Source organism: Equus caballus, chromosome 2 (genome assembly GCF_041296265.1).
Source record: "Equus caballus isolate H_3958 breed thoroughbred chromosome 2, TB-T2T, whole genome shotgun sequence".
Classification (NCBI taxonomy): Eukaryota; Metazoa; Chordata; class Mammalia; order Perissodactyla; family Equidae; genus Equus; species Equus caballus.
This window is the reverse complement of record NC_091685.1, coordinates 27444588-27719262: the sequence shown is the minus strand read 5'-3', so window position 1 is coordinate 27719262 and position 274675 is coordinate 27444588. Positions and strand designations below refer to the sequence as shown.

The following is a 274675-nucleotide window of genomic DNA, read 5'->3' as shown; positions in this document are numbered from 1 at the left end:
AATGAGGACCATGCTGCCTCAAACCCCAGAGCCCCACCAGGCATTGCGCCTCTTTCGTGGTTGTAGGAAGGGACAGATGCAACGACTCATCCTTCAGCGTAGAAGTGATGTCTCTATGTGCCCCACATCACTGGAGCCCTAGAAATTTCACTGAGGCAGAAGGCCCTTGAATTTTTGTCAGATTTGTTTCCCACCCCCTGACATGCAAATGTCTTGCCAATAAGTCTGGGGTAGTTGCTACTTCTTCCTCTCTAGCTCCGGTCCGCATAATGTCATCAATGGACCAGTGTGATATCTTGTGGAAGAGAAAGGTGATTGCGGTGGCCTAAATGTTTGTGTCCCCTCAAACATCATATGTTGAAATCCTACCCCTCAATATGATGGTATTAGGAGTTGGGGTCTTTGGGATGTAATTAGGTCATGAGGGTGGAGCCCTCATGAATGGGATTATAGCCCTTATAAAAGCTACCCGCGAGAGCTCTCTCTCTCTCTTTCCACCACGTGAGGATACAATGAGAAGTCTGGCAGCCTGCACCCCAGAAGAGGGATCTCACCAGAACGTGATCGTGCTGGCACTCTGATTTTGGACTTCTAGCCTTCAGAGCTGTGAGAAATAAACTTCTGCTGTTTATAAGCCACCCAGTCTATGGTGCTTTGTTATAGCCACGCAAATGGACTAAGATGAGTTCCCTGTGAACTGAATTTTGACGTAGAGTTGGAGAGTTAATATATTCCTGAGGTGGGAGAGTGACGGTATATTACTGACCTTTCCAGCTGTATGTGTTAATCAGGGTTCTTCAGAGAAACAGAACATATATATAGGGAGAGAAAGTAAGAAAGAGAGACACAGAGAGAGACAGAGGGAGACAGAGAAACAGAGAGAGACTCTAAGGAATTGGCTAACGTGATTACGGAGGCCGAGAAGTCCCAGGATCTGCCATCTGCAAATTGGAGACCCAGAAAAGCTAGCGGTGTAGTTCTGGTCTGAGTTCAAAGGCCTGAGAACCAGGAGATCCAACGGTGTAAATTCTAGCCCAAGGGCAAAAGATCTATGTCCCACCTCAAGTATTCCGGCAGAGAGAGCAAATTCTCCTTTCTTCCTCCTGTTTGTTTTATCTGGAACCTCAGTGGCTTAGACGATGCCCACCCGCATTGAGCAGGGCAATCTGCCTTACTCAGTCCACGCAGTAAACGCTCATCTCATCTGAGAATGTTCCTGCACAAAATTGGGGTTCTCTGCCCGATGCACATAAAGCAAGCCAATTCATTACAGCATCAGCCTTTGGGAAAAGAAATCAGCTTTATTCTGCGAGATCGATGTGCAGGAGAACAGGCAACATGTGCCCTCAGATCTGTCTCTCTGATTCAGGATTTGGGGCGAAATTTAAGAAGTTAGGGAGAACAGGCTGGCACATGGAAACGCTGGCAGGACAGGTTTGTGTTGGTGGGTTTCAAGCATTTATGATAAGGTTTTAAACATTGATGATAGGATCCTAAATATTTATGATGAGGTAGGGAAGGAATTTTAACATCGGATCTTCCTGAATGAGGGACCCCTCACTTCTGATAAGAGTCTGACTTTCAAGCTCTGGATGTATCCTGGTCCTTGGGTTCTGTGGGGAGGAGGATCTTTGGTTCTGAGGTCGTTTCAGGCCACAATTTCTTCCTTTGAGCATGCCCTGGCTACGTGACTTTGCACACATTCTGAAAGGCAATTCTTAACCACTCTGTTGACATGAGATGGGGTCGGTTGAACTGGTCCTGGAGGGCCCATGGTTACAGGAACAACTTTACAGACACACCTAGAAATAATGTTGAGTCAAATATCTGGGCATCCCATGGTCCAGTCCAGTTGACACACAAAATTAGCCATCACACTAGCTGAAAACAAACTGTTACTGGTGATCCTTACTGACAGGTATCAAGAGAAAAGCATTTGCCAGCTCAACAGCCACATACCAGGTACCAGGGCATGTGTTAATTTGCATCCCTGAGCTCATCCTTTTCTTTTTTTAATTTTATTTTAATTTTTTAATTTTTTTAATTGCGGTAACATTAGATTATAACAACATATAGCTTTCAGATGTACATCGTAATATATTTCAAATTCTGTGTAAATTATATCATGTTCACCACCCAAAAACTAACTATAGTCCATCCCTTCTGAGCTCATCCTTTTCTTTCTCCACTTTGTCCAGTGACATTAGGAGCAACCAGCCAATCTTGTTATATTTCTTTTTTTTTTTTTTGAGGAAGATTAGCCCTGAGCGAACTGCTGCCAATCTTCCTCTTTTCGATGAGGAAGACTGGCCCTGAGCTAACATCCGTGCCCATCCTCCTCTCCTTTATATGAGGGGCGCCTACCACAGCACGGTGTGCCAAGTGGTGCCATGTCTGCACCTGGGATACGAACCAGCGAACCCGGGCTGCTGAAGTGGAACGTAAGCACTTGACTGCTGCACCACCGGGCCGGTCCATCATTATATTTCTTAGTTTGACAAAAATGTTCAAAGTATCATATACACAGTAACCCAGATCTTTGCTTCTTATAAGTAGTTGTTTAAGAGTATCTAGTGCTGGGGCTGGCCCCGTGGCTGAGTGGTTAAGTTCACGCGCTCTGCTTTGGCAGCCCAGGGTTTCACCAGTTCGGATCCTGGGCCCGGACATGGCACTGCTCATCAGGCCCTGCTGAGGTGGCATGCCACATGCCACAGCAAAAGGACCCACAACTCAAAATATACAACTACGTACCTGGGGGTTTTGGGGAGAAAAAGGAGAAAAAAAAATCTTTAAAAGAAAGAGTATCTAGTGCTGATATTTTGCATATCTCTATTGCCAGATCACCCCATGGACTATCAGTGCTCTCTTTACTACTAGAAACAGAGTCATGAGCGGCATCAAATCTAATCAGAGAGCCAATTCCAGAAACCCCAGAATCAATACAGAAAACTCATCCTTAAATTTCTGTTCTAGAATCACTCTCAGAACCAAAATCTGCATTAGTCAGTGTCCTCCAGAGAAACAGAACCAATAGGATGTATACACACACACACACACACACACGCACACACACACAGAAACAGATTTATTATAAGGAATTGGCTCATGCAATTACGGAGGCTTACAAGTCCCAATATCTGCAGTTGGAAAGCTGGAGACCCAGGATGGTATAGTCTCAGTCCCAGTCTGAAGGCAGGAAAAACCAATGTTCCAGCTCAAGGCAGTTAGGCAGGAGAAAATTTCCTCTCATTTGTGGGACGGTCAGCCTTTTTGTTCTATTCAGGACTTCAAGGATTAGATGGGGTCCATTCACATTAAGGAGGCCAATCTGCTTTCCTAGTCTACCCAGGCAAATGTCAATCTCATCCAGAAAGACCCTCCTAGACACACCTGGAATAATGTTTGATCAAATGTTTGGGCACATCATGGCCCAATCAAGTTGACACATAGGGGCCAGCCTGGTGGCGCAGTGGTTGAGTGCAAGTGTTCTGCTTCAGCAGCCCGGGGTTCGCCAGTTCGATCCCAGGTGCGGACACGGCACTGCTTGGCAAGCCATGCTGTGGCAGGCGTCCCATATATAAAGTAGAGGAAGATGGGCATGGATGTTGGCTCAGGGCTGGTGTTCCTCAGCAAAATGAGGGAGATTGGCAGCAGTTGGCTCAGGGCTAGTCTTCCCCAAAGAAAAAAAAAAGTTGACACATAAAATTAACCATCACAGCCCCCCTTACTAAGCTGTAATTGCCTGTTGTAGCCTGTAGTTGTGTACTTTTTTAGTGACTTTTCCAAACTATTTGCAAAGACTGTATTCCTTGTCACGTGTGGTCACTAAAGTCTCAATTCCATTATCTCAGCAATCAGCCAGTGATCTGACAAAGATTTCCGTAAACTCTGAAATTTAGCAGCCTTTTTCTTTGTTAAGCAGTCCCACGGTTGCTGTACATATTTGATCAGATTTCAGCATTCCAAAAAAGTTTATTCTGACCATTTTTGCCAGCTTAGTGGTTGTTTCAATGAAGGGAGCAATTCCTCTAGCTCCCTACTCCACCATTTTTGAACATTGGTGTGATTTTTAAAAATGGAAATTTTTATCTGGTACCCCAGACCTCATGAATCAGAATATTGAGGAAAGATCCAGAAATCTGCATTTGAACACAGCTCCTCTTTGAGCTGTGACTCAGCTTTAACAAGAGTTTACTTTGCAAATTTCCAATTCTTGGGAAAGATTCAGGCCTAGCTTGGGTCAGACAATCCCATCTAGTCTAAAGGGCCAGGAGCAGGAGAGTAGGGTTATAGTACAGTCACAGCTCTGAAGGCTCACTCCTGTACATATGGAATAGTTTCCATAGGTGGGATTGTGAGCCAGGCAGACATCTCAAGAATTGTCTACCATGGCCATTAACTCAAAGATCCTAATAAAATCTATTTTGATTGTTTCTTATCAACCCTTATCACTATGCTCTCATGTCTGATAGAGACAAAAGTGTCTTGTTACCACAGATCACAGGGTTACTTTGACCAGTGTCTCTTCTTCTATCTTCCCAAATGGACTGAGGCCAGAAGATTCTGGCATTGCCATCAGTTTTCTAAAGTTGTTGGACATTTTCCTCTAGTTGGTGCCTCTAAGTTTCTCATCCCATTCTCTATATCTATAGCCCAAGAAACCTAAAGCTAGTTAACTCTTGAGAGAAAGATGCAAGGAACTGAAAATCACATGGTCTGCGAAAGAGGCAGGACTCCTCAGGAGTATATAATTCATTTATTTACTCATTAATTTATTAAATGCCTACTATGTGCCAAGGCCAACCCTCATGGTCTAGTGGTTAAGATCCAGTGCTCTCACTGCTGTGACCTGGGTTCTCTTCCCCATTAGGGAACCACACCACTCATCTGTCAGTTGTCACATTATGGCGGCTGCATGTTGCTGAAAGCCTGAAAGCTACGCCACTGGTATGTCAAATACTGGCAGGGTCCCATGGTGGACAGGTTTCAGCAGAGCTTCCAGACTAAAACAGACTAGGAGGAAGGACCTGGCCACTCACTTCAGAAAAAATTGACGATGAAAACCCTATGAGTAGCAGCGAAGCCTTGTCTGCTATAGCACAGGAAGATGAGAGGATGGCACAAAAACACCAGGCAGGGTTCCATTCTGCTGGACACAGAGCCGCTAGGAACTGCAATTGACTCGGTGGCACTATCAACAACACACTATGTGCCGCATAATACAATAGAAAACCAAACAAAATCTTGCCTTCATGGAGCTTCCATAATGTGAAGGAGGCAAAAAATAAACAAGTAGATATGTTAGGTGGAAGAAATAAAGCAGGGGAAGGGGACACAAAGGGGCTGGAGGTGAGCTATTCTATATAGAGTGATCTGACAAGGTTGTCACCTTACAGAGTGAGCTGACACAGGATAGGCCTAAAGAATATACTAACGTGAGCTATGAAGACACTGAGCATGTCAAGCTGAAGTCTAACAGCAAAGGCAAAGACCCCGAGATGCGAGTGGCTTACACGGTCAAAGAACTGCAGAAGTAGCCAGGATAGCGGGAGCAGGGTGAGCGAGCGGAGCGAGAGCTGGTGAGAGCGCACAACCGGTAGCAAAATTTCCATCTCTGCATATTACATTCCATCTGGTTGTATGCTAATTGGCTGACTTTGGCCTAGTCTTATGAAGAAAAACAAACACCTCAAGTTAATGAGTGAAAAGCCAAATACGGTTAAAAGACCCTGGGTAATGAGATGAGAAACCCTGGTTCTAATCCCCATTCTGCCACTGCCTTACACTTTGAACTTGAGCAAGGGCATGTTTGAGCAAGAATGAGCAAGAGTAGAAGGAAGCAAAGATGAAAGGGAAGGCACAGGACCATCATAGGGCTTTGAATGCCAGGTTAAGGAATCTTGACCCTGATCAGAGGTTTCAAACTCAGGTTCCTACAGAGGCCAGGTAGGCAATGTAAATAAGTCAAGTGCTCTGTGTATTATTGTTATGGGAACTGAGAACTTGAGAAGAAAACCCAGCTACTTATTCCCATCAATGGCCCCAGGAATGCAGACCCAGTGTTAACACATCTTCCTCTTTTCTAAGAGAATTCACAAACTCGGGATTTTATGTGAAATCTCCTCTTTTTCCTCTTTTTTTTTTTTTTTTTTTTTGCTGAGGAAGATTCACCCTGAACTAACATCTATTGCCAATCTTCGTCCTTTTTTGCTTGAGGAAGATTAGCCCTGAGCTAACACCTGTGCCAACCTTCCTCCATTTTGTATGTGAGTCGCCGCCATAGCATGGCTGATGAGTCATGTAGGTCCATGCCTGGGATCTGAACTCACAAAGCCAGGCTGCTGAAGCAGAGTGTATCAAACTTAACCACTATGCCATGGAGTCGGCCTGGTAATTTTTAAATCTTAACAACTTATTCCATTTTTTCAAACCTTGAGGACTGAGCAATATCTACTAGCAAATCAAATATGACCTACTGCATATCCAAACATAACCTGGACAATGAGAGCCATGAAGAGTTTTCTGTCCATTGTGACTTGGTCAGACTATTTTCAGATGTCTTTGCTTATCTGATCTACGTGTATATATTTGCTTCCATCTTCCTCACCTGTTCAACTCTGGCAGCTTGATTTTGGACATTATTCAGCTCTGTACCCTGCCCAAAGCACAGCACCAGGCCCATCACAGGCATCGCTATGGACTGAATTGTGCCCCCGCCCCCATTCCTATGTTGAAGCCCTAACCTCCAGTGGGATGGTATTTGGAGATGAGGCCTCTGGGAGGCAACTAGGTTTAGATGAGGTCATGAGAGTGGGGCCCTTGTGATGGAATTAGTGCCCTTATATAAAGAGACTCCAGAGAGCTGGCTTCTAGCACAGGAAGAAGGCAGCCGTCTCCAAGCTAGGAAGAGAGCTCTCACAGCACGCGACCATGCTGGCACCCTGATCCTGGACTTCCAGCCTCCAGAACTGTGAAAAAATCAATTTCTGCTGTTTAAGTTACCCAGTCTACGGTATTTTGTCATGGCCCCCCAAGCTAACTAAGATAGGCATCAATCATACTCACAGAAATAACCTTTTAGAAGTTTTCACAATTAGGAACAAGAGTCTTCAATCTGTTTGTTCATAGCCTTTGACTCATGAATTTGCTTCTAGAAATTTAACCTAAGGAACTAATCAGGGATATAATGCAGTATTTTTTATGTAAGAGTTTTAGCTCATCTTAATGTGTAATAGTAAAAGAAAACCCTAAATTTCCAGCAATAGGAATTAATGAACAAATTATATCACACATGAACATTCTGCAACCTTTAATATTATGAATATGTCAATTATTTCTCAATAAAACCAGAAAAAATTATGTTTAAGGAATATTTAATATGAAAATTATCATGACATGTAAGTGGAAAAAATAGGCTATACAATCCTATATTTTCATATACCATAAACATAAGCATGTTAAAAACCGAATAAATATATAATAGTAATATATAACATATAATAAATAAATGTATGCAAAAAATAACCCACACGTTAACATTGGTTCTCTCTTGGTAGTGGGATTAGGAGGTTTTTTCCCCCTACTCCCTTTTTTTTCTCTTTTCTGCTTTTTCTCCCCAAATCTCCCCCGTACATAGTTGTATTTTTAGTTGTGGGTCCTTGTAGTTGTGGCACGTCGGACACCACCTCAGCGTGGCCTGACGAGCGAGTGCACGCAAACTGGCGAAACCCTGGGCTGCCGCAGCTGGGCCGGCCAACTTAACCACTTGGCCACCGGCCGGCCCCCTAAAAGGATATTTTTTTGTTACAAACGTAATGCATCTTGGCTTTTAAACAATTACTAAAGAAGTGTAGAAAGAGTCATAGTTTTTCTATTCCCCCTCCACCTCAGAGGTAACCGGATGCTAACAGTTTGTTGCAAACTGCACGTTTTCCCAGACTTTCGTTGCCTCTGTGTAATCACGTACACACCTATGAGATCATTCTATATGTATCATTGTGCAACTTGTTTTTTTGTTTTGACCTAGTATTAAATCCTGCACATCTTTTCGTTTCACGTAGAGCACGCAGAGCTCCCTCCTTCTGTTTCTTTACTGCGTGATGTTTCATGGTGTGGACGAATCTGTTTATTATTTTAACCAGTCTCCTTTCACGGGCATTTTGGTCGCTTCCAGTTGTCTGGTTTTACAACAACAGAACAACGAACAGGAATACTACCAGCTTAGGGCAGAAAGGCTGAAAAACATTTTAAAAACACAAAAGGGGAAACTATAACTTCAGGTTCTTTTTTACCTTTATACTTTTCTGTATTTTCCAAATTTCCTGCAATAATATATCTCACTTATAATTTGCAAAGGAAAAACAGAAACTAAAACCGAACATTTTAAAAAGAAGAAAAGCAAAGACGAAAAAGGGAAACGGAAACCAGACGGTGTCTTCTTGGCCCTCTCCCGCGAAGGCGGGGCCGGGAGGAGGGAGGGGCGGGCCTCCAGGGTCCGCACCAATCAGAGCCCGGCTGGTAGGCAGAGCCAGGGGAATTTGGAGACACTCCCTGCCCGGGAAACAGCCTCCGCATTTAGCTTCCCTAACCGGCCTGGAAACCGGTCTGGGCCTATCCTGCGCGCATCTGGGGGCTGCTATTGGCTGTCAGGTAGCCCCGCCCATCTCCCTGCTCATTGGCCGCGGCTTACGTATGAGGAGCCTGTTGCTGAGCAAAAAGAAGTGAGCGCTGCGGCTTTCGCTCGGGGAGACTTTTGGACTGCAAGTGTGCTGGGCGCCCTTGGGTCGAAAAAGCAACAATACTAACCACCGTTTATTCAGTTCCTGCTAAACGCCGGGCTCCGGCCTCCAAACTTTTAAATATTAATGGTTATAACCACCTTTCTTCTTCTGCCAGTCACTGAGCTAGACACTTTAAAATAAGAACAACAGTAACCATATAAATGGTAATTACAGCTTATTGAGCACTTAATCTGCATCAAGCCTTATTGAGGGATTTGCATGCATTAGCTCTCGTCGTCACAACAGCTCTGTGGTCAAATTTATCGCCGAATTTTACACAGCAGGAAACTGAGGTTCAGAGAGGTGAAGTGACTTGCCCAGGCTCACACAGCTAAAAAAAGGGTTAGAACTGGGACCTTAAACTCCGATAGTCTGATTCCAAGTCCAGCTTTTTGGGGGACTGGGGAAGAGAAAGGAAGTCTTTGGGCGGGTAGGAAGAGGCGGGACAGCGTGGTGGCAAGGGCCCGGGGCGTTGCTCCAGGGCCAGGTCTCAGGGTGGTTTTCTGAGAATGGGATGTATGGGGCCTCTAGGAGCGGAGGAGAGAGGGAAAGAGGGAGAGGAGAACACCAGAGCAAAGAGAGTTGTTCTTTCTGGAAGTGTAACGCTCCTTGGGCAACCTTTTAACGTGCAAGTGACCCTAGACTGGGGGCCTGGATCCGAAGTCCTAGTCTCCACTCTGTGGCCAACTTTCTGGGGGGCCTTGGGCAAACGCCTTTCTCTCTCTGACCTCAGGCTTCCTGCCTGTAAGATGAGGGAGTAAGCCAGAACAACGGGACGTGCATCCAGGCTGGGAGGTTTTTTGGGAGTCTGGTCCCTCAGGGGAATCCTCAGCAACCACAGGATCTTTACTCAGCTGTTGCCTGGCCTCTTTTGTGGACCTTCAGGCGGGAACATGGAACCTGACACTCCCATAAACTGAAAACGGTTTGGGGTCGCCTTCAATCCACCTTTTTTCCCGGTCCGTCCTGAGCTGTGGCAGGGTCCTGCCTGCAGGGGGCGCTGAGGCCTCGCTTAGCCGACAAAACCAAACTGGAATTCTTAGCGAATCATCTAAAAGCACCCAGCTCGTCCGTTTTCGTATTTTATTTATTAAGAGAAGTGAGCTGTATGAAACCTGAAGATTTTTGTCCTCAGAACACAATCGATGAGACCGAATTATATGCCTTGCCCACTCCAGTCCTCTCCACAGTGTCTCTGGTGGGTTAGAGCTAATTTCTATTTGGCTTCTAAGAGCTGGAAAAAAAAAATTCACTTTGGGTCACATACCTAAAAACTAGCAACCTAGTTGCCTGACTCCTGGGCAGTGCTCTGAGCAGACAGTTGGCTCTGTTTCCGAGAGTCTGTGGTTGTCTTGCCCCCTAACGCACAACTCCAGGGGACGATTTCAATTTTGATTGTGTGACTTGACAGCACGGGAGCCTGAGGACCTCCCTCAGCATCTAGCACAATGCCTGCTTAATGAGTAGTAATTAAAAGAATGCATGTGTGAATGACCACGGAGAGTGAGTCGGCTTTGGCTTAATCAAACCAGTGGGAGTTGGGCTGCTTTCCTGAAAGCTCCCCCAAGGCAGGAATTGTATTCTGAGATGGGAGGGGGCAGTGTGGAGAGAACAATGAGAGCTCAGAAAATTACATCTGAGGTGATAAAATCACAGCCCCAAGTATAGTTGGGGTACTAAGCTATTACAGTAAAGGCATCCTAGAATTTGAGATTAGAAAGTGAATTCAGGAAGAACAAATACAGAACAGATAAGAATCCCATTAGGGTTAAAATCTGTGAAAGGGTCTGAAGCTGAGGAAACCACAACAACGTTTCAAATCCAATCTAGAGGTATCTTCAGGACTGGAATGTCATTGAGGAGTGAGAAAAGCATTGGCCAATCAGTGGCTTCAGCCTAGCTGATGCAAGAGTTGAGAGAGTATGGCAACAGGAGGTGGAGATCTTCGCTGAACCAAAAATACAAGGCGTGGGGGAGGTGGGGAGGGGAGAAATAAGCCCAGCCAGTGTCACGGGGCCATCTGGAAGCTTCACCGAAGCTGGATTTCCAGAACCCAGCATAGTGCTTGGTACACACTAGATGGTCAATAAATGTTTACAGAGTGAAAGAGAGAGGGAGGGAGCTGGAGTCCTGACCAGCAGCTTTGCTCTCAGGGGAGCCAGTTCAATGATTCATCTTTTCACTGGTTCCTTTTACTCAGATTCCAGCTGCCCTGGCCACCTTTAGATGGTAACTTGTCTTTTTAATGGAGGCTCCCTTATAAAGAGGGATGTGCTGACCCATCAATTATGGGCCACTTGACAATTATATTTCTCACTCCCAATTAATATATTGGAATTCTGTACACATCAGTGTCTTGTGCCAGCCTGCTTCTTACATATTCAGGTCCTTCTCTCCTCAGTGGTGCACTGGAGTTTCTGCTTTGGAGTGATGCCTGCCTGGGTTTGAATCCTTACTCAGTATATTACTAGGTTGTCTGACCTTGGCCAACACACCTCTTAAACCTCAGTTTCCTCATCTGTCAAATGGGGCACAATGCCTACCTGGAGACGTTGTGGTGAGAGTTACATGAGTAACAGAAGTGTCCTAGACTATTGTTGGCGTTCAGTAAACAGTAATAACTATGTCTCTTTCGAGCTTTTCCTTCCTTGGAGATTAAGGTCACAAAAGTTCATTCAATTTACAATATGTCTTGCTTTTCCTTTTCACAAAATACTAACTTTGTAAGTGAGGCCTTGAGAATGATTTAATTGCTTCCTTGAAGATTCTAAAGGGTTATTCTATGGAGGAGAGTAACATATTAATTTATTCAAAAATATTTCCTGAGGACTCACTATGTGCCAGAGGGGAATACAGAGACAATTAGACACAGTTCCTGCCTTCAAGGAGCTCTGACACAGCCTGGTGCAGTCAAAAGGAGATATTAGATGACCTCGACAGGAAGTTTTACCTTTCTAAGCTCAAGTTTCCTCACTTTGCAAAAGTGGTAGAAAACATGTTTCATTGTTAGTTGGAGGGAAGGCCTAAGTCATGCAGACGTGATAACAAGGCTGCATCAAATTTGAAGACCAGCGGTATAAAAACGTAGAAACAATGTGATAAGGAGTTGAGTGGGAGAGATTATTTTCAGCTGAGCTGAAGAAGCGACACTTTCCATAGGAAGTGGCATTTTGAAGTCATTGAATGCTGGGTAGGATTTCAGTGGGCAGAGATTTGCAGAGACAATTACTGGAAGAAAGGGTTAGAGGCCAAACAAGGAACATGGATGTGGCAGGTGATAAGACTGGAACAGATAGTTGAGGCAGATCTTGGCAGATATTGAATGTCAACCGAGGGGTTTCCACTTTATTCTGTAGCTGATAAAATACCAGTAAAGTTTTTTGATCTAAACATTGACATTACAGAGTAGATTTTTAAAATGAAATCTGAATCTGACATAGGGTGATTTAGAGGGGAATTCAATTCAAAGGAGGATTCAGTCACCAAGGGCATATTATTGGCAGGACATGGTGCTAGGTGGCATATGGCAGAAGACAAAGATGTCAAGATATGGACCCTGCCCTCGAAGGGCTTATAATCAAAAGAGTCAGATAAGACATGTACACAGAAAATTGCAATACAAGGTAGAGTGCGAGAAGTGTTATAATAGAGCCCCTGCCCACTGCCTTGGGTGCTCAGCAGAGGGTGAGATTAACTTCCTTCACCCAAAAGGCTGGAGGCCGGAGAGCAAGTCTGAGGGCCGTCTTTGGAATTGGAAGCCTAAACTCAGAAAGTCTCAGAGGGAACCTCGGAGGTCATCCAGTTCACCCCTGTTCCTACCAGTATTCTCTATCCAGAGTAAACAGTGACTTTAAAATGGAAACAAAGAGTACAGCTCTGAAGAAAAACTGTTGAGGAAGAGGCTGTGGGAAGAGGACAGGAGAAGACGAAGTCAGCTTTAAGGTGCTGGCTGAGGCTACTTACTCCCAAATGGAGAGCTGAAGGCCAGGAAATGGATGAGATCAGGGATGAGTATGTCTGGAGACAGGAGGGATAAAAACAGAAACTAGGGGAACACCCACCTTCCAGGAGGTGAGAGGAGAAAGAGGAGTCAGAGAAGGAGTGGCCAGACAGAGAGCTGAGAAAAGACCCAGTGGAACATCTTGTCATAAAGTTTCTGTCTAGAAGCGGGTGGGGGGTGGCAGGGAGGGCTCAAGGGAGCAGAAGTGGGTAAACCGCAGCAACAGGGATTGAGGTTAGACATGAGGTTGCCAAGGACATTTCAATGAATGAGGCCTTTCCTGAGACTCCACAAATAAGGTGGATTCCCTGTGTCTGGTACATTTGAAAGTGGAGCCCTCCCGGAGGCCAGAGGAACGGGCTCTGCCTTCAGATCTCCAAAGATTTGGCGTTCAGCTCTATAATTAGCACCACCTCTCCTAACCCTAGCCAGTCCCTCCAGGACCTGAAAAGCTGAGGAACACACTTGCGAGGGATTTCCACACCCGGCTCTCCGGCCCATCCTGGTGAAGTCCCGTTTCATCACACAGCTCTAATGACTCTCCGGGCTGTCACTCTCGTCGGGTATTGCCAACAATCTGACTAAACCCTTTTGCAAAAGTTTGCAACATTCGCCCGAGGCTGACTACAGCTCCCAGAGTTCCCGGGCGCTTCCTGGTGCCGATTGGCCCAGCTGTCGGCTCCAGAGGGAGGTGTGGCCCCCGCCTCCCCGGGAAACAGGCATCTGATTGGCTGCGGCGCGGGGCTTTTGTGTCCCCGCCCTCGCCCAGGGACCGCAGCCGGCTGAGCGGCGCTGCTGGTGTCAGAGCCCGGCGAGCGCTGGCAGTTCCGCGGCGGGGATGCTGAGGAGCGCTGGGTCTGCAAGCAGCCCCGGCCACTGCGGACTCCAGGGGCACTCCGGGCCGTGAGAACCCCTGCGCCGCGACCAGTCCCGGGCTCCCGAGGGCATTCACCGCTCCAGAAGCCGGAGGAAAGGAGAGTCCAGCGCAGCAGCGGTCGTGCCCGGATTCGAGGCTTTCGGAGCGTTCTGGAACCCCGAGAGACGCCCGGGCTCTAGAACCTCCCCAGCGGCCCCAGTCCCGGCTTCCTGCGTGCATCCGTCCAAACCCGCCAGGGGTGCACTGGCCTTCGGCGAGCCGCGGTGGGACCTGGAGCACACCATGATCGTTGCGGACTCCGAGTGCCGCACGGAGCTGAAAGGCTACCTGCCGTTCGCCCGGGGCGGCGGCGGCGGCGGCCCCGGGGCCGAGGAGGTAAGCGACGGCCGAGCGACGCCACTCTTCCCTTGAGCCTCGTCCGAGCTTCTGGCTGTCCCCGCTGAGTCCGTGAGCCCCCCCGCCCCCGCCTCCGCCCCCCGGACTCGGGAAGGGGGAGTGGAACGCGTAAGCCAGGAATGGGGTTGCATCAACTGGCGGCCTCGGCCCTCTCCGGCCCCTACCCCTGGGGCTGTGGAGCCCTCCAACCCTCCCTCGGACTCCTGGCCAATGAGAGCGGAGCCTTCGGAGGTTATCTTGGGTTTGGGCTCTTGTCGAGAGTGTCTTCAAGTCCAGGCAAATCCCAGCCGCAGCGGCCCGACCACTCCTCCTCCCCGCCCCCTTCCGCAGAGTCCCTTCCTCTAGGCGGGGGCTGGCGGGCCGAGGGACTGTTTCTCGGTAGGATACGTGCCTGCTCCAATCCCGCAGGGCCGGGAATGGGGCACCTGAGAGTGATCAGCGAAGGTCGACCTCGTCCCCCGCCCTCACCTGCACCCCTGCTTTGGAGGTGGGGGCGCGGGCGCTCCGGGGCTTTGGCATGCTGTCGGGTCCACGGCGAGGGGAGGCGGCGGCAAAGCTGGCGAAAGAGGGGGAAACCCTGGCCGCGGCTCCCGAAGCCGGGCGCCGATTAAGCTGCGCCCTACTAAGTGATCTGAGGTCCCAGAAGTTTGTTTCGCAGGGACTCCCTTTGCAGTGCGGCTAGGAATAAGGCTAGGCCTGATCCGACACCCCCCCCCCCGCCATCGCCCCCCATCACCACCACCATCAGTAATGGACATCTTTTTTTTTTCCCCCGAAGATTTTATTTTTCCTTTTTCTCCCAAAGCCCCCAGGTACATAGCTGTGTATTTTTTTAGTTGTGGCATGTGTGATGCCGCCTCAGCATGGCTTGATGAGTGGTGCCGTGTCAGTGCCCAGGATTCCAACCAGCGAAACCCTGGGCCACCGAAGGAGAGCCTGAGAACTTAACCACTCCGCGATGGGGGCCGCCCCGGTAATAGACATCTTATCATTAAGCACTTAACTAGAGGCCAGGCTCCGGGTTTTACCTTTTCTCTGAGTCCTCAGGACTAAACTAGCAAACTGTGAGCTACACTATAGCCCCATTTTACAGGATGCGAAAATCGAGGCCCAGGAACAGCTATGAAGAGGCTTCCTTCACTAACCCCACAGAGTAGCTCATTCTTTGGCCTGTGTCTCTAGGATTTCCCAGTGTCCTTGGCACCACAGGGAGTTTCGCTTGTTTCTTTAGTTTCCAGACCTGGAGCATGGTGCAAGTGGTGCCAAGTGTATTACTGGGGCTGGGAGCCAAAGTGCTAGTCCTAAACTGTGACCCTGGGAAAATTTGCTGCCCTTCTCTGAAATGCATGGTTTCTGGCGGTCCTACCTCCAGCCGTGGATGGTTTGTGTCCTGCGTTTCCTTTTTCTGTTGAGGAAGCCTGGCCCTGAGCTAGCATCGTGCCCATCTTCCTCTACTTTATACGTGGGACGCCTATCACAGCATGGCTTGCCAAGCGGCGCGTAGGTCCGCACCCGGGATCCAAACCAGCAAACCGGAGGCCGCTGAAGCAGAACATGCGAACTTAACCGCTGCGCCACCGGGCGGCCCCTGTCCTGTGTTATCTGTCAGCTTGTTTATCCTTCCCCACCGCAGTTTAGGAGCCCCACGTGGAGGAACAAAACCTGCTCCTGCCGCTTCTCAACTGGGTGACTTTGACCAAGTCACTTTACTCTCTGTTTCCTGTCTTTGTTAAAAAATGGAAATGGTCTTTATTGAGAGCACCTGGGCACTGGAGCCGCAGAGCAGAGCTCCTGGTTCCCGTCCCAGCCCTCCCACTCACTTGCCATGTGACCTTGGCCAAGTGATTACTTCTCTGATCCGCAACTTCCTCCCATGGAGATTTGATAGTATCTACGAGGGATGGTTGGGAGAATTGACTGAGAAGACAAGCAAAGGCCAAGCGAAGAGCCTGGAACATTGTAACTGCATCAGACATGCTGGCTCTTGTTAGCATGCGGCCATAGTGCACATTTCCCTTCCCCCAGAGTGTCTCACAGGGGTTGCCAGAGCCCATGCCTTCTGCCTGAGGTGAGAGTTGGTCCATCGCTCTGGGGGCCAGTGCCTGGGAAGCAGTCTGGGGAGAAGGGGGTGCCCCAGGTGGTCTGGGCAGACCCTGAGGGAGCGGCTTTTCGATGGAAGCCACCTGTCAGCAGAGGGAAAAGCTGGTGATGTCTGGACTCGCCCTAAATATTCTTCTCTCTCAAGAAAAGAGGACCTTGGGAAGATGTCTGCTTTAAGTGGAATCCTTAGGAGACCACAGGGTGCTGAACTTACAGAGCCTGAAGCCCAAGGCCCAAGGGAAGACCCAAAGGTTCAGCCCCCTCAACTCCCCTCACTTACCACATGCCCTTTCAAGGGGTCAAGGCCTTCAGATGCGTCACTCTGGTACTGGTAGTATGTTTTCAGAGCCCTGTTAGCTCTAGAATCACTTCCTCAAATATCACTTCCTTGAGGAAGCCTTTCCTCCCCTGCCAGATAAGGCCCCTCTGCATACCTTCTTCCACTCCCCCTTCTCCGTTGTAGGAGCTTTTATCCCACTTATGGTGTAACAGTTGTGTAATCAGCCGTTTCTTGCCTATCTCCCTTGCTAGACTAGGAACACTCTGTAGGTCACATCCCCAGCACTGTTCTTAGCACCTAATAATGGCTCCTAACCATTTGCCCCTTGTGGCTTAGCTGACCCTTGTGAACTGTGCAGGCTTTGAAGTCAGATCTGAGCTGTGCCGTCTGGAACAGGACTCAGAAAGAGCCTCGCTGAGCTGTCTCTGAAGAAAGGGTAATCAGACCTATTTCCCCCCGGGTTGTTGTGAGAGATCAGCCAGATCAGATGTGTAAAGCGCTTAGCCTAGTGCCCAGCCCATGGTGGGCATAGGAGTTTATGGCACCACTCACACCCTCTTCCCCACCAGGCTGGAGGTCAGAGTCTGCTTGGGCTGTGTCTCCCTCTCAGGTGTGAACCCAGACAAGTATCTGGGTTCAGACCACAGCTGTCCATGGGGTGGGACAGGGGAGTCTCTGTCCCTTCCTAGCTGGCAGAGTGACTTCACAGGTGTCTGTAGCTAAGTCCTGGGGATGGCAGGCTCTGGATAAGATATCAAGAATAAAGGCTGGGGCTACTCCAAGAGGCAGATGTAGGTGGACAGAACCCTTGGAAGCCAGACTGAGCTGAGTTCAAATCTCAGAGTGGCCACTTGTCAGTGCTTAACTGTTGGAACCTTACTCTTAATCTTTCCTTGTGTGCAAAATAGAGACCCCAGCCCCAGCCTGAAAGTGATGAAGATTAGATGGAACCTGTGTGCAAGTGCCTAACCTAATATAAAAATAAACATTTAGTGAACGCTTAAATTAGAAACCAGACACTGAGCTCTGAGGGAACTATCCTCTTTTTACAACTTGCCTGAAGCCCTCCTTGTTGAGTGGCTACCCAGAGGGCTGTGTGTCGTCAGTGTTCCTGCTGCTCTGGGTGATCCCCTCAGCTGGAACTATACCAACAGCCACCATTGATCTCTCCCCTCTGCCCCATACTAGCTGTGTTACCTTGGTTACGTTACCTGCCCCCTCTGGTTTCCCTTCCTTCATCTGTAAACTGGGGGTGGGGATCTTGCCTTTATCAGGTGTGCTGAACCTACACTGTTCAATATTGTAGACCTTAGCCACATAAATTTAGGTAAATTAAATTTTTTAAGTTAAAAATTCAGTTTTTTAGGGGCCAGCCCCATGGCCAAGTGGTTAAGTTTGCGCACTCCGCCTCGGCAGCCCAGGGTTTCGCCGGTTTGGATCCTGGGCACAGACATGGCACCACTCATCAGGCCATGCTGAGGTGGCGTCCCACGTGCCACAACTAGAGGGACCTACAACTAAAGTATGCAACTATGTACTGGGGGGATTGGGGAGAAAAAGCAGAAAAAAAAAAAGATTGGCAACAGTTGTTAGCTCAGGTGCCAATCTTTATAAAAAAGGGAAAAAAAATTCAGTTTTTTAGTTGCCCTAGTCACATTTCAAATGCTCAGCCACCGTGGCTAGAAGCTTCTGTCTTTATTGGACAATGCAGGTTTAGAATAGTCCATCATTGCAGAAAGTTCTATTGTACTGTGCTATGCTAGACACCGGGGTAACAACAGGGAACTCGATCCAGTGTGTGCCCTCAAGGTGAGAAATAACACAGTGTGCCAGGTGCCGTGACTGGGGGCAGCGGATCCCCGGGGCTGTGGCAGGGAGAAGGGGCTTCTCTCTCCTGGTGAACCCCAGGTACAAAGCCATGGGGCTGTTGAGACCTTGAGAAGTTTAGAGGATGGGAATAGTTTCTGCGCTTGCAGAAACCTGGTTTGTATCCCAACTCTGCCACCTCCTTCCTGGCTGATGACCACAAGTGACTTGACCTCTTGGAGTCTTGATCACATCTGCAAAATGGGGGCCCTACTAGTAGTAGTTCCTATCTGGTTTTTTTTTGAGGAAGATTAGGCCAGAGCTAACATTCACCACCAACCCTCCTTTTTGCTGAGGAAGACTGGCCCTGAGCTAACATCTGTGCCCATCTTCCTCTATTTTTTATATGTGGGACACCTGCTACAGCGTGGCTTGACAAGAGGTGTGTAGGTCCACACCCTAGATGCAAACCAGCAAATGCTGGACCACCTAGGCAAACGTGCCTGTAGCTCCTACCTTAAAGTGCACATGAAATAAATGCTTAGCCAGCGGTAATCAGTGTTGTTCCCTACCTTTGTTATTATTGACTCGCTACCCCAGGGGATAGGGGAGGGCTGATTTGGAGGTGTCATCTCTTGGCAGTGGGACCCTGCCCTGTCCCCTTCCCGTGAAGTTGTGTGTGTCAAGGTCAGGGAAGCATTGGGGGTATTGGAGCTCTGGATTAGAATCTAGTTCTTCTTGCCTTCGAGGCTTTACACTTTCTGTTCCCTCTGGCTGGAATGCTGGTCCCCTAGATCTTTACAGGCCCTGCTGCCTTCTCATCAGCTCATTTTGATATTTGATATTTAGACATCAGCTCAAAGGGTACCTCCTCAGTGGCTCTCCCTGTCTATTCAGACTAAAATATTGCACACCCCACCACTCCATCAGACACTCTCATTGCTCTATGTTGTTTACTTTATATAATCTATGATTTGAAATCCTATTCATCATTTGTTTGTCTTTCTCCATGAAATCGTAAATCCTGTGAAGGCTGACTCTGTCTTTTTACTCCTGTATTCTGGCTGCCTGCAATGGAGTCATCAAAAACGTCTGTCGAGTGAACAGATTAATTCTGGTTCCGCCTGGAAAGCGTTTAGCACAGTGCCTGATACTTGAGAAAGTGATCAATAAATGGTGCAAAACAATGGCCTTCCCCCCTGGCTCTAAATCATGCCGGGCCCCGCCCAATTAAATTAGAATTGCTGGAGGTGGGACCTCGGCATTGGTATTTCTTTAAAAGCTTCTCAAAGGGATTCTAAAGTACTGCTTGGATTCATAGGCTTTGTTTGAAATAACGATGAGGTTAATGATAGATGACTTTTATTAAGTGCTCACTGTGATGGAGGTACTGAGGTCAGGGCTGCAGGGCACGATCTTATTAAATCCTCCTGACTACCCAGGGGGAAGTGGGTATCCCCATTATTTGCAAGGAAACTGAGGCTTCCATAGCTACCAGATAGGAGGTGGTGGAGTTCTCATTTGAGCCAAAGCAGTTTGGGTCAAGAGCCCTTATCTTTTAACTCGACTCTACTTTATTATTATTGTTACCATCATTATTAGGGCTGAAAATGTTGGTGGATCCAGACCTATCACTTAAAGAACCACAGGTATCAGTTCCTTCCCTTCACAGCTCCTGGGGCAGATATTAGAGGGAGAAGAGATTCCCAAGGCTGTTTCCTATTCCTCCCCTGCCCCCTAGTCCCCGCTCCCCAAACCCAGTCTCCCCCTGCCCGTCCCCACCCCACCCCGCTGCGGTTTTCTGTCTGTCCTCAGGTCCCCTGGGCGGCAGCGGCGGGGAGGCCCAGTTTGTGGAGTCAGCAATCCTTATCTCGCAGACAGAGCTGTTAGGCTCTTTCTCTTTGGTGAGGGAGGAGGGAAGCCGAAGCGGGAGTGATGGGGATGGTCGTGGTTTCTATGCTGGACTTGGACCAGCCTGGCCTGGTAGCTCCCAGGAGTGTGGGCCAAAAGGGGCCGGAGCCGTCAGCCAACTACTCTCGTTGCCAAAGATTAAAGCCTAGAGAGTCTAGATTACTTTCTCCAGGGTCACACAGCAAGTTAGTGGCAGAATTGGTACTCACTGACTTCCAGGTCCCATTGTTCTTTCCTTTGTGGTCTTTCAGAGTCCCCGAGCTCTGCCTCCCTCAGAGGTTTGGCCATCTGAGAAGGAAGGTTCCATCTGTAGTCCCCGGACATGTGGGGGTTGGTACTAGGTCTGGATTTGAATGAGAAGGGGAGAGTTAGGGGGACACTGTCTCTGTCCAGGGAGGGCATGGCTCTGGTTTCAGTGAACTCTTTCCGAGGCCAGTGCTGAGAGCCCCCTCCCAGTTATCAAAACAAATGAGTAAATAAAACATCCTCCCTGAACCCCACCTCGAGGACTAGCAGCAGATTCAGTGAGTACGTGACTGGTGGCTTCCAAAGAGGCTCCAGGACGTGCGCGTCAGAAGAGCTGCTCACGTCAGCATGGCACGCCCGGCCCTGGCTCCCTCCACGCCTCTCTGCTTTCTGTTTTCTTCATTCACAGACTAGTATGAATGACCTGGCCCTGCTCTCCATGAAATGTGATCTGCTAGTAGGGAGCCCTAAGTCAGGCGGAAGACAATGTTTTCAAAAGCAAAAGCACTGGGAATTGTGGGGTCACAGATGAGGGTCAGAAGAGGGTTCCCGGACCTGGAAGAGTATAACAGTTAGGTCTGCAAGAGGAGTGGCCGGTGGGAGGGCGATGGGCCTGAGACACTAATTTATCTGGAAGGCTAAGGGGGTAGAAGCAGGGTTTTAAGCCAGTTGATCAGATTTGCTCTTGAGAAAGTTTACTCTGGCTACAGAACGTTTGCCCCCTTTAGATACCACCAGGGTCATGTACTCACTAAATCTGCTCTTAGTCCTAGAGGTGGGGTTCAGGGAGGATGTTTTATGTACTCATTTGTTTTGTTAATTTAGTAAAGGATAGATAGGAGAGGGTAGGGCTATGGAGGCAGGGAGACCATTGGTGAGGCTGTGGGTAGTGGTCCAGACAAGAGATGGTGGTATGGGGCCGGACCCATGGCTGAGTGGTTCAAGTTCTACATGCTCCACGTCGGCGGCCCAGGTTTGCAGGTTCGGATCCTGGGCGCGGACCTACTCTACTCATCAGCCATGCTGTGGAGACATCCCACACATAAAATAGAGGAAGACTGGTGCTGATGTTAGCTTAGGGCAAATCTTCCTCACACACAAAAAAAGACAGTGGTAGTCTATGAGGTGGTGATGGTGGGAGGGAAGAAGAGATGACAATTTGAGAGAGACTGAAGCCTCATCATAGGAATCTAGGGTACTGGGTGACCTGGCTTGGGGATACAAATGAGGGGGGTTCTTGTATGGGTTCTACAGGCCTGCCAAGAAGGTGGCCTCCTAGAGATGTACAACATGGTGACTATATATTTCCCTTCTCTGGGCCCCTCCCACCCAATATTGGGGCTCCTGGGTCCCTGCCCAGTTCCTGAAGAACTCAGCCTGTAGGGTGAGCCCTCTTTCTTGCTTACCCTTTCTCCGCCCACCAAACAGGCATATATCTCCCACCTGACTCCTCCATGCAGGGTGCACCAGAAAGGTGGTTTTGAAAGCTCAGTATGGCCTCTCACATAGGAGGAGAAAACTGGAGAGAGAAATATCCTCTTAGTCCTCCCCTTTACCTTCAACGAACTGTGATGTGCTTCCTTCTAGGAGCAGAGGGAGAGCCAGGCTCGGCGAGGCCCCCGAGGGCCCAGCGCCTTCATCCCAGTGGAGGAGGTAAGCTTGGAAGGGGTTAGGAATTGGTCCCTGGGAAGAAAGGACATGGGGCATTGGGTGGGTGAGGGTCTTTTCCTATCTCTTGAAATAGCAGCTTTGAAACCACCCCTTCAGATTCCTGACTCATTTAATCTGCAAAGCAGGAGTATTAGCCTCATTTTGCTGGGAAGAAACAGGCTCAAAGAGATGAAGTGTTAGTCACACAGCTAGGTATTGAACAAACTTTTTTTTTCTTTTAAAGATTTTATTTTTCCTTTTTCTCCCCAAAGCTCCCTGGTACATAGTTGTATATTTTAGTTGTGGGTCCTTCTAGCTGTGGCATGTGGGATGCCACCTCAATGTGGCCTGATGAGCAGTGCCATGTCCACGCCCAGGATCCGAACCAGCAAAACTCTGGGCCACTGAAGCAGAGCACGTGAACTTAACCACTCGGCCATGGGGCCGGCCCCTGAACAAACTTTTGATTCCCAGAACAAGGCCTGTTTTTCCTTAAGAAGATAGAACTATCTATGTTTATCTTCTCTTCTTTGTGCATATATATTAAAGTTTTTTTCGACTTCAAAAGTAATATATGTTGATTATTTAAAAAATTTCCAATGTTTCAGAAAGCTCTAATCTCTTGTAATCCCACCTCCTACAGAGATAATCACTGCTAGTTAACTATTTGCTACTGTTTTCCAGACTTTTTTCCATACAGAACCAAGGTCATAGTTTACAACATATTTTTCTTTTTGGTTGTTTTTATGTTTCGTTTTGTTTTTTCACTTAATACAACAGAGACATCTTTCATCTGTTGAATCAGATCACCCATTCATTTATTTAGCAGATACCTTTTGAAGGATTAAGCTGTGTCAGGCACTGTCCTAGGTGCTGAGCATGCAGCAGGGAACAAGACAAAAATCCTTGCCACCATGCAGCTGACATTCTAAAGTGGGGTTGGTAGTGGGGGGGTACCTTCTAAACACATGCAGAGAAAAATTAAAAAACAACAGTTTCCTTCTTTTGCTTTGGCTTTCAATGAACAAAGACAAATGTTTTGTTTCCTTGTCCTCTTTCCTTTCCTAAACGTGTAGGCCAAGTAGTTAATGAGCTGTTAACAAATGTCTAAACCCCCTAGCTCCCTCCACCCTTTGTAAATGCAAAGCAAACAACCACCTGGTTTTTTATGTCTGGAGCCCAGAATTTGAAGCTCAAGTAGCGTTCTTATATTTTATCTCTTATAAATAACCACTCCTCCTTTATAATAAAGGAAAGAAAGAGGCTTTGGGGTTAATCTGGATTTGAATCCTGGTTCTGGCATTTACTAGATCTGTAACCTTGAGCAAAGAATGAAACCTCTCTGGGCCCCAATTTCCTCAGCTGTCAGTGGGGGAAAATAATAGTATTCACCTCACAGGAGAACTGGGAAGATTCAATGAGCTAATGCAAGGAAAGCTCCAAGCTCAGACCTGGTACGGAGAAAGCCCTCAGGAAATGTGAACTATTTTCTACCCCCCTCCCATGGTTGCATGGATTTGCACTGTTAGAAGAGAAGCTTCAGGAAGGCAGCAGAAACTGTACTTTAATATACTATCTATACTATATACTAATATAATCTATTTATTCAGTCACTTAATGAAATATCTTTTCCTCCCCTCTTCTCCTTTTTTTGGACATGGTGGTTGTTTTCGGCTCCTTGCTATTATAATCCCACTGCAATGACTATGTTGGTCTCTGGTGGGGTGGGTAGGAGGGGGACCCGTGCTCTCCTCACCTTTGCTTGGCAGGTCCTTCAGGAGGGAGCTGAGAGCCTGGAGCAGCACCTGCGGCTGGAGGCGCTGATGTCCTCGGGGCGGGCGGACAACCTGGCAGTGGTGATGGGCCTGCACCCCGACTACCTTAGCAGCTTTTGGCGCCTGCACTACCTGCTGCTACACACAGATGGGCCCCTGGCCAGCTCCTGGCGCCACTACATTGCCATAATGGTGAGCCTGTCTGAGCCTGGCTCTTAGAGGGGTGACCACATGGTGGGGGTTCTATCCTCAGATCTCTTTGCTGTGGGCCTGCTGAATTGATCCATAGATGAGGAAGAGAGGCAGCATAGAGCAGGAGAAAGCCCAGGTTTTACCTGATCATCCCTAGAACCTTAGATTTTGAAGAGAGGCCTCTTCAGTGCCTGCTTTACAGGTTGGGAAACTGAGGCATAATGGAGTCGGGTGACCTGCCAAGGTAGGACAACAAATCAGTGTCAGAGCTGGGGTTAGAACCTAAGTTTCCTGCCTCTCAGGCAACAGCGAGTCCTGGGATGTCTCCCTCCATGGGGTGCCCACCCCGAGCAGGGCACAGAAAGAAGACGGTGACCTAGGCTCTGTCTACCACCTCCACAGGCTGCCGCCCGCCACCAGTGTTCCTACCTGGTGGGCTCCCACATGGCCGAGTTTCTGCAGACCGGAGGTGACCCTGAGTGGCTGCTTGGGCTCCACCGTGCTCCTGAGAAGCTGCGCAAGCTCAGTGAGATCAACAAGTTGCTGGCACATCGGCCATGGCTCATCACCAAGGAGCACATCCAGGTGCAGTGGGCAGAGAGGCAGGTCCCCGAGGGAGCACAGGGGTTGGGCTGGGGCCTGGCAGGCAGCCCAGGGGCAGGCACTGAGCAAGTCTGGCCTTCTTTCCTCTCCAGGCCTTGCTGAAGACCGGCGAGCACAGCTGGTCCCTGGCGGAGCTCATCCAGGCTCTGGTCCTGCTCACCCACTGCCACTCGCTGGCCTCCTTCGTGTTTGGCTGTGGCATCCTCCCTGAGGGGGACCCGGAGGGCAGCCCTGCCCCCCAGGCACCTTCACCCCCCAGTGAGCAGAGCAGCCCCCCCAGCAGGGACCCATTGAACAACTCTGGGGTAAGTCGTGGGTTGGGTCTTGGTGGGAGAGGAAGCTGGTGTGGCCTCTGGTCCTTCGGTAGAAGCCACTGCTTCCTTATCTCACAGGGGGAGGCCTTAGAAAAGTTATTTGACTTTGAAGCTCGATTTCCTCATCTGTGAAATGAGGAGAAAGACCTCTACTTCATAGCGGGTTGTGAGGATTAAATGAAATAACTATGTGACTGGCTTCTCGGCATGTAGCCCCATAGGCTTAAAGTCTCCAGGTTTTTGGCACCTTTAAAAATACAAAGTTTGCCTCTTATTCTATAAGGTGGCCTTGCTTATTTTAATATAATAACATAGATACTTTAAAAATCCCTTACCTGTGAGGGAAGTGGATGCTCAGAGAAAACATGTCTATTCTGTAGCTTTTTAAACTTCACTCTGGGGAACACAGACCATGTGAGCTGCCCAGCACAGTGGCTGGCTCAGAGGAGACACTAGGCCTTTATGATCATTTGGCAAGGCCTGGCGTGTGGGAAAGATGTGCGGTTTCCTGGGGCCGAGGGAAGAGTAGATGGTCACTACTGGGTCCCTGCTCCAGGGCTTTGAGGCGGCCCGGGATGTGGAAGCTCTGATGGAACGCATGAGGCAGCTGCAGGAAAGCCTGCTGCGGGACGAGGGAGCATCCCAGGAGGAGATGGAGAGCCGCTTTGAGCTGGAGAAGTCAGAGAGCCTGCTGGTGACCCCCTCAGGTACAGGATCACAGGTGTCCCAGTTCCAGGGACTGTCCTCTTCCCACACCGTCTGTGCTGGGGAGTAGGCACCGCCATGCACTGCACCTCTTGTATTTTGGAGGCAGCCATGTCTCAACCACCCCTTCCAAGAGGTTCTGAGCATGAGCTTTGGGGTCAGACCTGGGTTTGAGTCCTGGCCTTTTAACTTTTCTGGCAGTGTGATCACTGACACGTCACTTCCTATCTCAGGGTCTCAGTCTGCTCCCACATGAAAGATTGGTGTGTAGGGTAAATGGGACAGTGAAACAAAGCTCTTAGCATGGAGCCTGGCTCAGGGTAGGCAGCTCCATAAATTACTACTGCTGTGATTGCTGTTGTTATCACTGGGGGCCTTATCCCCAGGTGCGTGGGCCTGGTCTACCTTCTCCCCCAGGCCTGGCTCCAGCTGAAGTCCTGGTTCCACTCAGTGTCCCAAGGGGCTTTGCCTGCTCTGGCCCTCTGCTCTGCATTCCCTGGCACCCTATTGATGATTAATCAGGAGTGGAGGCCTCTGTGCTCCATGCCTTGGCCTCACTGTGATCTCTCTCTGACATCCTCAGCTGACATTCTGGAGCCCTCTCCACACCCAGACATGCTGTGCTTTGTGGAAGACCCCACTTTTGGGTATGAGGACTTCACCCGGCGAGGGGCTGAGGCACCCCCCACCTTCCGCGCCCAGGTAGGCTCTCCCTGCTAGTCTTGGCATTGCTCCGGGTTTACAAACAAGCAGGGGTGGGCACCTTCTCTCCCTGAAGATTCCAGGAGGGAAATGGGGAACCCTGGATCATGAAGGGTCCTATCTGCGCCCTAAGCTCAGGGGATCCTGATCACAGGGAGAAGGTCATCAACAAGGTGCATCTTCCTCGGCCTCTCAGGCCCAGGCCAAGCAGCGGCTTAGATTTGCAGTAGGGAGGCAGCATTATGGAGAGCCAGGTCGTGCTCCAGAGGAGAGAGTCTCTCTGGCCAGCCTCAGGCCCCAAAGATTCTACTCACTGACCCCTTCTCATGCTTCTCAGGATTATACCTGGGAAGACCATGGCTATTCACTGATCCAGCGGCTCTACCCCGAGGGTGGGCAGCTGCTGGATGAGAAGTTCCAGGCAGCCTACAGCCTCACCTACAACACCATGGCCATGCACACTGGAGTGGACACCTCCATGCTCCGCAGGGCCATCTGGAATTACATCCACTGTGTCTTTGGCATCAGGTGAGCACCTGTCCCCTTATCCAGGGTGTGTGTGCCCTGTAAGTTCTCAGTCTGAGCTCACAGTTGTTTGTTTTTCTCTTTGTTTTTCTTTCCCTTTCTTCCTACCTATACTGTTTTTCAAAGCAAATATATTTCTTTGCTGGTTATAAAAAATAATAGACGTGCTGACTATTTGAACTTTGTAAATGAAACCCTTTAATTCCACTCCCTGAAGATAACTATCGAGATATCTAACTATATAGATATAGATATAGTTATATTTGTATTTCCATTCTACATAGCAGTTCTTCTCTCACAGTAAATAAGGGCAACATAAATGCCTGTCCACAGGGAGCTTTAAATAACGATGTATCCATTCAGTGAAATATTATGCAGCTATTAAAAATTATAATAGTGATCTCTTTATATTGCCTTGGGAAAGTGTTCAAAATGTATTGAGAGACAAGAAAGCTGGTTACCAACTAGGATCTTCTTTTTGTTCCCTTTTTTTTTCTTTTCTAAAAGCGGATGTATTTGGGGCTGGCCTGGTGGTGCAGCAGCTAAGTTCACTTGTTCCACTTCAGCGGCCCGGGGTTCGCCGGTTCGGATCCCGGGTGCAGACATGGCACCGCTTGGCACACCATGCTGTGGAAGGTGTCCCACATATAAAGTAGAGGAAGATGGACATGGATGTTAGCTCAGGGCCAGTCTTCCTTAGCAAAAAGAGGAGGATTGGCAGCAGATGTTAGCTCAGGGCTAATTTTCCTAAGGAAACAAAAAAGCGGATGCATTCATGGAAAATGTGTGGAAGGCTGTACACTAAGATGTTATTTAATAATGGTTGTCTCTGTGTAGACTGGGATGAATTACATTTTCATCTTGTTACCGAAGTATTTTCTGATTTTTTTTGAGTAGGTTTTTCTTTTTCAGTGCTGAGATCATACTCAATATATTCCGCAACTTGCTTTGTTCACCTAACAGTCTCTTGTGAATCACCTTCCTTGTCAGTATGAATAGACCTTTTATGCTTTTTAAGCACTGCATGGTGTCTGTATGGATGAAGCATAATTATTCAACCATTTCACTATTGTTGGATATTTAGGTCGTTTGCAGTTTTTTCACTATTAACGAACACCACGTACACTGAATAGTGTTAGACCCAAGTCCTTGTAGATAAACCCTAGATGTGAAATTTCTTGTCAAGGATATACACAGAACAATTATTTTTTTATTTTAAAAAATCTCACTCTGATAACATTGTGGGAAATTCGAAGAATCAAGGAAAAAAACGATTTCCTAAAATTCTACTACTCCACAACCATGTCCACATCCTGTGACATTTTTCTCTATTGCATTTTTTCTTTCTTACATAGTTGCTTTTGTACAGTTGAAATTATAATGGTTATTTTATATATATATATATATTATTTATTTATTTATTTGAGGAAGATTAGCCTTGAGCTAACATCTGCTGCCAACCCTCCTCTTTTTGCTGAGGAAGACTGGCCCTGAGCTAACGTCTGTGCCCATCTTCCTCTACTTTATATGTGGGACGCCTGCCACAGCATGGCTTGCCAAGTGGTGCCACGTCCACACCCGAGATCCAAACCAGCCAACCCCGAGCCGCCGAAGCGGAACATGTACACTTAACCCCTGCGCCATCGGGCCGGCCCCTATATATATTTGATGTTTGTAAAAAGAGACAGGTTTTTAGTAAGTTTAGAAAACAGATAACAAAAAGTTAAGAAAATAAAAATTATCCGTCATCCCACCTGCTATTATTATTGTTTTTTCTTCCTGTCTTTTTTCCATACACAAATAACTAGAACATAGATAATTTTACAAAAAAAAAAAAGATTTTCTTGCCTACTTATTTCACTTATTTTACTCATTTAATCAAATGTGAACATATTTTAATGAACACATGATTTTTCTTCTTGCTTTTCTCATCTATTTATTCGAAGCATCAAAAAACATCCCCCAATTTTTAAAAAGGTACATGTTCCCTGTAGAAAATGTGTATTTCTGTATATTACTAGCTGTAAATCATATTTCACTCAGCGGGTTGAGCTGCACTTAATTGGCCAGCCTCTTGCTGGTCATTGGCAGGTTTCTAACCCAGAGGAGGCCAAGGATGGATGGGCATCTCGGAGTGTGGCACAAGCTAGTTCTTGCCCAGCTCTCAAGTCCAGCCTCCTCCACTCTCTGTCACGGTCCTTGCTCCTGTATCTTCATCTACCAACTCTGTCCTCCGGTTTTCAACCTCTCTCTCCCATCCACACTGATCTGTGATGACTCACTGGCTCACTGGACTGGGGAATGACAAAGTGGCTTCTAGACTTGTCATCACTGACTTGCTCTTTGACTTTGAACAAGTTAATTGCCTTCTCCAGGCCTTAGTTTGCTCATCCGTAAAATGAGCACCAGCTCCTTTTTGCTCTTTCTCTTTTCCTTCTCCAGGGTAAATATTTGCACTCACCCCCTGCCCCCTCTTCCGTGGTCTTTACTATAAAGTAGTGAAAATGACCTTGGAGCCAAGGAGAGCTGGGTTTGAATCCCATTCCCAGCTGTGTGACCTAGGGCAAGTGACTTCAGTTCTCTGAATCTCACTTTGATCTATAAAATGAGCCCGATGAATACTATACAATACTATACAATAGTTTTGTACACAGTAGTGTACAGTTTTGAGGATTCCATGAGCACGTGTTCACATGGCATGTAGTTGGTACTCAATACATGCTCATTCTCTGTGCATTGCTTGGGATGGTCCCTTGCGAGTCTGGTGGCCTGTGATATATGACGTCAGCTGTTTTTCTAAGAGGAACCAAGCTTCTAGTTGCCTCCTACCTTCTGCCTTTTCTTGCCTCTCTCTGTTCCTCCTTCTGTAGGGTGGGGGTAGGGAGAGGAGCCACTTTTGGGAGCGGAGGTTGAGTGATGCTCTGGGGGCTTTCCATCCAGATACGATGACTATGACTATGGGGAGGTGAACCAGCTCCTGGAGCGGAACCTCAAGGTCTACATCAAGACGGTGGCCTGCTACCCAGAGAAGACCACCCGGAGAATGTACAACCTCTTCTGGAGGCACTTCCGCCACTCAGAGAAGGTACAACCCGTGGGGGAGGAGCAGAGTAGAAGTAGACAAGCCCGGCCTGTGGAGGGTGCAAGGGGTCAGGGCCCAATGAGGTACCCCAGACTGAGTCTGTCCTGCCAGGTGGGACACCTGGGTGTATTGTTCTAGGCTCAAGACCTACTCCACTGTGTGATTTCAGACTCCATTTACTCACCTGTAAAATGGGAATGTGCTTCACAGGGTCCTCAGTGGCAGTGAGGAAGACCTGGGTTCAAATCATAACACTACCGCTTGGTAGCAGTGTGACCTTGGACAACTCACTTTGCCTCTCTGAGCTTTTTATCTTTACAATGGGAATAAACACTGCCTGCATTTCAAGGTTCCTGGGAGGATGAAATGAGAAAATGAATGTAAACCTCTGGTCCCAAATAGGTACTCAGTGGTAGCTCTTGTTTTTAGCTTGGAGGGATAAAGAGATGAGTCATGATAGGGATGAATGTGCTTGAAATTCTTCAGCAGTCATTGCACTGAACCGCTCAGAACCTTGGGAAAGGTCAGGGCATCTCTCTAGTAAAGGGCAGGATGCAGTGAGTGGTCAGGGATAGTGGCAATCGGGGAGGGATGGGGATGGCAAGGAGTGACATCAGTTACCCACAAGCCCTCCTCTGTGCCCCAGGTCCACGTGAACTTGCTGCTCCTGGAGGCCCGCATGCAAGCTGCCCTGCTCTACGCCCTCCGTGCCATCACTCGCTACATGACCTGACTCCCGCCAGGGCCTGGGTCCAGAGCCGCTGACCCTGGGCGCATCCTCCTCCCTGCAAGGACTTCTGTCTGGAAACAGACCCCGATCCCTTTCTGTTCCATGCTCCCCACCCCTCTCTGGGGCTTGGCTTGTGTGTGATGTGCAGCCCCCAAGCCATACCCACTTTTTCTCACTGGGATGGACAGGATCATTGTACTGACTCTGGGATCTCAGCTCTGCCCCTGGGAGCTGGAAGAGGACTAGCAGATCCCCAGGGGGCATGCCCTTCTTCCTGCCCCTGACCACAGAGACAGAGAGCACAGGAAGGAAAAATGGGCTGAGCTTGGACTTGTGTGCCAGCAGGCTTGGGCTTGTGTGACCAGGCACCACAAGCACTGTGGCCTTCCTAGACTGGGAAGTCCCTGGCTGGCCCCCAAGGGAGAGGGGCAAACAGCTCCAGGGACTGACACTCCAATCAGCTTGGCCTTTCCTCCTCCTCCCTCATTCCCAGATTGCATTACCTCCCACCTGCCATTCACCTGTCAATGTGAAAGTCGGGGTCACAGCTGGTCTGTGCGTCCGGCTCCCTAAAAGTCTGTTGTCAGGCAGCCCGAGGCCCTTTGTTCCCTGGTTACCCCAGTCCTAGTTCAGTTCCTTTGACCTCCTTTGCCCTCTCACCCTTTTCTCCTGTGCCTGGTGGTGCGAGGCCCCAGGAGAGAGACCAAGCACATCAAAAAGACAGATTCTCTCTAGAGTTTGGTCTCTGTTGGTCACTTTGCCTTCGGAAGAGGAGCGAGTATTATATTATAAATTCTCTGTATTTTGCTTCTTTATGGGGAATGTTCTTCAGGGCCCCACCCCTGGAGCCACAGTCAATGCCTGAGAGGAAGAGGACAGGGAGAAACGTGCTCTCCCCAGAGCTGTGCCTGCCCTGCCGAGGCTGGCCCAGGCTCTCCTGTCTCCTGTGGCTCTGCCGCAGACGTTTGCCAAAAAGTTGAGCCTCTGTTGGTGGCACGTGGCCCAGGAAGAGAGGCAGGAGAGCCCAGGGTTCTTGTTTGGGCCCTGCCACTAGCCAAGTGACCACGGCTATGTTGCCAAACCTCTTTGATCTCCGTTTCCACAGTCGCAGACTGAGGGCAGGACTACGTTTCTATGACGTCTGAGTCTTCACTCTGGGATTCCCAGGCCATCCTGCCAGCAACAAACTGCGAATTTTGCAGGATCATTGAGGCCTCTGGGGACCCCCACTCCTGCAGCCAGTCTGCCCTTGTGACCTTCCAAGGACCCCTCCCTCCCATCCCACTTTCTCTCGCCTCACCTCAATTTTCGGTGGATTGCTTGGAGGCAGAAGCAGCCAAGGACTGATCCCAGGCACTTTCTGTAGCAAATAAGCTGTGAATTATGACTTCTCTTGCCCTTCCTCTGGCAGAACGTGCCTCCTCTCTGACCAGTTCGGAGGTGACCGGAGAAGGGCAAGGGCTAGGATGCTGCTGCTTCTGACCCTGCTCTGCGGAGCGGCCAGGAAAGGAGCCGAGTCAGTGCACCACATTTCACGCCCGTGCAGGCATGGGGAAGCGCCTGGCCCCTGCAGGCCTCAGCCCTCCCTGCAGCGATGCTGGGTGGGACTGGAGAGGCCCCAGCACTGGGGTTTAGATTCGAGGGGACATGATGACTCTGTAAGTGTCCCCCTGTGGGTGGGGGGGGTATCCAGTGTTCAAGGACAGAAATCTTGGCTTTGCTCCCAGTTCCGTATAATGAGAAATAAAAGTTCACCGAGGTTTGGTTTTGTACTTCTCGTTCGTGGTCTGTTTTTCCATTTCCTAAGGGTCATGGTTCACCACTTAGCAAAAGCAGGGAGCTATAATTGCATCATGGACCTGACCTGCTAGTCCCTCCCCTGCTGGGCACCTGCGCCCGGTGACTGCAGGGTTGGGAGTGGCTGGCACTGAAAGTTTACTTCTGTCCCTTGGGGGTCCAGCCCTGCCAACCCATCTGTGGCTGGCCTGGCATTGTGGAATAATAATACCCATGTTATTTTTCTCACTAAGCCGGGCCCTAGGCTGGGTTCTGGGAGGCCATTTCTCTGAATCTGCAACAATCCTGGGAGAGAGGTGAGACTCAGAGGTAAAGTGACATTGCTGAGGCCACATAGGTGGTCAGCGGGGAAGCCAGGATTCCAAGCAGGGTCTGTCTGACCCTGAGGCCTTGGCTTTTCACCTTACTGTTTTTCGCATTACAGTGCTCCCCCTGTGGCAGAGGGAGGCTGAGAATCTCTGGGTGGATCCCTTGTGTCCCCTGCCCCACGACGTTATGCTTACCTGCTTCTTATCCTTCCCTCTCCAGAACAAGGCATAAGGAATTAGCTGTGACCCCCAAGTTGTGCCAGGGCCATTTAGTAGCTGTGTGACCTTGGTCAAGCTTCTTAGCTTCTCTGGGCACAGGAACTCGAGCAAGCTTATCAGAAAAACCACATCATGACTAAGAGCTAAGATCTCTCTTGCTGGCTTCCCACTTCCTCTAAACATTGCCGTCATTAAGTGAAATCTGTCTCTTCCAGGAAGCCTCCCTTGATTGACTCCATGTCCTCTTTTCCCTTTACCCTCTTCATTTTTGCAGTGTCCTATCCACTTGATCTTCACTAGAGTCCTTTGAGAGAGCGTGAGAGGAAGCAAATCAGACTTGGAGTATAGAACTTGGATTCTGGTTCTGACTTAGTCACTCATTATCCGAGGGCAGTGGCTGTGATTAATTTCACTGTGCCTCAAGTTTCCTCTGCCATAAAAACGGGAGCAAAACATTCTCATTTCTTTCCCAGGTAGCACTGAGTGACCACTGCCAGATGTTTTCAAATTTTATCTATATTTACAACAACCCCGTGAGAAAGGAGTGGTGTTCCCATTTTACAGACGTGGAAAAGGAACTTAAAGTGAGAGTTGAGGGAACACCAACTTAACAGTTGGACAGATGTGGGATCAAATTCCAGCTTTGACGTTTAATGTCTGACCACCAGGAAGTTATTTCAGTTCTCCCTCCTCAACTTCCTTATCCATGAAGTGGAATTAAAACAATAATTCATAATGCAATGGGCCACAGGAGGGTTGTGTGGATTAAATAATGCATGACAACCACCTAGCACCGTTCAGGTACCTGGCACCTAGCACTAGGGAGCCATTCAGTATTGAGATACCTGCCCAAGGCCACGCAACTGAGGTAGGACTTGAATCCTTGTCAGTCTGATTCTAGAGCTCTTGTATCACATTACTTTTCTCTCCAAAGTCCCTTTGCCCTCAGTCTGGTTTTTTTTTCTCTCATCATGTTCAAGTCCATTTGTATGTGGAATTGAAAACTCTTGGCTCGAGACAGAGTCTGGCGAATCTATTTTCTAGACGTCTGCAGCCTGCATTCCAGGACCCGGGCAGGAGTTTACAGAAGGTTGCTGGTGGCTTGATTCTTTTCTTTGGCTTTTGAAGCCATGCTTTGAGGACATGCTTGGTTTGAGTGGGTAGAAACGGGCTGAGTGAGTCCTCTCCAGCAGGTTTCAAACATTCACTCGAGCCCTAGGACAGGTGGAATGGAGAAGTGGTTCATGAACTTTTTGTGCCTAGAGGACCAGTGGTTGGAGGTAGAGGTGAGAAATTTGCATCTTTCGCAGCTTCTCTGGTGTTCTGATGGCAAGATCATTCATTCCACAGGTGTTGTGCACCTCATATGTAACATGCCCTGGACGCAGGGCAGTGAACAAGACAGGCATGGTTCCTGTCCTCTTGGAGTTTATTGTCTAATGGAGGAGACAACATTAGATCGTTACACAACTAATTATTTAAATTATAATTGTGATTGGCACCTCAAAGGAGAAACATGAAGGGCTATAAGAGCATTTATAACCTAGCAGCAAAGCTTATTCTTCCAAGGAATATGTCGGACTTTTGCAGAAGCTAAAACACATCCAAGACAAGCAGTTTCTCACCCACTGAAGCACCTTCTTCGAACCTGAGGAAGCCGTGGAACGGAGTTAGAAAACTGCTAATCTACATTCCTCTATAAAGGATGTTGTGGTGTGCAACCCAGACTGTGGCATGCATTCCTGCCACACACCCCACTCCACTGGGAGGGATCTCAACTGAGTCCCTCTCTGGGAATGGCCCTGGGTGGAAGGGAGTTACCTAGCTCACGGTTATGCCCCCTCCAGGCAGTCTGCCTCCAACAACTGGTTAATGGGAGAGGAGCATACAAAGGCCTGGCCCCTTTGCCTCCATTGGAAACAACTCTGAAGGATTATCTCATATAGCGCTCCCTTTAGGATCACCCGAGGCCAGCACTGCAGCCCAATTTCTTCTGCCCAGTCCTGCTGCTTCTCACTCTCCTATGATATTGATCCCCACTAAACCTCCTGTATTCAAATTTCCATCCCAGAGTCTGCTTGCGAAGGTATGTGACCCAAGACACTCTCTTATCACAGATGGTGAAAATAAAGACCAGAGATGGGAAATGACTTGCTTGAGGTCTCACAAGCCTGAACCTTTAGGTCCTCTTCATAGTCTGTCACCATCCTGTGTCAGTCTTACAATTTCCTGTCTCGACTTTCTCTTCCTGAGGTGGGAGGCAACAGCTGCCATGCTGGAAGGAGCAGAAGAGGTTCTCACTCCCATCCCCTCTCCCGTGGCTGGAGACCTTGGGCAAGTCACTCCACCTCTCTGGGGAGAAGAGTAAGTTCACTGCCTGAGTGCTCTATCTTTTCTCAAGTCTGCTTGTGTGTGATGCCCCTGTCCTGAGAAAAACCATGTCGCAGCTGGTTATAGCAGCAGAAATTCTTTCCCCTCATGTCTGAATCACCTCTGACCTCACTAGTGGTTCCTGTTGCGGGGAGCCTTGAGCTTCTGTCCCAATTCTGGGGATCTAAACTCACATTTCAAGGAGGAACCTCTTTTTTTCTGTCTGTGTCAACATTATCAAGTGCTTACTCTGTCCCAGACACTGTTGGATGCTGGCACTGCAGCAATGAATGAGACAGACAGTCCAGGACTCAGACAGTCCTCCCTCTCAATGTGGGAGTTCCCAGAGGAACACCCTGGACCTGAAGGATGAGAAAGGACTGGCCAAGGATGGGAGGGGAGAAAGGAGTGTGAACAAAGATTTCTGGCAAAGGAGACAGCATGGGAGAAGCTTTGAAGCAGGACAGGGAAGGCAGCCTGGTAGGGCCAGAGGGAGCGGAGAGAACGTGAGGAAGGGTGAGGCCAAGAAGGAAGCCCAGGGGAGGTCTGGCATGGCCTTACAGGGCATGTTGAGAATTTTGGACTTTATACCATGGGCAATGGGAAGTCTTCAAAGGAGATTTTGTTGTTTATTACAAACTATATGCTATGGACTGAATGTTTGTGTCTTCCTCAAATTCATATGTTGAAAGCCTAATCCCCTGTCTTGGTGTTTGGAGGTGGGGCCTTTGGGAGGTGATTAGGTCAGGAGTGTGGATCCCTCATGTTGGGATTAGTGCCCTTATAAGAAGAGACGGGACAGCTTGCTTTCCTCTCTCTCTCTCCCCACCATGTGAGACAACCAGGACGAGGCTCTCATCAGGAACCCAACTGGCTGGTAACGATCTTGGACTTCCCAGCCTCCAGAACTGTGAGAAAGAAATGTCCACTGTTTAAGCCACTCCGTCTAAGGTCTTTTTATTATAGCAGCCCAAACTAAGACACTAGATAATATTTATTACAAGAAGGCGTGGAGAAGGTAGTAAGACTTATTTAGGACTTCCTAGGTACCAGGTACTCCCCTAAATAGTTCACAGGCATGACCTCATTTAATCCTCACAACAGCCCTATATAGTAGAGCCTATCATTATCTCCATTTTACAGATGGGCACAACTGAAACTAGACTCAAAAGTTCCCTCATGTGAAAAGGTTTCTCTGGCTCCCATCCCCACCCCAAGTACACATCTTCCTTCTTTGACCCAAGCTTACCAAGAGCTTCTATTTTTCCATTTTGTTTTCTGTCTACTATTATAATCATTTGTGTGGCTCACTCAATTCCCCATTTAATTGCCAGCCCCGTGCAGGAAGAGGCTTTTGTCTGCAAGCTCACTGCTCTATCTCCAGAGCTGAATAAATAAAATAAAATAGATGTGGAATGTATGTTTGTATCCATGAGGATCCTGGTCTGGTGCTAGGCCCAGGAGGGGGTGTTCCAGAAATAATAGCCTCCCCACGCTTCAGACTCGGCCTCTGCTCTGGGTGTCTCTGTCTGTCTGTCTGGCTGTTACATCGCCAGCTCTCAGACGTTCAGCATCAGTCTAGTGTGGCGGGCAAAGAGCTTGGACTTTGGAACCAGACAGATGAGGCTCAAATCTGAGTGCAAGTTCATCTGGAATGAGGCAGAGTATAAATAAACAGACCGAAGTACCTCTATGACCTTTGATAACTTTCTTTAATTTCCTCGTCTGTAAAATGAGAACGTTACCATCAAAAGTTTATTGTTGTCAGGATCAAATGAGAAAATGTTTATAGAATGCCTGTGTAATTTCATTCCTTCCTTCAGTGAAAGTCAGAGATTGGGCCAATGTCATTTTCTTAAACTCATAGCCTCAGTTTCCTCATCTGTGAAATGGAGCTGTGAGATGCAAGGTAATATAGAGTTCCCACGACCTAGAGTGCCCTTCTCCCAGACCTGTGTGGGTCTAGCTCCTAAACCTTCAGTTCTCACCTTCAATATCATTTCATCAGAGTTCTGATCTGATTCCTAACTCACTCTCTCTCATTTCTTTTTCTCAGCCTCACTCCACTCCCTCTCATTTCTTTTCCCTTTGAACCTTTCATAATCTTTGTTGTTTCTTGCCTGTCTCCCTGTTCACTGTTGCATCCCCAATGTCTACCATAGTGCTAGAGTAAGTGTTCAATAAATGTTTGTTAATTGCATAAATATTTACTGATCACTTATTTATCATCAGGGACTGCTCTACACCACCCTAATCACAACCCTGGGACACAGGCGGAGCAGGGATTTTACCCATCTTACAGCTGTGGAAGCTGAGGTCTAGCAATATTAATATTGCCCAGGGACTTCCCAAACAAATTAGCCAGAGTTCTAGATTCCTTGGCCAATGCTCTTTCCACCCATCACTCTACCGCCTTCCAAGGAAAGGAGCACCGGAGGCCCAAGTACTAGTCCAGGCTCTGTTCCAACTTGTGGCTTGTAAGGTACTTCCCTGAGCCTTAGCCTATCTCTAAAATGGCCAGAATAATCCTTGCCCTGACTAGTAGTTAAAGCGAGAATCAGCTGACATAATGGGCTGGAAGCATTTAATAAAATAAAAGCACTATACGTGTTCATGGAGGATCTTTTTATACTAATATACAGAATCAACATTGACTTCAAAGACAAATCGCTGTGGGCTGGGGAAACCATGGAAATTTCCTAGAAGCCATGGCATTTCAGCTAGGCCTTGAAGATAGGTAAGATTTTGGGGAAACAAAACTCAGTGCCAAAGTCACAGACCAACCAAAGCAAGACCCTCCAGCCTCTGAGTTTTACTTTTCCCCCCAGAGGTTGATATTCTCCTCTAATTTGCATTTCCCTACCCTGATTTGTTTTTCCTTTCAAATCAAACTTATGGAAGTATAATTTGCATCCAATAAAATGCACACGTTTTAAATGCACACAGTTCCATGAGTTTTGACGAAAGTACACACTCGTACAACTACCACCCAAATGAAATTCCCTTGTGGCCCTTTGCGGTGAATCCCCAAACCCCCTTTCTTGTGTCCCTCAGACAACCACCTTCTGCTTTCTGTCACTACAGGTTTGTTGTTCTTAATCACTCATTTTGTTATTAGCAAATCACAAAGTTTTGCATTCAAAAATTGGAACAAAAATATAAATGCAACAAAATGTATTATTTCACTCGGCTTAAGACAATATTTTCATTCTAGGGCATTTGCTAATGGATTTAGCAGTCATTAGATGAACTGACAATAACTAATGGGAGAAAGGGATTAATAATAATCATAGTTTGTCCATTCAGTGAAGACAGTTTAACCGCTGATAAAAACTATACTACAGCTAAAAAAGGTATGTGGATAACCCGATTGCTTCTTGAGAGATGATGGCTTACCTATAAGGCAATATTTGAAATTTAATTTAAATATTTCTTTGAAAAAGGCATTTTAAAAGAATGACGGATCAATAGTCATTATACAATTTTTCTGATTTCTTCCTTTTATTCTGTAATACAGAAATTAAGAATGATTCTGAAATTTCGAAGAGATGTCGACTTAAGGAAGAAATGGTAAAGTTCTATTTTGGGATCTCTTGCTGACTAGGCAGACAATCATTATGTCAAACAGAGAAAAAGTAAATAAGTAAGAGAAGTGTTTAATCTAAACTTAAGATAGTTAATGGTGAAACTTAATACCTGGACCATGTTATTTGGTTAAATTATAGCAACTCTTTTTTTTATTACTTTTTAAAATGTGAAAAATCAACAAATTATATGAGAAGGAAAACAAAATTGGGGGAAGGGGGAAGGCAAAAGGGGTGATTAGGGTCACATGTGAGGGGATGCACTATAATTAGTGTTCAGGTGGTGAACATGATGTAATGTATCCAGAATTTGAAATATGAGGTACAACTGAAAAAAATAAAAATTAAAAAATAAATAAATTTAAAAAGAAAAAGAAAAAGAAAACAAAATTATCTTCTCATTGTTCTAACCATGTCAAACAAGTTTGTAGTCATCTCCTGAAAAACAGCCTTATATATATAACTCTCCTGCATAAATATCTTCGATGGATCCATTTTGACATCTTTTTAGTTTTGCATTCAAGTACAGATTAGTTTTGCCTGTTCTATAATTTCACATAAATGGAATTATACAGTATGTACTGGTTTACATAGTTTCACATAAATGGAATTATACAGTGTATATGGTTTCTTTGGCTTAGCATGATGTTTTTAAGGTTTATTCATGAGTTTCCTATATCAGTAGGTCATTCCTTTTTTATAGCTGGGTGCTATTTCAGTGTATGAATATATCACAAGCCATTCCTCTTTTCACCAGTTAGTGAACATTTGGCTTGTTTCCAGTTTGGAACTATTTAAATTAAGCTGCTATGAATATTCAGTCATAAGTCATTTTGTGGACACATATTTGCTTTCTCTTGGGTAAACAGGGGTAGAATTGCTGGTTTATATGGCAAATATATGTTTAACTTCACAAAAACTACCAATACGTTTTCTAAACTGGTTGTACCATTTTACACACTTACCAACAATGTTCAAGACTATCAGTTGCTCCACAGCCTCTTCAACACTTGGTATAGTCGGTCTTTTTCATTTTAGCCATTTGAATAGGTCATGGCCTCAAAATTTTTAAAGTGAGCCTAATTGAGGTATAATTTGCATACAATAAAATTATAACTGCTGGTCCTCCAGGACCAGTTTCACTGACGCTATTTTATCAAAAGAGTGATTAAGAAATTGTCTTTCAGAAAATTTGCATTGTCACATAGCCAGAGCATGCATGGAAGAAGAAATCTTGACCTGAAATGACCGCAGAACCAAGGATTCTCCCCACAAATGGAACAAAAGGACCAGGACATGACTGGAACTTAAAAAGTCAGACTCTTATCAGAAGCAAGGGGTCCATCATTCAGGAAGATCTGTGTCTAAATCCTTCCCGACCTTATCTTGAAAGTTTAGAAGCTTACCATAAATGCTTGAAAACCACCAAGCAAAACCTCTCCCGCTAGCATTTCTGCATGCTGGCCTGTTCTCCCTAACCTCTTAAATTACACCCCAAATCCTGAATTGAGGAGACAGATCTGAGGGCATATGCCCCCTGTCTCCCTGAAGATTGATCTGACAGAATAAAGCTGTTTTCTTTCCCAAAGGCTCATGCTGTAATTAATTGGCTTATTTATGTGCATTGGGCAAAAGAACCTCATTTTGTGCGTTAGCAAAATTTACCCATTTTAAGTGTACAGTTCATTGAATTTTGACCAATGTCTATAGTCATGTAACCATCACCACATGACCATATGAGATATTTTAATCTCCCCTCAAAATTTCTTTGGGTTCCTTTACTATCTGTCCTATCCCCCAACCCCAACCCATAGCAACCACAGATCTGCTTTGTCACTATAGTTATGACTTTTCTAGTATTTCATATAAATGGAAGTATTCATTGTGTAATCTTTTGTGGCTGGCTTCTTTCAGTTAGCCTAATGCTTTTGAGATTCACCATGTTGTTGTGTATATCAGTAGTTCATTCCTCTTTGTCACCGAGTAGAATACTATTGTATGGATGTATCACAATTTGTTTAGCCATTCAACAGTTGAGGGACATTTGAGTTTGCAATTTTGGCTCTTACACATAAAGCTGCTATTAGTGTGGGCATAGGTTTTCATTTCTCTTGGGTAAAAACATAGGACTGAAATTTTTGGGACACATAGTAAGCATATATTCAATTTTATAAGAAATTTCCAAATCATTTTCCAAAGTGGCTGTACCATTTTGTAGTCCCACCAGCAACATATAAGAGTTCCACTTGCTCTGCATCCTTGTTGACACTTGGTATTGTCAGGCTTTTAAACTTCAGCCATTTTCACAGATGTGTGTGGTATCTCAAGATTTTTAATTTGTATTTCTGTGATGACTAATGATGTTGAGCATCTTTTCTTGTACTTATTGGCCATTTGTATATTTTATATATCTGTTGAAGTGTCTTTTTAAATCTTTGGCTGATTTTCTTTATTGGGTTATTTGTTTCTTTATGATTAAGTAGTAAGAGTTCTTTATATATTCTTGATATTCTAGATTGGTTCTTTGTTAGATGTATGAATTGCAAATGTTTTCTACCAGACTGTGGCTTACCTTTCCATTCTTTAGAAGAGCAGAATTTAATTGTGATAGAGTTCAATATACCAATTTTTTTTTCTTTTATGACTTGGGTTTTTTGTGATCTACCTAAGGAATCTTTGCCAAACCCAAGATCACAGATACGTTCTCTTGTGGGTTTTTTCCCCAGAAATTTTATCTTTAACATTTAGATCTATGATTCATTTCATGTTTATTTTTGTTTATAGTGTGAGGTAATGGTAGAGGTTCATTTTTTTCCTTCAAATATCTAGTTGTTCCAGCACCATCTGTTGAAAAGATTATCCTTTCTCCATTTAATTATTTTATTACGTTTGTTGAAAATCAATTGACTGAACACACGTGAGTCTAGTTCTGATTTCTTTAATCTGTTCCATTGATTTATATGTCTATCCTGGCCCTGATATTTAAATTTTTAATGTATTTTTCACTATTTTATTACATGTATTTCCTGTAAATAAACTCCACTCTTTTGTGGAACCAGACAGGAAAAAATAAAGAGATATTTTCTATTCACTACAGAAAAATCAGAAAATACAGATAAGCATAAATAAGAAAATAAAAATTGCTAATAATTCAACCCTAGAAAGTATTGCTGGGCCAGCCCTGTGGCACAGCGATTACATTCCCACATTCCACTTCAGCAGCCTGGGGTTCACTGGTTCAGATCCTGGGTGCAGACCTATGCACCACTCACCAAGCCGTGCTGTGGCAGGCGTTCCACATATAAATTAGAGGAAGATGGGCACGGATGTTAGCTCAGGGCCAGTCTTCCTCAGCAAAAAGAGGAGGATTGGCAGCAGATGTTAGCTCAGGGCTAATCTTCCTCAAAAAAAAAAAAAAGAAAGTACTGCTTTTTTTTTTGTAGAATTTATCTTCTAGATCTTCCTTCTATGATTAAATATGCTAAAAAATGGCAACATATTAGACTGTCAACTACAGTCTATCTTACAATCTGTTTTCTGCCTCCACAGTATATTGTGGAGTATATTCAATTAAATCAGCGGTTCTCACTCTAGGATGACTTTATGCCACAGGACACTTGGCAAAGTCTGGAGACATTTTTTGGTTGTCACAAATGGGAGGGTGCTACTGGCATCTAGTGGGTAGAGGCCAGGGATGCTGCTAAACATCCTACAGTGCACAGGACAGTACCTTACTGCAAAGAATTATCCAGTCCAAAAAGTTAATAGTCCCGAGGTTGAGAAATCCTGAATTAAATAATGCATATAATGTGTTCAGTAGAACACTTGGCACATATCAACTTCTTGGTAAATGGAAAACAAATAACTTTGGAGAAAAATGTTTCCAGGAGCGGGAATATGGGTTCGATGCATCCAGATCCCCATGGTCCTTTTCCCAAATATCCAGCCGTAAGGCTGTTATGAGGTGAGGGGGCTCGCAATGAAGAACTGGTTTTATCACCACAAATTCCTTCGCAACCAAAGGGTGAGGAGTATGTTCAACACAGGAGACCTGCAGCCTTGGACCTTGGACTCCTCTGTGTGGGGAGGATGGGAAGGCTCACACATTCCCCCTCCCCCACCAGGCAGCGTCTCCTTTGGTTGGAGTTCCAGCTGTTGTCTGGGTTAGTGCAAACAAAGACCTTTGGGCTGTCCCAGATCCAAGATTTACAGCCCAAAGCCTCCTCCCAGTTTACAGGAGTGCTGGGAAGACACATTCCAAGTCAGCAAGAATTAAGTGGGCCCCCAGGGGGTGTGTGTGTCACGTGGTCTGATGACACAGGCAGGATAAACTGGAGACGGGCAAACCACAGTCCAGGGGAAAGTGAAGTCAAAGAGGTGTTTGATTCAGTTCAACAGAGTCAAGCATTTCGCAACAGTCACTGTGCTCCTACTGTGTGCTGGGCGCTGTCTGGCTGTGTCCCTCTCTTATGTGGGAGGCAGTGTGGAACACTGGTTAGGAGCATAGTCTATTTAGAAGACGATATTTGAGTCCAGGTCTGCCAGCACTAGGTATTTGCCCTTTGAAAGGCATGTCACATCTCTGACACACATAGTGTATGCTCAATAAATTACGTATGTGTGTGTTTCAGTCTTCACAAAAAATTGTGAGGTAAGGGCTATTATCATCCCTATTTTACAATAGAAGAAACCAAGGCTCAAAGAGGTGAAAGGGTTTGTTCAATGTCAAATTAAGTGGCAGAGGATCACTGTGACAGACTTTTGGGAAATAGAAGGCGAATAAGATGCAGTCCTTGTCTTCAACAAGCTTAGTCTCATAGGGGAGGTGAAGACAGGTAAAAATCTAATTCCAAGCAAAGAGACAATGAGAGAGGTGCCAATAAAGAGCATTCAAGTGGAGCAGGGCGTTAGGAGGTCAATTCCAGATGGGGGCAATCAGGAAGGCTTCATGGAAGAAATGGCAGTTGAACTGGTGGTCTTTGAAGCTGGGTAGGCTTGAAAGTAGACAGTGAGACTCTTCCTTCAGAGTGAGGTCCTGAGAAGTAGACCACTGGGTTGGGCCATAGGATCTGTGCCTATGGGGGCAGGAACAGACGATTTGGCTGAAAAAGTTAATAAATTGGGGCAAGACTATTTGTTTGGTGGAAATGGGCAGGGGTAACGTTCAAAATAGTTAAACACCGGAAGGGCATAGGCACCAACTGATCAGAATGGATACTGAGTTATAAACAACCTCCATGGTCATGAAGTTGGGGACAAACTGAATACCAGGCTGAACATTCTGGAAAGGATGTCAATACCCACCCAGCCTCCTTTACACCTTTTGGAAACAGCATGCTCCTATTTTGCTTTAGAGATCCACTTATCCTACTCTCATTCTGTATAGTTCTGGTGGGCCTGACCCCACCTTTATATCTCCCGATGTGGGCACGTGATTGAGTCTGGTCTAGCCAATTAGAATACAACAGTGCTGTATACAAAGACGGACATAGAACCCAAGCTGGGCCAGTGAGAATCCTCTCCAGCACATTTGTTGGGACTCTTGGGAAAAAAGCAGCTCTGTGTCACCAGGGAAGCTAAGAGAAAGGAAAGTCAAGTTTAGAGATTAAAGAGAGAGACAGAGAGACAGACAGAGACGAGACAGAGTTAGAGAGAGAGAGACCAATTTCTTTATGATTCTTTTTGAGTCTCTAGATCCAGATGTGCCTGAAGTCTTTACCCATCCTCTTCAATTACAAGAGGTTGGCTTTTTAATCATTTGGAACTAGAAGAGTTCTAATATAATTATGAGGGGTCTCAAATGTCATTCTAGGGAGTTCTGCATAGGCTCTGGAGAGACCTCTCAGTACCTGAGTTCTCTTACCTTAAAATAGGTAATAGTAGTATCTACATTATAGGGTTGATATGGGGATTAAAGGAATTAATATATGTAAGATGCTTTAAAATGGTGCCTGACATGCAGCAAGCGCTACGGTTAGTTGTGATCACATTATTATTATTCCAGAAGGCACTTAAACTTCTCATTGAGAAGTTTAAGAACCACAGCCCTGGATTAGTTTCTATTGCTGTAACAAATTACCGCAAATTTAGTGGCTTAAGACAACAGAACTGTATTCTCTTACAGTTCTGAAGGCCAGAAGTCAGAAGTGAGTCTTAAAAAATGGGGCTAAAATCAAGGTGTTGGCAGAGCTGGTTTCTTCTGGAGTCTCCAGGGGAGAATTCATTCCTTGTCTCCTCCAGCTTCTGGCGGCTGCTCTCGTTCCCTGGCTTGGAATCACATCACCCCAATCTCTGCTTTTGTCATCACATTGCCTACTCCTCTTTTGTCATCAAATCTTCCTCTATCTCCGTCTTATAAGGATGCTGATGATTACATTTATGGCACGCTTGGATAACGTCTCCATCTCAATATCTTTAACTTAATCACATCTACAGAGTCTCTTTTGCCAGATGAGGCAACATTCATAGGTTCCAGAGATTAGGAACTGGACATCTTTGGGGACCAATTTTTGGCCTACCACACCCTTGATTAAAAATATCTTTTTCTCTTCTAATATTAGGAAATGAATCCAGTAATCAGTAGAATAGCAATGATACAACGGGCCTGGGGCACGTGTCTGTGACAGTGGTACTGGTTGCTTTTCACCATTTCTGGCTGAGTGATAAACCCTTAGCTCAGGAGGGGCGATTCTGGTTTGGAAGGGAGGAAGAGGCAGACTTTGGCACAGCATCCTAATAATAATTTATGGAGAGTTTTCTATGTTCCAGGAAATTTACATCTTTTATCTCTAAAAGACAATTTTGCAAAGTGGGAGTTTTATAGAATAAGGAAATTGAACCCTAGCAAGGGTAAGCCACCTGCCCCAGGTCACAAGGACAATGAGCAGCAGAGCCAGGATCTGAACTAAAGTCTGCATAATGTGGACTCCAGAAGCGCAGGCCCTGGTTGCCACATCAAGTTGCCTCTTGAGAAATAGGAGCTTCCCAGCCTCTAAGACATTCCCTCTCTTCCTGACATTGGCCCTGGATGGTTGTTAGACCAGAATAACAATCAGGAGATGTTGTATACAACTTAGGCACCCCAGTTTAGTCATCCATGATGCCTCAGGGACCAGAGTTTACAGACTGTGCTTGGCACCTCCGTCAGGGCTTTGACAAGCAATGTGTTTGTAAGACACAATGTCCTTTCAAGGCTCAATCAAACAGCCCCAGTCTGCCTGCTCTGACCAGCAGAACAGGCCCCCAGGCTGAGTCACTGCCTATGTTGTTTCACAACCTGTTTGTGCATTAAGGTGGCAGAGGCAAGGAAGGTCACTCTGCGTGGCTAGTGTCTTCTTGAGCTCCCAGACAGAAAGGTGGCTCCCAGTGACAGGTGCAAGGAGAGCTTGGCTCACCTCGTACCCGCCCAGTTCTCACCCAGAGGTTTCTTCAATTTCTTCTAGGCTCTTTCTTTGACCTTAGGTACAATCCTGAACCAAGTGAAGTTTCAACAAGCCTCAGTTCCTCATCTGTAAAATGGGAAATGTATACCTATTTAAATGATTGTGCACTTTACATGCACTATATAATTTAATATTTACAGCAAACCAGTGAGGTAGAGCTATTATTTCATATTACAAATGCAGATACTGAGCATCAGAGATGTTATATCACACAGCTAGTTAGGGCAGGGTCAAGAATCGACCCCGAGTCTGTATGACTTAAGGGTTTGGGTTCAGAAAGGAATAGCAAGAGAAAAGTCTGGCCACTGTTCAGCGCTTGCCATTCTATTCTGAGTCATTTGGGAAAGTCTCTTCTGCTCCTTGGGTCTTGGTTTCGTCATCTGTTCTGTGGGGTAGAGGAGAAGGAGCTGGACTAATAAATCAAAAAGCTCACTTTTAAGTCTATGATCCTCTGATTTCATGTGAGAAGGTCTTTCCCTTAGTCATGGTTTCTATTCCCTGCACAGCCCGTGCTTGCCTCTTCTGGGGGAAGAACGGACAACAGTGATGAAGAATTCGTCCAACTTGGAGATTTGTCAAAAAGTCTCAGCTCTTATTTACAATTTTTTCATGACTTCCATTGAGCCGTGTCCACATCCATAAAATGGGGATGACCATAATAGCTGCAACCCAGTCACAGCACATAGCACTGCGCTAGGTGTGTCATAGACATTTCCTTTTATCTTCATAATGGCCATAGGAGCGGATGTCACTGCTTGAGGTCATCCAGCTTATAGGATGTGGAGTTGGCATCTCAGCCTGGGTGAGGTGTGTCTGCTTCTTTGTCCTTTGCCGCACTGCCTGTCCTCTCTCCTCTTATCTCTCATTCCTGATGGTGGGAGAATGGACTGAAACCAATGAAAAGCACTTGGTGAACTGTAGATTGCTGTGCACATGTGAGCTATCAGGAGTTACTACTAGCACTCTTTTTCCCACTGGAGTGGGAGCCAGGACCTGAGTCTTCAACCATTTTTGCACCCACAAATAACGCCAAGGTGGGACTTTCCATGGGTTCTTGGTACATAATTGCCAACTGATCTAATTCTATTCACTAAAGAAAAGCAAGTAGGATCAGTCAACAATACCTTGGCCAAGCAGGAAGGACAACAACGTCGGGAATTAGCTCCCTGTTTGACTTGGTCATTACTGAGGACCCTGTGCCCGCTTTCACCTTCGTTTATTCTTGGTTTTTCTCTGCCATTATGATTTTTGTCATTGCCACATTCTCACTCTTTCTCCAAGGAAAAGAAAAGCAAGCAGAAAAGCCAAACACAACTCCTTGTCAGTTCACCTATCCTGACCTCCATTTTCACTTCTTTCCCACCTGCTGGAGTCTCACAGAGGCCATACACCTGTCCTGTCACCCCTGACAGCTTCATCCTCCAGCAGGGTTTCTCCTAGATTTCTGTAGTTCTTGCGGGTGCTCCAATCTATTCACTCTTCTCTGCTTCCTAACGGGGTTAATTCTCTCTCTGACTCTGTTTTTTGATTTATCAATATTTATCGTGTATCAAATCCTGTGCTTAGAATTGCAGTGACTTTCCAATTTTTCAAAACGGAGAAAGCAATTTTTCCTAAATATTAGAATTTTTTGTAAAACACTAGAATTTCTTCCAATGAGCATATAATGTTCTTGTAACCAGAAAAAACTTATAAAGTATTTTGCATTATTTTAATCAATTTTATCAACATACATTTACATACAATTAAAATGCACCCATTTAAATGTACAGCTTGATGAGTTTTGACAAATAGATACACCTGAGTAACTATTGCCACAATCGAGATTTAGAATATTTCTGTTTTCCCAAAAGTTCCCCTGTATCTCTTTGCAATCAATCCTTCTCATTCCTCACTCCAGCCAAGCAGAAATTTGATTTCTTTCAAGTGAGATTAGTTTTGTCTGTTCTAGAATATCATATAAACGGAATCATGCATTATGTATTCTTTTGTGTCTGGCTTCTTTCACCTAGAATATTTTTAGATTCATCTATCTTGTGGCATATATTAGTAGTTTGTTCTTTTTTATTGATGAGTAGTATTCCATTGTACATATCACAGTTTTTTTGTCCATTTACTTGTTGATGGACATTTGGTTTGTTTAAGTTTTTCTTTTTTTCTCTTTAAGTAACACACACTCATCAAAAATTTAGAAAACAGACACAAGTGGAGGAAAAATAATCTCCAGTCTCATTAACCAAAAAGTTATTGCTAGCATTAAAAAGTTTTAGTTTTTTCCTCTGTGCACAGATGTTTTGGAGACTATATAGTTAGAATCATATTGCACATATGACTTTCTAACTAGCTTTCTTAGTTGATATTATAAGTATTTCTCACACTATTTCTTTTGTAACCTTTTTTTTTTTTTGAGGAAGATTAGCCCTGAGCTAACTGCTGCCAACCCTCCTCTTTTCGCTGAAGAAGACTAGCCCTGAGCTAACATCTATGCCCATCTTCCTCTACTTTATATGTGGGATGCCTACCACAGCATGGCTTGCCAAGCGGTGCCACGTCCGCACCCGGGATCCAAACCGGCAAACCCCAGGCAACCGAAGTAGAACGTGCGCACTTAACCGCTGCACCATTGGGCCAGCCCCTTTGTAACCATTTTTAATGGCACATAATATCTTATTACTAAAATGTAGGCTCTGTCAGGGGAGAGATTTAGGTTGTCTTGCTTATTCTTTTTTTTTTTTTTTTTTTTATTAATGTTATGATAGATTACAACCTTGTGAGATTTCAGTTGTACATTTTTGTTAGTCATGTTGTGGGTACACCACTTCCCCCTCCGTACCCTCCCTCCCACCCCCCCTTTTCCCTGGTAACCACCGATCAGATCTCCTTCTCAATATACTAATTTCCACCTATGAGTGGAGTCATATAGAGTTCGTCTTTCTCTGACTGACTTATTTCGCTTAACATAATGCCCTCGAGGTCCATCCACGTTGTTGTGAATGGGCCAATTTCGTCTTTTTTTATGGCTGAGTAGTATTCCATTGTGTATATATACCACATCTTCTTTATCCAATCATCAGTTTCTGGGCATGTAGGCTGGTTCCACGTCTTGGCTATTGTAAATAATGCTGCGATGAACATAGGGGTGCAACGGACTCTTGAGATATCTGATATCAGGTTCTTAGGATAGATACCCAGTAATGGGATGGCTGGGTCATAGGGTATTTCTATTTTTAACTTTTTGAGAAATCTCCATACTGTTTTCCATAGTGGCTGTACCTGTCTTGCTTATTCTTATATTCCAAGAGCCCAGAACAATGTCTGGCCTACAGCAGGCACACAATAAGTGTTGACTCAATTATATGCCACAGTTTGCCTTGCTTTGTCTATAAGGACACGCCAGTTCTCCTTAAAGTTTTCTTTTCCTTAGTTCTGTTTTTAATGTTTATGTCCTGCCTTCTCAACCAACCTACTTGAAGGCAGCGTCTGAAAACACTCATCACATGCTAAGCACTTTGTATGTGTCATCTATACTCTTCACAGCAGTCCTGTCAAGTAGATAATCTCCCTCATTTACAGATTAAGAAGCAGATTCAGAGAAATTAAGTGACTAGCTCAAGGCCACACACCAGTATGTAGCCAAGTCCAGATGTGAACCATGTTTGTTTGTTTTTAACCCATGTTTAATAGAGTTCAAATCCCAAATAATATTGGGAATAGTCAAAATTTTTATTCATACTCATTATGCGCCAAGTGCATCAGTTAATCCTCATAACAACCTTAGAGGAAAGTACTAGTATTCTCACTGGAGAGATGAGGACGTGAAGTTCACAGGCAAAGTAACTTGCCCAAGCTTACACGGCCAGACAGTGATCGAATTTTAACTCAAACAGCCTGACTCCAGGGCCCATCTTAAACTCTAAGCACTAGTGTGTTATGTTAACCCACACCCTTCTGCTTCTCCATGCGGTCTCCTTGGGCTTCTTTATCTCCTCTGGGCTGTACACAGAGGCTCTCTCAGGAAATGTTTGAATTGATAGTGTAGATGATGGCATATGATCCTCTGAGCCAAGGAAGGGGTTAATGATGATGAAATCTTAGGGGACAAGAAACAAACCCTTTTACTTCCAAAGATACTATATGGCAGACACATGATTCTTGCAGCTCTGAGACTGGAAGAACACCACCTGCATCAGAAGGCTGGGATGAGGATTAAATGAGTGATCCAGATTCGCAGAAAGTGCTTACTCCAGGGCTTGGTACAGTACCCAGTAAGCATGCACTAAAGAGGAGCTGTCAAAGGGCCTCCATCTAGGAAATTCGAGACCCAGTGGGTTAATTATCGTCAGATTGAAAACAACACTGACTTCCCCAGACAGACCCAGGAGGGGAGAAACCCAAACAGACAGTTACAGTTCAGCTAAAACAGAGCTAATCTTTAATCTTTTATGGATATGTGTAATACATTAACTATTATAGCCTGTCCCCTCGAGGCACACCTGGTCAACCAGAGGCTGGGGTTGGGTTAGCGGGGCTAAGTAGAAAGAGGCAAACCAATAGGCCAATTACCCTTCTGCAGCAGACTTTCTCAGGCCCCTGTCTTGAGATTAAGAGGGTGAAGTGGCTGATGCTGCCTGTCTACAAGGGGTGGGGTAGGGAGGTGAACTCTTGAGTCAGCAGCCAATGAAGACTACAAGGCCCAAAATAACCTGGGGTGTTTTACCTGTCTGTCAGTAAACCAAACTCCTTAAGAGCAAGAATCGTCTCATTTATCATTTGTCATCGGGTGTTTGCTGTTGGTGGTCATTATTAACAATGATGCTGTTGTTTTCACAACAGGAAAAAAAATCCAAAGGTGAAGAATTACTAAGGCTAGGTTTCTTGACAAATTATGAAATCATAAGCTTCAATGACCATAGTTTTTCAACTCTAAGATGTACTTTGTGTCCATTTTTATCAAGCTTTGTCTTATAATACACATGTGCATGTACGTGGAGGTGTTTCTCAACTGCCCGAAACTCTTATTAAGTAAATGCTCTGACTTAAAGGAGATAGCGTCTAGGAATCAAGGCAACATCATAGCTCAATCTTCCACTCCAGGCAAGAATCCTTCCTACCATAATCTCTGCTTCAATATTTTCACTGGAAGAGAGTTTTCTTCTCATCCAGGCAGTCCTTTCCATCTCTGTCACCGCGATCAGCAGTCCCTTATATGAAGCTGAAACCTGTCTCCCTGTAATTTCCACGCAGCATTTCTAGTCCTGTCCCCTGGAACTACACAAAATAACTCAAATTTTCCTTAGGAAACAGCGTGACTTAAGACAGTAAGCAAAATCTCTGGAGGCAGACAGATACGGAAATCTCGACTCTACCAATTATTAGCAAGTAACTTAACTTTTGTTCTCTCGTCTATTAAGTGGGTTAAAGTACCCATTGTTGTGAGATTTAAATGAGATACATATGTATAAAGTATCTGGCACCTGATTCTCAACAGATGTAAGATACTGCCCTCCTCTTCCTCTCTCTCCTTGCTGGCTTTGTCATAATTTTATAGACTTGCAGGTACATGTTATGTTCCACCCTTCTCAAGACTTTTCCAAATTAAACATTCCCCACTTCCTAAACCCTTCTCCTAATAATAACTCTGATTCATGCATACCTACAACATACAGCATGCGCCAGGCACTGCCGAAGGCCTAAGTTAAATAACTTGCCTAGGGCCACGTAAGCAGTGGCCGGGATTCAAACCTCGATCTGTCTGGCTCTAAAGCACCACCTTCCAATCTAGATCCTACAGCAGTGCTGTCCAATAGAAATACAATGTGAGGGGGCCAGCCCAGTGACACAGCAGTTAAATTCACACGGTCCGATTCGGCGGCCTGGGGTTCGCCAGTTCAGATCCGGGGTGCAGACATGGCATGGCTCGATGGGCCATGCTGTGGTAGGTGTCCCACATATAAAGTAGAGGAAGATGGGCACAGATGTTGGCTTAGGGCAGGTCTTCCTCAGCAAAAAGAGGAGGATTGGCAGCAGATGTTAGCTCAGGGCTAATCTTCCTCAAAAAAAAAAAAAAAAATGTGAGCCACATACGTAATTTTAAATATTCTAGTAGTGACAATGAAAAAAAGTAACAAGAAACAGGTGAAATTGAACTTAATAATATTTTATTAAACTCTAAATACCCAAATATCATTTCAACATGTAATCAATATAAAAAATTACGGAGATATTTCATATTCTTTTTTTGAAGTATGTCCTCAAAATCCAGCATGTGTCTTACACTTATAGCATATCTCAATTTGACCTAGCCCACATTTCAAGTGGTTAATAACAACATGTAGCTCATGGCTGCCATATTGGGCTGCACATACCTAGAGAAAAGTTTCAGTGTCCTCAGCTTGGAATTTAAGGACTTTAGGGTCCCCGTAGAATCCAGTGATGACTAAATATAGGAGACCAAGAAAATCACTTAATAACCCTTCTGCTAACCTCTGTTCTCTACCAATCATTCTCTCAACGAAAACAATATTTAGCAAGTGTCTGCACTGTCAGGCATCATTCCAAGGGCTGGGGGTACTGTAGTGAATAAAACAAAGTCCCTGCTCTCATGGAGCTTATGATTTTTTGGGGGGGAGGGAGGAGATAAACACATCGGTAAATAGGCAGGGTGTCACCTAGTCAAATGTGCTAGGAAGAAAAATACAGCAGGGGGTGGGGGGTGGGGGTGGGCAGGGCAGCTGGGGGATGGCAGTTTGAAAGAAGCGGTCAGTGAAGACCTCTCTAACAAAGGTTTAAGCAGAGATCAGAAGGAAGCAAGGGAGTGAAGCCTGCAGTGCAACGGAAAAGGAGAGTTCCGGGTAGACTGTACAACAATTACAAGAGACTTAAGATAGGAGCATCCTTGACATGTTCAAGTAAGGGCAATGAGAACAGTGTGGCTGGAGCTGAGTAGATGGGATGGGGGCAGACACAGATGGTGATGGTTGGAATATGGTCAGAGAGGTAAGAGGTGATGAGGGCAGATCACGTAGGCATAATGAGGACTTTGGCTTTTACTCTGAGTAGATGCAAGCCCCGAACTGATGACAACGCTGGAGATAAGTCAGCTGAAATGCAATGGTTATACCTTTTCCACAGGGCTATGCATATAGGAAGCAGCCAATAAACGTCAGCTCATTCCTGGGGAAATACTAGTTCGTAACACTAAGGTTGAGAGCCTAGCGTTGCATATAACGGGGGGAAGATCCATCTTAATTCCCACCAGGTCATTCTAGAAAGCTGAAGAGGGAATTGTGTGTGGGTACGTGTGATTTGCAGTCCATGCTTATGGTCTTCTGTTCTGATGAAAACTGGCCAAGAACTGGTCCTACTTCTTTGAGCCCAATCTAGTGACTGTCTGGGAAGCATCAACGTATGAACTTTTCTCCTCCTTTGCTACCACTAATTGTAATAATTTGGGAAATTCACCGCAGAGAAAGAGTCCAGGAATTCAGAAGGAAATATGGCAAAAAGACAGGTGTGGTGTCAGAAGGAACTGAATTCGAATCTGCTTCTGCCATTTGCTGGCCATTTGGCTTTGGGCAAGTCACTTTACCTCTCTGAGCCTCTTTTTCTTCCTCTGTAAAGTGGAGATGGTAATATCTACCTTTTAGCAGTATCTGGCATATTTACACACATACAGTGTAAAGTTGTTGGTATGTAGCAACTGTCCAATAATTGGTAGCTATTGCAATGCGTTCAACAAAATTTCTGAACACCCACTACACGTAAAGCACATTGTTATGGACCGAATGTTGGTGTCCCCCCCTGCCCCGCCCCGAAATTCATATGCTGAAACCCTGCTCCCCAGTGTGATGCCAGTAGGAGGCAGGGCCTTTGGGAAGTGATTAGGATTAGATGAGGTCACGAGGGAGGTGCCCTCATGAATGGATCAGTGTTCTTATAAGAATCCTGAGAGAGTTTGCTTTGCTCTGCTCTTCACTGTGTGAGGATACAAGAAATCGGCAATCTGCAGCTCAAAAGACGGCTCTCAGCAGAACCCAACCACACCAGCACCCTGATCCCAGACTGCCAGCCTCCAGCACTGTGAAAAAGAAACTTCTGTGGTTTATAAGCCACCCAGTTTATGGTATTTTGTTCTGGCAGCTCGAGCTGACTAAGACACATCTATACATAAAGAAAATACATGATTCTTCCCTTCCAGATGTTTACAGTCTATCCAAGGAGATGAGACATGCATAAAATATATTCAGTAAGACCGAATGTGCTTGCTCAAATGAGAGATTTAAAATATAATAATAATACCTACCGTGTATTGATTGCTTACAATAAGCCAGGCACTATGCTAAGTGTTTCATAAACAGCTCATTTTATTTTTGCAACCTCTGTTTTAGAAAGTACTGTTTTTATCTCTATTTTACAAAAAAGGAAGCTGAGGCTGAGAGAGGGGAAGTGAATTGCCCAAGGTTGCACAGCTGGGTAGTGGCAGAGGACAGAAGTGAGCCCCATTCTAAGCTCCAGGCCTCCCATCCTTATCAGAGAAACCCACCCCTATAACTCCTAGGCCTTGTCCAAGTTTTACCATATTGTTCACTCATTTCCTGTCTTCCTTTTTTTAAAAAAATTTAATCCTACTTCAAAATGCCAGCTAAAATTTGGGTAAATAATATGGTACCTCAAAAGACCGATAATTCACTGGACTTTCCATTCTAAAGTTAGTGTCTGTATAGGAAAAGAGAAGCCCAGCAATTTGACGACCTCCTCCAATCATTACAGCACTAAAAGCTTGTCACTCTGCCCAAAATTGTGAATCACCAGGCTGATCAGGAGACACATCCTAAGCCCCGGGGTATATGCAGCTCTAATAACTGTCAGAGTCCTGTGCAAACTCCAGTCCTTAGCCATCTTCTCTTCCCATGCTATACACTCTTTCAGGGTGATCTTATTTACTCTCATGCTTTCAGCTACCATCTAGGAGGCTCTGACTCTGAAATTTCTACCTCCAGCCTAGCTCTCTCTCCCCTGAACCCTGGCTCGGCACCGTCACTTGGGTGTTTCATAAACACCTCATGCTCAATATATTTAGTACACATGAACTCATCTTTCCTGCTTCCCCCACACTGCTTTGTATTTCCTAGCTCGGAAAAACGCACTACCATGGTCACCTAAGGTAAAAATCTAGACAATCGTGACTCCCTCTCTCTGTCTTTACCTCTGGCTAATCATCAAAGCATTCTCTTTAATATTTTTTAAATCTGTTTTTTCTCCAAAAATTCTCTCTCAGCTGGAGTCATGCCAAAGCTCCTAACTGGTCTTCTTTCTCCAGGCCCTCCTTCCCCAAGCTTTTCTCCACATTGTAACCAGTGCTCTTTGTATTTATTTATTTATTTATTTTGTGAGGAAGATTGGCCCTGAGCTAACATCTGTGCCCATCTTCCTTATTCCCATCTTCTTCTATTGTGTATATGGGACTCCACCACAGCATGGTTTGATGAGCAGCTGGGATCCCGGTCTGCACTGGGATCCAAACCTGCAAACCCCGGGCTGCCAAAGCCAAGTGTGCGAACCTAATCACTATACCACCAGGCCAGCCCTACCAGTGCTTTTTTTTGTGGTGAGGAAGACCAACCCTTAGCTAACATCTGTTGCCAATCTTCCTCTTTTTTTTTTTTTCTCCCCAAAGCCCCAGTACATAGTTGTACATCCTAGTTATAAGTCATTCTAGTTCTTCTATGTGGGACACTGCTACAGCAAGGCCTGATGAGCAGTGTGTGGTCTGCACCCAGGATCCAAACCAGTGAACCCCAGGCTACTGAAGCAGAGCACACAAACGTAACCTCTCAGCCACAGGGCTGGCCCACCAGTGCTCTTTTTAAAGTGCACATCTGTTCTTGGGTCTGGCACGCAAAGTCCTGCAGGATCTGGGTCTTATCCCTTCTCTGTACTCATTTCTTACCCTTCCTAACCTCAGATTCTATATCCTAATTCTACGAAACTCAATGTCCTTTTGTACATGCTGTTCTCATTACCTGGGATTCCCTTTCCTTCCTTCTTTATCTGGCTAACATCTGCTGATCCTTCAAGTTATTTGTGGCATTAATAACTTTTTCCAGGACTCCTCTGATGCCCCCATGATGGATAAGTATCCTGCTCACTTCCCAAGCAGTTGAGCAGTTTATATCTCATTATCCTATTGAATCAAATCACAGGGTACTATCTCCTTAATTTACTCTCTGATTCCCACAACTTGCCTATAAACTCTTCTGAGGGCACAAACAGAATCAAGTCAACAGCTTACAGAATGTCTAGAACACAAAGACTTTCAAGAAATGTTCAATTAAAAAAAAAGAAGAATGGGAGGCAGTGTAGGTTATAGCAGGGGAACTATAACTTGAAAACACAGTATAATTAAGAGGGTGGGTGCTGAAGTCAGCCGCTTAGATTGGTATCCCAGCCTCTCCACTCCCTTGAATATTATTTAACATCTCATTGCCTAAATTTCCCCATCTGTAAAACTACAGTAACAAGTGTACGTGGCTCATAGGGCTGCTGTGGGAATCAAATTTTAAAATTTAATATTTTGTTGATGAAGGATTTTTTGCACTAAATTTGTAAAATATTGCATTAAAATATTACTCATCTCAGTCACTGAGATTTTTTTATGTCGCCATATTTTTCGCTCCAGGAGAGTGCCTCATTCACCTCACTCTTGTTCCCACTTAGTCTGCACCTTATATGCCTGACACAAGAAGAGAGTTTAACAAATATTTGTTGTATTCACTTGTCTCCCTATATTTTTTAATTGGAGTAAAATATACTCAGTAAAGTGGACAAATATTAAGTGTATTACTGAGTTCCGTAACTGTTCAGAATATTATGCTAAGCACTAAAGGGTCTTTCCTTTTAACCCTCAGGGACCCAAAAAAAGAAGTCTTTTCTAACAGTCTCTCCTCTTTTTTTTCTGCAGTTCCCATTCCCAGGCTCTCTTTTCCCCTGCCAGCCCAAGAGATTTCCTAAAAAAAAACATCTCCAGGTCGTCGAACTTGAAAAAAAATAAAATGTTCTCCTGGAGTACGGCCCATGACGTCAAGCGTCTGTCGGCCCCGTTGCTCCCAGAAAGACGCTGCAAACGAAGCCGCCCTCCTGCACACTGCGGCAACGCCTCTTGCGCACGCGCTTCTGGTTGCCAGCGCCAAAGAGGGCGATTTCATGCCCTCTCGGCACCCTTACGTTGCGGGGCGGCGGTGTAGAAGTTTGCGCGACGTCGGCTTCTTGCCGGAAGTGGGAAGAGGAGAAGGCGGTGTGCTTGTGTTTCCCAGGGGGCGTTAATTTTAGGACTGGGAGCTTATTGAAGCTCAAAAGCTCCGAGGTGCTTGGGTGGATATAATTCTCCATTTTGCGAGAAGAGACTAGAGCGCGCGCGGAGGTGTGTTTCTCATGTAAGTGGTGGGCACGTGTCCTCGATCCTGGCTTAGGAAGACCTAAAACATCTTAAAAGAATTTGGCGCTTCCGTCTAGCTCGCTTTAAAAGGCATTTTCAGAGAGGCGGAACGCCTAGCTTTTAGTCTGGTCCAAGCTCTGCCACCGACTTGCTGTGTGTCCTTGGGCCCCTCTCCGAGTCTCGATATCCTCATCGATAAATTTGAAGGGTAGACAAAGTCCCTTAAGTCACCTTTCAGTTCTTCTGAATGTTATTGCATGTCGATTGTGTCACCTGAGCCACAAAGCCGTGGGAGTTAATATCGTTGACCCCATCTTATATGGAAGACAGTGAGAGATTTGATGACTTTCTCAAGATTGCACTTTTTTCAAGAGAACTTTTAGAAGTTTCAGACCTTGAGATTAGCAGGTTATGCTGTAACTCGATGACCAGTTCTCCTTTGTATATTTCGGTATGATCAGTTCCTGAAACTGGCCATATAGCAGTTACACAGAAAGTTTTGAATGGATGAGTAAATCTTTTGATGTTAAGGCCAATGACACAAGCACATCTGATGTCTCTTCACTTTGATGTATTAACAAGTGTAACTCTTCTTCCGGTAGATCCTCTGCTTTACTTGACTGAGGACTCTGAATCCAGTTGTACTGTCTTCAACTTAATCAGACACCATGGAGGCACCTCCAGTCACCATGATGCCTGTCACCGGGGGCACCATTAACATGATGGAGTACCTGCTTCAGGGTAAGTGAACCAAGGGGCTTGGATTACCTGTTTTTCGTCTTTTCTATTCAGCTTCTGTGGAGATGAGAGGCAGTTATACAAAGGCAGCCTGCATAGCTTCTAGCACCCAACAGACAACAACTTAACCATTAAACACGAATACCCCCAACCCCTCCCCCCAGCCCTTGGCAACCACTTTGCCACTTTCTGTTTCTGATTTTGACTATTTTAGATACCTTATGTGAGTGGAATTGTACAGTATTTGTCTTTTTATGACTGGCTTATATCACTTAGCATAATGTCCTCAAGGTTCATCCATATTGTAGCATGTAGCAGGCTCCCCTTTTGAAAGGCTGAATAACATTCCGTTGTATGTGCATACCACATTTTCGTTATCTATTCATCTGTCAGTGGGCAGTGGGTTGATTCTACCTCTTGGTTATTGGGAATAGTGCTACAGTGAACATGGGTGTGCAAATATCTCTTCAAGATCCTGCCTTGGACTCTTTTGGACATATACCCAAAAGTGAGTTACTGGATCATGTGGTAATTCTGTGATATTATTATTAGCTCCAACGTATAGATCAGGAAGAGGTAAAGTAACTTGCCTAGATGAAAAAACTCGAAACCCAGAGAGGACAATGATTTTCAAAAGGTCATATAATGTTTAGTGGAAGAGTTTAGACTTTAATTCAGATTATTCATTCAGGAACTCAGTATGAACAAAATAGGGTTATTAATTTTCACTCCTCAAGCTGCCTGTCCTCGTCTTTCCCATCTCAGAATGAAATGAAATGAAATGAAAGTGCCACTGTCATTCACCAGTTGCTTGAGCCAAGCATTCAGGAGTCAGACTCCATTTTTTACTTTACTCCCAGATCCAGTCCCTCTCTAAGTACCATTCATTTTACTCCCAAAATATATTTTCAACGTCTTTTCTTCACCTGCAGTACCACACCTTGGTTTATCATCCCTTGCCTGAATTACTTTACTAATCTGTTACTCATGACATTGCTTCCATTTTTGATCATCTGTCTCTTCTCACACAACAGCTAGTCATCTTTTTAAAAAATTGTTTTATTATTAAACAATTTAAACTTAAAATAGAGACTAATATAGTGAACACTCCATATCCATCATCTAGACTTACCAATTTCTATCATTTTGCCATATCTGCTTCATCTTTTTTCTTTTGTTGTTTTGAAGAAAATTTCAGACCTCAGAACATTTTATCCCTAAACACTTCAGGATACATCTCTTAAAAAAAGGATATTTTCCTTCATAACCCCAATGCTTCATTATTATCTAAAAAAATGAATAATACTTTGGGTGTGTGTGTGTCTGTGAGGAAGATTGGCCTTGAGCTAACATCTATTGCCAGTCTTTCTCTTTTTGCTTGAGGAAGATTGTCGCTGAGCTAACATCTGTGCCGATCTTCGTCTGTTTCATGTGGGATGCCGCCACAGCTTGAAGAGCGGTGCAAGGTCTGTGCCTATGATCTGAACTTGCAAACCCCCGGCCGACGAAACAGAGCACACGAACTTAACCACTATACCACCAGACCGGCCCCAATAACACTTTTTTTTTTTCTTCTTCTCCCCAAAGTCCCCCAGTACATAGTTGTGTATTCTAGTTGTGGGTCCTTCTAGTTGTGGCATGTGGGACGCTGCCTCAGCATGGCCTGATGAGCAGTGCCATGTCCGCGCCCAGGATCCGAACCGGTGAAACCCTGGGCCCTGAAGCGGAGCGTGCGAACTTAACCAGTTGGCCATGGGGCCGGCCCTTACATTTTTAATATCATCTAATATCTAGTCCATATTCAAAAGTTTCCTCCCAGTTGTTGCAAAAATGTTTTGTAACTAGGATCCAATCAAGTTTCATATGTTACATTTGATAATTGTATCTCTTAAGTCTCTTTTTTTTTTTCCTGAAGTCTGTTTTAAATTGGACCAGTCTCCCCTCGCCTCTGCTTTTTTTCCTCTCCCCATGACCATGTCTTATTGAAGAGTCCATACCAGTTTTTCTGGAATGATCTTTTTAAAAATGTAAATCCAGTCCTGTCTTTCCCCGTTGCTTGGAGAATAAAGTGTGGAGCTAATAGCTGCCCGATGACCTTAGAATAAAATATAACCTTTACCACAGACTATACAAGGCCTGCATGCTTTGGCCCATGTCAAATCCTCCTTGCGTTCCCATCTTCCATTGTGCTCACTACCCTTCAGCCACACTGATAGCCTTTCATTTCCTTGAATTCCCCAGGCCCTTTTCCTGCCTCCGTGCTTTTGCACTTGCTGATCTCTCTGCCTCAGCACTTTTTTCCAGCTTTTCACATAACTCTCTGGTTTTCCTCCTTCAGGTCTCAGCTTAGTTGTCATCCCTCTCAAGAGACCTTCTGTGACTCCTACAACCCCTCCAAGAGGCCTCCTCTTCTCCACCCCCACCAATTGCTTTCTGTCCCATCTCCCTTTTATTGTCTTGTATTTCTGTCTCTTTACTTATTTATTTTTGTTTCCTCTACTAAACTGTAATCTCCATGAGAGCAGGGCCCCCTGCTTTGTAGCAGAGTGCCTGGCACAGCACGCAGTAAATATATGTTGAATGAACCAACACTTACAAAGCTCCTCAAGTGTTTGAGGAATGAATAAACACATGTCTGCCACTGCCCTGAATGCAGGATACAATAGTGAGCTGTTCCTCGCTCCCCTGATCTTCTATCTTGTGATTACTGGGACCTGATCTGTTGCTTTTCCTACAGTGCTACCCCTTACCAAAAATTTAGTCATTTAAGTCCCACTATCAATTTTTGCCATAGTGACAATGATATACTCTTATTTACTTTAACAGATTTATTCAATAAATATTTGAATATGTTCCTAGCAGTGGAGGAAAAAAGATGACCAAAAAAAATCAATACATAATTGATATATTGAAAGATGACTAAAAAATCAAGGTGATAATGCTAAAGAATAATAAAGCAGGAAAGTGGAAAGAGATTGGACGGAGATACGCTATTTTATTTAGGGTGATCAGACAAGACCTCTCTGATAAAGTGACACTTGAGCAAAGATCTGAAGAAGGCGATAGGGTGAGACATGTAGATATCTGAGAGAGGGGACTGAGGGAAGGGGCTCTGAAGAGAAATAACTTGTCAGATAATTGACATTTTCTGGAAATAGCAAGAAGATCACTGTGGCTGAAGAGAGTGATCTAGAGGGATAGTGGAAGGAAATGATGTTGGATGGGTAGCAGAGATCACAATATTTGGAGCCTTGTAGACAGTTTGGGGCCTGAATGACATGGGAAGCCATTGGAGGATTCCAAGCAGAGGAGTGTCATTATCTGCCTTATATTCTGAAAAGACCACTTGGCTGTTGCGTGGAGAAGAGAGGAAGGCAAGGGTAGAAGCAGGGTATTGAAATGAAGGGGACTTGGACTAGTTGGAAGCGATTGAGGGAGTGAGAAGTGGTTGGATTCTGCATATATTTTAAAAATATGGATTGTATGTAGGATGTGAGAGAAAGAAGGGAGTCGAGGATGATTCCATAGTTTTTGGTGTGGGAAACTGGAAGCAGAGAGTTGTCGTTTACTGTGATGGGGAAGACTGCAGGAGGAATAAGATTGTGGCGGAAAAATCAACAGTTTGAAACCGAACACGTTAAGATGAAGATGTCTGTTAGGCATCCAAGTGGAGAAGTTGAGTAGACAGTTGGATGTATGCATCTGTGGTTCATGAGATATAAATGTGGGAGTCCTCAGGGCATAAATGATATTAAAGCCATAGGACTGAATTAGGTCACCTAGAGAGGAAGAGATGGTTGATAGAGAAGAGGACCAGGACTGAGTCCTAGGGTGTTCCACTATTTAGAGAAGATGAGCAAGAACCAGCAAAGAAGACATAAAAGGACTGGTCAGCAAGTTAGGTGAAGAACTGAGAGTTGTGTCCGAGAGGCCAAAGGAAGAATAGATTTCAAAGTGGGCATAATCTATAATAATGTCAAATGCTGCCGGGAGGTTGAATAAGGTGAGAACAAAGATTAGTATATTTCTATGAAATATTAGTATATTTCTATGAAGCAGTTCATTCTCTTTTACTTAAATATATTACATAAAAATGAAATGTTATGGGGCTGGCCTGGAGGTCCAGTGGTGAAGTTTGCGCACTCTGCTGTGGCAGCCTGGGGTTTGCTGGTTTGTATCCCAGGCATGGACCTATGCACCACTTATCAAGCCATGCTGTGGCAGGCGTCCCACATATAAAGTAGAGTAAGATGGGCACAGATGTTAGCTCAGGGCTAATCTTCCTCAGCAAAAAGAGGAGGATTGGCAGTAGATGTTAGCTCAGGGCTAATCTTCCTCAAAAAAAAAACAAAACAATGAAATGTTATATTTCCTTTATAAATGGAAAACTTTTGTTTGCTGGAAATAGAAGATAATTTTTTTTTCCTGAGGAAGATTCGCCCTGAGCTAACATCTGTTGCCAATCTTCCTCTTTTTTGTTGAGGAAGATTCACCCTAAACTAACATCTGTTGCAAATCTTCCTCTTTTTTTTTTCACATTTGAGCCACTGCCACAGCATGGCCACTGACGAGTGGTGTAGGTCTGCGCCTGGAAACCAAACCCGAGCCACCAAAGCGGAGCATGCTGAACTTAACCACTAGGCCACCAGGGCTGGCCCTAGGAGATAATTTTTAAAATAAATGACAATAAAACAGTATTATTATTCTAGATAGATACTGTGGCCTGTTAAAGGCTCTGAGCCCAAAGCCTGCTGGAGATTGGCATTGTTAGAGAAGGCCTAAAGACTTCGTAGTACCAAATAAGGCAATGCAAAACATTGAAAAGGGATTAATTTTCTCATAATGTTATTCAGTACCCTGGCAGGATGACCCCTCTAAAATCTCACACATTAGGCTTTATAAAACACTGCACTAAAATGTTTTGGTTTTTCATTTAAGTTTTTTCTATCTTTTACTAATTCCATTACCCAAAGTGAAAGATGAGACTCAATAGTGCTTTTTCGTTCTTCAGGAAGTGTTTTAGATCACAGCTTGGAAAGCCTTATCCACCGCCTTCGTGGTTTGTGTGACAACATGGAACCTGAGACCTTCCTTGACCATGAGATGGTGTTCCTCCTTAAGGGCCAGCAGGCCAGTCCATTTGTTCTGAGGGCCCGGCGCTCTATGGATAGGGCAGGGGCACCCTGGCATTTGCGCTACCTGGGACAGCCGGAAATGGGAGACAAGAATCGTCATGCCCTGGTGCGAAACTGTGTGGACATTGCAACATCTGAGAACCTCACAGACTTCCTGATGGAAATGGGCTTCCGCATGGACCATGAGTTTGTCGCCAAGGGACACTTGTTCCGGAAGGGCATCATGAAGATTATGGTGTACAAGATCTTCCGCATCCTGGTGCCAGGGAACACAGAGAGCACTGAAGCCTTGTCACTCTCCTATCTTGTGGAACTAAGTGTTGTTGCACCAGCTGGGCAGGACATGGTCTCTGATGACATGAGGAACTTTGCCGAGCAGCTGAAACCTCTGGTTCACCTAGAGAAAATAGACCCCAAAAGGCTTATGTGACTAAGACAGTCTGTCCACCATTGGGGCCTGTCCTCACTTGTTACAAAAAGTAAGATGTTATAAATGCCCCATTTCACCACTGCCAGCCAGGCATTCTTCCCTCAGGAAGGAGGACAGTGAGAATTTGGTTGGTTCCTTGCGCTGTTTTACTCATGTGGCAGGTTCACTTTTGTGACAGCCTTTCTAAATTAAAGGCTCGGGATAACATGGAGAATGTGTCTGATCCCTGTGCATAAAGAGGGGAAACTGGAATAAATTGGTTTTTAGAAAGAAAAATCTCTTAATTGTTTAGCCGTTTGCGTATAAGGTTTGTGAAATAGAGACTGGGAGCTTGTATTGTGTGGTAATAAAGGCTATGAAGAGAAATGTCTGTAACTAATTCTGTATTACCTGCTAATTTGGGGTGAATTCACTACCAGTTGGAGCAAAAAAATGAGTTTTTAGTTTTAATTTTGATAAAGATGATAGTTTTTATCTTACATAAAAGTAGCACATTTGTTATTGAAAAATTTTTAAATACAAAAATAAAAAAACTCTGTAATCCTATTATTCAAAGAGATGTACTATTTCTATTTTGTTTTTGTTTTGTTTTTTTTAAACTTTGTTCATAACCTTTTTCTCTTGTATCTGTGTGCTATTCTTCTTTTAAGATTTTATTTATTTTTTTATTTTTATTTTTTTCCTTCTCCCCAAAGCCCCCTAGTACATAGTTGTATGTTTTAGTTGTGAGTCCTTCTAGTTGTGGCATGGGGGACGCCGTCTCAGCATGGCTTGATGAGTGGTGCTAGGTCAGCAACCAGGATCTGAACCGGCGAAACCCTGGGCCATGGAAGTGGAGCGCTTGAACTTAACCACTGGGCCACAGGGCCAGCCCCTACTATTTCTATTTTGGTATATATCCTTCTAGTTGTTAGTTTTGTAAATTTATATATTAATGAGCTATATTTATTTTATAAAAATATTCTGTATATACTGGTTTGTAAACTCCTTTTTTGTTATCATTAACATCTTTCCAAGACATTAGCCTACAGTGTCCTTCAGTAAAAAAACGAAAACAAACGAAAAAACCCATTTATTGAGTTCTTATTATGTGTCAGGGCTATCCTAAGTGCTTTAGGCATGTCAATTAATTTAATCTTCACAACAGACCCCTTTCATAAATAGGGAAACTGAGGTCCAGAGAGATTAATTAGCTTTCTCTAGGCTTTTCAGCTACTAATCAGCAGACCTGTTATTTAAATATTGGTAATTATAATTGCTATTTGTATCCCATCATATGGATTTTCCATAACTTAATTGATACCCCTGCTTTGAGATTTTTAATTTGATCCCAACTTTTTGCTTTTATAGACGATCTGTAATGCTAGTGCTTTTAATTAAATCTTTGTTGACATCTATGATTATTCTTTAGGATAAATTCTAGGGAACTGCTGAGTCAAAGAGTGTGCACTGTTTTAAGACTTCCGCCATGCATTGCCAAATGCCTTCCAGAAATGTCCCAGTTTTCACTCCCACCAGCTGTACATGAGATTTCCAACATTGTTGCCAAAACTAGGTATGATGAAAACATTTTTTTTCCCATTTGATGATAAATGGTGACGTTTTAATTTTCATTTACAAAATATTCATTGCGGGGGCCGGCCCCTGGCTGAGTGGGTAAGTTTGTGTGCTCTCCTTCGGCGGCCCAGGGGATCCTGGTTCAGATCCTGGGCGCAGACATGGCACCACTTATCAAGCCATGCTGAGGCAATGTCCCACATGCCACAACTAGAAGGATCTACAACTATGTGCTGGGGGGATTTGGGGAGAAAAAGCAGGAAAAAAAAGATTGGCAACAGTTGTTAGCTCAGGTGCCAATCTCAAAAAAAATATATTCGTCAGTGTGGTTTAAGTTTTTTATATATTGACATTTTTATGTGAATTTCTTCATTGATCCGCTTTTATATAATTTTTCCCATTTATTGTTTGACTTTTAATGGATTTTTTAAAAATAGCAGTTGTTAGTGGGATAAACATTGATCATTTTAATAGTTGTAGAGTTTTGTGAGGGGGGGGGTTTGGTGAGGAAGATTGGCCTTCAGCTAACATCTGTTGCCAATTTTCCTCTTTTCTCTTGAGGAAGATTGTCCCTGAGCTAACATCTGTGCCAGTCTTCCTCTATTTTGTACATGGGATGCCACCACCCTGTGGCTTGGTGAGCTGCATGTAGGTCCGTGCCCAGGATCTGAACCCGTGAACCATGGGCCAAGGAAGCAGAGCATGTGAACTTAACCACTACACCACCCGGCCGACCCCCTCATTTCTTTTGTTTTTTTTTTTTTTTAAAGATTTTATTTGTTTCCTTTTTCTCCCCAAAGCCCACCAGTACATAGTTGTATATTCTTCGTTGTGGGTCCTTCTAGTTGTGGTATGTGGGACGCTGCCTCAGCGTGGTTTGGTGAGTAGTGCCATGTCCGCGCCCAGGATTCCAACCAACGAAACACTGGGCCGCCTGCAGCGGAGTGCGAGAACATAACCACTTGGCCGCGGGGCTGGCCCCTTGAGCCTTTTTCTAATGTGCTTTTTTGTATAAGAAGTTGTATAGATGTCTTAATATATGAAACTAAGGCCTCTATATCCTTCACCTATTTTTCTATTTGATTTCTTGTCTTGTTGATTTGTAGGAATTCTTCATATATTCTAGACATTAATCCTTTGTTTGTTTTAAACACTGCAAATACCTTCTCCCAGTATCCACTTATATCCTTTGCCTATTTTTTCTACTTGATTTCCTGTTGTATTAGTTTTTAAGAATTATGTGTATATTCTAGACATGATTCATTGTTTGTTTTAAAAATTTCAAATACCTTCTCCTGGTATGTCACCTTCCTCTTAACTTTGTCTGTGATGTCATTAATTAAGCAGGTGTCTTAAATTTTGACCTTATGATTTGGAGTCTTGATTAGGAACTCTTTACCCCTAGGTGACATAGATTTTCCTAAATTTTCTAATATTGGTCTTATAGTTTTAACTTTCACATTTAGGTCTTTAATCCATCTGGAGTCCACCTTTAACAGTCTCCAGTAAAAATTCAGCTTTTTTCTCCATATGGTGAATTTGTTTTTCTATCACCATCTGAAAAACGATCTTTCCAGTGCTTTGTGATGCCACCTTTATCACAAGGTTCCCATGTACATCCTTTATCTCTGAGCTCTCCATTCTATCTCACTGGTTTTTTTCCTTGTTTCAGTGGCAGCAACACAGTATCTTTATTACTGTGTCTTGTGGTAGAGCCAGTTCTACCAGCAGGGCAGGTATCCCCACTTTTATTTCCCCCTCAAAACAGACTTAGCTTTCATAGACCTTTAGTCTTTCATATTCACTTTGGAGTAAGTTTTAGTTTCTCAACATTACTAATGGAATTTTTATTGGAATTTCATTGAATAGGTATAGATTAATTTGGGGGAGACCTGATATCTTTGCATGGAACACTCCCTCCCCAGAATTCAGTGTGGCAGCCTTCCTTCACTCTTGGAGGTCTCTGCTAAAATGTCAGAGAGGCCTTCCCTGACCATCCCAAATGAAGTAACACACTCACTATCCATCATTCTCTTTACCTTATTTAATCTTTTTTGTGGATTTATTACTATCTGACTTTAGGTTATTTATTCACTGCCTCTCTACCAGAATGTAAGATTCATGAGGACAGCTGCTTTGTTTTGTTCTCTGTCGTATCCCCAGCACCCAAAACAATACCTGGCCTATGGTAGTCACTCTGAATATTTGTTAAAAAAGTGAATACAATCTTTACACTACTGGGGTTATCCCAATTATGACCTTTATTCAGGTTTTCTTATGTCCCTGAAAAGAGTTTAAATTTTTTCTTGATAAACTTCTTAGGCATTGCTTTTAGGCCAAATTCTATAGGCCAGGAGTCCGCAAATTACACCCATGCACATCAGCCTGCTGTCTGTTCTACTGGAACAGCCACATTCATTCATCGAAATATTGTCTATGGCTGCTTTTGTACTACAGTGACGAAGTTCAGTGGCTTCAACAGAGGCTACGTGGCCTGCAAAGCTGAAACTATTTACTGTCAGGCCCTTTACAGAAAAAGTTTGCTGATTCTTGCTATAGATTATATTTCAGTTGCTATTGTAGATGGTGTTATATTTTTTACTACATTTTTAAGGTGATTATAGAAGAACACTACTGATTTTTGTAAGATGGCTTCTATTCCTACAAACTTGATTAATAAGTCTTTTATAGTTCTGATGGTTTGCCTGCTGATTATGTTGTGTTTTTCATACAGACTGTGAAATCATTGGCAAGCGTGCCAAGCAGAAAGAGTACATACCTCTTCCACCTTTTTCTTGTCTAGAATTGGACAGACTCTCCAGTACTCTAGGAACACTAGTCCAGTGGTAATAATGAGCATCCACAACTTAGTCCTGATCTTAATGCTATTGTATCAAGTTTCTCTATTAAGTGTAAAAAAAAAATCGTGATTTTTACCCTTTGCTCCATTAATGTGATGAATTATATTGATACATTTTCTGTTATCGGGCCATCCTTGTACTCCTGGGATAACTCCTAGGCATCATGATATTATCTTTTAAATACACTGTTGGATTTGAGTACCTATTGTTTCTTTATTTTTTGAGGAAGATTAACCCTGAGCTAACATCCGCTGCCAATCCTCCTCTTTTTGCTAAGGAAGATTGGCCCTGAGTTAACATCCGTGCCCATCTTCCTCTACTTTATATGTGGGACGCCTGCCACAGCATGGCTTGATAAGCGGTGTGTAGGTCCACACCCGGGATCCGGGCTGGTGAATCCCAGGCCACTCAAGCAGAGCAAGAAAACTAAACCACTGGGCCACCTGCCAGCCCTGAGTACCTATTATTTTGCTTAGGATATTTGCACTGTGGACTACCTTAATTGCCCCATCCAGAGATCTATGCAATGTGAGTACTCCCTATTTTTCCAACCTGTGTGCTGGAACTACAATCTAAACACTGTGCTGGGCTCTCGGTTACAGCAATAGCTAAGATACAATCCCTGTCTTTAATATCTCCCATTATAATGGCAGAAACAGACATTTATATGGTCTGTATAGTCATAAAAGTTATGTGAACAACAGGCTCCTTCCCAAAACGAATGAATCTTTAGCCCTGATCAAGCAGGTCTGCTTCCTTTTCCTTGGATATACCTCAGTGCTTTTGCTTACGTGTTATCTTCTTATACCCTTTCATCTTTGCCTTTTCCACTTATCTCCGCCTCTGTGACTCCTACACAACCAAAAAGCAAGATCACACAATAGACAGCATGTAAGAGAAAGCATAGTGGTTAAGGGCTCAGGCTCGAGAGATAAATATAGATTCTGATTCTAGCCATGCCATTTACTAGCTATGTGACCTTGAACATATTACATCACCTCCCAGAGAATCCACTTCCTCATCTGTCAAACTGAGAAAAATAATACCTTTATTACATAGAGGATAGGAAGAACTAACCGGTGTGAAGGCTTTCAACATGACCTGACACGTCACCAGGATTTTCCCTTTCTGTCCTTCTGCCATCATTCTTGGACCACAAGAAGTTCATGAAGTCTCTTTCCTCTGACCTCTGACATTTGATTGCAGCTAAGTAGCATCACTCATTCCACATTCCATCATGTTCCCTATACAATAATTCTTTGTCTGTTTATCTTGGCTTCTACTGCTACCTTTTTTTTTTTGAGGAAGATTAGCTCTGAGCTAACAGCTGCCAATCCTCCTCTTTTCGCTGAGGAAGACTGGCCCTGAGCTAACATCCATGCCCATCTTCCTCTACTTCATATGTGGGACGCCTACCACAGCATGGCGTGCCCAGCAGGGCCATGTCTGCACCCAGGATCCGAAATGGCGAACCCTGGGCCACCGAAGCGGAACGTGCGCACTTAACTGCTGCGCCACCCAGCTGGCCCCTCTAGTGCTACCATTTAATAGCTTTTTATGTCTTGGGCAAGTTATTTAAACTCTCAGAATGTCTATTTTCTCATCTGTAAAACAAGCATAATTATAATACCTACTTCATAGACTTGTCCTATGAATTAAATGATGAATATGCATAAACACCTAGCAGAAGTCTGGCACATGAGTGCTTAATACTTGTTAGCTGTCTTCAACTTTAGTGTTATTAACAAGACTGTTTCTTTTTTTAAATTTTATTATTATTATTATTTGTGTGAGTATGTGTGAGGAAGATTGGCCTTGAGCTACCATCTATTGCCAATCTTTCTCTCTTTTTTTTAAATTTGTCCCCAAAGCCCCAGTAGATAGTTGTAGATCCTACTTGTAAGTCATTCTAGTTCTTCTATGTGGGATGCCACCACAGCAGGGCTTGACGAGTGGTGTGTAGGTCTGTGCCCAGGATCTGAACTTGCAAACCCTGGGATGCCGAAGTGGAGCATGTGAACTTAACCACTATACCACCAGGCCGGCCCCTGAGACTGTATGCTTCTTAAAGGGAGGAATTGTGTTTTGTTGTATAGCGTGATGGTTAAGAGCACAGACTCTGGAATCTTGAGTTCAAATGTGAACTCTGCCACAAGTATGTTGTTCAACCTGGGTAAACCTCCCTAGGCCTTAGTTTTCTTATCCACACAATGGGGATGATAATAGAACCTAGTTCATTGAGGTTGTTGTAGGGATTAAATGAGATAATCCTCTCATTTAGCACAGTGCCTGGCATAAATATTGATTTATTGATCAATTATTATGTGCCAGGTAATGTGCTGTTTTATTTAGCATTATTCTATTTTATCTTATTTCATTTCTGTGAACTCTATAACCCCTGTGCCTAGCTTAGTACTACTCATATAATAACCTTTCAAATATTTATTGAATGAATGAGTGAATTAGTGAATGCTGAGTTGTAGACCACAAGAATCTTGCCTGTGTAAGCTGGTTTGTCCTAGGTTAACACTCCTCATTCCTCTGCAATGAGTTAGCGTGTAAGCCATGAGGTTCAGCATCTGTCAAAAGCAGTAGGAGTTTATGGAAAGGGGGACTTTGAGATCCTGGCTTTTTTACTCTAGAGAAATCACTCATCCTTTAGTGCTCTAATTTATTTCTCAGAACTGGTAAAATGAATTTTAAAAAGTTGCTGTAGGTGAAAGTGTTAAAATTTACAACATGTATTGTCATGGAGAAAGGAACACATTTTTGGAGAAAATAAAAACCAGTGCAACTGTTCTTGAGGGCATGTAGCCTAAGGAAATAATTAAGGATATGTACAAGAAGGATGTAGGAGAAGGCTGGTTATCTTAGTGATGTATATAAAAGCAAGAAATGGAAGTAATCTAGAGGTCTCCTAAAAGGAAATGGAATAATTAAATGATTCTTCATCCGTGCAATGACATATCTTGCAGCCATTCAAAAAATTTTGTAGAAATGAATTTAATGACGTGGAAAAATATTCCAGATAGTTATTAACTTTGTGACCTTAGGCAAATTACTTAACTTCTCTGCCTCAGTCTCCTTATCATTAAATGGGAATATGAATATTGCCTTCGTGATGGAATTATAATGAGGATTAAATGAGTTACATGTAAGACTAGTTGGAATCATACCTGTCTCATAGTAAACATTTATAGATATAAGCAGTAATTATTATTATGTGAAAAAAAGTTTAAAAGCATGTATGCTATGATATTTTTTATAAGACATGTACATAGAGAAAATGATATGAAAGTAAATAATTCAAAATGTTAACAGTTATGGTTTGGTGTTGGAAATGTGCTGTACTTTTTATTGTTTTTACTTATCTTTCTTTTTATGATGAGTGTGTATTTCTTGTGTCACTTAAAAACAACAATTAAAAACAAAACATAACAGAAGAAGATCATTGCGTTAGTAAGAGAGTAAGGGTGTCAGGCATTTCCACCTGTCTGCTTCTTAGCTGGTGTGGCTAGTTCGAGGGTGTGAAGGAGGGGTCAGTCTTCCCCATTCACTTTATTTATTTTTTTTTTTTAGCATTTTTTAGCAAAAAGAAATTTTTTTTTCTTATTTTATTGAGGTCACTTTAAAAGGTGATCTCTCTTCTCAAAAGAGAGAGGAGCCCACACCCAGGATGCCCTTAGGCAGTGGCAGGATCTGAGCAGCTGGGGCCCAACGACAGAGAAGCGACACTGAACCCTAGAGGTGGACAGGATGTGAGTCATCACACTGGCGTTCTGTCAAATTGACTCTGATTGTTTCTATGTTTTTCCTTGGAGGTGTCCTTGAAGTGATGAGATTAATTAAAATATATATATATATCAGAAGATAAACATCTAAATAAGTGACTCCCTTCAAAATACTCATTTTGAGAAATCACACACTTATTTACAAATTTTCCCCATTGTTCAAATAATTTTCTGGATTTTTTGGGTGGAAGGGGACGTCAAACTGATTGACTTCAAAATTGGTTTAGATAAAAAGAGCTCCAGGACCAGCCCCAGGGGCCTAGTGGTTAAGTTTGGAGCGCTCTGCTTTGGCCGCCTGGTTCAGTTCCTGGTGCCGACCGACACCACTCGTCTGTCAGTGGCCATGCTGTGGTGGCGGTTCATATACAAAAAGAGAGGAAGGTTGGCAGTGGATGTTAGCTCAGGGTGAATCTTCCTCAGCAAAAAAAAATATAAATAAAAAGAGCTCCAAACTTATTAAAAGAAGGAAAAATGGGCCCCTTTTTCTTTCAAGGATTTCATAGTACTTAAAAGGCAAAGTTTGTGGTGAATGAGAACAGCCAAATTGAGGTCAGATTGCCTTTGTAACTTGCAATTAAAAAAATTGGTTTATGTAAAATATTTTTCTAGTTCCTAATATATTAAAATTGTGATACCAAGTGCTTTTTTTAGATGTAGTGAAATGGATTCTAATGTTTTTAGTGGCATTATAAATTAGTGAAAACCTACTGGAAAACAATTTGAAAGTGAATATCAAGAACCACCAAATTGGGGCCGGCCTGGTGGCTCAGTGGTTAAGTTCTCACGTTCTGCTTCTCAGTGGCCCAGGGTTCACTGGTTCGGATCTCAGGTGCGGACATGGCAACGACTGGCAAAAGCCATGCTGTGGTAGGCGTCCCACATATAAAGTAGAGGAAGATGGGCATGGATGTGAGCTCAGGGCCAGTCTTCCTCAGTGAAAAGAGGAGGATTGGCAGTAGTTAGCTCAGGGCTAATCTTCCTCAAAAAAAAAAGAAAAGAAAAAAACCCCCACCAAATCCTCATACCCTTTGATCCAATATTCCCATTTCTGGTAATCCATGCTGAGGAAATAAGCAAAAGTATGGAAAAAGCTACATATATTTCATAATAATAAAAATGTTGAAACAATCTAAATGTTCAGCAAAAGAGAAGCAGTTAAGTAAATTCTGGCACATCCATCTAATGAAATATTATGCAGCCATTAAAATTACTATTATGAGGACTCTACAGCAAAACGAAAATATGCTGATGATATAATGTTAAATTAAGTTAGCATGTTACAAATTATTTGTACATTATTACTACTATTTTTAAAACTGTATATTAAAAAAAGATAAGCAAAAAGACACCAAAACAACAGTGGTTGTATTAAAGAGGTAGGCTTATGGGTAATTTTCTTTTTTCTTTTCATTTAAACAGATTTTGTTTTTATCTTTAAAAATTAATTTATTTTAAAAGGATAAAATCTATGTGGAGCCATAAAAGAAAATCAGTCCTGGGCCTGGTGGCCTAGTGGTTAAATTTGGTGTGCTCCACTTTGGCGACCTGGGTTCGGTTCCCAGGTGTGGACTGACACCACTCATCTGTCAGTGGCCATGCTATGGTGGCAACCCCCATACAAAAAGAAGAAGATTGTCAACAGATGTTAGCTCAGGCAAATCTTCCTCGGGGGGGAAAAAAAGCCCATCTCATTTTCCCCTGTACCTTATTTATCACCAACTTCTGATTATTTCAAAAATTGAATTTATCTTTATAGAAGATGAAGATTTGCTACCTATGAGGATGTTCAAAAGAATGTATCACAGACCCTGTAGACATTTCTGAATTGGGTATCCCAAAAATGTTTTGGAAAGTGGAAACATCCCTGGACTAAATGCATTGTTTCCAAGGTGATGACAACTTGAAGTAAACAATATTTATTTGTATGTATAAGATGTGTCCTGTTTTTAAAGAATCAGTCATAATATTGTTGTGGGCCCCAGACTGGCCTTAAATTGGGCCCACTCCTGAAATTCAGTCCTTATTAGGTGTGCCTGATGAGGTACAGGTACAGTACAGGTAATAATCACTGTTATATTTATTAAGCACTTACTATCCTCTGGGCACTGTGCTAAAAAAACTTTGCAAAAACTATTACATTTTCAACTCTTACAACAATCTTTTGAGACTGATATTATCATCCTCATTTTACTGGTAAGGAAACTGAGGCTCTTGGAGAAATGTGGCCAATGTCACAGCTGTGAGAGGCAGAACTGGTTTTTAACGTAGGCTGACTTGAGACAGGTCCTCTCAAGACTCAACTGCTGTGCTGTACTGCTCTTGCTATTTGCATAAGTTTATGTGCAGGGCTTATATTGATGAGGAAGAAGAGAGAAGCTTTCATGGGAAGACAGCCTCACGTCCTACTGCCCAGCCTTGAGGACCAGTCTGTGGCTGAGTCTTGTAGAGAGAGGTGCTGCAGGTTAAAGCTGTTTTCCTGTTTGATTCCAAGTTTCAAGCAGAGTTACTCTGGGGCCCGGGTGACAAAATGTGGTAAGGTAGAAGAGAAGGTAGGGAGAAGGACCTGACCACCCATTTCCGAAAAAATTGGCCATGAAAACCCTGTGAGTAGCAGTGGAGCGTTGTCTGATAAAGTGCTGGAAGATGAGAGGATGGCACAAAAAACACCAGGCAGGGTTCAGCTCTAGGAGTTGGAATTGACTCAATGGCAGTAACAACAAAATAGGAGAAGGGTCTCTTCCACCCTTTTTTGAGGTATGCTCCACTTTGCTACAACATGGCTTTTGAGGAATTGCTCTGTTACTTTGAGGTGAACGTAAGCTGGCAAGAACATCAGTGTTGGTGAGTTCCACTCAGGCCAGGAATCCCAAGAGGCTCGTTGGGCAGTGACATTCGCAGCCAAAGTGGGAACAGATGAGTGTGATGGATACTCTTCGTCTATATCTGGAGTCTTATGAAATACCTCCAAGAACCCTATCAGTTAACCAGATAAGACTTGGCAGGTAGGAGCAAAGGAATAATTTATTCCCTTAGTCCTGAGGAAACTCAAGTGCTGAGAATTTACAGTCCTGCTTTGTACAGAAAAAGGGTTTGGGCACCATTTGCAGACCCTTATGGACATGGGTTACCTGAAATGTAAATACTGGAGAAACTCTAATAAATAGCACTTGAAGAAACGGGAAGAAATAATAATCCAATAAAGAGACCGTAGAAGTAACATTAAGCGGGGAAAGTGTTTCTAAAACAGCATTGGCCAAATCTGATGATCATCAGAGTCTCCCCAACGAACCCAGTTAGAATCTTTGGCGTGTGGACCCAGGGGTCTGTATTTTTCCCTTTTTAATCTCTCTAGGTGAATGTGAAGATCTTTGATTTAGGAATCATCGTTTCAGGCAACTCTGTTCACCAGAACTGCAAATCATTTCGAGGCATTCAGAAATTAGATCTTATGGTTGGAAGCAAAACTGGACCCCTCTTTAGTACTTTCTAGGAACTGGCAATCTAATTAGAGAAGTCGAGGACAGATCTCAGAAGGACTTCGGGGTTGGAAGTGGGTCTTGAAAGACAAGTACAATTTCAAAACAAAGAAAGAGATGAATTAAGGACACGGATGAATGAAAGCAGAAGGCAGCTGAGAGGACAGAGAATCATTCAACTTTAGTTTGCAGAAATAAACTAAGATTTGACACAACTAGTCCTCTTTTAGGAACTTATTCCAGGAAAACTATTAAGGCTGATACCCTTTGCTGTATCATTCATAATCACAAATAAATGAAACAAAGAAAAGAATCAACGTATCCTATGGTAACGATAGAAAACAATTTATAAGGTGAAATACCATGCAACTATGTAGAGTGCTGTTGCAGAAAAAAATAATGCATGGAAACCGTTCATGATATGTAAAATAAGAAAAAAAGGATGTAAAACAATATATCTGGTATGATCCCAATTTTAAAATCTTTATGTTTGTGTGTATGTGCGTATGTGTATACTGGAAAGAGATACAAAATGTTACTGGATGGTAGGATTATACATAATATGTTTTCCTTTTTGCTTATCTGTATTTATGAGTTTTCTGCACTGATTGTGATCCCCTTTTTTTGAACATGGTATTATGGAAATTTTCAAACACACCCAAAAGTAGAAAGGAGCATATAATAAACCCCCATATACCCATCACTCAGCTTCAACAATTACCGGTACTTTGCCAATGTTGTTTCATCTCTCTACCCTTTCATACTTTTTTTTTTCTCGAGTATTTTAAAACAAATCTCAGGGGCCGGCCCGGTGGCACAGCGGTTAAGTTCGCACGTTCCGCTTCTCGGCGGCCCGGGGGTCGCTTGTTCGGATCCCGGGTGCGGACATGGAACCGCTTGGCACGCCATACTGTGGTAGGCGTCCCACATATAAAGTAGAGGAAGATGGGCATGGATGTTAGCTCAGGGCCAGGCTTCCTCAGCAAAAAGAGGAGGACTGGCAGTTAGCTCAGGGCTAATCTTCCTCAAAAAATAAATAAATAAATAAAGCAGATCTCAGATATCATGTCATTGCATGCTTAAATACTTTGGTATACATCTCTAACTTATAAAGATTTAAACAAAAATATGCCATTATTATATCTAACAGAATTAACAACAGTTTCTTGATATCACATGATATGCAATTATTGTTCACATTTTCCTAATTGTCTCAAAAATGTCTTTTTATGGTTGGTGTGTTTGAGTCAGGATCCAAAAAAGGTCTACATGTTACATCTGGTTGTTATGTCTTTTAGTTGTTTATTCTATAACATTTCCCTCCTCCCTTTTTTTTCATGCCATGGTATCAAGTAACACAAGAATCCAGATCATCTGCTTTACAATATGCAGCCCAGTCATCTCCAGTTGGTGCTCCCCGGCAGGGAGGTCTCCCTGCCTACTCTGATCATCCCTCCATGTGGCAGAGGGGCTAGTTAATTCCTACCCCACAGGACCTTCCACAAGGACCTTCAGATTCAACTGAAAAGAGCTAACTTAAGAGAAGGAGCCCTGAAAGGTGACTACCACTCCCTCGACAGTTACATAAACCAGTCCCAGTTCCTTTGGACTCTGTTTCCTGTCTGAGGTCTCTGATGATTGACGCCAAGAAGCCCATCCCCTTTCGGAGACCCTGACCTACCCTAGTCTCAGGATGATCCTCGGGGCAGGAGGACACTGGTGTGGCCAGGGGCTGGCAATGGTGGCTTTAGCCCCAAAGCTATGGTGTCACTATCTCTTTTTTGCTTGCCCTATTTCCCAATTCAAGGAGAACAGGAACTTCATCACAAACCTGGTCAAGACAACCTGAAGGAAGGTAACAATCAGGGCCAGGCTCACCTGGGTCTATAGTCTTAACTTTAAAAAGAGGATACAAAAGCAGCTGAGTTCTTTTTTTTTTTTTTTTTTTTGAAGATTTTATTTTTCCTTTTTCTCCCCAAAGCCCCCTGGTACATAGTTGTATATTTTAGTTGTGGGTCTTTCTAGTTGTGGCATGTGGGATGCTGCCTCAGTGTGGCTTGATAAGCAGTGCCATGTCTGCACCCAGGATCCGAACCGGTGAAACTCTGGGCCGCCGAAGCAGAGAGCGCAAACTTAACCACTCAGCCACGGGGCCAGTCCCAACAGCCAAGTTCTTGAATGCAACAGCCTTCAGTCTGTCTCTCTCTGGAGTCATACTGCTCCAATCTGGATAGGTGGCCATGTATGGAACACAGTTGTCATCCTAGAATGTTCCTTCCAGCCTCTGGGGAATTCCTTTTGCTTCTCTCCTGTTTTGGCTCTCCTGTTTCCTGAATCCCATATCTTTATTTCTCTCTTTTAAAAAAAATTTAGATTTAATTGACATATAACATTATATTAATTTGAGGTGTACAACATCATGATTTGATATATGTAAACAGTGCAAAATGATCACCACAATAATTCTAGTTAATATCCCTCACCACACAAAGTTATACATTTTTTTTCCTTGTGATGAGAACTTTTAAGATCGACCACATAACTTTTTATCTTTGTTGCCCTCTAGTTTTGGTGGACCATATCTGCCAGTAGTGTCTTATGAAAAGATGCATTAGAGCTAAAATTTTTAACACCTTGTATACTTGCATTTCTGATTATGTCTTATCCACATAATTTTTGTTTGTTTGTTTTTTGGGGGTTTTTTGTGAGGAAGATTGTCACTGAGCTAACATCTGTGCCAATCTTCCTCTATTTTATGTGGCATGCCACCACAGTGTGGCTTGATGAGTGGTGCTAGGTCCACACCCAGGATCCGAACCTGAAAACCCCAAGCTGCCGAAGTGGAGCGTGCAAACTTAACCACTATGCCACCAGGTGGCCCCTCCACATGTTTTAATGATGGTGTTGATGGTTTAACAGGGTATAGATCCTAGGTTGAAAAATCATCTTTCAGAATTTCAAAGGCATTCCTCTCTTCTTTTCTATTTGTAATGTTGCTGTTGAGAATTCTGAAGCCATTTGGATCCCTGATATGGGACCAGTTTCTTTTCTCCTTAGAAGCTTATGGAATCTTGTCTTTGTCTTCAGTGTTCTGACATTTCACACTGCTAAGTCTTGATGTGGGTCCATGCTCATTCATTGTGCTGGGCACACAATGGACCTTTTCAATGTGGAAACTCATGGAAAATGTTCTTGAATTATTTTATGATTTACTCAACTCTTTTTTATATATTGTCTCTTTATGGAACTTCTATTCAGCTGTTGCACTTCTTTGACTGGCCCTTTAATTCTCTTATCTTTTTTTCTCCTATTTTTCATATCTGTGTCTTTTTGCTGTACTTTCTAGGAGTATAGCAACATCCCTCAACTTTATCTTCCAGTCTTTCTATTGGCTATGACTTCTGCTTTCATGTTTTTTCTTTTTTTTTTTTGGTTTGCTGTGGAAGATTCATCCTGAGCTAACATCTGTTGCCAATCTTCCTCTTTTTGTATGTGAGCTACCTCCACAGCACGGCCACCAACAGGCAAGTGGTGTAGGTCCATGTCCAGGAACTGAAACCAGGCCACTGAAGTGGAACACGCTGAACTTAACCACCAGGCCACCAGGGCTGGCCCTGCTTTCATGTTTTTTCCTTTCAGGGAACTTTTGTCCCTTCTGAATATTCTCAATTATTGTTCCATACATTCAGGTATCTTTTCTTATCTTTGAGGATATGCATGATAGTTTTTAAAGTTTTCTTCTTTCTGCATTGTCTCAATTTCGTCCAAGTGTCTTTCTTCAGTTTGTTTTGATCTCTTTCTTTCCTGTGAGAGGAGAGCCTCGTGTCTGGTAATCTTTGCCTTTCTGCTCATGAATAAAAGTGGGGAACTAAGAGCTGTTTGGAAGCTCTGTGCATGAAGATGAGAGCCATTGACCATGAGATCATTTGCCCCTGAGCCAACGACCATGAGGAACCCTCAGCTGGGAGACCTCAATACGGTTATCTATAGATCTTTCATATTGGGCTTCATTTTCCTCAAAGAAAAAGACTCATCTGCCCAGGGGGTAAAGCTTGGCTCCTGGTATTCTGGGAACAGTGTGGGAAATGTCTGCTGATTCCCCTTTATTCAGTATAATGCCTGTAACTGTGCTCAGTGACCCTTATTCCAGAGATTGTCTGTTTTACTCTGTCAAGAGAATAAACCTCCATACTTCTGCTGAGGTGGAGGAGGGGCAGTCACCTAGAGGGTAGAGTGAGAGAAGGGAACTATGCCTTCAACCAGTTCTTCTTGTTTCAGCTGCTCTTCACCCTACTTCCAGGGATACCAGGAGTATGTTCATTCCTGAACATATCAGGGTGCTTCTCAGCTTTCTCCAGTTTCTGGTCCAGGATTCAGCATTCTTTGGTCTGCCAGGTCTGTAACTGCTCATTCATCTGCTTCCCCTCCTGCAAAATTCTGTTGTATCTACTGCCCCTCCCCCTTTCCTTATGCTTTAAATCAATCCTTTTACTGGAGATTGGGAGGGGAGGGAGTGGATAGGAAAATTAGATGAATGAGAAATTACAGTCATTGTCTTTATCCAGAACTCTTTAGTTGTTTTTTATGGGATCACACTACATTCTACTACTTACAGACAGGCAAATTACTTGGATTTCTCTGTGCCTCAACTTTCTCATCAGCAAAATGGGAGAAACAATGGTACCAACTTTATACTATTGTGAAGATTAAGCAAAGTATCATATTTAATTGTTTTTTGTTTTCAAAGATTGGCACCTGGGCTAACAACTGTTGCCAATTTTTTTTTTCTGCTTTATCTCCCCAAACCCACCCTGTACACAGTTGTATATCTTAGTTGCACATCCTTCTAGTTGTGGGATGTGGGACACCGCCTCAACGTGGCCTGATGAACCCTGGGCCGCTGCAGCAGAGCGCGCGAACTTAACCACTCGGCCATGGAGCCGGCCCCTAATTGTTTTTAAAGAACAGTTTTTTCCCACATTTTTCTATCTCTGAAATCAGAAAGTTTAGCACATGTCCAAGTATGTTGTAAGCATTCAATAAACAACATCACAGGTTTAGTGAAATATGGTAATACATATAACGCACTTTGAAGAGCATCCGAAACAAGATGTGCAATAAATATTGAAGACAGGATTATTCTTATGCATGCTAAACCATACTGAACGTTCTGAAACCTGCTGATTCTAGTTAATACAACCCTGTGTTCATTCTACATGAATAGATCTACCTCACTCTTGTTAAAGTTATATGATATTCTATAGAGTAGACGTACCATTTAGTCATTCCTCCACTGTTGGATATTTATTTTTACATTTCTTTTTTGAAATACCAATAGTGGATGCCGTAATAATACATCCTTATACCCTTGTGCTCATATTTCTGTAAGATAAAGACTGAGAAGTGGAATCACTCTATCACACTCATATGGAAAATGTCTAAAAGAAATTTCCAGATTAAAAGAGGCGTGTGAATGAGTAATCAGGATCCTGATTTAGGCAGACAATATGTAATTATGGAAAGCACACTAGACTTGAAGACAGAAGACCCAAATCCCAGTGGTCGCTCTCTCACTTATCTTGGAAGACACTGTTTGTGCTTTCATTTGTTCAAAAAGATGTACTGAATTCTGCCTACTCTGTGCCAGGCCCAGTGTTAGAGACTAGGAAAGCAAAGATGAATAAGAAGGGTCCTTGCCCTCAAGAAATTGCCACTAGTTGGTGTGGAGACAGACACGTAAACAGATGGCAGTTGCTCACTGTGTGACTTTGGGAAGTTGCTTCACCTCCTGAAGGTCGATTCATTTTTCTGTAAAATGAGAAATAGTCCTTATGCTAAAGGATTGTCGTGAATATGAAATGAAATAATGTCTGAGAAGTGCCCTGCACAGTGCCTGGCACATAGTACGCACTCAATAAATGGAAGCTCTCATTATTGTTTCAGTAACAGGATAATCATAACAAGCAGTTCGCTGTAGCTGCTGTGATAGAAGTTCCACCTCTCTGCACTCGTCTCTATAGTAGCAAAGGAATTGTTGAGATAACAAGACAGCAAATACAAGTGGCACTCAATAAATATTAGGCTCTTTTCTTGTCTTTTTATATTGAGACAAAGGGTGAATAAGCAGATGGAAATGAAAACATCCATATGTTTGAACACAGTAGGAATCTTCCTGGTCCGTGGGTCACAGAGCCAAATCTGGGCACTTCTTCAGCTACACAGATTTCACCCCTGGCCGTATCTGAACATCTGGAATGAGGCTGCATACCTGCCTGCCCACAGCCACAAGTAATCATGGAGACAGGATGTTCATATGGCCCAGGGCTGATGGCTGCCTCCTGCAGGGGATTTTTTTTCTCCCAGTTTACTCAGCACCCCTTCACTCCATCCTTAATGGGGTCACTTATTTCCTTGACATTGACTCTTGTGAAATAGTTTTCTTTCTTTCCCACATGGATATAAAAACAAGAATTAAAGGAAGTGTACTTTGATACCAAAAATTCTGAGCTTTAGTTACTAATTAAGTTTAAAGATAATTCTAGAGGCAAATGTAAGCAGAATTAAGTGATAAAAAGAATAGTATAGGGCTGGCCCCACGGCATAGTGATTAAGTTGGCATGTTCCACTTTGGTGGCCTGGGGTTCACCTGTTTGGATCCCAGGTGTGGACCTACACACCACTCATCAAGCCATGCTGTGGTGTTATCCCACATACAAAATAGAGGAAGACTGCCACAGATGTTAGCCCAGTGCCAATCTTCCTCACCAAAAACAAAAAGAAAAGAATCGTATAAATATTTGGGATGAGCTCTCTATTTTAGGGATTAACTAGTGTCTAATTACTGGACACATTTCTTTCCCCTCTGTTTATTTACTTCCCTGGAGGGTTTTAAAAGCACTGATATTTATTTCTGCTGTCTGGATGTGTGCCTGGCTCTGCAGATCATACCACATTCCCCTGGGTTTTTACAAGTTGATTCTCCTTGTAGAGACAGTGTGGTGCAGTAGCCTAGAGCCCAAGTTTTGGCATCAAGCAGTCTTGAGTTTGAATTCTAGCTCTTCTGTTTACCAGCTCTGGAATCTCAGGCAAAAATCTCTAAAGCTCCGTTTCCTCATCTGCCCAACATGGACAATATTAGTATCATTAATACTATGATATTAGCATTATAGAATGAACATGGGTTAAAAGAATGGGGTTGAAAGAGATAATACATGTAAATAGCTCAACACAGTCTCACGGTACATGCTCTTAATTTTCAGTCATGATCATGATCATTTTTATTTTCATTAAGGTGCCTCATGCAGTGCTTGGCACATGGCTGATGCTCAAAACCTGGTAGCCATTACCATAAATTACCTACAGTTCCTAACTGCCAGGATTATGGCTTTGTTATTCAATTTTTTAATTTGTTAGCAATTAACATGATCTTTGGCCTAGTCCTTAGGAATTTGTCCCATCGTCTCTGTAACTCTGACTGTGCCTGGCACCATTCCTGGCACATAGTAGGCACTCAGTACATAGTTGTTGAATCATATTCAACTGAACTAAACATCATTCAGACATTAGCACAAAAGCTGTGTCACTAAATAGCTGTCATTCCAAAACTGACAGCCAACCCTGACACAGACATGCTTGCACTGTCTGTAAGCCATGATTTCAACTTCCTGCATTACAGACATCTCGGTTAATATTCCATTCCACTCACATGACCCTTAGAAAGAAAGGACAAATTAATAGAAACATCTAGCTTAGCAGCTAGGAGAATGAGCTTGGGTCCAGGTAGATCCAGGCTTACATCCTGGCTCCACCACTGTCAGTGGGTCAGTTACTTAATCTCTCTGAGAACCTCAGTTCTCCCACCTGTGAAAATGTCACCAGGTTATGGTGAGAATAGTGCCTTCCATACGCTGTTCTCTTTTCCCAGAACAGTCTTCCCCATGTGTCACTGCTGCTTTTTTCAGCTTGACTGTCACTTCTTCCAGAACGCCTTCCCTGCCACCCACGGTGGGTTCACTGTTGTATTCTCCCTATATTACCTGCCAGTTACCTTTGTAATTACTTCTTCAACTACTCACTTCCTTTCTGGATTGTGAACTCCCACAGGATAGGGATGATGTCTGTCTCATTCATTCCTGTGTCCCCAGTGCCTAACAGTCCCATGGCACATATTTGGGGTGGACTATATTTTTTCCCTGAGTGAAATAATGAGATAATAAGGCAAATATACACAGAGCGTAACCTTTAGCAAGCTCTCAATAAATGGGATATATTATTATTAACAACATAGTATTGGTGCTGAGTTTATTCACCTTGAGAAAACCAATATAGTGAGAGGAGCAACAAATTAGAGAGAGGTATTGTGAACCTAGCTCTGTATCTTCATTTGTTATATGTCCTTGGGCAACACCTTATTCTTTTCATTTTTCCACTATTAAAAGGAACACAAGACATTCACCCTGGTGTCCAACTTAGCTTGGATCTTGTAGGGTCTGCCCTTTGCCAGACCACACCTGACAGGCTATCCCTGCGGATGCCCAGAGTTTCCTGATAGAGATCCTATACTCGTACTCCTCTGCTTTCTCAGCTGCTAGTTGTTGAACCCTGACCCTTCTCCATTCTGACCCTGTCTAGCCCCTCAGTTTGTAACACCAATTGGCTACCTCCCAGCTTCCAACCTTGAACTACACTCATCCTCACAATAAAGTCCAAAATCCTTAAAGTGCCAGCTGAAGCCTCATTTTCTTCCCACCTTCCCCTTGCTCACTGTTCTCTAGCCACTGGGCTTTTCTGAAGTTCCTGGAGGCCCTAATCTCCTTGATTCAAGGCCTTTGGACCTGCCAGTCTCCCTGCTTAGAGTATTGTCCCCACTCTCTTTATGAGACTAACCCCTACTCAACCGTCAAGTGTCAGCTTTAACATCTCTTCTTCAGGGAGCATTAATTGGCTCCCTTGGAAGAAATTAGGTTTCCCTATTGCATGTCATCTTCCTTGTAGATTGGATGTGATACATTGTCATAGCTTCACATTTTAAAAGAGAAGAATCTGGACTTAAATGTGAAATTTCTGTTTTTAATGCTGGCAAGTGATTTAAAAATTGTAAAATACTGAGGGCCGAAACAAAACACTGTAGGTTAGTGACCACTTGTGACCTGCCTATTTGCAGCCTGAGCTGTTCAACCTTTGGCTATACTTGGTAACTATTTCTGTGTTAATCATCACTCCATTTATTAACTGTCTACTCCATGCCAGGCACTGTGGTTGGTGCTTTACGTAGATGATTTCATGTACTATCCAAAACCACCTGTGAGGTCAAGTAAGGTTCAGAGAGGTTAAGACACTTGCCCAAGGTCACAAGCCATAAGTGGTCGAGCCAGGTGCTAACGGTCTCTCCACTGGACTACTGTGTGTCAAGGTACAATTTGTCGGTTTAGAATGGGAGAAGGGAGAAGCTTCTGAAGCTCTGCCTAACAACAACTATTAATATTTGTTGTGTGCTCACTATGTGCCAGGCATTGTACTAAGCACTTTACGTGATCTGACTTAGTCCTCACAACATCTATGTAAAGGAGCTACTGGTATCATCCCCATTTTATAGATGAGGAAACTGAGGTATAGAACAGATATCTGATTTACCAAAGTCAAGTCAAGATTCAAACCCAGACGGTCTGATGCCACAGTCCCCACTCTTAGTAACTCCTAACACCCATTTGGGTTTGTGGCAGAGTAGCGGGCTGAAGGGGAAAGGGAAAAATTTACAAGTCACTCTTTCTCCAATCCAGAGCCCTACAGAGGACTCAACTGAGAGAGGAATTCCCCTACGTTAGTTCCATGAACCTGCTATTGAGAGATGTGACCTGCAGGTGGCAGCAACATGAACAGTCTCTCAATTCTGCAATGTTCAAAGCTATAATAAGGAAATTTTATACAGTCAGATTCACTCATTTGCATATTGTTCTCTGATTGGCCCAATTAATTCTTTGCGAATTAACTGGAGTTGGTTCTCAGCCCAGTGAGAACTGCCAGGCTTGTAGAGCCCTTCACAGGTGCGAAAAGAGAGAGCCATCAGGGTTTGAAACTACAGAGAAGTCATCCAGTACAACCATCGACGTGATTTTAAACTATTCGGTGGACCTGTGTTTCAGTAGCCCCCTGACGCTTTTTGAGTTCTTAGCTTTTAAGAAAAAAATTCCTATTTCTTTTTGTTGTTGTTGTTTTTAAGGTAGCATAATGTATACATTTAAGGAAAAATTCAATAGCACAAAAGGATACATAATGTAAAGTTAGTCTCTATCATGCTTACCCCAAGCCCGACTATGTTCCCACCCTAGAGGAAAGCTTGTGTATCCTTCCAGGTATAGACCACGGATATAAAAGTAGATGCATATAACCTCCCTTCCCCCAGGTTTACTGAGGTATAATTGACATGCATATATCCTTTAAAAAAATGATAACCTAAAACTATAAACTTCTAGAAGAAAACTTAGGGAGAAATTTTTGTGATCTTTGGTTAGGCAGAGGTTTCTTAGATATAACATGATTCACAGGAGAAAAAAATAGACAAATTGGACTTAAATAAAAATTTTAAAATTTTCCTTTGTGAAAGATTCTGTTCAGAGAATGAAAGACAAACCACAGACTAAGAGAAAACATTTGCAAATTACATATCTGATAAAGGTCTTGTACCTAGAATATGTAAAGAACTCTCACAACTCAATAATAAAGAAAACAAACAATCCAGTAAAAGAATGGGCATAACATGAGTGTAGATACTTCACTAAAGAAGATAGACAGATGGCAAATCAGCACGTGAGAAGAGTCTGAATATCATCAGTCATGAGGGAGATGCAGATTTCATTGGGATACCGCTACACACATATTGGAATGGCTAAAAACAACTAATTTTAAAAAACTGACAATACCAAATGCTGATAAGCAGGCAGAGCAACTGGATTGGAGCTCTCATTCTTGCTGGTGGAAATGCAAAACAGTGCAGCTATTTTGGGAAAGAGTTTGGTTTTTTTAAACAAATAATGTTGGATTGTACACTTACCACATAACTTGGCAATCCCATTCCTAGGTATTCACCCAAGATAAATAAAACTTTTGTTTACACAAAAATCTGTACATGAATGTTTATAGTAGCTTCATTCACAGTTGAAAAAAGTGGAAACAATCCCAATGTCCTAAAACTGGTGACTGGAGAAACAAACTATGGTATATCGATACAATGGAATATTTCTCAGCAATAAGAAGAAACAAACTACTGATACATGCAACAACATGGATGTATCCCATATGGATATTCTAAGTGAAAGTAGTCAGACTCGAAAAGCTACATATTTTTTTATTCCACTTATATGACTTTCTGGAATAAGCCAAATTATAGGAACAGAAAACAGATCAGTGGATGCCATGGGCTGGATGTGGGGAGAGTGACTGACAACCAAAAAGCACGAGGGACTATTTTGGGCTGATGGAACAGTTCTTACCTAGAATCACGGTGGTGGTTATACAGGTGTATGCATTTGACTCATAGAACTGAACACCAAAAAGAATGAAATTTACTATATGTAAAAAAAAATTGTTTACAAAACAAAACCCAATACTTCCACCTGGCCACCACCACCAAAGCCATTGATTTCAGGTTGGTATAACAAGAGTTGTTGATATAAATAAATTACAGTTTTTCCTTCCAAAAAAAAAAAAAAAAGCAGAATATTTTGCAAACTGCTCTGCTCCATGCTTTTAAAAAAAATAGAAAACCATTTTTCAAGCATATCGAAAAATAGAGAGGTTTATATGATAAACACCTAAGTACCTTTCACCAACTTTGTCAAATCCTAACGTTTTGCCTTATTTTCTTACAATTTTTTTCAAGAAAGAAAATATCAGAGATATTTTTTTTTTGAAAGATTTCATTTTTCCTTTTTCTCCCAAAGCCCCCAGGTACATAGTTGTGAATTTTTAATTTTTTTTTAGGAAGACTAGCCCTGAGCTAACATCTGCTAATCCTCCTCTTTTTTGCTGAGGAAGACTGGCCCTGAGCTAACATCTGTGCCCATCTTTCTCCACTTTATATGTGGGACGCCTACCACAGCATGGCTTATCAAGTGGTGCCATGTCCGCAGCCGGGATCCGAACCGGCAAACCCTAGGCCGCCAAAGCAGAACATGCACACTTAACCGCTGCACCACCGGGCCAGCCCCATAGTTGTGTACTTTTAGTTGTGGGTCCTTCTAGTTGTGGCATGTGGGACACCGCCTCAGCATGGCTTGATGAGTGGTGCCATGTCCTCACCCAGGATTCAAACTGGCGAAACCCTGGGCCGCCGAAGCAGAGCATGGGAACTTAACCACTTGGCCACGGGGCTGGCCCCCAGAGATATGTTTTAAGCCTCAATGCATCCCTCCTTTCACCCATTCCTTTCCTCTCTCCTCAAGATGTAATCACTTGCCTGAATATTTTATTTCCACACATGATTTTATATTTTTACTACACATACATGAATTCTTAAACAGTATGTAGTATTGTTTGGCATGTTTTAAAGTTTTATATACATGGTATCAAGCTATATATTTAACCTTCTGCAACTTGTTTTTTTCCCTCAACATTTTTATTTATTTATTTATTTATTTATTTATTTATTTATTATTTTTTGTTAAGGTTATGATAGTTAACAACCTTGTGAAATTACAGTTGTACATCATTATTAGTCATGTTGTAGGTACACCACTTCACCCCTAGTGCCCTCCCCCAACCCCCCTTTCCCCTGGTAACCACCGATCAGTTCTCTTTGTCCATATGTTAACTACCACCTATGAGTGGAGTCATACAGAGTTCGTCTTTCTCTGTCTGGCTTATTTCACTCAGCATAATACCCTCAAGGTCTATCCACGTTGTTGTGAATGGGACAACTTTGTCCTTTTTTATGGCTGAGTAGTATTCCATTGTATATATATACCATATCTTCTTTATCCAATCATCAGTTGCTGGGCACTTAGATTGGTTCCATGACTTGGCTATTGTGAATAATGCTGCGATGAACATAGGGGTGCATGGGACTTTTGGAATTGCTGATTTCAGGTTCTTAGGATAGATACCCAGTAGTGGGATGGCTGGGTCATAAGGTATTTCTATTCTTAACTTTTTGAGGAATCTCCATACTGTTTTCCATAGTGGCTGCACCAGTTTGGTTCCCACCAGCAGTGTATGAGGGTTCCTTTTTCTCCACAGCCTCTCCAACATTTGTCACTCTTGGTTTTGGATATTTTTGCCATTCTAACAGGCGTAAGGTGGTATCTTAGTGTAGTTTTGATTTGCATTTCCCTGATGATTAGTGATGATGAGCATCTTTTCATGTGTCTATTGGCCATCCGTATATCTTCTTTGGAGAAATGTCTGTTCATGTCCCCTGCCCATTTTGTAATTGGGTTGTTTGATTTTTTATTGTTGAGTTGTGTGAGTTCTTTGTATATTATGGAGATTAACCCTTTGTCGGATAAATAACTTGTAAATATTTTTTCCCAATTAGTGGGCTGTTTTTTTGTTTCAATCCTGTTTTCCCTTGCCTTGAAGAAGCTCTTTAGTCTGATGAAGTCCCATTTGTTTATTCTTTCTATTGTTTCCCTCATGTGAGGGGTTATGGTGTCCGAAAAGATTCTTTTGAAGCTGATGTCAAAGAGTGTACTGCCGATATTTTCTTCTAGAAGACTTATTGTTTCAGGCCTAATCTTTAGGTCTTTGATTCATTTTGAGTTTATTTTAGTAAATGGTGAAAAAGAATGGTTTATTTTCATTCTTTTACATGTGGCTGTCCAGTTTTCCCAACACCATTTGTTGAAGAGACTTTCTTTCCTCCATTGTAGGCCCTCAGCTCCTTTGTCAAAGATTAGCTGTCCATTGATGTATGGTTTTATTTCTGGGCTTTCAATTCTGTTCCATTGATCTGTGCATCTGTTTTTGTACCAGTACCATGCTGTTTTGATTACTGTAGCTTTGTAGTATGCTTTGAAGTCAGGGATTGTGATGCCTCCAGCTTTGTTCTTCTTTCTCAGGATTGCTTTAGCAATTCGGGGTCTTTTGTTGCCCCATATGAATTTTAGGATTCTTTGTTCAATTTCTGTAAAGAATGACATTGGAATTCTGATTGGGATAGCGTTGAATCTGTAGATTGCTTTAGGCAGTATGGACATTTTAACTATGTTTATTCTTCCAACCCATGTGCATGGAATGTCTTTCCATCTCTTTATGTCGTCGTCGATTTCTTTCAAGAAGGTCTTGTAGTTTTCGTTGTATAGTTCTTTCACTTCCTTGGTTAAATTTATCCCAAGGTATTTTATTCTTTTTGTTGCGATCATGAATGGGATTGAGTTTTTGAGATCTTTTTCTGTTAGTTCATTGTTAGCATATAGAAATGCTACTGATTTATGTATGTTGATTTTATACCCTGCAACTTTGCTGTAGTTGTTGATTGTTTCTAATAGTTTTTCTATGGAGTCTTTGGGGTTTTCTATATATAAGATCATGTCGTCTGCAAACAACGAGAGTTTTACTTCTTCGTTGCCTATTTGGATTCCTTTTATTTCTTTTTCCTGCCAAATTGCTCTGGCCAAAACCTCCAGTACTATGTTGAATAAGAGTGATGAAAGTGGGCACCCTTGTCTTGTTCCTGTTCTGAGAGGGATGGGTTTCAGTTTTTGTCCGTTGAGTATGATGTTGGCTGTGGGTTTGTCATATATGGCCTTTATTATGTTGAGGTACTTACCTTCTATACCTATTTTATTGAGGGTTTTTATCATAAATGGATGTTGGATCTTGTCAAATGCTTTCTCTGCATCTATTGAGATGATCATGTGGTTTTTGTTTCTCATTTTGTTAATGTAGTGAATCACGTTGATTGACTTGCAGATGTTGAACCATCTCTGTGTCCCTGGTATAAATCCCACTTGATCATGGTGTATAATCTTTTTGATGTATTGCTGTAATCGGTTTGCCAAAATTTTGTTGAGGATTTTTGCATCTATGTTCATCAGTGATATTGGCCTGTAGTTTTCCTTCTTTGTGTTGTCCTTGTCAGGTTTGGGGATCAGGGTGATGTTGGCTTCATAGAATGTATTAGGGAGTGCTCCATCTTCCTCTATTTTCTGGAATAGTTTGAGAAGGATACGTATTAAATCTTCTTTGAATGTTTGGTAGAATTCTCCAGAGAAGCCGTCTGGTCCTGGACTCTTATTTTTGGGGAAGTTTTTGATTACTGTTTCTATTTCTTTACTTGTGATTGGTCTATTCAGATTCTCTATTTCTTCCTGATTCAGTTTGGGTAGGTTGTATGAGTCTAGGAATTTATCCATTTCTTCTAGGTTGTTCAATTTATTGGCATATAGTTTTTCATAGTATTCTCTTATGATCCTTTGTATTTCTTCAGTATCTGTTGTGATTTCTCCTCTCTCGTTTCTAATTTTATTTATTTGAGACTTCTCTCTTTTTTTTTTCAGTGAGTCTGGCTAAGGGTTTGTCGATTTTGTTAATTTTTTCAAAGAACCAACTCTTTGTTTCATTGATCCTTTCTACTGTCTTTTTTGTTTCAATATCATTTATTTCTGCTCTTATTTTTATTATTTCCCTCCTTCTACTGACTTTGGGCTTTGTTTGTTCTTCTTTTTCTAATTCTATTAGGTGTTGTTTGAGTTTGTTTATGTAAGATTTTTCTTGCTTATTGAGGTGAGCCTGTATTGCAATGAATTCCCCTCTTAGGACTGCCTTTGCTGCGTCCCAAATAATTTGGTACGGTGTGTTTTCATTTTCATTTGTCTCCAGATGATATTTGATTTCTTCTTTAATTTCTTCAATAATCCATTGTTTGTTCAGTAGCATGTTGTTTAGTCTCCACATTTTTGGCCCTTTCCCAGCTTTATTCTTGTAGTTGATTTCTAGTTTCATAGCATTATGATCAGAAAAGATGCTTGATATTATTTCAACTCTCTTGAACTGATTGATGCTTGCTTTGTTTCCCAAGAAATGGTCTATCCTTGAGACTGTTCCATGTGTGCTTGAGAAGAATGTGTAACCTGCTGTTTTTGGATGAAGTGTCCTATATATATCTATTAGGTCCATCTGATCTAATTTTTCATTTAATTCTATAATTAAAGGAATATTATATAATATTATAATAATTTGAGGAATATTAGCCTTGAGCTAACATCCGTGCCCATCTTCCTCTATTTTATATGTGGGATGCCACCACAGCATGGCTTGAAAGCAGTGTGTAGGTCCATGCCCGGGATCCAAACAGGCAAACCCTGGGCCGCCAAAGCAGAGTCCGTGAACTTAACCGCTATGCCACTGGGCTGGCCCCAACATTTTGCTTTATCCATGTTGATCTCCACAGTTTTATTCACTCTATTTTGTAATATTCTATGTTATGAATATATCACAGCTGATTTGCCCATTCTCCAGTAGACAGATATTAAGACTGTCCCCAATTTTTTGTTTGTTTGCAATTTCAAACAGTGCTACAATGAACATTCTTGCACCTGCAGCCTGTGTCCATGTTCATTGTTGAAAACTCGGAAGCTTAAGAAAAATAGAAAGACATAAACTAATATTACCCACCCAAACGGTTATTGTTTATTGAGCATTTAACATATATCAGGTACAGTGCTGGGCACTTTATGTATGTTACTTTATTTACTTCTCACACCAACCTATATATTAGGTACTTTTATGCTTCCCATTGCACAATGAAGAAACTGAATCTTGACTTTAAATAACTTAGCCAATGGCACACAGGAAGTGGCAGAACAGTTCTTTAGTACCAAAGCCCACGCTCTTAACATTATGCTCCAATAATGCCCATAAGCTCCAAATCCAGAAACATTCATGGTTAGAAATAGTCTTTATTGTTAATTGGTCTCTCAGAAGATGAGAGACCTGCCCAGGCCACTTCTCATTAAAACAATTATATCGGGAGAATGATAAATATGCCGAAAAGTATATCTATCCCAATGGATGAATTTTTACAAATTGAAGATAACCAATAGCCAGCACCCAGATCCAGCTCAAAAACAGAACATTACCAGCACCCAGCAAACCTCCTCTCACCTTCTTCCAGACACCACTCTTCCACTCTGAAGGGTAGCTGCAATCCTAGCTTTCAACAGAATATTTTTGCCTGTTTTTAGTTTATATATGTGAAATCATACAGTATATACTCTTTTCCTGGCTTCTTTCACTTAATATTATTTGTGAGAGTCATCCATATGGTTGAGTATAGTGTGTTATAGGGCACAAAGGACATATGGGACAACATACATTTTGCAAAGAATTATGAATGCCCCTGAGTCTTTTGTCAAGATTATTGCCAGCAATTACGTTGAAGACTAGGTGATAGATTGGATCTAATGTACAGCATGGGTGAATCTGAGCATTGCAAGGGATGGCCTGGGACCTCTGCTGCCTTACCTCACAGCCTCTCAGCCTTACCTTAGATTCTAGTTGAAGCTGCAGAAAACAGTTCAATGAGGGCTTCCACTCTCCTCGAGTCTTTCTGCCTTCTGTCCTGGAGCTTTTCCTAAACCAGGATATAAGACACTGGTGGGAGCCTGCTCAGACGTGCAAGAGGAGGTGATGCTCCCTGGGGTAATCCTAACCAATGGTGGATGGAAGCCCATGGGTAAATGCTTCTCCATGGCAGTCCTTAGGTGGACCATGCTGAGACACATTCTAGATAATCCTCAGATGGTTTTGGTAGGATCTGGACCCAGGTGCCTACAGCAGTGATCACCTTGGTAACGCATCCTTGTTTTGGCTTCTCCTCCTTTCCTATTTCACTCTGGACTTTCACTTTAAATCCCTGGGATCATCTTCCAAGTAAATTACCTGCAACTAGTACTTGTCTCGGGTTCTGCTTTCTGGGGGGAATACTAATTAAGACATATGTAAAATATCTAGTACATGATAGATACTCAAGAAAAAGTAGCAGTTTTATTATTACTACCACTGCTATTGTTACCATCAGTATTAGTGACCTGGGGTTTCACAATTGCCATCTCTTTCAGTCCCCTTCCCAATGGAAGATAGCGAAGCTCCACAATTAGAGCATCCATGGCAATCATTTCTGTTTTGGTCCTAAGAGTACTGGGAAACCATTGAAGGATTTTCTTTCTTTTTTAAACCAGTTTTTCAAATATATTATTTTTTAGCTTTAGTAAAGTATGATTAACAAACGATAAATTGCACATATTTAAAGTGTGCAGTTTGATGAGTTTTGATATATTTAAAACTCATCATACACCCTTGAAACCATAACCATAGCCAAGATAACTAACATACCCATCACCCCCAAAAGTTTCCTCCTCCCTTTTACCATCCCTCCCCGCCATGTCTCTGCCTCCTTGGTCCCCAGGTAACCACCAATCTGCTTTCTGTCACTATAGTTTGCATTTCTAGAATTTTATTCAAATGGAGTCATACAGAAAGTACTCTTTTTATGTCTGGCTTCTTTCACTCAGCATAGTTAAGATTCATCATGTTGTTGTGTGTATCAACAGCCCATTCCTTTTATTACTGAAGAGTATTCCATTTCATAAATATTCATTCACCTCTTGAAGGACATTTGTTTCTAGACTTCGGCTATTACCAATAAAGTTGCTATGAACATTCATGTTCAAGTCTTTGTGTAAATGTATGCTTTCATTTGTCTTGGGTAAATACGTATAGTGTAATGGTTGTGACATACAGTAGGTGTATATTTAAGTTTTAAAAAACTATCAAACTGTTTTCCAAAGTGGTTGTATCATTTTACAATCCTACCAGCAGTGAATGAGAATTCTTGTCGCTCTGCTTTCTTGCTAACACTTGATAGTGCCAGCTGTGGTGTGCAGTGTTATCTCATTGTGGTTTTAACTGGCATTTCCCTAACATCTTTCATGTTTTTATTTGCCATCTGTTTATCTCCTTTGGAAAAGTGTCTGTTTAAATCATTTTTTAAACTTGTCTTATTTGTTTGTCTTATTGAGTTGAAAGAGTTCTTTGTATATTCTAGATACTAGTCCTTTGTTGGATATAGGTTTTGCTGCTGTTTCATCCAAGTCTGTGGCTTGCCTTTTCATTTCATAAGGGTCCTAAACAGCAAAAGTTTTAATTTTGATGATGTGCAATTGATCAGTTTTCTTCTTTTATGGATTGTGTTTCTAAAGGTCACATAGATTTTTCTTTTGTGCTTTCCTCTAGAAGTTTTGTAGCTTTAGGTTGTACACTTAGGTCTAATTTAGGTTGTGACACAATGGTTTGGCATTTAGAAAGATCCTCGGCAGCATCAAGGAAGGTGTTTGGAGGCTGATAGCCTGGAGGCCTGAAACTAGCCAGACTGAGAGAGGTGACAGTAGCTTCCTCACAGCTATGGTAGTGGAGAAAGTGGAAAGAACTGAGATATTTGAGAAGCAGAATAACTGGACTTAATCGGCTGAAAGAGGTGTCAAGAACGATTCCTGAGTTTCTTCCTTATGCACAAAATTGAGGGTAACTTGCTTCTAAGTTTTTTGCACTTCAGATTGGCCCTCAATAGTTTTCCTTTTGGGGAGATTATAATTGAAATTTAGCCAGACAGGGACTGGACACAGTTTTCTAAAACAACACACTTACATCAGCTCCCTCCTTAGGCACTGCCTGGAGCCCAGTACTGAACTTTGTTCTCTCAAGTCCAGAGACCTTTGCTCTCGTCGGTACCAGGAAAGACGCCCAAGTTTTTTTCCACGCAGGACGCCGGCAGCGGGTGGCGCATGCCCAGAGAGGCCATGTGGGGCCGACCGCCCGGAGAGCGAAGAGCGAGGGGTTCCCGCCATTTTGTCCAGCCGGCGATACAACTGGCCTTTGCTGGAGACTACAAGTCCCGTGAGCCCCCGCAGCGGCACTTCCTACCCCCTCACTGTCCGGCCCGCTCCCTGTTCCCCCCAGTCCTGGGGGCCGAAGGCTCTGGCGGCCAGCGGGCCAGGTAGGATTTCCGGGGGAAACTACAGTGGAGTCTGAGGAGGCGGCGGCGGCGGCGGCGACCCAGGTGAGTTCAGCTAGCTAGAGAAAGTGAGCGGGAAGTGCGCGAAGTCGGGCTTCGGGCGTCTCATAGGCTCGGACCGCGTTCTTGGCTCCGCGAGGGGGTCTCGGTCCAGCGAGGGTAACGGCCCGGGCCGCGGTCGCGTCGGGCCAGGGCGGGACGGACCGGGCCGCCGCCTCCTCCTCCGCCGCCGCCCTCCCACTCCGGTCCCGCTGGGGCTTCTCCGCCCGCGGCGCGCCCAGAGCAGGCTCGCCCTCTCCGCCCCCGCGACTTGGCGGGGCCCTTTTGTCTGGGCTGCTTTGTGCCCCTTTGTGCCCGTGCGTGGAGTCGCCTCCTCGGAGGAGCCCGCCCGTCCAGTTCCAGACGGGGACCGATCCCTGGGGATCCGGTTACAGTAACTGGATCGGGTCAAAGTCCATTTTTCAAAACCGCGCTCTCTTAGACCTCCGCATCCCGGCTGGGCAGAGCGGAGGCTCTAGGCAGACGGAGTTTCTGTTGAACACCTCGAGGTTATTGTCCAACTCCTAAACGTCAGCCCCGCGGCGTCGGGGCACGGATCTCCTGCAGGCGTTCTTCTCGGTAGGGGGATGAGTCTGTGGAAAAGAAGTGAGACCCCCTCTCGGGAAACTGGGAGGGGACCGAATTTGCTGCGTTGTCTGTGTAGGTCGCAGCTGTGATCGGGGAACCGAAGAACCAATGCGGATGGGCATAATGGTAGTTCACACACCTCTCGGATCTCCGAGGAGAGAAAGTGATTTATAGGGCAGCGAGCAGCCTTTCCATTCATTGCATGCAGAAAAGGACTACAGTACTTCATCCAGCCCCCCGGTTCCTCGTCCCCGAACCCCCCGATCCCTTTCCTATTTCCTCTGCTTAAAACAAAAAGTTGAAAGCAAACCTCCCTTAATAGAAAGATCTACTTTGTAGAGAAACCAGAAACCTAGTGGCTTCTAGAAAGCACTCGAAGTTAAAAGAAATGAAGCCAGTTTGAGGGAAAAGACCTAGTTGCTACTTATTGCAACCGATGAATCGTGTGAATTTGATCACATTCTGTTAGATAGGGGTAACTTCATGTCCCGGTGGACGAGTGCATTGCTAGATTCGGCTTAAGATAAAGCTTTCTGAGGGCCATTGCAGATACTTCTTTTGAAAAAAAGATTCATTAGTGTTTCAAGACAACCAGGGCCCCTTTACCTGAATCAGGAAAGGTTATTGAAGTTATATAGGTTAATAGGGAGGCAAATAAAGGCTTTTGTACTTGATTAGAGATCTCACAATGGAAGTGATTTACTCTGAGAATCCCAGATTGTTGGTGATATTTTATAGGGATGGAGGTCTTCAAAGCAGTTGTTCTTCAGTTTTTAATCCAGCAGCGAGCGGGGATTATTTGTATTTTCCTCGCTGTGTTTTGAAGAAGCATCCACAGAATTGCTGTAGACGTTTTAAAAATAAGGAACAGCAGTTGCTAATTTACTTATTTGTTACTTATTTGTTCAAACATGAGGATGCTATCAGTGTTATTTTTTGAAAATAGCTGATATACATTATGTAATTAATTCTCACTACACTTCTGTGAGGTGATTGTTCTCTCATTTTACAGGTGATAAATGTTAAATTTACACCCTCGGAAATGTTAAATGACTTGCCCAAGGTCACACAGTTAACCTAGATAGGGAATTGTAGGGTAAACCATACTTCAAGTCCAGTCCTCTTTCCACTGCCTTACACCTATTGCAGTTACTTATTATACTACCACAGTTTGTGACTTGCTAAAATTTAAATATTGGGGGAAAATAATGGAAATATTTTCCAATCAGAGCACAAATTGATTTATAGGGAACTGGAGTTTCTAGAACTATAAACACTGTCATACTGAACCACACGTCACACTGAACGTTGGTCTCACCACCTTGTGTTATGGTTTGCCCTGACTGCTTGTGCCTAGGCAGAATGGCAATGGTATGAAGCCCTGGGGTGGAAGGATGGTGAATTACTGTGCTGTGGGGTTTTTTTTTTTTTTTTTTTTGAGGAGGATTAGCCCTGAGCTAACTGCTGCCAATCCTCCTCTTTTTGCTGAGGAATACTGGCCCTGAGCTAACATCCGTGCCCATCTTCCTCTACTTTATATGTGGGACGCCTGCCACAGCATGGGTTGACAAGTGGTGCCGTGTCCACACCGGGGATTCCAACCAGCAAACCCCGGGCCACTGAAGCGGAACGTGTGCATTTAACCGCTGTGCCACCGAGCCAGCCCCCTGTGCTGTGGTTTTGACTAATCATTAGTAAAAGGTTTTTACTAAAAGGTTTTGACTAATCTTTGCTTAAAGTTTTATTAAGAAATATGTTGGAGAACATATATACATACAATAGCTTTGGTTGCTTCAGCTAACATTGAAGAAAGAACTGAAATTCAGATGCTTTCCTAGCCAGAGTCAAGATTCATCAAGAAAATGCTTTCTTTAGTTTTTGCTTTTAATAAAAACTTTTAATCAGTTTCAAACCTGCAGTTTAAGTCTTGGATTTATGTCAGTACATGCCAAGAATATAACATCAGAAATAGAAACCCACTTCACTTCCCTTACTTAAATTCTTCTTAGGTAAAATGCATAACATGCCAATGGAATTGAGTCAATACAATTAGTCTAGCCTTTCTAACTAGTAGAAGCCTGTTAGAAATCTCTTATTATGCCGCCGTAATGGGAAGGAACTTTTTTCTTTTGTGCATTTTGCTGTTGGTCTACTTTATTTTCAAATACATCCATTCGTTCAATCAACACATGTTTATTGAAAGGCTGTTGTGTTCTGAGCACTGTTGTAGACTCTGAGGACAAAACAATGAGAACAAGTCTTTTCCCTCTTGGGGCTTACAGACTGATTGGGGATGCGGGGGAGAGGAGTGGAGGGAGGAGTCGTAGAGTAAGCAAGTACTAAATAAATAAAATCCCCTTATTTCCTGTGCAACCTTGAGCAGTAACCTCTTTGAACTTTAGTTTTCTCACCTTTAACTTGAGGGTAATGATTCCTGTTCTACCTAGCTTGTGGAATTGTTTCCAGAAGCGAGTAGGGTAAGAATTTGGTTGCATTATACCCTTCAAATTCCTGTAGTAAATGATTGTTACTACTATTAGAAAAGGAAAAGGACCACTGGAAGAAGATTGTTTAGAAAGAGACAAAGAGAATGGATGGATTCTCTGGTCTAAGAGAGTCTGATGTTAACTTCTGTGACTTTTTTTTTTTTGAGGAGGAGGATTAGCCCTGAGCTAACATCTGCTGCCAGTCCCCCTCTTTTTGCTGAGGAAGACTGGCCCTGAGCTAACATCTGTGCCCATCTTCCTCTACTTTATATGTGGGACTCCTGCCACAGCATGGCTTGACAAGCTGTGTGTAGATCCACAGCTGGGATCCGATCTGGTGAACGCTGGGCCGCTGCAGTGGAATGTAGGAACTTAACCACTGCGCCACCAGGCCAGCGCCTCTGTGACTGTTAGTCGCATCCTTACATGGGCTACTGTAACCTTTTATGTGGACCGCTTTTATGGCACTTGTCAAATAAGACCATTATTATTTGTTCTACCTTGTCACAGTTGACTGTCTTAATGGCAGGGACTAGGTCCTAGTCTACATCCTTACTGCGCAGCACACGGCTCCAGGTATTTCATTGGAACTTTGTAAATGTTTGTTGAATGAGTGAATGAATAACAAAGTGTTCAGGGACGATTGTAGAGAATACCAGAACACAAATGCAAAGCCAAAATAGTTCTTTTCGTCAGCAGATTTTCTGTTTTGCCCATTGTGTGCTAGGATCTGGGTTGTGTTCTGGCGGCACAAAGATGTGAAGGTGTATAGTCTCTGCCTTGAAAAGCTTACATTACAACACCTAACAGCGTGGTGAGTGTTAAATAGAGGCATGTTATAATATTGGTAAGGGACTGAATGGCTGTTTTGGTAGACAGTGAAGGATGGCATTATAGAGGAAGTGATTTTGGAGCTTGTTCTTGAGGGATAAATAAGAATTCACCAGGGAGACCAGTTACAATTAAGGTTATTCCAGCCAGATGGGGCAGCTTGAGCATAGGAATGGAGATGGGAAAGTATAAGGTGTGTGTCTGGGAAGGCGTGAGTAGTCTGGTATGGCTAGAGGGTATTGCAGTTGGTTTTTAACGTTTTTTGGTTCAGATACCCCCTCTAGAAAATTTGAGAAGAGCAGAAGATTTTCACTCCAGAAAACTGCACATAAGCAAACATATGCATATAGTTTTAGAAAGTTGTGGAATACTTAGGGGGTCTCTGGACCCCTGGGGTTGAGGAATTGAAGAGTACAATGGCTGGTGAAAGGAAAGATTGATGGCTGGGTGCTGAGCATTCAAAATGCTTTGCTAAAGATTACGATTGGGGAAATGCTAAACCATCTCAGGATTTCAGGCAGGTAGTTGATATAATCTAATCTGTGTTGAAACGTAATTGCTTGCTGTCTTCAGGGGAGGTTAGAGGGTCTAGGAGAGAGATTTAGAGCAAGTGCTAAAAGGAGGCAGGATAGAGGGCCTTTTTTTGTTCTGATTTTAAAGGATGGAATAGGTTTGACGTGTTGAAAGGAAGAGGAAAAGAAGCTAGCAGAGAGGCAGATATTGACGATCTGCACGAGAGAAAAGGGAGGTGATGGAGAAGGCTTGGGAGGAGATTAATCTACAGCTCATAGAGAGGGGAGCCCTGAAAAGGAGACATGAAGGAAGGATGGGAGAAGACGTTTTTGGAAGTGATGGAGATGGAAGTTGAAATTGGAGTAGTTACCAACTGCTTATTCTGTACCCACACTTTGATCTAGGTACTTTTAAATGTGTGATTTCACTTTACAAAAATTGTATAGGATGGATGAGCATTCTTATTTGACAGTTGAAGAAATTATAGCTCAGAGAGATTAACTAAATTTCCCAAAGGCACCATGTAAATTAGGGAAGAGATCTGGGACCCAAATATATTTCAACTCCAAAGCTCAGGATCGTAATTTCTGCCTTAGAGGGTCTGTTAATATCTGACGACCTCTTTTATTAAATCTTCCTTTCTGAAGGAATCGGATAAGTTATCTGCATAATGATAAAAGGATGGAGTGGGCCAGCCCACTCGAGAGAGTGTTAAAGTTTGGAATAGCTGTCATGGAACAGGTAAGGGAGCCAACCAGAGATGAGCAAAAGGACTGCTGAACAGCAGTTAGGCCCCGGCTGAGTCAGACACACATTATGCGATAGTCCATCCATTCTATCTCCTACATTCTCAGTTAGATAACATTTTTTGAATACTGTTGACGTGGGCCTTAGAGGGAGACACAGTATATTGTAATGGTAGGAGCTGGTGCCACTGTCTCTGAGCAAGTCACAAAGCTTGTGCTTCAATTTTCTCATCTCTCAAAGGGTGTGGATTAGTTGATCTCTCAAATTCTAGGATTTTATGATTTATAACCAAAAACATTCCAAGGGGTTTTAGGAGAGGAAGTGTGTTTAGTGGCTGTTTGATTTTTAGGGAAGAGATGGTTGAAACTATACAGCTTCCAGATTCAAGCTTGGTTTTCAGTTTAACTTCTCTTTTATGTTGAAAGCACCAGTTGTTTGTTTTGACCATCTGAAAGTTCTGACATATTTGCTTAATGTAGTGCATTTACTGCCTTTGGAGTCTGAAGACCTGGGTTCTAGTTCCAGTTCTGTCACTTACTAGCTGTGACTATCCAAGTCAGCTAACCTTGTTAAACTTTAGTTTCTTCATTTATAAAAAAGAGGTAGTAACCATTTCTTCAGAGGTATCAGATGAGATAATGTATGTGAGAAGTCTTTGTAAACTGTATAATGTTTAATAAATATGAGAAAAGATACTGTTATATCTGGCAAAGGAAAGGAGGGTAGTACTGTGATCAGTGCTGTACGAGGGAGGGAGCACTGGTTTAAAATAGATCCTTCAATTCTGGAGTACTGAGTGGTAAGGGAAGCCTCTCAGGGTGTGAACTGTCAGTGCTTTGAATTTAGAAATTTATTTGTAGTATATGATGTTGCTAGGTGTTCTTTCAGGTATACATTTAAAATCAAATCTAGGGGCCTGCCCGGTGGCACAGTGGTTAAGTTCGCGCGTTGCGCTTTGGCGGCCCAGGGTTTGCCACTTCAGATCCTGGGTGCGGACATGGCACCACTTGGCACGCCATGCTGTGGTAGGCATGCCACATATAAAGTAGAGGAAGATGGACATGGATGTTAGCTCAGGGCCAGCCTTCCTCAGCAAAAAGAGGAGGATTGGCAGCAGATGTTAGCTCACGGCTAATCTTCCTCAAAAAAAAATTAAAAAATAAAAATAAAATCTAATCTTGAATCAAATCTGTGACTTAAAAAAACTTAATTGTTAAAGATTCTCTACATTTATTCTCTCAAATGTGGTGGACTTGTTAGCCAAATTCCTAGGAGTATTTTTTAGATAGATGTTGACTGTATTTTATGTAAGGGTAGATAATTTCTTTTTTTAAAGATCTTATTTTTCCTTTTTCTCTCCAAAGCCCCCCAGTACATAGTTGTGTATTTGTAGTTGTGGGTCCTTGTAGTTGTGGCATGTGGGATGCTGCCTCAGCATGGCCTGGTGAGCAGTGCCATGTCTGCGCCCAGGATTTGAACCGGTGAAATCCTGGGCTGCCGAAGCGGAGCGCGTGAACTTAACCACTCGGCCATGGGGCTGACCCCTGGATAACAATTTTATGATTGTCTCACAGAACTTGAGTGCATTGCTTGGTTTATTTCCCTTATGGGTGGCTGGTTCTGGTGGAACTCAAGATATTTAATCTGTTACAGAGAACTCTCTCACCCTGCCTTGCCCTGCATATGCCATCGAGTTGATAACCAGGGTACTTGATTCTCCCTACCCAGCAGCTTACTCTCCCTTTGCACTTTGGTTGGAAATACAGTGTCAAAAGTTGACAAAAAAGATTAATGATTCATCCTTACCTTGAGTGATCCCAAAGGTCGGAGATTTGTCCGCCTCTCTGCAGGGCACCTTTCCCTCTTGCAGTGTGTATACCTCCTCATTCTTTCTCCCCACCACAGTACCTGTTTGTGAAAATAAACTGGATTAAGAATTCCTGTGTTGTTGGTTTCAGTTGATCGAACCATTACAAATAATGTTGCCACATAGGTTTTTGTATGTGTAACATTTTTCTTTTAAAATGAGATTACTGAATCAGTAGGTATGAACATTTGTATAGTGTTTATTGGTATTACCAAATTGTTTGCCAACATCAGTGTTCTAATTTGCAGCATTACTAACTAAACTGTTACGGTGCTTGTTTATTCACAACCAATCTTACTAATAATGGATTTTAATATTTTAAAATAAATATATTTCTATGCAAATCAAACAAATCAAAACCACAATGAGACACCACCTCATGCCTGTCAGAATGGCTATTAAAAAGAAAGGAAGTAACAGGTGTTGGAGAGGATGTGGAGAAAAGGGAACCCTCGTACATTCCTGGTAGGAATGTAAACTGGTGCAGCCACTATGGAAAACAGCATGGAGATTTCTCAGAAAATTAAAAATAGAACTACTATATCATCCAGCTATTCCACTTTTGGTTTATTTATCCAAAAACCTGAAAACACTAATTTGAAAAGATATGTGCACCCCTATGTTCATTGCAACATTATTCAAGTAGCCAAAACTTGGAAACAGTCTAAATCTAAGTGCTCATCAACGGATGAATGGATAAAGAAGATATGGGGCGTGTGTGTGTGTATGTATACATATATATATATTATACATATATATATATAATGGAATACTACTCAACCATAAAAAAAGAGGAGATCTTGCTGTTTGTGACAATGTGGATGGACCTTGAGAGTATTATGCTAAGTGAAATAAGTCAGATGGAGAAAGCCAAATACCATATGATTTCACTCATATGAGGAATTTAAAACAACACCAACAAACAACAAACACATAGATACAGAAAATAGCTTGGTGGTTACCCAGGCAGGGTGGTGGGGGGGTTGCAAAAGAGGTAAAGGGGAACATTTGTACGGTGATGAACGGCAGCTAGACTTTCGGTGGTGAACGTAATATAGTCTCTACAGAAGTTGAAATATAGTGATGAACACCTGAAACTTATATAATGCTATAAACCAGTGTTACTTCAATAAAAAAATAAAGGATAAAATAAATATATTTCCAGTTTAATAGTTATAAATGGTACATAATTATTGTTTTAACATTTTAATTATTAAGAAAGTCAAACATTTTTTCATATGACTGCAAATTCTGTTCTTGTCTCTTGCTTATTATCTATTTAGCTCTCTGTGATCTTAGATACTTTTGTAAGCCTTTTATTGTGGATATTAATTTATTTTCAAGTTTATTGAAAGATTTTCCCCAGTCCATGGCATTTATTTTTATTTTAATTTTGTTTTGTACAGAAACCTACATATGTCATGCCATAGCTATTCACTGTTTCCTCTGTAATTTCTTGTATTTCTTCCGTCATTAGAAAATTATTTCTCCATAAGAGGAGTACTTTGTTAATTTCTCAACTTCTGTTTCTATAATTTTTTTTTAACTTTTGGAAAAATTAATTGTGATATGTGGGATAAAAATGTTATTCTGAATTAATTTTTTTCAGAATGCTACCCAGTATTCCTAGTGGCCATTGTTTTGTGAAGACATTTTGAGCTTTGGAAGACACTATATTAAAGTGTTCTTATTCATCTTGAGATACTGATATCCACCTAGGTCATTAGAAATTAAAAATCCACGGCTGGCCCGGTGGCACAGCGGTTGAGTTTGCACGTTCCAATTCTTGGCGGCCCAGGGTTCGCCGGTTCGGATCCTGGGTGCAGACATGGCACCGCTTGGCAAAAAGCCATGCTGTGGTAGGCATCCCACATATAAAGTAGAGGAAGATGGGCATGGATGTTAACTCAGGGCCAGTCTTCCTCAGCAAAAAGAGGAGGATTGGCAGTAGTTAGCTCAGGGCTAATCTTCCTCAAAAAAAAAAATTTAAAAATCCTCCCTGTAAGGGATCAAGAATATTAAAAAAAGAAAAGTATTTTTCTCACGCTAGTGTTGATGATGTATTTCATTCTTCTTTACCTCAGCATACTGTTCTTAGAGAAATGTTTGTCCTTTGGGAAAGCTTGGGTGGGTCGGTTGTTTTTTAAACAAGGTAAGAAAGTGGAGCCCTGAAGCGATTCCCCGCCCCCTCCAGTGAGTGACAAGTAGAAAGGGAGAAGATTCCTAAGGGAGAATAACCTCACCTCTTCTTCCCCTCTGTCATGGATAAATCCCTGTTAAAAATACTGCCAGTAGATACCAAGGAGGAACCAAATAGCAGTCCTAAGGTGTGAAGAATACTTTCGAGTTCCCTTTACTTGCACCTGCCCAACTTTGCTTCCTGTTCTCTCCTCTGAATTTACATTTGAGGGGGAGCATTACAGTTTAGGATATGGATGCATGTTTCCTGGATGTGTTAAAAGATGACACAATACCTGTTACCTATTGGTGATGCCAGTAAGACTGGAAATTTTACTCACAGTCTTTTACGTATTCTACATGCTTACATACAATTAGGTAAGAGAGAACTGGCTTCTGGGACAGCATCTTTGTGTAATTGGGAGAGGGGCTTCATCCTTCCGCTGTAGCCACAGACCACTGAGGACCGTTCTGTTAAGTGAATATATCTCTGCATACTGTGGCATGAGATGAATGAGCAGTCTGTTTCTTTGCAACTGCATTAAACATTGCACACTGTTTTTTAATTGTAGTAATATTTACCATTTTAACCTTTTTTAAGTGTACAATTCAGTGACATTAAGTACATTTACAACGTTGTACAACCATCACCACTATCCATTTCCATAACCTTTTTGTCATCTCAAACAGAAACTCTGTACCCACTAAATAACAACTCCCATTGCCCTCCCCTCTCAGCCTCTGGTAACCTCTGTTCTGCTTTCTGTCTGTGAATTTGCCTTTCTAGGTGCCTCCTATAAGTGGAATCAGTCATATAATATTTGTCGTTTTGTGTCTGGCTTATTTCTTTATGTTTTTTAAACTGTCTCCTCTTTGTGCTTACATTTGTTTTATTTTGTAGAAAATCAGAAGCTCCCTTCAAGTGTCTTCACTCTCCGGAGGAAAGGCACCATTTTAATGAGGTAGAAAAGCAAGCATTTGCCTCTCTTCAGGGCACTTATGTTAAGCAATTAATAACAAAAGGTTTAGAGGATTTGGTAAATAAAGTATTTTAGTATGTGCTAGTGTTTTGGAGGGCACAACAGAAAAGAAAATATTAAAGAGCAATTTTTGAGCAACTTCCTTCTTTTAACTAAAAGAGATCAAAAGGGTTAACCTCCCAAACATCAATTATGCCATATTAAATTCCTGTAAAGAATGAACCTAAGTATCATTTCATGAAGAAATCTTTATGCTTGCTATCAGTATGATCTAGGCGTACATGAAACTGTTTTTTTTCAAAGTCTAAGTCAGTCTTTCCACTGATCATTTTTACTTGATTTCTAACATCATGTAAATATTTGTAACCAAATTTCATCTACTAAAAAGAAACTTTTCTTACCTGAAGTCCAACTTTAGTTTCAAGTGTTCCAGGAGAGAAATATGATAATTAATTCTGATCTGCAATTATTGAAAATAGTTTTTAACTGTAAAGGAAATGTACAGTAAGAAATTCAGGTAGCATAGAAATGATAAAAACCTAAAGTCCTTTCTGTCACCGTACTCTCTCTTATTCCCACTCCTGTCCCTTCCAGACTTCCACAGAGTTACCACTGATTAACAATTTTGGTTAGTATCCTTCTATTCCTACCTTTTGTTATGCAACTTGTTTCATTTTTTATTTGACACTAGGTTGAGTATATAGTTTTTCATCAGAACAAAGTAGATATCCTTCATTCTTTTTAATGTCTGCATAGTATTCTGTGTATGAAGGTTTCATATTTAACCATTTTCCTATTGACAGACATTTCAGGTATGCCCAATTTTTGTCATTATAAATAATACTCCCACAATATCTTTGCGAGTAGATCTAGTTTAGAAGTGGAATTGCTGGGTTGAAGGCTTACAGATTTTCCATTTGATTCGTACTGCCAAAATGCCCTCCAAAAAGGTCTACCAAATTACCTTTGGACTCACTTCATGAGAGTGTACTTTTCCGTGCATTAGCATCATGTATTCATCTATTGAATACCACCAATACTGGATATTTTTTTCCCAGCTTTATTGAGATATGCTTAACAAATAAAAATTGTATGTATTTAAGTTGTACAATGTGTGTTTTGATGTGCGTGTACATTGTGAAATGATTACCACAATCAAGCTGATGAACATATCCATCACCTCACAGTTACCATTGTGTGTGTGTGTATGGTGAGATCACTTGAGGTCTACTCTTAGCAAATTTCAAGTATGTAATACGTTGTTATTAACTATAGTCACTGTGCTGTGCATCAGGTCTCTAGAACTTATTCATCTTATAACCTTTGATCAATATCTCTCCTTTTACCCTGCCTCTCCCTCCACACTGGATATTTTAAATCTTCAAATTTCTGGCCGTTCTAATAGGCAAGAAAAGTCAAAACAAAACTTGTTTTACTTTGGCATTTTCCCTATTAGTAATCAGATTGAACATATTTTCTTGTTTATTAGCCATTTCTATTTCTTCAGTGAATTCCCTGTTATCATTCCCATTTATCAGTTCGTGTGTCTTCATCACATAATTATTGTAAAAGGTCAAGTTGACAACAAATATGAATTTCATTTCTTTACATTTTAAATTTTGGAATAGAATTATATTTGGAGATTTTATAAAAAAGACTCTCAGCTGTTCTCAGCTCAAACATAGTTAATGTTTGTTGCCAAAATTTTTTTTAAAAAGATTTCATATGTGATATCACTGCATCCTGCAGCTTTTAAAAGTATGTTTTGGGGCCAGCCTGGTGGTGCAGCGGTCAAGTGTGCATGTTGCTCTTCAGCGGCCTGGGGTTCGCTGGTTCGGATCCCAGGTGCGGACATGGCATCGCTTGGCAAAAGCCATGCTGTGGTAGGCGTCCCACATATAAAGTAGAGGAAGATGGGCATGGATGTTAGCTCAGGGCCAGTCTTCCTCAGCAAAAAGAGGAGGATTGGTAGCAGTTAGCTCAGGGCTAATCTTCCTCAAAAAAAAAAAAAGTATGTTTTGTTTGGGGGTTTTTCTCTCAAAATGTGATGTATATAATGCCAGAAAGAAACAGTGCTCCATTTTTCTCAGTGTAGATTTTGTCGAGCTCTGTGATTGTGAATTGCTGTTGCTAAGTTCTCTAAGTATTTTCACTGAAAGTAATGTCCTTTATAACTCACTAATGATGTTTCTTGAGTCCTTTTGCTTATCACTGAGCCACACCTCTGTTTTAAAGAGCTGATTCATGCCTGTTAGTGGTAACAGGACCACGTTTAACTAGGAGGAGGAGGTCACAATTTTTCTTGAAAGGGGACATTAGTCCTGTTTTTATGTCTTTGCCCTTAAGTAATATGTTAGATTGTTGATTATTTGTGCCTGAAAGTAAACTTTTCTTAAGTGTAACTTTTTCGAACAGACTTTTAAAAGACATTTGTAAAACGCCATCTTTACTGAGAGCATGATTATATATCTTTTTGAATTTTATTTTCTTTGTGATAAGGCAAAAACAAATCAAGTTCTTAATGAACTGATTACTTGTAGCTACCAAATTTCTGTGCAGAGTATTAACAAAAGTAGTTCATAAATAGCAAAAAAAGTTATTTTAGAGAACTGTAGAGGTTTTCTAAGGCTTTCCAATTTCCAGTCAAAAGAGTAGATTCCCTAGTGACAGATAATAAAGATACATGTAGATTACAGTGTTCACTCCTTACATTAAGCTAGTAGCATCTGTCTGAACAATTGGAGGTCACTCTAGAAGAGCAGAAGATATAGTCTTTGTTTCTTAATTTTGTTTGTTTCTGTCATGATGTGTTTTTAAGTTAAGTCCAGGGAGTAAATGGAAGTAATACTTCTTTTTGATGAGGAAGATTGCTCCTGAGCTAACATCTGTTGTCAGTCTTCCTCTTTTTGCTTGAGGAAGATGGTTGCTGAGCTAACATCTGTGCCAATCTTCCTCTACTTTATATGGGATGCTGCCACAGTGTAGCTGGACGAGCAGTGCTAGGTATGTGCCCGGGATCCGAAGCAGAGTGTGCAAACTTAACCACTGTGCCACCGGGCTGGCCACGAAATAATACTTTAATTGTCCCCTCTTTGCCAATGTAATAGGTCTCATTATCTTGATAATGTTTTTAGACAATATGTATTTTGATCAAGCTTAGAATCATGAAAGGGCCAATATCCACTTTGAGTTTTGTTTCGGAGCTAAAATCAAGAAGGAGTTGGGTGAGTTTTAGCATTACCTAGAAGTCCAGCCCAACTTCTCATGTGGTTAAAAAGGAAAGGAGAACCCTTCCCTTTGATACCTGTGTTGCCATTATTGCACATATCATATTGTATTAATGCCTATTCATTAACATGATCCTCTCTTCTCTACAAGTATTGCTTCTTAAGGGTGAAGACCATAAACTTACTCATCTTTGTGTGCCACCTAACATGGTGTTTGACATGTAATTGGCTGTTAATAACTACTTGCTTAGCTGAACGGTTATTAAATATGTGCAGGCACAGCCCGTTTTTTACTATATTATTTTTTAACAAATATTATTTCATGACATTCTCAGAACTCTTTGAGGGTGGATATTATTAATCCCACTTGAAGCCACAAGGATAAGGAGATTGAATTATTCTGCAAGGTTATCTTTTGTGACCAAAATGACTAACCAGGTTTCTGTGAGTGATTGATATTTGAAACTAACTTCTGTTGATTTGTCCGATGAAAGATAATCTGAGTTCTCTTAATCATCTACTGGTAAATTTTTTGTTCTTTAGTTTTTGCCTGAGTAAATATATTCACTTGTTGAGTTTTCTCAGGAGAGAAGGTTACTTTGAAGAACACAGGTCCAGTGTTATAGAAGGAGCATAGAAAGGAATATAAAAGGCAGATGGATAATCTTTTCATTCTTGATGGTTTACATCTTGGTAGATTCATTTACATCTGTATTTCACTCAAAGTGAAACAAAAAATGAAGGCTATTACTAGGATGGTCGAGACAAAAGAACCCTTTTTGCTTTTCATATCAGAAGTTACTAGCCTGTAGTGTATGCTTCTGCATTTCTTTCACTGGATTGATCTAACCACAGTTATTAAAGTTGAGGAACTGATACATCTGAAGGATTTTGCTAAAGCTGGGAAGGGGATAGATACGTTTCACACTTCTCATACACTAATATTAATACCACCAGGACTATGGCTGCCATCAGCAACATTAAATGTGTGTTAGGTAAGCTGTAGACCAGGGCTTTTAGTATTGTACATATAAAATAAAACTGAAGTGATTTTCCTTATTGTTTGCCGTAGATTTTATGGACATTGTCAGAGCTACCAGTTAAATATGAACCAGACTGGCAAATGTTTCATATGCCTCTAAAATTTTATTTTTAAATCTACTTATCTACTTGATATTAAAAAAACAGACAAACAGATGCTTTTGGTTAGGAAGTAGAAACATTATAGTCAGTTGTGCTTTGTCAATCCACTTTTGTTTATGTTGTGTGGCCCAGCACATCCTTTTATTGATGAATGTCTGATGTCTAGTTAAAAGCAATTTTTTTAGGGGCCGGCCCCATGGCCTAGTGGTTAAGTTTGCGCACCCTGCTTCAGTGGCCCAGGGTTTTGCGGGTTTGAATCCTGGGCGTGGACATGGCACCGCTCAGTAGGCCATGCTGAGGCGGCGTCCCACATGCCACAGCTAGGAGGACCCACAACTGAAATATACAACTAGGTACTGGGGGGATTTGGGGAGAAGAAGCAGGGGGGAAAAAAAGCAATTTTTATGCAAAACAAGACTTTCAGCATTTGATAGGTAACTTAGCTGATTTGTTGTTTGGCTGGTTTCATTTGTAATTAGTGCTTTCATGGAATAAGAAAATCACCAATATATTTCCTTTCTGTTTTCTGAATTTACAGAGCCAGAAGGGAATTTTGGAGGGATTTGTTAGAAGAATTTGGAAGTGGTGGTGGTGGAGCATGGAGCAGTATTGGGAATAGGCTGCAGAGCATACAAGAATTAGTGGAAAGAGGGGTGGTGTCTTGACTGCCTTTTCTCCTTTCTTGTCTTGCCTTTTTTTTTTTTTTTCATGAGGAAGATTCGCTCTGAGCTAATGTCTGTGCCAGTCTTCCTCCACTTTGTATGTGGGCTGCTGCCACAGCATGGCTTCGCAAGTGGTGTAGGTCTGCACCCAGGATCCGAACCTGTGAACCCAGGCTGCTGAAGCGGAGTGCACCAGACTTAACAACTATTGCCACGGGGCCAGCCCTTGTCCTGCCACTTTTTATGGTGGCAGCAACTTTCTAGTTTTTGCAAACTGAGACGTACCCTTTCATCTAGCAGGTTGCCACTTTAAAAAAAATATCCTGCAGTCAGCATCCATTTGTTTGTAATTTCCTAAGTGAATTTTTGTGTGGTCTTAAAAACCACTTGACAATTTAGCTGGTGGAGAATCTTCTAAGAACATATTAGACTAGTGGCTCTACTTTTTTTGTTGCTTTAAATAATTCTAATTATCTTATAATTTTAGTTAGAGGAAACCTATATTATCAGTGCTTAGAACATGTGAATCTCTTGAACAAGGGAATTCCTTAGTTCTTTGATTAAACAGAGGGATGAACCTCTTACAAATCTTAAAGCAGTTAAAATTCCTCGATTTAGTATCAGGCAACATAGTATTGTGGTTTAAATGCAAACTCAGAAGTCAGGCTGCCTGGATTAAGAAATCCTGGTTCCACTATTTATTAGGTGATTGACCTTGGATAGGCTACTTAACCTCTCATATACCCTAAATTCATCATAAGATGTGGATAATAATACCTACCTTATGTTTGTTTTGAAGATTAAAGAGCAGGCAAGTCACTTATTCAAGGTCTGAGAGCCACTTCAGTTTGACTTTAAAATGCTTTTTCCAGGTTGTTAGACTGTACTGCTTCTCTTTATTTCCTTTTTTTTCTTTGAACAACAGATTATCGGGAATAAAGTCTTGTAATGGGTACCAAGAGTACATAATTTCTCCTGGCAGGATATATACTTTTTTTTTTTTTTAAAGATTTTATTTTTCGTTTTTTTCCCCAAAGCCCCTGGTACATAGTTGTATATCTATGGTTGTGGGTCCTTCTAGTTGTGGCACGTGGGATGCTGCCTCAACATGGCCTGAGGAGCAGTGCCATGTCCGTGCCCAGGATCCGAACCAGCAAAACCCTGGGCCACGGAAGCAGAGCACGTGAGCTTAACCACTTGGCCATGGGGCCAGCCCCGGATATATACTTTTTGAGAGACTGTTTGGTGTTCCAGTTAAGTCAGTACTGGAAGCAACAAGACACTGGAACAATATTTTCAAAATGCTAAAAGAAAGTACCTGCCAACCTAGAATTGTATACCCAGTAAAACCACCTTTCAAAAATAAGTCTAAAAGAAAGAAAATTTCAAACAAAGAAACAGAGAATATATTCCCACAGAACCTCACCAGAAGAACTTCTAAAGGGTGTATTTCAGGAAGAAGGAAAATGCTTCTTGGAAACAAGATCTGAGATACAAAGAGGAATGATGCTCAAAGAACATACGTAGTGTACATTGGGGAAAATCTTCAAAAGGATCGACTTAATAAGGCAATGTCTTATTTGCGGATGTAAAAATGGAAAGTACTCAAACAAGTATAAATAGGGAAGGGGTTTGAAATAAAAGCATTCCAGGAGTTCTTGTATAATTAAAGAGAGTAAAGGGATTAACTTTAGACTTTAGGTAAAATATTCACGTTAGCTTTCAAGAGTAAAAATAAAAGGATAGAAAGAATAAAAATAAGGTAAATAGAAATCAGTAGAAGAAGGAATGAGAACAAAATATCTAACAAGGCAAAAAAGAAAAAAACTGAAAAGTGGAAGAAATAAAAAATGGAAAATAAGATGGTAGAAATGAATACAAATATCTCTTAATTACAATAAAAATATGTTAGATCAAGTTTTCCCCAAAAACTCTATTTGAAAGACCAAGATGGTCTAAGTAGAGAAGTAATAAGGAAGACCTAAATAGACATGCAGTCTTCATGGATTGGAAGACTCAGTATTATAAAGATGACAGTTCTCTGCAGTTTTGAGTTTCAGATCGAAAGTAATTCTAATCAAAATTCCAACGTTTTTTTCATGGAACTTGACAAGTTGATTCTGAAAGGTATATGAAGCAGCCAAGACACTTCTGAAGACAAGATGGGAAAACTTGTCCTACCTGATAAGACTTACTGTAAAATTGTAATTATTAGACAGTGGTTTTGGCCCCAGGATTGAGAAATAGACCTGTAGAATAGTATAGAGCTCTGGGAAAGAGACCTGTGAATATGGGAAAACTTGGATATGTGACAAAGTTGGCATTATATGTCAGTGGAGAAAGGATAAATTATTCAGTAATGGACTGGAATCATTTGTTAGCCATAAGAAAAAAATGGAGAGGCCAGTCCGGTGGCACAGCAATTAAGTTCACACATTCCGCTTTGGCCTGGAGTTCGCTAGTTCGGATCCCGTGTGCATACCTACACACTGCTTGTCAAGCCATGCTGTGGTAGGCATCCCACATATAAAATAGAGGAAGATGGGCATGGATGTTAGCTCAGGGCCAGTCTTCCTCAGCAAAAAAAGAGGAGGATTGGCAGTGGATGTTAGCTCAGGGCTTTCATCAAAAAAAAAAAAAAAGATCACTATCTAATACACAAAAGTCAATTCCAGTTGCATTAATGACCTAAATGTGAAAGGAAAAACTTTAAAATCTTTAGAAGAAAATATCTGTCTTATCTCAGGTTTTGTAAAGAGTTTTTGAAACAGAAAAAGCTAGACTTCAAAGGAAAAGATTGGAAATTTTGACTAAGTTAAACAATTTTTATTTAATGAATTTTGATTTAATTTTTATTTTTTAGACTATACACACGTTTTAGATCTCTTCTTTTTTTTTAACTTTTTTTGTTTTTTTTGAGGAAGATTAGCCCTGAGCTAACTGCTACCAGTCCGCCTCCTCTTTTTTTTTTTTTTTTTGGCTGAGGAAGACTGGCCCTGAGCCAACATCCTCACCCATCTTCCTCCACTTTACATGTAGGATGCCTGCCACAGCATGGCTTGCCGAGCAGTGCCCTGTTTGCACCCAGGCGAACCCTGGGCCACCGAAGCGGACTGTGTGCACCTGACCACTGCACCACCTGGCCAGCCCTAGATGTACTCTTTTATTAAATTTCTAAGATCTAAATAAAAAACAGTACTGAAACAAGTAACTTGTGTTCCAAGCACTCAGAGTAAGACTAAAAACGTTACCAGTAGAGTTGAAGCCGCCTGTTCTCGTCGATGATTGCATTTCCTTTCCCCTGACCAGATTAAATCACACTCCTAAAATTGATGTTTATCATTCAAGTGTATGTCTTTCTACTTTTTTTACATATGTATGTATCCCTGAACGCTGTATGTTGTTTTGCATGTTTCAAACTTTATATAAATGATCTCATGCTACATGAATTCTACATAATTTACTCAACGTTGTATTGGTGTGTTCATCCATGTTAATGTGGGTGTCTGTAGTTCATTTTTACTGTTGTATAGTATTTAGCCTTTATTTATTCATATCAGGAGTTTTAAATGCAAAGTGTTTCAGAAGTGATAAATACAAGGTCCTCTTCAGATTGGTAAAGGATATCTGTGGCTTCAGGTAGATTTAATAGAAACACATGGAGAGAACACCATCAGTTAAGAGCAAAGGAGTAGGTGAGACTCTGATGTTGGGATCAGAAGTTAAAAAGTCAGGAGTTACTGAAACGGATACCTTGTCTGGCTTAGACGGATGTGGTTAGATAACTTCCTTAGACAATCCCCAAAGGCCCTTGTTTTATGTCAAGTTTCATTTATGATATTAAAAGTAATAGAATCTGCCCTGTTCTCTCAGGGTTCTCTGCAGTATTTGCATCTGCACAAAATAGTGACACGTTTTAAGTTTTTTAACAAATGTCTTTATCATGTCTTGGAACTAACAACACTAATGAAACTGTGAATGTGAAGCTGTTTGTTTCTTTAGTTCAGTTCTTGCTCTCAAGGGGTGAAGAAGTAAGTGTGTATCATTGATTCAGTAAACATTTATCAGATGCACGATAAGCCAAGCACAATGTTCCATTCGTGATCTGCATCATTCTGTTGTATAATCCAAGCCCGTGTGAGGCAGATTGCAGTGGCTCCGGGATAGAGGTAATGTGAGTATAGTGGTCAAATTATTTACTATCTCTCTGCTTCAGATACCTTGTCTGTGAATGAGGATAAGAATAGTACCTGCTTCATGAAATTATTTTTTAAAAGATCAAATGAGTTATATTAAAAACAGTACCTGTTGTGTAGTAAGCACTAAATAAGGGTTAGCCGTTATCACGTTAGTAGCAAGGGCTCCAAATGATGAGATGCGGTAAGGGTCTGGATGAAGGCAGAATGGCTGGGGGGCTGGATAGGAAGGGATAGATTTGAGAAGCATTTCCGACTTTATAGTGTTTGACTTTACTGGGCATACAAGGAGTATGAGAGCTAGAAAGGTTGCCATTTTCTTCTAATTAGAAACATAGAATTTATTTTTGCATTTGCTGGGATGATAAAACTTTTGCTTCAAAAGGGATTCTTTTTAGGTGCCGCTTTATAGCTCTTTGGTGCAGCATTAAGCTAGCCCTGTTCTAGTGGTTAAGATTCTGTGCTCTCACCACTGCTGCCCAGGTTCGTTTCCATGTCAGGGAACCACACCACCCATCTGTTCGTTGTCATACTGGGGTGTCTGCGTGTTGCTGAGATACTGAAAGCTATGCCATCAGGATTTCAAATACCAGCAGGGGACAGGTTTCACTGGAGCTTGCAGACTAAGACAGACTAGGAAGAAGGACCTGGCCACCCACTTCTGAAAAAATTGGCTGTGAAAACCCTATGAATAGCAATGGAGCATAGCGCCAGAAGGTGAGAGGATAACGCAAAAGACTGTGCAGAGTTCAGCTCTGCTGTACACAGGGTGCCAGGAGTCAGAGTCGACTCCGTGGCATTAACCACAAATTATAGATCTTTGGTGCAGCTTCAAGGGATCTGCCTAGTGATTGTATTTATTTGTACAGTAAAGGTATGATGGTTAGTTTAATGTGTCAGATTGGCTCTGCTGTGGTACCCAGTTATTCAGTCAAATACTGAGTGTTGCTGTGAAGGTATTTTGTAAGTGTGGTTAACCTCTACAGTCAGTTGACTTTTAAGTAAAGGAGATTATCTTTAATGATCTGAGTGGGCCTCATCCAATCAATTTAAAGGCTTTAAGAGCAAAACTGAGGTTTCCCTGGGGTAGAAGTCTTCCCTGCCTGAAAACCACAATATTAGTTCCTACCTGAGAGTTTCCAGGCTGGTGGCCTGCCCTACAGGTTTCTGATCTGCCTGTCCGCACAATCACATAAGCCAATTCCTTGAAATAAGTTGTTGTTTTTGGTTTTTTTTTGAGGAAGATTAGCCCTGAGCTAACTACTGCCAATCCTCCTCTTTTTGCTGAGGAAGGCTGGCCCTGAGCTAACATCCGTGCCCATCTTCCTCTACTTTATATGCGGGTCGCCTGCCACATCATGGTGTGCCACGCAGTGCCATGTCCGCACCCGGGATCCGAACCGGCGAACCCCGGGCCGCCAAAGCAGAACGTGCGAACTTAACCGCTGCGCCACCGGGCCGGCCCCAGTCTTTTTATATACATATATCCATGTAGGTATATTTGCATCTATCCTACTGGTTGTTTCTCTGAAGAACTCTGACTATTATAGGAGGTATCCTGGAGGATGTATTAGGTAAGCTTGAGACCAGAAGGATGTATTAAAACTAGCTATATAAAGAGATAAGAGAAAGAGTTTTTAAGGTAGAGGGAACCGTGTGTGCAAAGCTTCAGGTGAGAGGGAGTATGATTTATTCAGGAAATGGAACATAGTTTGGTTTGGGTAAAATATACTAGGCAAAGGAAAGGAACGGGAGGGGCTGAGATCAGGAAAGTGAACAGGCTAGGTCACACAGGATCATGTCAGTCAAGTTAGGGAGTTTGGACTTTATCTTGGCAATGAAAGGTTATAAAGCAGGGCAATGTTGTGATAAGCTTTTTGTTCTAGGACAGTTCCTAAACTCAAGTAATGCTTTTACAAGGAAATGTTTTATTGTTAATCCCTAATATTGACTTAAAATTTTTTCATTGTTAAATTAATATTACAAACGTAAAAGTAGGTATCAACTTGCAGCTTTTGACTATAAAACTAAGAAAGTTTCCAATTTAAATACGATGAGTAAAAGCTATTAAGATTATTACTGTTAACCTAATAGGATGGATAATTTTGTGTTGAAATGAAATTTCTGCCGTGTGTAATTCCTTTTGAGCTTAGCGCTTCTCTACTATGAAGTGATATGAGATGATTTATTTCTTCCACCACTTTGCAATATTCACATTGCCCAGGGACTTTTAGTCCTTTGAGGTCATATGGTTTTCTCTTAGCTCAGATGCATCATGGATACTTACCTAAGTCCATTTCTATTCATTTCTTTTCTTTTCTTTGAATAACCATCATTTTTTTTCTTTAAAGATTGGCACCTGAGCTTACATCTGTTGCTAATCTTCCTTTTTTTCTTCTTCTTCTCCTCAAAGCCCCCCTCTACATAGTTGTGTGTTCTAGTTGTGAGCGCCTCTGGTTGTGCTATGTGGGACACTGCCTCAGCATGGCTTGATGAGCGGTGCCGTGTCTGTGCCCAGGATCTGAACCAGTGAAACCCTCGGCCACCCGAGTGGAGCACACGAACTTAACCACTCAGCCATGGGGCCAGCTCCTCTGTTCATTTCTAGTTGGTCCTGGCAGAGTCGTACAATTTAGTGCTAGTGTTCATTTATTCATTAAGTAATTTTTGAGCACAGGGATACAGTGTTGAACAAAACAGACAAAATCACTACTCTAATGATACTTTTGACATTGGGAAAGAATATAAAATTAGATAAATATATCTATAGATATAGGTAATAAGTTATAAGTGGTGATAAGTTAAAAATAAAAATAGAGTAAAGGGATAGAATGTGATGGAATGGAGTGTGCCGTTTTAGACAGGGTAGTCAGGGAAAGGCTTCTCTGACAGAATCACATTTCAGCTGTCATCTGAAATGAAGGAGCACATCATGCAGTTTTTGGGAAAAGAGCATTGCAGGCTGACTGAATAGCAACTGCAAAGCCCTGGGATAAAAATGGGCTTGTTGAGTTACAGGAACAGCAGTAGGGTCAGTGTGGCAGGCACAGAGTGAGCAAGAGCAAGAGTGGTAGGAAAGAAAGTTAGTATGGAGACAGGGCCAGATCCTGTAGGATCTCATAGCCTGTGGTAAGAAATTTGGAATTAATTTCAGATGTAATAGGGAGACACAATCTGCTTTACTTTTTAGAAGGATCGCTCAGGCCGCTCTGAGGATAACACTCAGGAGCCTGAGTGGAAAAGGGAGGCCAATTAGGAAGTCGATTGTGCGAGTCTAGGCCAGATGTAGTGGTAGGGTGGGGAGAAGTGGTTAGATTATGGATATATTTGGGAGGCAGAGGCAATAAAGTTTGGTAATAATTTAGATGTGGGTGTGAGAGAAAGAAGAGTCAGGGATGACACCAAGGTTTTTGTCCTAAGCAATTGGAAAACTTAAGATGCTATTTTACTGAAGTGATGATGATACAAAATAGCAACTAACATACATTAGCTCTTTTTGTTAAGTTTGCTACACCTATTGCCCTCAATTTTTTTTTTTTTTTTTGCTTTTTAGTGAGGATGATTGGCCTGAGCTAACGTCTGTTGCCAATCTTCCTCTTTTTTTTTCTCCTCAAAGCCCCAGTAAATAGTTGTATATCTTAGTTGTAAATCATTCTAGTTCTTCTATGTGGGATGCTGCCACATCATGGCTTGATGCGCAGTATGTGGGTTTGCTCCCAAGATCCGAACCAGTGAACCCCTGGCCACTGAAGCAGTGTGCATGAACCTAGCCACTCAGCCATGGGGCGGGCACACTATTGCCTTAATTATTAAATAGAGAAGGCTGGGGGAGGAACAGGTTGGAGGAGGGAATCAAGAGTTTGTTTTTTAAAACATAGTATGTTTGAGAAACTTACTAGATTCAAGTAAAGGTATTGTGTAGACTGTGGATATACCAGTCTGAAGTTCAAGGGAGAGATTCAGTCTGGAAATAAAAATTTGAGAGTCATCAGTGTATACATGGTATTTATAGCTATCGAACTGGATGAGATGGCTAGTTAGGGTTCATATTTGCTGCTTCTCTAGGAGGCTTTAGAGACTTAAGGGGCTGATTTTGGATGTCATAATAACTGGGGAGGCTGCGGCATTTAATGGGCTGAGGTGAGGGATACTAAGTGAGGGTTGCTAAATGTCCTGCAGTGTACAGGACGTACTCAATGAAGAATTGTCCCAGCCAAGATGCCTGTGATGTTAGAGGGAGGGAGGGAATGCAGAGTGAAGAGACAAGATTCAAGGGCCATGTCCTGGGGCTTTACCACATTTAGAGGTCAAGAAGAGGATGTTCCTGCAAGAGACTACTTCAATTGAAGTAGGAGGAAAACAAAGACTTAAGAGTCCCATAGACCCCAGTTTAGGGAACATTTAACAGTTACGGGGGCCATGGTACATAGATTAGAGGGAAATAAGTCCAGAGGCAGTAGAATATTTTGGATTCTGTTGTGTCTTTAGGCAACGAAGATGAAGAGACGGATGTGAGATATGTTTTGTACATAACTCATATGATGTGGAAGATGAAATTTATGGTTTGACAACTAGGTGGATGGTGGTAAGCTAGGAAATTGCAGGAAGAGGAAGGAATAAGGATGAAGGGGAGGTGGATAATGAATCGTTCTGTGCGTGTTGAATGGAGGTTTTGGCTATCTAAGTGGAGATGTTTAGTGAGTTGGACATGTGAACTCTGAGCTCATTCATTCAAAAAATATTTGTTACTGAGCACTTGCTATTTTCCAGGCACCAGTCTAGATATTGGAGATATAGCAGTGAGCAAAAATAGGCAAAATGCTTGTCCTGAAAGAGTTTATATTCTAGTAAGAGAAGATGATAAACCCAATTTAAAAAGTAAATTTGTGGGGGCTGGCCCCGTGGCCGAGTGGTTAAGTTCACGCGCTCCGCTGCAGGCGGCCCAGTGTTTCGTCAGTTCGAATCCTGGGCGCAGACATGGCACTGCTCATCAGACCACGCTGAGGCAGCGTCCCACATGCCACAACTAGAAGGACCCACAACGAAGAATACACTTGTACCGGGGGGCTTTGGGGAGAAAAAGGAAAAAAAAAAAAAAAAGTAAATTTGTGTAGCATGGTAGAAGATAAGTGTTGTTTGAAATATAAAGCTGGGAAAAGAGCTAAAGCAGGGGTGGGATGGGGTGGTGCTGGTGATAGCAGTTTAAAGTAGGGTGATGAAAGAAGTCTTCACTGAAAAGACAACATTTGAGCAAAGACTGGAGAAAGTGAGAAATGAATATCTGGAAGATGAGCATTCCAGGCGAGTAAATAGCAAAGGTCCTGAGAATGCCTGGCGGCTTCAAGGAACGGCAAGGAGGCTGACCTGCTGAAGGTTAGGGAAGGCAAGGGAGAGTAGCTGAATGTAATGGGGGTATGTGAGCATGGTCATAGGGCCTTATAAGCTGTTGAAAGTACGTTGGCTTTTTAAAATTATTGTGTAATTATTTTATTGAGGTCATATTGGCTTATAACATTATGTAATTTCAAGTGTACGTTGTTGTATATCAGTTTCTGTATAGGCTGTGTCGTGTTCACCACCAGTAGTCTAGTTTTTATCCGTCACCATTCATATGTGCCCCTTTACCCCTGTCACTTTCCTCCCCACCCCCTTCCCCTGTGGTAACCACTAATCTGTTCTCCTTATCCATGCATTTGTTTATCTTCAACATGAATGAACTCATACGGTGTTTGTCTTTCTCTGTCTGACTTATCTTGCTTAGCATAATACCCTCAGTTCACATCCATGTTGTTGCAGACGGCACTGTTTTGTGAACGTACTTTGGCTTCTACCCTGGGCTTCTGAGAGGGATTTGGACTCAATGTATGCATAGGTTTGGACATCTTCTGCACATAGGTGGTCATGGAAGCCATGGGAGTATTTCTGTCCCGTACAGGCATTCAGTTATGTAGAGCCACAAAGCAGTCTCCTCTTCTGCAAAGACTACAGAGGATTCTTTAAGCAAGATACCCTTCTGTTTGTGATTCTCTAAGGACAGAAGTGTTTTAATTGAAACTTTCCGTCGGCTAACCCAAGATCATTACCCTGATTATCTACTGATAATGTGATTAACATTTGAGGTACTCTTGATTTTGCCTCAATCTGCCAGTAAATCCTGTTATTTTTTTATTTTTTTTATTTTTTATTTTTTTAGATTTTATTTTTTCCTTTTTCTCCCCAAAGCCCCCCAGTACATAGTTGTATATTCTTCGTTGTGGGTCCTTCTAGTTGTGGCATGTGGGACGCCGCCCCAGTGTGGCCCGACGAGCAGTGCCATGTCCTCGCCTAGGATCCGAACCAACGAAACACTGGTCCACCTGCAGTGGAGCGCACGAACCCAACCACTCGGCCACGGGACCAGCCCCTAAATCCTGTTATTTTTATTAACCATTTTCAGGTTTTCAATTCTTCGTTAATGATTATTGCCATTTCACTTACTTGCCAGACATTTATTCAGTGCCACTTGTGTGTGAAACAAAGTGCTGACCTCAGATCTGTTAGCATGAGAGACTGGTTTGGATCTTGGATACAGACATGGCACTGCTCATCATGCCATGCTCAGATCTGTTAGCATGAGAGATGGCATGGAGCTTTGTTTACACAAATGAACACATTGCATTTAGGCTTCTAATGACCATAGCCCATGTTAATTCCTTATTTTCTCTAATTCCTTTTATACTTTTTCTTGGAAGGTTGACTCTCGACTGATTTGACTTGTCAGCTAGTCTGTTTTTTTAGTGGTTGCTCTGGGGATTACAATTCACATTTTACCTTAAAACAAGCCAGTTCAGATTAATACCAACTTAATTTCAGTAGTACATGTACAAAAACTTTTCTCCAGTATGGCTCTATTCCTTCTCCCCTTGTTGGTGCTGTTATTCTCATATAAATATGTATTTATATATTGTAAGCCTATTAACATGGTTTTATAATTATTGCGCTATGCATTGTCTTTTAAATTAGATAGGAGAAGAAATAAAAATTACATTTATACTGTTTTTTTTTTTTTAAAGATTGGCACCTGAGCTAACGTCTATTGCCAATCATTTTTTCTTCTTCTTCTTCTTCTTCTTCTCTCCAAAGCCCCCCAGTATGTAGTTGTATATTCTAGTTATAGGTCCTTCTGGCTGTGCTGTGTGGGATGCTGATATGTGGGAGCGGTGTCATGTCTGTGCCCAGGATCTGAACCAGCAAAACCCCAGGCTGCTGAAGCAGAGCTCACAAAGTTAACCACTTGGCCATGAGGCTGGCTCCTGTCTTTTATATTTTTGTATTTATCTGTGTAGTTACTTTACTGAGCTCTGTATTTCTTCATGTGGATTCTAGTTACCATCTATTTTCCTTTCAAGTCAGCATGAGTCCCCCTTTAGTATTTCTTATGGGACAGGTCTGCTAGTGATGAATGCTCTCCGTTTTCGTTTATTTGGGAATGTCTTAATTTCTTCTTTGTTTCAGAAGGATAGTTTTGCTGGATATTGGATTCTTGGTTGACAGTCTTTTTCTTTCAGCACTTTGAGTATTAAGTGTGGATCTCTTTGTGTTTGTTCTACTTAGATTTTGTTGATTTTTCTTGGATTTTTTTTCATGATGTTTGGGCAATTTTTGGCCATTATTTCATCAATCGCTCGTTATGCATATGTTTTTATACTTGATGCTTTGTTCTCTGAGGCTCTATTCCATTTTCTTCATTCTTTTTTTCTTTCTGTTCCTCAGATTGAATAATCTTAATTAGCCTCTCTTTGAGTTTGCTGGTTCTTTCTTCTGTCAGCTCAGAGCTGCTGTTGAGCCTATCTAGTGAATTTTTCCTTTCAGTTATTGTACTTTTCAACTCCAGAAAATCTAGTTTTCTTTATTTTTTTCCTTTTTATAATTTGTCTCTATTGATATTCTCTATTAGATGAGGTATTGTTCTCAGACTTTACTTTGATTCTTTAGACATGGTTTCCTTTAGTTCTGTGAAATATTTATAATAGTTTATTTAAAGTCTTTGTCTAGTAAGTCCAGCATCTAGACTGCCTCAGGTACAGTTTTTTAACTGCTTTTTTTTCCCTTTAGGTGCATCATACTTTACTGTTTATTTGTGTGTCTCATAATTTCTTTGCAAAACTGAGCATTTAAGATAATGTGGCAGGGGCTGGCCCCATGGCTGAGTGGTTAAGTTTGTGTGCTCTACTTCAGTGGCCTAGGGTCTCACTGGTTTGGATCTTGGGTGCAGACATGGCACCGCTCATCATGCCATGCTCAGGCGGCGTTCCACATAGCACAACTAGAAGAACCTACAACTAGAATATAGAACTATGTACTGGGGGGCTTTGGGGAGGAGAAGAAGAAGAAAAAAAAGATTGGCAACAGACGTTAGCTCAGGTGCCAATCTTTAAAAAAAAGATTTAAAAGAAAAAATTTAATAAAAAAATAATAATAATAACGTGGCAAGTCCACAGATCAAATTCCCCTCCCTCCTGTGGGTTTCTTGTTGCTATTTGTTTAGTGAGTTTCCTGGACTAAAGCCATAGAGCCTGTATTCTTTGTTGTATGTGCCATTGAAGTCTCTGCTTGATTGATTTCGTGGTTAGCTAATAATTAGACAGAGATTTCCTTAAAAGCCTTGAACCAGTAAGTTTTCCAGCCTTTGCTGAGGGTGCTCTGTATACATGTTGGAGTATACCGTCAACGTTCCTGCAGGCAGTTTACAACTTTGCCTTAGCCATCACTTCCTGCTTGCACAGAGCCTCAAGGTCAGTCTTCTCAGGCCTTTCCCTGAACCTGTAAATGCATATTTTTACAGCCTATAAATGCATATGTCCTTGTAGATATCCAGGAATATGTCAGAGCTTTCCAAAGCCCCTTATAGACATCTCATTCATGAACATTTAAATTTTTCTGGTCAGTGTCCTGTTAGCCCCCAACTGATATCACTGCCTTAGGCAGTTGGAGCATTAAACAATTGCCACTGATTGTTTTGAAAAATAACCTAAGGATAGGGTTGTTCACACAGAACAAGCTGAGTCAGGTCAAATAAAGATAACTCTGAGAGTGGAACTTCTTGGTGCTGTCAGATCCAATAGTGACAGATCTTTGGGGATGAGGCTTTTAGGGAGCTCCAGCTTTGTTCTGCCCTCCCTATGGCTGCTAGGCTGCTGTTTTTCATACCTACTGTAGTTGTGAGGCTCCTGGTTTTCAAGGCTACCCCAAAGCTGGGGAGAGGGAAATGAGAATCAGGCAAGTTAAAATGCTGTAAAACTCACTGTTCTTACCAAGATTCAGCCGTTTTCCTTTTTTTCTTTTTTTAACTTATACATATACATAGTGTATATGTATAACATTATTTAATGTACATTATGTGAAGTTTACCATTTTAATATTTTTAAGGGTACAGTTCTGTGGCATTAAGTACATTCACATTATTGTACAACCATTACCACTGTCCATCTCCAGAACTTTTTCATCTTCCCAAACTGAAACACTGTACCCATTAAACAATAACTCCTCATTCACCCCTCCCCCTAGCCTCTGGCAATCACCATTTTATTTTCTGTCTCTGAATTTGACTGCTCTAGATACTTCGTATAAGTGGAATCTTACAACATTTGTTCTTTTGTGTCTTGCTTATTTCACTTAAAATAATGTCTCAAGGGGCTGGCCCTGTGGCCGAGTGGTTAAGTTCATGTGCTCTGCTGCGGCTACCCAGGGTTTCACCAGTTTGGATCCTGGGCATGGACATGGTTCCACTCAACAGGCCATGCTGAGGCGGTGTCCCACATGCCACAACTAAAAGGACCCACAACTAAAAATACACAACTATGTACTGGGGGGCTTTGGGGAGAAAAAGGAAAACTAAAAAATCTTAAATAAAAATAAAATAACGTCTGAAGATTCATCTATGTTGTAGCATATGTCATAATTTAGTTCCTTATTAAGGCTGAATAATACATACTACATTTTGTTTATCCATTCATCTGTCAGTGGATATTTGGTTATTTCCACCTTTTGGCTGTTGTCGGTAATGCTGCTATGAACATGGGCGTACAAATATCTGTTTGAGTTTCACCTTTCAATTCTGTTGGATGTGTATCCAGAAGTAGAATTTCTGGATCAAGTGATAATTATGTTTTTAACTTTCACATTTTTTGAGGAAGTACCATACTGTTTTCACAGCCACTGCACCATTTTATATTCCTATGAGCAGTGCACAAGGGTTCCAATTTCTCCACCTCTTCCCAACACTTATTTTCTCTTTTTAATTTCAATAACGTTGTTATTTTTTCTTTTGTTGCTTGTGCTTTTGGTGTCATATCTAAGAAACCACTGCCTAATCCAAAGTCATAAATTTACACCTATGTTTTCTTCTAAAAATTCTATAGTTTTACCTCTTACATTCAGGTGTTTTATCTATTTTGAGTTAATTTTTGTATTTTCTATTTCGTTAAGTACCACTCTAATCCTTACTATTTCCTTCCTTTTGATTTACTTTTTTTCCCCCACTGTCTTATGGTAAAAGGTTAGGTTGTTGATTGGACATCTTCTCTTTTAATGTAGGCATTTACAGCTATAAATTTCCCTCTAAGCACTGCCTTAGCTGTATCCCATGTTTTGGTATTTTATGTCTTCATTTTCCTTCATCTCATCTGCTTTTTTATATATGTCGAGAGAGCAGCTTCTTCAGGATTCTGGTGGGCGTCTATTCCTGGGGAATACTTGGAAGAGAAAGATTAGTGTAGTGAATTTTATGTCCTGCTGCTGGAACTGGTCTCAAGGGTACAACTGATAATAATTACCTCTCTCCGCTTTCCATTTCAGATTCCTCTTGTCCTCAGCTACCATCTCTGCCAGTCTTGATGGCTTACTTGGGGTGACCCAAACCCTCATTTCTGAGGGATCTTAACCAGTGGTTACCATGCTTTTCTCAGGCCAGAGTGTCCAACTTGTCTATTTACTGTGCTGTCAGAATTGGGGAGAGGGATGTTGATAGGCACCCAAGTGGATCATCTGGGTTCTAAATATGTTGTTACTGTCCCCATTGTGGAACAGCAACCCTACTTTTTTCTGATAATGAGGATCAGTTACTCCTGCCAAGATGATAATTCATCTTCTTGCCTGCTAATCCCTGGATACAAGGACTCCAGAATTCCCAGGTGACAGCCATAGCTTGTAATCTCTTGGGACTCTTTTGTCTCCTGTGGTCTCCTCTTTTGGTAACCAAGATCTTTAACTGTGCAGGACCCAGAGTTGCAGGGACAAGAAGCACAAATTCCCCAGTGAGTCTTTGGGATGATGATAAACAGGGTATGCTGTTTCTGCCCTCTATTTCCCAGATCCGTGTAATCTTCCTGTTGAAGACATAGCAGCATATGAACGTCTTTGATTTGGAGTATATATTGCATCCTGGAGGATGGCACTCTTTTTTTTTTAAAGACTGGCACCTGAACTAACATCTGTTGCCAGTCTTCTTTTTTTCTTCTGGTTGTACTATGTGAGACACCGCCTCAGCATGGCGTTATGAGCGGTGCTAGGTCCGCGCCTAGTATCCAAACTGGCCAAGCCCTGGGCCACCAAAGCAGAGCAAATGAACTTAACCAGTTGGCCATGGGGTCGGCCCCAGGATGGCACTCTCTTGTCATAAAATATTACATTGAGTTGGTGCTTCAGCTGTGCCTTCATCAGGCCATCCTAGTGTTCTTTTAGGTTAGTAGCTTCTAGGAGATTCTATATATGATACCACCAGTAGATCCCATGGTCCTGGGCCCTCTTCTGCACTTACTTTACCACAGAATAGGTCCCCTCTCATGAGATGATGTTTTGTGGGATGATGCTGGTAGATTAAACATCTCCTAAACTTTCATGTAGTGTTCTCTGCAGCCCTGAGGGCAGAAAAGGCAAATCTACACCCAGTATATGTCCTTATTCCTTTCAGAATAAATTTTTCACCTCTTCAGGATGGAAGGGGCCAAATATAGTCAACTTGCCATCAAGTGGCCTGTTGATTTCCTTAAAAGATGGTGTCATATCGGGAGCTTAGTGTTTGTTGCTGGCCGTTTGGATTTTTGGCAACTTCAGGCTGTAGCATCCTTCGTAAGTGGGAGTTCGTGCTGTTGTCTATGCATAGTGTATATCTCTGTCACCATGACCACCTTCTTCCGTGTGCCTGTTTTGTCAGCACTGGGGAGGCCATGACAAAGGATGGCTGACTTAAACTGGTTGAGTCAATGTCTACTTGGTTGTTTAATGCCTCTTTCATGGTAGGTGTTCTCTGATGACTGTTAACATGTGATATAAAGATCATCAAACGTTGTGTCTACTCTGTCTTCTTACATGCCTCTACCCTAAGACCTCCTTGACCCAATTTTCTAGTCTTTCTCTTTTTATGCCCCCTGACCAGCATGTCAGGACATTTTCCTATGAGTCTGCGTATATTCTAACCTCAAACCACTACAGAAAGTAGATAATGAGGTCTATTGCTTAAAGCTCTTCCCACTGGGAGGGTCTTCCTTTACCACTGTCTTTTAGTGCCACACTCTGAGTGAGGCTGTACTGCAGCCACTGTCCATTTTCGACTTGTACCCACATGCAGCCATCTGTGAAAAAGGTGAGGGTTTTTTCTTTGTCAGCTTTCTATAAGGGCCTCTCATATGGCCAAGGGAATATGCTGAGGGAGGGGCGCTTGTGCAACAGTGGCGGATGATATGAGGGTTTGGGCTGTCTGCTCATGCTTGTGACTTCTGATTCTACTTGTGCTTGATCCTGGATATATCACTTTCATCTTATGCTGGATTGTTGCTGGATCCACCCAAACTTATGACTTCGTATGTCTCACAGAACCCAGGTCGTGATGGATGATTCTGGGTGAATGGTCACTTGGTGTCCCATGGTCAGTGCTCCATATCTACTAGAACCCAGTAGCATGCCAAGAGATGTTTTGCAAAAGACATACAACTTTCCATTGCAAATGGCATGGCCTTGCTCCAAAACCACCAGGGTCTATGTACTGATTCACCCACTGGGCTTGCCATGATACCATAGGATCTGCCAGGTTGTTTGCATCACCACCTCGACCTGCAGAGTTTTTTCCTGTTCACGGCTACTCTGGAAACTGGCAGCTTTTTGTGTCACCCAGTGCAGAAGTCAGAGCAGTATTCTCAGGTGTTATGCTTCCCTCTTAGTGGGAGATGCAAGATACAGTTATTTACTTGGATGCTTTTACTTGAATGGCATGCCTTATCAAGCCCCTGACTACTGGACCTATAAAAACATTACTAATCTAATAGGGACCTGAATCTTTGTAGATTTCTCTCTCACCCCCTGGAGTGCATAAGTCCTGTCAGGACCTTCAGTGTGCTATCCACCTTTTGCTCATTTGGCCCAGTTAGCATGATGTTGTTATTGTGCTGGGCAATGTGAAGTCCAGATGATTCATATCTTTTAGGACTGTGTTAGACAAGAGGGTAGCAAAATTGACATAGTCCTGTAAGTGTATGCAGAAATTCATTCCATGTAAATGTTAATTGTTTTTGATCCTATTTTCTTATAGGGATAAAAAAAAGAGAGAGGGCAGGCTTATTCTTCCAGTCATTGGCTGCACACTGTGCTCCTGGGGCTGTGTTAATCTGCCCTAGCAGAGATGCCACATCTGGTGTGGCAGCTGCAGTTGTGTCTGTTGTTAGGTTGAGGTTGTGGTAATCTGCTGCCCTCCTCCAGGATCTGTCTTGTTCCATCAGGGGCTGCAGTGGTGAATCCTGCATCCTCTGGGAGCATAGCACTAATTTCTGCCGTCTCCACTCTCTCGCCCCCAGGGTTCAGTATCGTTTTGTTTTGTATTTATTATCTTGGCAGGTGGGGCAGCTTTAGAGATTGCCTTCCACTTGGCCTTCTGCAGTATGATAACTTATCCCACAGGCCAAGGACTCAAAATGGGGGTTGCACTAATTTCCAAGTATGTCTATTTCAATTATACATTCAGGTACCAGGGAAATGACCACCAGGAGGGTCCACAGACCCAGCAGGCCCATTGTGTGCTGGATCTTGGCCAGGACTCAATTTAATTCTTGATCCTCATAAGTCCATGATGACACTTCCAGACTCCAGGTGTCAATGTCAGTCTGTCCTCAAAACATTATTTCCATTTCCCCAGTTTATAGTTATCTGAGTGAATGGCCATAAGTAGGGCCGACTACATAATTTGCATGCCTAGTACACCTGGATTGAGGTAGGGCGAGGGAAAGTGCCCACCAAAAGCACTATGGCACTGCCAGCCCAGGCAGGGAAAGGATGGCCAGGTGGGGCCAGAGGGTGTGGCCAAGAGCCCCCTCCTGAGAAGACAGGAGGAGATGGATTGCTGGTGAGCTGAGGTTTCAAGTCCCTGACACGTGCTTCGTTTTCCCCATCAGAGTTCACTTACAGAACACAAATTTGTAGATAAAATTACTAATAAGCATTTCAAGACAGCAACTACAGAGCGTTAAACTTCAAGTGCAAGGACCTTCTGAGTGTGGAGACCTATAGCATACGGGTCTTTTAGAGCCATAAGGTTTCTCAGGGAATTGTTTTACTCATTTGGTGTTGCAGGTTCCTTTCTCCTGGGTACCTGGCCTCCATCAGTCAGTAGGTTCAGGAACTGAAACTGGCTCAGGTCCAGAAACTGGGCATGGGATTCTGATTTTTTATTGAGGTGACTGCCTTCAGCATCCTGAGCTTCCATCCTTGATTTCTTTTCATTATAGATAGAGAAGTGCTCTTATTGGCTGCTTGTCTGTTTTGCTTCTAGTGACGTCATGTCCCGTTAACCATCTCCATAAATCTGAGTCAGGTCTTTTTGACTGCCACTCTGACTTTGCTGGTCTTTATGGTAATTGTGTCCATCTGGCTTCTGACAGTTAAGTACCATGGCCTGGTCTCCTTTGTTTCAGGGTCATGTCATCACCATTGCCATCAGTGAGGTTAGTTTTTTAACAACCTCTCCTATGGAGGAGAACAGCTATTAAACTTCTTAATAACTCTGGTACCCCTCTCACCAGCACATTCCTTATGGCAGCCTCCTGGCCATTCCAAGGAACGTAATAATTCTGACCACTTCAGCAAGCCTACTTCCCTGAGCCTTTTAATCCCTTCCTCTACTGTCTGCTACTGCAGTTTGGCATTGCTACTTTACTTGACATGGGCATCACTTTTCAGCTTTTAGGAATCTTCCTATGGTAAGTTCACATTGTATCTTGAGGTTTTTGCCAGGGTATTAGATCCTGTATCTCTGGAGAGTAATCGATAACCTCTCCCTTTTCATATTTTGGTCCTCATATTCAGGCATCCTCAGAATTGAGTCCATTTGTACTCCCCTGGCCCCTGCCAGTGCCTGCTGGCTAAGTCTTGCAGCTCCCTTGGGTTAGAATACCTTTCTGACCTGTCAGGTATGGCACATCTGGGCTGGGTTGTGCTGTGACCTACTACAAGTTAAAGGAAGCATGGAGATGGCGCATCCTGAGGGGGATTGTTGTTGAGCAGAGAGTGGAGGCCTCTGCAGTTTTTTCAAGTGAGAGGAGAGTGGGAGAGTGGGCCACTTTTGTCATCTCAGGGACTCAAGGAGGATTTGGGCATTTGAGATTTTGGAGGACCATCAAATTCAGTTGTCTCCATCTCATGTATTAGCGTCTCATTCTTTCCCAATCACAGACCTGATGTTGCATAGCATCCCTCCTTTGGCTAGCTTTAACCTTTGGAGCTGGCCTACTCTGATGATTAACTCGTGGGCCTGGTCTTCAGCTTTTTCTGTCCTCCTGCTGCCACTGAAAAGAGCGCCTTTGTATGTTACCAAGGAGTCCTGTGGCTTTCATATTTGACTTTCAGTTGACTGTTAATCACTCTAAGCTTTTTGTTATCTTTTTCTAGAGCATCAGTTAAATTTAGCAATAGCCATTCAGTTCCATTGTCATCATAGTTATTGTTTTCCTCTTGCTCTTCAAGTGCCTGATATATCCAGTCAGCTAGAGCATTCCCTTCTAAAGATCCACCATCACTGTTCACCACTGGTGAAAGTTTAAGAACTGGACTAGCACCTTGTGCCCGGGATTATCTGTGTTACACCTACCACCAGTGATGGGGTCCTCATCGCCCTAGTCTGTGAACGATTCAACTCCAAAACCCTTTCATACTCCCAGTTTTCTCAGATCATTCCTGGCGCCAACTGTTAGTAGATTGTGTTCTCTGTAAAGCAAACTCTAAATTGGAATTTAGTATTCAGACTGTTTATAAGGGAATGCCCTTGGGATCAAAACCACGAACGAGATAGGAAGCGAGATTGGGCAGATTTGATCTTTGTCTTGATTGGGGGTCAGGGAGGTTGGCTGTTTATATGTAGTCAAATTATTTTCAGAACATTTCTTAATTTTCATACTTGAGCATTCTAAACTTACAACTCACTGAACCATCCTCTTGCATCTAAAGTAACATCTGCTTTCTTTAGGCAAAGCCAATTCTTTCCTTCTAAGATATTCCTCATGTTCTTTCTCAGGTGTTTTTGTGAGTTTTGTGGGGGTTTTTGTTTTGTTTTTTACATAAAAACTTGGCTTTTTCCTTACCCTCTAGTAAATTCAAGATGGGGATTAGAAAGGGAACTTATTTGGGGAAACTGAGAATGATATTTTAAGTGAAATGATATTTTAAAATGAAAATTACCCTTAAATGTTTTATGATATTTTTATATTATATTTCTATATCTTAACCCCCTTAAAATAAATCCCAGTTGGCAATATTCTCACTTAATAAGTTGTACATTTCTATAATGTTCGAGTTTAAAGTATAATCACTGTTACTGAATTGGGTTTATTTTTTAAAAAACATAAAAGGTGATGGATTTTATGTTTTAAGTATATCGTTTACCTTTTTCTCTTTTTAGAAACTATACCCCACCTCCCTAAACTGGTTCATAGTGGCATGGAAGATCCATTTGGTGAGTATCACCTACGTTTTTCTTAGTAAATGATAATTTGTTTTATCCTCACCTCCGTTAAAGCTTTGAGAGTAAATTAATTTTTTTCATGTTCAGTATGCCACTCTCTAGGTTAGTGGTTCTCAAACTTTTTGTTCTCAGAATCCCTTTATACTCTTAAGTATAATTGAGGGCCCCAAAGAGCTTTGTTTGTATGACTTATATCTATTGATATTTACTGTATTACAAATTAAAACTGAGAAATTTTATAAAATATTCATTTAAAAATAACAATAAACCCGTTATGTTATATAAATAACGTTTTTTTTTTTAAAGATTTTATTTTTTCCTTTTTCTCCCCAAAGCCCCCCAGTACATCGTTGTATATTCTTTGTTGTGGGTCCTTCTACTTGTGGCATGTGGGACGCTGCCTCAGCGTGGTCTGATGAGCAGTGCCACGTCCGCGCCCAGGATTCGAACCAACGAAACACTGGGCCGCCTGTAGCGGAGCGCACAGACTTAACCACTCGGCCACGGGCCCAGCCCCTATAAATAACATTTTTAATGAAAAATAAATCCCTAAATAAAAAAATTTAGAAGAATGGCATTTACGTTTTTTGCAAATCTCTTTAGTATCTGGTTTAATAGAAGACAGCTGGATTTGTATATGTGCCTCTGCACTCAACCTGTTGTTATCACATATCGTGTAATCGCTGGAAAATTGACTGTAACAAGAGTGAAAAGGCAAAAAACATCTTTGTATTATTGTAAAAAATAACCCTAACCTTGCTATTTAGGGATCCCCAGTGGTCCCAGACCGCTCTTTGACTCCTGCTTGCTCCTCTAGAATGTTAATTACTTCAAATAAAACAGAGAATCACTTGGCAAGTTAAAATAAGAAATTTTAAATTCTCTATCTTGAACGCTTAGCAATTTTTGTATACTTCTATTTGATTGGAAATTTAGTTTTTCTAATATTTCCCAAACAGTTGTGTTTTGTGGTGCTTCATTAGTACTTGGCTAATGAAAGGTACCATAGAAGTAAACATCATAGCAGGGACGTACACTGTTTCCAGCGAAGTTTGCCTGTCTCTCATATTTTATCTAACAACGTGGTTAAGGGAATAGAAATCGAGAGACACGGAAGATTAGTGTCTACCTTTTTGACTAAAAAGTTGGTCACTGGGACCACTGGGTGGTGTAGTGGTTAAGTTCGCATGCTCTGCTTTGGCGTCGCGGGGTTTGCTGGTTCAGATCCTGGGCGTGCACCTACACACCTCTCATCAAGCCGTGCTGTGGCAGCATCCCACATACAAAATAGAGGAAGATTGGTACAGATGTTAGCTCAGAAATGACCTTCCTCAAGCAAAAAGAGGAAGAAAAGTTGGTTACAGTGTATTGAACCCTATTTTCCTATTGACTCTAGGTTCAAAATGAAATACAGTCTAGGATAGCCAATTTAAAAAAACAAAACTATATTATAGATTAGGAAGACTAGTTAGGAAGTAACTTACCATTTAAAATATGCCTCAGCAAAAAAAGGAACCAGAAACAGTTTTCCTTGTTTAACCTCAGTGTGCTGGAGGAAGATTTCAATTCAAGCATTTTGTGATTCTTTACCAAATGAGAAGTCTGAATCTTGTTTTATGCCAGCATAACTTGAGGAAGTAGAAATGTCACCAAGGTTATATTCTACTCATGCCCAGTTATCATAGATGACTAAGTTAGGCTCTTGGGGCTACTGGTACAAGTAACCAGAAAGCTCAGATTAATAGCTGTTGTCTCGCTTTGAGAAGACTGCTGTTGAAAACCTTGCAAGATCCGAATTTCTCCTCTGATTTTAGCGACCTTTAGGACCTGGCTTTTTTTCCCTGAACGGTGCTTTACATCCAGTTCATCAGTGAAATCTTTAGTTTGAACACTAGGGGGCAGTCAGTACTTTATTCATAAACTTGTGGTTTCATTACCAAGTTAATTCTTGAGGGGATTATTTATGAACAATTTGGTAAATCGAGTTGGTTTTGGTTGCCTGGTGACAAATCCTAAAGAACATGTTCCTATGACAAACTAGAGTAACATGTGACAACTCCAAAGGTTTTTACTGGGAACCCATTTTTTCTCTCTGACCGACTTCCTTGCCTCACCTAACTGAAGCGTCTTTAAATTTAATTTAATCTGATTAAATTTATCATTAAACTAATTACATTTAACTTAAATGTAAATGTATTTTCAATTTACTAGAGAATACCAAAGGAATAGTTGTTATGGAAGTTATAGTTGGCCAGTAGTCAATTGAAACATAAATTGAAATGAGCTTTTTATCACTAATATGAGAAAAAGTTCAGGTTCTGTGCTAGTGAGAATTTTTTCCTCTTATACTTTAGATCTTGGAATTTTTAACCTGATTAACATTTATATCATAATATGGATTTTAGAGAAAAATGGAAATGATTCATAGTTATATATTTAACCACTAGCCTCCTTTTCTGTCTCCTGCATTCTTTCTTTTAAATGTTTTTCTGATTTTTTCCTTAATTGCTTACAAAACATACATATGATAAGACTTTGGTTTACTGAATTATGGTCCGCTCAGTGTCATTTGACAAAAGAATTCTAAATGTAAGGTGAGTTTGTTTCTAAGAAGATAGAACTCCTATAAGATGGGGTGAGAATTTTATTACAATTAGGTTAGCTAACAGTTATGTAGATATGTTGAAAAAAAATTATTTGTTTCATCCTGAAAATAAAAGTGAGAGATTTTTACCCATCAAATTCTAGTGGGACAGACATAAGGCCTTTAGGACCTTTCCTACATAGACAGATGTTTACACGTTTCATTGTCTAGTATTTAAAAATCATATTTGTTAATACTACCAGTGGTCTTATCAGAAAAGTCTTTAAATATTGAGAAGCTGTCAAGCTCACTCTGGTTGATATCTTTTCCAAAATTCTCATTTTCTCTTGAAAGCCTAACTTATAGCACTAGCAATAAGTACTATCAGTTTTCTTTTCTTTTTTGAGGAAGATTAGCCCTGAGCTAACATCTGTACCCATCTTTTTCTATTTTATATGTGGAATGCCTGCCACAGCATGGCTTGATAAGCAGTGCGTAGGGATCAGAACCGGCGAACCCCTGGCTGCTGAAGCAGAGCGCGGGAACTTAACTGCTACGCCCCACTGGCCCCTCGGTTTTCTTTCTAGTGACAGGCTTACTTCATTCAATTCTGAGAAAATTATCTGTCAGCTATCTAAGCTTGAATAACATAGTTTGTCATTCAGTCTTTCAAGTGAAAATGATATTTCATGAAAAAAATCTGGCTAATTCAGCTTGCAACTCAATCACACAAGTGCCTTTCCTGAAGGTAATCATTGTGTTTAAGTATATGTTTTATGCCTACTTATCATTTCCTCACACAGAATAATAAAAGACAAGTACCAAAGGGTTGAGATTTAGTAAAACTAGTTATTTTTACTGCTTTATCAAGGACATTCTTAAATTAAAACTGGCATTGTTTTTAACTACAGTTATGTAGTGGTGAAGAACATGAGTCCTATTACAGTTCTGTGCCACTGCCTTGATTTATGTTAGGGAACCAGCAGTTTTGCTCACCATTGCTTTTGTACCATCAACACAAGTGTCAACACAGTGAAAAAGACAAATAATTCAGGGCCGGCCCCGTGGCACAGCGGTTAAGGGCCCATGTTCCACTTTGGAGGCCTGGGCTTCGCCAGTTCGGATCCCAGGTGCGGACATGGCACTGCTTGGCAAGCCATGCTGTGGTAGGCATCCCACATATAAAGTAGAGGAAGATGGGCACAGATGTGAGCTCAGGGCCAGTCTTCCTCAGCAGAAAGAGGAGGATTGGCAGCAGATGTTAGCTCAGGGCTAATCTTCCTCACACACACAAAAAAAGACAATTCCTTAGTATTACTAAGTATATAGTTGCACCTCTTGGACTCCTGAAAGGATCTCAGCAATCCCCAGGGACTGCTGGACCATACTTGCTTCAGTTTCCTGAGGTTCACAGTCTCTTCTATGGAAGAGAAGCAACTTTGGGCAGAGTCAGGCCTTAGTCCTGGAAATTGTGTTGGGCAGAGCTCCAGCGTGGACCAGGTCTTAGACAACATCTGGCAGAAATATGGTTAGAAGGAGTAAGGAGCAGATTAAAGAACACTTCTTTGGGGTGAACTGAGTGTTCTGAGTTCATTAAGCAGCTGAGTATTTTGAGAAGAAATTCATCAGCATTTAGTCAAGACAAGCTGAGGGCCAGGCTCACCTGGGCACTGTGTTCTTATCTTTAAAAAGAGGATAAACCGTAGCAGAGACCTTGGTGATGACAGCCTTCAGCATGTTTCTGGAGTCACACTGCTCCAGTCTCGACAGATGTCTATGTGTGGTACACTGCTGTTGTCCTGGGATATTGCTGTTCTCCTGGGGACTCTGCTTCTCTCCATGGTGACTCTTTATTTCCGAAATCCCATGTCTTCCTCTTTCTTGACTGCCAGTAGCTTCTTAATGTTGGGCCTCCTTGGATAGTTCTTTAATTTTTACCTTTTTTCCTTTAGCTCTACTTCCCAGAACATTTCTTCATCTTTATCTTCAATTATAATTTTCTTTTCTACTATTAGGTTTTTAGTTTCTAGGAGGTCTTTTTTATTCTCTGAATGTTTCTTTCAAAATATTCTTTTATTGCTGCAACAAATTTTCTTTGCCCTGCATAGTCTCTGTTCCCCTGAAGTTGTTTTTTTCTGTTTGTCTAGATCTCTTTTATGTTAGAATATTCCTCCGATGTCTAGTAATAGTTAGCTGTCTGCTCGTGATGAGGAGTGGGAAGCTGTAAATGCATAAGCGGGTTGCCTTTGGGTCTTCTTGTAGGCTGAGCTTCCTGTCCCTATTCGTGAGGAGCATCCCCGTGTCAGTCTCAGGGTCTAGGGAGCAGAGTCTTCCCATCATTGTTTAGATGGTGAGGGGTGGAGAGGGCTGGGGGGAGGGGGGCTGCATTCAGCCTTAATTGTGCATATATTCACTTAATTCCCCTCACTTTTTAGTACTATATTCCCACAATCAACTGCCTTTTGTGTCCCCCAGTCCAGAGACCATTTGTTTTATCCTTTCCAGAAAACAGACCTCCAGAATTCTGCTGGGATTGGTGTGGGACAGACATTCAAGGTCATGGAGTGGGGAAAGTGATAAAGTAATCAAACAGCTTTTACCTTGCTTTTCCTTATTTTATTCCTTTCCCTTTCACCCCCCGTTTCAAAGGGACCTGATAGAATACAGCGCAAGTATTAGTAATCTACATTGGTGTATGCTACCAGTTTAAAAAAAGTAGTTGCTACACTTACACAAGTGCTGGGAAGGGAAGGGTGCAGAGAAGATGTGTGCACAGTTTATGCTGCTGCGATGCTGCGTACCCCTGCTTTAAGGGACTGAGACCCTGGCCTATGAAACTTCTTCAGGTTTGTTGGGGTGTAGGAGACAATCTGAATACTAAATTGCCTTCCCAAAATGTTTTAAATCTTCTCACTACTTGATTAAGAGTCTGTATACCCTCCCTTCTACAGAAGTAAACGTAATTTGTTGAAAAATATTTTTTGGCGTGTATTTGATGAAATAGTTGTTTAATGAGATGGATTATTAGTGTGCATCCTGAATTTGAAGCTAGTGGCAAAGGCTTTATTCAGATGCATGGTATTCTGGCAACAAATTTACAAGGTAGTATCTCCTTTAGATTATAATTTGTATCATATAGGAAATATGAGAAGCAGTTTGTTGAAGTAGAAAACTGAAGCTGTATCCTAAACAAAATCAATTATTTTCTTCCTACTCTGTATCTGAATTTGTAAACCATTACTATGTTCTTAAGGGATTTTCCCAAGCTGTTCAGGGACATTTCTTAAGGAGCCATGCTCAAAGCTAATGCACTTCCAAGTTCATGGGAAAAAATTTTGTGATGTTTTCTTATGTTGTTACCACTCAAAGCTCAAAATGTGCTAATAGCATAGCCCTTCCCTCCTTCCTCTTTAAGAATGAAGGACAGAATATGAACTTAATTAGTTTTGAGATCCTTAGTGTGTAGGAGATAAATTCCTCTGGAATTAAACAATGCCAAAAATGCTATTAGTTCTGTTTTTTTCCTGTGATTTTGAGTAGAAATGTAACATGGCTTTATTAGAAATATATATTAAATATCTTCTATCTTGTGTGTGTGTGTGTGTGTGTGTGTATAAGATTGGCCCTGAGTTAACATCTGTTGCCAATCTTCCTCTTTTTGCTTGAAGAAGATTTTTGCTGAGCTAACGTCTGTGCCAGTCTCCCTCTATTTTGCATGTGGGATGCTGCCACAGCACGGCTTGATAAATGGTGTGTAGATCTGTGCCCAGGATCCAAACTTGTGAACCCCAGGCCACCAAAGTGGAGCACACAACCTTAACCACCACACCCCGGGGCCAGCCCCTATCGTCTTATTTCTTGGTAAGACTATAACCTTATGGAGGGCAAGATCTTTTTACTGTTATATCCCACTGCCCAATAGTAAGCACACAATTCACACTCGTATGTGTTTCTTACAGTGGTTTAAAATTTTCCGCATAGGATAGAATTACCAATCTTAAGGAAAAGAGAGTATCCAGAATACTAGTTTCTGTAAACTTTGATAACACGGATGTCATGTAATTATTTTTTTTGTCAATAGAAAAAGGTGAGCCGTAGTAGCAATGTAAGACCGAAATGTAGTAATGCTGCCGTTCTGGATTATCTCCCATGTCCACTCGCCACTTTTCATCACTCCTCACTACTGCTGACTCCCTAGAAAATCACAGCAAGTGTGATAAGTTGACTAAATCTGTGGAAGGATTTCCATCTAAATTTATTTCTGCCTGCTGAGCCCTTATCAGTGTCATGAATCACTTCATCATCAATGAAACTTATAAAATTATAAAAATGAAAATTAAAGGGGAGCAATGGAGGGATAGATGGCTTTCACGTATCATTTTATATCTGCCTGTATAGTTTGCGTTTTCTAAGTATGTACATGTATTACTTTTACTTTTCAAAATGTAAACGGAGATTTTATCTGGGTTGTAGGGTTAAGGACATATTTGTTTTTTCTTTATATTTCTCACTGTTAAAAATAAAATATGTAAAACTAATTTCTTAAAAGAGGCCAAAGAAAATTAAAAACCATTGTTAAAGGAATTAAATAATGGTCATTCTACATGCACAGCTTAACTGTTATACCTAGAATAACCACATTACGTTTCTACATGATATGGCCTTTTAACATATAACACATTTTATTTTTCTTAGGAGCTAGATTCAGCCAACCCTTCCAAACTCCAGCACAGTTTTCTCGTTCCTCATCCATTCATTTGTTCAATAAACACTAAGCGAAGTCAGTAATGCAGCACATCATAACAGTTAAGCTCGCAGGCTCTGGAGTCAGACTAACGAGTTCACATCCCACTTCTGCCATTTCTTGGCTATGTCCTTTTGGGCAAAACAATTACTCTCTGATCTTCACTTTATTTGTAAAATAAGGATATGAATTTTGCCTTTCCCACAAGATTTCTATAAGAACTAAATGAATTAATGCTTGTTATGTGCTTAGCCTGGTGCCAAGCACATAGTAAACATAACAGCTGTAATATCCTAGGCACTAAGGGTATAAACATGAATAAGACATGATCCCTGTTCTTATGGAGCTTTCAGTCTGGATTCCAAGGTGCTCCCTAGGATTCGTTTGTTTTTTTTTTTTAATAAGTCAGGTTAAATGAGATACGATTTGTATACAATGAAACTTATCCTAAGTATATAATTCTGTTTTTTGACAAACATATAAGGTCATGTAACCACCGCTACAATCAAATGAAGAGTGTTTCCTTTACGCTAAAAAGTTCCCTGCTTACCTTTTATAATCAGTCTCCTCCCTCCTCCCCCAGCCTTTGGCAGTTACTCAGATCTGAGTTCTGTCCCTTTTTCCATAATGTTTATAAACAGAATAGTGCGTTAGGTAGCCTTTTGTGTCTGGCTTTTCACTTAGTATAATGCTCTTGAGATTCATTCATGTTGTTGCCTGTATTAGTAGTTCATTCCTTTCATGGCTTTTCCAGATGTCACAGAGTTGGAATTATACAGTATGTAGCCTTTTGAGATTGGCTTCTTGCACTTAGTAATATGCATTTAAGGTTCCTCCTGTCTTTTCATGACTTGATAGCTCCTTTTTAGTGCTGAATAATATTCCATTGTTTGGATGTACTGCAGTTTATTTATTCATTCACCTACTGAAGGGCATCTTGGTTGTTTCCAAGTTATGGCAATTATGAATAAAGCTGCTATATATGTGTATGTGCAGGTTTTTGTGTGGACATAAATTTCCAATTATTTGGGTAAATACTAAGGAGTGCAGTTGTTGGAACGTATGGTAAGACTGTATTTAGTTTTGTAAGAAACTTCCAGATTATCTTCCAAAGTGGGTATACCAATTTGCGTTCCCACCAGCAATGAATGAGAGTTCCTGTTCCTCCATATCCTCACTAGCATTTGGTGTTGTCAGTGTTTTGGATTTTGGCCATTCTAATAGGTATGTGGTGGTATCTCATTGTGGTTTTAATGTGCAGTTCCCTCATGACTAACAATGTTGAGTAACTTTTCATGTGTTTATGTGCCATCCATATCTTTTCTTTGATGAAATGTCTGTTCAAATCTTTTGCTGTTTTTAAAAATTGGCTTAGAGGTTGGCCCGGTGGCACGATGGTTAAGTGCACACATTCCACTTCGGTGGCCTGGGGTCCACCAGTTTGGATCCCAGTGCAGACATGGCACCACTTGACAAGCTGTGCTGTAGTAGGTGTCTCACATATAAAGTAGAGGAAGATGGGCACGGGTGTTAGCTCAGGGCCAGCCTTCCTCAGCAAAAAAAAAAGGAGGATTGGCAGCAGATGTTAGTTCAGGGCTAATCTTCCTCAAAAAGAATAAATAAATAAAATTAAAAAAATAAAAATTGGCTTATTTTCTTATTGAGTTGTGAAAATTCTTTACATAGTCTACATATAAGTTCTTTATGAGATGTGTGTTATGCAAATATTTTCTCCCAGCTTGTGGCATTTTTCATTCACATAGTTTTTAGTTTGATGAAATCCTATTTTTTCTTTTATGGTTAATGCTCTTTGTCTTCTAAGAAATCTACTTAACCCAAGGTCACAAAGATTTTTCTCTGTTTTTTCTTCAGGATTTTTTATAGTTTTAGATTTTCCATTTAGGTCAGTGATTCTTTTTGAGTTAATTTTTGGATATGGTATGAAGTTGAAAATATTCTCTGTTGTCCCCTGAATTACTTTGGCACCTTTGTTGAATTCCTGATGAAATGGGTAATTTTATAGGAAAGTACAATTTAACAAAGTGACTCAAGAAATGAAAATCCCATATAGACTAATAGTCATAGAAGAAATGTTAAAATATGTCTCAGCCTAGTGGGTTTTATGGGTAATTTCATTCATGGTTTGAAGAACTAGATAATTGTGCTGTGTCAACCACAGAGAAAAGAAATAGAGTAGAGAAAAAGATAGAAAGTATATCCATCTGTTTTATAAAATTAGCAAAATCTTGATGACTAAAAGCTGGAAGGATAGTTCAAAAATAAAATTGACATTTGTTGTATCTCACTTAATTAATATAGTTGTAAAAAACCTATATAAAGTACTTGCAGATTAAATCCAACAGATCGTTAGTATATTTTTTCTGATTACAAAAACAATACATATTTCTTCCAGAAAAATTAGAAAATATAAAATGGTATAAAAAAGAAACTTTTAAGTCCACACTTGATCTTTCTACCCATGGTGCTGATAACATTTTGACATATCTACTTCCATGATTTTTTCCAGAGCAGTTGCCTATACATGTAGTTACACATTTTTAACATGCTGATTTAGAACTGCTTTTTTCCCCATTTGATATGTCAAATCTCTGAGTATATTAAAAGAATAAGACCAAGAGGATTTCTTTCAGGATCTAAGGATATTATATTAAGGAATCTATAAATAATAACAGGTTAATACATCAATAAATCAAAAAGTAGGAAAATGATATGCTAGTCTCTGTAGATGACAGATATTTTTGATAAAATTCAACTGTTCAAGCTACAAGCATTTATTATACTAAGAGTAAGATAATTCATTTTTATTTTTAAATAATATCAGGCACCTACATTTCTACTAAATTGATTTAAAAATTGGTAACATTGACTTATTTTGTAAAAGTTAGATACAGTCTTCTTTGGCAACCACTGCCTGTTGACAACTCATAGCATAAATGTTGCGTATATCCTTTTAGTTCATTTTTTTTCTTTTACAACATGCTTGTATGCTCCTTAATTTGATAAAGAATAGCTTTCTGAAACCAACAGACACTGCCACTCTTATCAGTGAAATACAGAAGAAATACAGTGGAATATCAGAAGAAATGTCCACTAGAGCAAGAACAAGACAAGAATGCCCACTGTTACCCTTATTTAACGTTATTTTGGGAGTTTTCGTAGTGCAATAAGACAAACGCTAATTAGAAGTATGGTTCCAATAAAGAACAAGACAATTTTATATCTGTTGGCCAGTATTAGTCTCTCTTCGGAAAAATACTCCCAAGAGAATTAACTGGAAAGAGTTCAATAAAATGACTGAGTAGATGCAAAGTAAATGTTCAAAAATCAATCATTAAAAATGTATATATACAAGTATAATAAATTATCAAAAAGCTAAAGGGATTAAAAGTCATTTACAATAAGAACCAAAATTATAAAATACCTAGGAATGATGATAAAACTAGAAATTTGCTGTGGATGAGTAAGTAGATGTGTCAAGAAATGGGAAAAATTATTAGTGTCATTTATTACTAAATTTACTGTATAGATTTAATACAGTTTTAATAATTCAAATGAGTTTATATTTGCTTTTGATATTTGACAAAATTATTATAAAATATAACTTAGAAAAAAATTAAAGTTAAGTAGTTAACAGACTGCCCTTTTTTGTGGATTTCCGATGCCATTTTGGTCAAGCTAGTTTCATAAGGTCTCAAGTGTGTTTTTGGTCTGTGTATTCTGTTCTCTGGAAACATCTGTCGATTTTTGCACCAGTTCTACACTGTTTGTTATTATAGTCATATTTTAAGATCTAAAATAACATCCCTTCATTATTCTACTTTTTCAAACTTTTCTTGGCTACTTACCTAAAAAAATAACCTTGATAAAGAGCAGTGTGGACAGGACAGTGATTATGGCATATTCCCATTTAAAAGCGTGTATTATTTTTATTTAAAAAAACTTCAAAGTTCTTAAAATTTTTATTTTTTAATATTAAGTGAAAAGTAAGTTTCTTTAATTAAAAAATGTTTTTCCTCAACTTTGTTTCAAAATTCAAGTTAAATATAGTCAATGGAATTTAAAAATTGGTAATGAAACTAGTAGGAACGTTTCCCTTCAGCAGGGAACCATTTGTTTAAAAACAATGTCACTGGTTAACTTCTTGTGCCTGCTCAGGGTTCTCTCATGTTAAAAATGACCTTTCTTGGGGCTGGCCCCGTGGCCGAGTGGTTAAGTTCGTGCGCTCCGCTGCAGGCGGCCCAGTGTTTCGTTGGTTCGAATCCTGGGTGCAGACATGGCACTGCTCATCAAACCACGCTGAGGCAGCATCCCACATGCCACAACTAGAAGGACCCACAATGAAGAATATACAACTATGTACTGGGGGGCTTTGGGGAGAAAAAGGAAAAAAATAAAATCTTAAAAAAAAAAAAATGACCTTTCATGATAGAGCTTTGACTTGACTCAAAGGCAGGATAGTTTTTACAAGAGTGCAATTTGAAACATCACTGGAGTCCAAAATACAGGCAGGCATGTGCACATCCACCCCTCCCCCCTAATGGAGGCTTCCATTAAAGGAAGGTGATAGTAGTATAATGGACCAACCTGTTGAATGATACTGATGGCCTTCAGTTCCTCGCTTAAGATTGGTGGGGTTTTTTTCCTCATTAAAACAGTGTTTATCTGTTGGTAGCCAGAAGGACATCAGATCAGATTGTAGTCTGTAACCACAGCTTTCCTTTTTACCACTGCATAGAAAGATTAAATACTACATTTGACCTGACTGTTAGGACATTTTAAAATTTCATTTTTAAATTTCTTTTGATGATTCTATTTTTATATCTTCCGTTTCTTTGAGTTCCCAAAAGAATTTAAATGCTGTAAACAGGTGGGTCTGGCTGCTTTATTTTGTCCACTGATCCCCCAGGGGTCAGTCTTTTCCCTCTTCAATTTAGTGCTCAATAATCAAAGGGCTTGAATAGCAAGAATGCTTAGGAATTATGTCTTAAACAGTGAAAGAAAAAAGTGGCACCAAAAAAAAAGACATTCTTGCCAGGATGAGGAGCTTGGCTTAATACTGAAAGTGGGTGCTTGTTTAGTTCTGGTTATAATCTCCCAGTGTATCCAGGCCCGATGACTTAACGTTGGTTACAGTGAAGTTCAGTTAGTTTTGCTTCATAATCTATTGTCGTATCTCTACCTACTCTAACTGCAACCAAAGTGTGAAAAGCTGGGTAGATGGAGGATCAGCTGGCTGACTGATGCATTAATTCATTCAATAGATTTGTATTGACATACTGCCCTACCTGCCATGAGGAAAACAAATGAATACGATAAAGTTTCAGCTCTCAAAAAGGAGATTAAGGGTCCAGCCCAGTGGCTCAGCGGGTAAATGCACAGGTTCCACTTTGGCGGCCTCGGGTTTGCTGGTTCGGATCCCGGGTGTGGACATGGCACCGCTTGGCAAGCCATGCTGTGGTAGGCATCCCACATATAAAGTAGAGGAAGATGGGCACGGATGTTAGCTCAGGGCCAGTCTTCCTCAGCAAAAAGAGAAGGATTAGCAGCAGATGTTTGCTCAGGGCTAATCTTCCTCAAAAAAAAAAAAAAAAAAGGAGATTAAGAACTATTAATGCGAGGCAGAATGAATAAGTGTTTTTATATGGTTAAAAATAGTTGTGTTATTGGAATTTCACGCCATGTTATTCAGTATAACTTGTACTTAAGACAATTATTGTAACAAAGCTTGCTTGCATAGCGTCTGTCTTTCCTTTTCTAAATCTGTGGTCTTTGAACAGTTTAATAGTGATTTCTTTAAGGAGAGTTTTTTGTTTTACTGTTTTTGTCTTGTTTCTAACAGGAGAATTTGGTGAATGTGGGGAAATAGGGAAAACTAGCAGCTTCCTATCTACCTGAAAGAGTATAGATTGACAAAACATAGCAATGAAACATACATGTATGTTGCTAATAATAAGGCCCCCAGTAGCATAAATGTGGGTTAAAGATGTGGTAAACCTGTGTTTCAGTCCTTTGGTTTTCTCATGAAACACTGGGGCTGGAATGTTTTTGTTGTAAATTTAGTTTGAGGTGTAGTAGAAATGTTTCTGTCCCAAATAGCCAACTTTTCTTGACTAAAGACCTTTCATTTATTTTCTAAGAAATTCCTTTTAGAATTTATTTTGAGATAAGAAACATCATTCTTGTTGTTGGTAGTCATACTGGAAATATCAGGGATGAGCTAGGAGAAGAAATTTTTGTTTTTTTATTATAACATTGTCATTTGGGGCAATTCACATAACTGCTCTGTGCCTGAATTTTACTTTTATTAAAAGTAAATACTTCCTAGAGTTTTTATAAGGTTGAAAATAAATGTCCTTGTTTAAACATCTAGGAAGTATTGTGTGAATTCAAAGTATATTTGGATCTATAGGGTGGTAGTTAGGAGTGGAGGTTCACATCCAGGTGACTTAGGTATGAGCCCAACCTTTGCCATTTACTAGCTCTGAACTCCTTGAACAAGTTTACCCCTGTGTGCGAGTCAGGTTCCTCATCCGTGAAATGGGGATGATAAATAGTATCCTTCTTAGAGGCTTGTTGTAGGAATTAGACAAGTTAATATATGTAAAATGCTTAGAGTAGTCCCTGGCGTTATAATACATGCTCAATTAATGTTAGCTATTATTATTCATAGAGAATGGGGAGAAGGAATACAAGGGAAATTGAACTGAGTTTATTTTTTCTAAGTTTTAACTTTTTCATCACATTTTTTGTTAGAGATGTTCATATGTAACAGAGTAGATCATTTTGAATTTAGTATTATTTTACTTCTTTATGTTCTGATTTTGCTGATGTAAACTTTCCCCATTTAGTGAAATGATCAGAAACCAGGAAACAGGAATGAAAGGGAGAACAGACAGAGACCAGAAATCAGCTTTGAGTGATTAAAAACTAGTGACGCTACTTTAGTCCTTGTAAGGGTCCCTCTTAAGAACTAGCAAAAAAAGCAGAGCTATTTTTTTAAAGCACTTTTTTATAAATCTAAAAGGAACTATAATTAAAGGATTGTGTTTGCTGTAAGCATCCATGGAAGTGAGTTTATAATAACGTGTAACCCATAACTTGCAAAGTAATTTCAGTTATGTCTGTCTTTTTCTCTCCTTTTTGTCATGAAACTGTTCAGTGATTTATTATATGTTCATTACCTGCAGGCCTGGCACGTTTCCCAACATAAATACACCATGACCTGAGAGGGACACAGAGAAGCTAAACTAGTGAAAAATCCTATTCTCCTTTTGCCTCTCTCCATTTTTGCCAAATATTTATTGAATGGCTACTGTGTGCTGAGCAGTATGTTAATTGCTGAGGATATTCTGTTTTCAAAGAATGTAGGAGAGACAGTAAGTAAATAGATAATTACAATAAAAGTGATATGTACCCCTATAAATGGAAGTATATTTAAGGTGACTTTGGAGCACAGAAGAGGGGTGCCTAACTCAGTCTTAAGTGTAGAAAGGAAGATGTTCAAGGAAGGCTTCCCAAAGGAAGTGACACATAAACTGAATTTTGAAGGAGCAGGAGTTAACCAGAGTAGGGAATGTGGAGAGAGAGAGGGCATTCAGGCAGCTAGAATGGCGAATGTAAGGGTAGACAGACCTGGGAGAATACGTCATAGTTTAGGAGCTCCAAGTGGTTCGATAGGACTAAAGACGAACAGGTATGGGAGAGTGGCAAGAGAAGCGGCTAGATAGAAAGATAGGCATTGCCTCAGGTCTTGAAGGATTTTTTGTAAGCTTTGAGGAACACTATTAAATTTGTGTTGTTATAAAGATCACCGTGGCACCACTGTTGAGAATAGATTAGAAAGAGACAAAGCTGGAGGCAGGTAAGGAGAAATTATTACTGCCTCAAACACATATAGGAGGATATCAAATTTGAAAGCTGGGTTCCACAAACATTCTGTCAGACTGGGAAGATTTATAAACTTGTTTAAAGATACAGAAGATGGGGCCGGCCCAGTGGTGTAGTGGTTAAGTTCGAGTGCTCCATTTCAGCGGCCCAGGTTCACTGGTTTGGATCCTGAGTGCAGACCTCTGCACTGCTTATCAAGCCATGCTGTGGCGGCATCCCACATGTAAACTAGAGGAAGATGGGCACAGTTGTTAGCTCAGGGCCAGTCTTCCTCAGCAAAAAGAGGAAGATTGGTGGTGGGTATTAGCTTAGGGCTAATCTTCCTCAAAAAAAAAAAAGATACAGAAGACTTTTTGCCCCAAGTGAATACATCCCAGAAGAATCATTTCAGCCCTTTATGTTGTTGTTTCTTTTCCCATACATGGAAAACAAAGAATAAAGTGCATTTGAATCACTGACTGGAGCAAGTTTGATAGAAACACCATTTACATAGTCATCCTTTTTTTTTTTTTTTGGCGGGAATTACTGTTGACTCATAATGTAACCAGGTGTTCATTACTCAGAATTTTTATTTAGTAGAAAATGAAGGCTATACGTGCTCTCCCATACATATACTGGCAAAGAATGTTTAAGGAAATTCCTTGTTAGAAATTTCTGAATAACTTTTACAAACATTATAGCTATCATCAGACGTATATTGTATTCGTACTGGATTTGTGGCTGAGTGTGGATAATATTTAGATTTCTTTCTCACTCAAAGTGAAATTGAGGGCCAGATGAGTTAAAGAGTTATGAAAGAGAGAGAAGCAAGTAGGGAAGTGGCAGAAGCTAATAGTCATCTCTCTGAGTCACTAGCAATGAATGCCACTTTACTGGGGAACATTTCACATGTTTCAAAATCCTGTGATGGGCAGCTTCTTGATTTCTGACTGGTTAGTTTTTTTTTTTTTTTTTTTTTAAAGATTTTATTTTTTCCTTTTTCTCCCCAAAGCCCCCCGGTACATAGTTGTATATTCTTTGTTGTGGGTCCTTCTAGTTGTGGCGTGTGGGACGCTGCCTCAGCGTGGTTTGATGAGCAGTGTCATGTCCGCGCCCAGGATTCGAACCAACGAAACACTGGGCCGCCTGCAGCGGAGTGCGCGAACTTAACCGCTCAGCCACGGGGCCAGCCCCCTGACTGGTTAGTTTTTATACATCATTGATACCTTCTAGTTCTTTAATAGAGGCTAGTTGGAACTCTTATGAACATCATGTGGTTTTATTATGTACTTTTTTCTTTAAGAGTAAGACTCCTCAATCACTTTCACTGTAACTACATAAAATCTACCTTCAGCTCATGGAAAAGTACTGTTTGGAGTAGAAGAAATATTAAGTGGGTGGTTAGTAAGATGGAGGTTGTTTATTTTCGATTGATAACAAATGGATATAATTCTCACTAGGTCTTTAAATGGAAATAAAACCATTCTTCTTCCTTAGGCTTTGAATTGTTATTAATAGTCAAAGACTTAACAGTGTTACTAGAAAAAGAAGTAGTTATTCAGTTGCTAAAGAAAGAGTATAAATAGCTCAGTAGTTTGTACTGAATAAAAGGAAGCATTTTTTTTTTTTAACTGTCAAGGTTCCTTCAGAGTATACTGTGTATACCGCCTTTAGTAGTTGGTGTTTAGTTCTTGGTGCCATGGAAAATAGACACCACATGCTGATGAAACATGGAGTTATGTTTCCCCTGTTTGTTATTGCTGGAAGATTCCGAAGGGTGCTTTGAAAGTCCTTTAGGTTCAGCGTGTCCAATGGGACTTTCTGCACTGATGGAAATGTTCTGTGTCTATACTGTCCAGGGTAGTAGCCCTATGTGCCTGTTGAGTACCTGAAATGTGGCTAGCACAGCTGAGAAACTGAATTGCATATAAACATTAAATATTAATATAAATATAAATAACCATCGGTAGCTAGTGACTACAGTATTTGAGAGCGCATCTTTGGATATTTGAGAACTGAGCAGCACATTCGATAACCATTACTTCAGTGACCAGTCACTAAAATATACTGTAACTAATATTTATTTTTAGCACATTTGGAAATGTTACCTTTACTTTGCTTCTGTTAGAACTGAAGGAACTATAGTATTAGGAATGACGGAGAGAGTTAATTGAGGAGTTAAATTTACTTTAGGTCTTTATATGTCATCTTCCCAAGGAGGGAAGTTTACGTAGTTTACATAGTCTGCTCACATAGTGTATAGTTTAGCACTCTCTCTCAGCCCACCCTCTTTCCCTTTCCTGAATAATTTTACTCTATAGCGCTTATCACCGTGTAACATACTAGAAAGAGGCATGAATTTTTTCCCCCATTGTATTCAGTACTGTGTCCCCAACACGTGGAACAATACCTGATGCTTTAGAGGTGCTTAGGAAATATTTGTGGAGTGAATAAATGAGGCTTCTGGTTTCCCAATAATAATAATCCAATTCATTAAACATCTATTTTGCATCACATGGCAAGCCTTGAGTTAGATTAGTTATATAAAGCGCACCATGGCCACTGCTCTTTTCGATAATAAAATGTTTCTTGGAGCCATTATTTGACCAGAACATTGAATTGTTTAAATCCTTGGTTTGTCTGTGCTGCAGAATTTCAGAACTGGGAGGGAACTTGGCAATAATCTGATTCAACTGCCAGTGTCACATAGTGGTTTAAAGTTCCATCAATGTCATTTATATCCTCCTCTCACCTCCCTTTTTCCCTCATCTCCACAACCTATGAATCTTTTTTGCTCAGTTATTTTTTTCCACATCCTCTCATCTCCATTCAGCTAACTCTCACTTTTATCCGGGCCCACCTTTCCCACTGACTCTAATGTACTCTTAAGGAACTCCGCAAATCCTAACCCAACCAGAGAAAAACTCTTTCATCTTTCTTAATTGAAACTTTCCTGTTTACTATAATTTCTTATAACTTTCCTCTTCAGTTCTAGAAGCATCTCTTGACCCCTAGGGCATCCTTGAGAACTTATTGTCTTTAAAACAAAAACTTCAAGTGGAAGCAAAAAAGAATCTCTGTAATGCCAGTTTCCTATCCTGAGGTCTTTCATTCCATGGAGTGGAAAGCTGTCCTGCTGGCATAATTTGTTTCTTTCTCCCATAAACATAGTCCAACATGTTGTAGGCTTGTAAACATATACATTACTTCATGTCTGCCGTGAAGTAATGGCTGCTGTGACGTAAAAGCATATCAGAATCGCCTCAGTTTTTCCTAAAGAACGATGGTGTTTAAATTTAAACATGGGGGGAGGGTGTCATTTATATAAAGAATCTAAGTTGGGGAAAGAGAGTCAAATAGATTAAGCACCTTCGGTCATCAGACTCTTTAGAGATTCTTTTTATTTAATCTTCACAACAACCCTATGAATAATTATCTCCTATTTACGGATGTGGTAACTGAGGCTCGTATAAGTTAAGTAACTTGTTCAGTCACCTAGTCAGTAAATGTGACAGCTGAAATTTTACCTAGTTATATGTGATTCCAAACCCTCTGCTTTCTTCCCTGGTGAGCCGTGCTGCCTTCTGGAAGTGGGGGTAGGCAGGGAACAAGAGTTAGAGTATTTGGTATAGAGTAGGAGGCTGGTGTGTTTGATTTTTACGTCCAGTGAGCCAGCCACAGCAAGAAACCAGGTTTATTTGGGGCAAATGGGATGAGTAACTGGTGATACTAGTGGCCCTGCCTTACCTTTAGCCTTCTCCGTCTCTTTCAGCCTGTTCTTCAGGCTAGTTCACAGGAAGTACAGATGCTTCCTGCTGAGGATCTCGATCCTAACAGTAGTGATTATATGAGGTTTTATGTGAACATTCACCTGACAGATTGGTCTCTCTCTTTTTTTTTTTTTTTTCTTGAGGAAGATTAGCTCTGAGCTAACTACTGCCAATCCTCCTCTTTTTGCTGAGGAAGACTGGCCCCGAGCTAACATCCATGCCCATCTTCCTCTACTTTATACATGGGATGCCTACCACAGCATGGCTTTTGCAAAGTAGTGCCATGTCCGCAACCGTGATCCGAACCAGTGAACCCTGGGCCACCAAAAAGCAGAACGTGCGCACTTCACCCCTGTGCCACGGGGCTGGTCCCCAGATCAGTCTCCTTTGAAAGTTGGTACTACTTGCAAAGCAGTAAATTCTCAAAAACCGTCACGAACATGCCATTTTTTTCTCACAAAAGCAAAAGTTTCATAGCAATTCTCAGGAATTGTTTGGAATGACAAAATAGTCCGTGGTGTCTATGTTTCTGCCAGCCTCCGTCTGTATCACTTTTCGCCTTAATTGCGTTTTGTTACTAGATTCTGTGAGCAAAGCTTAAAATTGAAGAATGCTGTTTCTTCCCTTGTACTCAAGGTTAATAAATACTTGTTGCATGTCCACTGTGTGCGAAGTTGTGCCGAGAGTTGAGGGTTTAAGGATAAATACCTCATGGTCCCTGCCCAGAAGAAGTTTCCAGCCTATTAGAGAAGACTGAAGATGGTTGCAATTTAGGGTGATATGTCCAGCACAATCAGTCATGATCAGCTCTTTACCTCTCCAAGCTTATCTCTTGATGCTTGTACCTTTTTCTTAGCTCTGTCATCCTTTCTATGACTTTCAGATTTTAGATGTCACTTTTTTCAAGAGATTTTCTCTGATATTTTAGGACAAAGCTAGACAACCCCCCCTCACCAATATGTGTTTGTGTGGTACCCAAATGCTCATCGTCCTCTATTGTAGATCCTATTTACTTGAACTATAAGCACCTTAAGGGCAAAAGCTTGTTTTTAGTACCAACACACTGCTGGGCACATGATCAGTGATCAGTAAGTCTTTATTGGAATTCTGCTTGAGTGACTAAGGAAAGGCTGCTAATAGTGGAAGCAACAGTTGAGCCAGTTTTTTTAAGATTTTAAAATTTTTCCTTTTTCTCCCCAAAGCCCCCCAGTACGTAGGTGTGTACTTTTAGTTGTGGGTCCTTCTAGTTGTGGCATGTGGGACACCACCTCATCATGGCCTGATGAACGGTACCATGTCCACGCCCAGGATTTGAACTGGTGAAACCCTGGGCCACTGAAGCGGAGCATGCAGACTTAACCATTCGGCCATGGGGCTGGCCCCTTGAGCCAGTTTTTGAAGGATGAGTAGGAGTTCCCTAGATGTATCTGAGAAAGAAATTCTAGGCCAAGGGAACAGTTTGTACAAATAGGTTAGACAATGAAGAGTTTACAAGTGACTAGCAAGGCTTTCTAATTTCCACATGGAGTTTTGAGGCACAGGTTATTAGTTGTAGGATGTTATCTCCTGTAACTATTCAGAGCCGGCTAGAGTAGATCAGAGATCATGGGGTAAAGAATAGGAAGCCTCTCCCTCCCCCAATTATATAACCGGAGTTGAAAATTAGGCTTTTACTTGAATGTATATTTGTGTGACCTATTAATAATTTCATTTGGTCAACATTTCCTAGAGGAAAGTGACTTTCTTCCTTACCTCTCACTAGGGTTCACCTCCTTGAGATATCTCAGGCCATAAGAAAGTAGTATGCTGAATTAAGCTGAGGGAGGTGTAATTAAAAGAGCCAGGAGCTTACTCTCCTAGGTAATCCAGTTTATATTATACTTTGGCATAAGGCGTAAAAGTACATTTAAATGAAAACATTATACTCTCGTGATTGATCTTGTAAACTGTTTATTGAAAATATAAAGCATGTTCTCATGTTAGTGTATGGTATGATATGCTTGCCAGCAAAAAGTTTTGGAATTGTAAATATCACTAAAGGTTTTGAATGCTCAGCTCTTTGTAGATTACATGCAGTGTTTAGAAACATTTCTTTGATGAAACAAGGCCCTGGTTAGAGGGCTTCAAGTGCTGTCTGAATCTAAGCTGTGGCTTAGATTCCTTTGCCTATTAATTAAACTTTATTTTTATAAGGCCTTGCTTGCTCTTTCCCTAAATAAAATAGGAAGGGATTCACAAATTTTAATCTGTTACTTCCCCCATTCCTTGAGGCAGTAAGCTATGAAGGAAAAGTACTGTACAAAGAGTATCTTTTATTAGGTGACAGTTAAGAGATAGTTGTCTACTTCTTATAAAGTTAAAGTGAGACTTCCCCTTGCGTTTCTAAAATAAAATGCATAGTAAACTAGAATTAACTCAAGGCTCTGACTCTTAAATTTTAAAGGCATAAATGGGCCAGTATCTTCCGCTCTCTCTGCTTGTCAGCTTACCGGTTGGCATAAAGTAAATACTGATTGTTAGAATGAAACTGAAACATGCTGGTCAGGAAACATGTATTGGCTTGGAACATAGGCAACAGAATTAGCATTTCTGAGAGATTTGTTGTTGTAGAGAATGGATTTCCTTGGGAAATGAATACGGTATTGTTACAAAATAAACATTTCCTTGAGCATTTATACAAGAGCCAAAGTGAGTCCTGGAGTTAGAATCAAGAGACTTGGGGTTTAGTCCTGGACCTAAGCAAGGCATTTAACCTCTTTGACCCTCAGTTTCCTTTTTCTGGGAGTAGGAGATTGAGCCAGATGATCCCTGGAATCCTGTCATTCCTTTACCTTTAAGTTTTATTGCCACCTTCACAGTCCCCTAGAATCAGCAGTACGCCAAGCCACGATGGGCCATTTGGCGGATGGTAAACAGCAGCTATCTCAGGAACCATATCTGTTCTACTCTGGAATGGTCCTGTCGTCATAAACTAGATTCTGCGGTACTGTTTCTGGGCCGTGTGTGTGTTTAATGTGCCTCGTTTAAACTTATGCACAGTAATACTTTTGTCTGCGGTCTTCTGTCTCCTTGATGTTTCTGTACACCAACCTGATTGTGTACAGACTTCCTCCTTGGCCTGCTTCTTCCAATTTACTCTCTGGATTCATGATAGAGAAATGTCATCCTCTTCCGTTTCTGACTCACCTCTTTGTAATGACTGAGTTTTTTGCCATGTACTATTGTCCGGCTGCTCCTGACCTGGCCTCTCCTTTCTTGACTCATTTTTTTACTATAACAACTGTCATTAAGTGTTGCTTGTGTTTATTGAGAGCTTTCTATGTGCCAAGGACTGCAAAGGTCTTCATTTACGTTCATGTCATTTAATTCTTACAAGTGCTGTGTACTGGTAAGCATTGTTGTGCCCATTGTACAAATTAGAAAACCAAGGCTCAGAGAGGTGAAGTAACTTGCCTATTAACACCTAATGATAGATCTGCAATTAAAATTTCAGTTGCCTGCAAAGCTCATCCTCTTAAGCAATACTCTCTGTTATCTCCATGATGATCATGGTGATCATGATGATAACTACAATATGTTGCGCACCTACTAGGTGCTAGGCCATGCATTTGCCACCTTTTGCCTCTCCATTTTACAGTAGTGGAAACTGCCATCACACGTGTTCTGCTTTTAGGCTAATAAATATAAATGCCAGGGTTTGAAGGTGTTGGACATTCTTACATTGGCTTATTCTTTCAATGAATTTTCCCTTTTACTCTCTTTCATATTTTAATGGTCAACATCATAGTGTTTTTCTGACTGCTGCCAGTATTAACAGTTAAATGTTGCCTGAGTATTTCTACACTTTTTTTTCTTACTGACACTTTAGCGTTGTCATTTTCTTGTTACCATTACCACTTTTTTTTTCTATATCAAAAACAGATAATGGGGAAAAAGGAGAAGGTGCTCAGGAGAGACAGAGGGAAAGTCCAGATACTAAAAATCTTTCTGTGATCTCAGTTTGGAGAACAAAGATTGACACTGAAAGTTCTGGTGGTTTTTTTGGTAGCTGTCATTTGTTGAAGGACTATTAGGGCTTTGGTACTTACAGACTTGGTGATGTAAGACACAGGATTTGACCTCACTGGCCTTAGTTGTCTTATCTAATAATAGGGTAAATAATATGCATATCCTTCACAATGCATAGTTGGTTGTGGTGATGATTAAATGAAATAACTGGTGTGTAAAACTCCTTACTAGAGTGCTCAGAATTGTTAGTTCCTGCGGTTGGCCCAGTGGCACAGTGGTTAAGTTCATGCTCTCCGCTTTGGCGGCCCAGATTTTGTGGGTTCAGATCCCAGGCATGGACCTACACACCACTCATCAGGCCATGCTGTGGCGCCATCCCATATACAAAATAGAGGAAGATGGGCACAGATGTTAGCTCAGGGCCAATCTTCCTCACCAAAAAAAAAAAAAAAGTTCCCCATTTTACCTTCAGGTGTTAGTGAAATAATCCAGAGTATGTGGCTGGACACTGTGGTAAGTTTGTGTTAAGTGTGGCTTTTTTACATTTAGAAAATATAGTGTTTGCATACACAGGTATGTATGTAAATAAAAGTTGATCAAGCTGTATCCTTAAATTTATGTGTTTGGCTATATGTGAAGTAGTTATGTCTCAATAAAAAAGAAAAATTAGTATACAAGCTGCATGTGGTTAGCTAATATTTCCATGTGTATTATACCCAGCATGTAGGGCTACTCCCTATAATTTTGTATTCCCCAAGATCATATGGTGGTTATTAAGCTTCAACAGAAAGAGAAATATTGTATAATACCTTCCAAATATTTATTTCAAGTTTACTATTTTAGTAAGTAAAAATTTCAGAAAATTTTCTATTTTTAGAAAAAGTATATTCAGTCCTAAAATGTTGTTCCTAATGTTATTAATTCCCAGTACATAGATTTCATTCTGCTTTGCGTGCGCCAGTCACAGGTAGGAAACACAATTTAGAGCAAGCAGTGAAATGCCAGAACAGTCTGATACTTTTGAGGCAAGCCTGTGTCTAAAACATACCTTTGAGTGGACTTCTGCTCCTATTAGCCTGCTCCACAGAGCCCTGATGTTTTTTGTGTGGTTACATTTCTAAGTTCTTTGGTAGACTCTTGAGCAGGCTCCGTTTCTTCTGTGGCTGTGAGTCTGGAAAGTTGAACCAAGCTCCCTGTCAGGAAAAGTGGGTGTGGACTCTTAGGGCTGTGCCTCTCAGCAGCTAGAATGTGGTTGGCAGTCTCCTCCCCTTCCTGCATTTCAGCTCTTCACAGTGTGCACTCTGGAATGACAGGCATTCCTATGTGAAGAGAGCCAGCGTGAAGACATATTTGTAAGAACCACAAGTGCCCAGGCCGGGATACAGGGAAACAGAAAGTCGAGTAGATTGCCTGACCTCATGCCATTTCCTGATGTTTGGCAGTGCCACCGAGAGAGGAGTGCGTGTTCCCTCCTTATGTGGATTTATCTTTTAAGAAAATTTTGTTTGGTCCAGGACAGTTTCTTGTTGTGAGACACATCAGACAATATAATCATGGGGCAAGCTGACGTCTCCAGACCGGTAAATCCAGATGCAGTTGGTGAGTAATAGAAGGCAAAGAAACAAAATCTTGACAGGGGCAAGGCAGATCTACAGGTGAAGGCGAATATTTTACAATAATTTGAACATGGGGATTTTGATGTTTATAACTTTGGGAGGTGTATACCTTTGTGAAGAATGAATGAAAACATCTAAGTTATCTTTCATTCAGTTATATTAATTTACTACTCATAGTTTTGTTTTACTTGATTCCTTTGGAGTTTTTCTTGTATAATAGTGCTAGGAAACTATCTGTTAATTTCTTGCCATTGCCGAAGATAAGTGCGTGCTACGGGAGGTCATATTTAGAATTCAGTGGTGTTTTAATAGTGTTTTGCAGGACTTGGGCAGTTAATATATATATGTCATATAGAACTAGTACTGTTGACTTCTATAAACAGGACCATTTTTAAGATTTGACTTAATTTTTTAGACTCCGTTGTACATTTTCCAGATAAGTCTCAAGCTTCTTCCATTGTACTGTTGTTTCCGTTTCTCTTAAAGCCACAGTTTGGTGTAAATACTTCTGGAGTCCATACGCTACGTTTGAAGTGTTATTGTCTCAGAGATAGCTGAAGACCAAGCTGGTAACTCTAAGTGTAGCTTAGGGTTTCAGAGCTTGTAAGTGAAATGGAAGTCCATTGTCACTGAAGACTCGCTTTCCCCGACCTTGTGGGGTTTTGTATATGATGAAGATGGAAAGGTGGGAAAAATTGTTTTAAGTGGATGTTCATTAAAGGGTTGCTAAATATGAGTAAAGTGAGGGAAAGCCTGTGAATCATTTCTTGACATGATACTATTAAAAATAAAGAAGGTTTGTACCTTCTCTTGGATTTATGAAGCAGCAGGAAACATGTTCAGTCCTAGGCTGCTTTTTTTTCAGAAATGAAAAATTTGGTGACTTTTTTAAAAAAAGTATAAAAGCCTGGGAACATAGGTAACACTCCCAGCTGTCTCTCATGATTTAATATGATTTAGTTTCTAAAGGTATGTTTTCCCCTGAGAACTTCTCAAATGAAATTCTTACCAAGTATTTTTCATGTTTTACTGAAAGTGAGGCACAGGAGTTGCAAAGTGAGTCATTCAGCAGCAGATTTTTAGGTCTGAAGTCAGGACTTTACTCACTTTACCTTGATCACCAGTGCTAGGTCCATATCAATTCAGTAACTCACTGTTTTTTAATGAAATGCTTTCTAAATAGAAAAAGTTATAGAGAAAAATATTAAGGACTCTCTGGGGCCACTACCCAGCTTAAGAAATGAAATTAAAAACAGATATATCCTGGGGCCAGCCCAGTGGCGCAGCAGTTAAGTTTTCACACATTCCGCTTTAGCAGCCCAGTTCACCAGTTCGGAACCCCGGGTACAGACCTATGCACCACTTGGCAAGCCGTGCTGTAGCAGGCGTCCCACGTATCAAATGGAGAAAGAGGGGCACGGATGTTAGCTCAGGGCCAGTCTTAGCAAAAATGAGGAGGATTGGCAGATGTTAGCTCACGGCTAATCTTCCCCCCAAGAAAACCAGATATATCCCACCCCAACCCTCTCTCTATGCCCACATTCCCTTCTGATGATATTCTGCTGCTTTACTCCCAGAGGTAACCACTCCTGAATTTGGTAAATTCTCCTTTGGGCCACTAAATTCTCCTGTGGTTTCTCCTCCAAAGAGTAGTTATTTGTTAACAAGTATAATAAAGATGTAAATCATGCTAGGCATTTCTCTATGAGATCAGAATGAAGGCTACTTGAAAAGCAAGAAATGGATAAGCAGGTACAATTTACTGATCGGTGGTAATATTTATGAAGAACATCTAACATCTGTAGACTATACAAAAAACTTCATCTTAGTAGATAAAGTTTAATGATGTTTTTTATACTTCTAAAAAAGAAGTGAGAATCAAACTCATCAGTTATTCTGCCTACTAGTTACCCTAATAAGAAACCTATGAAAAAAGAAAGAGAAGTCACTTAGGTGCCTAACTAAGATTGTTATGTTCTCTCTGGATTTAATTTTTGGGTTTTAGTTCCTATTACCTAGATAATTCATACGTTACTATCAGCTATTTTAATGGACAAACTCCATTATGTTATTTATAATTCAGGACGTATTCTCTTTGAGCAAATCAGGACCAAGTCATGAAGGCTTAACGTTGACAACTTTGAGGACTAATACCGTTACTTTAAAGGCTTTTACCAGACATAAGTTGTTTTTTTTTTTTTCCTTTTTCTCCCCAAAGCCCCCCAGTACATAGTTGTATGTTCTTCGTTGTGGGTCCTTCTAGTTGTGGCATGTGGGACGCTGCCTCAGCGTGGTTTGATGAGCAGTGCCATGTCCGCGCCCAGGATTCGAACCAACAAAACCCTGGGCCTCCTGCAGCCGAGTGCGCAAACTTAACCACTCGGCCACGGGTCCAGCCCCAGACATAAGTTTCTTAATGACATTTAAAAAGCATTTCAATGAGTAGGTATCTAGAATGTCTTACCAGATTGTTTGGAAGGATAAATGTATGAAGTAAAATAAGACATATCATTTGTTTACAGTTCTAAACCTGTAGTATAGTGGTTAGTTTTGAGCTTTAAAATTAATGGTAGGGGCTGGCCCTGTGGCCGAGTGGTTAAGTTTGCGCGCTCTGCTTCAGCGGCCCAGGGTTTCACCAGTTCAGATCCTGGGCGCGGACCTAGCACCACTCATCAAGCCACGCTCAGGCGGCATCCCACATGCCACAACTAGAAGGACCCACAACTAAAAATATACAACTGTGTATCGGGGGGCTTTGGGGAGAAAAAGGAAAAATAAAATCTTTAAAATTAATGGTACTAGGTTTGGCAAGCCAAGTGGTACAAAATGAATGAGTGAATATATTGAATTGATTTCTTATTCTTTTCAAGGCACTGTGAATATCCTGGCAGACCCTGTATGGATATAATTCTGTCTGTGCCCTTAAGAAGTTTACTTTCTAGTTGAAAATTTAAAATATTAAAAGGAAAAAATCCAAAATATTTATAAATTTGTTTAAAAAAAGACATACAGTTCTCCTTTGGTATTCCCAGGGGATTGATCCCAGGACCTCAGCAGATACCAAAATCTGTGGATGCTCAAGTCCCTGTATAAAATGGTGTAGTGTTTGCACATAACGAAGGGATGTCATCTTAGATACTTTAAATCGTCTCTACATTACTTATAATACCTAATAAAATGTAAATGCTATATAAGTAGTTGTTATACTGTATTGTTTAGAGAATAATGACGAGAAAAAAATGCAGACACAACCACCTTAAGCCTGTCGATCCATAGTTGGTTGAATTGCGGATACAGAGGGCCACTGTATTTCTTTTTTTAAGGTTTTTGACTCCCTTGGCTTGTGATGGAAGTCCACAGCTGTTAACCAAGAAGAGTCTGCTTTCAAATAAATAACCTTTGCGTGAACACATATGCAAATTTATAAGATGTTGTGTCAGTATCTAACTATTGTTTTTACCAGAGGATCTTTCTAACAACTGGTAAACTAATCGAATATTTGAGTGCAGAGTAGGAATTTATGCTGTGGTGTCCGTTCAAGGAAATAAGCAATTATCCTCAGGAGTTAATATTAAAAAAACTTATCCTTAAGTGAAATGTGTCTGTAGGAGAGGCCTGTAGGTTTACTCAGATAAAACTTTCAAATAATACTTTGTAGTTCTTGATCAACATGAAAGCTGTTCCTGTGTTCACTAGAATCCTGTACTATGTGTCATAGTAAAACAACCAGCTAATTAGTGCGTGTCCTTAAATTAGGCATGAGACCAAAGAATTTTAATAAACTCCACCCAGCCATTTAGTGTAGAACTTTCCTTCTCTCTGCTTTTCTGTTCTCCAACTCTAGCTTTTTCTTTTCTTTTTTGCCCCTTCATATACCTTTCATTCACTAATTAGCCTCTTTTTATCCACTTTTCCTTTGCATAGCCATATATTGCTTTAAAAGATACTGTATTGTCGTATTTCCTCTTTCTTACATTCCTTTTCCATCACCATTTGATTCATTTTGCTCTGAAATTTGTAGTTATGGGTTCTCATTCATGCACGTGATAATGGGAGTGGTTTTGGGAAAGGCGATTTAGAAATAAATCATCATTTGGAGGCAAAATCAGTAAGGAGACTACTAGATGAATAAAATTTATTGTAGCTATATGATGGTATTAACACAGGAATAAGTAATAGATGGGTTAATTAAAAATAAATTACTTCATGGGACTTTGAGGAAAAGCACATGGCATTATTTGGTCATCAGAATTATCAGAGACATTTCTCAAACCTGTCTAGGTCTCACAACAAATGCTTTCTTCAGAGAAAGAAGGAAGGCATACTTTCTTGCATGTAATCCAGGAATCAGGAGGAAGTAACCATATAGGGGTCTGTCGTGGGCCTCTTAAAAGATTTTCGGTTGTTATTGAATGCAGAATACTCCCCTTTTCAAAAATTATTGTCCCCTCTCTCTGCTCCAGTGGATTTTCTGAATAGCCTGTTGTCACAACAGTGTATCCTCTCTTTCTACTTGAAGGTATACTTGGAAGAGTTCAAGGTTTTTTCCCCATGAGAGAATATATTATATTCTGGTACCTCACTATAAAAACTTACTCTCAACTTGAAGTTTTTGTCAAAAAAGTGTACACATCAAGTTTCCAAGGGTAAAGCAGCATCACTTGTTGATGTAGTCATGGTCAGAAAACTATATTTTCCCAAAGTTAGAAGCTTCAGACCTCACTTGTATCTGCACATAGAGACAAACCTCTCTCTTCTTAGAAGGAAGTAGACAAGCTTCTCTCTATCTTCTTAAGTGCTTTGCCCAATTCTTTCTATTTCCCAAAGGTCAGAACTATGCAATATTTCCAAGGGAAATTATGGGCCTGCTCTAGACAAAGCCTGCTTTGTTCATTAGTGGCAAGTTTTGCTTTCTGTAATTTTGTTGCGGTTCTAAAACAGTTCTTTAAATCCCGTCATAATCCTCCTTTGGAAGGCAAAAATGAGTAAGTACAATAGTGTAAGTACCATAAATTAATGTTTCTCCATTTATGAAGTTCTGATGCTGTTAGAATCCTTGTATACAAGCAAGATCTGTTTCAAGCTAGATGGGCATAAAGGATGCAGAGAGCCATTAGGTTATAAAGATGATTGGTCACAGGATATGTAAGTCAAGTCGTTATGCTGTACACCTTAAACTTAAAAAAAATTGTCACCTCTTGATAATGGAGTGTGTATCTTGTTATACAAAACGATGGATTTTAATTTTTGGTCAAATAACTGATTATTATAAAAATTTTATGGGTAAAATGGGAGAACTTTATACACTTTAAATCTAAACATTTTTTAAAACCCGATAAGATATAAGAAATAAAATTAGAACTAAGAAAGACCCAATAATTTTGTTGCTTATTACCAAGCCTAGTGAAGGGGTGAGAGCAGTGAAGGCTGTGTTGAAAACTAAGTTTTCTATTGACTCCTATTGTCTGTCTTACGTTGCTTTCCAACATGGATGATTAAGACTTGGTTGTAAATTGGATTCTAAAATAAACTCTGTCTTTGACCTGGGGCTTATTGTTAAACCCTGTTTTATCCCTTATCTCTAGCAAGTAACGTAGGTATAATGTGTATCTACAGCAAATAGTTGATGAGTACTTTTTCTGAAAGATGAAAAATGCTAAGTAATTTTTTAATAATACTATATATTTATTTAAAAATCACTCCAGAAATTCATCTGAAACAACTAAACTTGAACTAAAGAACTTGAATTAAATGTTGACCAGGAAAAAGAAAGAAACTGCTAGAACTCTGCATAATACATGATATAAGAAACAAGCCTATGAAATTTGAGGTGCTACAACTTGAATGAGGAAGTAAGGAGTTCAAAAATCAGGGCATAGTTTCAGGGTACCACTCAAACCAGAAACTCCAAACTGTAATTTGGTTACTTATCTTCCTCTCCCAAACTCCGCTCCCTCCAAAAAACACCAAGACCTCCAGCTCTGTGACGTGCTTTCCTAGTGGCCTGCAGCTGCATGACTCAAAGAAAAAGGTGTTTTCGCTGGAACACACAATTGTAAAACTATAGCCAGCGTCCTACACCCTGTTTTCTGGCAAACAAAGGGAAACAAGGACGGAAACTACCTTGTTTTGGCACTCATGGAAAACAGAATGGGCCCATAAAGTCATTGTAAATTCCGTAACTAGTTTAAACAGAAACAAAGGGATATCCAAATGTGACTCCAAGCCTGTATTTCTTCTGTCAAATTGGAAAAGGAAGGGAGATGGTTATAAAATCAGAATTATTGAGAACAAATGTTTGATGTGCAAATTTGCCTGTGAACAGTTTCAAGCTCACCTCTTTCAGCCCTTTATTTATGAGTATAGAACAAATTTGAGGTGTAATTGTATCATTAAAAATGAAAAAGAGGGATGATTTCTAGATGTCTGAATATACTTTTTGTCGCATAATTTGTCTGTCTGTCTGTTTCTCTTTCTTTCTATTGCAGTTTTCTACGTGATGCAATTGAATTTTCTTCCTATCAGACAATAATTCATAGTAGGAAGCCTGAAGTAGTGTACCAGTTTTAATGGATCCAAGAATGCTACAGAGAGTAGTGGCTTCAATTAGATCTAGTCAGCTGCTGCTGTCAAGGATTTATGCATACTTCGAAATCCTTCATTCTACAACTGAAAAGTTTATACCTGGTGAATATAGATCACCATTAAGTTTGGTCTCTAGCTCCTTCAGCACAAGATTGTACTCATGGCAAACAAGGGTGATATACTTTAAAAAAGTGTAGGAGTAGAAAATGTTTGGGTAATCCAGATCTCCTCACTTCAACTTGTGTTACTACTCCAGATCCAAAGTAACTATCCTTGAGTGGTTTAATTTGCTTAATATTTCAAACTATGGTTTTCACGTGGAGAATAATTCATTTTTATGTTTCAATTCGTTTTATTCAATTCATTTATTTCAATTCAATTTATGCTATTCAATTCATTTAATGTTTAGGACGAATTATTTTCTTTTGTGCATTTATGTATATGCTGGACCTCATTTATTAACTGTCATGATTTGAAAGCTCCCACTTTCCATTATAAACGGTAAATTTGGGTTTTTTCCAACTGTAAAAGCCAGACATGTTCATTGTTAAAAAAAAAAAAAAAGTAGGAGGCCATCCCCCTGGCCGAGTGGTTGGGTTCCCACACTCTGCTTCAGTGGCCCGGGGTTTCACAGGTTCGGATCCTGGGCATGGACCTAGCAGCACTCATTGGACTGTGCCGAGGCAGCGTCCCACATGCCACAACGAGAAGGACCCACAACTAAAATGTACAACTATGTACTTGGGGGGCTTTGGAGAGAAGAAGGAAAAATTTAAAAATCTAAAAAAAAAAATACAGGAAGCTAGAAAGAAGAAACACAAGTTTCCCATAATCCTACCATCAAAATATGTTTACATTTTGATTTAGTTCCTTCTATTTTTCTTAAAATATTTTAGCATAGTTTAGATAATGTGATATGCATAACTTACATATAAATTTTATTCTCTTTTTAACCTAGGATTATTAATTACTCTAGAAACTTAATTCTAATGATTGTACAAGTTTTATATAAATTTTTCAGGGTTTTTTTTCGTATACCTATTGTTGTACATGTAAGACATTCCTGATTATTTACCATGCTAAATAACATATCAGAAGTAACATCTTTGAGGAGCTTACTTCTTTTCAAGCTGAGTTTTCCAGACTTTTGTGTAAATGTTATGCTTTTATTAGAGAAAATGGTCTTATATAACTTATGCAAAGTTGGAATTAAAATTTGAAAAAAATATATGCATGGCCCTGGCCACTATTCTAGTTATACATAATTCCTAGTTAGATAATAAAAGAATATATGCACAAATGAAATTTGATAATGGGAGACCAGTTCCTGTTTCATAGACTCCTTGAAGTTGGATTATGCTGAGAGTAGGTCTTCAGTGGGCCACCTTCCCTTCCTGAAAATACTCTTGGAGTTAAACAGGAAAGGCTTGACTGGCTGCCTCGCCACTATCATTTAATTACTTGAAGATTCCACCCTTCATATGTAGGACATTTGATGGAATCAGGTTTTTCTGATTTCCCTGTGATATCAAATCATCGGTTTGGGGGGAAAAGAGAAGATGATTTACTTTTTTCCCTTTTCATTAGGAATGATTAATCAGCTTCCTCTTTCTTCTTTTTCTGATATCTTCATCCATGAGAACACTCTCTTGATTCAGAATTTCTTTGTTTCAGCAGGCACCTGAGCAAAGAATATATGGGAAGAACTGTATCAACACTTTATTTTAATCAGTTATAGGTGTTGCTCTTGAATAATGGCTAAAAGTTGAGTTTCCAGAGCAATCTCAGTCTAGTCTCCACCAGAAGAGCCCAAGAGTAATGACTTTGGAGTCCGATGTGTCTCTTCCATGTATCTTATCAACAGCATGAAGCATCTGCCTCAGCTTGAAGCCCGATCTAAAGAAATAAGGGGCACAGCAGTCAGAGAAGAAAGATTCCAAATACAGGATATGACTTAACGAGTTAAAGAAAAATTAATAATCTGATGCAAAAATTATTCACAATAATGATCTAAATCATAAAAGTTAATTGCTACATCCAGTTTAAATACAAAGTAATAACTTCTAAGAGAAGTGAACAAAAGATTGATAAAGTATGTGTTGAAATTTGAAGTAATTATAACTGGGTGGAAAATTAGTTTATAATGAGGCTTTAATAAGAAACCTAACTTTGGAATTGGTACTGTTTATAAATTTTGATATTGAAGAGCATTTGAGATAAATACCAAACTGTTAAATTATATAGAGATTAATACCAATCACCTAGGTTGTTGTAAGAATTAAATCATATAATGTGCCAGGTTCATAAATTACATTCTAAAAACCTGTTAGTGAATGAAACCGGATATTGTAAGATTTCAGCTCAATCTTTATTCTGAAGGCAGGGGGAAAAGGATCACAGATTTTGAAGTTGGCGAGACTTGGATTTGAATCCGTTATATCACTTATGCTTCAGGCCAGTAGATAGCACCCAAAGAATGAAACATACAAATAAAAGCAATGAAATCATATTTATAAAGTGCTGAAATTAAATAAACCAACTCACCTGCAAACAAAATACAATACCCAGTGAAAATATCCTTCAAAAATGATGAAATAAAATTATCCTAGTTGGAAGTGCAGGATTGCAGGAAGAAATGAAGAATACTTGAAAAAATAAATATTTCCTACAGAAATAGAAAAAAATATTGACAACAATAGTGTTTTCTTTCATTTATTGTTGTATGTATGTAGAAGAAAATATGACAATAACTCAAAGAGTAGATAGAGTTAAAATGTTGTAAGATTCTTGCATTGTTCAGTGTTCAGAAAGTAGTAAAAGTACTAAAGTAGATTGTAGCAAGATGAGGATGCACGGAACAAATGAGACCAATAAAAAATAAATAGCAAAGTGGTAGACTTCAACCCAACTGTGTCAATAAAAACATTAAATATAAATGGACTAAACACTCTAGTTATAACAATTGTCAAAGTAGATAGAAAAACAAAATTAAGGCTGAAGTGTTACTAGAGTGATAAGAGGGAATTTTATAATAAAAGGATCAGTTTAACAGGAAGCTACAGTAACTAGATTTGTATAGACTTAATAACATAGCTTCAGAGTATATAAAGTAAAAATTAATAGAACTAAGAAGAGAAAGAGACACATCCACTTTCACGGGTACAGATGTTAACATACCTCTCTCAGTAACTGATAGAAGAAGCGGACAACAAATCAGAAAGGATGTTAATGATTTGTGCACCTTGATTAACCAACTCGTCCTAATTAGTATGTATAGAATACTACACTCAATAACTGCACAATACACTTTCTTTCCAAGTGCAAATGGAACATAATATGTTACAAATCTAAAAAACATAACTGCAAGCTTTTTTATTGTTTATTTTTAATTTAAGCTATATTTGAGGTTAGGAAACACAGACAAGATCCTCACAGTTCTTCTCTAGGAATACTTTGCTTGAGTAGGAAACACTGGAATGATGCCAAGATTTTCTAGCTTATCTTTCTTCAACAAAGAATTAGGTTACAGGCAGAGAATGTCTGCCTCTGTGTCTTTTAACATGCATAAAATTTCCAGATAATAATCTGGGATCGAGTTTAACAAACCTGACCATAACAATCACCTGGGAAGATTTTTGAAAATAGATTCCTACATCCCACCTCCTGGAGATTCTGTATTTTGAAAAGGCAACTGGGCTGATTCCAAGGATATGAACAGATTTGGGAGTCACTGAAATAATGTTCTATTTGTCATGGAAGGCGAGGAGGGGAGGTGGCAGGGGGAGGGAGAATATGAGAATATAAGAATATGAATGAGTAAATTTGGGATAATAACTGGGTCAGGGCTGGGTGTGGCTGAACCCCACTGCCTGAGGAAAGAGGCATATCCACTTCTAAAAGTTTTATAAACGTGAAAATTAAGCACATTTGCATAAAGCATCAAAGAAAAAAATTGCTGCTCTGTTTACTTTTTGTATTCAGTTACTTTCTTTACATAAGGAAAGAGGAGGGCTATTCTTAGCAATAAATGTGACAGCAGACGCATTCATTTTTATCATAAGCTCTTGGTATTTTCCACATGTGCGGTAACTTTTTTTTTTAATAAATGATTCACATGTTATCTTTTAAAAAAAATTTTTTTTCACCTTTTGACCCCCTTCACCCATTTCTCCCACTCCCCACCCCCTTCCTCTGGCAATTACCAGTCTTCTCTGTATTTATGAGCTTGGTTATTATTTTTTTGTTTTTTTAAGATTCCACATATAAGGAAGATTGTTTGGTATTTGTCTTTCTCTGTCTGAATTATTTCAGTTAGCATAATGCCCCCGAGTCCATCCATGTTGTCACAAATGGCAAGATTTCATTTTTTTTATGGCTGAATAATATTCCATTGTGTATATATGTATACCACAATTTCTGTATCCATTCATTTACGGAGGGACACTTGGATTGTTTCTGTATCTTGGCTATTGTAAACAATGCCTCAGTGAACATGGGTGTGCATATATTTTTTCAAGTTAGTGTTTTTGTTTTCTTCAGATAAATGCCCAGAAATGGAATTGCTGGATCTTATGGTAGATCTATTTTTAATTTTTTGAGGAACCTCCATGTTTTCCATAGTGGCTGCACCAATTTACATTCCCACCAGCCATGCACAAGGGTTCCCTTTTCTCCACATCCTTGCCGACACTTGTTATTTCATGTAGTTTTGATAATAGCCATTCTAACAGATGTGAGATTCTATCTCATTGTGGTTTTGATTTGCATTTCCCTGATGGTTAATGATGTTGAGCATCTTTTCATATACCTGTTGGGCATCTATATGTCTTCTTTGGAAAAATGTCTATTCAGATCTTCTGCCCATTTTTAATCAGATTGTTTTTTTGCTATTGAGTTGTTTGAGTTCTTTATATATTTTGGATATTAACCCCTTATCAGATACGTGATTTGCAGATATTTTCTCCTATTCAGTAGATTGCCTGTTTATTTTGCTGATGGTTTCCTTTGCTGTGCAGAAGCTTTTTAGTTTGATGTAGTCCACCTTGTTTACATTTGCTTTTGTTCCTTTTACTTTCGGTGTCAGATTCAAAAAATCATTGCCAAGACCTATGTCAGTGAGCTTATCGCTTATGTTTTCTTCTAAGAGTTTTATGGTTTTAGGTCTTACCTTGAAGTCTTTAATCTATTTTGAGTTAAGTTTTGTGTATGGTGTAAGATAGTGGTCTGGTTTCATTCTTTTGCATGTCCAGTTTTCCCAGCACCATTCATTGAAGAGACTGTCCTTTCCCCACTGTATATTCTTGGCTTCTTTGTCATAAATTAATTGACCATATATGAATGGGTTTATTTCTGGGCTTTCTATTCTGTTCCATTGATCTATGTGTCTGTTTTTATGCCAATATCATACTGTTTTAATTACCATAGCTTTGTAGTATAGTTTGAAGTCAGGGAGCATGATGCCTCCAGCTTTGTTCTTTCTCAAGATTGCTTTGGCTATTCGGGGTCTTTTGTGGTTCCATACAAGCTTTAGAATTGTTTGTTCTATTTCTGTGAAAAATGCCATTGAAATTTTGATAGGGATTGCATTGAATCTGTAGATTGCTTTGGGTAGTATGAACATTTTAACAATATTGATTCTTCCAATCCATGAGCACAGAATATGTTTCCATTTATTTGTATCTTCTTAATTTCTTTCCTTAATGTCTTATAGTTTTCAATATACAAATCTTTCACCTCATTGGTTAAATTTATTCCTAGGTATTTTATTCTTTTTGATGTAATTGTAAATGGGATTATTTTCTTAATTTGTCTTTCTGACAGTTGATTATTATGTATAGAAGCACAGCAGATTTTTGTGTATTGATTTTGTATCCTGCAACATTGCTGAATTTGTTTACTAGTTCTAACGGTTTTTTGATGGAGTCTTTACGGTTTTCTGTATATAATATCATGTCATCTGCAAATAGTGACAGTTTTACTTCTTCCTTTCTAATTTGGATGTCTCTTATTTCTTTTTCTTGCCTAATTGTTCTGGGTAGGACTTCCAATACTGTGTTGAATACAAGTGGCAAGAGTGGGCATTCTTGTCTTGTTCTTGATCTTAGAGGAAAAGCTTTCACCTTTTCACCATTGAGTATGATGTTAGCTTTGGGCTTGTCATATATGACCTTTATTGTGTTGAGGTACATTCCCTCTATATGCACTTTGTCGAGAGTTTTTACCATAAATGGATGTTGAATTTTGTCAAATGCTTTATCTGCATCTACTCAGATGATCATATGATTTTTATCCTTCATTTTGTTAATGTGATCTATCACAACTTTTTAGTATAAACTGAACTTGTTTTGAGTTCATATGCTGGCAGGCGTAAATGTTTGAAAAGATATCAAGATTTTGTTATTTTAAATGTATAAGAAAAAGGGGGCACATATAAATGTGTTTTTCAATATAATGAAGAATTAAAAGAGATGAACTAAGTCCTACTTTAGAAAGTGATTAGATATCCAAGAAGATAGTGGAAGCAGCCTTGATTGGCTATTCATTTAAGAACTTTACAGACAGGAACTTTTCTGAGAATATGTTAACATCTGATATTCCTGAAGCTTTTTGGCTATTTTTCTTTAAAAGCTTCACATAGCACTAACACCTCTTCTTTCATATTGTTAGTCTGGTTTTGTTTTTCATTGGGTTTTCTTTCTTTCTTTTTTTCTTTGGATATTATCTTCCCTATTCCTTTTAACCAAACAGGCATTTTCCTGTGTTTCTTTTGGAACTGAATGAGGTTCACTCAGTGGGTGGGTTAGCAGAAGATTTAAAGTTTCAGTCCCTCCCCGCCTCTGCAAGTAAGGCTGCTATTGGAGAATGAACAGCTTATGTTACTTAGCTCCATTTCTGAAAGCATTATCACTAACACATGTTAAATATTAGGATATTATAAATGCTCTGAAATGTCTTCAGGTCTCATTGACAGTCTATAATTGGGAGAATACTGTCTTACAGCACTAACTCTTAAAAGCAATACCATGTATTCACTTTAGTGCCATCTTGGAGATCTATCCCAGGGTACCACTGAGGGGAAATTGTTATGACAGGAGTTCTTCTAATGTTTCTGGCAACTGAACTTTTACAAATACGATCCAGTGTTAGCAGATTCTGGTGCATTTCATGTAAAGAATCAAAGCACTTGAGACCCAGGATGCCCACAAGTAAATCATGCAACCAGAAAGAAAAGAGTCACTGTCCTCTGTCATCTCGATGTGTTGCACTTGGGTAACCAGGAACCTGTTTTGCCCAAGTCATCAGGGCCCAGCAAAATAATGCATCAGCATTCATTGCTGCAGTCACTCTGATAATTTCGATTGTATAAATCTGACCTTTATCAACTGACTTCCTAGACTCACGTCTGTAAACTGGAAAAAGATTGAATTTGGCAAGTGTTTCCCAAAAAAAGAAAAAAAAAAGAAAACGCTTGTTGATTGTATATTTTCTCTTATGGAAAAATATCCACCATAGCAAAAGGAGACTTTTTGAATGAATATGTTATACCCTTTTATCCACGCCCCCAAAAGACATTATTTGCTTCAGATGCGAATCGTTTACAATTAACATGTTAGGGCCGGCCCGGTGGCGCAGTGGTTAAGTGCGCATGTTCCGCTTTGGTGGCCTGGGGTCTGCTGATTCGGATCCCGGGTGCGGACATGGCACCACTTGTCAAGCCATGCTGTGGCAGGCGTCCCACATATAATGTAGAGGAAGATGGGCACGGATGTTAGCTCAGGGCCAGTCTTCCTCAGCAAAAAGAGGAGGATTGGTAGATGTTAGCTCAGGGCTGATCTTCCCCCCCAAAACAAAAAAAAAGAATTGTTACAATTAACATGTTAACTTATTACATGTGATTATACAGTATGTGGTCCTTGATGTATTTCTATAAAGTAAGGGTTCCACTTTAATTCCAGGACTGTTACTCCACATGACTCTTTTTTTCTTCTCCTCTAGACTTCTCCAGAGAACCCTGGGACAGTAGGTGGAGTGCAAAGCTGTATTGTGTTGCCTTCCTGCTTTTTTTGTTGCCTTCCTGCTTTTTTTTTATTGTTATTATTCTTGGCCCAGTCTTGGCTGCTCCTTTCTTTACCACTAAAGCTAACTAAACCCTGCATGTTGGGTCATTGTGAAGGACTCATGGCCTTTCATTCCAATCCTGCACATTTATCATGATGTCACTTATGTTTCTTGTCAGATCCTTAAAATCAGTATTGTCCTTAAAGCAATATTATGATAGGCACTGGAATCTCACCTCTACTTTCCAAAAAAATTTCCCTCCATTTTAAAGCACTCCCTTTCCAAAAGTCCATTACCCCCACCCCAAGCTCCTTCCAGTGCTCCAAAACTACCTAGGGTCTTTTTTGTGAAGGGAGAAAATAATTGATAAACAGATACAAGTAAGGTATTAACACTTAAAGTGTTACCCCTCCCTGAAATTATTTATGTCCTGAACGAGGAGGGCAAGGAGAAGGCAATGTTTAACAAAGAATAGTGATTCACTCACTCACGGTGGAATTCCCTGCTTCAGTGCCACGGGAGATGGTAGTGTTAGCTGTGAAAGACCTGCCCCCATGCCAAGAGGATGGAAATGGCAACAGCAGGAACCTACATTGAGGCAAGATCTCATGCACATTGGGAAAACATCCACATTTGTGTGTGTGTGTACCTTTAAGAGATTTTGAGCTGGGTATTATCATCTTGTTGAATTTTTGTCCTAAAATCATATTGGCTTGGTTTGGTTCCTTTTCCTCCTTGTAGTTTATCAGTTATAGATTTCGATGTTTGGTGTGTCCATGTGATGTCAAGGAGTCTGACTGTCTGCATGATCGTTTATCATTGCTCTGATCCTTTCCAACTACCACAGGAAGAGAGGGGAAGGGACCTTTTCGAGATTATGCTGAAATAGTAAATTGGCTGTTCTCTTCCCTCTCTCTCTCTCACCAAGCAACAGAAGAAGCAGGCCAGCCCACTGCAGACCCAGGCATGGTCATGGACAGTGTGGAAGCAGGAGACACGACACCTCCCACCAAAAGGAAGAGCAAGTTCTCAGGCTTTGGCAAGATCTTTAAGCCCTGGAAATGGCGGAAAAAAAAAAGTAGTGATAAATTCAAAGAGACATCAGAAGGTGGGATATTAAGATTTAAATATATGTTCTGAGTTAAAGAGTTCCCTATTTTTGAAGTACCTGTTTCATTCTCTTCCCAAGTTTCTATAACCCCCTATTTGAAGAGGGAATTGAATCTTTTAGAATTACAAAACCAAGTGGTCGCTCACTAAGCCTTATATTGTGTAGCCTCATTTCTAGGTTGGTATTTTGATGGGATTAAAGTTTAGTTATTGAGAGGTGAATGGAGTTCCTGAACTGTAGTAAATCTAAGATGCTTCTTTTTTTCTACTCTGGCCACTTACTTCCAGGAGAAGTTCATCCATAAATACCTTATTATTGAAATTTCAGTTAAAAAAGAAACAGCTGGGGGCCAGCCCCTTGGCGTAGTGGTTAAGTTTGGTGTGCTACACTTCGGGGGCCCAGGTTCACGGGTTCAGGTTCCAGGTGCAGACCTACACCACTCGTCAGCCATGCTGTGGCAGCGACCCACATGTAAAGTGAAGGAAGATTGGCACAGATGTGAACTCAGGGCTAATCTTCCTCAGCAAAATAAAAAAAGGAAAGAGAAAAAGCTAAATTTATAAGGTTAGGTCCTTTTGGAAAATATACTTTCCCAATAGCACAGGATATAAAAGAAATTGTTTTAATTTGAAGTTAATTTTCCTGTTCTTTCTTTCCTCAGAATAGAAAATTGAACCACTTTATTTTTTTACCTGTGGAATTAGAATGCTTAAAGTTGACCTTTAACTGCCACATTTCTAAGTGCTGTTTTCCAATTTAATGTTAGTTTTAGAGCGAAAAATATCCATGCGAAAACCGAGAGAAGAGCTGGTTAAAAGAGGGCTTCTGTTGGAAGACCCTGAGCAGGGTGAGTTCGCAAATAAGTAGCATATGCCTGTCTCTGTACACTTGATCTTTGGTTCTGACTAGGTATTTGAATTTTCTTTCTTGCTTTTCTTATTGCTGTTGTTTGGTGGCGAGGCTTTAAAAAAACTGTTCATGCATCTAGGATATATTTTAAAAAGACAAAGACAGCTCAATAGAAAAGTCTGCAAAAGCGTTGAACAGACAGTTCACTAAAGAGTACAAATACCCAACAAATTTAAAAAGTGGGGTTTTTTACTTAATTAGTAATTAAGGAATACAAATTAAAACCAAGATAAGATAACCCTACATGCAAGCTAGAAAGACTAAAATTAATCAAACAACCAAGAACAAGAGTTAGTGAGGGTGTGAAATAAGTGGAATTCACATAAAACTGTTAGTGAAAATGTTAAAGTGGAGTCATCTTCTTGAAAAAAGTTTATCATAATCTATGAAAGCTGGAGATATGGAAACTTAGCTGTAAGTATGTCCGATCCTTGGTATATACCTGACAAAAATGTGTATCAAGAGACACGTACAAGTACACTCCTAGCAGCAGTATTTACTAACAATAGAGCAAAACTGGAAATAGCCCAGATGTTCATCAGTAGTAAAATATATAAATACCTAGTGATACATTTCTAAAATGAAATATTATACAGCAATGAAAACAAACTACACCTACCTGCTATGATATGAATCTCGTAAGTAATATTAAGCAATTTAAGTCAGTCATGAAAGAATTATATTGTATCATTTCTATAAACGTAAAGGAAAAACAGGCAGTAATAAACTACAGTGTTTGGAGCTGCATGCTTAAGTGGTTAAACTGTAATTAAACAAAGAAAGAACTATTACAACAGCTAGGAAAATAATTGCTTTGTTGGGGAAGGAGAGGTATGTTACTAAGGAGAGAGGGAAGCCTCAGGGGTCTGGAAACCTTTTATTTCTTAATGTCCATCGTGATCACACAAGTGTTCTTGTAATAGTTCAGTGAAATTTACATTTATGTTTTGAACATTTTTCTCTACTTGTGTTGCACTTGACAATGAAAAAACTAAGTAATAATAAGATGTTTTTACGGAATTCAATGCCATACCATCTATATTTGATTTATTTAAGGAAGGCAAATATTTTTGTGGGACTGAAAATATCTAATGAAGAAAAAATATTAAAACATAAGTGAAAATCACTGTTTTGTTAAGGAATCTCAAACTTAAGGGTATAAATATGAAGCGATTTTATTTCTTCTAATAATTTCCTGTATTAAAGTCCATTTTCTTGCTGAGGGGGAAAAGCTATTTACCCTTCCTTCCAAGTGTCTGCTGTATCTGGCTGTGGTCTTTAACTCTGAAATTGAGTGGTTGGTGAAGGATCCATGGGGCAGACATTATCAGCCCCTCTGTACGTCCTCAGCTTTGTGCTGGCTGCAGTGCTGTGTATCATTTCCTCCTTTTTGACCAAATTTGTCTCCATGCCCATGTTCCTGCCCTAATCTTCTATCTGTCTGTCCTAAAGATCATGTTTTGGTATTTCAACATTCATTGTCAGTTTAGTAATGTCAGGACTTTCTCCACTGTGTGACTTTTATGAAGCAGCTTATCAGAAGAGTAAGACTATAGTATATTGGTTATATTTTGTTTCTCTCCATTAGTGTTACTTTTGTGTGAGACAAAATCTGAAAGCCAAGGTTTGAAAATGCATCATATCCTTTGGACAATGGGAGAAAGGAATCAAACTAATGGAGTGTTATACTTTTTAGATTTTGAATCATGTGAATGTATTGTCTATTTGCAAAATTTAATTATGTATATTGAAGCTTTATTATCTTACCTGTATAAAAACTAAGCACAGAAAACAAACTTGAAGGAAAAATACTAAAACATTATTACCATTGGTTACCTCTGGATGTTGGGATAGGAATATGGGGGAAGGTTTCTTTCTATTTTTCTGAATTTTCTATATAATTAGTTATGAGCACATATAGCTTTTGTTTTTTTGTAAGTCTGTTTTGTACTGTAGGACACAAAACCTTCTAGGGGGCCAGCCCCATGGCCAAGTGGTTAAGTTCAAGCTCTTCGCTTTGGCAGGCCAGGGTGTTGCTGGTTCGCATCCTCGGCATGGACATGGCACTGTTCATCAGGCCATGCTGAGGCCGCTTCCCACATAGCACAACCAGAAAGACCTACAGCTAGAATATACAACTGTGTACTGGGGCACTTTGGGGAGAAGAAGAAGCAAAAGAAGAAGAAGAAGATTGGGAACAGATGTTAGCTCAGGTTCCAATCTTTAAAAAAAAAAAAAAAAAAAATCTTCTAGGTATTTAGGTGGTTAACTACAATTATAACGCCTCTGCTGCGGCACCTCTGGCCCTTGCATTTTTGGTATAGCCATTCCTCACCCCACGCCGTCTCCTGCCTCTCACCTTTCTTGCTCACACACCACAAACCCCATACATTACTACTTTCTTGTTTTTCACCTTTGTTCAGTCTCTTTTGCTTTGTGCTTCCTGTTGGCTCTTGATCCAAGTTGTTTTTAGCCTGCGAGCTCAAAGGCATGATTAATAAAGGACCTATAGCCATTTGACAAGATGCCACTCTGCCAACCAGAGAATTGACCTAAGCTTTATTCTGTAAGAAGAAACTCAGAGATGGGCCTTAGGGCCTGGTTTGTATATCTCCAGTTTAGGCCAAAAGCAGTGTTTGAGATTTGAAGTCCTTTTCATACCGCTTTTGGCTTGATTATGGTTCTAACTTGACTGTATTATAAAATATCTAATAGATTTTCTGAGTTTTGGGGGGCCATTCATAGATTTTAAAGCCAGATACTACTTCTCCTCCACTCCTAGCATTGCAGAAACCCTTTGCATTAAATATAAGAAATGGTACTTCAAAGTAGACAATCCTGATTAAGTGACTTGAGAGAAAACTGATCATTTTTGTGTATATTTTACTAGTATGTGCTGAGTAAAAACCAGTTAATAATGTGTCTTAACCTTTCACTATATAGTTTTCAAAAGCAGCAGTCTTTGTTGGCTTTGAAATGATTCATTGCTTTATGTTCTACAAAGTCCTGTTTTTGTTAAAGCTGGACGTGTTAACATAAGCAGTAATTTACTATGATTGCGTAGTTGTTGTCTTCCTGCCCCCTCCCCTGTTTTAAAATAAAAAAGTTGTTGTCAGAATCCTTTCACTTTAGAAGTACTCTTTCCCTTAGTGCTCCTTTGCATTAGATTCTTTGCTGCTTTTAGCTCCAGCTCTTACTGAGACTGCAGGAAGAATGATACTGTCTGATCTCCTAGTAGGAAGTGGTGGGGTGAGGGACGCTGGTCTGTGAGAACTGGAGGGCCTAACTCAAGACACTAGAATGACCCCACCCACTGTGTCTCACTATGGAAAGCAAAGAAGGACACCATCTAGAGAACAACTGGTTCCGGTCCCCATGACACTAGGAGGTGAGACAGAGCTTTTAGTCTCTAACCTCAGTGTTTCAGTCCTCTCCTCCAAAGAGCAGTAAAGGGGAATGTTTGTCCAGTTGCTCCAAGAAGGAATCTTACCTACAATCTTCATAGTGATGAGTGGTCTTCCCAAAGCCTCCAGCCTGGTGATCGTTCCTGCAGCTTAGTTTGTGGGCATTTGTCGTGTATATCATGTTTATCTCTGATCTGTCTATGAGTTCTACCCCTTGCTCTTCAGGCACACACTGCAATTCCTCACCTCTATTCTAACAATAGCTCGTTATTAGTTTTCCTGTTCCAATCACTGCCCGTCAACAATCCATCCTCCTCACAGCTCTCACAATTAACCTTCTAAAAGACAGATCAGATCAGCTCTCTCTTCTACTTTAATTCATTGGCTCCTGTTACCTACAGGATTCAGTCCAGGCTCTTTCACGTGGTGTTTGGTATCCTTCATAGCCTCGCTCTTGCTTGCCTTTCCAGTCCTATCCATAACTATTTCTTATGTGCATTTATTCTCCTGCCAGACCAAACTAGTTGGTAGTTCCCAAACATGTAGAATAATCGCACGCCTTCACACATGCTATTCTGCCTTCCCAGATAGACTGTCTTTCCTCATCTTGTCATCGGTGTGGTAGGCTCTCACTCATTCTTTAAGACCCAGTTTAGCTACCACTTTCTGTACGGCTTTCCTAACTTCATTCCCACCCCAAGAGAATTGTTTCTTTTTTATTCCTGCCGCATCACTTCATCCATTAGCTCTTAACATTGAGCATTGTAATTATTTATGTATAATAAAGCTCTCTTATTCATGTAACAAGGTACCTGGCAAATAGTAGGCAATCAAATGTTTATTGGAAAAAGGAATTACTTATTTCCATTACTACTATAAAGATCTAAATAATCTAAATATAAGTAATAAGCTAAAACAGGAAGATTGGGAAAGGGATGAAAGAGGTTAGAAATCACCAACTCTTCTCCCTGTCTAACTGCGCCAGTTCCATCAGTTTCTCTTTCCATTGTGATCCTGCAGGTGGTGAGGATCCAGGGAAGTTGAGCCATGCCATGTTAAAGAATGGCCATACCACCCCCATAGGGAGTGCCAGATCTTCTAGTCCAGACGAAGGAGAGGAAGAGCCAGGAAGAATAACAAGTCTTAGGAAACCTATTCCAGAAGAGGACCCAAAGAAGCGACTAGGTAAGAAACTCTGGATTTTTTAGTTTAAGAGCCATGGATCAGACATTCTCATTTACCTCGAGGGTTTGCAAGAGAGTCAGGGGAGAAATAAAATTCAGAGGGAATTCTCTTCTCCTCTAGCACTTTTTCAGCTAGTGGCAACTTTAAGTGGAATCTCTGCCCTCTCATTCTTGCATTCAGAAAATACCTAAATTTGTGATTCTTAAGGACAGAAGATGTTAAATATGTGATACCTGTAGGACTTTTTCAAGGTACCCATTCCCCCTCCTCCACTCAAGGGGTTCTGATGTGCCTCCTCCAGTTGCCTGGCTCTTGTATGAAGAATCACTACCATAGCGAGCCTCTCTTACTGATTGAGGAAGTGTCGTATACCTTAAGTATGTTGAGACTGGGGAACTTTTGCCTGTAAACTAATCTATAAATTAAATAATTGATGAAGTTGACCGTAAATCTGTAGATGTGTTAGCTTTTTCAGTCTATCTGGTTATTCTCTTCCCTTTTCAATCACATCTGTTATTACACAGGCTCAACTGGAAGCCAACCTAATTCTGAAGCAGAGTCCGGTCCTGAAAATGCACCCAAACAGCCTTTACTTCCCCCTAAAAGACCCTTGTCCTCTTCTCACGAAGCAAATGAAGGACAAGCAAAGGATGCCACTTCCTCTGGCAGCACGGCAAGGTCCATCTCCTCCACCTCTACCGCCGCCACCACCACAGCACCTGCTGCCACCACTGCTGCCTCAAACCTAGCAAAAACTGTTCATTCCTCTGTCCCCCCTTCCCCAGCACCCAGGACGCTGCCTGCTGCTCCTGCCAGCACTAACACTACTGCTACCCCGAGCCTCACTCATACGGTCCCTGCCAAGCAGCCCCCTATCCCTCCCCCTAAACCAGCTCACAGAAATAGCAACCCTGTCATTGGTAAGTAAGTCTTTAGGTTTCCATTGGATTTGGTTTGGTTTTGGATGGTTGTGTTATTGGATAACTGGTACAATATTGATTTGGTCTGTGAGCGAGGTCATATCTCATCCCTTTGAATGCCCTCAATATAGAGAAAAGTCTTGAAAATGAGGCATATGGCTAGGAATGGAAACAGGCTGGGATCAGATATCATGAAAGTTAGGTTCAAGTTTGGGGGGATTAATATTTGAAATACAGTATTTCTAAAATACTATTTATAGTTAGGCGATTAGACATGTGAAGACCACAACAGGTTTGACCTGCATGGAGGAAAGCTTTGTGTTTTTTTTAAACCTACTTTAAACTGCCAGTGCCTTCCTTCGGCATAAGCCCAATAGATAAAAAGATGATTGAATAGATGCCAGAGTAACTTGTGATTCAGTGTCTGGCATAATATCTTCATCGGGAACTGCAAAAGATGTTAAATTGTCCTGATAAAATCGTGTTTTATCTCAGGTGAGCTAAGAATGCTACTCTTAATAAAATAAGTGGTGGAAGAGGGAAAGCAGGGAAGATAACCAGTGCATTGTATTGGTTTAGTAAATTTTCATATTTACCTCAAGTCCTATTTAGGTCTATTTTCTTCACATAGATACATACCTTCTTAGAGAATTTTCAAGAAGGGGAGGAGAGAAAGGAAGGTAGTTTTTCAGGAAAAAATGATACTAGGCTTAGTACTGCTTAAAGTTCTTGTTAATGATTGAATGGAGGAATAAAATATGCTTGTTAAATGGCTAATACCACCAAGTCGTGTGGGGCGACTAGAACCTGGAAGAGCAGGCTGAGAATTCATCGTGAGCGTGACAGCTTAGAGTAGCTTGATAAAAACAGGATGAAGGTTCTTATTATCACCCCCTTGGATGGTTAGTGGCCATGTTGACTTCACCTTGAGGAACTTCAGAAGCTTTCATATACTTATTTTCAATGCCACCTTGTGAAGCAGGAAACTGATTTTATCTGTTATATAGTGAGGGCAGTTAGAACGTGAAGAAGTTGTGACTCACTCAGGGTGGTAGTTCGTGAGAGAGAGAATCTGCACATAGGCTTTTCAACTCTCAAGTGCAGACCTCTGTCCTGTACACCTGTGTTCTCACACTGTTGTCTGAAAGTGTTCTCATCACGATCACCTGGAGGGTTGTTAAAATACAGATTGCTGGGTCCTGCCCTTAGAGTTTCCGATTCACTAAGTCTGGGGTTGGGCCTGGGAATTTGCATTTCTAGTAAGTTCCCAGATGATGCTGATGCTGCATATGTGGGGACCACACATTGAGAACCACTGCTCTAAACCAGTTGTACTCCACCCTTTTCAGGGTAAGACAACATAAAAAATGGTAATATGTGTACTACACCCTGGGCTGAACCACAGAGGGCCTAAGGTAAATAGCCCAAAGCAGTAGGCCCTGTGACTGAGGGATCACCATCAGTCCATGAGAGGTCCTTAGCAGAAGGAGAAAAATAGGACCATTCACAGAGTTTTCATTAAAATTAAATAGATTTGATTTAAAGGACTATCTCTTATTCTGAAATTATGAACTTCCTAATTCTTTGGTGTTAAAAGGCTGTTTCTTTCATGAAAGGATTATGTTCATAAATAGTTTACTAAATATCAATCCTTACTTGGAAATATTAAAAATTGACAACCAGAGGGGCTGGCCCGGTGGCGCAGCAGTTAAGTGCACACGTTCTGCTTCAGCGGCCTGGGGTTCGCCAGTTCGGATCCCAGGTGCAGTCATGGCACGGCTTGGCACGCCATGCTGTGGTAGGCATGCCACAAAGATAAAAAAATTGACTACCTGAGGTTGGTTGAGAATTTCTTTATAGTCATATTGGTCCATGAAATCCAGACTCTGAAAATCACTGCTTTAGACATTGCTATGTCTGCTAACAGCCATAACGGTATTGGGACTAAGGACTAATTAGGAATATTAGGACTAAGGAAGGAGCACTATAAATAGCCAAACAGAAGAAGGGAATTTGTAACCCCTTCCGCGAACATTCTGCCATCTTTACCATAGAACTACAGCCAGACGCCATTGTCAGGGTAGACGTCCTAGAGTTCATGTCCTTGACATCTTCAGGGGTATGTTTTCCTTAAATTACCAAATCACTTCAAACATTAAAATACTCAAATTTGGTCATGTCAAGGGTGGGTTTTGTTATAGATGAGATAGCTAACTGCAATTTTTAGAGAGGCAGCAAAAGTCCATTCTACCCCAGAATATCTCTTTCATTGGTCCCAAATTCACATTTTTTAAATCTTTTTTGTATGTGTATGCTGTGTTTTTCTAGAAAGTCTTTTTAAAAATTTACTAATGATGAGTGACATTAAAACATTATCAGACTAACTAACCTTTTACTTTGCTGTCAGTGGAATGGGATTTAGGGCAAATAAATTTCATTTCAGAGAACCTTGAGGTTCGGCTCTCTAGGTAAGAGATATAGAACCATTTGAAAATGGTGGGACCAAAATAAGGGGTTTGGGTAGAGGGTTAGAGGCTGGTGATCAAGAGAACTGGTATTTAATTATTTTGCAAGGTTGGCCCCTGCGTGATGTGATGATCCACTTCTTAAAGGCCATTTGGAGCCCTCCAAAGGGACTTTGCTGAATCAACACCTGAGTCATTGTGGGAATCACATAGGGATATATACTGTCATGGTATAGAATAGGGGCCTTTCATCTAATAAACGTGTATTGAAGACCCACTATGTCCCAGGCACTGTGCCCAACTCTGGCTGCGCTGATCAAGGCAAGAGTTGCCACATCATCAGGGAGCCCACAGTGTAGGTGGGGAGTGGCGAATGGGGGGTTGGGCATAAGGGACAACAAGTGGTGTGAACACTAATAAAAATCAATGACAGTGGGATCCAGAGAGTAGAGCTTAATAATGAGACCTGGGACCTAGCTGAGCCCTTGTCAGTTTGTAGTCTGATCTTAAGAAAGTCACCTAACTTTTGTGGCCTCAGTTTTTCCTTCTGTAAAATAGTAAAGATAGGGGCCAGCCCGGTGGCGTAGTGGTTGAGTTCATGCACTCTGCTTCAGTGGCCAGGGGTTCACTGGTTTGGATCCTGGGTGCAGACCTACGCACTGCTTATCAAGGCATGCTGTGGCAGGTGTCCCATATATAAAAAATAGAGGAAGGTGGGCACGGATGTTAGCTCAGGGCCAATCTTCCTCGGCAAATAGGGGAGGATTGGCAGCAGATCTTATCTCAGGGCTAATCTCCTAAAGAAATAATAAAGATAATCTCTTAAGTAAGGAGAATATGAAGTCAGGGATAGAAATGCACTTTGATTTCTTCAAAGGCCTTTACATTTGCCGTTAAAAGCCAAGATGTCATTATTAATCGTTTCATAATACAGAGTTCAGATATCTAGATATCATATTTGTCAACATATGGTAGCAGTGCCTGATAGTGTTTGTTTTTTTATTGCTAGCTGCATATTTAAATTTTAATGGAGTACTGTTAGACAGAAGAACAAATTTGCATTTTTTCTGTCTTTATTCATATTAACTTTATCTAGACCAAGATCAAGTCATAAAAAGTTGTCATATCTATTATCACAGCAAATAAGAAATTTCTCATCAGAGTATTAAGGTAGTGGTGTTTCTACACCTCTACATTTATTAGGCATTCTAGATATTTAAGTATAAATTTTGTTTCAGGACAAGATATCTAGGAAATGGCAAAGCCGTGAAATGGTATAATTTGCCTGAAAGATTCAGATTGAGCCCAGCTCTAATTCTAGGCCATGGGCCGGTCCCTCAAAGCATTGTAAAACCATGTTAAATTGAGATGTCGGTCTCTCTTTTCCAGCTGAACTGTCCCAAGCAATAAACAGTGGTACATTGTTATCCAAACCATCCCCACCCTTACCACCTAAGAGAGGTATCCCATCAACCTTGGTACCCACCTCGGAGTCTGCTGCTGTTGCTGCCACTACAAAAGCACCAAGTGATCAGAGAGAGAAGAGCACGTGCTCTGTGGGCTCCGAACCACTGCTGATGATCCCACCTCCCTCTCCATCCCCCCCACTGCCTACTCATGTACCTCCAGAACCCCCACGGTCCCCTCCCTTCCCTGCTAAGACTTTTCAAGTTGTGCCAGAAATTGAGTTTCCACCTTCCTTGGACCTACCCCAAGAGGTCCCCCAGCAGGAAGATCAGAAAAAGGAAGTACCTAAGAGGATGTTGGACCACAGCTTTGGGGAGCCTCATGTACCCCCCAGACTGCCCCCAGTCCCACTGCATATTCGAATCCAGCAGGCCCTCACCAGCCCACTTCCCATGAGTCCTCCCTTGGAGGGCTCTCATAGAGCTCACTCCTTGCTCTTCGAGAACAGTGACAGCTTTTCTGAGGACAACAGTACCCTGGGTCGGACGAGGTCACTTCCTGTCACTATTGAAATGCTGAAAGTGTGAGTGCCTTTAAAGCTTGCCTCTTTTTTCCTCATCTTTACTCTTGGTAGCCCTTCTTGGAAAAAACTACTTATATAAAGAAAATGTGAAGAAATTTAAAGTAAGAAGAATACACAACAAATAGGACATGTTCTAGAATTTAGACTTTGTTTACCCTCCCGATTTCTCTAACATTGTTTTCATGGCAGAAATTTCCATGATGATACAAAACTTTAATTTTTTGTACTTGAAACTTAAAACCACTATTTTTTTTATGTAATACAAGGGAAGCAGTGTAAACATGGTGCTTAAGAGCATTGACCTTGGAGTAAGATAGCTCTGGGTTCAAATCCCAGCTCTCCCTCTTATTTACCAGCTTGTAGCAGTGTATGTTACTTATCCTTTTCTGCTCTTTAGTTGTCTGATCTGTAAAAAGGAATAACACCTACCTCATAGGCTTGTGAGAATGAAATTAGACAAATCTGAAAGCACTAGTTCCTGGCACATAACCTTGGTAAGGAGGGACAGAGGGAAGTCTAGAGAAAAAGAAGGGAGCTCTGAAAGAGAGCTCAATATTTCAGTCCCCTAGACTGGAACCGGTCCTCTTGTTCTCTCCCTCCTCTGTCCCCAGACACTGAAACTGTTCACACCAGCGTTGGTACTTATACCTACTTTGTCTGTCTTTTAAAAATTCAGACAAATTGTGACTGAAGATTAACACTTTTTGGCAAGTTGGAGATTTGCCTTGCTGACTAAAACAATTGTTAGAGAGTTGTTGCAGCATCCTACTTGTTGTTTTGCCATAATCTTTGCACTCACTGGTATTGTTGCTTTCACATCCTGAAAGAAGACAGGTTAGGAATTTGTAGTAGACTAAGTCATAGTTTTATGCCTCTGGAGAATAAACAGGGAATGTTAGTTTTCATTTTTGCTTCCTTGGATTAGATTATCATTTTGTCCTACTCCATTGTTAAACCAAAGGAAAATGGCTTTTTCTCCCCAAATCCCCCCAGTATGTAGTTGTATATTCTTAGGTGTGGGTCCTTCTAGTTGTGGCATGTGGGACACCACCTCAAAATGGCCTGATGAACGGTTCCATGTCCACGCCCAGGATCCAAACCTGTGAAACCCTGGGCTGCCAAAGCGGAATGTGCGAACTCAACCACTTGGCCATGGGGCCAGCCCTGCCTTAAATTTTTTTATTTAATATCTTCCGTGAGCCAAGTACAGTGTTAAATGCTGTGTAGTCTTCTTTAATCAGACCAAAGCAAACTTGCATTTCACATGTAGATCATCAGGGCCCTGTGTGCCAGACACTAGTGCATTCTAGAATTTGTCTATTTCATTCTCCCAACAAGCCAATGAGGTAGGTATCATTCCCACTTACAGAAAAGTTAACTAACTCACAAGCTAGTAAATAAGTTTGTAGGGCTGGGTTTTGAACCCAGAGCCCTTTAGACTAATGGCTGCTAAAAAGTTTCTTGGCAAGGTTGTTAAAAGTTAAGGGAAGAAATGATAAATTATTTCATTCATGGAATTTTCCAAGTTATTCAGTACTGTGCCTTGCGAATGATTTATCCTTTAAGTTTCTAGAAGGAAAATATAATTCTGTTAATTTGTTAGTCCAGACGATGAAGAAGAGGAGGAGCAGACCCACCCACCCGCGTTCAGTGAAGACACTGCATCTACCTCAGTGGTCCCGAAGCTACCGCAGTGTCTGCAGGAGGAGGAGGAAGAGAAGGAGAGTGATTCTGATTCAGAAGGTCCTATTCAGTACCGAGATGAAGAGGATGAAGATGAAAGCCATCATAGTAAGAAAGGGAGGGAAAAGCAGAGGAGAAAGTTCCCTTACAGATACAGCTGCTTGCTGGTTTTAGCTAGTGTAAGATGAATGGAAGTAGGCGCCCTCTCCCATCGAGTCCTCTGGCTAACTGATGTTGGAAGCCACTGTGAAGGACTCTTGTCCTTGCTATTCCCGCTGTTAGAACAAGCCAGTGAGAGGGAGCCAAGTTGGTTGAGTCATTCAGGTTTTTATCTGTTTGTTTTGATTTAAAAAATTATTTACTTTGATGGTATTAAAGAATGTGGAGTAGAGGACAGTTGATATTTGGGCGATGTTGAAAAGACAAAAGTGATGCTCTCCTTCAGTCTAATGAATGTCCTGTGTTCGTGGGGCAAAGAAGAAAACCATGTTCATGTACACAAATCTGCAAAGAATGGAATCCTGGTTCCCAGAAGTGGGAAAGCCACTTTAAGGATAGGAATCTTGGGGCCGGCCCAGTGGCATGGCGGTTAAGTTTGTGTGCTCCGCTTCGGTGGCCCAGGGTTCACTGGTTCAGATCCCAGTTGCGGACCTACTTACTGCTTGTCAAGCCTTGCTGTGGCAGGCGTCCCATATATAAAGTAGAGGAAGATGAGCACTGATGATAGCTCAGGGCCTGTCTTCCTCAAAAAAAAAAAGAATAGGAATCTTATGAGGGGTGTTAGTGTGACTGCCTTTACATTGTAAACCAGAGACTGTCTGTACTTAACTTCTCTCTCCTCAAGCAGCTCTTACTAAGGAGAAAAATGTAGAGGACTGGTAGAAGGGAAAAGATGTTTAGCCCATCCGAGTCCATCTGGCTGAAAGGAGTTTTAGATGTGTTCAGCTGTACCACCACCTGTATGTTAGCTGGATCATTGGAGGCCAAGTAGAAAGCTGGGAATTATGATACTGTTTGTTCAGACTCTTGCCTAGCTCCAGGTGAGGTTGAGCCTTAAGCTTCTACGTTTTTTTCTTTCCCTTGGGCAAAGGTGCTCTGGCCAACAAAGTGAAGAGGAAGGACACATTGGCAATGAAGTTGAACCACAGACCCAGTGAACCAGAGTTGAACATGAATTCTTGGCCTCGAAAAAGCAAAGAGGAGTGGAATGAAATACGACACCAGATTGGGAACACACTGATCAGGTAGGCCTTTGCTTAGAATAGATTGATTTGATTTGATTATGCCACTATGTGTGTTAGAGTCTTACTTTGTGGTGGAGCATTCATTTATCTTTTTTTTTCCTAATTTTAGAAATAGCATGATTTTTTTGTTTTTTGGGTTATTTTGAGGAAGATTAGCCCTAGGCTAGCATCTGCCACCAATCCTCTTTTTGCTAAGGAAGAGTGGCCCTGAGCTAATATCCGTGCCCATCTTCTTCTCCTTTACATGTGGGATGCCTGCTACAGCATGGCTTGACAGGTGGTGCATAGGTCCACGCCCAGGATCTGAACCAGCGAACCCCAGGCCACCAAAGCGGAACGCACGAACTTAACCACTATACCACTGGGCCAGCCCCAGAAATAGCATAATTTTTAAAAATACATATTCTACACAGTTGAGTATCTTATAGGAATTTGGAAATTAAGAAACTAGATGGCTCTGAGAGCTTTAAAGCATGAGATAGACATCTCTCACAGCTTTATACCATAAGATGGACATAAATCTGGTTTTTTAAAAGTTTCTGGAGAATCCAGGTGGTTCCCAGGACAAGACTTCTCTGTCATTTATCTGGTTGCTCAACCATGAGGTGCCAACCCAATTAAAGATTAAACCCATATTTTTCATTAGATTTGTTTCACATGTTCCATATAACTGCCTCCTTTCAAAGTGCTAGTATCTTTTTCAAGTCAGCTGGAACCAAAAGCATAGAACTGAATGCAGGCCAGCTTCCTGCACATAATATACATAGAGTCCAGGTATATACACAGATGTTTGCCCAAATCATATCTTTCTCTTGGTGGAGTGAGGAAAAGGAGGTGGAACTCCTGGTATATTCCTGACAAAATAATTAACTAAGGATGTCCTTTAATTAAAATATATTCTCCTCTTCTCTCTCAGACACCTGGCTTTGTTATTGGCAAGTTGGCAATCCTTTTTTTTTTTTGCTGGGAAAGATTCGCCCTGAGCTAACATCTGTTGCCAATCTTGCTCTTTTCTTCCCCAAAGCCCCAGTGGATGGTTGTATATTCTAGTTGTTGGTCCTTCTGGTTCTTCTATGTGAGCCTCCACCACAGCCTGGCAACTGACAGACAAGTGGTGTGGTTCCAAGACCGGGAACTGAACCTGGGCTGCCAAACCACTGAGGATACCAAACTTTAACCTCTAGGCCATCAGGGCTGGCTTGGCAAGATGGCAGTCTTAACACAGAACTGTGGCCTTCTGAGTGTCAGCAAGAGACTATCAAGATTAGGAATTAGTGGGGCCAGCCCCGTGGCTGAGTGGTTAAGTTTGAACACTCTGCTTCGGCAGCTCAGGGTTTCACTGGTTTGGATCTTGGGCACAGACCTAGTACTGCTCATCAAGCCATGCTGAGGCAGCGTCCCACATAGCAGAACTAGAAGGACCTACAACTAGAATATACAGCTATGTACTGGGGGGCTTTGGGGAGAAAAAGGGGGAAAAAATGGGATTAGGAATTAGCTAAGAATGGGGATCTTTGATAATAGGTTTCTTTCTTTTTCTTTTTTCTTTTCTTTTTTTTCTTTTTTCTTTTCTTTTCTTTCTTTTTTTTTTTTTTTGCTGAGGAAGATTCGCCCTGAGCTAACATCTTTGCCAGTCTTCTTCATTTTGTATGTGAGTTGCTGCCACAGCATGTCCACTGACAAGTGGTGTAGTTCCATGCCAGGGAACCAAACCTTGGCTCCTAAAGCAGAGCATGCCAAACTTAACCACTAGGCCACAGGGCCACCCTGGTAATAGGTTTCTTTTTCCTTTACTGCAGAGCTAGTTGCTTATCTTTGAGTGTTGTTCCAAAGGTCCTAGTCTTAGCAAAGCTTTTTGGATGCCAGCAATGAACAATCTGAAATTGAAATCTAAAAATACAAGAGATTAACATTTACAATAGCAATTTACAATACCATAAAAAATTCTGTAAATGTTTATGGATAAATCTGACAAAAGATTGCGTAAGACCTATACAGTGAAAAGTATAAAATGCTGCTGGAGAGGGAAGGGACCCATGGCCGAGTGGTTAAGTTCACACGCTCCACTTCGGCAGCCCAGGGTTTGGCCGGTTCGGATCCTGGGTGCAGACATGGCACCACTCATCAAGCCATGCTGAGGCAGCATCCCACATGCAAGAACTAGAAGGACCCATAACTAAAAATTTACAACTAGGTACCAGGGGCGCTTTGGGGAGAAAAAGGAAAAATAAAATCCTTAAAAAAAAAAATACTGCTGGAGAAAGTAAAGAAGACCTAAATAAATGGAGAGAAATATGGTATTCATGGGTCAGGAGTCTCAGTATTATTAAGATATCAATAGATTCAATGCAATTCCAATCAAAATATGCCCCAGTAGGCTTTTTTTCTTAATTGAAAAACTGATTCTGAAATTCTTATGGAAATACAGAGTACTTAGAATAAACAAAGGAATTTTGAAAAAGAACAGGGTTGGAGGACTAACACAGTCTTACTTTAAGACATATTATAAATCTGAAGTAACCTAAACAGTATGATATTGACATAAAGATGGATAAATCAATCAGTGGAACAGAAGAGAGCCCAGAGGTAGACTTTCCATATATGTACAACTTATTTTTGACATAGGCGTATAGACAGTTTCATGGAGAAAGGATAGTCTCTTCAACAAATGGTGCTGGTGTAAAAATGACTTCAGTCCATGCTTTGCATCATATGCGAAAATTAACTCAAAGTGGATCATAGACTTATATATGAGAGCTAAAACTTCTGGAAGAATATGGTTTGACAAAGATTTCTCAGATACAATTTCAAAAGCGTGATTCTTAAGAGAAAAATATTGATAAATTGCACTTCATCAAAATTTAAAATTTTTGCTCTTTGAAAGACACTGAAGAGAATGCAAAAACAAGCCATAAACTGGGAGAAAATACTTGCAAATCATGTATCTGTTAAAGGGCTTATATCTAGCGTATATGAAAAACTGTCCAAACTAAGTAAGAGAACAGACACCCCAATTTTAAAGGGAAAAAAGCACAAACTTTCAATAGACACACCACCAGAGAAGATACACAGATAGCAAATAAGCATATGGAAAAATGCTCAACATCATTAATCATTATGGAAATGCAAATTAAAACCCAATGACATACCACTAGGATACACAATTTAAAAGACTGGTAACACCAAGGGTTGCTGAGGATGAGGATCAGCTGGACCCTCGTACGCTGGTGGTGGTGATGTGACAATAGTAGAACTACTTTGGAAAACAACTTGTAAGTTTCTTAAAATAAATCAAACATATGATCCAGCTATTCCATTAGCCATTATTTGTAATAGCCAAAGAAAATAGAAGCAACCCAAAGATCCATCCAAAGGCAAATGGATGAACAAATCATGGTATAGTTATGCAATGGAATACTACATAGCAATAAAAAATAATGAACTATTTATAGTGCCACAACTTGGGTGGATCTCAATAATTATGTTGAGTGAAAGAAGCTAGACAAAAAGTACATACTGTATGATTTTTATATAAAATTTTAGAAATTGAAAACTAATTTATGGATACATAAAACAGATCAGTGTTTGCCTAGGGGCAGGGAGGTTGAAATTACAAAAGGAAATGAGGAGATTTTGTGGAGGAGGGTGTAGTGGGTAGAGTTGTGTCCCCCCAAAATAGTCTTAACCTCTGGTACCTATGAATATGACCTGACTGGAAGGAGGGTCTGGGCAGATATAATCAAGTTAAGACGAGGTCATACTGGATTAGGGTAGGCTCTAATCCAATGACTGGTGTCCTGGTAAGAGGAGGGAAATTTGGACACAGACTCACAGACACAGAACACTATGTGACAAGGGAGGCAAAGGTTGGAGTGCTGCATCTACAAGCCAAAGGACACCAAGGATTGCTGGCCACCACCAGAAGGTAGGAGAGACACATGGAATGAATTCTCTCTTAGAGCCTTCACAAATCAGCAGCCTTGCTGACACCTCGATTTTGGACTTCTGGCCCCAGAACTGTGATGGAATAAGTTTGTGTTGCTTTAAGCCCCCCAGTTTGTGATAATTTGTTCTAGCAGCCCTAGGAAGCCAGCACAAGGCAACGCACGTGTTGATTATCGTGATTGTGGGGGTGGGTTCATGGGCGTATATATGTGTCAGAACATCAAATCATGCAGCTTATTTATACCTTACTAAAGCTGTTTTCTTTTTTAATAAACATTTTAAAAGGAATGTCTTGTTCAGAGGAACAAAAAAACTTTGAAATACATAAAGTTGTAAGTTTTGTATAAAATGGGGCTTGGAGTCCTCTTTGCAAACAACTAAAGAGTTGTAGTTCATGTACTTCAAATACTGTCTGAGAAATATAAATTACAGGCAAGAAGTGAATAACTTTCTGATTCCAGAAATGACAAGCTGTCATTGGTGACGAACATCTCAGAACTGTGGATGAGGGGAGAAACTTCATCAGATATTTCAGAGAGAGGACAGAAATTAAAATCATAAAGTTACAGAATATTACTCCAAAAGAGACAACTTTAAATTCCAGTAGTTCCTAAACCACTGGTTTAAAAAACAAAGGAAGGACTTCAGAGTCTTATGGGAAGCACTGTGAAAATACATGTATAAAATCTTACTCCTCATCGTGGCTTCCTGAATCAGAATTTCTGTTAACCTGCCTTGAGGATCTGTGTTTTTAACAGATTTGCTTAAGGAGCAAACCTGTTTTGGACCCACTTGTCCGTTTACAGATGAGTACACTCAGGGTCTAACTGACCTTTTTTGTGGAAATAGGGCTTGTTGACATCAGAGCTACAACTAGAATACAATCGTCCTGTTTGCATGTATGATTCCTTTTTATATTGTTAATATCTTTATTAACACTTTCAATGTGAAAATTGTTTCATAAACAGTGAATCATATAAACAAATGAAATGTCAAAACAGTCTTAAAATTTATTGATGTCTTACTAGTGTAGGGGCTAATATAAACTAAGACCAAAACAAATCTTTATGAACAGGATTGGGAGGTTTAATATAGAAAGTACTCTTATTTTTAAATCTCCTTTTCAGACGATTGAGTCAAAGACCAACACCAGAAGAATTAGAACAACGAAATATACTACAACGTGAGTCCAGCTATGGAAATAAAGTTGTACAGATTTTCTGTGTATATTTCTGACTTTAATATGCATAACAGAGAAGAGAAGCGTTTTCTACAGGAGCCAAGGAGAGAGTGTTCCAGCCAAGGAAGGACTATTCGTATTTTCTCTCCTGAAGGAACAGAGATCCCCCAAGCTTGCTTTCCGAGATATCATGACATTGTTTAGTGTGCTGGACAGTCCACAAGTGTTGTTCTGATGTTCTCTCAGTGTCCCAAGATTACCGTGGGCATTTGAGGGGATTGGACAGTGGGTGGTAGTTGCTGCCCAACTTTCCTCTGTCTTCAGGGAAGTAGGACGGTGGCTGTGCAGTTGGAGGGGACCTGCCTGTTCTAGTGGAATCTGAGGGCTTGGGCCCAAAGCAAGTCCCAAGTGCAGCTTACTTCCCCTCTTTTTCGTCTTTTAAGACTTTTATACCTCTAAAGTCACAAAATAGGACTGTGTATTTAATTTGCTTTCTGTGTACATAATTAACTCCCTGAAATAGCACTCTAATCTAGTACAGATTTGATTTGATTTTTTCCAGATTACAGGGGAAAAATTGGCCTTAAAAACCTCCACACTGTAGAGGATTAGGCTTTGTAAGGTTACTTGCGAGCATGCGCAGTTTGACCAATCCGTCTGTTCTCTCATCACTATTTGAGTATATACAACTTTGTCACTTAGTGAATTTTAAAGTGTGGGAACCTTTTCAGGCACATCACAGGAAACCTAGTGTGATCTCCCTTCTTAGTGGTTACTCCTGAGCATTCAGAATGTAACCATTTAAAAATGTGAAGAGCACTCTTAGCTCACGGGCAGCACAAATGCAGGCGGCGGCCAGATTTGGTACCGTAGTTTGCTGACCCTTACTCTACGTATTTGACTACAGCAGTTGAGAAGAAAATTGTCTTGATTAGCCATCCCCAAAGTTAGTATTTTATTCTGACTTGTGGCCTGTAAGAAATGTCTAGGTATAATAACTGTAAAGTTTGATACTTTTTCTGACTTTCTACTGTAGCTAAAAATGAAGCTGATCGTCAAGCAGAAAAACGAGAGATTAAACGTCGGCTCACCAGGAAGGTACGCTGTGCAAGTGTTTGGTTTCAGTCCATCTACTGGCTACATGTCTTATATTTGAATAACCTGTTTGGAAAGAAATGAATTTGACTTGAATTGCCATAGCTTGCTATGAAAATATAATACATAATACAAATATAGAAAACAACACTGCATTATGAAAAGCATTCTTTTTTCATTTATCCTATTTAAAGAAAGCCTGGCACAAGAAGATTCTCAGTAAATGTTTGACTGGATAAATTTTGACCTTTTATTTGGTAGACCAGGGATTTTGCCGTAGACTCCAAAATCTGTTGAAGTATAGAGACAGTAACAGGAGAAGTGTGTGGCGTTCAATTTTGCAAAGCAAACTGGTTGTTTTCTAATCAGAGAAAGAACTGAACTGACCCTCAGTAATACCTGAAGAATACGAAAAACCAACTTGGATTTTCTCCTTGGTCCCAGATCAGTTAGGGTAGACTCTTTTCTGTACCAGACCTTTGTTAGCTTTTAAACTCTGGGATTAATCCTTTTTCCTTTCCTTCTGACCATAGTGGTTTGTGCTGTAATTGCCTCTGAGTTCTCTAGACATTTCTTAAAACTTATAAGAATCCCCAGGAGAGTGAAGCATCTAGACATCTTCTTCGTGATTTCTCCCACTCTTCCTCTTCCCTAGGAACAGAGGGATTATCTTTGATGGATTGAGGGTAGCTAGAGGCCATGGCTGGACTTAGTGCCTTCAGGTTCAGCAGGTGACCTGATTGTGCAACCTTAAGTCATCATTTGTTACAGAATCCGCCGTCTTGGGCATTGATTCATATTGAAATTCACCCTTAGTATTACCCACTAATAGATACTGCTTTCATATTAAATGCATTCACTTTCTAATGTATTATATATGAATTTATAGCCCTAACCCTTTGGCTACTCAAAATGTGGTCCACAGACCAACAGCATTGGCATCACCTGGGAACTTGTAAGAGATGCAGAATCTCAGGCCCCACCCCAGACCTGCTTAATCAGAATCTGCATTTTAACCAGATCCTCGAATGATTTGCATGCATGTTAAAATTTGAGACACTCTGGTCATACTGGTTATACTGGTCTGTAGCAGTGGTTCTCAATCTTAGCTATGCATTAAGGCACTTAAAAAAAAACCTCCTTTTTCTTTTTGTATCTATATGAGATGACGAATGTTAACTAAACTTTATTGTGGTATTCATTTCACAGTATATGTAAGTCAAATCATTATGCTGTACATCTTAAACTTACACAGTACTGTATGTCAGTTATATCACAATAAAACTGGGGGGAAAATCCTGACCCCCAGAATCTCAGGAGTTGGACTCAGGGATTAGTGGTGTTTAAGGGTCCCCAGGTGATTCCACTGTGCAGCAAAAGTTGAAGCCCTGGGTTAGAAGCAGTTTGAACACGTGATTGATGCCTAATCCCTGGCCTTGTGAACTAAGAGACTCCATTTCTTTCAGCTCAGTCAAAGGCCAACTGTGGCTGAACTGCTTGCCAGGAAGATTCTGAGGTTTAACGAATATGTGGAGGTAACAGATGCTCAAGATTACGACCGACGAGCCGACAAGCCTTGGACCAAACTGACCCCTGCTGACAAGGTTTCTCTCTGTTGTCTGTCTGTCTTTATTTGAAGGATGCAAGACACTAACTAGAAGGGGAAACCATAACAAAATTTCTGCTTTTGATATAATGTTAAATTTCTAATCAAGATACAAAATGCCAAGACATACAAACGAAAACTTTATACTAATGACTCTCCCACCAAAACTGAAAAAAAATGGAAATCCATACTACATCACAGAGTACAAAAATCTGGAAGGAAATAAAACATATTTTTAACAGTAATTATGTTTGGGTGGTATATATTAGTAATTACCCATGTTTCACTTTTATAAGAGGAAAAGCATTTTTACATGCTGTGGAAACTATAAGCCACAACATCTCTTTTAAGGTCTTCAAGTGTTTTGATTTAACTGGAGACCTTGGGTTTATTGTAAGATGAATGGTGTCAGGGAAGGTGCTGTGCATCAGGCTCAGAGCTTCGCCCAGTATGTTGACCCAGCTTCTTTCTTCCCTCTGGGTTGCCCACTGTGGGTTGCAGTGACTCACAAAGTTAAGCACAATAGAGAATAGATGGCAGATCTCATTGCTATACTATAGCAGACAGACGATGCTGAAACATTTTTATTTCTGTTCCATAGGCTGCCATAAGAAAAGAGTTAAATGAATTTAAAAGTTCAGAGATGGAGGTTCATGAAGAGAGCAAACATTTTACACGGTAAGACCTAAATACTGTGAGCTAAGTAGAGCTCCACGAAAAAACAAACATATCAGAGTTGTTCCGATAGGAAGGACTCTAATGACATTGTTAAAAGGAAGACACTCAATGTTGATTGCAAGAAGACTACATTAAGAGAAAGGGGTGAGAGCTAAGAGGCAATAGTAAATGCCTATACTGAGTGGCATTATTTGTATATTATCTTATTTAATCCTCGCAATAAACCTGCAAGGTGTGTTAAGATCCCTGTTTTATTCGTGAAGAAACAGGCTCAAAAGGGTTGAGTAAGTTGTTTGACTTCCTGGTAAGTTGCCGAACCAGGATTTGGAGAAAGGAATGAATGACTAAAAAGCCACTGGGTGCCCTCTTCCCTATACCGCACTGTCCCAGGTTATGTGTGAGGAAGTTGTTGCTGAGTTGGACAAGATCTTGCCCTCTCTGGTTTCAGTTCTTGCTAGCACAGTTGATCTTACCAATTTAGTGTATAAACTTCATTTTAATTAGTTGTCTTCATGAAACAAGCCAAGAAGTATTTTGATTTGGAATTACTCTTGTGATTAAGGACCCACCCAGTACCTAAAGAATCAGCCAGCTACAAATAGAATCAATGAAAGTATCTAGGGACTCTCAGAACATTTATAAAAAGAGGCTAAATGAGAGAAGATGTAATGCCAGTTACAGGAAAATAAAATATTGTTAAACTTTTTTCCACAATACAGACAAATGGTTATTTTAATTACAGAATTTTGTTGTTCTGAATTCTGACAAAAGTAGAGAAGGCAAATTCTTTGAACAGCAAAAACCATTCAGGGTGCTGTAATATGAACTCAAATAACAAATCATACTTACCAGCAAGGAGATTGTAGTCTAATCTGGAAAAAGACCTGTGTGCTACTAAATGTAGTACAATCAGTATGATGAATGCCTCAGTCATTCTGAGTCCCGATTCTGTCAGGTTTCATATCCCAGCTCCACCATCTCCTAGCTATGTCAGTGTCAGCTTTTTTAATTGTTATTAGTAATAGTAATAAAGTAGTATAGTGAGCAACAATAAAGGAAACAGTCATAGAGAAGGTGACATTTAGGCTGGATCTTAAAGTATGTAAAAGAATTTATTTGGACGAGGAGGAGAAGGAACATTGTAAGCAGAAAGACTAGCTTTAGCAAGGCAAAGGGAGGTAGGAAAGTGCATATTGTTTCTGGATAACAGAAAATGTAGCTTGGGGCTGGCCCAGTGGTGTAATGGTTAAGTTTGCGTCCTCCACTTCAGCAGCCTGGGGTTCACAGGTTCAGATTCAGGGCACAGACCTACACATGGCTCATCAAGCTGTGCTGTGGCAGTGTCCCACATACAAAAAAAAAAAATAGAGGAAAATTGGCAACAGATGTTAGCTCGGCGACAATCTTCCTTACCAAAAAAAACGGAAGAAAATTTAACTGGAGCAGAGGACATATGGGGGCATTGTGAAGATGAGACCAGCAAGATGGGTTATGGTCACACTTTGAAGAGCTTTGACTGTCATACCAGGATATTGGAACCACTGGAGTTCTGTGTATTTCAGAATGAGCTCTGGTGGAGCTATCTGGGGAAGGTGATGTGGAAGGATGAACAGACTAGCAGTAGCAAGGAAACCTGTCGGGAAGTAACTGAAGTAGCCATAGTGAGCCTACTGGTAGCTCAAATCAGGGAAGTGATGGTGAGAATACAAGAGATTTGAAAGACATTTCAAGCATAGAATCAACAAGATTTGTCAGTCTTCCTAGTAGTCAGAATGACTCTTAGATTTCTAACTTGTGGTTTTTGAGGTCTGTGAAGTCAAGAAGGAGTTCAGGTGAACAGTTTAGGCCGTTTATTCAGTAAATATTTATTGAGCACATACCACATGATAGATACAGTGTGAGGTGCTTGGGATGTAGCAGGGAGCAAGGGTAAATCCCTGTCCTCAAGGAGCTTTTATTCTAAAAGAGGAAGGCACACAATAAACAAACTGGAGAATAAATTATATATGTTGAGTTTGACGAGCCGGTGAGAAGTTGAGGTGGAGATGCCTAGGAGACAGTTGGGTATTCAGCCTAGAGTCCAGGGAGAAAGCAAGGTCTAAAGATACAAATTCATGGGAAAATATAGTGGTTCTTAAGAGGAAATTGTTTAGTATTTAAAGGGTGGACAGCAGAAGATGAACCAGGAAAGCATACTGAAGAAAAGCAATTGAAGAAGAAGGAAAACAAAGGCAAAGATGGTGTTACCGAAGCTAAGAAAAGAGAGTTTCAGGAAGGAAGAGGGTGAGGGCATCCGAAGCTACGGGAGGGCCAGACAGAGTGGAGGAGGCTGATTTAAATTAGAACGTAACACTTAATTACTACTAATATAATAGCAGCAATCTATAGTATCTGCTCATGTTTTTTTAATCATGCTTTAGCTACCATCGTCCATGATGTTGACGTTTGAGAGAGGAGCTAAATAACCCCCCGAAACAGGGCTGCTTTGCTGCTTCGGTCTCCAGAGTGACATGGAGGGAACTTCAGCACTTCCGGCACAGCCAGAATTGAGTCCTCTGGGCTTTAGTTCTGGGATGAACAGCACGTCTATGAATGTAGCATTTCACTGGAACGGATTCTCATGTGCTGCCCTGGGCAAAGCGAAACACTTCGTCAGTGCTTTTGAACCTTTTAATATTGCAGCATACTTGAGGGCATCTTCCCTCACCAGCCACCAACGTTCTGGGCCACGTGCAGGTTCTGAGTTTGATTGGCTTCACCGCCCCCTTGTCCCAAGATGACTGCCTGTGCCATGGCACAGTTTGCACCGTTAGCCTTACCCTCTCTGTCCTGGTTGTGAGACCCACTTGTGTAGGTGCTAAATTCCAGCTATCCCATCCAATTGATGGTGGAGAAAACCTTCTGGAGGCCCCCAGCCTTCTGGCAAAGGGCCCCCACCTCCAGGGGGAAGCCTTCGCACCACGCTGGCATGTCAGTTGAAAGCGTTGCACCACACCTCTCATAACAGCAATAGAGCCCTCTTCAGGCAGTCCGGCCTGAGAGAACCTCGGGATCTGACATGTTCTCCCTTTTTGGCACAAGACATCCTGATTTTTATTTGAAAAATAAAAAAGGATCCTGAAGAAGTGATGGGAACTTAGATTTTTCTTGTCTGTTCAACAGTCAGCGGCAACCAGATTCCAAGTTGGGAAAATGAAAAAGCATGTGTTTTTTCTCTATACAAAACCAAAACCAAAAAAGGCCTTTATGTTAATGCCACCTTGGCAGAAAACTAACTCATGGCTTAGATTTTATAGGCTGTTGTACTTTTGTGGTACCAAATGATACTCTAGATCATTCGGACCAATAAATGTGTTCTCCATAAAGCAGAGTTGTAGCAACTCTGTGGGAGCAGAGTGTGTGCTGTCACCACCCACACCTCCAGCCAGAATCACAGTAAGGTCCTAGGACTGTGGGGTGCTAGATAGGAAAAGGCGTTTGGAGAAGCACTTGACCCACTGCTCCCCTCTCCTCCTGAGTGCTGTTTGCCCTCTCCTGCTGCACTTTCCCTCTTAAGTCCAAACACTTGGCCTCCTGCTGACCCTCTCTGGCAGCTTCCACCTCACTCAGCCCTCCTCTTCCAAGCTGTAGCCAGAGTAATTGGTGCCTGGGTATCGGCTCAGCCCCATCCCTTTTTGTATTTGTAATATATATTAATATGATTTCCTAAAACAGAAGATTCAGTTGCTTTCTTTTTTATTGAAAACTATCCAGCCTCACTATTTCCCTCTAATTCCTATCCACACTAAGTGGAAGAAAAATAATAGTTTCTATTTAACTGATGAATGTGGCTTTTTCCCTTTATTTTAATGTTCAGAAAATTATGGCTATTTCATAGATTTGTCTGATTTCTTCCACAGTCACTGTTGTTCTATATGCAATCTTTCGGTAGATTTTTCTCTTCCTCTCCTTTCATGTCCATGTAAGATTTACTGAAGAATCAGAATATCAGGTCAAAGCAAAAAAGCTAAAGTGACCTTAAAAGGCAGTGTCTTCTCTGTATGGGGAATAGGGAGGTATTTGGATTTCTCAGTGACTGTCAGATGCTTTACAGTTGGGAAGATAGACTGAGTCCACGTCTCCTTAGAGCTCATTAACATTTGGTACAACTAAGGGAAAATAAGTGACAGTTCTACCAAATTTCAGAGGTCTATATATAAGGTGGCCCCACATTGCCTGCTAACTTGACTTCTTCTGACCGTTCTGTCTTGTTGGTTTGGAGACTGCTCGGCTTATGTCAGTATTCACTGTGGCTTGAGATGACATTTCCATCCCTTCCTAGACTGCCTTTCTTTGCCATCATGTGCCAAGCTTGAAACAGGATTTGATTTCCTGAGTGACCTGTCTGCTTTCGATGTGCCACCAAGGAATCTAGTTCATCTTTCATCTCATTCGTGTTCTTTTGAAACAGGATACTTTGGGGGTCAAGTCTTTTCAGGTGTTTATATATATATATATATATATATATATAAATGATTTTGTGTTCCCTTCCCATGTAAGTAACAATTCACAATCATAATGTAAAGAAATAAAAGCCCAGTGTATTGTACTTCACCCTGATGTACAGAATCTCCTTGTAAAATAAATAATTGCATTGTATATCAGTCTTCCTATCAATATTAATTATTAAAGTATTTTAGAATTTAAAAAAAAAACAAACTATACTATCCTGGTGTGAAGTGTTTATTTTTTTATGTTCCACCTTATTCCAAAAGATTCAAGCCAGCTTAAAAATGATACCTAAAATATTGCTAGACACCCTAAATAAGAAACAGATGGGGTTGGGGGGGAGATAATAGTAAGAACTTTAAATGTAGCCAGAGATGAGGGTCAGTCACATTTGTGTCTGTCTGTACACACATGGAAAAAGAATAGGCTGCAGAGAGGAAAGCAACTGTGATCTCCATACTATGCATCGGGTTCGGCACTAGCCCCTTTCTGCTATTCACCTACCCCTATTCTGGGAGGTAAATGGAAATATACTCATTTTACCAGTGAAGAACCTGAGAGGTGAAGTTGCTTCCCCAAGATCAAAGCAAATTATGTAGTCACTCTTTGCATGTATTCGGGGACAAGCAGTTGCATCCCAATCAGTTGTGTCTACAAGGATTTTGTGTGAATGGACCACATATAATTGGGCCTCAGTCTGATGTCGCAATAGAGCAGTTCATACCTCATGTACTTCCCTCTGGTGAGCAGCCCAGTTTCAATCCAGGTGGCCTCACCAATGACTCACTTTCTACTTGTCGCTTCAGAGACTCGCCTTGATTAGCATACCACCCTTTACCAAAGATTAAAAGAAACCATGAGTCAGAATTGTTCATGTCATTGGGTTCCACCTGCTCCCAGATTTTCCTTCTGCTAGTCTTCCAAAGAGGCCTCAAATTGTCATTGCCCTTTTGAGATTGAGCATTGTCTCCAGGAGGATGTTTTGAGGGTGCACATTGCCAAGTGTTTGCTGAAACAATGAATTTAGAGTGCTTGTGGGTTTAGATTACTGTACCCCAGGAGAGGAAAGACTAGTTGGAGAGTGAGAAGTTTGGAAAACCATTATCAGAAAGGGCAAGTCCAGTGGATACTGAATGGGAGGGGATGGGATGGGAAGTATACTTAAAAATACGAGAATCTGTAACAAGGAAAAGCCAAGCCCTAAAACCAAAACATAGCCTAAACCACTGTTTCAGTTCCAGCGTTAGGAAGCATGAGAGGAAAAGCAGGAACCACCAGCAACCTGGACCACTTGCTCCCTCTGTCTCTTCTGTGGATACCATTAATTTCTTCCCCCAAGAATGTCTGCCTCCTTCACAAAGCATAAAAGTCATCTGACGGGAAAAACACCCTCAATTTCCCTCCTTCTGGTACTGAGGAGGCACTATTCAGTCACTCATTTATTTGTTTAATGTTTATCTCCTTCCTACTCTCCTCCAAAAAGAAATCTTCCCTTGACCCTATTTTCTCCTATACCTATTGCCCTATCTCCTGTCTGTCCTGCACTCCCTTCACATAATCTAATACTTAAACAACTTAAATTCCTGTACAGTCCAAGCAGTTGAGCTAAATGAGTGACAGGTAGAGGAAAAGGAAGCGATGGAAATGTAAACTGAACAGGCTTCTTGACGTGGGTTTACGACCTCTGGTCTGTACACAGTTTTCCATTTCTAAAGCCAAGTTCACTCAAGTCACTAAAATCTGAACTAAATCCACAATAAGATGGTGTGCCCTGAGGTTACTAGTGCCTTCTCAGTTAACTGCTACATCCAAAGCCTGTCGTCACCTCTTACCGTATTTGACTGCTCTGCAGCATTTGATGCTTTGGGCCATGTCCTCAAAACTTCCTTGGCTTTTCAGACACCACTGTCTCCTGGTTCTCTGATCATGCTTTCTTTGTCTGCTGGCTTCTTCCCTGATCACCATTTAAATTTTGGGTTTTCATGTCCTCTCATCACTCTCTCTGTTCTCCCAAGGTGACTTCAGCCACCACTCTTATCTGACAACTTCTAAATCTTTATCTACAACTCACATTTCTTGCTGGAGTCCAATCCTAAATCCAGTTGCCCTTTGGACACATACACATCCAAATGTTCCCGAGGTAATTTATATGAACTTCCAGTGTGGCCCTTACTCTCTACTCCCACAGCCTACTTTCTCAGTTATCAGAGTTAGAGACCACGTATGTTCAGGCTCCCAAGCCTGAAATTTTGGTGTTATCTGCAAGCTCCTCTCTTAATTTGTAGGTCCAGTGGAGTATAAATTCCGTGCATTCTCTACCTCAGAAATGTCTCTCGATTCCTTTATCTCCTCTCACTTTGTCTACCATCCCAGTTCAAAGTCAACATAATTTAATGGCATTTTATAAGCCCTGGTCTCTCCAGTCTATCCTCCAATATTGCCACTAGAATTACCTTTCTAAAATGCAAACATAATCACAGCAATCCTTTATTTAAAAACTTATTGGCGCCTAGTTACCTGCAAGATAAAATTTAAACTCGGCCTGTACTACAAGATAGTTTGTAATTCAGCTCCTTCCTACTTTCCAGTCTCATAAGTCCAGGCAGTTCTCCCTTTAATATTCCTCATTAAATTGACTTCCTACCCTTCCTGGGAGACTATAGGACTGCTAGTTCCTCAGTCTGGAATGCTATCCTCATCCCCACCCCACTCCTTTCCTATTCCTTCAAGTTTTAGCTCAAATTTTAACTCCCCAGGAAAACCTTCTGAGCCTTTAGCAGATTGTTTAATTGCTCTGTCCTCTGTGTTCTCAAAATACTTTATCCATGCCATACAGCACTCATCATGCAGTAGTATAATTTGCTGACGTGTCTATTTCCCCCCACTGTGAGCTCTCAAGGACAGAAAAAGTCTTTCATCTCAGAATCCCCAGTATCTAGCACAATGCCTAGCAAGTAAGTCATATCCCCTAAGTAAATGTTGAATGAGTGATTGAAAGGTACCTGAATATTGGTAATATCGCCAGAGAAGCAGCAGAATTACTTGTCTTCCGCTAAACTACTGGTTCGCAAACATTTTGGTTTTGTGACCTTTTTACAATTTTTAAAATTACTCAGAATCCCAAAGGACTTTTGTATCTGTGGGTGATATCTGGTGATATTTATTGTACTAAAAACAGAAATTTAAAAACTATTTATAATACATTGCAAATAACCAATTAGTACACGTTAACATTAATAACACAGCTTTATGAAGAATAACTATTTTCCAAAAATAATTAGACGAGTGGTATTTTTTACATTTTTTTGTAAATCTCTTTAATGTCTGGTTTAATACAGAAGACAGTTCAATTCTCATATCTGCTTCTGCATTTAGTCTTACTATATGCTGTTTTGGTTTAAGTAAATGAAGCAAGTCCAGTGTCACACAGGTATAAAGTTGGTAAAGATGTGAGCCATTCTTTGAAGTAAAATGATGTTCCATGAAAAAATTTGCTTGTTTCAGCTCCAACTATGGCCGTAAGTACTTTTTCTGGAGACAACCACTGTACTTTTGTATGCAGCAAAAGTGTTTTATGTGTACTTCACACTTTGTCACACAGAATGTTAAAAAGATGAATACTCAAAAGTTTGGAATTAATAAAATTAATGATTTGGGGGGCTGGCCCTGTGGCATAGTGGTTAAGTTCAGGGCACCCCACTTCGGCACTTAGGGTTCACAGGTTTGGATCCTGGACACAGACCTACACCCCTCATCAGCCATGCTGAGGCAGGGACCCACATACAAAATAGAGGAAGGCTGGCACAGATGTTAGCTTGGGCAGAAAAAAAGAAAAAAGGTAATGATTTTTGCTTCTTCATCAAGGACATTCTTAGGTGAAACTGACTTTTTTTGAACTGTAAATTTGTGATGATGAAGAACACAATGATTGCCAGTACAGTTTGGTGACAGGGCCTTGAAATATACTAAGGCACCAGCAGTTTTACCCACAATTTCATTTTACAAGATCATTACAGAGTCAACACAGTGAAAAAGGCAAAGTCTAAGTCTAATACATATTATTATGAAAAAGTTTTGACCTCATGGACCCCCAAAAGAGCCTCAGGGATCCCGGGATATGCCAACTACACTTTGACAACCATTGCTCTGGGCCTGTTTCACATCTTAGAATCTGGATAATAATTCCAACGTCTTAGGATTGCCCTGATAGTAAATAATTTTATTATTTTTTTTTTGTTAAAAAACTTTTTATTTAGAAACGCTGAAATGTTTTATATACCAATTTGAATAGCTAGGTTCTACAAGAAACAACTTGAAAATTCCCTTTCCAATGTCCTCCAAGAGCTGGATTCCATTTTATGCGCTTTGATCTTTCTTTCTTCAGTCCTGAAAAAAGTTATACAAATGATTTTTAAAACAAGTGATTTATTCTTCCCTTTCCTATGTTTAGAAATCCTTATGATCCCTCAGACAGTTCCTTCTGGAACAAGCTTTCCTCTTTTCCCCCAGCCAGCCCCAGTGGGTTTAGCTTTACAGGCTCTGGAACTAGGACAGGAGGTAAGACGTGTGAATGTTTCTTCACTGGGAAGTAAATAATTTTATGTAAAGCGCCCAGCACAAAATCTTATAAAACACCATAAATGTTTCTACTCATTATAGCCCAGCTGTGATGGCTGTATGTCAATTTACCATTTATTCACCTAACACCATATTCGAAATTCTATCACATTTGCAACACTTCACATGTAATATGTATCTTCAGGATTCTTTACTTGCCCACTTCATTATATTAGGTGTGTGTTAAAATATATTTAACATAAAATTTACCATTTTAACTATTTTTAATTATACAGTTCACTAGCCTTAAGTATATTCACATAGTGTGCACAGGAGGTTTTTAATTCTCGCCAGTTCGTATAGGAGCACTTCTGTCTTATTTACCTATGCATTTATCAAATGTTTATTTCACGTGACACAGCAAATTCAATCCCTTTTGAGACTCTGCATTTCTCGCATACTTATTACTCCAAAGTTTTTGTTGGCGAGCTTACTTAAGGGCATATCTTCCAGATTGGGCGAACTAACCGTAGACAAGCAAACTTGCTACGCCGTACACACCCATCCACCTACCTACTTAACAAAACTCAGTTTCCGTAATTTACATTCAACAGCAAAGTCCCGCGCGAAGGGTCTAGTGTCGCGAGAGGACTCTGAGCCAGGTAGGGGTGGGGCTTAACCTGAAGTAGATTCCCAGCACCCTTAGCGAATTTCTAACTCCCTAACTGCGCATGGCACGGCGCAGGCGCAATGGTCATTTCTTGACTTCCGCGCGCTTCAGTAGCTATAAATACGGATGCCGGGGGACCAGTCGGTCTTTTGGGAGAGGGCTAACGCTGCACTGTGGGCTTGTTTGGTGAGTGTTTCTACCCGGGTGGTTCGTCTGCACTTGATCTGCTATCCTGGGTCCGCCGACCAGACTTCCCGTGGGCGTCTTACAACTTGCAAGGATTCGCTTCAGCGGCGTCCTGCAAACTAACTTTCCCCTGCAATGGGGGTGGGCCGGATGTGGGCCGCCGAGGCCGCGCGAGCCGCGGGGCTGGGCCGTCCCCGAGGGCTGCTAGCGCGGGAACGCGGAGGCCTGCAGGGCTGCTACTGCGTGCCGACAGCTAAACGCTCAGCCCCCTTCTCGCTATTCCCTGTTGCGCCGTTTGTTAACCTTACGTCCTAGGAGGCGCGTTGGCCGCCTCAGTGCAGTGTCCGCAGGACATTCCTGACGCCCATGCGAGTTTCAGAGTTCTGATTTCGAAACGGACGGTTCTTGATGCTGCTGCCACTTGTTTTAACGATTTGGGGTAACCCCGACCCCAGATGGTCGGTTAAAAAATGCATGAGCTATAATTGCCGTCTCAACGGTTCTGCATTTACCGTTTCTTTGGCAGCGTGCTAATGGCTTGTTGGGCTTTCTGGATATGTTTGGGGTACCTGGCTGAAAGTTAATTCAGATTACTGATGTGTGGCTGCTGGTTGGCCTTGAACTTGACTTTCGTTGACACTTCGGGAGTTTAGGATCCATCTCTACATGGATGTCCCTGGGAAGTCGCTATCAGCTGGATGAAATTAATTCCTAGCACGGTAGTCTAAGTAAAATGTTGTAACCAACGTGGATACCCCGGGAGGTCACTCTCCCCGGGCTCTGTCCAGGTGGCGTAGGGGAGCATAGGGCTCCGCCCCGTGATGTACAGTCCTTTTCCACAACGTTGGAGATGAAGCCGGGCCTTGAGTCTGCGCCTGCATATTCCTACAGCTTCTCAGAGTCCTGTGGACCATGACTGAGGAGACAAACCATGCAGGAAACAGCTCTAGAGCACCGCACCTGGATCTAAGTAGATCCGGAGTGAAAGAAAAATTTGCTTTGATCGGTTCTACGGTACTGCTGGATTAAGCTTTTACCTACCTTGTTTTGCAGTGTTTGCTCAAGATTCCAAATGATTTGAGGTGAGTAAAACTACGGGTTGCTTTTGGCTCATCAGTGTTTGCCTGTCAGTATTTTGCGTAAAACATTTAACCATTCTGAGTTTAGTTCCTTTCGCGAACATGATGCTACTGTTCGATACATTGTTACATCTTTAATTCTCGTGTGATGAGGAAGATTTCTACTTTGCAAATGAAAAAACTGACCGTTTCGGTGTCATAGCCAAGGTCAGGTAGCACAACTTGCGCATGAGCCATATAACGTGTGTCTCCTCCATGTGTGTAAAGAAGGTAAGAGTTCAGTATCATGGACAATCCTTTCCACCATAGAGGAGATCAAGTTGCGCATATGCATATTCCTACAATGAATAACGGGTTCAGTAGATGAACCATGAAATAGTCTCAGATCTACATGTGTAGTATGGGATGAAATCTCTTAAATGTTTTGAGGGGTAATAATGCTGTTTAATCAGGCGTTCCAACGTGGATACCCCGGGAGGTCACTCTCCCCGGGCTCTGTCCAGGTGGCGTAGGGGAGCATAGGGCTCCGCCCCGTGATGTACAGTCCTTTTCCACAACGTTGGAGATGAAGCCGGGCCTTGAGTCTGCGCCTGCATATTCCTACAGCTTCTCAGAGTCCTGTGGACCATGACTGAGGAGACAAACCATGCAGGAAACATCTACTATACAATTTGCAGTTTAAGTAAGATGGTAAATATGAGTCTAATCCTCTTTTTTTTTTTTTTTTTTCCATTTTCATTCAGGAGAGAAGAACCTCACCACCAAACTTTGGCAGAGAGACTTGGTAAAGTGATTAATATACTATTTTTGGAAGATAAGGTGGACAATATGAAAATCTTATAATCTTGGATGCATTTGACTCCTTTTAAAAACTGCCCTTTAGATTAAATCAAAGGGGAACGGGAGGTTAAAAGTGCAAATTCTAATGTGTAGCCCTAAAACCAAACCTTCAGAACTGGTAGAGTAATAGTATGTTCCATTGGCCAGGTGCCCACAAAAATTTATGAAGAGTTCCAGAAGACACTGAGTATGGGCAGATCTGTTATGACTATGGTCCTTTGGCCTAGGAGGCCCAGAGACCATAAGACCCATTCAGAATGCCTGTGAGTTGAAAACTTACCATAATGACACTAAGATACTACATCGCCTTTTTTACCCTTCTCTAGTAAACTGGATTTTCTAACTATTAAACCTGAACAGAAAGCAGAACTTAGATGCCTTTCATTTAAGAAATCCATATCCGTTTGTAATGTTTTTATAAACTATAATAAAGATGATTATGCATATTTGTGTGCTTCGTTTTTATGTGGAAATGTGATCGCTGGCAGCTAAAAAGCATTCTATGGCTGGAATTGCTTGTTAGAAAAAATACTACAGTTGATGCCTGATTGGTTCTCTTTAGCTTAGTATTGTCACTTGTTTAGTGTTGGGAAAATGCATATTCTGACTCACTGTTACATAGGGCCCATGTAATAGCTCCTTGGGTAAATCTCGTTTTCATTATAGTCAGATAGCTAGTTAAATTCAAATGTGGGAAATGGTTAAGGCACTGGTCTCTAATGAATTTAGGTGTGTTCTCAGATGATACCATAGGCCGCTGGACGTGGCTTTTGAATGATACATCCAAGTTCCTAATTGGACCAGTCTGTCTTCAGTTTCTCATAATGTAGTACAAGCAAATTGACGTTAACAACTACATGATTTGGTTCAAATGTTAAGACACAGCTGTTAATACTAAAGCCTCTGCGATCTGTAAGTGGTACACCTGGGCCTGAAGATTTGTCAGGCTACCTGTGAATGATGTATGAGTCACAATGGAACCCTTGTCAAGCCCATGTACAAGCTGCCAGCATTAGAGGGAAACGAGGCCCTGAAGGATGGGGACTAGTAGGGAACCACCTAGAAGGTAAGAGTGGTTTCTGAGTTGGGCTATGAGTGAATTTCACAAGATAGGGTGAGTAAACTCCTGAAGCCATTGGAGCCGGGTTTAAGGGAATGGGGGGTTATTGGATCATGGCCCAAACTGCCATGGGGGATGGCCAGGTGGACAGTCTGAAAGGCAGTATTCAGGGCAAGAGGATAAGGGTGCTGAGAACTAGTGAGTACGGAACAGCCATGATTACGGACAATAACTCTGGAAGATGTTGGGTGTTTTGACAGGAGTACAGTGAGGCCTAAGGTCATCTGCCTGAACTGGTAGCAACACTTGTAATGCTTATCTGTGCCAGGCACTGCTCTAAGCATTTGTCGTGTTAATCTCCGCAATTTGGGTACCTATTAATCTAATCCACTTTCAAGTGGGAAAATCCAGGAACAGAAAGGCTAGATAATTGCCCACATCCGTAACTAGGAAGCGGAGCCTCTACAAATGCATCAAACCCCTGCAGACTTGGCGGAGGGAGCCGGATGCAAGGCAGGATCCTGTTTCTCTCCCCAGGACCACCTCTGTCCAGCTCTCATTTTGGTATTATTACCAAGTACTGTCTTGGTAGAGAAGATGCTCAGTAAAATGAATAGTGTTTTTTCCTTACAGCCAGAGGATTTATAGGGTTTTTGGTATAAATTATCAGGTAGAGCTGGGTAGCTGATGCTGGGCAGGAAATATTTCTCATGGTGTCCAACTGTAGCTAAAGCAAAGATGTCAGGCTGTATTCTAGGTCCCGCTGTGTTTTCCTCAAGCTTCAGCTTGCCACTTAACCTCCCTGTAGACCTCCAGACTATTCTGGTCTTTTTCTGCATATCGACAGTCTTTGTTAAGTCAGAGTCAAGACTGCCTGGGTTTGAATTCTGATAAAACCACTTGCTGTTCATGTGACCTTGTGCAAGCCACTTAACCTCTGCCTCAATTTCTTCATCCCTAGAATGGGGATGATGGGATGATAAAAGTACCTACATCTTGGGGTTCTAGTAAGAATTAAGTGAGTTAATATTTGTAAAAAGCTGCTTACAGTCTCAATGAGTACAATGAGTTTAAAATTCTCTAACTTCCCACGCAAACAGCTAGGGATATAGTATCGAGTATTACTGAATAAAGTCTACCACCATTTGTCCACTACTAAACCAGGCTTATCTCACTGAGAGCCACCCCCTGCCTTTCCAAGAGAGAAAAGGAAAGATTTCAGGGGTTAGTAGCTTGCCCAAGATCACCTAATTAGTAAGTAACAGTATTTGAATCTAACTCCAAGACCATGTGATACACTATTAGCCTTGAAGAAGGCTGTGGGGTGGAGTCTGCATACGTTATTTCATCTAATATCCCATGCACCTTTGTAAAGTAGGCAGTCTCTTTGTGCCCATTTTGCAGATGAGGAAATTGAAGTTGGAGGATTTGAGGAACTTGCCCACGTTACACAGCCAGTAATTGATAGAGCGTGAGTCTGAGCAAGGCATTGACTATAGAACCTGTGCTCGCATGTCGCACCTCGAAAAATATTTCCGCCTAGTTTAAACCGCAGAACTCTTGTTTTAAGCTAATGGAGTAACCACTGCACTGTAAGAACTCAGTCTCAGTTGTAATGAATTATAAACCTGCTATGTGCATAGCTTTACTTGACTCTGGAAAATGTCTAAGTGGAGATGAGTATAGTCCTAGGGAGCGAGAGCCCTTCCCTGGCCATGCCTCCCTCTTTCCCCCTTTTCTTTGTGCATGTCTTTCCCTCAGATGGATGGAACCCACATCTTTATGCTAGTACTTGATATTTGGTGAGGATTTGCCATGTGCTTGGCATTCGTTAATCCTTACAACAGCCCTATGGAGTGCAAGGACTTGTATTAAATCCTTATAATAGAGGAGGAAGACAATCAAGGTTAGATTATTTGCCGAAGGTCACACAGTGGGAATTGAAGGTCTGTGTCTCTAGACCCTGAACTCGCAACCTCCATCCTCACTTCCCATTCCCCTAAGTATATAGCATGGCTTCTCTCCCAGGCAGGACCAGCACCTTGAGCATTCCATCATGATAATTAGCATTCTGATGTGATTATTTTTCAGGTGATAGTCATCTAACCTACTAGTTGGGGAATCCTCAAGGAATAGGACCCTATGTGTAAACTCAGTACCTAGTACTATGCCTGATACATAGCAAACACTGGTTGACGACTCCATTTTTCTGTGTTCTAATTCCTTGATTTCTGCTTTGATCTTTATTATTTATTTCTTCTGTTTACTTTGAGTTTAGTTCCTCTTTTCCTAGTTTCCCAAAACAGAAGCTGAGGTCATTGATTTGAGACCTTTCTTTTTTTCTAATATAGGCGTTTAGTGGAATAGGTTCCTTTTTGATTTCATCTTTGACCTGTGGGCTACTTAAAAAGTGTTCGTTTTTAAATGTTTAGGAGTTTTCCAAAGGTCTTTCTGTCATTGGTATCTACTTTAATTCCACTGTGGTCAAAGAATATACTTTGTGTGACTTGAATCCTTTTAAATTTACTGAGACTCGTTCTGTGACCTGGAATATGGTCTGTTTTGGTAAATGTTTCACGCGCACTCGAAAAGAATGTGTGTTGTACTGTTATTTGAAAAAAGAAAAGTGAAGTGTTCTATAAAATGTCAGTTAGTTCTAATTGATTGAAAGTGTTCAAGTCTACTGTATCCTTGCTGGTTTTCTGCCTACATGTTCTCTCAGTTATTGAGAATGGGGTATTGAAATCTCCAGCTGTAGTTGTGGATTTGTCTATTTCTCCTACAAGTTCATCAGTTTTTGCTTCATGTATTTTGAAGTTCTGTTATTAGTTGCGTATATGTTTAGGATTCTGCATTTTGATTGACTCCTTTATCATTACCTTTTTTATCTCAATAATATTATTTGCTGTGAAATCTACTGTCTCCTATTAATAATAGCCACTCCAGCTTTCTTTTACTGGTGTTACCACAGTATGCCTTTTCCCTCCCTTTACTTTTAACTTATTTGTATATTTATATAAAGTGCACTTCTTGCAGGCAGTGTATAGTTGTGTTGTTTTTTTAAATTTATTATGACAATCTCTGCCTTTTAATTGGAGTGTTTAGATCTTGTTTGCTTTTATATGATTAATTTGCTTAGTTTTGAGTCTTCTCATTTTGATATATGTTTTCTGTTTGTCTCATCTATTCTGTGTTCCTTTTGTCCTCTTTTTCTGCCTTTTTTTAAAAAATTGAGTATCTTTTTCTGATTCCATCTTATCTTTGTTGGCTTACTAGCCATAACTTTGTTTTATTTTGTGGTTGCTTTAGAATTTGGTACATATCTTTAACTTAGCAGAGTTTACCTTTGATTGATACTGTATCACTTCACTTACTGTGGTACAGAAATCTTACATTTCTCACCCCAGTCTTTGTTATTGTATTTTATTTCTATATGTGTTACAAAACCCATAATACATTATTTTTATTTAAACACGCAATTAGAAAAAATCTTTTTTTTTTTTTTACCAAGGAAGATTAGCCCTGAGCTAACATCTGTGCCCATCTTCCTCTACTTTCTGTGTGGGACGCCTACCACAGCATGGCTTGCCAAGCGGTGCCATGTCCGCACCTGGGATCCGAACTGGGAACCCTGGGCCGCCAAAGCGGAACGTGCGCTTAGCTGGCTGAGCCACCGGGCCAGCCCCAAAAAATCTTTCATAGTTATTCATGCAGTTAAATTTCCAGTGCTTTTCATTCCTTTGTGTAGATCCAAATTCTCATCTGGTATCACTTTTCTCTGCCCAAAAATCTTCCTTTAACATTTCTTTTACTATGGGTCTGCTGGTGATTTTTGTGTCTGTGTGTGTGATTAATTCTTTCAGCTTTTGTATGTCTGAAAATACTTAATTTCACTTTCATTTTTGAAAGATGTTTTTGCGGGATATACTTTACTAGATATAATTTTGCTGGAGTACTTGAGAGTTGTTGCTCCACTGTCATCTTGTTTGCATTGTATCCTTTGTTCCTCTGTTGTATCCTTACCTTCTTCCTCTGTACATAACATCTTTTTTCTGACTGCTTTTAAGATTTTCTATTATTGGTTTTGATGGGTTTGATTTTGATGGACTTGCACTTGGAGTTCCTTGAGCTTCTTGGATTTTGTATTAGTCAGGGTTCTCCAGAGAAACAGAACCGATAGAATGTATGTGTGTAGATAGATAGATATTTATTTTAAAGAACTGGCTCACATGGTTGTGGGGGCTGGCAAGTCTGAAATCTGTAGGGCAGGTTGGCAGGCTGGAAATCCCAGATTATGCAGTCTTGAACCCAGAGACAACCTTGGCAGAATTCCTTCTCTTAAAGCCTTGAACTGACTGGATGAGGCCCACCCACATTATAAAGGATAATCTGCTTTCCTCAAAGTCTACTGATTTGGGCTGGCCCAGTGTCACAGCGGTTAAGTTCACCCCTTCCGCTTCAGCGGCCCAGAATTCACCAGTTCAGATCCCAGGTGCAGACCTATGCACCACTTGCCAGGCTGTGCTGTGATAGGCATCCCATGTATAAAGTAGAGGAAGATGGGCGTGGATGTTAGCTCAGGGCCCAGTCTTCCTCAGCAAAAAAGAGGAGAATTGGCAGTGGATGTTAGCTCAGGGCTAATCTTCCTCAAAAAAAAAAAAAAAAAAAAAAGTCTACTGATTTAAATGTTATGGTATCTAAAAAATACCTTCACAGCAACATCTAGACTGGTATTTGACCAAACAGCTGGGCACCAAAGCCTAGCCAAGTTGATGCAAATTAACCACCACAGATGTGTAGGTTCATAGTTTGGACATTTTTAAGCCATTATTTCTTCATACGTTTTCTGTCCCCAGCTCCTCCTTGTTTTCAGTGTCTCTAATTACATGTATATTTGGCCAATTAAAGTTATTCCATGGCTCACTGATGCTAAATTCACTTTTTTAAAATTCTTTTTTCTCTCTGTGTTTCATTTGGGGTAGTTTCTATTGCTATGCCTTAAAGTTCACAAATCATTGCTTTTGCAGTATCTAATCTATTGTTAATCCCATCCAGTGTATTTGTCTTCTTAGATATTATCTTCTTCAGTGTATTTGTCTTCTTAGATATTGTCAAGAAGTTCACTTTGGGTCTCTTTATATCTTCCATGTGTCTACTTAACTTTTGAACATATGGGATACAGTTATAATAACTTTTAATGTCTTTCTATTTCTATCTGTGTCAGTTCTGGGTCAGGTTCAATTGACAGTTCACCTTACTGTGGTTTGTGTTCAACAAATAAAACAATGATAGAGTGTGAAACAAAATAGATATTTAGGTTCAGAGAAGGAAAAGGTAAGTGGGGCCAAGGAAGGCTTCACAGAGATGAGGACTGAATTGAGCCTTAAAATATATCAAGGTTTCAGCTGGGTAGGAAGGCACCTGGGAGGGAGAACAGCCTAGACAGAGTTGAGAAGGTAGGAATGAGGATGGATGGGGGCCTTCAGAGTACAGCACAGAGGCTAAGGGGGAAATGGGAAATCAACAAGTTGGTACATTTACCACCTGGTGCTCCAAGCACAGCACTGAAGAAATATATAAGCAGGGCAAGGTCTCACAGCCATGATTTAGAGAGACTAACCTGGGGATGTAGGTGGAATGAAATGGAGGGGAAGGGATGAGAGGTGGGAGCAGAGGCCAGGAGGATGGTGCATTAGACCAGAGGGGCGGAAATAGAAAAATGAAGAGGAGAGGAGAGGGAAGAGTCGGAAAAGTTAAGATCTGAATCTATACTTCTCAGAGAATCTTAACCTTGGCTTGAAGGCAGAAGTTGGAGTCCAGATTATGGGAAACGAGTTTTATTTTGGGTGTTGGGTCTTCGGGGTAGTGGCATAGGACTGAAAGGTAGAGGTCAGAACCAGACGAGAAGAACTGCCCTCTCAGTTAAAAGGTGATGGCTTAGCCCTGAATGAGAGTTCTGGTCCCCTTTTACCACTTGGATGATGACCCCAGAGGACTTGCTTAACCTCTTGGAACCTCATTTTTCTCGTTTTCCAAATGTCATGAGGGTTTTGTGATGAACAAATAAGCTAATGGACACGGACAGATGTGTTTCTGTGGTTCACAAAGGGTTTTACGAAATAGGTGATGATAATCATTTTACAATTACTTTAAGTCACGTGAATGAATAAGATCTTGGAGGAAGACAGCAGAGAGAGATCAGAGACCCCAGGGGTAAAACTTGGAGAAATTTCACAGGATATCATCCAAAAGAGAAGTCCATGATGGAGGCAGAGGTAAACTTGGAGAGGTAAGAGACCCTGGAGATGGACAGTGCTTTGGGGTGGGCTTTGCGTAGTCGAAGAAATTCAGTTGGTAAACACTCATCAAAAGTGTCCGTCTAGAGTTGAGGTATGATAGAATGACTTTCAGAGTCACAATCAATATGAAATGAAGAAAATACCCTCAGCAGAGCTCACTGCCCTGACATGGGGAACCTCCAGACATAATCAGATGCCCTGAAGGTCACCTCGGGGAACACCTGAAATCCTCAAGGACTGTTCGAATCCATCCTGAAGAAGGAGTGTGTTAACAGGAGAGGGTAGTCTGCTTGGTGCCTATTTTCCATCACCAGCTGGCAACCCCAATTCACACCCTTATCTTCCTCTTTTTTTCTTTCTCCCCAAATCCCCCCAGTAGATAGTTGTATATTTTTAGTCGTGGATCCTTCTAGTTGTGGCATGTGGGACGCCGCCTCAGCGTGGCCTGATGAGCAGTGCCATGTCTGCGCCCAGGATCCAAAACGGTGAAACCCTGGGCTGCCAAAGCGGAGTGTGGGAACCCAACCACTCGGCCCCGGCCGGCCCCCCTTATCTTCTTTCTTATCTGATCTCCCTCGCTCCTGTTCCCCCAACTCCTAGTTTCCCTTTCCCCAAGTCCGTTCTCCATTTTGTTTAATAAAAATCTGTTATGTCACTCACGTGCTCAGATCCCTTCCAGAGTTCCCATTGCCTCAGGATAGAGGCGGGATTCCTTAGGCACACAGGATCCTGCTGCCATGGTCTGTCCCTCTCCAGTTCTCTCCCCTGACATTCCCACAGGCACCCTCTGCTCCGGTCAAACCTTGGCAGTTTCCCGTAACCACCCCGGGCTTTCGTTGCTTCCTGTCATTGCAAGGGGTGCTTCTCCTAGGCTGCCCTGCCCTCTTAGACTTAACTTGAAAGCCTTTCTTAAGCCTCAGGCTGAGCCAGATGTCCCTGTGCGTACCCTTGTCAGAGCCCTGTGTAGTTGTTGATAGTCTGATTTCTCATCTTTCTCTTGAGAGCAGGGAAGATCATTATCTCTTTCCTCCGTACAGTCTCTTCCACACAAGACTTTCCCCAAAATACCTCGATTTAAAGCAGTCTTTCTGGTTGTCAGTCCACTTGTCCCTGTTTGGAGTCTCCAAAATACACACCCAGTACACCCGGGCGAGGATGGAGAGAGCCTGGTCAGGAGCTCCCCAGCCAGAGCGCGCCACTTGCACTTCCCGGGGCGGCCGCCAGGGGCCGCCGGGCTCTTTGTTTTCCTTTCTGGCCCGGGGTCGGGGCCGGAGGCCTGCAGAGCGCATGCTCTGGGGCAGTTCGCGGCCGGGCCGGCGAGCGGAGGAGTTCCTTGTGGCCGACCTGCAGCGAGGTAGGTCGCCGCCGTCACGGGCGGAGGGTCCGGGCGGAGGGCGGCGCGCGGGACGGCCACCGTCGGCGCGCGGGCGTCCGCGGCGGACCGGGGCTTGTTGCCCGCGCGCCCCAGCGGCGCGCGGGGCCGGCCGCACGTGAAGCCGGGCGGCAGGAAGGCGCGGGTGGGGGCGCGTGTGGCCCCGGCCCCGGGGTGCTCGGGCGCTGGCCGGGCCCCGCCTCGCCCGAGCGAGGGCCGCGCGGCCCCTCCGCCGCCGTGCCTGTCATGCCCGGCCCGCGGCGCCCGCGCAGGCGGGAGATTCAAACGGCCGGAGCGCGGCCGGCTGCGGTGCGCGCGGCCGCCGTGACCTCGCCGACCGCGGTGCGCAGAGCCGCGCTCCTCGCGGGCCGGGGCGGGCGCCCTGGCGGGGCTGCCTCTCCAAAACGGGAGAAGCGATTGTGTTCAGCATTCGTTTGGAGAACGCGGATGGCACAGAGGGGAGGAATCCTGCCCGGCGCGGGTCTGCTTTAGGCGCTCCAGGGTAGGCTGGTGAGGGTCTGCGGCAGGGACAGAAATCTGAGCGCCCACATGCGCCAGGACGACGACTCTTGATCCGTTGGAGAGGTGTGCTGTGAACTCCGCGTCAACTCTTCTGTCTACACGTTCTCTACCGGCTGTCTCCTCCGTGCCGCGCTTGCAGGGCTGGGCTGCAGTGGTGAGAAGGGCCCCATGTGGCCTGTACGGAGCTCCCCGTCTCCTTGGGGAGACCCGTCTGGGGACACAATTACGGCTCACTGTGATCACCGAAGTATGCCCGTGGAGCAAGGGGCGCAGCTGCTGGCAAGTCATTCATTCATTAGGTATTAATTGAGATGCTCCAACCAAGTGTGACTTGTGGGCCCTAGCAGAAGCTGAGGGTATGGAGTGATACGCAACTGGGAGGGGGTCACCCAACCCTGCCTGGGAGGGTCAGGGTTTTGCAGGTGAGGTGACTCTTGAACGGAGTTTTGAAGGAACATTGGAGTTATTCAGGCAGACCTGAGGTGGAGGGGTAAGGGTGCTCCAGGCGGGGAGCACAGCACGTACAAGGCATGAAGGATTAGGTGAGGGCTGTGGTCAAGGCTACCACAGGGGTTTGCATCTGGAGCACAGGGTACAAGGAGGGGAGTGACAAGATGAGGCAGCTGGGGCTGGGTCTTGAAAGGTCTAGAATGCAAGACCAAGGAACACTGGGCCAGGCTGGGGGAGGCAAGGAAGGTTTTACCCAAGGGCCTGGGAATGGAGTCTGGAAAGATGACTTAGGAGTTCACCAGGCTCCTGTTGTGAAGACATCCCAAGAACAGGAATCCTGTTCTGCTTTGCACCTTCCTAGTTGGGTGCCCTTGGGCCCCCCTCCCAATCCCCCTGAGTCTTAGTTTCCTTACTTGTAAAATGACACAGGTATATGGTGAGGATTAGTAACATCATGTATATTCTCTAAAGTAGTGATTCTAGCATCTGGTAGAAGTTGTAGCTCCTTTCCCCTGGGGAAAATGAACACACATAAGGCCAGGCACAGCTCTGTCTTTTGGGGGATCCCCCGGAAAGCATCCCTGGGGTGAAGTAACCAGCTCTGTGCCTGGCACACAGCAGGAGCTCAGCAAATGTTTCTTGACAGATGAGCCCCTCTCCTCCCTTTCCTCCTGGGGACCTGTCTCACAAAGAGATTCTTCAGCCTTGGTGTTTGGCAGCAAATCTCTGCCTCCTGACGTGGGGGTGGGAGGACAGCTGCTGTGGTCAGAGAGGACTCTGTCTCCCTTTGTAGAAATGAGGTCACGGGGTCACAGCAGGAATGCCAGGCCCCTGTTAGACTGTCTTGTCTGGTGTGCCTTCATTCACCAAACAGGAAACTGAAGCCCAGAGGGGAGGGCAGAGCTCCAGCCCTGATCTGGGATTTCTTCCCACCCCTGTGTGGCCTGGGCTGCCTTCCACTGAGCCTCTTATCTATAAAACCAGGGTGATCATGCTTACCTCAGAGGGCAGGTGTGAGCATTCTGGGAGAGGCTGGCACGCCACAGGTGCCTATTGGTGGAAGCTGATTCTGTATCTAACTTTTAGTTATTTGTGACTGTGTCTCTCTTACTCTTCTCCCAGACTATGAGCTCCAGAAAGATGGAAGCTATGTTTGTCTCTTAGGGGTTGAGGGGTGAGGACAAAAGAATACTACTTATTCCCAGCCCAGACGCTCACTGTCTGGTTAGGAAAACACACCCAGAGCAGCGAGAGAGGGCGTCTGTATAAAGGACTGATGTGTGCAGTGGAGGATACACAGGGTTCCACCTTTAGAAGGTGCCTTCTCATCGCCCTTCCTGCCTCCGGCATCGCTCACAACAGCACTGTGCAGTGCCTGGCGTTCTCCATTTGAGAGATGAAGATTCTCAAGCTCCAGGAGAACTCAGCTCTGTCGGACTCTAAAGCCGGTGCTCTCCGCACTGCAGCAGGGAGTTGTACCCAGTGTCCTTCCCCACGTGCTTCAGTGGATCCATCACCCACCTGGCCCGTCCTCTCAGGCTGCCTCAGTGTCTCCTCTCTGGTCTCACCCTCTTCTTCTTCTCAGCTGGCTTCTGTCCTCTGCTGCTTGTGTTGGGCCAAGCTCATGGGGGATCTTGGGGAGGCCCACCGAGGCTGCCTCCACCCCTGCTGGATTGTGGCTTGCTTTTAGCCGACCTATTTATTTATTTTTAATCAATCAGATACACCTCAGTTCTGTTCCTGGCTCTCCTTTACTGGCTGTGTGAGTTTAGGCAAGTAAATTTACGTCTCTGATCCTCAGTTCCCTTTACTGTGAAATAGGAGTGGTAGTGCCTTCTTTTTCAGCTTGTCAGAAGTAAAAGCTTGTTGGCATATAGAATATGGGAGTGGCCATTGCCCCAGAGAGGCTTATATGTTAAGGAGTAGATTGTTATGGTGGATAAACATGTAAATTAGAGTCATTATGATGCAAAAGTCTGTCCTGATTTCCCTGGAAGAGAATGATTCCTTTAGGATTGGGAAAGGGATCACAGGTGGTTTCCCAGTGGAAGTGAGTCTGAGGACCAGTTCTTCCAGTAGGATAAGGGATGGGAAGATCCAGAGGTGCAAGTGGAATGGAGAGAACAGTAAACAGCCTGAGATTGTGTGGGAAGAGAAAGGAGGATGTGACAGGTAAGGGACGAGGCCAAGTTATGTCAGTCCTGCACCTTGGAGGCCTCATACCAGGCTAAGAAATAGGGTCTTTATCTTCCAGACAGAGGGAACCACTGAGGAGTCTGAGCAAGGAAGCAGCTTGTTTCAGACTCGAGATTTAGAAAGATCATGAATGACTTGTAAAACGGGATGGGGGTGGAGCAGGAAGACCAGAGACAAGTTCTAGTCTTTTCTGGGCGGGGAAGGTAGGAGAGACAGTTCCCAGGCAGGCCGAGAGACCCGGGAGTGTGCGGAGGAAGTAGGCAAGGGCACCAGCTCTGAGTCTGGCCCACTTGGTTGAGACCTTGGTTTCCTCCTCTAATCTTGGGTGTGATACTTCACCTTTCTGAGCCTCAGTTTCCTCATCTGTAGAGTGGGATCAGTGTGGCCAGCTTGCAGTGAGATGCCCTAGAATGTTAGCCAAAACACAGGTGGCTAAGGAGATCTTCACTGGGTGGGTCCCAACCCACAGTAACACATTTTTTTGTTGGTGCCCCATGTTACCAACCATCTCATATTTATTTTTCTATCTCCACTCCAGGCCTTGCCTCCGGGTCAGCTTAGCATCAGTACCAGTGTGCTGATATCATTCTGTTTCCTGTTTTTTCACTGAACTTATTGTTGTAAGTGCTTTTCTATGCTACTTCACAGTGTCCCTCCCCGGCACAGCTGACTGCTACAAGTCATTTGGATGAACTGACGGGAGGTTTGCCTTTGGCAGGACAGAGCCCTGGACACAATGAACTGGCTGCCAGCCTGGCCAGGAGTACAAGCTGTCTACCTGAAACAAGGGCTACCTGTTATATCCCACACCCCCTGACCCACCCAGCCCTGCCTACTTAACATCCCTTCTTGGTTGGCTCCTAAGCACTTCAGACTTAATGAAAACACCTGGTAAAATGGAGCTCCAGGTCCCTCTCCTTTGTCCCACCGTGTTCTCCATCTCACTAAACGGAAGTCTACCATCCATCATTTAAACCAAAGCCTGGGAGTCCTTGTGTTTGGCCAAGCTCCCAGGGGGATCCTGATTCCTCACTCCCCACATCTAATCCCCTGGCAAATCGAGTCTGTCTCCTCAGTTGATCTGTTTTGTCTACTTTTCTCTGTTGCCTCAGACCAAATCGAGGCACACTCGTTTCTCACGTGGATGCCTGCTGTGGCCTCCTCTTCCAGTCCATTCCGTTTTCTTTACAGTAGGCAGAACAACAGTCGTTTCAAAATGCAAATTTGGTGAAGTCATTCTTAAAAGTTTTCTGTTTTCCCTTTAAGGCCTTGCGTGATCCAGCCCCTGCTCACCCTGTGCCATCTGACATCCTGCTCCAGCTGCAGTCGCACTGGCCTCCCCAGGTTCCTAAACACTGTTTCCTGGAACGCTTTTGTCCAGGTCTTCTCCTGCTGGCTTTCTCTTGTATTTCAGGTCTTACCTTAAATGTCACCTCCCTGACCACTCTCTTCCCCATCTCAGTTATTCTCTTTTTATTTTTTTTGTTGTAAAATATACATAACATAAAATTTACCATTTTGACATTTTTAAGTGTACAGTTCTGTGGCATTAAGCACGTTCACGTTGTTGTGTGACCCTAAGTTATTCTCTTATCATATCACCTTGCCTCTCCTTCACACAGTGCCATCTAATAATTTGGTGTTTTTTCTTTCCTACTAGAATGTCAGCTCCATGAGAACAGGGAGAGGGTTAGTCTCCTTAGTCCTTGCTACACCTGGCCCAAAGCCAAGCGGTGGTAATAGGCCCTCAGTAAATACTCGTGGAATGAATGGATAAATGCTGGTGTGTACCGAGTACTTACTGTGTGCTTAGCACTGCAGTCTTTCACAGACATTTCATTCAGTCTTGCCGGCAGCCCAGAGAAGTAGTCATGGCCTCCCTTTTTACAGACGAGGATACAGCTCAGAGAGGGTGAGGCTGCTGGCTAACCATGGTCACAAAAGCAGGGGCGAGCGAGCCACAGCTCTGGCAGGTGAATCCAGTTCCCTCTAATCCCCCAGAATGTGCGTTTTTAGTGTGGAAAGAGGGGTCTCAAAGAAGCAGTTTGGAAGGGTGGAGTCCCACCCCAGGAGACCAAAAGTTGGGTGAGGCTCAGAACTGCCACCTTCTCAGAGTCAGAGCTGGGCCAGTCACAACCTGTCGAAGTTCCACCTGCACAGGCGGGACAGGTTCTAGGCCTTTGGCTGCTTCCTCATCTTCAGTACTCTGGTCTCCTCCCTCGGGATAGTCAGCAGAAATGTGCCCAGAAATTCAGAGGCCACTGGCTGTGTGTTCATAGACCATAAAGTAGTGGGGACCTGGAGAGGCTGGGGCTCTAGGATCTACTGGAAGGAGCGGAGGAAGGAATGCGGGAGAGGGGTGCTGGTTTGGCCCACAGGTGAACCTGAGAAGGGCTCTTGGAGTTCTCATTCCATTTGTAGCCTTGGGTAGAGTCTCTGTCCCTTATCTATAAAATGGAGGAGAGGTGGGTTAGATTAGAGCTGTGCCTGAGCATTACCTGGGGCAGGCCCTCGATGTTATAACAACACCAGTATTAATTTATCGAACACTTTCTATGTAATTATTTCTATAGTATTAACTCATTTAATCCTACAACTCATAAAGGTGTAGAAACTATTATTATCCCCGTTTTACTGATGAGGAAACTGAATCATGAAGAGATTAAATGGCTTAGCCCAAGGTCAAACAGCTAGAAAGTAGCTGAGTCTAGCTTCGAGTTCCAGAGGCTGTGCTTTTAACTGCCCCGTGCTATACCATTTCTGCATCTGGATAACTCGAAAGTGCTCTGGCCCGAACCATCCATTCCAGAAGGATCACAGTCCAGAGTTTGTAAGCCCAGGGTTAGACAATGTGATTGTCTTTCACAACCTTCAAGACCAGGGCTCAATAAAGATTTCTTTCCAGAGCTGCACGTGTGGAGGAAAAAGGCTTTGGACACAGTTTGGGCTGGATTGGAATTGAGAGAGCTGAGGAGAACATCTGTGTTCTCAGCAGCCTCGGGGGAGACATGGAGACCTGGGGGAGGTGGCTGCAGTTAGAGGAGGGGAGCACTCAGGGATGTCAGCTGCCCTGCATCATCCCAGGTCCTACACCCTTCTTGTCATCCATAGGTGACTTCCTTTCCCCCTTTTGTAACACCTGGTGTTTGTGTGTTCGTGTACATACGATATTTATCTCTTGTTGGACTGTTTAGGAAAGCCAGGTTCCTCCCAGGAGTGGCACTTTTGGATCAAAGGGCACAAATGGTCTGGTTTGGTTTTATTTAATGAAAATAGCTTCCTCTTTTTTTGGTCTGACAATAACAGTAATGCATCACCAGAATTACTAGTGGTTATCTCAGGATTGGGGGAGTTATGAGAGATACTTCACTTAATGTTGTTCTTCAAGGTTTTAATTTTTTACAATAAAATAAAAAATACATGTAATGCTCCTTGGTAAACACCTTAGGTAATATAGGAAGGTACAAAAAAAAGTAAAATTTGTCCATAATCCCATTTTCCAGAGGTTACCATTATTGATATTGTATGTATTTCTTCGCACATATTTGTCTACACATTTTTTTACATGTGTATGCATTTTTTTTCCCTGAAAAATGGGATGTTGGACTGCTTTTCAGTCTACTTATGTTATTTGGCAATGGTGAACATCTTCCTGTTCAATAAATAAATCTGCAAAAACATCACTTAATGACTTCATACTGTTCTGTTGTGAATATACCGTATATTATCTAGCCAGTCCCTGAGCACATGGGTTGCTCCATTTTTTGTTGTTTTTGTGTTTTTTGAATGTTATGAAGAAAACAGCAGAGAATATTTGTAGAACTTAGTCTTTGGGTGTATCTATTATTCTGTTCTTGTTCTCAGATAAATTCTGAGAAGTCAAATTGCTGGGCAATTCTTGTCACCATATTTAGGGTTTTTTGATGAACATTGCCTAAATAGAGCAGGAAAAACGATTGCCATTTCTGACATGGAGTACTTGCCTGGGTTTTTCAGGACAGGAACATGCCACCCAAGCGTATAGCTAAGAGAAGGTCACCTCCAGAAGATGCCCTCCCCAAAAGCAAGAAGGCGAAGGGTAAGTTGGCCTTGGCATCTCTCTCGGTGTGAGTGGCCTCCTGGAGCCCCGGGAATCGGGGACTAGGCTCCTTCCTCCCTGACGTTTGAAGCTGAGGGGCCTGGAAGTATGGGAACTCCACCCAGCTGGAGGGTCTCCTGTAGCTCATTGAATCCCACCGTCTGGGGATCGTACAGGGGCAGAGACTTGTCTAAAAGCACTCAGGCAGTAATGCATTATGGTTAGGACCACTGACTTCCAGACTTGAGTTCAAGTCCTGGTTCTGCCACTTTCTAGCTGAGTCACTTTGGGCAAGACACTACCTTTGCTGAGCTTGGATTACCCCATTCATAAAATAGAAGCGAGAACAGCACCAGCCTCGCTGGGCTGTTGTGAGGAGACAGAGATCCTGCCCTGGTAGCATCTGAGGGAGGTGGCCGTGCTCTCCTCTCCGGGGACCCTGGAGGGAGACGGGGCGGAGAGAAGTCCACCCCCAGTCTGGGCCAGGGAACTGTGGACCCACACTCAGACAGTGTCTGTCTTTTGCAGACCCTCGTAACCAGGCAGTGAGGGCCGCTGCCTCCCGCCACGTTCCGGGCGCCCGCTCCTGCCGAGGTGCCTGCGGGCCGAGCCCTTCTGACCAGAAAACCCGACCGGGTGGCTTCCTGCCCAGGGCACCCTCTGCGCAGTCGCGGCAGCCCTGGGTGCCGTGGCCACACCCCCAGGGGGAGGGGCTGGAAGCCATTGGCTGTTCTGGGCTGCGGGCGGCCGTCATTGGCCAGCAGATGGCCCTATGCCGCCCACTGGTTGGCGCGTGCCTGTCCGCAAACCTGTGTCGGTCCTTATTCCTGCCTCTTCTGTTTAGTCGCCAGTCTGCTCCCTAATAGGAGCGGAGGGGCTCAGTGTGACTAGGTCCAGCAGTGAAGTCGCAGCCTGAGGATGGAGGCTAGAGACTGTTCTGACCCAGATAGACTCCCTTGATTTCAGTGCAAACTCTAGTACTTATTAGCTCTATGACCCCGAGAACATTCCTTGACCTCTCTGAGCCTCTGTTCCCATTCCTATAAAACGACATCTTAAATATGGAAGGTCTGTAGGGTAATATGGAAGACTACAAAGCAATTTAACATTAGTAGAGTAAGCAGTCAGTAAAGGGTGGACATTACCTGAGCCCTCACTGTTGGCACCATGGCTCCTGACCAAAAACTTACAGCCAATCAGGACAACTATCTTGTGTCCCCACTGTTCTCTTCCCTTCCCCACCAAGATTCATTTCACAAGATCGATTGCCTCGTTTTTTCCCTTTCCTCCCTCTCGTGTTAATACAGTGCTCAGTTTTCACAAAAACCTATGAGACGGGTACTGTTGCTATCTCCATTTTACAGATGAAGAAACTTAGTCTTAGAAAGGTCATACTAATGGTTTGTGGCAGAGCAGGGGCTTGAACCCAGGTCTGTGTGATCCCAGAACCCATGCAGTGCCCGCTCCTCTCTCCTGTCATCCTACACACTCAGGGACTGTCTTCTTCACCCCTCAGTCTCACATAGGTCCCACAGCACAGAACCCGGCTTGGTGCTGACGCTGGGCCAGGGCGATGTGGGCCAGCTGGGACTGGGCGAGAATGTGTTGGAAAGGAAGAAGCCAGCCCTGGTGGCCATTCCAGAGGATGTTGTGCAGGCCGAGGCTGGGGGCATGCACACTGTGTGTCTAAGCAAAAGTGGTCAGGTAGGTTTGGGGCAGGGGGGCACAGGATTGGACAGGGCCTGGGGTTGGGGGGCTTGCGGAAGGAGCTTTGAGCCACACATTCCTCTGTGTAGATGGAGGTGGCAAACTGAACAGGGAGTGGCCTAACCAAGAAGGGACTAAGAGGCCAGACCTTGCACTAATTGGGGCATCCTGGGCACAGGTCTACTCCTTCGGCTGCAATGATGAGGGTGCCCTGGGAAGGGACACATCAGTGGAGGGCTCAGAGATGGTCCCCGGGAAAGTGGAACTACAAGAGAAGGTGGTACAGGTGTCAGCAGGAGACAGTCACACAGCAGCCCTCACCGAGGATGGCCGTGTCTTCCTCTGGGGCTCCTTCCGGGTAAGACTGGGTCTGGAAGACTGCATGGGAGCTGGCAGGCAGAATTAACTGGTGGGGCCCCAAGGATAACCCATCTCCGCGCCCCTGTTGTACTTACTGGTGAGGAAATCAAGGCCCAGACCCAGGTCTCTGGTTTCTTCATCCAGGCCTGTCTACACCACTGGCTGTTTCCTTGAATCTGATGTTATGAAGTGTGTGTCTTGGGCAAGAGGTGGGTCAAGGATGCCTTTGGGCTGAGGCTGATCCAGGAAGCCTGCTGTCCTCACCCGTCTCCCTGCCTTCAACCCCGCCATGGCCCAGCCCTCTTCCACACTTCTCAGGGATTTGGGGGGCAAATTGTCACATCTCAGAATTTCCAAGACAGGAATGTAGTTTAAAAAGCAGATTCAGCATTAAAATTGTTTTGCTTCTTTGGTATTTAATTTATTTTGAAATGTCAAAAATGAAGGAATCCGATGAGCTATTTCCTCATCAGGGTTATTTTAAAATTTTTTTTATGGAAAATTTTAAACACATAAAAATAATCAGAATAATATATTGAAAACCTGTCTACTCACCTCAACAATTATCAACTTGTGGCCAAACTTGTTTCCTCTCCACTCCTGTCCACTCCCCGACTCCCCTTACTTTAATGCAAATCACAGACCACGTATGATTTCATTCATAAGTATTTCACTATGTGGCCTGGCTCCTGCCCACCCCTCTATCCCCATCTGCCACCAGTGCCCTTCACCAGACAGCTCTGCAGCTGCCCGCCAGCCTGTATCTGGCTGGTAAGGAGCAGGCAGGACTGGCTGGTGAGTGCTCTGCCCCTCCCTTCCAGGACAATAATGGTGTGATCGGGCTCTTGGAGCCCATGAAGAAGAGCATGGTGCCCGTGCAAGTGCAGCTGAGTATGCCTGTGGTGAAGGTGGCCTCAGGTGGGTCTGGGGGTACTCGCTCTGGACAGGAGTTGGAGAACCTTGTTTTGGGCCTTACAGACAAGCTCTGCATCCCTGCCTTCTTCTCACTCTCAGGAAATGACCACTTGGTGATGCTGACAGCTGATGGCGACCTCTACACTTTGGGCTGCGGGGAGCAGGGCCAGCTGGGCCGTGTACCTGAATTATTTGCTAATCGTGGTGGCCGGCAGGGCCTTGGTAGGTGGCTTAGGTCCCTCTGGCGGGGCAACTTGGCAAGCCACCCCCTGATGAAGGTCAAAGGCAGGAAGGATTCTCTTTGTGTGTTGAGGCTTACATCATATAGACCTGCGGTGGTAGTTAAGAACTCTGACTCTGGAGCCAGACCACCCTGGGCTTGAATCCTGGTTCTACCACCAACTGGCTATGGGACCCTGGACATAGTTTCCTCGTCTCTAAACCTACCTACCTGTAAACCTACCTCATTGGGTTCTTGTGAAGTTAAATGAGTTAACATAGAAGAATATCTGGCACATGGTAAGTTCCATGTAAATGTTACCTCTTATGGGTGTGGGAGTCTGAGTGAGGCACTTGGACTCTCTCAGCCTCAGTTTCCTCTTCTGTATAACAGGGAGAAGAGTCCCTGCCTAGCCTCCCTCCGAGGCCTGTACTAATGGAGGAAAACACAGGGCAGAGAGGAGAGGCCGTGTGTGTCTGCCACTGACCCTGGCCTCCTCTCTGCCTGCAGAACGACTCTTGGTCCCCAAGTGTGTGATGCTGAAGTCCAGGGGAAGCCGGGGCCACGTGAGGTTCCAGGATGCCTTCTGTGGCGCTTACTTCACCTTTGCCATCTCCCACGAGGGCCATGTATACGGCTTTGGCCTCTCCAACTACCATCAGCTTGGTGAGTCTCAAGCCCAGCATCCAGCATAGCCCAGAGTGACCTGGGTGCCAATCCTGACTCTACCCCTCATTTGTTGTGTACCCTTGGTGGGGTCACCTAGCCCCTCACAGCCACAGTTTTGTCATGTATAAAGTGAGGCTGTCCGTACCCGGGTGGGGGTGGGGGTGCGGCTCACTGTGGGAGGGATGAAAGGACAGTTCCTCGGACACCCTCACCCCTGACAACTCTATCCTGGCCTCTTCCCCCAGGAACCCCAGGCACAGAATCTTGCTTTGTACCCCAGAACCTGACATCCTTCAAGAATTCCACCAAGTCCTGGGTGGGCTTCTCTGGTGGCCAGCACCATACAGTCTGCATGGATTCAGAAGGTGGGACCTTTGGGTTGGTGGTGGAGTGTTTGCTAGGCACAGACCTGGCCACACTCCTGAGACCATGGTCCTTGGAACCTGGGACTGCTCCAGGTGTGGCCAGATGTGGGTCCGTAAGGGTCACCCTTTTCCCCCAGAGTCCTGGTGCTCTTCCAAATATGAGTTCAGTGGGGGCCTATGGGGGTTCTCCCAGGCCTCCCCTGAAACTGGAAGAGACACTGCAGACCTCTTTCTCCACACCCTGGGGATGGGGACCAGCTCCCACCGATACAGGAACTCACCTGGCCTACCTGGAGCATGCCCTCTGCTACTCCTCATCTCTCTCCCTCCTCCCACAGGAAGAGCATACAGCCTGGGCCGGGCTGAGTATGGGCGGCTGGGCCTTGGGGAGGGTGCTGAGGAGAAGAGCATACCCACCCTCATCTCCAGGCTGCCTGCCGTCTCCTCAGTGGCTTGTGGGGCCTCTGTGGGGTATGCTGTGACCAAGGATGGTGAGTGGGGTTGCCCACACTCGGTCTGGTTGGGGCCTGGGGGTCGTGATTCTTACCCAACTGCCCAGCCAGCTCTGACATCTGTCATCAGATGTAGCTGAGATGCAGAGAGCAGTGTCTGTGATGACTTCACTTTTCTCCTGATTGTCAGAAGCTCTGGCTTTGATGAACATAAAATGAGTAAACAGATTATTTTAATAAAAGTGGTTTGTTCTGTAGAGGAGAAAAACAGCAAAGGGGCATATATCACTGAGGCCCAGACAGGCAGTAGGACTTGACCCCAGGTCTCCAGACCCCTAACTCAAGCTTCTCTTTATGTTTTCCACCATGGTGACCCCTTTATGTACAACCTAATATGGGCTAGCTTGCCAGGGAGTTGTAAGAGAAAGAAGGCTTAGTAGTTGGGGTCCTGGCAAGCTCAGAAGAGGAGAGTGTGCACAGATGGTTGCCAGAGCCTGAGTGGGTGAGTGGGACAGCCGTGGAGGCTTTGAAAAGAAGTCTGGGGCTGGTGGAGATGCTGGATCTGGGATTATGTGGAAAAAGTTCCTGAGGAAATGAGGCATGTACTACACCTTGAAGGTTCAGTCCTTTACGATAAGCAAAGGAGGGCATCCTGGGCACAGGACATCCAGAGCAGTCTCAAAACTTGCTGATCCTGGGAATGAAGGGGGCGGGGTGTAAGGGTTTGGGGAGTGGCCAGTCATATAGGGCCTTGAATGCCATGCCTAGGACCAGGGAGACGTCTTTGGCAGTGTGTAAGGACTGTGGTCTCTAGTTGATGAAACTCTTTTCTTATCCATCATCTCCTTGGCTTCTCCCATCTTCCCTGAACTCTCAGAGACTGGGACATTGCCAGGCTGCTACAGGCTGAGGCGAGAATTCATGCTGATGTCTTAGGCTTCTCATGCTACAGAGAGATGGAGCTAGAGATCCTAGAGACAGCTGCCCAAATTTCTCTCCCTTGTAGGTCGTGTTTTTGCCTGGGGCATGGGCACCAACTACCAGCTGGGCACGGGGCAGGAGGAGGATGCCTGGAGCCCCGTGGAGATGACAGGCAAACAGCTGGAGAACCGTGTGGTCTTATCTGTGTCCAGTGGGGGCCAACACACAGTCTTACTAGTCAAGGACAAGGAGCAGAGCTGATGAAGCCTTGAGGGCCTGGCTCCCGGCCCCACCACCCTCCCTCCCGGAACAGGGAAGCCGTGACAACCACAGATTCCAGCAGGCCTCCCCCAGCCCCAAGGACTCTGTTATCTCCTGCCTTTTTCCCATCAGCAGAACAGAATCTTTTCCGTCTTTTTCTTCCTCCTGTCTGGAATCATCCTTGGACCTACAGGATAAAGAGGGGATGGAAGAGGGGAGAGAGTTTTATCAGAATGAACATTGCTCATGCCAGAGCTATGTGGTTAGACCTTTCCCCCCTCATTCCTACCTCCCATGGTCCTGGCTAACCCTGGTTTGCCTACCAAAAACCAAAACTTCCTCCCCTGGTTGTTTGGTGCCCACACTCTGAGAATCGGGGCTCCTACTCTAGTCATGTGCCACTCTTCTGTCCTTCACAGTCCACAGGCAGGCAAATGGTATAGTCATCAGACCCGGCTGTCATGGACCTGTGCCTGGGGGAAACTGGAGAAGGGGCAGGGCTACTCAGCCATGGGCAACCCCAAGCCAAATATTTGGCCCTGAACAGGTGCCCATGGAGCAAAAAAAAAAAGATCCTCCACTTGATCAAGAATAAAGCCAATCAGCCTTTCTCCCAGAAGCACAAAGCATTCTGCTCTTCAGGTATTACCTTCCTATCCATCCGTCCAACCTGCCTCACCTGCAGCCAAGGGCCTGAAATCTGGGAAGGAAGCCACACCTACAGGGCAGGACATGGTGGGGGAAAGAGAAGCGGGGTTTTATAAACAAACTTATAGCAATATTGATAGTGAAGGGAGGGAGGGGAAGAGGGTTGGAGGGGCAGAGGCTGGTCCCCAGAAGGGGAGGCAGCAGCTTGGACAGTGGCTGAGAAAATAGAAAACAGTTTTGATTTTTTTAAATGTAAAGTATTTTGGAGGGGAGAGTGAAATCTTTTAACACTTTGAATAAATTTAGAGTTTTATAAAACAGGCCATTTGTTTTCTGCACACTCCCTGCTCTTTTAAGGGAGCACCTGCTTGTGTTGGGAAGGGCAGACAAGCTACGCGTATGAACCTGGTCACGTCTACGACTTCAGTGATGTCAGGATGTCTTGGTGTGTGCCAGTCAGCTGTTGATGTTCAGCTGTCCATACAAATCCAAAAAGAGAAAAAAGTTGATTGATTTTTGCTTAGGTGTTTCTGTTTCAGGAATCACTGGATTTTTTTTTAAATTATGTTGCATAATATGAAAAACACGGGGTGGGTGTTTTAATATTCTAATCCTAAACCAAGACCTTTAAGTACAGTACATCTCTAGAAATATACTAAGCTTGCTGTTGTATCATTTTCAACACCTGATGTAATTGATTAAACATGATTAGGTGCGCAGTAGCTCTTCAGACACCTTATGCATATTAATGTAGATTTTCACAGGCATTTGAGTAACCAAATCAGAGAACTGACCTGTCCACTATGGTGGTCTCTAGCTACATGTGGCTATCTACATTTAAATCAATTAAAATTTGTAAAAATTTAAAGTTGACTTCCTCGGTTGCACCAGCCACCTTCAAGTCCTCAGTAACCTCACTTAGCTAGTGCCTGTGGCATTGGACTCTGGAAACATAGAAATATATAGAACCTTTCTATAATTGCAGAAAGTTACAGTGGACAATGCTGATACAACAGGTCTGTGTATGTATAACAGGAAAGTTTTATTAGCACCAGGAGGATTCTTCTTGGATGTTAGGGACTTCTTGGAAAAATGAATATGATGTAAAATAACTTAAAATGTATTCTGTGATTTTTGTTTTCCCTTGAATTTTTAGTTTTGATGCAAACACTGTACTGATTAGAAATTCTTAGATGGGAAAAATCACACTTTTGATTATATTTTCTTTTTTGGTGAGGAAGATTGGCTCTGAGCTAACACCTGTACCAGTCTTCCTCCATTTTGTATGTGGGACGCCTGCCACAGCATGGCTTGACAAGCAGCACATAGTTCCACCCGGGATCCGAACCCCCAAACCCGGCTGCCAAAGCGGAGTGCGCGAACTTCACTACACCACAGGGTGGCCCTGATTATATTTTCTTTGTAGAGAAGCATTTGTGTGTCTTCTACTCTTCCCCTCCCCCCCCAAAAAAAGTCCATTTGGATTAAATTTACTGGAGTTTTCCCTTTTGACAATAGAACAGATTGAAAGTACCCTGTTCTTAATAACACCTCTTGTGGATTGGCGCTTAAGATGGGCCAGGCATTGTGCTGAGCACTTTACATGCAATAATAGCTCATTTAATCCTCACATCAGCCCTGCAGAATAGTTATTGCTGTCCCTCCAGAAAGAGTCCCTGTGAGGTCAAGAGACTTGCTTGCAGTCTAGAAGCTACCAAGTGCACGGACCAGACTGGGATCTAAATCAGCCTCCACCTGAGCCCAGGACCTCAATTCCTTTTCTTTGTCTTGCACGTAAGAGTTATAAAGCTCTCTGTAGATGCTTTACATGCGTTAGGACAGTGACAGGCACACAGTAAACGCTCCATAAGTGTTTGCTGTTATGACTATTGTAAATTTTCTTATTCCCTGTAGTTAATAATTGCCTTGTTTTTCACATGCTTAGCTTTATGGTATAACTATCATTGATTCAGTGCCAATGTCCATAACAGAAGTGTAAATCTCCTTTTGTGTATTCAGACACATTAAGTCCTCTCAATTTTATCTTTTCCTCCATCTCCCAACCATTGTTTGGTTATCCCAAAACACATATAACCATAGTACCGCATATGGCTCAGCTATAAATAATATTTACGAAGTTGTAGTAATGCGAATGTTCAACATTGCTTTGACAAAAACTATAATCAGAAGATGGAGAAGTGTGCCTCTGTGAGGGGCAGTTGCTGAAATTTTTGAAACTATAAATGAAGAGAAAGTGTGTTATTTAGAAATATGCAGACAGATTCTAGAGAAAAGATTTGGAAATGAGTGCCTCAAGGCAGTGGGAGTTGGGGGTAGGGATAGCTGGGAAAAGGGACTGCTGTTTGTTGTTTATGTCATAAATTCAAATATTTTTTTCAGTGCTTACCATATCCCAGACATTGTTGTAGGATTTTGATTAGAAACAAAATGGACAAAGATCCCTGTCTCATAAATTAAAAATAAGTATTTAAAAGTCTTCCACATGTTAAATAAATTTAAAAAATAGTAAGCAAAGAGCACAGCACAGGAGCTGACAAATAGTACTAAATAAATAGCTATCAGTTATTTGAAGACCTCCAACTGCCATATTGGAGAATTTACTGGACGCCAGGCATTGGGCCAAATGCTTTCCCAACTTCTCATTTTCTGCTTGCAACGCCCTATGAAGTAAGCATTGCTATCATCGTTAGTCTCAGAGAGGTTGAATAACTTGCCAAAATAATTATGGGGGGGTGGCTAGGACTGATACGCCAGTTGTTCAAATCTATAGCCAAAGCTCCTAACCACTACATTACTATCGCAGTGAGTAGGATGCAGCTGGAAATTTGGCAACTCGTGATTGGATCTCACTTTTCAGACAGATTAGTGCTTGACTTCGGGGCCAGCCCCGTGCTTAGGATGTATTAACTGGTAAGGAAGGGCTTTAGCAGCTCATCAGCCCAGAGGGAGCCCCAGAAAAGGATCCTCAATCACTTGAGGTGAGCTTCAGTTAGAGATGACAATCGCCTCGTACAGATGCTTCCCATTCTGAGAAATGGGCGCCAAAGTGAGGTTGAGGCCTGGGACACTCCCAGACTAGGAGAGTCAAACTATCAGGATTATCTAGTCATCGAAATCGTGTTTACTGAGGGCCTTCTATGGGCAGGCCACTGTTCTGGAACAGGTTAGAGCTGGCACTTTCAATTAGGGAAGTGGATGTAGGAGTCCAGAAAGTAGTGTGAGAAGACTTGGGAACTGATTGGTTGCTGAGACGACTGGGTTGCCCCAATTTACACTCCTTTTAACCCTCCCCTCTCCCCATTCCATTCCCAATGGGAATGATGGGAGAATCCCATTCCAGGTTCAACAAAAATCTGTGTCTTGCAAACTGGAAAACTCAGGGTGAACGGGCAGCTGGGGCGGACCAGTGGCTTGCCCAAGGGCACACAGAGTTAGTGGAACTGGATCGTCCAGGCTCCCAAAGGGGACTTTCCACTTTTTAAAAAAATGTGCTTATATTTGCAATTGTTTACAAGTAACATATGTTACTTTCTTAACTTTATATGTATGTGTATGTGTGTTTAAATACCTAAAGTCAGAAAGAAACCCTAGAATGCCTGTTACCAGACTAACCCACCGGCCTGCGCTGGGCGCCGCCTGCGCCGCCCCACCCGACGCCGCGGCCTCCAGTAGGCGCTCCCTCCGCGCCCAGCCGGCTCGCGGGAAAAACCCGGAGCCGGCTATCCCGGCGCGGCCCTGGGCGCGGAGCTTCAGAGCATGCGCGGAAGGCGCCGGCGGCGCATGCTCCGTGGGCTCCCAGCCCCGCCGACTAGCGTCGGCGCGGGTCTCGGCGGCCCGAGGAGTCCCGGCCGGCTGCGGGCATGGCGGCCAGCCTGTGGATGGGCGACGTAAGTGAGGGGGTCAGCCCGGGTCCGAGGAGGGAGGAAGGGTCTGAGGGGGAGGTGTCCTCGGGTCCCAAAAGGGTGGAAGTGAGTGGAGAGGGGGGTTCTTTTGGGTGACGGACAGGCGAGTCCCAACATCCAGGTGAAGGGGCTGAGTCTGAGAGGGTCCTGGGGCCCCGCCTGGTCTAGGGAAGGGAAGGGGGCTGCTTGGCCGGGGTAGCATGGGAGGAATCCCAGGGATTGAAGGCGCTGTGGTTCTAGGACTGGAGGGATGAAGTTCCTAAACCCAAGGGGGAGGCTCCCTAAAGGGAGCAAGTTTGAAGGGAAGGGAGGCACGGGAGTGGGGACGCGGGAGTTGGGGTTCAGACCACTCAGCAGATGAAAACCCCTCCGCCCGCCAGCAGCGTGTAGCCCACCCTGGGCCGAGGGGGAGGGGCTCTGGAAGCGGGAACGGGGAGCCTGGATGCTGGCCTGAGTCGTTCTGCTCTCGTGTTTACGCAGCTGGAGCCCTACATGGATGAGAACTTCATCTCCAGAGCCTTTGCCACCATGGGGGAGACGGTGATGAGCGTCAAAATTATCCGGAACCGCCTCACTGGGTACGTTCTCTCCTTCCCTCTCAGTTCTCCCCGAATGGATCATGCTGCAAGTGTCATTCAGCAGAATGTAAACATCGCGGGGAGTCAGGGCCTCTGACTCCTAATAATAGTTACTATGATGTTATAAAAACTAACAACTGGAGGCTTATTGAGAGGAAGTTTAGCATAGGGATTAAGAACTGGACTCTGGAGCCGGACCGTGTTTGAAAGTTACGTCTGCCGTGTGACCTTGGACAGGTTACTTAACCTCTCCGACTCCTTCACCTTGACTATAAAAATAGAGGTAATGATGGCACCTACCTCACAGAGTTATGGTGAGGATTAAATGAGTTAATTCACATTCAGCATTTAGAACAATATCTGGTATATGGCATGTGATCAGTAAATATAAACAGATTATTCATTGCTAGGTAATAAACCCTTTAAAATCACTTTTTAAAATCACAAAAAACCTCTGCCCTAAGTACTATTATTAGAGAAGCTTAGTAACTGTCTTAAAGTTACAGAGCTAATAAATGACAAGCCAGGACTCGAATTCAAGTCTGTCCTCTATAGCCATGAGGCCCTTAACTCTTCTGCCATTCATTTAAAAATCTATTTATAGAGATACTGCTGTGTGCTACTGTTCTAGATTCCCAGGATACATGGCTGAAACAAGCCAGACCTACTCCCTCCTCTCATGGAGTTTACTACATTCTAATGGGGGAATGAGACAGTAAATAAGTAAACAAGACAAAATGCAGAGAATGTTTTCAGATGGTGGTCCTCCATTGCATCCAATTTCTTCTTTCTCTTTGGGCGTCTTAGTTTTCCTTAGGGTTCCAGTTAGAAATGGGAGGATTCCTTTATGAATTTGACGATGTTTATTGAGCATCTGCTCTGTACCAGGTACTCTATTAAAGCAGCTTTCTAAATCATCAAATGGTTGAAAAATACAGGTGAGAGGTATGAAGTATGGTCAACCCGGTAGCTGTTTGGTGAACAGGTACTTTGTGTGTTCAGAACCCCAGGCATGGGTTTTCTCACTGGTAGGTCATGCTGGCCTAAATATGTTTCTTCTTGTTCTTGTAGACAGAAAACTCGAGATAATCAGCTCTTGGCATGAAAATACATTGTCATGCTTTTTTCTTTTTAAAACGCTGTCATAGGTACTCACATTTTAATCTTTACTGAAATAAGATTTGGGATTACTCTACCCGTGATTACTAAACTCTAGCTGTTTCTTATGGTGGTACTTACAGACACATTACACGTACATCCTGCCTCATTTGGCAAAGACTTTGAAGTGGCTTCTAAGAATACTGTAAAATAAATAACTGTAAATTTTAAAAAAAACAAGACCAGAGAAGATGAGGGAAAAAGATAAGACCCAAGGAAAAATAATATGCAATAGAGCATAATGCTTAAGAATGCAGTTAGTGGTTGTACAATAATGTGAATGTGCTTAATAGCATAGAACTGAACACTTAAAAATGGTTAAAATGACATATTTTGTGTTATATATTTAACCACAATTTTTAAAATTTAAAAAAAGAAAAAAGAATGCAGTCAGATGTGGAGCAACCACATCTCTCATTCATCACTGGTAGGAATATAAAAAAGCATAACCACTGGGGGCAGGTGTCTGGCAGTGCCTTATAAACGTACATCTACCCTATGACCCAGCAAGTCTGGTCCTAGGTATTTACCCAAGAGAAATGAAAACATATAGCCACAAAGAAAAGGACTTGAAAAGAATGTTCATAGCAGCTTTATGACAATAGCCCAAAGCTGCATGCAGCCCGGGTATCCATGAATAGGTAAACAAGTAAATACTGGTATATTCATGTAATAGAATATCGTTTAGCAATAAAAAGGAACAAACTACTTACATAGCAACAACAGGAATGAATTTCAAAAGCATTATGCTAAATGAAAGAAGCCTTACTGTATGATTCCATTTATTTAAAATTCTAGAATACACAAAATTAATCTGTGGCGGAAATAACTTAGTGTCTAGAAGATTTGTGCATTTCATTGCCTGTAAATGTATCAGAAAATAAGAAGGATGATAAGCGGGTGGAGGGATGGAGAGACGGATGGTTATGTGATAAAATAAGTATAATAAAATGTTAATTGTAGGTGGTGGGCATATGGGTATTTGCTGTACAGTTCTTTCAATTTTTGTGTTTGAAATTTTTCATAATAAAATGTTGGGAAAAGAATGTAGTCAGACTGTCCTGATTCAGATTCAGCACTTGGCACGTACCGGCTGTGTGGTTTAAGGCATATTGCATAATCCTGCTAAGTCTCAGTCTCCTCATCTAAATAGGAGTAATGGTTTCATTCGCCGCATAGAGTTATGTGAGGATTAGATGAGATGTGCATGTGAAGTGGGTTTACTTCCTGGGCACAGAACCACACCACCCGTCTGTCGTTGCCATGCTGTGGTGGCGGTTCATGTAGAAGAAATAGAAGGACTTACAGCTAGGATATACAACCATCTACTGGGGCTTTGGGGAGGAAAACATAAAAAAGAGGAAGATTGGCAACAGATGTTAGTGCAGGGCAAATCTTTCCCTCCAAAAAATAATAATAATAATAATATGCATGTTAAAGATAGATTTAGGTAGATATTTCTTTTTGCTGAACCATATGAAAGTAAATTACAGGTATCATGAGACTTCATGCTGAATATTTAAGCATACGTGGCCAGAAACTGGACATTCTCTTACATAGCCACAATGCTCATGTCACACTCACAAAATTAACAATTTCCTAATACCATATAATGACCAGTCTACATTTAAGTTTTTATAATTGTCCCCAACCTATCTTTTTTCCTCATAACGTTGACTTTTTAAAGTGCTAAGAGTGATTCTGTTACATAAGGTCCTATATTCCTTCTGGATTCTGGTTCTGCATTCTGGATTTATTTGTTTCCTTGTGATAGTGTTTTACTTGTTCTATCCCTCATATTTCCTCTAAACTGAACATTAGATCTGAAGGTTTGATTGGATTACATTAAACATTTTTGGCAAGAGTAAACTTCATGGGTGATACATTACATAAATAAATGTTTACCAAGTGAGTCTGGGCTGGCCCAGATTGGCAGTCCTTGTAGTCAGGTTTGTTAGTTAGTTCTGAACTGGAATATGGCAGGGAACAAACAAAAACAGTATGGGCTCTGATTAGAAAAACATTTCTCCCTCGCTTCAGGCCAAGACTCAGTCTCTCATTTGGGAGTCACACCTTTAATCACTCTCTTTCTCTCTTTTTTCTCCTTCCAGGATCCCAGCTGGCTACTGCTTTGTAGAATTCGCAGATTTGGCCACAGCTGAGAAGTGTTTGCATAAAATTAATGGGAAACCCCTTCCAGGAGCCACACCTGTAAGGATACTTAGATAATGATGATGTTGCCATTTTTATTGTCATCGATAATTATCATTTATTGAATCCCTACTGTATACTTAGATTATTTTATTTAATTCTATAACAATTCTGAACAGTAGCCATTGTTATCTTTGACAGACCAGGAAACTGAAGCTCAGGAAATTGGAATAACTTGCCCAAGGCAACACAAGTAGTAAGTGGCAGAGCCAGGATGCAAACTAAAGATTGGGTGCCTCTAAAATTCATGCTCTTTCCAGTCTGAACCACTGCCTCCCTTAACGGAAGACTTGAAACTCTAGATCTCTTGCCTGGTTGAGAAAGTAAAACAGGCTGGCAGCAGTGAGGACACGTATCAAGAGAGTTACATTCTGCTCTTCCCACAGTTACTTAGCTTACAGCTGCACCAAGCTGGCACACCTGGGCTCATAGAACCATGGAGCTGGCAGTGCCCTTAGCGGTCATCCGTGCAACCCCCTCATTTTATACAGGAGAAAAAGCTGAGGCTTAGAGAGGGGGAGATGTTTTGGCCAAGGTAATTTGTTTCAGTTTTTTTCAAATATTGTTTGACTCTTGAAACACCTTTCTCTGTTTTAGTTTGTTTGTTTTTAAATTTCCAGGCAAAACGTTTTAAACTGAACTATGCCACTTATGGGAAACAACCAGATAACAGGTAAGTAGAGAGTAGCCCCAAGGTAGCTTCAAGCCCCAGGAAATGTGTAGATAAAGACAAAACGCATCCCTGTGCCTGTCACAACCAAAGAGGATGGGGAGCCCTCTTTGATGGGGAGCCGAGTGTGGCTCCACTTTGCCTCCCTCCTGAAGGGAGACGCCCCCATTCCCTGTTGTTGGATCTTCCTGGTATGCTTTGTAATGCTTCGTATCGAGGCCCATGTCTTCCCAATATTGGATCCCTCCCCTAGCCTTCCACCCTGTTACTCCCCACAGTGGTGAGGTTTTATTCAGTAAGAATTGAGCTGTTGTAGCCACAAAAATTGATTAAGCATTTCAAGTTGCTGTATGAAAGCTTTAAAACAATGTATCAAAAGCTGTATAAAGATTTGTGCCCGCTGACCCCGTAATTCTACTTTTCAAAATTTATCGAAGGATGTGAGCAAAGATTAACGTCAAAAGTGTTCAGTGAAATATTATGTATAATGGGCAAAGTTGGAGAGAAAACAAATAATAATAGGGAAGTGGTTTAAATTGCAATAGGTTTGTTAATTGGAACGCTACGTATTAACAAGTCATGTTGTAGCAGAATACTGACATGTCAAGATATTGGCAATACGTTAAAAGTGAAAAAATGCTAGAAACAAAGCAAATGAATCATACCCAATTTTTTTTAATTCAAAAGAAGAAGCCAAAGAAGAAAGACAAAATTATAGCAAAGTGTTCTTAATGGTTACCTTTGAGTAGTGGGGTTTTTGGTAATTTTTTTTGTACTTTTGTGTATTCTGATTTATACAAGGGATATGTATCATACTTGAAATAAGAAAATAATGAGTTTTTTTTTTTTTAAGAATTGTTCTGGAATAGGAGTTGGCAAACTATGGCTGATTTGTATCACCCACAAGCTAAAAATGGTTTTTACATTTTTAAAGGATTGTGAAAACACACAAAGAAAAAGCAATAGACGCCATAGGTGCCCCACAAAGCCTAAAGTATTTACTATCTGGTCCTTCACAGAACAAGTTTCCTAACCCCTGTTCTAAAAGTTGGGGGATTTTATTTTAGCTAAGCTTTAGGTCTTTAAGAGAGAAGGTCCAGTTCTCATTCTCTCTTTGTCTTTCACCATTTGAATTAAAAATATGCAATGAATACAGAATGTCTGGTTTTATCTTTTGAGCACCTCTGACCCCATTCCCCATCTGCGCTCCTGTAATAACTGGCAGCCAGACAGGCATTGTGCAGTGGTGAAGAACTTGGGGCAGGGGACTACCTCCGTGACTCTTCTGCCACGACTGCCAAATGAAACAAGTTAGGACCTGGCTAAAGACCCAGCAGATGTGTTGTTTCCTAAGGAAGCCCAGGAAAGGTTTACCTAGAATGGGCCAGAAGAGCCTGTCAGAACAAAGGATTTGGTCTTTGTCTCTGAATCTTGTTCTCTCCTCTCAGCCCTGAGTACTCCCTCTTTGTGGGGGACCTGACCCCAGATGTGGACGATGGCATGCTCTATGAATTCTTCGTCAAAGTCTACCCCTCCTGTCGGGGAGGCAAGGTGGTTTTGGACCAGACAGGCGTGTCTAAGTAAGGCCTTACCTGTTATTGATGCCTACCCTGTTAGTGTCAGCATTGTTCTCATAGAAAAATGGTGTTATAGAGAGGTGAAAGTGTTGTAGAGAGACCATGTAGCGTGTTGGTTCAGAGCACAAGCTCTGGACCATGCTGCCTGGTTTGAATTGCACTCCAACACTAGCCAGGGATAATGCAGCAGATAAGTACTGAACCTCTGACCCCATTTCCTCGTCTGTAAAATGGGTCTGATTAATAGTATCTGCACTTAGGGGTGATATAAGGATTAAATGATATAATATAAATAAAGCAGTAGGAAATGCTTTGTAGATGTTTGCTGTTTTATTTGTTATTGCTACTTCAGACATGGGAAGGGCTCACTCTTGATCAGAGTAGTAGTTATAAGCTCAGGCTTTGGGAGTCTGACAGACCTGGATTTGAATCCTGCTTCTACTATGACTTTGGGCAAGTTGTTAAACTCTCTGAACTTTGGTTTCCTCTTCAGTAAAATGTGGATACTACCTTCATCAAATTGTTGGACTGTTTTTGTGGGTTTTTTTTTTTTTGAGGAAGATCAGCCCTGAGCTAACTACTGCCAATCCTCCTCTTTTTGCTGAGGAAGACTGGCCCTGAGCTCACATCCATGCCCATCTTCCTCTACTTTATATGTGGGACGCCTGCCACAGCATGGCTTTTTGCCAAGTGGTGCCATGTCCGCACCCAGGATCCAAACCAGCGAACCCCCGGCCGCTGAGAATCGGAACGTGTGAACTTAACTGCTGCGCCACTGGGCCGGCCCCAAATTGTTGGACTGTTTGATGAAATAACCCTGGGAAAATGTTCAGCACGGTGCCTGGGAAATAATAAGCACTCGTTAAATATTAGCTATCATTCGTTTATTCCTCCAAGTAGACTCTGAGTTCAGGAGAATAGGAACCGTGTCTGCTTGTGACTGATCAGCCCCAGTGCCGAGTGCAATACCTGGCATACAGGGCAGACTTGGTAAATATTTACTGAAGAGACTTCTACACCTGTTCCTACAACTGCTGCTGCTATAATGATAATACTTCCCAGTAGATTGGGAAGGAAGGAGCCCCATCCGTGAAGGTACGGAGGAGAATGGTGAACTGAAAGCAGAGATTCCTACAGATCTCAGGAGCCTCCCGGCCTTAAATCTCGCATTGCTCTGTGGCACACTTCCACCAACGGGGTCTCATCCCCTCCCATGTGGTTTGGTGGACTCCCTCTCTCCCTTCTCAGCCCCTTTTCCATTCTTAGACTTGCCACATTTGTGATCTAAATAGTGTGTGGTTTTTTTCCCTGCAGGGGCTATGGTTTTGTGAAATTCACAGATGAACTAGAACAGAAGCGAGCCCTGACAGAGTGCCAGGGAGCAGTAGGACTGGGGTCTAAACCAGTGCGGCTGAGCGTGGCAATCCCTAAAGCGTGAGTCCTGCCCTGGCAGGGAGGGTGGAGGGCCTCTGGACTGACTCCCGCCTGGACACTCGTCCTCTGTTTGTCGATAATCAGGGCATCCACATGCTGGATGGAAGGTTGCGGGAGACTCAGTTCAGGTCACCAATAATGAATGACAGATATTTGCTAGGCTGTGTGCTAAGTGTTGGAGAGGAATGAGCATACCCTGTCCCTCCAGAAGCTTACGGTGGAGGAGAGAGCTGTGTTTGGGGGAGGCGGGTACAGTCAGACATTACTGATAGCAGTGCTGCACAAGCAGTTTGGCTGTACGTGCTTAATGTCTCTGCTCTCTGCCCAGTAGTGCCACTGTTAGAAATTTATCCCTGAAACTGAGAATTGAACAGAAGGAAAAAAATTACACCCGGTTTTAAACTCATTTGTGTCAGTGAAACCTACAAACTTCCTATGAATGTCCCTTGCTATGGGAATTGCTAAGAATTAATGATCCAAACACTTTATTTATAAAATATTAATATTCATCGCTATTGTACCTGTCATGCTAGGCAGAAAACCCTTCTTCCCCTGGAGCTCCAGGCAGGTTTCTCACTCAGATGTAAGACAACTTTTCTCTGCATATAATCTTCCATCCTTTGGCCAAAGCAGTGGTTCTCAACTGGGGGTGATTTTGCCCCCTAGGGGACACTGGCAACATGTGGAGACAATTTTTGTTGTCACAACTTGGGGAGCGGAGGTGCTATTGGCATCTAATGAGTAGAGGCCAGAGGTGCTCCTAAACATCCTACAGTGCATAGGACAGCTGCCACAACAAAGAATTGTTTGACTGCTTTCCCCCTCAAAACAGTCAGTAATGCCAAAGCTGAGAAACTGCACCAGAAGTACAAGAGGGGCTGCATTCCTAGGGCAGGACTTCCAAATGGCCATGAAGGTTCTTTGTGGTTTAACTTTTTAATACACGGAAGATCAGCCTGAGCGATACCCCCCTCCAAAATGTTGTTTGTCCTAAACTCTATTTATATATAAAAACTTTAAAGAAACTATTTAAAAGAAAGAAATTTCCTTATTATCCTAAAATGACTAGTTATGATTTCTGAGTTCCTTTCCAGGCTTCTCCATAGGCATCCATGATATATGGATATACATATACATACACACACTATATACGGGTCAGTTTACGTGTGGTAGATTTACTTATTTATTCACTTTTAATTACAATAACAATGCTCATTCTCTCTTTCCCTGGGTTTACTCAGTGTACTCACCTTTCCATATAATCACACAGTCATCATCGTTAGAATATTTTTAGCAGCTGCGGGATATTTTGATTGTATGTTCTGTCTAGCAGTTCCTCTGATGTTGACTTTTTGGTTGGTTCTGAAATGTTACCACTTAGTCAGTCAACAATAACTCACTACCCACTATTCTATAGGCCCTGTCCTAGACAAGCGAAACAAAAGTCCCTTCTGCAAGGAAGTTATATTCTGTTGTATCTATTTCTTCCTTGAATGTTGCATTTGGTGCCTGCCTCTGAGGAAGAGCCCTGTCACTAGGAATTGAGGGAGACAAGAGTTCCCTTTGAGAGTTAGACTGTAAGAGCCGAGTGTGGAGAAACAGAACAGTCATGTACAGACCCAGGCCAGGAAGACTGTACCTTCAATTACGTGAATATGTCAGGAGGGTGGCAGCCGTCTTAGAAACGTGGAAGGGGAGTCGTGGAGGCAGACACTGCTGCTGGGCAGGGAGAGGGGGTTTCTTCAGCTGGACTTCATGAAGCCGCCCCGTCGGGAGGTTTCAGACATAGTCTAGCTACTCTGCTGAGTCCTGCTCACCAAGCAGACGTTGAACTCCAAGGAACTTGGAGGGAGCCCCTTCAGACTGAGCATTTGCGGTTTCTATGGCAGAGATTGGTATGGTAGTTCAGCTCCTGCTTATGACTTGGTTTCCTCTCAGGCTTCATTGTGGAGATAGAATGCACCAATTATGAAGACATAGTGTGTTCCACGCTATGTGGCAGTTACGACTCTCCTTATGCCCCAGCTGGCATGGTGGCGTCAGCCTCTGCTTCCTCCATGTGTTTGGTGTGCACCTACGAAAGACGCTGGCCCTTCAGAGTGCAGTAACTGGAAGAGCATTGTCATGTCCGGGCTGGGTTGGTTATGTTCTTTTGACTCCTCTCAGCTGAGAATGCTGGTCACGCCCCGGGCCTGTTTCTTGAGCCTACTCGCACATGCTTTTTTATGTTTTTGAAAGCAGTAGCCTGCAGGCTTGACATTCTGTCTTTGGTTAACAGCAGCTGGGGCAGCTGTGCATTCAGGATAAGAAAGCTTTCCACTGACTCCGGGCCTCAGCCCTGATTGGCAAATGCAGGATGTAGGAGACTGGCGAGACATCTTGTGTCTGTCAGGGCAGGTGCGGTATATAATGGTGTGGTGTTAGGAGCATGACCTTTGGCGTTAAATTTGGCTCCAGTCCTCGGCATGGCATTGGGTAAATCAATTAACCTTTTAGAGGCTCAGTATTCCCATCTGTAAAATGGAAATAATAAATGAAAGCTCTGTCATAGGGTTGTGCAGGACTCAAAATAGGAGACCATACATGAAAAATAATTGCACAAATCCTGAGTACCTACTCCATAAATGGTAACTATGACTACAGTGATCACAATAAGGCTGCTGGAACACTTGTCTTATGTTTTCGAGGGGGAGAGGTGATTAAACATTTTGTGGTTTGAAACGTTCATTGGGTCATCCTGAATCTAGATCCTCCAGGCCATGTGTACCTGAGCCTTTGTGCCTAACAGAAAATTAGCCCCCTAAGATCTTGAGAAGAGGAAAAATTGGTACTGATGAGGTTTGATAAAAGAGAAAAACCTAACCATTGAAAGCTCCCAGCTTTAAACCATGGGGTCTGGAGCCAGACCACCGGGGTTTGAATCTCTTATTAGCTGTGTGACTTTGGACAAATTGTGTAACCTCTCTGTACCTCAGTTTCCTCATCTGTAAAATAGAAATAATGGTATACTTATTGCGTAGAGTTGTTGTGGCAATTAAATTAATCTGTGTAAAGCACTTAGAACAATCCTTGGCCACTTACTAAGTGTATGGAAATGTTTGCCTCCTTTTGTTTATTTTTGGTTCTTTCTTCTTTTAAGGAGTCGTGTGAAGCCAGTGGAATATAGTCAGATGTACAGTTACAGCTACAACCAGTATTACCAGCAGTACCAGAACTACTATGCCCAGTGGGGCTATGACCAGAACACAGGCAGCTACAGCTACAGTTATCCCCAGTATGGCTATACCCAGAGCACCATGCAGGTAACTGTGATTTGGCAAGTACAGGCCTCTTCGCTTACGGCATCCTCTAGAGGCAGAGGTGGTTCTCCAGGATGGGATTGGTAAGGACAGGAGCTTGGGCTTCGGGAAAACATGGGGCAAGATGAAGCAGCCTAGTCCTTTTTGATAAAGATAAGCCACTCTGGTCATGGGCCAGGATTTCACCCTGCTTCTCACCCACCTCTCTGGTCTCTTGGCAGACGTATGAAGAAGTCGGAGATGATGCATTGGAAGGTAAGAAAGTCCATTCGCTCATTCCTCTGTCAGCCCTTACGGAGTGACTGCTTTATGGCCAGCACCGTGCCTTCAGCTAGATGCTGAAGGAATGCCAGGTGAATTCTGCCCTGGAGGAACTTACCTTCTAGTGAGAGGGCAGTGCAGACACAGTTACGGTAAGAAGTGAGTGTGAGTGCAGGTCCCAGAGAGCCGGGGGGAAGCAACTGGACAGGGAGGGAGCCAGTCACCCCCTGGACAGCGGCATTCTACCCCCAGGGTGTAGGTCTCTAGCAAAAATAGTGTTGCCTTGTATTTGTTTGACAGTTTGCAAAAATTACATTCTTTATTTCGTTTTAATTTTTTTCTGTATATTTTGCGTGTTTTTCTCATTTTCAAGTAATAGTTATGATTGAAAATTTGGAAAATACAGTAAAGTATTATGAAGTAACTGAAAATCACCCCTAATCCTGCTTCATAGTCATTAAAAGCTGTTATTAACTTTTTTAAATTAGAAGCATTTGTTGTAATTTTTATTGAATTTAACAGAAGAAAAAGGAAAGTAAAACTGAAGGAATTGCTAACCTTCAAACAATTTTTTTTTTTTCGAGGAAGATTAGCCCTGAGCTAACATCTGCTGCTAATCCTCCTCTTTTTGCTAAGGAAGGCTGGCCCTGAGCTAACATCCGTGCCCATCTTCCTCTACTTTATATGTGGGACGCCTACCACAGCATGGCTTGCCAAGCGGTGCCATGTCCACACCCGGGATCCGAGCTGGTGAACCCCGGGCTGCCAAAGCGGAATGTGCACACTTAAACGCTGCACCACCGGGCTGGCCCCAAACACATTTTTTTAACTGAGATATTAATACTTAAAAACTTTCTAAGGTTTAAAAAAGTTATGAAAAAAAATTTTTTTCAACATGTTTCTGAACTCATGTTAAGTTTTAAAGGAGTAAAATTTAAACAGTTGTTATAAAGCAAAATTGATTTCTCAAGTAAATAAAACTTTTTTTAAGCTGCAAAAAGACTCAAAGTTTAGAATCTAAGTCTATTTTAAGCAGTATTCTTTGAGACAGTCATAGGAAAAAGGTGATCTGTAAGCAAAATATCCTAAGGAAACATCATCTTCAGGCAAAGAACAAACTTGTCTCCTTCATTGCATTTTAAAGCGCTTTCACGTGTGTGCTCTCATCTGATTTTAACAGCAGTGACCTTGGGGGGTGGGCTGTACAGAACACAGGAGCTCCAGTTGACAGACGGGGAACTGGTGGCCCAACTGGTCTGCTCAGGTCACACAGTGAGTTAGAGGCAAAGTCAGGCCTGGAGTCCCTGATTGTTCCCTCCAGGAAGTGCTGCCTACTTTTTAGAGATGATTAACCTGATTATAAGAAAATCTGTGTATAACTCCATAGAAGTTTCCAGTCTCTTTCTCACCCATTAGTAATATAATAATAGCCAGCGGGGCTGGCCCCGTGGCCGAGTGGTTAAGTTTGCGCGCTCCACTGCAGGCGGCCCAGTGTTTCATTGGTTCGAATCCTGGGCGCGGACATGGCACTGCTCATCAAAGCACGCTGAGGCAGCGTCCCACATGCCACAACTAGAAGGACCCACAACAAAGAATATATAACTATGTACCGGGGGCTTTGGGGAGAAAAAGGAAAAAAAAAAAAAAATAATAATAGCATATTTGATGCTAAGCACTGCTACCTGCCAACACTGCGATGGGTAGGTACCATTCTAATCCCCATTCTACAGAAAAGAAAACTGAGGCTTAGTTAATAATAGCTAACAGTTACTGAGGTTTTACTATGTGCAGGGCACTGTTCTAAGCACCTCACGTGTATTTAACTCATTTAACCTTCGCAACAGTTTTGAGGTAAGTACTACAATTATCCTGATTTTTTAGAATAAAAAACTGAGAGGAAAGTTAAATTACTTGTTCAAGGTCAACATAGTTGCAAGTTGTGACTTAGTAGCTACAGGTGGAGTCAATCATGGAACCCCTGCAGTCTTGCCCCAGACTTCCTGCTCTTTACCACTGAGTGACTGAGCGATGCCTCCCATTTTGACCTAATACCCTCACAGTGAAGGGGACACAGCAGGGCTTCTTCTTATTCACGTTTTCCTTGGCTTCAATGGGCCATCTTCCAGGCCGTCTTCAGAATGAGGAAGGTGTTTTTATTGTACGTGTATCCATAGCCTTCAGCGCACGCAAATGCCTGCCCTTGATTGAGCTGTTGACTAGTCTGTTCCCATAAGCAGTTACTTACACTGAGTGGAGTAACCAGGCTGGTCATGCTGTCTTACAGTTTCCGTATGGAGCCTCTGTAAATGCTCAAAGCATCAACCCTTACAATTTAAAAATTCAAGAAAAGAAAGATCCCTCTGGTTGCAGGAACAGGCATTGTACTTATGTGGAAAGATTGAGCACTGACTGGTTTGGAAATGGAAACAGACTCTTAAGAGTAGGTGAGAAAGCTGGAAATAATTTATGAAAGAAACAAATGGCCTATAAACCACAAGAAAAAAAAGTTTAAGCATGCTGCTTATATCGGTCAAGGTTCTTCAGAGAAACAGAGCCAACAGGATATCTGTATATATAAATCTGTAAGGCAGGCCAGCATGCTGGAAACTCAGGCAGGATTTCCAAGTTAGTCTTTTTTTTTTTTTTTTTTTTAAAGATTGGCACCTGAGTTAACAACTGTTGCCAATCTTTTTTTTTTTTCCTGCTTTTTCTTCCCAAATCCCCCCAGTACATAGCTGCACATTCTAGTTGTGGGTCCTTCTGGCTGTGGCATGTGGGATGCCGCCTCAGCATGGCCTGGTAAGTGGTGCCATGTCCACGCCCAGGATCTGAACCGGTGAAACCCTGGGCTGCTGAAGCGGAGTGCACAAACTTAACCACTCGGCCACGGGGCCCCCACCAAGTTATAGTCTTGAGGCAGAATTCCTTCTTCCGGAAACTTCAGTTTTAGACCTTAAGGCCTTCAATTGATTGGATAAGCCCACCTGTGTTACTGAGGATAATCTTTATTTAAAGTCAGCTGATTGCAGATGTTAACCACATCTACAGAATACCTTCACAGCTACATCTAGACTGGTGCTTGACCCAACAACTGGGCATCGTAGCCTAGCCAAGTTGACACATAAAATTTAATCATCGCACTATTAGTAATCAAATATAAACTAAAATATACTGGGGCCATCCCCATGGCCAAGTGGTTAAGGATGTACAGCTAGGTCCTTCTGGGGGGCTTTGGGGAGAAGAAGAAGAAGAAAAAAAAGATTGGCAACAGATGTTAGCTCAGGACCAATCTTTAAAAAAAAATTTAAATTATACTATATTTCTGTAAAAAGTTCTTACAATGTTTATGTTTGAATCAGTAATTTTACTTGAAATATTTTATCCCCAAATGATAATCATCAGTACTGACAAATATCCAATAGTAGAGGATTTGTTAAATAATGGTAGTCATTTTTTTGAGGTGTAACTGGCATACATTAGTTTCAGATGTACAGCATAATGATTCGATATTTGTATATATTACAAAATGATCACCACAGTAAGTCTAGTTAATATCTGTCACCGTCCATCGTTACACAATGGTAGTCCTTTTTTAATCATGTCTTTTTCTAAGATTATTGACAGGAAAATGTTCTCAATGAAAAAAAGCCAGATGTAAAATAGAATATGTGATGAATTCCTAGTTACGAGTTTTTGTTTGGGGCGATATAATTCACATAATGTAAACTTCGTCCTTTTAAAGTGTACAATTCAATAGTTTTTAGAATCATCACAAAGTTGTGCAGCCATTACCACTTTGTAATTCCAGAAGAAACCCTGTAACCTTCAGCAGGCATTCTCCATATGCCCTTTCCCTCCTGCTCCTGGCAGCCATTCAGCTACTTTCTGTCTCTTTGGATTTACCTGCTCTGGATGTTTTAAATAAATGTAATCATATATAATGTGTGTTCCTCTGTGAATGTGCCACTTAGCACAATGTCTTCAAGGTTCATCCATGTTGTAGCAGGTATCATTACTTCATTCCTTTTTATGGCCAAATAATATTCCATTGTATGAGTATCCATTTTGTTGATGGACATTTGGGTTGTCTATGCTTTTGGTATTATGAATAATGCTGCTGTGAACATTCGTCTAAGTTTTTGTGTGGGCATAGAAAAGTTTTCATTACTCTTGGGTACATACCTAGGAGTGGAATTGCTGGATCTTGTGGTAAAACTCTTGTGTTTAACAACTTGAGAAACTGCCAGACTTTTCCAAAAGGGCTGCATCATTTTCCATTCCCACCAACAGTATATGAAGGTTCCATTTTCCCCACATCCTCACCAGCAGTTGTTACTCTTTCTCATTATAGCCATTCTGGTGGATTTGCAGTGGTAGCTCATTGTGGTTTTGATTTGCATTCCCCTGGGGGCTAATAGTGTTGAGCATCTTTTCCTGTGCTTATTGGCCACCTTCCTATGCTTGTTGGCCATGGGTATATCTTCTTCCTTTTTTTTTTTTTTTTTTACAAATTGGCACCTGAGCTAACAACTGTTGCCAATCTTCTTTTTTTTGTTTTCCTACTTTTTCTCCCCAGATCCCCTCGGTACATAGTTGTGTATTTTAGTTGTGGGTCCTTCTAGTTGTAGCATGTAGGATGCCGCCTCAGCACGGCCTGACGATGCCATGTCCGTGCCCCAGATCCCAAACCAGCGAAACCCTGCGCTGCTGAAGCGGAGCGCACAAACCACTTGACCACGGGGCTGGCCCCTTTTTTTTTTTTGGGCCATGTGTATATCTATAGAGAAATGTCTAAGTCCTTCCCCCATTTTTAAATTAGGTTGTCTTTTTTATTGTTGAATTATAAGAGTTCTTTATATTCTCTTCTGGATACTAGTCCCTTATCAGCCATAGGATTTGCAAATTATTTCTCCCATTCCATGAGTTATCTTTTCACTTGATAATGTCCTTTGAAGCACTGAAGTTTTATTTTTTAAAGATTAGCACCTTTCTTCTCCCCAGAGCCCCCCAGTCCATAGTTGTATATTCTAGTTCTAGGTCCTTCTAGTTGTGCTATGTGGGATGCCACCTCAGCACGGCTTGATGAGTGGTGCTAGGTCCACGCCCAGGATCTGAACCAGTGAAACCCTGGGCCACCAAAGTGGAGCATGAGAACTTAACCACTCGGCCACATGGCCAGCCCTGAAGCACCAAAGTTTTAAATTTATGTGAAGTCCGATTTACTTTTTTCTTTTGTTGCTTGTGCTTATGGTGTCATATCTAAGAAATCATTGCCTGTTTACTCCTGTTTTCTTTTAAGGGTTTTATAGCTTTAGCCTTTACATTTAGGTCTTTGGGCCATTTTTAGTTAATTTTTGTGTAAGGTGTGAGGTAAGGGTCTAGCTTCATTCTTTTGCATGTGGTTATCCAGTTGTCCCAACACCATTTGTTGAAAAGATTGTTCTTTACCCATTGAATTGTCTTGGTACCCTTGCTGAAAAGCAGTTTACCACAAATGTATAGGTTTGGTTTTAGACTCTTAATCCTATTCCATTGATCTATATGTCTGTCCTTAAGCCACTGCCACACAGTTTCTATTACTGTAGCTTTGGAGTAAATTTTGAAATGGAGAAGTGTGAGTCCTTGAACTTTGTTCTTTTTCAAGATTGTTTTGGCTATTCTGGGTCCCTTTCATTTCCATATAAATTTTATGATCAGCTTGTCATTTTCTGCAAAAAAAAAAAAAAAAAAGGCAGCTACAATTTTGGTAGGGATTGCATTGAATCCATAGATCAATTTGGGGAATATTGCCATCTTAACAATATTGTCTTCCAATCCAAGTACATGGGATGTCTGTCTATTTATTTAGGTCTTCTTTAATTTTCCAGTTAGTTGTGTGTTTTGTTTTTTTTAAGATTGGCACCTGAGCTAACATCTGCTGCCAACCTTCTTTTTTCTTCTTCTTCTTCTTTTCCCCAAAGCCCCCCCCAAGAACATAGTTGTATATTCTAGTTGTAGGTCCTTCTGGTTGTGCTGAGGTGGGACACTGCCTCAGCATGGCCTGATGAGCGGTGCCATGTCTGCACCCAGGATCCGAAACGGCGAAACCCTGGGCTGCCGAAGTGGAGCACGCGAACCCAACCACTCAGCCACAGGGCCGGGCTCTTCAGTTAGTTTTTAAATGTGTGTTTTAATGAATGGTGTGTTTGTGTGTATACATTTTAAACCTACACAAACAAAACTAAAAGGAAAGGTATAAAATGTTATCAGTGATAGTGATTGTTTTTTTTTTTAACTTTTATTGTGAAATATAACACACGTATGGAAAAGTACATAAAATAAATCTATAGTTTAATATGTAATTATAAAGTGATTGCCCATGAAACCTTCATTCAGGTCAGGTAGAACATTGCCAGCCCTCAGAAGCCATCCTTCCCCCAGTCACAACTTAGAACCCTACTAGGGAAAAGGACTGTAGTTTTTTGTGGTAACCATTTTCTTCCTTCTCTTTATAGTTTTATTTCCTAGATATGAATCCCTAAACTCTAGGTTTATTTTTGAACTTTATAAATGCAGTCATACTGTAGGTACTGTCTTGCTTCTTTCATTTAACACACAGCATGTTATTTGTGAGATCCATCCAAGTTGTGTGCAGCTGAGGTTCATTTTCAATGCTGTGTAATATTCTAGGAATAGTGCTTTGGACTTAGTAATTTTGATCAGGTTTTCCAAACCCAAAATTGAAATAAGGACCACACTAGAAGATCCAGGGCATGTGATGGTAGAGGTACAGGTGTAGCTTTTAATAAATGTGGAGTAACAACTGCCATTACTTGAATAGTAACTACGTTTCATTCTCTAAGTACATATTATCCTATTTCCGTCCTCACAGGAACCCTGCTAGGCAGTGGTATCAGCCCCTGTAAGGAACGAGGGAACTTGCCCCAGGGAACAGGAAGTCCTGGGAGTAGAGAACTGAACCCAAGTCTCTTGGGGTTGCTGAGTGCTTCTCCCCTTGGCGCTCCCTAAACGCATCCTTGCTTCTCTTCCAGACCCCATGCCGCAGCTGGATGTGACTGAGGCCAACAAGGAGTTCATGGAGCAGAGCGAGGAGCTATACGATGCACTGATGGACTGTCATTGGCAGCCCCTGGACACAGTGTCTTCAGAGATCCCCGCCATGATGTAGCAAGGACAAAGGAAAAGCCAGAATGGACTATGTGAGGGATATAAGAGACTTTTAAAAAAGAAAAAAAAATTCCAAGAACTTTTACATTTTTACGTTTTGTAAGATTTTGGTAATTGACTGTTTCCTGAGATTATGAATATTCCTGCAACACTTGTTGCCTTCATTTGATAGGGAGCCCTTTGATTTTAAATGAAAATCAAGGGGCCAACTGTTGAAGAGGACTGATGAACAAGGTTCCAATTTGTCCTTGAACAATCATTTATCCAGTAGGGTTATCTACCCTTGGAGATAAGAACAGTTTGGAATTAACCAAAGTGGATCACATCTTTCTAAACCCAGGGGCCCTTCTCAGGTGGTAGGCACCCTAGTCCTTAAGGTTCTTTGGGGTCAGGATGCATGGATTACCCGCACCAGGTCAAATGGTGGACAGTTTTATCTGCCTTTTCAGGTACCTCGTTCCCTCCAACAAACTTGCGTCAAGGCTGGTGGCTGGTAAAGACTTCATCAGGCATTCCAGCCAGGATGGAAGTTGCCTGGCCCAGCATGTAGCAGGAAGTGGAGTCAGCTAAATCTAGACCAAAAGGCGCAAGACTTGGCGCTTGCTCCCTGACCAGGTGTAGGTTTGCAAGGGCCTAGACTGTTTTAAGGACAAGCCTGTTGAGGGGCATTACTGTGCCATCTCTGTGCCAGGCCCACCGGTGTTGATCTTAATTACCTAAATGCATTGAATAGGTATGAATTTATTTACATCTAAGAAATGGTGGCTCAGAAAAATAACTTGACCTTGACGAAAGTCAGTTGGTATTAAACCAGACCTATGCCAACCTTCTACACATTTCTATTTTCCAAATCAGGAAATCCCACTTTCCAACTTATATTGTCATCTCCAGTACCCAGGACCCTCTTGAAAAGTCTGGGTCTATGCTAGAAATCTGCATCTGATCTCATTCTATGCTAGAGGAATGGGGAGGTGGGTAGAGCTTGAGGCAAACTGCCTATGCCACAAGAAACCTTCAAAGATCCTTAAGGATGCACCAATCCTACACTCAGCAAAGGAGAAATACATGGAATTGCAGTTATGGAATTGATCAGACTGTCCTGAAAGGACAGCCTTTTTTTATGAAGAGATTAAGACTATAATTCAGGGGCCAGCCGAGTGGCCAAGTGTTCAGGGTTCACACACTCCACTTTGGCAGCCTGGGGTTTTGCCTGTTCAGATCCTGGACCCAGACCTAGCACCACTATCAAGCCATGATGAGGTGGTATCTCACATGGCACCACCAGAAGGAACAACTAGAATATACAACTATGTTCTGGGGAGGCTTTGGGGAGAAGGAAAAAAAAAAAGACTAATTCAGCTTGGGTCTAAAGGAGTATTTAGATACAGAAAAACCAACAATGTGAGAGACATTAATGGGCCAACCCAGTGGCACAGTGGTTAAGTTCACACTGTTCTGCTTCAGTGGCCCAGGGTCTCGCCGGTTTGGATCCTGGGTGCGGTCAGACCTACACACTGCTTGTCAAGCCATGCTGTGGCAGGTGTCCCACATATAAAGTAGAGAAGATGGGCACAGATGTTAGCTCAGGGCTAATCTTCCTCAAAAAAAAGAAAGAAAACTGACAAACATATTTTCATAGTCTTTTATTGGTCATTTAGATGCCATGTACCAGCATTAGCAAACAAAAAAAAAAAGTCACCATTCCCACCTAAAATAACCTGTTGTCTTAGCTTGCCTCTTCTTGTACCACTTCTCTCCTGTAAAGGAAGTATAAGCCAGTGTGTTAGTATTGCCCCAATTAATCAGTGCCACCCAGACATTTTCCTAAAAGCTGGTCTCAGTCCCATATCCGCATCTATCATCCATAGATGTCCATTCAGATTAGGTTTCATCCTGGACCAGTCACCCTAAAAAAAATACCCTGAGCCAGATGGAACTGTTTCTACCTAATCCATCTCCCACTCTGCCTGCAGGGGCGGGGGGGTAAAGACTCCATGGTTTGAGGTCACCCCAGACAAGGGAGCATGAGCCCAAGCCACTACAGCACATTCACGGCAACCAGCCCTTGCTGCCAAAAGTGCAGGGCTGTCCCCTCTGCTGCATTCTACTCACAGCAGGATGTGCTCTTGGCCTCAACGGTGGGCAAATCTGCAAACATTTACTTTTGTTCTCTGGCCATGAGCAGCTAACAAATATGGCACACAAGGGAAGGCCAGATATAAATGATGTATTAAAACGCCAAGATTTTTACACAGACCCGAGTGACATCTATTTACTGCACTGCTTAGGGCTCACGACAGTAAAGCACTACCTGAAACTCCAAGGAAGTTGTGATAAAGCTTCAGGTAGTCACTAACTTACCCAGTTCTCTGGATCCACAATCACAGATGAACACAGCTTCCTGGTAACACTCTAAAAAAAGGTACACCATCAAGAGACAAGAAGGCCATTGATGAACCCCTCCCAAATAGAGAAACAACAGCAGTCACCACACCAGCCTCCCAGGGCCTCACATACATCCTCCCTGTAAACCTCAAATTATCCCATTTTACCATGGGAGAAGAAAATAAGTTCAGAGAGAATTCAACCTTGTGTGAAACTAGCCCACATGCTCTATAGCAGACTACAAGCGCCGTGAGGCCAGCTTCAGCATTACTTTTCCTCCTTTTACGACCACCAAGACCAGAGTTCAGATCCGATGGGAAAGGGAACCGGAGGGGCAGGCTGACCTCAACATCTAACTGTACCTTATTCTAAAGCACAGCAATAGCAGCAAGCTGGCATCCTCAGATTCTTCATTATCAGATACCGCCAGGAAACTTGAAGCAACCTGCAGAAAAAAGCGAGAAAGCTCTAAACCAAAAAGTTGACCCGATATACCCATATACATGGAAGTTAACGCAAACACCTGGCCTCGGGGAGAAGGCTTCCAGCCCAGGCCTGAGGTGTTATAGGAAAGGCGAGTGGCAGCTGCAGGTATTATGGTGACCTGAGCTGTCAAAGTCTCTCCAGGTTGTTCTTGCATGCAGTTGGAGATCCCATGGCTACAACCAGCCACAGCCCTTGGAAACATGCTGTTCTGACCCGCCAGGTAGCTCCCAAATTAAGTCTCCACAAGAAACCTACCTGGTCCTGAGGCTGCTGTGCTCCATCGCTGTCAAGACCCGAGTCCTCACTCACCAGAAAGCAACTTCAGTCATCCTGCAGTCTCCATCTGGCACAGCTAGGGTGGGAACAGTGGTCCTGAGTGATCTTATTGTTCCCTTCATCTGCTCTTCAGAATCATAAAGGTTTGACTGATCTTTGGTCCAGGTACTGATGCCTTAAGCGGGCAATGACTTGCCGCTGGATTTTCCCAGTACAGACATCCAACCCATTCCCATCTGCCTCCATACTGTCTTGGCCTTGGCACGCTACTTCTCGAAGGCCTTATTCTGTTAACTCTACATGCGAGACCCCACCAACGGAACATTTCTGCTGGCCTCTGGAAACGTCAATTCTAGTAAAGCTCTCTGTCTATACCAGAGAAATGGCAAGTACAAGGGGAACTGTCTTTTCCTGAAATGTTGCAGATCAGTTACAGCAAACAGAACGGCGACCGTCGAGGAAAACTGTCACTTTGGGCTCCTTTTTGACCACAGCAGCTATGTGGAAGCAGCTGCAGCTTCGATAAGGGCCACAGGGCAATCCAGGTCACACGACAGCCCCAAGGGCTCTTCAGCCCTCAGACTCACCTAGATCCTGTGCATCTACCGGGACATTCTGGAGACCAAAAAAGAGTACAGACATCCCACAGTTCCCCATTACCACTTCATTTTACTATGTGCCAGCGTTTTGTCTCATTTAATCTTCACAGCACCATTTTATCATCCCCATTTTACAGACATGAAGTTTAGATCAATTAAGTTCCTGAATGAAGGTCGCCTATCACTACAGACAGTGATAAAACTGGGATTCAAAATAGGACCTGAATAACTCTAAACCCATCCTCCAAAAAATCTTGTCCCTATATCCACCAGGGTGACCTCCTTAACGTGTGCTGTGCAGCCAGATAATTTGGGTGAAGTCCCTCGCCCAAGGTCACCCAGCAGGTAGCTGTCACAGATAGATTCAATCGAAGGTCAGGCTGACACCACCACGCGGCCTCCCCCAAATCCAGCCACGTCAGGCTCAGCACTGCCGCGCACACGGCCGCGTTACTCACCCGTCACCGGGGCGCAGGGCCGCGCAGGCCAAGGCGGGAGAAGGGCGTCACCCTGACGGGTTCTGGCCACTCTCACTGCGCATGTGGCCGACGTGGATCCCGCACCTCGGCCCCAGCAGGCTGGCAGGCCCGGCTCCCCGTGTGACGCTCAGCATCCCGCAGCCTCGGGAGGCAGCCCCGGCGAGGGCAGGGTTGGAGGCGGCGAGGCTACAGCGGGGTGCGGCGGGGGATAGGTTTGCATGGCAGCAGGCCGGCCTCCCAAAAAGAAAAAACACCCAGAACGCGGCGGCCGGGAGAAAGGACGCTCGCGCATCGGCAGGGGGTTTATATAGACCCTGCCCCTCGCGGCGCGCCTGACAATTGGAGCAGCGCGTCGCACAGCCCGCTGGGAGTTGTAGTCCATTCGCCTTCTGGCGTCGGGAGGCGCGTCCGGTTCCCAGCCCGACGCGCGCGCGGGGCTGCTTTCACAGGTGGTGGAGGAACCGCGTGAAAGGTGCCTTAAGGGTCGGAAGACGGTCGTCGCCCTCCGTTCAGCACTCACTCAATATTGCGCACGGAGCGCTGGGCTCCCAGATGAATGAGACCCGCCGTGCTCTCTGGGGTTCAGTCTGAGAAGACTTTCAAAGTCGGGAAGTTAGCTCTGTGAGCTGAGGAGGGCTGGGCTCAGACCGCCGTGGGCGCGCGGAGCGGCAGCCGCCGAGGCCGTTCCAGGAGGGGCTCTGTGCGGTCCGCTTAGAGGGAGGTCCCGGGGAGGAAGCGCCGATTGATTACTCACGGGAGATGAATGCGTTTTTGTTCAAAGCTTGACTCTTTTCTAATAGATAAGTAACTTTACCGAGTGCTAACTAACTAAACTGCTCGATTATCTCAGCTAGTTTTCGTAATAATCCTGTATTTAGGTATTATAATTATGCCCTTTTTACAGACAAGGAAACTGAGGAATGGATCGCACAGCTAGCGAGCGAGGTGAGAGCTGGCATCTGGAAGTCCGCCGCAGAGACCACGCGCATAATCACTGTGCCGTGGGCACGTTTTGTCCACGGGATGAGTAAGTGTCAGTGTAAAAGCAAAGGGTACGTGTCAGGAGCTAAGCTCCTCTCTGTGCTTAATCTATTTATTAATGTTTATCCTTACATGCACTTTAAAAAGCAGGCACTACTATTATTCCCATTTTATGGAGAAGGCGACAGACTGAAAGGTAAGAAACTTTTTGATGACTTCTAAATCTGTTTCTCCACCCCCGCTTTTCTCCTGAGCTCCAGACCTTACATCCTGCTGCTTCCTTGGCATGGACACTCGGATGTCTGATAAATAGGCCTCTCAGAACACAGCCTTTCCTCCGCCAACCTGCTCTTCCCCTGCTCAGTAAGTCCTTGGAGTGCCACTGGGCTGCTCTCTTTAGCATCCCACATCCAATCCGTCAGCAAATCCTGTGTTCCCCACCTTTAGATGCGTCTAGAATCAGATCACTTCTTATCACCTTCAGTGATGCCATCATTATCACTGACCCACAAGAGCACAGCAGTCTCCCTGATTCTGCCATTGGCCCCTCCAGCCTGGTCTCAACACACCAGCCAGGACGTCAAAGAACAAACGTTTTTAATTTTGATGAAGTCCAATATACTGATTGATTTCTTTTGTAGTTTGTGCTTTTTATGCCCTATTTTTAAGATCTTTGCCCAACTCAAAGACGTTAAGATTTTCTCCTGTTTTCTTCCTGAAGTTTAATAGTTATAGCTCTTGCATTTAGATCTATGATTCATTTTGAGTTAATCTTTGTGTATGATGTGAGGTACGAGTCAAGGTTTATTTGTTTATTGCATATGGCTATCTAATTGTTCCATCTTCATTTGTGGAAAAGATTATCTTTTTCCGCCTAATTGCTTTGTCCCCTTTGTTAAAAATCAAATGACCACATGTGTAGGTCTGTTTCTATACTCAAAACTACACTGTCTTGATTACTGTAGCTTTTTAATGTCTTGAAATAGGGTAATGTAAGTCGTCCAACTTTGTTCTTTTTCAAAATTGTTTCAGCTATTCAGAATCCTTTGCATTTCCATATAAATTTTAGTATCACCTAATTTGTATCTTTTAAAAAGCCTACTGGGATTTGGCTGGTATTGCATTGATTCTGTAGATGAATTTGGGGAGAATTCACATCTTAACAATATTGAGTCTTCTCATCCTTGAGGATGGCATATCTCTTCATTATTTAAGTGATTTTTAATTTCACTCAACAACATTTTGTAATTTTCAGTGTATGGATCTTGCATCTTAGATGTCTTTTGTCAGATTTGTTCCTAAGTTTTTCATATTTTTGATGCTATTATAAGTGGTATTATTTTTGTCAATTTCAAATTCCAAATGGTCATTGCTAGTATATAGACATAGAGTTAATTTTTGCATATTGACTTCATCCTGCAGCCTTGCTACTTCATTCTTATAGTTCACTTATTAGTTCTAGTGGCTTTTTTGTAAGTTCCTTAGGATTTTTCACGTCTGTGAATAGACAGATTTATTTCTTCCTTCCTAATCTAGATGCCTTTTATTTCTTTTTCTTGTTGTATAGTACTGGCTAGCACCTCCAATACAATGTTGAATTAATAAGTGACATTTTATAAAATTAAAAACTCTTGATTTTCTTTTTTTTAAAGATTTTATTTTTCCTTTTTCTTCCCAAAGCCCCCCAGTACATAGTTGTGTAGTTTTGGTTGTGGGTCCTTCTAGTTGTGGCATGTGGGATGCCGCTTCAGTATGGTTTGATGAGCGGCGCCATGTCCACACCCAGGATTCGAACCGGTGAAACCCTGGGCCGCCAGAAGTGGAGCATGCGAACTTAACCACTGGGCCATGGGGCCAGACCCCACTCTTGATTTTCAAATGACATTGCTAAGAAAATAAAAGCAAGAGACAAACTGGGGGAAAATATTTGCAAAACATATATCCAACAAGGGACTTGCATCTAGAACATAAAAATTCTTAAAAGTCAACAATAAAAAGTGAAACCACTCAATTAAAAAAAAGAGCATAAAATTTGAAAGACAGTTCACCAAAGAAGATAAACAGATGGCAAATAAATACATGAAATGATGATCAACATTATCAATCGTTAGGGAAATGCAAATTAAAACTACAGTGAGATAACACTACAAACTCATTGGAATGGCTAAAAATTAAAAAGGTTGACAATATCAAGTGATAAGAAAGTGGAGCAACTGGAACTTTCTGGGTTTTTTATTTATTTATTTTTTGGTGAGGAAGATTGTCGCTGAGCTAACATCTATGCAACCTTCCTCTATTTGGTATGTGGGATGCCACCACAGCGTGGCTTGGTGAGTGGTGTGTAGGTCTGTGCCTGAGATCCAAACCTGTGACCCCTGGGCTGCCAAAGCAGACCGTGTGAACTTAACCACTATGCCACAAGGCTGGCCCCTGGAATCTTCATACAGTGTTCAGAACTGTAAAATGGTACAACCACTTTTGAAAACAGTTTGGCGGTTTCTAAAAAAGTAAAATATGCACCCACCATATGACACAACATTGCACTACGCAGTATCTCCCAAGAGAAATGAAAGCATACATCCATGCCAAGACTTGAACATGAATGTTCATAGCACATTTATTTGTAATAGCCAGACTGGAAACCACGCAATGTCCTTCAACAGGGGATTGGATAAACAACTTGCAGTATATTCATACAGTGGAATACTACTCAGTTATGAAAAGGAACAAACTTCATACATGCAACAAAATGGAGAAATCTTAATGCTGTGGAGTGAAGGAAACCAGACAAAGACTGCATACTGTATGATTTCATTTCTGGAAAATATAAACTAATCTCCTGTGGTGGAAAGATTAGTGGTTGCCTGGGAGGGGGAGGTCAGGAGAGAAGAATCAAAAAAGGACATGGGGAAACTTTTGGGGGTGATAGATGTTCATTATCTTGATTGTGGTAATGGTTTCATGTGTGTACACATGTCAAAACTCATCATATTGTACATTTTTAATATGTACAGTTTATTGTGTGTCAATTATACCACAATAAAGATGTAACAAAAAAGTAAACAAGAAAAAAATTTTTTTTTAAGATTCATACCTGAGCCAACGTTTGTTGCCAATCTTCTTTTTTTCTTCTTCTTCTCCCCAAAGCCCCCCAGTACATAGTTGTATATTTTTTTAGTTGTGGGTCCTTCTAGTTGTGGCATGTGGGATGCCACCTCAGCACAGCTTGATGAGCGGTGCCATGTCTGCACCCAGGATCCGAACTGGCGAAACCCTGGGCCGCCGAAGCTTGCAAACTTAACCACTTGGCCATGGGGCCAGCCCCTATAGCACTTCTTGCCCCCTGGCATCACATTATATATGTATTCATTTTCTGTCTTCCTCATTAAAATGTGAGCTCCCCAAGAACAGGAATTGTGTCTTTTCTTCTTCCCTTTTTTTTTTTTTTTTTTTTGCTGAGGAAGACTGGCCCTGAGCTAACATCCATGCCCATCTTCCTCTACTTTATATGTGGGACGCCTACCACAGCATGGCTTGCCAAGCTATGTAAGTGCCCAGTGTGTCAGAGATAGGCAGCATTTATTGAAATAATTAGTAAGTGAATGAATTAATTAATGAATCAGCCCTGGCCAAGGCCACATAGCTAGTAAGTGGCACTTGGAACTAAAACCCAGATCTGTCTAATGCAAAATGTGCATAACCTTGCCTGCTGTGTTACACAGTTCTTCCAGAACTACCCTGTGAAGTGGGCGCCATGATTCGCCTCACTTGGCAGAACAGGAAGTAGGGTTGGAGAGGAGAAATGACTTCTTCCCCAGGGTCACATAGTGAGTCTATGGCAAGGTCAGCTGACATCTGGATTTGGCTGCCAGGTGCAGTCGGAGGCAGACACATGACCCCAGCCCCCAGCAGGAGCATCCAGGAGAGGAAGTTCAAGGAGTCAGATGCTGACAGTGCACACTGCCCACATGTGCTAACCACGGAGGCTTCTGGGAAGGCTGGGTTCAGACTGCATTTCAAGCTGTTTCATGCCTCTCTGCCTTTGCCCAGCCACCACTGCCTGCAGCGCCCTTCCTCCCTGACCTCCCAGCTCCCCCTTATCCTTGGAGACCCTGCTTGAGCATCACCTCCTCCAAGAGTCCTTCTCTGTCCCTGCAGCTCCCTGAGTCTAGGTCTATCGTATTTGAATGAATAATGAGTGAATGAATGAATGGCACTTATTCACTTTCATTCATTCATTCAATCATAAATATTGAGTTCCTACTTTGTGCCAAGTGCTGAGGATACAACCATTGGTCCCTGCCCTCCAGGGGCTTGAGCCTAGCAGGGAGACATCACAGTGGACAAAAGGGCATGTGACCTCATTGGCCAGTCAGTGAGGGGCTTTCTGAGGCCAGAAGTAGGGGTGTGAAGAGCAAAAGAGGAGTGTTCCTGGCAGAGGGCTGAGAAGAGGAGAGATGCCCAGAACGGATAGAGCTCAGAGTACCAGCGGGAGGTAAAGTAGGGGCTGGGGGCATCCACACGGGCCTCATGCAAAAAGTATCCAGCTGAACTGAGTAAGGCGAGGAGACCATCCCAACGGAGGAATCCGTGGGGCAGGTGGGAGTGGTTCGGGCAGAGCTGGCAGGGAGATTCCTCCCCAACACACACACCCTTCTGGAGGCTCCTCGTGGTTCCTGGTCTCTCCTACTCCTGGAGGTGGGGGGCGAGCAGAGACTTGGACCCCTTCAGGCTCTACCATGCAGGTGACTAGTTGCCGCGATTACCTGGAGACCTGACAAAATGGCTTCTCACTGTTTTATTTCGAGTTAGCCAGAAGAAAACTAGCCCTTCCCAGATCCCCCACCTGTCTGGCCGGAAACAGAAATAGCAAACAAGGCTTTGGCCTTGGATGGACTTGGGAGCTAGTCTCAGTTCTCCCTGCTCAGTGACCTTGGGCTGGTTTAACTTTTCTGAGCCTCAGTCTTCTCGTCTGTAAAAATTGGCACAATAGGGGCTGGCCCGGTGGCATAGTGGTTAAGATCAAGTATTCCACTTCAGCAGCCCAGGATTCGCAGGCCCGAATCCCAGGTGCAGACCTAGCATGGCTCGTCAAGCCACGCTGTGGCAGCGTCCCACATAAAGTAAAGGAAGATTGGCACGGATGACAGCTTGGCAACAATTTTCCTCAAGCAAAAAAAGGAAGATTGGCAACAGATGTTAGCTCAGCGCCAATCTTCCAAGAATAAAAAAAGAAATTAGCAGAATAACAACACCTACTCACAAGGTTGTGTGGGGAGGAAATGTGATGTTGTGATGGTTTGTGACAGTGAGGGTTACCCCCCTCCTCCAATTTGCCAAAACAAGTTAACCCGGTAAAATCTACCCAGAGTGGCATAGTGGGATTAAACTAATAGATGAGCTGTTTGGGACCAGCCAGAACGCCAGCCTTGATGCCCTGCGTCTCCAGAGGCCAGACTGGCAAGGGTGGAGTGGATCTTAGAAGCAAAGGTGCCTCCCTTGCCCTTGCCCCTAACCCAAGTGGGTCCTGACCACCGAGACTTGGTCCTCTTGTGATCTGATTTGCAGGCCTCTTCTGTGGCCTCAAGGGGGTAATGAAGAGTGAGATAAACCCCAGCGTAAGTCCCAGCTCTGCTGTGTGACCTGAGACAAACCACACAGCTGAGCCTCAGTCTCCTCAGTTCTAAAATGGGCCCACTATGACGCTCTCAAAGGGTTGCTGCCCCCAAAGCATAAGGGACTGACTACCCGGCCTCATAAATTCCAGCTGTCCAGTCCACAGGCCAACTGCACTCCCTCTGGAATCTCAGCTGTCTGTCTGTCCTGCCTCCTCCCCCAAGTGTCCAAGTCCCTGTCTGGGCCCCGGGAGGAAGCCGTGGGGGCTGTTGAACATGGACCCTGAACGTTGAAAAGGAGGCCCCAGGCCAGGGCCAATGGGCTCCGGGAAAAGGGCAGCTGGGTGGGGAGGGAGCATCTGTATACCATCAGCTTTCTGGAGAGGCGTCGCCAGGTCCCTGAGCAGGGGCCCACCTGGGGAATTAAGAGGAGAGGGGGGCTGGAGAGAGACACCATCCCAGCGAGTGAGCCAGTGCAGCGGATGCTCTCGTTCCCGAGCCTCCCCAACCCTCCTCCCGGGCGTCTCGCTGAATCTCTCTGTCCTCTGAAGCAGGGGTCATCGTTATCCCTGTTTTACAGAGAAGAAAACTGAGGCTCAGAGAGAGGAAGCGACTTGGCCAGCTTCCTCGGGCCCGGGGCGCCCTCTGCTCCACTGTCCCCCGCGCCGCGGTGACCGCTCAGTGGCCTGGCGCGGGGGAGGGCCCGGGGCGGGGCGGGGCGGACCGACGGCCCGGGGCGGGCGGCCGGGAGGCGAGCCGCGGGCCATGGAGGCTGGGGGCTGCCTCTACCAGTTCCGGATCGCGCTGCTGGGGGACGCGGCCGTGGGCAAGACGTCGCTGCTGCGGCGCTACGTGGCGGGCGCGCCCGGGGCCCCGCAGCCGGAGCCCGAGCCCGAGGCGGAGCCGCCCACGGTGGGCGTCGAGTTCTACAGCCGCGCGCTGCAGCTGCCGGCCGGGCCGCGCGTCAAGCTGCAGCTCTGGGACACGGCGGGCCACGAGCGCTACAGGTGCGGGGCCGTGGGCCGGGGGGTGGGCCCGACTGAGGGCGTCGATGCCCGTCCTCCCGGCCAGGGGGTCCCTCAGAAGAGCCAACCTCAGAGGCCCAAGGAGAGCTCTAGGGGTCCCTGCCCTGGGTCTCTGGTCCTTCACTCTGAGACAGTCATCCTCCAACTACGGCTGGGGGAGCCAAGGCCCTGAGCAGGACCCTGAGACCTGGTGCCGCCCTAAAGGGACCGCCAGGCCTCGGGGGGAGGGGTGGGAAGATCTGGACGTTGAAAGCTGGAGGGATGAATGACCCGGGTGCTGAGAGAGCCCACAGAGGCAGAGAAAGGGAGGCGTCCCAGAGACAGAAAAGGAAGAGAGATGGATCTTGGCCTTGAAGGATGCGGAGGAGTTTGCCAGGCAAAGAATGCGAAACAAAGACCAGCTTTGTTTCAGGAAAACATCAGGCTTCAGGAGAGGGAGCGGAGGAATGGGCAGGAGGGTGTGTGAATCACACCCGCTCCCTAACTGGGGAGGACGCAGTCTTGTGGGACAGACACAGACACCGAATATGGGGAACAAAAGCACAGGACGGTGTGAAATGAGCTATCTGGGGGGATGAGGCAGTCAGGGGATGGGGGTCCTGCTTCTGGGGGTGTCTGGAAGGCATCAGCCTCTTCCAATGCACTCTTCAACCCCACCAGGTGCATCACCAGGTCCTTCTACCGGAACGTGGTGGGTGTCCTGCTGGTCTTTGATGTGACAAACAGGAAGTCCTTTGAACACATCCCAGACTGGCACCAGGAGGTCATGGCCACTCGTGGCCCCGACAAGGCCATCTTCCTGCTGGTTGGCCACAAGAGTGACCTGCAGAGCACCCGCTGTGTCTCGGCTCAGGAGGCAGAGGAACTGGCCACCTCCCTGGGCATGGCCTTCCTGGAGACCTCAGCCAAAAATAACTGCAACGTGGATCTGGCTTTTGACACCCTTGCTGATGCCATCCAGCAGGCCCTGCAGCAGGGGGACATCAAGCTGGAGGAGGACTGGGGGGGTGTCCGACTTATCCACAAGACCCAAATCGCCAGGTCCACCAGCAGGAAGCAGCACCCAGGCCCATGCCACTGTTGACTCTGGGAGGGAACGGGTTAAAGTGGTGCTGGCCTCCGAGGAGCTGGCGGGAGGGAGAGTTAGTGTCCCTCTGGAGGGCAAATGGAAGAATGTGTGCAAAGGGTTAATATAAAGTCTCCTGGCAAAGTCATGCTTCCTGGGTTTTGAGGTCTCCGGAGCTCAGCCACTCTCTACCAGAAGGGTCTAAGGCCGGACCTTCCTGTCTTTGACCCTGTTTCCTGTTTGTCCCTGGGGCTCATAAAAGACCCCACCTCTCAGGGAGGTGCGGGCATGAATGAGATAATGGATGGGATATGCTCAGCCAGAGCATGCCACTCAGTGAGAATCGAATGACAAGAGCTGTCATCACCATTCTCTCTTGGCCGGGCCGTGACCATTTCTGGCAGCATCCCTGGGCTCGGACACCGAGATGCTCAGCGTCTGGACGCCACTGCACAGGTGAGGATGGGTGCAGGGCATTTCGGGGAGAGCCCGCCTCGCAGCCTCCTTACGTCCTCAGGCTTGGAGGAGTCTTTTTGTAAAAATTTCTTGGTGAGGAAGATTAGTCCTGAGCTAATGTTTGCCGCCAATCCTCATCTTTTCGCTGAGGAAGATTGGCCCTGAGTAACATCTGTGCCTATCTTCCTCTATTTTATATGTGGGAGTCCTGCCACAGCATGGCTTGATGAGCGGTGCTAGGTCTGTGCCTGGGATCTGAACCAGTGAACTCCAGGCCACCGAAGCAGAGTGCATGAACTTAACCACTATGCCACCAGGCCAGCCCCTTGGATGAGTCTTAAAGTGTGGCCTCAAACCCAGGGTTGCTGCCCAAGCCCCTCCTCCAAGGCCAGGGGCTGGATCTGGATCTGGGATGAACATGAATGAGCAGCTCCAAAGTTGGGCACCCAGTGGACACTGGGATTAGCCACCAAGATCCCCTTTCCGGGCTGAAGATCCAACCTATAGCCTTGCCACCCCAGCTGCTGGGAGTGCTGCCCAATGAGGGACCTCAGCTTGCCGCACTTTCTGGGATCTGCCCACCCCTCAGGGGCAGCCACCATGCAATGTCACTCTAAGGGGGGAGGCTGCTCAAAGGCCCAGCCCTCTTGTCCCAACACTGGACAACTCTGAAGGTCAAACCCAGCTTCATCACTCTCTCTGGGAGGCCACTGTTGCAACAACATCACAGCTAAGTTCTTCCTCTGCTCAATCCTGCTTCCTTCCTTTCCTCCCCGAAGCAGGTACTGAGTTCAAGAATCTTCTCATGTCTGCACACCAACCTCCAACTCAGTCTGCCTTGCAACAGAAACTGCTAGGCAGAGAATGTCCTGGAGCAATCAGGGCAGGCTTCATGGAGGAAATGGGGTTTATGTTGGGAAGAATCTCAACAAGTGTAGAGGGTGTGTCTTGGGGGTGTCATTGTGCCAGTGGGCATGAGAAGGGCATGGGCAGCTGCCACAGCAAAAAGAGTGCACCCACTTAACTCACTTTGGGACCTGGAGCCGGTACAGTCCACCTCCTTGAGTCCAGATTCCTTCTCAGTAACATGTGACAGATAATCCCTCCTTCCTAGGTTCTTGGGAGGTTTTCAATCAGGGTGAGTTTCTTAGCTTCCTCCCCACGGGGCCTGGGCCGGGTGGGTCTCCCTGTGCGCGGACTGCCTCCTCCTTTTAAAACAGCATCACTCAGCCTTATGACAGTCTTGCAAGGTCAGCACGATCATGCTCGTGTCACACAGGGGAAAGCCTGGGTCAGGAGAGGGAAATGATCTCTAGAGCACATGACCGTTCCTTCAGCAGATCTTTCTAAGGAGCATCTCCTCTGTTCTGGGCTCTGGAAATACATCCGTGAACATGACAGGAAACCCCTCCTGGGGCTGACATTATAGTGGAAGAGAGAAAAAACGAGGCAGTAAGTGAATGAAATGGTTTCCGTTTGTAAGTGCTGTAAAGACCACAGGTCCCAGGGATGGGACTGAGAGTGACAGGGGCTCCTTTAGAGCTTGTGGTCATGGAGGGCCTCTCTGAGGAGATGACCTTTGAGCTGAGACCCGGAGGAGGAGGAGGAGCCAAGCTAAGAGCAGAGACTCAGGCAGAAGGAAGAGCGGCCAGCACTGATGGAGCCCTCCTTGTTAACAAGGTAGGTACCAGGTACGCTTATGACTCCATTTTACTGATGTGGAGACTGAGGCCCAGAGAGCTTAAGTGAAGCCAGTAAGTAAAGGGGGAGCCCCGAGGCAAGGAAGAGCCGGGCTCTTAGTAGGAATTTACTGGAGGTCTGAGCAGCTACAGTGAAGTGAAGAAGCAGGGAGTGACCTGCAACTGGGTTTGTGGCTTCTGATCTCATGGAGCTTCCCCGTAGTAAAAGTCTACAGTGAGGCTTGTTTGGGAGATAAGCGGCTGGTCCTGGGGAGGGAGGTGGGGCTTTGGCCGTCGGGTGCTCAAAGCAAATCCCCAAATCCCTGGAAAAAAGAGAGGAAGAAAAAGCTGACCCTCCCCGCTCGGGATCCTGGCGGGGCATTGGAGGACCAGCCCGAAGCGCTGGCCCACCCAGGACAGGGTCCACCTCCAGGGGAGAGACAGTGCCCATCGTCCCCAGTTGCCTCCCTTGAGGAATGTTCAGCAGGCTGGAGTCACCCATCTCCCTGACCCTCACAGCCTCAGTTTCCCATCTGTGAAGCGGGGATAAGCACAGTTTCTGTCTCACAGGGCTGTTGTGAGGATTAAACGCGCTATTATGGCCACATATGGCTCATGCACTGTGAGCTATGTCTTTTGCTAATGGCTTATTAACCCCGCAGCAACCCTGTGACTTTGGCTCATCTTGTCCGTTTCACAGACAGGGACCTAACGTCGGGGCAGGAAACTGGTGTGGCTGAATCTGTGAACCCAGGGCAGCGTAGTGCTCCACCAGCCTCGTCCACTGCCTTGGGCCGGGCCTGGAAGGTCCTACCTTGCCTCAGGGCTCTGAGCACCCCCGTCACAAGCCCCCTGGGTGTGGCAAAACCTCTGGAGACTCTACGTGGCTTTGATGGGTGTGATTCTGGATGGATGCAGCCCTGCCCAGCCCCGAGCCCGCTGGCTAGAGGAAAGGCAGAGGACAGCAGTGGAGAGAGGGAGGAGGCCGAGAGGGGCAGGCCCACCCGAGAGCTGAGCCCCACCTCCCACCACTGTTCATTTGCAGGCCTTCTCTCCTGGGAGCAGGCCCCGCACCCAGTTTGCCATTGCTGTCACAGTTCAGGCCCCCTGGTCTCCAGTGTAGATCTTCAGGGGCTCAGGTCTCTAGGGTGTCCTGTGTGATTCAGCATCCACATTGCCCCAGAGGGATCTTTTTAAAGTAGATTGGACCTGGCTGCTCCCCTCCTGGAATCCTTCTCCGGCTCCCCATCACCCACTGGATAAAATCCAAACCTGTCCCCTGACCCTGGTCCAGGCCTTTCCTGATCTGGTGCCTGCTGCATCTCCACCGGCTTTGCCCCACCAGATTCTGAACCACTTGCAGGCCTGGGCATTGCACGTGCTGTTTCCTTTGCCGGGACGGCCCCGGCCCCAGCCCTCTCTCTCCTCCCTGTGATATCACCTCCTCTTAACCATCACATTATCCCGGCTGCCAAAATTAGGGCAGGCTTGGCAGTCACACCTGATTTGAATCCCAGCTCCACCATGTATAACTGTGGAACCCTGGGCGTCATCATCCTAAGCCTCAGTGGACTCATCTGTAAAATGGGGATAAAAATATCTACCTCACGGGGTTTTAGAAAGGATCAGAGGAGAAATCAAAGGCAGTGCTTGTCACACGGTGGGAATTCCCGAAATGGAGTCCCCTCCTCGTTCCCCTGAGGGTTTTACTATTAATCACTGTAACGGAACAGAGACTACCAAAGTAACCACTTTGGGGAAATAACAAGGATTTCCAGACACTAACAAAGTTCTTAAAGGTCCTGACCCCCTTCTGGAGATATGGAATGGGCTCTGCTTTCTTATTAAGGGTGAAGTTCTAGAATCTTCCCTTGGGGTTTATCCCTAGGCTATTCTGAGCAAGCAAAGCTCCCTCTCCAAGGCAGCACCCTGGCCAAACCCTCCAGCCACAGCAGCTTCAACAGAACAGGCTCCTTGGCCTCTAGACCCTTTTTTTTTTTTCTGGTGAGGAAGATTGTCACTGAGCTAACATCTGTGCCGATCTTCCTCTATTTTGTTGTGGGATGCCGCCATAGTATGGCTTGATGAGCGGTCCTAGGTCTACGCCCAGGATCCAAACCTGTGAATCCTGGGCTGCTGAAGTGGAGCGTGCGAACTTAACCACTATGCCACCAGGCCAGCCCCTCTAGGGCTTTCCATGAGCTGTACCCTCAGCCTGAAAACCTTGCAATCCAGGCCTGAATCTATCCCGTTTGCCTTTTAGAAGGAACAGAGCCAAAGTCTGCCACCATGGGACCCTGTCTGAAGATTCTGCCTGCTCTGGGGGCAGTGGGTGAAGAGGGAAGACCCATCCTGTTCACCAGGCACAGGCTGGAACTGCAGGCGTCTGGGTAGGAACCCGGCCTCTGTGCTCTATGTCTGAGCCGCGGTCTCTTCATGGTAAAATAAGAGTGATTCCCAGGGCCAGCTGGGTGGTGTAGCAGTTAAGTTCGCATGCTCTGCTTCAGCGGCCTGGGGTTCACTGATTCGGATCCTGGGTGCAGATCTACGCACTGCTTATCAAGCCACGCTGTGGCAGGTGTCCCACATATAAAGTGGAGGAAGATGGGCACGGATGTTAGCTCAGGGCAGTCTTCCTCAGCAAAAAGAGGAGGATTGGCGGCAGATGTTAGCTCAGGGCTAATCTTCCTCAAAAGAGTGATTCCCACCTCACAGGCTTGCTAGAGGATTAAATATGACGTGTGTTAAGTGCCCAATAAGCGTTAAGTTCCTTCTGCTAACAAGCCGCCTTTGTGTCTTTCATGTGTTGTTCCTTTACCTGGAACATCCTTCCTCCATCTCTGTCAAAATTCTGTTCATCTTTCCAGGCTGGCCCCATAGCACAGGGGTTAAGTTCCGTGTGCTCTGCTTCAGTGGCCCGGGATTGTGGGTTTGGATCCCGGGTGCAGACCTACACCATTCATCAGCCATGCTGTGGCAGTGACTCACATACAAAGTAGAGGAAGATTGGCACAGGTGTTAGCTCAGGGCTAATCTTCCTCCAACAAAAAAAGAGGAAGATTGGCAATGGATGTTAGCTCAGGGCAAATCTTCCTCACCAAAAAAAAAAACTTCTGTTCATCCTTCAAGGCTCGGCCCAACCTAATATATCAGTTGCTTCTCTGAGCCTTTAGGCACATGAGTGGCTCTCTTCTTTGGAGATTTCAGGCTGTGTTGTCTTTATCTTTTTGCCCCACTACACTGTAGCTCTTCAAGGCCAGGGCTGATTCTCTTCGGGAGGGTGCCTTGGGCAAGGGAACACTGGGCTTTTTAAAACTACTATGGGGGGGGGGGGGCCAGCCTGGTGGTGTAGTGGTTAAGTTTGCACCCTCTGCTTTGGTGGCCTGGGGTTCACGGGTTTGGCTCCTAGGTATGGACATAAACACCGCTCATCAAGCCATGCTTTGGTGGGGTCCCACATACAAAATAGAGGAAGATGGGCACAGATGTTAGCTCAGGGACAGTCTTCCTCAGCAAAAAGGAGGATTGGAACAGATGTTAGCTCAGGGCCAATCTTCCTCACCAAAAAATAAAATATATTACGGAAATTTTCAAACATACCAAAACTAAAGCAGCTGGTATAAAGTATAAAATAGTACAAAGAACTCCTTGTATCCGTAACTCAGCTTCAACAAATATCAACAGGAATGGCCCATCTTGTGTGGCTTTTCCCCCTCGCTGTATGAATGTTTATTCAGGATCCTGGCTCTGGCAGGGGACCGGGGCTCCATCTCTTGTTGACAGGTGTGGATCTTTCCAGAGCCCCTGGCTGGGACAACTCCTGTGAAGTCTCAGTTGGGAAGGGCAAGCTCTGCATTGCACAACCCTCATTCCTGCAGGTACAGGCCCAGGGCTGGGACTCAGGCCAGCAGAGAGGAAGAAGGGACGTCCTAGCATATGGGGGCTATGGCCTGCTCCCCATGGTCTTTCAAGCTACCACCTGGGGAACACGCAGGATGGATATGGGACCAGGGCCTCTATTTTGGGGAAGCCCTGCTTCTGTTTTGATGGGACCTAGCTCTGCAAGGTGGTTTCAAATGGCACTCTGTGACATGTCCTTGCAGAGGTGTGGCGGAAGCTTCACTAAGCCTGGGTCTGGGCATGTGCTGGGGAGCCCAGACCTGGAAGCCCCTGATCGTCTTGGGGTTCTGCTTCAGTTCTCTTGCCGTGCATCTGAACCAGCCCAGGGCCACGTGCTTTGTGCCTCAGCTCTGGTCTGGTTCCTTCTCTCCACTGGCCTCCTGCATCGTCCCACCTTTGCTCTCTGGAAGTACCAGTTCACATCATCCTTCTAGGAGATGCGACTGTGGGCAAATCATCCTTGCTGAGGCGCTACCCAGAGGGCATCTCTGTCGAGGGCGTCACCCAGACGGTGCTGGCGGACTTCTCCATGCACTTTGTAGAGGGAGAGCCCGGGGTCCAGGTAAAGATCCAGTTCTGGGTCACAGCTGGCCAGTAAAGGTTCCAGTGAACATGGCAGTGGCAGGCCCCTGAGCTTGGCCCCTGCCTGCTGCCTTCTACACCACCCACCCCTGAGGGGGAGAGCCCACGCCCCAGGAAGAGAAGGGGCCAGAGAAGGGGCCTTGGAGGCCATGAGAAGGATGGACTATGGACCAAGAGCACAGGTCTGAGTCCTGGCCTGCTCAATGACTCCAAATGGGTCACATTACCCCTTTGGAACCCAGGGTTCTTACCTGGAAAATAAAGGGCTACTCTGAGTGACTCTAGAAGCCTTTTCTAACTACCCATAATTAGGAGAGCTCAGTCCAGCTCCGCCCGCCCCCTCCCTGCCTCACCTCATGCAGGCATAGGCCACCCTCCACAGGATGGCTTCCTGGGCCCAGATGGCTCCTCCTGTGTCCTCAAAACTCAGCCCCGTTGTTGCGACCCTCCCCACCCCGCCTTTTGGTTAATTCCTTCTCAGGAAAACCTCTGAAGCCTGACTCCTTTTAGTCCAAATTAACTGTAGCAACCTCCTGGCTGGGCCCCGCCTTGCTTGCTCCCATTCCGCTCTCCACACTGGCAGCCAGAGCAAGGCTTTTACCATGCAAATATAGTCACCTCCGTCCTCCATCCAAAATGCCACTGGCTTCTCAACCCTGTACAGTGCTTTCAAACTTTTTGTTTATATGCCCGTTTTTAGCATCAAAATCCTCTTATCAGATGGAATTTTCCCATAGCCCTAAAGTGACGAGTAATTAAGAGATTGCTCAGGCTGAAGAAGGGTCAGAAGCCCAGAGGCAGCCTGCTAGGGCTCCCGCCTCCTGCAAGACACACACACACGCACACATGCGCGCACATGCACTCATGTGTGGCAGCCTCCAAAGCATGGGCACTGGGCCATACCACTAAGCCTGAGAGCTATCCACCCACCACGCTCACTTTCTGCTCATCTCTGGCCCTTCTCTCCTAATGCTGCACCTTGTGCTTGAGCAGCACTGACGCACTCACTTCTTCACACCACTAGGCCTTTGCATATGCTGTTCCCGTTCCTTAGTTACTCCCCTCTGTGTGTCCACGGGACTAAGGGAGACAGTTTAGGGCACAGTTAAGAGTGCCGGCTCTGGAGTCAGATGCACTTGGCTGAAATCTCGGACCATCACTACTTACTGTATGATCTTGAGTAAATTACTTAAACTCTCGAAGTCTTAGTTTCCTCACTGGAAAACGGGATTAAATGAGATATTACAAAGAAGGAGCTTGACACATACTAGGCATATTCTTTCTTCTTCAGCCTTCTTGGGAACACACCATGAGCTCATCCACAGGGGGTGCTCAGCAGGGCACAGGGTACCAAGTAAGCACCCTGCAAAGGCCCTCCCGATGCTGCAGCACGGGCCTCCATCAGCCCCGCTACCCCTCGAGCTCCTTGGCACGTGTTAAGGCCTCTGTGTGCACGGCACTGTGCCAGGCTCTGGGCAACAAAGACGAGCAGGTGTGGTTACTTAGCGAGGCAGAGGGCCTCGTGCCCAGGGTGGGGGCAGAGCCACATCAGAGATGGGCAGAGTCAGATCCCGTACAGGTCACTTGGTGACACCCTTCTCTCCTGTACCCCCACATCGTCACCAAGGCCTGCGAGCACACCACTTAAACATCTTCCCAGTTCACCTCTTCTCTCCCCTTTATCACCACCTCACTCCAGGCAGCAGCCTTCTAATGAATCTCCGCCTCCATGACCGCCCCCTCTTCCCCTCCAGTCTATCTGTTTGCCACTGCTGGCCAAGGCGATCTTTTCAAAATGCAAATCTGACCATGTCATGCTCTTGCTTAAAATCCTTCAATGGCTCCTGTTACCTTTTGGGTAAAGCGCACTCTGTGCTGGGCCTACAAGGCACCGCATGACCTGGCCCGCCTCTCCTCAGCACAGTCCTCAGGCTGTACATGCAGCTCTCGCTCCAGCAAAGAGATCCCCACTTCCCTTCACCTGGTCCCTCAAATTACGGCTCAACTGGTCAGACCCCCTCTGCCAGCCCTGTGACCTCTCCCTTGCAGCCTTGTCACGGTGACAGTTCTCCATTTATCCAATCGCAGGATTGCTCCCTCTGTTTCCGTTCATCATTGTAGCCCAGGCCTAGCACAGGCACAGCGTCTGAATACTCGCTGACTGAACGAGCCCCTCAGTGTGCAGCTAGGACAAGACGCAGAGAGATGAGGCCACTTACCTGTCACACAGCTGATCACTAAGACTTCAAGAATTGAAGTCTCTTTGGGCCGGCCCAGTGGCTCAGCGGTTAAATGCACACGTTCCGCTTTGGCAGCCCAGGGTTTGCTGGTTTGGATCCCGGGTGCAGACATAGCACCGCTTGGCAAGCCATGCTGTGGTAGGTGTCCCACATAGAAAGTAGAGGAAGATGGGCATGGATGTTAGCTCAGGGCCAGTGTTCCTCAGCAAAAAGAGGAGGATTGGCAGCAGATGTTAGCTCAGGACTAATCTTCCTCAAAAAAAAAAAAGAAAAAAGAATTGAAGTCTCTTGATTCCACCCCAACTCTTTCCATTAAACTGCCTGATGCCCCGGTCGCCTCTGTCCTCAATAGAGGATTCAAAACTCTTTTTTTTTTTTTTTGAGGAAGATTAGCCCTGAGCTAACATCTGCTGCCAATCCTCCTCTTTTTGCTGAGGAAGACTGGCCCTGAGCTAACATCCATGCCCATCTTCCTCTACTTTCTATGTGGACACCTGCCACAGCATGGCTTGCCAAGCAGTGCCATGTCCGCACCCAGGATCCGAACCGGCGAACCCCAGGCGCCGAAGCAGAACGTGTGCACTTAACCGCTGCACCACTGGGCCAGTCCTCAAAACTCATTCTTGATTCCTTCTTGGCTGCTGAGGGCAGTGACTTGCTCCTATTATCAGAACTTGTCGGGAGGCCTTTTGCTGTTTGATACCAACAGAACATCCTTTGAGAGCATCACCCAGTGGCATCAAGAGGTTCTGGAGAAAGTGAAGCCCTTCAACATCTTCTTCCTGGTGCTAGGCCACAAGACTGTCCTGGAGGCTGAGCGACAGGTGATGCCGGAGGAAGGCGAGAACCCAGCTGCTTCTTTGGGTGCTTGCTATGTTGAGACCTCGGCCAAGAGCAACAGTGACATCAGCACAGCCTTTGAGCTGCTCACTCCAGCGATCTATGAGGCTGTGAAGAGATGGGTCATGGGGCCAAACTCAGAAGGGGAGGGAGTGAAAGCAGGGTCCTATTGCAGGCCAAGCCTCAGGAGGCAGAGGACCAAAGCAAGGCCAGGTGGGTGTGCCCATGCTGGTGAGCCCTGGATGGAACAGCCACGTCTCCTGGAGCCCATGGAAACCTCACAATCCACAAGGGCTATGCTGGGCACAGGACAGGATGACGCTAAGTGCCACTGAAGGTCATGACTCTACGGTCTCAAGGGGCCTGTTTCCTCTGCATGATGATGAAAATACCAGGATCAAGGATACCAACAAGTAAGAACAAACAGGCACCTGCACAGACAGGCCTTTGCCCAAGGCCACTGCCATCCTTCCTTAGGGTGAGGGGGGAACACAACTTTCTCCAGGAGTTTCAGAAGAGCAGGGCAAAAAAGGCTTTGCCAAAA

The 274675-nt window shown here is 42.8% G+C and overlaps 6 protein-coding genes, 5 long non-coding RNA genes and 7 other non-coding genes across 64 annotated transcripts; 10 read left to right on the top strand and 8 right to left on the bottom strand.

Moving 5' to 3' along the window:
- Window positions 1–13897: 13897 nt before the first annotated feature.
- On the top strand, window positions 13898–32446 carry SESN2 (sestrin 2). The gene is made up of 10 exons (XM_005607284.3): window positions 13898–14032; window positions 21984–22049; window positions 23816–24013; window positions 24416–24598; window positions 24709–24921; window positions 25487–25637; window positions 26219–26337; window positions 26675–26865; window positions 29803–29947; window positions 30591–32446. Exons 1-10 carry the CDS (start codon window positions 13940–13942, stop codon window positions 30675–30677), a joined length of 1446 nt encoding a protein of 481 aa, XP_005607341.2. The 5' UTR covers window positions 13898–13939; the 3' UTR covers window positions 30678–32446.
- A 2767-nt stretch (window positions 32447–35213) lies between these two features.
- Window positions 35214–41404, top strand: LOC138923201 (uncharacterized). The gene is made up of 3 exons (XR_011436484.1): window positions 35214–35362; window positions 38886–38938; window positions 40140–41404. It is a non-coding gene; the product is annotated as an uncharacterized lncRNA (long non-coding RNA).
- A 16075-nt stretch (window positions 41405–57479) lies between these two features.
- Window positions 57480–64686, top strand: MED18 (mediator complex subunit 18). 2 transcript variants are annotated; one of them, XM_001503988.7, is made up of 3 exons: window positions 57480–57826; window positions 58431–58569; window positions 63578–64686. In XM_001503988.7, exons 2-3 carry the CDS (start codon window positions 58497–58499, stop codon window positions 64129–64131), a joined length of 627 nt encoding a protein of 208 aa, XP_001504038.1. In that variant the 5' UTR covers window positions 57480–57826; window positions 58431–58496; the 3' UTR covers window positions 64132–64686. The 2 variants fall into 2 exon arrangements, with proteins under 2 accessions (XP_001504038.1, XP_070116730.1); XM_070260629.1 differs by having other exon boundaries at window positions 57559–57813.
- A 26773-nt stretch (window positions 64687–91459) lies between these two features.
- LOC138923199 (uncharacterized) lies at window positions 91460–95676 on the bottom strand. Its single transcript, XR_011436482.1, has 3 exons — window positions 95458–95676; window positions 93298–93385; window positions 91460–92388 (listed from the first exon to the last, which is right to left on the bottom strand). It is a non-coding gene; the product is annotated as an uncharacterized lncRNA (long non-coding RNA).
- PHACTR4 (phosphatase and actin regulator 4) lies at window positions 95656–199630 on the top strand. 15 transcript variants are annotated; one of them, XM_070260619.1, is made up of 15 exons: window positions 95681–95806; window positions 132200–132253; window positions 171452–171475; window positions 172443–172622; window positions 173392–173472; window positions 177959–178123; window positions 178648–179043; window positions 182898–183498; window positions 185102–185289; window positions 186272–186425; window positions 191498–191553; window positions 192587–192648; window positions 194112–194249; window positions 194853–194929; window positions 197350–199630. In XM_070260619.1, the coding sequence occupies exons 2-15, from the start codon at window positions 132238–132240 to the stop codon at window positions 197363–197365; spliced, it is 2154 nt and encodes a 717-aa protein (XP_070116720.1). In that variant the 5' UTR covers window positions 95681–95806; window positions 132200–132237; the 3' UTR covers window positions 197366–199630. The 15 variants fall into 15 exon arrangements, with proteins under 15 accessions (XP_070116717.1, XP_070116716.1, XP_070116720.1 ...); XM_070260613.1 differs by having other exon boundaries at window positions 95729–95869; window positions 172449–172622; XM_070260611.1 differs by having other exon boundaries at window positions 95729–95869.
- Window positions 165161–166112, bottom strand: LOC138923200 (uncharacterized). Its single transcript, XR_011436483.1, has 2 exons — window positions 166001–166112; window positions 165161–165352 (listed from the first exon to the last, which is right to left on the bottom strand). It is a non-coding gene; the product is annotated as an uncharacterized lncRNA (long non-coding RNA).
- A 4248-nt stretch (window positions 199631–203878) lies between the features above and the next one.
- LOC111772649 (small nucleolar RNA SNORD22) lies at window positions 203879–204004 on the bottom strand. Its single transcript, XR_002806652.1, has one exon. It is a non-coding gene; the product is annotated as a small nucleolar RNA SNORD22 (small nucleolar RNA).
- Window positions 204005–204742: 738 nt separating this feature from the next.
- Window positions 204743–229706, top strand: RCC1 (regulator of chromosome condensation 1). 28 transcript variants are annotated; one of them, XM_014737165.3, is made up of 14 exons: window positions 204752–204830; window positions 205884–205912; window positions 206653–206693; window positions 213964–214098; window positions 222645–222726; window positions 223255–223320; window positions 224243–224430; window positions 224612–224791; window positions 225615–225711; window positions 225808–225930; window positions 226439–226594; window positions 226843–226962; window positions 227301–227453; window positions 228421–229565. In XM_014737165.3, exons 5-14 carry the CDS (start codon window positions 222654–222656, stop codon window positions 228594–228596), a joined length of 1332 nt encoding a protein of 443 aa, XP_014592651.1. In that variant the 5' UTR covers window positions 204752–204830; window positions 205884–205912; window positions 206653–206693; window positions 213964–214098; window positions 222645–222653; the 3' UTR covers window positions 228597–229565. The 28 variants fall into 28 exon arrangements, with proteins under 28 accessions (XP_070102127.1, XP_014592652.1, XP_070102180.1 ...); XM_014737166.3 differs by lacking the exon at window positions 213964–214098 and having other exon boundaries at window positions 204750–204830; XM_070246022.1 differs by lacking the exon at window positions 223255–223320 and having other exon boundaries at window positions 204755–204830.
- LOC111772643 (small nucleolar RNA SNORA73 family) lies at window positions 205573–205776 on the top strand. Its single transcript, XR_002806647.1, has one exon. It is a non-coding gene; the product is annotated as a small nucleolar RNA SNORA73 family (small nucleolar RNA).
- On the top strand, window positions 206367–206570 carry LOC111772642 (small nucleolar RNA SNORA73 family). Its single transcript, XR_002806646.1, has one exon. It is a non-coding gene; the product is annotated as a small nucleolar RNA SNORA73 family (small nucleolar RNA).
- A 2283-nt stretch (window positions 229707–231989) lies between the features above and the next one.
- Window positions 231990–252352, top strand: TRNAU1AP (tRNA selenocysteine 1 associated protein 1). Of its 5 annotated transcripts, none has more exons than XM_001503980.6 (9): window positions 231990–233152; window positions 233648–233745; window positions 237015–237114; window positions 237735–237787; window positions 239233–239364; window positions 240676–240795; window positions 243935–244097; window positions 244316–244349; window positions 251387–252352. In XM_001503980.6, exons 1-9 carry the CDS (start codon window positions 233126–233128, stop codon window positions 251521–251523), a joined length of 864 nt encoding a protein of 287 aa, XP_001504030.1. In that variant the 5' UTR covers window positions 231990–233125; the 3' UTR covers window positions 251524–252352. The 5 variants fall into 5 exon arrangements, with proteins under 5 accessions (XP_001504030.1, XP_005607329.1, XP_070116728.1 ...); XM_005607272.4 differs by having other exon boundaries at window positions 233009–233152; window positions 243938–244097; XM_070260627.1 differs by lacking the exon at window positions 239233–239364 and having other exon boundaries at window positions 233009–233152; window positions 243938–244097.
- A 798-nt stretch (window positions 252353–253150) lies between these two features.
- On the bottom strand, window positions 253151–256093 carry LOC102148403 (uncharacterized). Its single transcript, XR_289821.4, has 5 exons — window positions 255727–256093; window positions 254649–254745; window positions 254270–254352; window positions 253884–253934; window positions 253151–253279 (listed from the first exon to the last, which is right to left on the bottom strand). It is a non-coding gene; the product is annotated as an uncharacterized lncRNA (long non-coding RNA).
- LOC111772614 (small nucleolar RNA SNORD99) lies at window positions 253352–253425 on the bottom strand. Its single transcript, XR_002806620.1, has one exon. It is a non-coding gene; the product is annotated as a small nucleolar RNA SNORD99 (small nucleolar RNA).
- On the bottom strand, window positions 254110–254242 carry LOC111772663 (small nucleolar RNA SNORA61). Its single transcript, XR_002806665.1, has one exon. It is a non-coding gene; the product is annotated as a small nucleolar RNA SNORA61 (small nucleolar RNA).
- On the bottom strand, window positions 254469–254599 carry LOC111772662 (small nucleolar RNA SNORA44). The gene has a single exon (XR_002806664.1). It is a non-coding gene; the product is annotated as a small nucleolar RNA SNORA44 (small nucleolar RNA).
- Window positions 255069–255203, bottom strand: LOC111772655 (small nucleolar RNA SNORA16B/SNORA16A family). The gene has a single exon (XR_002806658.1). It is a non-coding gene; the product is annotated as a small nucleolar RNA SNORA16B/SNORA16A family (small nucleolar RNA).
- Window positions 256094–256782: 689 nt separating the features above from the next.
- LOC138923198 (uncharacterized) lies at window positions 256783–259802 on the top strand. Its single transcript, XR_011436481.1, has 2 exons — window positions 256783–257091; window positions 257176–259802. It is a non-coding gene; the product is annotated as an uncharacterized lncRNA (long non-coding RNA).
- Window positions 259803–263058: 3256 nt separating this feature from the next.
- Window positions 263059–264582, top strand: RAB42 (RAB42, member RAS oncogene family). The gene is made up of 2 exons (XM_005607468.4): window positions 263059–263350; window positions 264029–264582. The coding sequence occupies exons 1-2, from the start codon at window positions 263109–263111 to the stop codon at window positions 264450–264452; spliced, it is 666 nt and encodes a 221-aa protein (XP_005607525.2). The 5' UTR covers window positions 263059–263108; the 3' UTR covers window positions 264453–264582.
- Window positions 264583–274675: the final 10093 nt, after the last annotated feature.

Excerpts from the sequence above, each read along its gene's own strand:
- RAB42 (XM_005607468.4), top strand. The coding sequence starts at position 263,109 with ATGGAGGCTGGGGGCTGCCTCTACCAGTTCCGGATCGCGCTGCTGGGG. Across the intron at positions 263,351-264,028 it reads GCGGGCCACGAGCGCTACAG|GTGCATCACCAGGTCCTTCT; the intron begins GTGCGGGGCCGT and ends CAACCCCACCAG.
- MED18 (XM_001503988.7), top strand. The coding sequence starts at position 58,497 with ATGGAGGCACCTCCAGTCACCATGATGCCTGTCACCGGGGGCACCATT. Across the intron at positions 58,570-63,577 it reads GATGGAGTACCTGCTTCAGG|GAAGTGTTTTAGATCACAGC; the intron begins GTAAGTGAACCA and ends TTCGTTCTTCAG.
- PHACTR4 (XM_005607276.4), top strand. The coding sequence starts at position 156,809 with ATGGGGCAAGCTGACGTCTCCAGACCGGTAAATCCAGATGCAGTTG. Across the intron at positions 178,124-178,647 it reads GGACCCAAAGAAGCGACTAG|GCTCAACTGGAAGCCAACCT; the intron begins GTAAGAAACTCT and ends GTTATTACACAG. Across the intron at positions 194,250-194,852 it reads AACTGACCCCTGCTGACAAG|GCTGCCATAAGAAAAGAGTT; the intron begins GTTTCTCTCTGT and ends TCTGTTCCATAG.
- TRNAU1AP (XM_001503980.6), top strand. The coding sequence starts at position 233,126 with ATGGCGGCCAGCCTGTGGATGGGCGAC. Across the intron at positions 233,746-237,014 it reads ATCCGGAACCGCCTCACTGG|GATCCCAGCTGGCTACTGCT; the intron begins GTACGTTCTCTC and ends TTCTCCTTCCAG. Across the intron at positions 237,788-239,232 it reads GGGAAACAACCAGATAACAG|CCCTGAGTACTCCCTCTTTG; the intron begins GTAAGTAGAGAG and ends CTCTCCTCTCAG.
- SESN2 (XM_005607284.3), top strand. The coding sequence starts at position 13,940 with ATGATCGTTGCGGACTCCGAGTGCCGCACGGAGCTGAAAGGCTACCTG. Across the intron at positions 24,014-24,415 it reads GCCACTACATTGCCATAATG|GCTGCCGCCCGCCACCAGTG; the intron begins GTGAGCCTGTCT and ends CCACCTCCACAG. Across the intron at positions 29,948-30,590 it reads ACTTCCGCCACTCAGAGAAG|GTCCACGTGAACTTGCTGCT; the intron begins GTACAACCCGTG and ends TCTGTGCCCCAG.
- RCC1 (XM_014737166.3), top strand. The coding sequence starts at position 222,654 with ATGCCACCCAAGCGTATAGCTAAGAGAAGGTCACCTCCAGAAGATGCC. Across the intron at positions 225,712-225,807 it reads TGTGGTGAAGGTGGCCTCAG|GAAATGACCACTTGGTGATG; the intron begins GTGGGTCTGGGG and ends TCTCACTCTCAG. Across the intron at positions 225,931-226,438 it reads TGGTGGCCGGCAGGGCCTTG|AACGACTCTTGGTCCCCAAG; the intron begins GTAGGTGGCTTA and ends CTCTGCCTGCAG.